The sequence below is a fragment of the Gymnodraco acuticeps genome, unplaced genomic scaffold, assembly GCF_902827175.1.
Source record: "Gymnodraco acuticeps unplaced genomic scaffold, fGymAcu1.1, whole genome shotgun sequence".
Lineage (NCBI taxonomy): Eukaryota > Metazoa > Chordata > Actinopteri > Perciformes > Bathydraconidae > Gymnodraco > Gymnodraco acuticeps.
Genome location: NW_022992216.1, coordinates 1,996,655 through 2,285,012, shown reverse-complemented (window position 1 = coordinate 2,285,012; position 288,358 = coordinate 1,996,655). Strand labels below are relative to the sequence as shown.

The following is a 288,358-nucleotide window of genomic DNA, read 5'->3' as shown; positions in this document are numbered from 1 at the left end:
TTCAAAAGACCCATTCCGTTATATTGACGAGTACAAACACCAGTTTATTTAGCCGCCCACCTTGTGCGTGCTCCTGCCGGGAACGGACGTACTCCGAGATGGTTCCCAGCTCTTCGTGGTAGAGATGCACCCCGTCGGCCAACAGCAGGAGGAGCTGGCGGGTTTCAAGGGGAACGGTGTGGCGATCGATTTTTTCTCGTTCCAGGAAGTCATCCAGCAGCTGTGACGCCTGTGCTGCAGTCTCCGCGGGATCTCTTCCTGGGCGTTCTTTGACGAGTCCATGGCTGTACTCTGCTGTAACAAAGTCCATGGCCTGGTCTTTGGGCATGTTGCGATGGACTGAGTGGGGGGGAATTGGAATGTTAATGGTGGTGTGTCAGGAGACTGAAGGGGAATAAAAAGGTGACATAACAAGCCAAAAAATGTAGAAATAGCAGTAAAATCAATGATTTACACGCCAATTAGGATATACTGATATTCTGTTTTGTTTTAAAGTGATGTTGGGTTTAGCTAATTCAGCTGATACATTTGTAGTTTGATGGATAGTCATTTTAAATGCAGGTTGTGTTTTTTGTGCAAGAGGATGGGGATACTATGAGGCATTCAATTTGTAGATCTGCATTCATCCGTCACTTTATATATTGCTGCATTCTTTTCCTGGACAGAAAATATCTGATTTGTAAGATTTGTTTATTTTTCCAAATGTGCAATCAGACACGAGAACAATAATAACAGTAGTAAATAAATGTATACATTTTATATATTTTTGTATTGAAATGATTGGTTGCAATGAATATTGCCTTTACTACATTAACTTCAAAACGTTCAATTTGGTTGCGTTGGCAATAATGTATTTCCTTTTTAGTTAAACAAAGTAACATTAAATCACTGCACAGTTTTGATGTTCTTGTTTCATTAAATGTGTATTTGTGCAATTTGTTTTATGCATATATGTTTGTATATTGTGGACTATTTAAAATATGCGGTTCTACAATATAGAAAACATAGTTCTGCATGCTATTATGGATTGTTTTTAATCCGTTTTTTGCATATCATGGTATAGATATTGATAATGTTTCAGAATGTGAAATACATATGGTTTATATAGGATCTTTAAAAGGAAATGCTTTATAACAACTAGGGCTCTTTTCCATAGCTTTGGCCATTAGGTATGATAGTATCCGTCTAACCTTAATAATTGCTGAGGCGAACTGTGTAGAATGAACAATGAACAGTCTGATGATCACGCGCTCAGACTTTTTCCAGATTAGAGTCATTTATTATCCCTCATTGAACAGGAGAACATAATGGCGCCTTAATAGGGCAACGATGATATATTTAGCCTGAAATGTTTACAACAGATAGTAAAGGTCACAATTCTTTAGTTTACCTTTTGAGGTTGACTTTGGATTTCTGCGGCAGAGGCGTTTACAGACCTCAGCAGCTGCTTTCTTGAGTACAATGTTATCATACACAATAAAGGCATGGCTTAAGCTATGAAAAGAACACGTTGAGCTTAACTTCAGTTTTCCTTTTAATTTAAAGTTTGAACCTGTTTTACATACCTTCTTTTTAACTTGTGGAGTTTGTTTATTGTGTACTGTTATGTAAATTAGTCATGTCAATGGAAGCCAGTAAATGAAGTGCCATTGACAGAATGAATATTAATATGTACTGTAGTATACTTTTTTTTCTTCAGTCGATTGAGAATTGTAGCTTTAGGACTTGAAATGTTTATGTTTTAATGGGTGTAATTCTTGTTTTGTTTTTTATTTGGTTTCATGCTAAATGTTCTTTAAGATGTGAACTAACTGAGGTAGTCTGGCGCTGTTTGAAGATATGAGGGGCAGGGACTTACTTTTTAGGGATTCTGAAAATATGATAACAGTGCAGGAGGACAGAGCTACGTTTGTGTGCTCCACCAGAATACATAACGGCGAGCCGACTGCTCGGACATCCTGCAGAGCCCGGGTCAGGCCTGACTCCGCCTGAAGGTAGAGCATTTCCACTGACAGGCCACGCTCCTGCAAGCACTGGCTTAGCGATTTGGGGTAATCCCTTTGAGAGGAAGAGAAACATTTTGTTAACTTGACATTTCTATATTAAGTGACATGGCATGTAGAGAAACCTAAAGTTTAACTCCGAGAGTGTGATTTACCAGAATAAATGGATTTCATTACTTTTGAGTGGTGAAATCTGTTTGTGTGGAGCTTTAACTAGATGCAACCAAGTGTAGCATTGCGTAAAGCTTTGTGTGGGACCAACATAGGTTTTAGGCTCTCTCATAGATGTATTTATTGTTGTAGAAGAATGTGTTTAGCTAAAACATAAGGTAAAACAGAGGGTCTTATTCATCTGGGAGACTTGAGTGAATTTGTTTTGAATTTGAAAAGAATGCTGGTACTTCTGTCAAAAAGTGTTGTAAAATACCGATGGTAACCCATCAGTCGACGAGTCGGGTGTTTACGAAATGTTGCTCCAACATTCAAAAACCAAAGGTGACATTAGTTAAAAGAAGCAGAGATACCATTTCAGGTAAATGTGGGGAAATAGTTATCGACATAGAAGTAGGGAAAGTCGTTTGAGAAAAATTGGGTAAACAAGGACAACAAAAACAATATTTGCATTCCATTAGCATTTGTTTTCACCGATATCCGTAGCTTGATTCAAAAAAAGTGAGCATTTGGAATGTAAAGAGGAAAAGAGTTTTATGTTGCAGGTTATGTTTCAGATATTTATGACATAGTGATACCTTCAATGGAATCAGTCAATGCAACCAATCCAACACTTTTTAGACCTACAGAGGTTTAGTGTTAACAGTTTTGGAAAGTAAAATGCCTTTAACACCCGTTTTATATATTTCATTTTGAAGATACCGTTTTCGTATGGCAGGAAACCCTGGCTATTGTTCATTAGGTCATTTGAGTGGCCTTTGGGATGAATACGCTCTGCAATGTTACCGTGTCACCATTGGAAACTGCAGCCACATTTAGCAGAGATTTGTAGTCGACATTTGCATATTACTATTTTGAAATGAATGTGAATTATTTGTATTGTTGCATTGTGTAATCAGTGTAAATGTTTTATGCACGATGATCATTACATTGGTATCACCCTTTGTCAGTGAATTGGAGAAAGGTAGGTCACTTTAATGGCGTGACGTTATTGGTTTAGTACAACAGCTGAATCCTTATCAAACATGTTGCTAACAGATAATGCTAAGCATTGCCTGCTATGAGGACAAAGTGCAGCGTGTAATTGGTCCGTCATAATAGTAGACTTCGAAAGAATAACGTTGTATTCAAAGATTGTGTAGTTCATGTAATTCTTCATGTTCTGTAGAATGAATAGACATGTTGTTTAATGGCATTTCTAATCAGAATCCAACAACTCTGAAACTTTGGTGGATGTAAATACAACAATGATACACACGTGTGCATTTGACGTCAAGTATTATAAGTGTTCCATGTGAATAAAACTAGAACATGTTATTTATGAGAAAAGGCTGTTAGGAAAAATAAGACACAGCTCTTAATGTTTTACCTTCTTCATATGAGCATGAATGCCACATGTATTTTCAGACAGATAATTGACCAGCTCCCTGTCAAATCCCACAATAAGACCAACGGTTCTCAACACCTTGTGGACATAAACAATCCAATGGTTCTCATTGGCCAAAGTATCAAAGTGAACTTGGATGCAAGTGTTGCAGCAATAAACATGGACAAGTCGATCAAATCAGCAGTAAAGACCGGCAGACTGCAGATTAGACATGTGGGAGCAAAACTAATTAAATAGGAAAAGTATTATTGTTAAGATGAAACTTAATACAATCCCTGTCTCAGATAAGCACAGAAGCTTTCCATACAATCATCTCCAATGGGGGAAAAAGGGGGGAAATAGGTCCAGCTGTAAAATGACTAACTAACCTTTGGTACTGTATGTACTGTTTGTCTTCTTTCATCATTAAACATTATATTACTACAGACGGTCATATGTCTCTTGCAGGTAGGATTAAATACACTTGCCGAATGCTAATGGTTTCATCAAACCCCCCCCAAAAAATGGACAACTAAACAATATTCCGAAGTTTTGTCTCTGCGAAGTATAAACGCTGCCATTTATACTTAAACTACTTTATTAATCATTTGAATTGTCAGCAAAAACATTGTACATTTGAATTGTTGAGGTTTAGACCATTGTTATGAAGTACTCACATGCACCGGTTGGTGACAGAGAGGACCACGCAGTCGGCCGGCGTCTTGTCCTCCTGCACCTGTCTGTAGAACTTCTGGTACAGGGCTTTGCGTCTGTCTGCTGGAGTGCAGCCGTCTGCCTTGGCTGCTTTGGGTGGCTTTGCTATTTAAAAGTGTAAACCAATGGGTTACCGGTTATTAAGGAAATGCAGTTTTATTTAAATGTGCAAAGTTGCGGCACACTGACAGAGCATGAATTATCATAGAGCATTTTTGTAAGTAATAATGAAAAAAAGATATATATAGAAATGGTATCAAATGTTCTGGGAGCTTCATTAAAACTTGTTACGGTGCTTTTTGTGATAAACATAAAGAACATGTCTCACCATTTTGCTGATGCTTGTACCCCTCGTACTTCACATTTCCACTGTAGTTTTGGATTTGCTCTAGTTCTTCATAGCTGAAAGAGAAGCAGTGTCTTATATATAGTAGTAGTAGTAGTAGTAGTAGTAGTAGTAGTAGTAGTAGTAGTAGTAGTAGTAGTAGTAGTAGTAGTAGTAGTATTGAGTGTTGTTGTGCTGTATGTTTCTGTCCATTATTTGTGGAAATGTTATTCTGCTGTCCATAATTGACTTAATTCAAATAAAGCCAGCTGGATTTTGATCCACGTAATATCCATCAACTACCACTAAAACAAGTCAGACTGATGTTATTAAACAGACTTTGTTTTAATGTTAAGGTCGGTACCTGTCCAGGGCATCCTTCAGCTCCTCGCCCCTCTCCTCTCTGGAGTAAGGTGTTGCTCTCCGAAACAGACGCAGTTGTTGAGAACTGCACAACACAAAACAACATGTACCGACGTTAACATGTATGTTGAGCCTACACCGTTTTGTTTTCTGCCTGCTACCTAGCATATCCGCTGCTAATGCTAACCTTGCTACAGAGAACACTCGGCTTACCTTCCATTGGGGTTAGCTGCTTGCCGTCGGGCAGCTGCGGACGACTTCGCCCAGGACGACATATTCTCTGGACTGCAACTTCAGCCAAACACACGTAAGCTTCTTAAGCTTTTAATAACAGTGGGAGAAAAAAATATTATGCTAGGTTCTACGACAACACTCCCTGTAGTGGGGAGGAGACGGAGGAAGAAGAGGAGGAGCAGCTCTTCTTCTGGCAGTCGACTGTCCAGCTTCAGGTGCATCCGCGCCCCCTAGTGGTGCAGTGGACGTTAGCTGCGAATTGAAACAACAGACTGGTTATCAAATCGATGCTCTCCCGTAATGCTGCTGAGTTCTCCCTGACCCCTAATTGTATACATTATATGTCACCCATCTGTTATGTCCCACAACCCCAGACAAATGTTGGAAAAAAAGAGGTAACTGTACTTTATTTGAGTATTTTCACAACTTTGTACTTCTGCTTATGCTTCATTAATATTTATAGTAGGCCTATGTTGTACTTTTTACATTTGTTTTACGGATTCAGTCACTGGTCTCTTTACCGATTTAGATTATTAATACAACATATAAATCAAATGGCCCATATTACTGTATATTTTAAATAAAAACTACATTTCTACAAATTGCCCCATTGAAGTGATGAACTTCTACTTTTAGTAGGCTACTTTTACTTTTGGCAGGCTGCTTAAAGTATATTTTGATGTGAATACTTTTGTCCTCTTTCTAAATACAATTTTTAATGCAGGACGTTTTGTAACTGAGTATTTTTACACAGTAGTGTACTGCTCCTTTTGCTTAAGCAAATCTGAGTAGGCTACTTCTTCCACCTCTGCCAACAAAACGTTTTAATATCTCAATATCTAATCATTTAGTTTTTTGATTTCAACAGCTGAAGTTTAGAGATTGTGAGGTCCAGCTTTCTGGAACCTAATACTAGAAGAATTAATGCTTAAAAAACAACCTTTTGTTATAGCCTACTGAGATCACTTGAGGCAAGACAGCAGCATGACTACCCTTTGAGATTCTGTCAAACCAGTGTTATAGGAACATGTCTGGTATATGTAAGAGCATTACAGTGCACAGTCCAATGCCAAACAGAACACTTAGGACATGAAACAATGCAATTGAGCCCATAATTATTTAGGCAGGCGTGTGATTTGTAAAAAAACGACAAGGGATTGCTGTTTGCAATGGGAGTGAGCATATTTTGTCAAAAAGAGCAGATCATTCTGTTCAGCAACATGGGCAACAGCATGTCAAATCATATCCTATTGAGTAAAGTTTAGAGCAACTATGGAAAAAGCTTAATTGGCGTATGTATCATGTATATTATAAACCTACATGTTGTTGTACTATAGCTTAGATTAAGGAGATTTGCATGATATTTTAACAGTTGTTTCAAAAATGATGTGAGAGCTTATCTATTCCATGTGTCATGCTAATGCATTTCATGTTAAAAAACAGTAGCACACAAAAAATGTTGTCCTGTTGTTTTCCTGAATGTTACAAGGTTCATTTTGCGTTGGTATGAAGAAAAACAATAAACATGATTGAATTTCATTATCTAGATTTAATAAAACACGACATTACTAGATTGCATGCAGCACTGACCCAGGTGTTTACTGCCGAGCACCTTGCGTTTAGGTCGCGCGGATAAGCTCACGCACTCTTCTCGAACTCAACCCGTGAGCGCGCCGCGGTGGTGACAGTCGCCATTTTATTTTGAAAATCAAACTGAACTGGAGGCAGAGCGACCCTTCCATTTCGTCAAGTTTGTTGTGCGAAACAAGAAGGGATGAACATCTGAATTACTTTCTTGGGAGCATGGTGAGATTTACAATATATTTGGTTAACAACCGTCGACATATCTATATTTAACACTAAAGTAACGATGTTGATACGGAGGATGGCCGTTAGCCACCAGTGCGGGGGGGTCTATTTGCTGAAAAGCAGCTGTCATATTGGTTGCATCAAAAAGTAATAATTCAATCATTTAGTAACGTTTCTCGTGCAAAGTCGGTAACGTACTTGTCTAAGACTTTAGTAGTCACATTTTTGCCGGAGAGAATATTTATATTGACTCGGTGTAACATTTACGCGTCGTTACGGGATAGTTAGCACAGGCAACTAGCACATAGTGTTAGCAATTTCATATATTAGCCAGAGCCCGTTGAAATGAGCTAACGTTAACAAGGTTAATGCTAACGTTAGCTTGCACGATCGCGCAAAACCCATCCGCAATATTTGAGGCCTTCACGCTCACGACCAATGTTTGTGTAACGGCCATGAAACCTTAGTAATCGTATAGCTAGCAAAACTGACTATTAAAAAAGTAAAAACCAGTGAAACGTATTGTTAATGGGTTTCACCAATTCATACAAACTAGCTTGAAACGGACTCATGTTGCTAATGTTAGCTTCACGTAAATGCTAAGTTAATAGCATTAGCTCGTAGCCTACAGGGAGTTGGTAACATTTCACAGGGGTTAATTTTAGATATTAACCACTTGGGAGTTATTTTGATAAGAAGATATATTACTAAAGTTTGATTTAGTAAAAGGCCGTGTGAAGCAGATTCAACCGGTAACTTTAACTAGTGCTTTTAATGCTTCGGTAAACATGTTTGCTAACGTTAACTCAAACTTCTCTCCTAGCAAGTGTTTATCAGCGTCATGGTAATGTTAGCTTAGGTAGCTAGGTTTCCCGATTTGCCACAGGAGGATGGTCTGCAAAAGGGTTGCTTTGAATCAATGTATTCACATAGCCAGATATCATATGGGTTTTCTGGTAAATATATGACTGCCAAACGTTAGGTAACACGTAGGTAACATATCGCTTGCTGGTAATATTGCTAACTTACATTAGCTTGCTCTTTGTTTCAAGTGGTGATTTTAACTCTCTCAGTCCATTAGTCAATAGGAATGTCCAGTTGGCCGCTTTAAAGGCTACGTTCTTCTAAATTGCTTGACAAAACTGCGGCATTATTTATGCTTTTGTTAACAGTAATGTGAGTTAGTTCGGTAAGCGGAATCTGTGTACCACATATGTGGGTACACTCGAGGCCTAGTTACGTTGTAAGCTATGGGTTCGGCAGGTTTGTAGTTCTACAATATTCCCGTGAACTTACCATACTAACCTATGTAGTTTAAGACTCGTGTGTTGACCCTATATTTGGATTTTATTAACCGATGAATATCTTGGCAACAAACGTACTTTTAATTGTGCTGCTATGCACGTAGGCCTCAAAGCCTGTAACAAAACATTTTGTTGTCAAATGATTGTAAATAGTTTTCTGCATAAAAGTCATACTACAGAACTCATATTTTAGTGCTTCCAACACAGGAATTCCCTTTTTTGTTTGCCATTTTTTATTTCTATTACACAACTGTTTCACTGTTTTTAAATCACATTTAACTTGTTTTTCCCTTTCATTACAGATGCTGAACTTGATTTTAAACTGAAGGACTTTACCTAGCACCGGGATCCACTGATCGGAAAACCCATTTGGACGTTTATATATTTTTTTACACTTTTGGGGGGGAGCAGAATTAACCTATCACTGAAGTGACTAAAGGGGAATAATGGTGATTTTGCGCCGTGCTCGGCCGCCTGCTTCCGCCCCGAACAGCAATGAATCTTGACTCGCTTTCGCTGGCTTTGTCTCAAATCAGCTATCTAGTGGACAATTTAACTAAGAAAAACTATCGAGCCAGCCAGCAAGAAATACAGCATGTAAGTGATAGCGTTGGACATCAAGTTATTTTTGTTCATCATTTATCTTCTTGAAGTGTCCTAATATATCGCCATGTGTTCTGGATATTTTGCCTGTATTCTCCCAGATTGTGAATCGTCACGGTCCTGAGGCAGACAGGCATCTACTTCGCTGTCTCTTCTCTCATGTGGATTTCAGTGGCGATGGTAAAAGCAGTGGCAAGGACTTTCACCAGGTAATTTTTGATTAGAAACACATTGTTTTTTTACAAAGATCTTTCTTAGTAGTACTGAGTCATAATTTCCCCGAAAAGCAACAGAAAATGTGTTTTCAGACATTTGTGAATGGTTTCCTTAGAAATGCACTTTTAGTTTCCTAAAAATGTACAACGGTTGAACAAAATGTGGCAAGTGAAATTAGTTTAGCACTCTACGTGTCTCCCATTTCCCAGGATGTTCACGCAGTTTAGCTGCAGAACTTTCTAGAATTGAATGCTACCCTTTTAAAAGTTAATTGGTATTAGACACTTTACCAGTACAATTTAAATGGGCTCTCCCACAGAAGACCATTAAGTGAATCCTTTTTTTTAATAATAAGAAAACTGATGGATATGGTTGGAACAAAAATCTCTGTTTTCTGAAAAGGTCTGAAGCGTTCCATCAACTTAAGAACTTGTTCAATAAAAGCTATCGCATATTTGTGAATAACAATTACAATTGATGAGGGCTATACAGAAATAATCAATACATAGAAAGGTCTCATATCCTATGCATTTGTAGTAATATATATATATATATATATATATATATATATAATATTGAAACTTCCTATTGGCTTGTTTGTGGTCCTAAAATGAATCTTATTGAGCAAACACACATTTGTCTCCAACATTCAATATATTAAGATATACAACAGTCATTTTAGACTTTTACACACAAGCTGTGGTAGTTTCAGATCCCATTTCACAATTGTGTCCGTTTCAGTGATGCAAGATGATTACAAAAAACAAACCCTGGTTTTCATAAAAGCCCAATGTTGATTTTAAAATAATGTTAAGTTAAACGGACAACAAGGTACCACCCAGGAAAATATATTTGGTCAGATGTTTTTCCCCCTTAATTATCAAAGTGAAACCTTTTCCTATTCACTACGGTACATTGTAGTTGTCACTCTTGTCGATAAGGAGTACACAGACATGAATGAGCGTTCTATTCTTCAGGTCTTTTTCGTGAATTCAAAAAATATAGTGGACACTTTATTTTTGTAGGTTGTTTATCCTTCCCAGCTTGGCAAACAAATGATCTCCTTCAATTTCAGGGGACAACGTGTCCATTTAGCCAAGTGAGATAATATGCAAAAGATTGCAGCTGTTAGTATTGTTGCACTATTTTACAAAAAAACATAACTGATACTAGCCAACTGATTCTTACTTTGTGAGGCCAATTTCAAACTATCATTTGGCTGAGTCTGCTGTTTAACAGAGTAGCCCAGTGTGTCAACTTAAAGTGTACGTGCTTATAAATCACTGGACTACTACAACTATGATCTCTGCGCTGAAATCTTTGAACCTCTGAGATATTGATCATTTTGCTGCCATCAGTTATTACATTTGTGTTGCTCTTAATTCTGGGATTTTTCTGATTGTTTGTATATGAAAAACAAGATGGAAACAAATTGTGTCAAATGGAAGTTTTCATTTCAGAAATGTTTTCATGTACAGAATGTTTTTTTCCCTTATCTTGAATTCATTATAATCTTAACAGTACATTTGACTCCATACTGCCAAATGTTTCTTTTGGTTTTATCTAAAATACTTTCTTATCTTATTCTTCACCTGCCTCTGTTCTCTTTTCTCTCTCCTTCTCGATACGTTTCGCTTTTCAACTTGCCCAAGACACAGTTTCTGATCCAGGAGTGTGTGTCGCTGATATCGAAGCCAAACGTTATTGCTACTCTGTGTTACGCCGTTGACAATCCCCTTCATTACCAGAAGGTAAGGAGCAGAAGTCCGAATTTCTGTATAATTACTGCGGTATCCCGGATGTATGACAGATCTTATTGATAGATTAATTCTGAGTTACAAGTTAAGTTAAAACATACAACTTAAAGCAACTACTACCATATTGAGTCAAATGTTGCAATTGGTTGAATTAAAAATCAGTTTGTCAGTTAACTTTACATCCCTACAAAAATGCTCTCTTTAAAATGACACTTTGGGCTTTAACTTAGACATCAATGCATGAGTGTACAGACAATTTGCTGGGGTTTATAAATATTAAAATGAAAATGTATTAATGTGTTTGACACACATTTTCTTTCAGAGTTTGAAGCCATCGGCCCACCTATTCACTCAACTGAGTAAAGTTCTTAAGCTCAGCAAAGTCCAAGAGGTAAGACGGACCTGCAATGGGCTTCATTAATACATGAATTGGACAATGTACAAACAATGCATGGCTTACATTTGGGGAAAAGGGAGTATTGACTGTCAACACAAGTGACCCCAAGACTATCTGAAATACAAATGCTGATTTAATTAATGTATTTCCCAGGTGATATTTGGACTTGCTTTGCTCAACTCCAGCAACGCAGACCTTCGTGGTTTTGGTAAGTAACTCGAATAAAGCCAAAGATAATCCCAAACTTTGTTTTTAACTAGCTGTGATGTTTACTGTAAAAAGTACTAAACGTTATCAAAACATTTGATATACTGCAGATAAGTCTGACTTAAAAAAAGTAAACAAAAACTAGGATTGCCAAGTCTTTCTTCTGGCATGGTCTTGAAATAAACCATAGCTGAAATTTGAAAGGCACCAAACATCCCTTTTTTCCAATAACAATAAGCTTTGGAACTTTAACACATGCCTGTTTTCTGGCATTCAGTTTAACATAATATCAGTCTTTCTACTATGGGCAACGTATGATTTATTTTGTCCAACCAGCAATAAATGAACTTGTAGATCACAAATACAAGGCATCTTAACAAAATGGTGCTGAACTCTGATAAATCCAGTTGGGATGTTGCATCCTCAAATGGTTTGCTATAACCATTTCAGTGTCATTATAAATGAAAGTTTTGAGTTTCAACCAATCAAATAAGTCGGTTACTACTGACAACTAGTCTTAGATGAAGAAAATGTGGTTTGTCTATAAAAGCCAAATATGTGTAAGTGACCAAAGCAAAGAGGATAAAATAAATATAAAAACCTTGTTTTAAAGGTGTGCTAATTAATAATTGCATTACCAAAATAGTTGGCCCTCTTTTTTATTTTGGCATCCCTTTTTTGGAGGGAATATTGCTCAGTTGTGATAAAGATTGGTTATGGATGGCCACAACACTCTAGACACAATTGTGTTGGTTCATTATTTGTATAAAAGCATGTCTTTGTTGTTTTTTTACTTGTTTTTTTTAACGTTTCCACAGCCTCGCAGTTCATCAAGCAGAAACTCCCCGACCTCCTGCGGTCATACGTTGACGCGGATCTCGGAGGAAACCAGGAAGGTGGCTTTCAGGACATTGCCATCGAGGTCTTGCATTTACTGCTGTCCCATCTACTCTTTGGCCAAAAAGGAGCCAGTGGGTTAGGGCAGGAGCAGATTGACGCCTTCCTGAAGACACTCTGCCGAGGTACGGGGTGTCAACGCAAACGTATTCTTCAGAGCCTTAAGTTTATTGAATATGTGACACAGAAATGGTACAAGTCTTATACTAAAATGTTTTCTGTGTCTTGTATTCCAGATTTCCCCCAGGAGCGCTGCCCTGTGGTGCTCGCACCACTGCTGTACCCTGAAAAACGGGACATTCTCATGGACAGGATCCTGCCAGACTCGGGGGAGTTAGCTAAGACCATGATGGAGAGTTCTCTCGCAGAATTCATGCAAGAAGTCGGCTATGGCTTCTGTGCTAGGTGAATTTATGTTTAAATTCTTCAGTATGGTGTTAAATCTTCAATCAAATGTTTCTAGCAACATGATTTGAACAAAAGTTTGTCTGCCAAGAGCTAGAATGTCTGTGATAATCGTTTGTACTGAGTTTTTCTTTTTGTTTCCAGTCTGGATGAGTGCAGAAACATAATCGTCCAGTATGGGGTGAGAGAGGTGACAGCCAGCCAGGTGGCCAGAGTCCTGGGCATGATGGCTCGTACCCACTCTGGCCTGACTGATGGTATCCCACTACAGGTAAGATTTATTTTATTATATTCTTTCTTAGTTAATGCTTATGTTTAATATGAAAGAGATTTATTGACAAAATCATTGTGAAATATGGGTTCATGCTGGTAAATGTGCTGGCTTGTGGATTATTCTAAGCACACTAATGGTTACATTTTCTATTCTTGCAGTCCATCTCTGCTCCAGGTAGTGGTATCTGGAGCGATGGCAAGGATAAGAACGACGGCTCGCAGGCACACACGTGGAATGTGGAGGTTCTCATCGACGTTGTGAAGGAAGTGGTGAGTGAACCATCAGTTTCCATTTGATGACAAATGTATCCAACATTTCCCAGTGTCACTGCATTTATTCTTGCAAATTCTTCACCACTAAATGGGCCAATGCATGCAATGGCCTGTCAAAAGACGTTTTCTTTAATGTAAAGGTCATTTTTGAAAGCCTTCTGAGGTTGAACTTGTGTTTCCTTTGTCTGTGCCCTAGAATCCTAACCTTAACTTCAAAGAGGTGACCTACGAGCTGGACCATGCAGGATTTATAATCCGGGACAGTAAAGGCCTGCATATTGTGGTGTACGGCATTCAGAGGGGGTTGGGCATGGAGACGTTTCCTGTTGATCTGATCTATCGACCATGGAAACACGCAGAAGGACAGGTAACTGAAAGAAATCCGGATCCTGGATTGGCATGTTTTAAATTGGGATGGGGAAACAAGATTTGAAATTTGACTTCTTTTTTTTTTTTTTAAAGAGAAGTAGATCAATAAAGATGAATGATAATGCAAAGTCGGAATTGTTCTTGTGTTGTTTGAGTGGTTAAGATTGTATTCCCTCTTTAAATATCCAATTGCTTTTTCTGTTTTCAGCTGTCATTCATTCAGCACTCTCTGATGAGCCCAGAAGTGTTTTCCTTTGCCGACTACCCTTGCCACACTGTGGCCATAGACATCCTTAAGGCCCCACCGGAGGATGACAACAGAGAGATTGCCACCTGGTATGGAGCTTGGCTTTTAAAACAATTATTTACATTTCTCCTGCATGTCACTCAGCTGTAGTTTGATCGATATGATGTGGTTGTGTTGATTTACTCAAGAGGCGCTTTCACTAGGGATGCTCCGATCGAGATCGGCCGATACTCGCTCTCTACCGATCGATCGGTGCTCTCTAAACATGCCGATCGCGAGAGCCGATCGCATTACGTAAAATACATGACACTTTTCTCAGTGTGCGGCAAAACAAGCTCGCCAAAATGGCTTCACCGGTCTGGCATTGTTTTAAGGTGTCCGAAAAAGACAGTAAAATAGCGGTATGCAACGTGTGTGAAGCAGAAATCCTGCAGCTCCGCCCGCCGGACCGGTAAGCGGAGCGAAACACACGAGTTAGACCTAACACTAGGGGTGTAACGTTACACGTTTCGGTACGGGCCCTTCGGTTCGGTACACGTGTACCGAACGAATATAACGTTAAACGTAAAAAATTGAGAACGTGAACAACTTCTTGAAAGTAATCTCAGGTGCTGCGTCGCAGCATTCAGAGTAATTTGCTCACATTGGGTTCAACGCGTCATAAAGCGAGCAAGTCATTTCATTGGACGAGAGGCATACTATGAGAGCTGGTCACAGGGATGCGTTCAAATGTAGTCAGTAATTTGAGGAACTGTCGAAATGGCGAACGCAGATAAAGTTGAGCTCGAAAATCCTCCAGCATCATTGAAGTCTCCGGTTTGGGAACATTTTGGTTCCGCAGTTACGTACAAGGATGACGGACAAAGACAGGTGGACCGAACCAAAGCTGTTTGTCAGCATTGTTCAACTAAAATTGGTTACGCGGCTGGCAATACATCAAACTTGCACACTCATTTGAAAAGGCATCACCCGAACGTGAATATCACCGGTACCAAAAGAAAAAAGACTGAAGTGCAAACCCAACTCCCACTAGCATTTAAGCCTCCACCACTCGCAGAGAGTTCAGACCGAGCCAAAGCTATTACAAACACCAAATATCCTTATATTGCCATGTTAGCAAAGCGCTACCTGGCTGTATCTGCTACCTCTGTCCCTAGAGAGGGTGTTCTCCACAGCAGGAGACATTGTTAGTGCCAGCAGATCTGCCCTTTCAGCAAGCAATGTGGACAAGTTCATCTTTCTTTAAAAAAACATGAAAATACAATGACAAGCAAGTCCTAATGTCAAGCTGGCTGCTTAGGTACTAGTACAGTTCAGTTCAAATACAGATTATTTCAGTTCATCGAAAAGCTGCACCTTAATGTTTATGTTATTATATTTTGTATTTATTTGAGTGAATACATTATTCACAGTTTAATAATAATTTTAAAAAAAAACATGTTATGTTTTGTGATAATTTTTTCTGCTGTACCGAACCGTGACCTAAAAACCGAGGTACGTACCGAACCGAAATGTTTGTGAACCGTTACACCCCTACCTAACACACTTAGCTATTTTATCTACCTCTGGAACAAACTAAACTAGTCATTATAAATATATGTATTCTTCACTGTCGGGTCACTCATTACTGGATCAGTGAGCTGCATGAGATACTGACAGGCTGTCAGGAGAGGGAGAGAGGGGAGAGAGGGAGAGAGGAAAAGAGAGTGCTTCTGCTCATTTCTCCCGTGTTATTATCCAAAGTGAATGTAAACTTGAATAATGTACTTCATTTGAATGTAATAATTAAGTTGATTGTTGTTTGTGGAAGCTCCAGTGAATGAGCCCCATTAACTGAGTTTTAAACATCACTTTAAATGGAAAATTTAAAGTGATGTTTAAATCTTCCATTTAGGCCCCGCCCACTCGATCGGATCAGCGATCGTTATCGGCCGATACTGATTCCGGCGATCGGCCCCGAAATTGGCGATCGGAGCATCCCTAGCTTTCACACCGGAGTACTTTTCCCGTTTAGTTCCGATAGTTCCTGGGATTTTGCATTCACACCAAAAAGAGAACTTAGTTCATGAGAACTTTTCCCCCCTTTTCAGTCCCTGCTAGAGAGCAGGTACTTTCCTGGGAGAAAAAGGTTCCAATTTCTGATTGGCTGGGCGAATTGCAAACCACGCCCCGTAAAACTCTGATAAGTTTTGTGAAGCCGCCATTGTATTTGCTCGCATTAGCATTATTAGCCTTGGCATTAGCCCCGCACACCAACGCAGAGACTAACTTATGGCAACACAAAAGAAAACATGGGAGCGGTGGAGATGAGGAGGTGTCGGCGTTCTGGCGATTTACTCAGAAGGCTTCAGTAGAAGCTGCTGGGACTCCCAGCAGCTTCTACTGAAGCCAGTCCTCAACTCCGGGGACTTCCGGCCGGGGACTTAGGGTGGCAGTATACGCCGTGAAGTTGTTTGTGGCGTGCCAGTAAACCCGAAGAAGAAGAAGCGACGTCAGCGGCTTCATTTACCTAATCCTCCCTCAGGGAACTTATTCCGGTGTGAACGCGATTTGTACTTAGTTCGGTTACTAAGTGCTGGGAACTAAGTACGGCAAAGTGCTTGGTGTGAAAGCTGTGAGAAATGTGATCTAGTGTTTTCGACTGATTTTCTGCTAATCTCATTACAGGAAAAGTCTGGACCTGGTGGAGAGCCTGCTGAGGCTGTCAGAGGTGGGCCAGTACGAGCAGGTGAAGCAGCTGTTCAGCTTTCCCATCAAGCACTGCCCAGACATGTTGGTGCTGGCATTGCTGCAGATCTCCACTTCCTGGCACACACTGCGCCATGAGCTCATCTCCACCCTGATGCCTATCTTCCTGGGCAACCACCCTAACTCTGCCATCATCCTGCACTACGCCTGGCACGGACAGGTTGGTGATACAGCTCTCTGTGCTTACTCTCCTGGTTATTTGTTTTCCTGGTTTATGTATACTCATAAAACCTGGCGTTCTTTTTCCAGGGACAGTCTCCCTCTATCCGTCAGCTTATTATGCATTCAATGGCAGAGTGGTACATGAGGGGGGAGCAGTATGACCAGGCCAAGCTGTCACGCATCCTTGATGTGGCCCAGGACTTGAAGGTTTGTCAGAAAATACTAAATGATCACCTACTTTGACTTCTCTTAAATTAGCCTTTAAGCATGTTTATGTATGTCTGGAAGTTGTTGCTATTGTCGGGACCCCCTTGAAAACGAGAGTGCATCTCAAGGTGTTTATCCCAATGAATAAAACATTTCTATATATAAGCAATAGCAGAATAATGACTCTTTCATTCAATAATGTTCCTCCATATGTTTTTATTTTTTTCACAGTTTTAACACAACATTAAAATAAGACATTAAAGGATACAGGCCATGTTTTCTGTGCTTGTCTTCATGTAGTCGTAGGTATATTCTTCATGGTAAATAAGACAGTGTTTTTGTTTTTTATGCCCCTCTCAGTCTCTGTCGATGTTGCTGAATGGTACTCCATTTGCCTTTGTTATTGACCTTGCTGCACTTGCTTCTCGTCGTGAATACCTCAAACTTGATAAATGGCTGACTGACAAAATCCGAGAGCACGGGGTAAGTCTTCAAATTGATTAAAGTAGAGTTGTTTTAAAATATAACGATAAAGATTGTTGGGGTTCTTGTTTGTCTTTGTGTTTTACAATCCTTTTGTGTGTTTTGTCAGGAACCTTTTATCCAGGCATGTGTGACATTCCTGAAGAGGCGCTGCCCATCCATTATGGGGGGTCTGGCACCAGACAAGGACCAGCCCAAAAGCGCCCAGCTGCCCCCTGAGACCTTAGCCACCATGCTGGCCTGCCTGCAGTCCTGTGCGGGGTGAGGAGACATTAGGCTTAGCTCTATCACCGTCTGCCTTTTAAGAAAACTGTTTGTTGATCTTTGGTTTAATAATGTTTTATGTCACTCAATGGCATTTCAACGACAACAAAACATATGAAAACAGTGTTTTATAGACACCAATCACAATATGTTCTAATTATGTAAATATTTGTTCACATTTTTCCTCAGGAGTGTGTCCCAGGAGCTGTCAGAAACTATCCTAACCATGGTTGCCAACTGCAGCAATGTAATGAATAAAGCCCGGCAACCTCCACCGGGTGTGATGCCAAAGGGACGGGCCCCCAGCACCAGCAGCCTGGATGCCATCTCCCCTGTACAGGTACATTCACATGACAGTCCTTTAATGCAACACTTTGTAATGCCTTTTCATATTGGAAATTGTTGTTGACAAAACGGATCTGAATAAATCTAAAATAATAATGTCTTTCTTTCTTTTTCTAGATGGACTCTCTCTCCGGCATGGGGTCCCTGAACCTGGGGGGCACAACCACCTCCCACACTCAGAGCATGCAGGGCTTCCCAACCTCACTGAGCTCAGCTTTCAGTAATCCCCAGTCCCCGGCTAAAGCCTTCCCCCCCCTCACCAACCCCAACCCCAGTACACCATTTGGGGGCATTGGGAGCATTGGGAGCATTGGGAGCCTGTCCTCGCAGCTTCCTGGCATGGACTCTGGTAATATGCCCTTTTTTAAATGTGTTCATTTATAAACATCCACAGCACATGTCTAAAGTCAGACTCCATTGAAATGCACTATAGCCCGAGCAAACTAAGGCATAGCTTGGGCTTGATCCTGAACTTCAGACAAGAAAAAACTTGAAAAGCGTGTTGTAAAGGTTAACACATGGGATGACGTCGGTATGGATTGAAATGACTGATCTTATGTTACTTTCAGGTCCCCTGGGCACAGGCATTGGCTCCAGTATTGGCTCTAGTCTGGGGATGCCGACTGTGAACACCGACCCATTTGGCACCAGGAAGATGAGCACACCAGGCCTGAACCCACCAACCTTTCAGCAGAGTAAGATAAAAGCCTGCAAGTAGTGGTAGTAGTGTGACTGAGAGTGTAGCACTGTTTCCTTTGCAGTGATGATTTCTGTGTTGATTTGCATGTTTTAATTCTGATGCATCTAAGTCAGGGTGCCTCACACATGCAGTTAAAAGGCAAGGTTCACTAGTATTCACCAAGAGCTTTTTAAGGATTCCTGCAGTGTTTAAGCTCTTGTAAACAATTTATAAACGGTTTTGGTCATGCAAATCAGTCTTCTGTTCCTTGTCTGATAGCTGACAGCCCCACTTTAATGTCATTTTCAAGCATCAGACAGAGGTTTGACTTTAAATGATCAGTAAGAATAGTACAATACAACAATACTTTTCTCCACTAGCGTTTGATTACCACATTCAAGTAAAAACAGGCTCGGTTAAAAATGTTTTTTCCCTGCTCTTTATCCCAGCTGACCTTTCTCAGGTTTGGCCCGAGGCGAACCAGCACTTTAGTAAAGAGATTGACGATGAAGCAAACAGTTACTTCCAGCGCATCTACAACCACCCACCTCATCCAACTATGTCCGTGGATGAAGTATGTGGTGCTTTTTTTCATTCGTCTCTGCAGTTATTGGCAGAAGTTGATTCAACTATTCTCAGAAATGTTGCTCTTTGAATTAACCCAAGCATCATTGGTACTCTTAGGTACTGGAAATGCTGCAGAGGTTCAAGGATTCAACCATCAAGAGGGAGCGAGAGGTGTTCAACTGTATGCTTCGGAACTTGTTTGAGGAGTACAGATTCTTCCCCCAGTACCCAGACAAGGAGCTGCACATCACTGCCTGCCTTTTTGGTGGCATTATCGAGAAGGGTCTCGTCACCTACATGGCCCTGGGCTTGGCCCTCCGATATGTTCTTGAAGCCTTAAGAAAACCCTTTGGATCCAAAATGTATTACTTTGGAATTGCCGCCCTAGATAGGTTTAAAAACAGGTATTGTGATGGTTTCTTTTGTGAAAGGAATATTAATGTAACGTCAGTCATCTTGTCTTAAGCTAACTTCTATCTTTTATACTTCTAGACTAAAGGACTATCCTCAATATTGTCAACATCTGGCTTCAATTGCCCACTTCTTGCAATTCCCCCACCATTTACAAGAGGTAATCAGGTTTCCTTAATTTATCTTTGCTCCAAGTCTTATCTAGTCCCAACTGTGTGTAGGACGGGACTTACCAATACAGATAAATTAAATCTCTTGCTCTGCTTCTTCCGATATCCTGTGCGTGCAGTATATCGAGTATGGGCAACAGTCACGGGACCCTCCGGTGAAGATGCAGGGCTCCATCACCACGCCTGGAAGTCTGGCACTGGCACAGGTCCAGTCGCAGCAACCCGGGGTCCCAAAAGCTCCACAGCCAGGCCAGCCCAGCACTCTGGTCACCACCACCACCACTACAACCACTGTAGCCAAGACACCGACCATCACAAGACCCACACCCAGCACCTTCAAGAAGGATGTGCCGGTGAGTTTGGCTTGGTTGATCCCAAGACACCCTAATATGTACCTTGTCAATGCTTTTATTTGATGTTTTTTTTTACCACATTAAAGAATTCAAATCTAGTTTCAAAGGTAATAGTTTGTTTTCCTTCCTGCAGCCCTCTATAAACACAACCAACATTGACACCCTGCTGGTGGCCACCGACCAAACGGAACGTATTGTAGAGCCTCCCGAGAATGTCCAGGAGAAGATTGCGTTCATATTCAACAACCTCTCTCAGTCCAACATGACACAAAAGGTCAAGTAAAATGTACAAAAGAGAACTGTAATTGAAGACTTAGTTCTTAGTTTTAAAAGGCAGTGAATTAATCTAAAATGAGGCGTTAATAAGATTAAAATGTCTTGAATCAATCTTTGAAAAGTCCTTAGTCACAAACATCATAATGGTCAAAGAAACTTATTTTTTAAACTATATTTGCTTTCTTCTCCAGGTTGAAGAGTTGAAGGAGACTGTGAAGGATGAGTTTATGCCCTGGGTGTCTCAGTACCTGGTGATGAAGCGTGTCAGCATCGAGCCCAACTTCCACGGCCTCTACTCCAACTTCCTGGACACTCTCAAGAACCCGGAGTTTGTCAAGATGGTCCTCAATGAGACCTACAGAAACATCAAGGTAAACCATGTGGGGATAACATAAGAATGTATAAATTAGGGATCGGCAATTTTGGGGCCGGAATCAGTATCGTCCGAGTGGGCGGGGCCTAAATGGAAGATTTAAACATCACTTTAAATCTTCCATTTAAAGTGATGTTTAAAACTCAGTTAATGGGGCTCATTCACTGCAGCTTCCACAAACAACAATCATCTTAATTATTACATTCAAATGATGTACATTATTCAAGTTTACATTCACTTTGGATAATAACACGGGAGAAATGAGCGGAAGCGCTCTCTTTTCCTCTCTCCCCCTCTCTCTCCCCCCCCCTCTCTCTCCCCCCCCCTCTCTCCCTCTCCTGACAGCCTGTCAGTATCTCACGCAGCTCACTGATCCAGTAATGAGTGACCCGAAGAATAAATATATTTATAATAACTAGTTTAGCTTGTTCCAGAGGTAGATAAAATAGCTAAGTGTGTTAGGTCTAACTCTTGTGTGTTTTGCTCCGCTCACAGCGGTTGAAGCTGCAGGATTTCTGCTTCACACACACGTTGCATTCCGCTATTTTATTGTCATTTTCGGACACCTTAAAATAATGCCAGACCGGTGAAGCCATTTTGGCGAGCTTGTTTTGCCGCACACTGAGAAAAGTGTCTTGTATTTTACGTCATGCGATCGGCTCTCGCGATCGGCATGTTTAGAGAGCACCGATCGATCGGTGGAGTGTGAGTATCGGCCGATCTCGATCGGTGACCGATCGATCGGAGCATCCCTAGTATAAATTATTGTTTGCCATTTTACACACGAGTCTTCATATTAAACAGCTGCATGTCAAGTTTACAGACATTACATCACCATGCCAGTTGCATTTGTTTCTTCCTACTTGCCACAGTGGAATAACTAAAATACTGACACTCGTCTGTCATTTTTCAATTCTCTCAGGTTCTGTTGACATCTGACAAGGCAGCTGCCAACTTCTCTGATCGCTCGCTGCTGAAGAACCTGGGCCACTGGTTGGGCATGATCACACTGGCCAAAAACAAGCCTATCCTATACACAGTAAGAATTTGAAACAGTTCTTGGGTTGTGTTTCATTTTCTTGTGCGTCTCTTTAAGGCTAAAATCTGCTGTCCTTTTCCCAGGATTTGGAGGTGAAGTCTCTGCTACTGGAAGCGTATGTGAAAGGCCAGCAGGAGCTCCTTTATGTGGTTCCATTTGTGGCCAAAGTTTTGGAGTCCAGTCTGCGAAGCATGGTGAGTAAAATAGGTGTAGACTGAGCAGTGTGTCAATGACATTTCCTTATACCTCAGCCCAGTAGTGTCATGAAGTCATATTTACTTTAAAAAATAATGCAGAATTATTCTAACACAGTAATGAAATTGGCTTTAGCTCACCGGCTGTCAATGTGGTTTCTGTGGTTTCTTCATAGCAAATGTATTAAATGTGTGTCTGGCATTATAGGTCTTCAGGCCCCAGAACCCCTGGACCATGGCCATCATGAATGTTCTTGCAGAGCTGCATCAAGAACATGACCTCAAGGTAATCAATTCTTCTTCTGTGGCAGCTCTTGGAAATCAGTTTGTGTTGTTAAAAAGTCAAACATAAAAATGGATTCCGTCATCACAAAAATAGAAGTCATTGATGCTTTGAATGTTAAAAAGGTTATTCCATACAGACCTAACCTGTATGAGTAAGCAGATACAACAACAATTTCTCACATTGTCCTCTTGTTCACTGCAGCTGAATCTGAAGTTTGAGATTGAAGTTCTGTGTAAGAACTTGTCTTTGGACATCAACGACCTAAAGCCAGGGACCCCTGCTGAAAGACAAAGACAAGCTGAAGAGTCTGGAGGAACAGCTGTCTGCACCAAAGAAAGAGGCCAAGCCTCCGGAAGAGATGCTGCCAGTTTCTACCGGTGGTAAATGCTCCTTTTTATACCCTTTCATTTTAATTTAGCTGCTTTCTATGTACGGTGCATCAAAACTTTGAAAGATTTGAGCTACAAACCAGATTTAAGTTAAAATTGTTCACTTTAAATGTATCGTCCTTCCCTCTAACCCAGTAATGACCTGCCCTCTTCAATGATTAAAGGAGACATTATGGTCCCTAGTTCTTTCAGTTCAGCTACAAATCTAATGCCGTGTTTTTGTATTGAACATTTCTTATGCTGTATGAAGTCATTTAAGAAAAGATGTTGGACTGAAATGCTTTATTACTTGTTCTTGTTGCTAATTTTTCTCTTTCTCTTTAGGTTTTCTGGACTTTAATCAAATGCCTGTTTTGCGACCAACAGGGGACTTTGTTCCTTTCGCCGCCCCCCCCTCAACTCCAGCTGTCACTACCACCCCTTGCACAACCACCGGCCCCCCCACCCCTCAGTTTAGTTACCACGACATCAATGTGTATGCCTTGGCAGGCCTGGCTCCACACATCAATATAAATGTCAACGTAAGTGATGGGTGCCTGCAGACCACCGAAGGAGACCTTTCTCTCTCTTGTTGCTTTTATCCTTTCAATCATTTTCTCCTTTCTTGACTGTTTTATCTCGTGTTCCCTCTTCAGATCTCGCTGCTGCAGGCCCATCCCCAGCTGAAGCAGTGTGTACGGCAGTCGGTGGAGCGTGCTGTTCAGGAGCTGGTGCACCCGGTGGTTGACCGCTCTATCAAAATAGCCATGACGACCTGTGAGCAGATCATCCGGAAGGACTTTGCTTTGGATTCGGAGGAGTCCCGCATGCGTGTGGCTGCCCACCATATGATGAGGAACCTGACTGCTGGCATGGCCATGATCACCTGCCGCGAGCCTCTGCTCATGAGCATCGCCACCAACCTTAAGAACAGCTTTGCTGCTGCGTTAAGGGTGAGCTGAATGTCCTTAAATACTAATGTTCCCTTGTGCACAAAGAGAAGTAATCATAGCAAGATTTCTCACCTTTTCAATTGCACTATTCCTGCTTTTTTTACTTTAATGATGTGTTCTTTCAGGCACCAACCCCACAACAGAGGGAAATGATGGAAGAGGCTGCAGCCAGGATTGCACAAGACAACTGTGAATTAGCATGCTGCTTCATTCAGAAAACAGCTGTGGAGAAGGCTGGCCCTGAAATGGACAAGAGACTAGCCACGGTGAGGCTTTAAGCACATTACCTCAACACTCGTAAATATACATTTATTTCTAGTGCACGAACAATGGCCAAAGTGTCCAATGCCTAACTGTTCCTTTGAACTCTTCTAGGAGTTTGAGCTGAGGAAGCATGCACGCCAAGAAGGACGGCGGTACTGTGATCCTGTTGTTCTGACGTACCAGGCTGAACGCATGCCAGAACAGATCAGACTCAAGGTAATATCGCTGTAACATCGAGACATGCGGTATATCAAAATATGATGTTACCTCAGGTTATAGATCTGTCCAACAGACACAGACTCACACAAAGTGTAAAATTGTAAGAAAATGCATTCTTTGTGTTTTTAGGTGGGAGGCGTGGACCCGAAGCAGCTGGCCGTGTATGAGGAGTTTGCCAGGAACGTTCCAGGTTTCTTACCCAGTAATGATCTCTCCCAACCCACTGGCTTCTTGGCTCAGCCCATGAAGGTGAGGTTAATTTCCAAGATCACCAAAACAAAACTTAAGAACTAAAAAGACTAGGGAAACCGAGGTTTAAAGTAGAGATTCATGGCCCTTTTCCACTGCAGGGCCTCGCTCGGCTTAGTACGGTATATTTAGGCCTTGGTAGGCCAGGCTCACTTTATGCTGCGTTTCCATTACAGTTTAGGAACTGGGGCAGTAACTATAGTAACGCAGTGTAGGCGGAGCCGTGACGGCATCTTCAATGAGAAACACAAAACCAACATCAGCCGTTAGCTGTTAGCCCTCAGAGCTCACAGGTCTTCATATCTGTTCAGAAACTAGACAAAAGTTAAACAAGTACAAACCACAGACTGTCTGTGTCATGGCGAATACAGTCGCTGCTTTATTTATGTCTGTATGACGTTGTTGTGAGTGCGGACGGTCGGAGCATATACTGCGTTAGCTTAGCCGATCTCCATTCAGAAAACACACATTTTAAAAGGTTTTTCGCCTGCCGTCTGTCTGCAGACCGGTATCAGTATATTGTTACTTCGGCATCATTTTGAAACGTGTATTACAATTAAATCACGGTCAAATATATTCATCTTGTTGTAGTTGCCAGCGATTCTCTCACTAGTTTAGCATACTCAGCCCGGTTGTTGGCCCGGAAAGAACCTGGATTTTGGAGAGCCAGAAAACTGTGAAAAAGTACCCGCTAGCCGGAACTACGCCTAGTGGAAACGCAACCAAAAACGGGCCGGGCACGGCACGCTTAAACTGCGCTGTAGTGGAAATGCGCCATTAGTTGTGTGAATCAAATAAATCACATATACCGGCGATGAGCTCTTAAAATGTATGGAAAGGGTCTAAAAAAGGTCTTAAAAGGTATTACATTTGACTTCAGGATTCCTGCATATACCCCGATTGAGTGTTTTTGGCCCATCTTAACCTTTTATTGGCGTTGTTTTACCCTGTCATTTCTGATTTTATAAAAGTTTATAGGACATTAAAACTGCCAGAGCGTGTTCATGTCAGCAACATGGTGCCACAGATTGGTTAATTTTGTGTATTTCCGTTAACAGCAGCAAGCGTGGGCCACGGATGATGTAGCTCAGATCTACGACAAGTGCATGGCAGACTTGGAGCAACACCTTCATGCCATCCCTCCGGCCCTCGCCATGAACCCCCTGACCCAGGCTCTGCGCAGCCTGCTGGAAGCTGTGGCCCTGGCCAGAAACTCCAGGGATGGCATCGCTGCACTCGGCCTTCTGCAGAAGGTAGGACACTTTCACATTTAGTCTTCAGAAATGGTGTGAGGGAGGCATTGTAGAAGATTAATTAATGCATACTATTGCTTGTCTAACTTCAAGGCTGTTGAGGGTCTCCTGGATGCTACCAGTGGAGCTGATGCAGACTTGCTGCTCCGCTACAGAGAGTGCCACCTGCTGGTGCTCAAAGCCCTGCAGGACGGACGTGCCTATGGACCACAGTGGTGCAATAAGCAGATCACCAGGTGAGTGAGAACACGTCTGATTGAAGCTGAGTTTATCTTCTCGGATCATACAATCTTGTTTAGCCGGTAGGGGTGTAACGGTACCCGTACCCGTACCGAAATTATTCGGTACGGGCCCTTCGGTTCGGTACAGGTGTGTACCGAAGTGTACCGAACGAATATAACGTTAAACGTAAAAAATTGAGAACGTGAACAACTTCTTGAAAGTAATCTCAGGTGCTGCGTCGCAGCATTCAGAGTAATTCGCTCACATTGGGTTCAACGTGTCATAGAGCGAGCAAGTCATTTCATTGGATGAGAGGCATACTATGAGAGCTGGTCAGAGGGATGCGTTCAAATGTAGTCAGTAATTTGAGGAAATGGCGAACGCAGATAAAGTTGAGCTGAAAATCCTCCAGCATCATTGAAGTCTCCGGTTTGGGAACATTTTGGTTTCGTAGTTACGTACAAGGATGACGGACAAAGACAGGTGGACCGAACCAAAGCTGTTTGTTGGCATTGTTTAACTAACATTGGTTACGCGGCTGGCAATACATCAAACTAGCACACTCTTGAAAAGCTATCACCCGAACGTGAATATCACCGTTTAGCCGGGGTCAATTGTTTTAAATCTGGAAAAAAATAGATTGAAGTGATTGAACGTGTTCTGTGTAACTTCAGGATATTTGGTCATATTTTCCCCTGGTGTTGATTTACCGTGTTTGTTTACAGATGTCTGATTGAATGCCGCGATGAGTACAAATACAACGTGGAGGCGGTGGAGCTTTTGATCAGGAACCATCTTGTGAATATGCAGCAGTATGACCTGCACCTGGCACAGGTACATATCTGTCATTTACTATTGTACTTATAATTTGGTGTGGTGTCAATTATTCCTATTTGGATCTAGTCACGTGTTATTGTTTGTTTATCTCTGGTGCAAAAGCATGTTTTTTTGGCTTGTCATTCTCGACCTTGATCAATAGATTTGTGAATATGTTTATCTGGCCAAGTACAATTTATTTTGCCAGTACCATCTTAACGTTGATCCATATCTTCTTCTAGTCGATGGAAAACGGCCTGCACTACATGGCAGTAGCGTTTGCCATGCAGTTGGTGAAGCTGCTGCTGGTAGATGAGCGCAGCGTCAGCCATGTGACGGAGGCGGACCTCTTCCACACAATTGAGACTTTGATGAGGACCTGTGCACACTCCAGAGCCAACGCACCTGAGGGGTAAGCCCATATAATGATAAATACAAAAATATATGTTCATTAGGTGGTTATGTGGAGAGATTGTGGTGCTTTGACAACCAACATGTTATTGCTTTACATTAAAACAAATGTATGCCATAATTCACATTTGATAAATACCACAAGTGTCCATTGTGTTGAATTACTTCAAGTCTTTTATTTGGCATTTGGAAGTATTTAATTCTCCACCTAGAAATCAATGTTAATCTTTAACACATTTTGAAAATGAAATGACTAATTTAATCTGGCTATGAGACGAGTTAAAACTGACTCTTCTCTTTTTGCCCCTCCAGCCTTCCCCAGCTGATGGATGTAGTTCGCTCCAACTATGAGGCCATGATTGACCGGGCCCACGGAGGACCGAACTTCATGATGCACTCTGGGATCTCCCAGGCTTCAGAGTATGACGACCCTCCGGGCCTGAGGGAGAAGGCCGAGTACCTCCTGAGGGAGTGGGTCAACCTGTACCACTCAGCGGCTGCTGGCAGGGACAGCACCAAAGCTTTCTCTGCTTTTGTTGGACAGGTAAATACCATTATCAGTTGTGCAAGTGATCAGAAGTCGCAGTGCCCCTTTTTTCCTCATTTTGATCTCCTTTTTCTTTCTTCCAGATGCACCAGCAGGGCATCCTGAAGACGGATGACCTGATCACGAGGTTCTTCCGGCTTTGCACAGAAATGTGCGTGGAGATAAGTTACCGAGCACAGGCTGAGCAGCAGCACAACCCAGCAGCCAGCGCAGCCATCATCAGAGCGAAGTGTTACCACAACCTGGACGCCTTCGTCAGGCTCATCGCCCTGCTGGTCAAACACTCCGGAGAGGCCACCAACACAGTGACCAAGATCAACCTCCTCAACAAGGCACGGCAACAAAAAACACATCTTCTGCACAAACAGCTGTCAGGCTTTTACAGGCCAGTTCACCTAATTCTGATTTTGCTCTACGTTATTTCAGGTGCTGGGTATCGTAGTCGGGGTCCTGATTCAGGACCATGATGTCCGTCAGACAGAATTCCAGCAGCTGCCGTACCACCGCATTTTCATCATGCTGTTATTGGAGCTCAACGCTCCAGAACATGTTCTGGAGACCATCAACTTTCAGACACTCACGGCCTTCTGGTAAGACATCTGCATGGATATGAGCATGCCGCCTGTGTTCAGTGTTGGAATAGAAAAAGCTCGGCTAGTGCTAAAATTGTGCTCAAAATTAAAATGTTTTTGTCTTTTTTTACCTGTAGCAATACCTTCCACATCCTGAGACCAACCAAAGCGCCCGGCTTTGTGTACGCCTGGCTGGAACTCATCTCCCACCGCATCTTCATCGCCAGGATGCTAGCTCACACACCGCAGCAGAAGGTAAGCAAGAATAAGACCATCTCAATTTGTACATACTTATTATACCTTACATGTAGTCTTGTTAAAGGTCCCGTGTCATGGTCATTATACTGATCATAATTCCGTTGTGTAGAATAGATTTACATTGTTCAATGTTCCAAACTCACATTGGTTTCTCACAGCATCTCTGTATAGTATGTTTATTCACTCTCTGTCCTAAACGGCTTGTTGGAGCTCCTGCCCCCCCCCTCCCTGTGAGCCACTGTGCTCTGATTGGCTGAGAGGCTCGTTGCTGCTCGCAGCTGTGTGAGCTGCTGCAGTAGCAGACAGGCTTTCCGTGTCGACGTCTCGATACAGCGAGAACAAGCTAAACTCATCCTGAGCACACAAACACTCACAGCCGAAGTAAAAACAATAAGTGTGGCTTGATATTGAGAAAGAAAAAGGTTTACAACGCTGTGAGAATGGGTCTGCGGAGAGCATTTCTCCGCCATCCCAACGTAGTAGTCCGAAAAACGTTTACCCATGTAAACAGTGTGGTAGATGCCTTGTTTGTTTTAAACATCATAAATACACAAACAACAATGGTTGTTGTACAGGTTGTGTAGCCGAATCTCCCGCTGGTCCAAACAAAGTAGGAACAGCATCGTTCTTCAGTGCCCTACGCTGTACATATCCGGCATGAATCGCTGAAAGGTTTGGGAAGCTTTGTTTCGTGAAAGGCTGGCAGAGGGTGTGGCCATAGCTCTGGGCGTGGCTACTGGGCATCCCTATGTAGCTACCAGGAAGTAAACTATGGAAAATGAGAAATCTCCAACGAGGCGTTTTGGGGAGGTATTTTCTGTGTTAGAGTTTTACTCGCTACAGGGTGTACTTTGAGGGTTTTTGACTCTGCAGACCGTTTACATGCATAGAAACCTTCATAACACACAAGGGGACAGGTACTAACCGGAAAGCATGACATGGGACCTTTAAGACATAACTGTTGCTTTGTTCTACATTTGTTACAATGTTGTGTTTTTTGTAATGTTTCTCTAATAAACTGATTCTTCTCACAGGGATGGCCCATGTACGCACAGCTGCTGATTGATCTCTTCAAGTACCTGGCCCCCTTCCTGAGGAATGTAGAGCTCAACAAACCTATGCAAATCCTCTACAAGGTGCGTCTCAGTTGTCGTACATTAACTTGCAGAAAGTACTGCCGTGTTTGATAACAGGGAAACTTGTGGTTATATCTGCGTGTGTATCATGACTGTCTGATGGCGTGTTGTTTTGGAGCATGACTTGGTAATTATGTGGCTATAGACTTATGTGTCTAATGTGTACATTTTTTAACTTAATCTCTTCTCCCCCCCGTCGGCTGTTTCAGGGCACACTGCGAGTGCTACTGGTCCTGCTGCACGACTTCCCAGAGTTCCTGTGTGACTACCATTATGGTTTCTGTGATGTTATCCCACCCAACTGCATCCAGCTCCGCAACCTCATCCTCAGTGCCTTCCCACGCAACATGAGGCTCCCAGACCCTTTCACACCCAACCTCAAGGTATACACACACACAATTTAAGATAATCTGTTAATTACACGCGCCCTGGTGTTTCTAAGTGTGTTTCTAAGTGTGTTCTAGATCGGCAGAACCTCTTCAGCCTTGTTTGAACTTGTTAAGATTGATAGCTGTTCTCATAAATCTGTGTCTTTATTAACACCCCGGCTGCAGGTGGACATGCTGAGTGAGATCAACATCGCGCCCCGTATCCTCACCAACTTCACAGGCGTTATGCCTTCCCAGTTCAAGAAGGACCTGGACTCGTACCTGAAGACTCGGTCACCAGTCACCTTCTTGTCTGAGCTGCGCAGCAACCTGCAGGTAGGACCAGTGCAGACTGATTGTATTTAGTTAGTCATGGTCTTCAAAAAGGGCAATATCGTTTTCTTTATTGACCTTCTTTTGTCTCCCAGGTGTCTAACGAGCCAGGAAACCGCTACAACATCCAGCTGATCAACGCGCTGGTGTTGTATGTGGGCACACAGGCAATCGCTCACATCCACAACAAGGGCAGCACCCCCTCCATGAGCACCATCACCCACTCTGCACACATGGACATCTTCCAGAACCTGGCCGTGGACCTGGACACTGAGGGTAAGGTGGCAGTGGACAAACCACATCAGTTTCTGTCCAATGGTAGATAAGAGCTAGGTGAATCAAAGCTTTTTACTCATCAGCTTTCTGCTGTCATGTGTTTTTCAGGGCGTTACCTGTTCCTGAACGCGATCGCCAATCAGCTGCGTTACCCAAACAGCCACACCCACTACTTCAGCTGCACCATGCTCTACCTGTTCGCTGAGGCCAACACCGAGGCCATCCAGGAGCAGATCACCAGGTAAAAGAATCTCTATATATAAAGTAGGCCAGAAAAGAGTTAGCTTTTTACCACTTCTAGTTACCTAGTCTGGAAGCCCTATTGTAGAGATAAGGTCTGGTTAACACAAGCTTAAGAAATGTTTACTTATTGTTCTACATCATACAAATATGCCTGTATTAGTAATTATTTGAGAAGAAGGAATACATCGAGTCGTCCCAAGGGAATCCTACTCCTAAATGTGCAGTAAGTTCATGTTTTGTCCTTCTCTGCCAGGGTTCTGTTGGAGAGGCTGATAGTGAACAGGCCTCACCCATGGGGGCTCCTCATCACCTTCATCGAGCTGATCAAGAACCCTGCCTTCAAGTTCTGGAGCCACGACTTTGTGCACTGTGCCCCCGAGATTGAAAAGTAGGTTACCTTTTAGACTGGTTGTTCTAGGTCATGGTTGTGTTGCTCTTTCAGAGACGTTAACATTCATCTTCTCCCCTCAGGCTGTTCCAGTCAGTAGCCCAGTGCTGCATGGGACAGAAGCAGGCCCAGCAGGTGATGGAGGGCACCGGTGCCAGCTAGCCTGTGCACCAGCCCGCTCGCAGCCCATGGGAGAGATGCCGCGGCCTTGACCCACTCCCCCACCACACACACACCTCTCTCTTCACTGTCGGCACTGGATAAACTGGCAACCACAGTCATTTGAAATGTGGATGACTACTGCTCACGGATCTAAAGAGTTAGATTTTTGTTAATCCCTTTGGGGCTGAATTGAGATGGAGAGAATGGATTGGGACATGCTGTTTATTATACTTTTTTGAAGCTTTGATGTAAATATTGGAAAAAAGGGAGAACGGGAGAGTAGATGTGTGGCGAGCAATGCACATGTCAAATAAAATGTATCCTGACATGTAAAGACATCCAAACATATTTTCACTCGCTACCAAAGTCCTTGGTTTGCTTCCCTCCCACATAAATCCTCTTTTTCCTGAATTTTTTTTGTGCTTTCAGAGGCTGAATGGTAGATTGAAGAAAATCGCTGCCTGATACTTTCATTTGATTCCTTTTTATCCCTGAGTGGGACAGGAAGACGAAGTTTAGTCCCCCGGTTGGGGTGGGGTTCTTCTCCCGGTGTGTCGGTGGAGACAGTTTGCTGGTGGTTTGTCCGTTTGAAACTGGCTCTGGAAGTCTCTCCCTGGCACTTGTATATTGTGCAAAGTGATGGCGACATCGTATCTTTACGATTTGTACAAAGATCCAAATTGAAGAACAACAATAGAAGGACCAATACAGCCCATTTTGTAACATTTTGAATGTTTTGTAAATGTATTGGTCCATGTGTTGTATTTTGTAGTCCTTTCTAGTTTGCCTTTAGTTCTTGCTACTTAACTGCAGTATGCATACATACAGGAAATAAAGCATTCAAACTGCAAAGCATCTGTGTTCATTCAGAGACTGCACTAGTAATGTGATGGTGCTAATATACCAGGTGTTTTAAAAGAACTCATTTGATTATACATATATAATCAAATATACCTTAGAACTGTACATACTGTAACATGAATTAGTTTAAATGTGTTTACAAATTTGTGCACCTACTTTTGAAGCAGTGTACTTTTGTTTGTTTTTATTAGGAAAAGAAACCTTTACTTGTATACATCCAGACTATTAAGTGGCCATGTCTTGAAAGCATTAGAGAATACAAATATATTGCATATCAAAAGATGGATGGCTAAAAGAGCCACCATTTTAATGTTCAACTAGTATATGCATTGGTTATCTTCTATTTAAGACACTCAACTTCTATATGGCATTATTTGAATGTTTGCTGTATGTCTGCATCAGGTTTAAATTTGCTTAAATGGGAAACGAATGAAATCATTGTGTAGGTATGCAAAGCATGCATATATATATAATGTTTTATGTGCAAAACATCTATATAATATACACTACCACCAGTCAAACGTTTGGACACACCTTCAAATTTGAAGTTTTTTATTTTTTTCTACTTTGTAGATTAATACTGAAGACGTCAAAACTATGAAAGAACACGTGGAATGATCTAGTAAACAAAAGTGTTAAAAAATCCAGAATATTTTTATTTGAGATTCTTCAAAGTAGCCCTGTTTTGCCCTGATGACAGCTTTACACACGCTTGGCTTCTCAGTCAGCTTCATGAGGTCGTCACCTGGAATGGTTTTCTATTGACACGCTTGCCTTCTTAATGTGTTTGAGGCCATCAGTTGTGTTGTGCACAGGTAGGGTTAGTGCACAGTGGAAAGCCCTATTTGACTACTGTTGTAATCCATATTATGGCAAGAACCACTCAACTCAGTAAAGAGAAACGACCATCCATCATTACTTTAAGAAATATCAAGAACTTTGAATGTATCCTCAAGTGCAGTCGCAAAAACCATTGAACGCTATGATGAAACTGGCTCTCATGAGGACCCCCCCCCCCGGGAAAGGAAGAGCAAGAGTTACCTCTGCTCCAGAGGATAAATACATCAGAGTTACCAGCCTCAGAAACTGCAAATTAAAGCACGTCAGATTAGAGCCCACATAAATCATCACAGAGCTCAAGTAGCAGACATCCTCAACATCCACTGTTCAGAGGAGACTGCGTGAATCAGGCCTTCATGGTCCAACTGCTGCAAAGATCCACTACCGAGGATGAACAACAAGAAGAAGAGAATTGTTTGCGCCAAGAAACACAAGGATTGGACATTAGACAGAGGAAATCTGTGCTTTGGTCTGATGAGTCCAAATTTGAGATTTTTGGTTCCAACCGCCGTGTCCTTGTGAGACGCAGAGAAGGTGAGCGGATGGTTTCTGCATGTGTGGTTCCCACCGTGAAGCATGGAGGAGGAAGTGTGATGGTGTGGGGGGGCTTTGCTGGTGACACTGTTGGTGATTTATTCTGAATTCAAGGCACACTTAACCAGCATGGCTACCACAGCATTCTGCAGGAGCCAGCAAAATATAAATCATATTCTGGATGTTTTAACACTAGATAATTCCATGTGTTCTTTTATAGTTTTGATGTCTTCAGTATACATTTACAATATAGAATTTGAAGATGTGTCCAAACTTTTGACTGGTACTGTACATAAGTGCACAAATCATTTGACATATGTCTTAAAAAAAAATATTTATTGACAGGGTATTTTAGGAGACATTTTGGTGTGCTTCTTGATATCAAAAGAAATTCCTCATGACTAGCCTCACTGCTAGAGTCATGACTTGGTGAGCTCCATCAGTCTGTGCAGGATGCTCCTCTGTCCGCAGCGCACCTGAAGGGCACGCTGCTGCCGGCTGCTCAGTCCCTCAGGTGCAGACCCTCCCTCCTCCCAGTCTCCGTAGGAACTCGCAGTCAGACGGGCGGCTTCATGAATTAGCCATTTCCACGAAGCATTTAATCCAGGGAGAGCCTCGTAAGAGAAAGCAAGGGAAATCTCCTCTTCCTCATCTTCCTCCCATCCTTCGTGGTCTTTGAACTCTGAGAACTCCTCCTCTGACATGCACAGCACCTGAAGACACAAAAAGATTATCCAATAAGCTGTTCCTCAAACTTCGTCAACAAAGTGCTCATGTTTTTACAGTTATGGTGAAACTGCTCTGTTGCTCGTCTCACCTTGAGCACAGAATGCAGCTCTGTATCTGTAAGGCAGCCCTGCTTGCCAAACACAAAGGTTGCTTTCTCTTGCATCAACTCAAGCAGCATCTCCCACTTCTCCTCCACCAGCTGCTGGGCCAGATCAGACTGAACACCTGGGGAAAGAAAAGGCAGATGAGGAGGGAGGGTTATCGTTTCCTCAACGCTTCTCTCTTGTGATACTGTAGTTTGCAAACTCTTGAAATACCTTGTGTTGCGACTTTGTAGAGGTTGATGATGGGAATGTCAACGGTGTCGTTGCTGTTGCTTTGATGTGGCTCCGTGAAGCCGTACATGTGCAGCAGCTGCCAGTTGGCCAGCTGCCCGTAGGTGTTAAACACCTCCTCGCCCTTATGAATGGGGCGAACGCAGACCATCTTCAAACTGTCCTGTGAAAAATTGAGAGTTCAGAACAATGTTAACGGGGCAGTTAATTCAGAGTTTTAATGTCAAATTCTAAATCAATACCCAGGTTTAAAAAAACAAAAAAAACTTTGATGGCCCCTCACCAGCGTAAACTCCAGAATAGCATTGTGATTAGACACATGGTTAAGCATGTCAGCCATTGGAACCATCATCAGTTGGTATGGGGTTTTCTCCTCCTCCTCCTCCTCCTCCTCGTCATCTTTATCATCATCCGCCTCTTCCTGTGGCTCTTGGAAACTACAAAGAGGATCTCAGGGTTACATTTCAAATTTAGAAGGACAAAAAAAGAAAGATCTGGATACTTTACGTACAAGTGTTTTTCGGCTTGTGCTCACTAACCTGTAGGCCATGACAAAGGCCACCAGCTGTGTGTAGAGCTCCAGTGTGTGTGTGCCAGGGTTCCAGAGGTCAGGGTGCTTTCTGATGAAGGGAAGAACCACGTTTGTGTATTCCCTCTGGATGTTCGCCAGGTCTGTCTCTACAGCCTCTGGAATACCCGTTCCCCTCAGTAGTCCGTCCCTCTCCTCTTTAGACCTGAACGGATGAACTTTGAATTACTGTAAAGATAACTAAAAATTAACATAACGTTTTTTATGCATGGTCCTTGTTTATCTTATCAACTTTATAATGTAATGGTAGCTCCCTTCATTTAATTCATACCAAAAAAGTAAGATATTGTGGCAGCCCTGATCTTTACGATGGAGTTCAGATAGAGATTTCAAAGTTATTTTTACCAGAACATGGGGTGGTCCAGTGTCTTGAAGTTGGCCCACAGAGACAGGTAGGGTTTCCATTGGGACTGTGAAGATGTATATTCATACAGCAGAGCCAGCAGCAGGGGGACCCAGCCCGACGAGCTCTCCAGAGATGACTTTTCTGTGAAGGGTAAGAGAAGGGGTTACAAACAGAGAGGAGCTTCAATCCTGGGAAAGCCTCTTTGTAATTATATATCACCTTTCTCCAGCATGGCAGAAACCTTGGTTGTTTCCTGGTGGAGAACAGCTGATCTGGGGATGGTGAATAAAACCTCCCCCTCCTCTATGTTGTCTTTAGCCAGCATCCCATACTCTGCCACTGTTCCCTCTTTACTCACACACACCTACACAGAGAGAGATGCTAAAACACCTTGCCAATGTAGATAATATGAAGAAAAGAAAAATCAGGGAATTAAACGGATCATATAGTTTGCCTGACTGTCAGTTGGCTCCAGAGCTTCAACATACCTTATGGCTGAGTCTCAGGCCGACTGTGTTGCACCACTGTAGAAAGTTCTGCAGCGGATTCATCTCTGAACCGTAATCCACCTGTCAGCGCATGGATACATCTTGAGTTATCAATATAAGCAGGTATGTGTGACCTAGTGATACGGTGCTTTTAGTTTGACTTCATACAGTGACAGTCATCTCTACCGCACCAACAGTGTAAACATTGTAACTGCGTTAATAACTATGGCTAGATAACGTTATGTTAAGTCCATTGAACTTAACTTCACCGTACATAACATTATGAATAGAAAACACAACATGAACCTGAAGCAGCTAACGTTACTCACACGTGAAGCTTGCTCTACGTTGTATGATATCTAAGTTATACAGTTAAACAAACACACATGTACAAACAGCCCAAGATGAATCATCTTTGTTTTTTGGTTTGAAATTATTAAATTGTAACCTTGGGTCGTTTGGCTCCAGTTGCCATCGTGTTAATATAGTTCAAAACCGAGTACTTGGTAAGCACTGGTCCTGCTAGTGAATTAGCCGAAAGCTACTGGCACATGCGCCTGCGCCATGCGGACAGTGAAAAACAAATAAAAATAGCGTGGGTTAAGGTAAGCCCCGAAAAATGGCTTGCAGGCAATTCATTTTCATGACATGACAGGTAAACAGAATAGTTTTTACACCATTGTTTTAATGAGGAAGTTTGTATAATATGACAATTGGTATGAACCATCATGAACAAGGACAAGCATTGTAATGATTTCTGACTATTCCAAAATAATTTGATTAGTTTAAAAGCTAAACTGTATCCGTAGGCTATATCTGTACAAATACATGTTGTTTTGATATGCAATTTGATATTGTTCATTCATAAAATGTTTACATCATAGTTATGACTATTGGTTCTGAAATGTCTCAAGTGATAATGTACTGTTTACCTAATGACCACAAGGACGTGCTGTTCAGTCAGACGAGCATTTGACCTACAATCTACCACATCATGACATCATTAGCTGTTGACCCTAAGATCTGGCTCGTTGGTCTACTCTACGGGTATGATTCTCGCTGTGGGTGCGAGAGGTCCCGGGTTCAAATCCTGGACAAGCCCTATATTTTTGACGTGCTTTACTAATTCTGATAGCACACAGTCAGTTACATAAAACAGCTTAACTAGTATTGTCAGATGTCAATTGCACAAGTTTAAAATAAGTATGCAGCTCTCAGATGATACAAAGGCACTATACATAGTATTTAAAATATACTTTTTTACAATTTACATAAGTGCATACAGTATTCAAGTAGAATGTATTGAACACTTTCATTTATGATGAGACTTTATGAAAAGGACAGGCAAAGCTAAACATGGCTCTGGCTTCCTCCTCAAAGGTGTTCCAGGCTCAACAAAATGTGCCCTACCTTTAACATGCCTCCTCATGATATGCATTGGCTTAATTTGAATGGAGAACACATAAAACATTAACAGCATACGAATTTGGTAAATTCTCTTGCATTTAAATATATCCCTGCAGATGTCAATGTTAGTTAGCCAAAACAAAATAAAAGATGAAGCACAGCTCTATTTGAGAATGCTGTGAAAGCTGAGAGGAAAAAATGCTGAATAGGTTTTAAAATGCTGTGCTGCAGAGGGTGCTCTTTCACCAAATACATCGTGGGTCTTCCAGCTGCCACATCAGCAGAGAGAAGTTATACTGCATGTCTGGAGGAATGAAGGGTTGAGCTTTTAGTCTTCATTATTTTCTTCATGGAGAAGGTTCGTTGGTCTAGGGGTATGATTCTCGCTTAGGGTGCGAGAGGTCCCGGGTTCAAATCCCGGACGAGCCCTTCTTTTAAACTCTGGAGTTCAAAGTCACAAGAGCTATGATGCAAAGGACATAGCCAACAGTTTGATAGATAGATAGATTTGATGCAACCTACACGATAAATAACAATGTGTTAAATATAAATTGTAACTCACATGAGCTAGTATACAAAGGACACAGCAAACAGATTGATGCAGCTGACACAAGAAAATAAAATGTTACATTTAAATTACTCACTGGCAATTTAAGTGTGGGTATTTTTCAAAAATGACTTAAACACTTAACAAAGTTTGTATTCGTCACATTCTCTGCATACATCTCTACATTGAAAAACGTGTTAGCCTCTAGTACTGTGCTTGAAGTATAATTATAATAATATATATAAGATAAGATAAGATGTACTTCAGTGATCCCAAATAAGCCCCGAGCCTGTTTTCCAGGTCTCAGGCTAGAAAATGACATTCCCAGAACAAATGAACATAACTTCACTTCTAAAAGGGTTACATTAATAATCTTTTTTCTCAAAGCACTGATAAACCTGTGAGTTGGATGTAGAAGAGTCAGAATCAATATAGATTTTTTTAAAATTAATAACAAACACACACATTTCTCAGCTGATACCACTCTCCCACATCCATACCAACACACCTACATCATATTAGCTGCATACATGTATTCCAATGGCTCTCAGGGCCCCATTATACAACAGGCAAAGAAACCAAGAAATGACAAGCATGTAATTCAATGGTAAAATGTCACATCTGGTGATATACAGTAAAAAAGACAAATTGAACTATTTTCCTCCAATATAAAACCCTGACATTACAAAATGCATGATTTTATACCGGTATGGCGGAGAGATCAAAATATGTGGTTATAATGGGAGTGGATGGGACATTTTTGTCCGCAAGTGGCTAATGTGAGTTTTTTGTTTAATCTGATTCTGTGCAAAAACTAATAATCCACCAAAATCAATGTTGTTGCTAATCTTTGACATATCCAAGACTGTGATAAAAAAAAGCCGACCCCCCCCCCCAACATTTATTATATGGAAAATAACTGCCTTTTTGTGCATGTTTTTCATAGAAAACGCAAATTCATGTTTTCAAACTGGCAGTTCAAGGGTTAAAATCCTGAACATAATTTAACATTTGGTATTTTTGATCAGGACTGAAGTTGATTGAAAGATTTAACCCCAAAAAGTTTAAAAAAATATTAATCTGTTGTCATTTTAGAGCAGTTTTTGGAAGTGGACATTTTTGTCCCGAATGACTAATTTGTAACTTTTTTGTTCAATCTGATTTTGTGCAAAAAGTAATAATGCAAAAAAAATCCATTTTGTTGCTAATCTTTGACATATCCAAGACTGTTAAAAAAAAAGAGCCAGTCCCCAGATATGTATTTTTGGGAAAATAACTAATTTTCTCTGTTTTCATCATGAAAAAAAACATCGGTTTCATGTATTCAAAATGGTATTTAAAGGGTTAAAATCTTGAAAATGATTACATTTTTGGTATTTTCTATTAGGGCGGAAGTTGCTTTAAAGATTGAACCCAAAAAAGTTGTGAAAAAAACCTATCACTATTCTGAGATACTTGTACTTTAGTATTTCATTTGTTTGCTACTTTGTACTACTCCACTTCAATTCAGAGGTAAATGGTGTATTTTGACTACACTACATTCATTTAATACATTTAGTTACTTTACATATTTGGGATATTGATGTGAAATATAATCAACACTTAAATCAGACTTTTTAGTTACCCCTGGAGTAAATTGACAAGCTACCCTACGGTATACAAAGTCATTAAAACTAGCTGCACCTTTACCAGCTTTGATAACACTTTAATGATCAATAATTATAATCAAAACATATAATATTATTCTGAAATGGACCAATCTGCATAATTAGTACTGTTTTGATGATAATACTTTTCTACTTTTACTTGAGTAATATTTTGAATGCAGTACTTTACTTATAACAGAGTATTCCTACATTCGGGTACTTCTACTTTTACTCAAGTACAAGTACTTGAGTACAAGTACTTCTCCACCTCTGGTGATTTCTCATGTTCTTATAAAGCTTAGTTTATCTAAATGTTAACTCGTTGTAAACATTTATTTTTTATTTAAAAAAACGTTATACTATTTTTGAAAATAGTTCAAATACGATTCTATATATATATATATATATATATATATATATGTTTTTTACAACTTAATCGATTTTATAGTTTTTTACTATGCACCTCTATATCTCAAACTCCTTATATGTGTTAACCTACTTGGCAGTAAACCGGATGTTCATTTCCACTTCTTATCAGCTATAGGCTACTGATTAATTGTTAAAGGGCCTTTCTGACCTGCTGCAGAAAGCAGGTAGGAACTAAATTCGCACGTTTAAGAACGTCCCGGGTTGTTTTTACTGTGACACCAAACGTCATTGATTTCATTGATCATATCGACTAGCCAAGCTTGGTAAGTTTAAATAACACAGACATCATTCATCGTTATATGACACAGTCATAGCCGTAAATACATCAGTTTTCTCGGTTGTGCCGCTGGCAGCATTGCTTTTGCATCATGACACAATGTTCGGCTACTGACAACAGCCTGCATGTATGCTAACGAAGCTAACGCTAGCAGGGGGTTTGCAGCACACAAGGCATTTGCGTGTCCACAAATGTACCATTCCAGACATTAAACGTTTCAAGCAGTTAAATTGCATATTGGGTTATACATGCATGTATTGCTAGGATAATGAGTATTCTGTCTTAAAAGGCGTACGTTCTCCGGCTCCATGTCGTTACCGTCGCCTTAAGTAAGGGTTATTGGATCAACAGGGCCGATACAATCGAAAAGCGGTGCTCCATTCTGAAGAGCACATATTTTACGCTATCGTCGCTTCATAGCATATCTGTTGTGCAATCCGAAGGGTTTTATTGGGCTCTGTTCGATGCCAAAAAGGGGTTTAAATTGCAAAGGTTTATATGACTTGTGATGATTAAAGATGACCACAAGGGAGAGCCAACACTTTACGGGTTAAGTTCATTTAAGTCCTCTATTAAAAACAAACCCACACAAGCTGTTATATGTAGTTACATGTGTGGTATGTTTGGTGACCTGTCATGAAACCAAAAATAACATCATACAGCCTAAAAATAAGCCTCAAATTCACATTACATATCAAAGATGTGTTCATCTTGGGGATGTTAAGCCACCACACACACACGCACGTACACGCACAGTCGCACACACAGACTGTGCAATAATACTGCCTGCAAATATAACACATTGTGAATTATACACTCATGCAATTTATTCTTAATTTTTTTTTGTCAATTTACTTACAATTAATAAACAAGACCAGCTACTTCTTTACTTTTATATGGTCACTTTTGTGTAATATACTGCTACTTGGTAATGTATTTATCATGGTGTGCTTATCTTTGTTTCTACTTATTGTGTTTTTTATTACCAATGTGTCTCCTTTTTTATATAATATTGAATCTACTCTTTTGACTTCATATGTAGTACTATACTTTTGCTGTTGTAATACCGTAAATGTCCCCGTTTCGAGACAAATAAAGGGATTCTGATTCTGAAGTGTGACATTGGTTCAACCAATGTAATTTCACTTTTACAGCAGTCCAACAAGAAGACATACACATAATATAGAGGCAAATATCAAAGAGTTAGAAAGTTATAACCCTCTCCATTGGGTTTTTGTTGCACTTTCATGTTCAAGTTTTATTAAATGGATTAGTTAAATATAATACTGATTTGTACTCTAAGGTGGTTTTGTTTGGTCAATACTTGTAGGCAAGTGGTGACTATGTGCAGAAGTTAATAGCAGTGGTTTAAAAGGGTTTTGCTCATGGGACTTAAACAGAGTATTACTGGCTTATATTGATTCCTTTTCTATATAGTCCAGCAATAAATCAATCAATGGAATCCACAAATTCACAGCGTCTGTCCCCAGAGGAAGCCCATTAAATAAAACCCAGATATTGACTTCTTCATCATGTAGTCTTTAAGGGCCCAACAGAAATAGAATGTGCCAAGCCTTGAGTAAAATATATTTGGTAGAAGAAACTTACTAAGTAATGTGTGTGCTTGTGTGTAGGTGAGTTGCAATGGAAGAGGCAGCGGCAACGGCAACAGGTGTCGACCTCAGCAGGAAGTTTGTGTCGGAAACTGAGCTTGATGAGAATAGAAAGAAGAGACAGGAAGAATGGGAGAAAGTCAGGAAACCTGAAGATCCAGAGGGTAAGAAGAACACATGCACTTACACTCAGATGGATCCAAAACCAACCAAAATGTTTAAATACAGACAGCTGTGCATACATCCACATATTTGTTTGTTTACTCACCAGAGGCTCCTGAGGAGAAGTATGACCCACGTACTCTCTTTGAGCGATTGCAGGAGCAAAAAGACAAAAAACAAGAGGAGTTTGAGGAGCAATTCAAATTCAGTGAGTCACTTTTATCGTTACATATTTTGTTGCTTACGTGTATATTAGGGCTGTCCCAATACCATTTTTCGGGCTCCGGATATTCGGTAGTCATCAGCAGCGAATATTCGGATATTCGGCCCGGGGGGGGGGGGGGGGTAGTAATCAGCAACCAGCAACGAATATTCGGCACGTGCGGCGCTTCAACACGTGTATTTTGGTTTATTCTAGGCATTCATTTTGGTATTGTTTTTTTTTATAGTTATTTGTTAATGTAACTAACCCAATTTGTGTTCTTTGAAATTGAAAAGGATATTGCATTGTGTTTGTTACTTTCGTTGCAATTGTATATATGTCTTACATGGCTTCCTATTTTCTATGGACATGCTTTTATTTTGAAGGAGAGTTAGCGCTGTTGACAGGAAGTTGTTGTTGCTATGGAAACAACGTGACGGAGAAAAGGAGCGGAGATTAAGGGAGAAAAGTAATATCTACATATAAAGAATGAGAAGGTAAAGGATGACGTTTATGGTTAAGTGTTAGCACCCCCCGAAGAGGCACAAGCTCTTACTTTGATATTGGAGATTTCAATAAATTCAATTTGGCAGCCGCAGTGCAGCACGGCTGCCAAAAAAAAAGAACAAAAACGAATAACGAAATTGAAAACCGAATAGTAGGCCAACGACCGAATATTCGGATATACAGCCCTAGTGTATATACATGTGGTATAGTGCTACACTCATCACAATGCATTTTCAGCTGTAATATTTAATAACGTGACGGTGTCAGCGTTCAAAACTAAAATCTCTTATGATTTCCATCCATCCATCTTCTCCCGCTTATCCGTGGTCGGGTCGCGGGGGTAGCAGTTCCAGCACTCTTATGATTTGTTTTCTGAAAAATGCTATCACTCCACTGCCATGTGTTGAGAGCATGTTTGTTTCCATGGTTACAGGGAACATGGTGAGGGGATTGGACGAGGATGAGAGCAGCTTCCTGGACGAGGTCTCCCGGCAACAGAGCCTTGTGGAGAAGCAACGCAGGGATGAGGAGAAACAGGAACTGTTGGAATACAGAATATCCTTTATCACATGTTGGCTATGTAGAAAACATATTAATTTAATTAGCTGGTATTACTCTGTGGGGATTTGACTTACTATTCAAATCTGTTATCTCCCATAAAGCAAAAGCAAAGCTTTCCTAAGCACCAATTGTATCTAACACAGAAATTATTAAGTTTAGGCAAAAGATGTAATTCATACTGCCCAGTAACAAAAATGATCATAATATTATTGCAAATAAGACAAGCTATTTTGCCAGGTGCTGAGATTTTATTTCGCTACCCACTCAAACTCAAACTCAAGCCGACAAAGCAGCAGGTTCTGAAATCAACTTTTTTTGCTAGCACATTTTCTTTTATCCGCCACTAGTAAGTAGAGATGTGTATCAGGTGTGAAAAACGTGACTACCGGTATATTGAAACATGGGGTAGAGAAGACATACAGTGACAAGTAGGCATGCATTCATGTGTGTGACTGATTTGTTATAATGATGGTTATTGGTCAGAACTTGGTGAACTACGACTGTCAGTCAAAAGAAAGATGGTTCGGCTCTAACATCGTTACTATTTTACAGCAGTTGCAAGAGACTTTTAAATGTGTCTTATCCATCAAACCCTAACTTTCTGCAGATTTCTGTCAGAGTTGATGCAGTTACTACTTCTTCCTGATAGAGGTCACAGATTATCATTGAACTTGGGAAATGCTAATCGTTCTCATACACTGAGATCATTGTTAGTTGTGGTAACCTTAGAACAGGATAGGATGTTTTAAAGCAAGAAACATTTTAAGTGTCGAGATATGAATAGATGAACCTCGGATGTTGCCGTTAAGATTGCGAATATCTGATGTTGTTTTTTTTATGCTGATTAGTTGATGGTCGATTTAACTTTTTGACTTTAAAATGACTAATAATGAGATGCAGTAGACATGGACCAGCAGAAAACCCAACTAATTGATTTAGTTGACAAATGAAAAGCAAACATCTTAATCGGCTCATCTTTATTATTGTCGGTACTTATTAAAGACCATTTATTGGTGAAAACGAGATCATGTCTATTTCCCAAAGCTAATCAGTAAAGCTGTTTTTGGGTTAGTTTTTATGTTGTTTTCAACAGATGAAGGACACCCATGCTGCTAGTATGGAATTCTCTCGGTGCATAAATGATAAGCAGCTTTATGTGTTGGCAGACTCAGGCAAAGCTTCACCGTAGTCGAGCTCCTGCATACATTACACACACACACACACACACACTCACTCACTCACTCACTCACATACATCGTTTACACCCTCATGTACCAACACTATGTTGGACACAAAATGTCCTGTCTATTATTTTCCCTCAGCTTTATCTAAAGGATAAACATATTGCATCATGGTATTTGTGATTTTCAATCAATTATTTTAGCTTAATGCTGCGATTGACATTTATTTGAGTTTTTTTCATTTAGCCTTTCAGGTTTGCAGGCATTGCGTTCATGTTACATTGATTTCTTGTTTGGAGGAGGAATATTTTGTTTGCTTTTGCTCCAAAAAATCAATCAGTGGTGATTATAAACATGCCGTCCAAGTCTTCGGTAACGGTTGCAAGGAACAGTTAACTTAATGTTTTTCACATTCATCAAAAAGATATACCACAGTATTTCTCCATGCCAACATAACACAAATACAGCTGCATCAATCTAATCAACATTTTAGAGCTAGTTAAAATAATCTTACAGTGATGATAACATACACATATAACATAAATTAACAATTTTTTTGTATGTATTCTTTAGATTTCTTAGTCCTTTTTATTAGTTTTTGTGACCAAGATATAGAATGAACGAGATATTTAACAGTTAAAGTTGGACAAACTATGTACATAGGTGATTTTTTCTCTTACAATCTTTGCATATCTGTACTGATAATTCTTAGTAATTTTCACTCGATGCAAAACTATAGCTATAAGATATTTCTGCAATAGTCTTACATTGACCAATATACTGGCCTAGCTGATTTTGTTGTTCCTCTAGGTAGCTATGTAGGAAGATCGCACATCCATTCTTAAATCTGTTTACTAAGCTCTGATTGGCTCACTGTTTCTCTAACTGGAAAAGGAAGCAGCTATGAGTAGGTGCAATCACTGAACAAATCTTGGATGTGGGCAGCGGGTCAGAGGTCTGGAACCAGCCCATTTTGTTTGCCAAATTCAATCTGCATCATATGCCTGCATTATATAACCTCACATTTTTGCCCAAGAAAGAACCCTAAGAATTATATGTATTTAGGACAGACCACTAAATTAATAAAGTAATGTTTTTTTCCTCTGTCACTCCCTCTTTGTCTTTGCGGACAGACAGGGTTGTGACGGACAGGTTTTTCTGCAGTTAAAGAAGAGAATAGGTTGTCGTGGAAACTGTATCATAGGCTGGTAACTACGGTGACCGTCTAAAGCAGTTGCTGTGAACACTAAGTACACGCTCACACACACAGGTGCAGACCTTGGTAAATGCAGTAAAAAAAGTCACGACTGCTTGTACAGTACTTAAGGCTGAAGGCCTGCTGTGTGTTTGTTTTTCTGTCCGTCTGTCACTTTTGTCTTTTACATTGTGTGCTTCTCAGTCCATGTTCCTCTGTCTCTGCATCTCGACCCAATTTCATGTCTCTGAGCTCCTTATGGTCTTCTTTTAGACTTTTTATCTATGTCACCTCTTTCTGCTTTTTCTTCTCAGAACTGTGCCACTTTTTCTAGACAACTGACTATGACTCCCCCTTAAGGGAGGACAGACCATAACTTGTTGAATGGAGGACTCGGCATTGGTACTCTGTATCAACTGAAATAGATCGGTGCAGTGAAGACATATTTTTGTAGTCCGACCCAGAAGTCAGTTAGTGGCCGTTTCTCAATCGCGAGGATGCTGGCTTGGTAGTCGTGTACTTCCAAGTCACTTCCTTCACAAACGAAGCAAGTATACTTTCAAGCCACGGCTACGGAAAACGAAGAAGAATGGAACAGGCTAACAAGTGTGCCACTCTCTCTAACGGTTTCAACATAAACTGTACCAAAAATAAATACCTCACGATGTCTATCTAATTATGAACTTGCTTTACTTTCACGGAACACATTTTTCGTGATAACAAACAAATGTAACAAAGTAACATATTTACCAACACATGTTCTACGCCACAACATACTTACATTTAAATGTGTGCTGCGTTGGTTCAGCCATTCTCCGCAAGGGTTTTTGGTCCGTGCGCAAAGCATTGTGGGAATTTTAAGTGGAATTCCAAGTATGCTGGAGATTGGAACAGTCCTTCGGCGGCACTCGATGACGTAGCATCCTTGAAATATTGGCTTGGAAGCCAAAATCCTCGCGATTGAGAAACGTCCAGACTCTCTGCGTTTCTGCGCTGGGCTAATGCTAATAATGCTAATGCGAGGAAAATAAAATGGCGGCTTCACAAAACGTTTTGGGAGTTTTACGGGGCGTGGTTTGCATTCCGCGCAGCCAATCAGATATAGGAACCTTTTTCTCCCACGAAAGTCCCTGCTCTCTAGCAGGGACTGAAAAGGGGGTAAAAAGGTTCTCATGAACTAATTTTAGTTCCGGCTCTTTTTGGTGTGAACGCAACATTTCGGAACTATATCGGAACTAAAGTGGGAAAAGTACTGCGGTGTGAACGAGCCTAATGGCTCCCTCAACAAAAAGCAATGGGATTCTTCCATTGGATTTCGGTGTGGCAAACACACATTTATGATACTGACATGTTTTGTTCAGCTGTATATTAACAACACTTTTATGACTTTTGAAGCCTAAATGCAATTGTCAGAAGTAAAATGTAACGTAAAATTCCAGCAGTCTCATATCTTCACATCGCCACCGCTAAGCTAAAGGCGGACTCCTTATCGACGTAATAAAGTTTAGTCACGTGTTGGCAACTGCCTTATCGTTTATGACACAAAGAAGCTCCAGACATTTACGAGTGGGTATTTATTGACGTATTTTATGTCATACAACAAAACTTTAAAGTCTTGTAAGCTTTTGTTAACCACAGATCTTATTTCAGGCATCTTACTACCAACATTTAAAAAAAACAGTTGAATTCAAGACGAGGGAACCTGAGGTGGAACTAATTTTCCGAGTTTAAGGATTCATTCGTGCACCACTCTATAATCTAGTGCAAAGTGGTTTTATCGACTTGTGTTCGATTCTTTATTGTACTCAGATCTAGACAAAAAAATGATATATGGTTTTGATATCAGTTCAAGGGTACTATCCAACCCATAGTCATGTGTTTGTAGTTGCCCCATTCTACTTTGTGTTCTCTCTACAAGACTATTATTGTTTATTACCTTAACTCAGGGCTGTCACAGTGCTATAGTTAAGCATGCGACCACAGAAACCCGCAGAGAGCCTGAAAAGAAGTTGCCATCTAAAGCAGAGCAAAGGACCAGCCACCTGTCTCAGGCCCATTTATTGGCTGGAGCTGTAAAGAGACGCAGGTAAGCACACAAGTATACATTCTCCTAATTGGACGATTAGGTTTGGCATCCGGGAAGCTGTTTAAACTCACTGGCCTTTTATAAACCCTATATTTGTTGCCGTAAAAAACATCCCCAAAGAGAAATTTGAAATGATTTAAAAAGGTATTTACATAAATATTACCAAAGCTTTCAGTTAAATCCCAGGTCAACCCTCTAAACGCTTGATGAATAGCTAATTAAGTGAACATTGAGCTCTGTTTGTGTTAAGACTGAATCTTCTTTTCCCAAATTAATTTGCTCTCCGTCATTTGACCCATTATTTGAATAAACAAATAACCTCAAAATATCTCTGTTCTCCTCCGCAGTTCCTCCCAGTCGTCAGACAGCAGTAAGAAACAGAAGGTGGAAATCACAAAAACGGGAGCGACAGGAAATGGAGACAGACAGACAGGTGGGCAAATGTCTGTCTAACGTCACAGAAATTGAGTTGTGTGCTGCAATTCATGGCATGGCTAGGTGATAGAACTATCAAACCAGAAAAACATAAACTCGTATACGGCTCCCTGCTCTGATTGAATTGACGACTGAGCCTCTTCGCATAGTAGAAGCAGGGCCGCCTTAATGCACGGGCTGACCTGGGCTGAAGCCCAGGGGCCTACGGAGATCAGGGGCCTATCATGAGCCAATAAATAATTTTTTTTTTTTAAAAATAAAAAAAAAAGTTTTTTATTTTGGATGTTTTCATTTTTTTTTTAAATAAACAAAGTCTTGGCTTTCAGAATATGAAACTTTTATTTCCAAAATCACACGATAAATACATTTTTGAAGCTTGTAAAGGGAAGAAGACAGCTCTCCCTCGCCACTCTGCTGTTCTGCTGTTCCCCTCCCTCCGGCTGACATTATGAATGTAAGGCATAGTAATCATAGATAACATGGCAGGGCCCGTTACAGTTTGTTTTCATCTGATTTCAATTAAACAAAGTCTTGGCTTTCAGAATGTTAAACTTGTTTCGGCAAATTCAGATGATAAATACAACTTTGAAGCTTGTAACGGCATAATTACAAGCGGAGAACGGAATAACTTGACGTCACAGCAGGCATAACAACAGCCGGTGTTTCTCGTGAGTGTTTTCCCCGGGAAACAAACACAATACACACAAACGCAAAAATACACAAACACACACACGTATACACACACACACTCGTGAGCTTCCCCCAGACCAGTAATCCAAACGAAAATATCTTCCCTCCGTAGTATTTTGATCATTTGCTCCGCTAATCAATCAGATCGATGGATTCCAGAGATGTTTCTCAAAAATGATGACTCCGAAACAGTCAGTGGGCGCCACTTAACAGCCAATCAGAATGAGAATATGTTTCACATGTGACTTATTCAAATTGCGAGTGATTGAGTGACAGATGAAGGTTGTTTAGGAGAAAAAGTTTGAGAGTGGCGCTCGGAGAAGGAAATTGTTGAGGGAAAAGGAGTTTCGAGACAAGCAGCTATTACAAAAAATGCCGAAGCTTACAGGTTATTTTAAACCTGTTGGCCAGGATGAGGAGGAAGGACAGATTAGTTCTGTACCGAGCGCCAGCGGTGCCGGCCGCGGGGCCTCGGAGCCAAGTAGGCCGTCTGGTAGGGAGGGAGGCCCGATACGTCACTCATCTGGAGGAGAGGACCAGGCGCGCGTAGAGCAGAGTGGAGAAGTGCGATCACAGAGCCTGCCAGTCTATAAATGTCTTTGATTTGTTGTTTAAATAGGGGGCCTACAAAACCTATCAGCCCCAGGGCCTGATGGCAGGTTAAGGCGGGCTTGAGTAAAAGTGGTTTGCTGTATAATGGAACCTTAAAAACTTGCACGTAAACCTGAGGCTAATGGAAACCAAGGGCTGGCCTTACCATGTCATGAACATGAGTTTCATAGTCGGTACTACCAGTTCAATCAACGAAGCCCAGGTTAGACTTCTAATGAGCAAAGTAAAATCATTTCTATATTTATGTTCCTTGAAACCTAGTTTGCAAAGAACAACCCAATATATTCACGGTTTATATATAATATTACTGTTTTCCCATTTGTTTATTAGATGTTTTTTTGATCCCTTTGTGTTTACTGTCATCTCTGGCATTTAAAAAAAATGGCCTCAGCTCTGAATCTAACAGTATGTTGTGCTGTTCAGAACAGGAGGATGGAGCAGAGCGAGTTGAAGTTCAACAAACTGCCCTGATGGCTAAGACCACCTCGGCCCCCCTGAGCTCCGAGCGAGGTGTGTTGCACCTGCCGTCAGCGGCCGTGTGCGTTGGCGTTCTTCCAGGACTCTGCGTTTATTCCGGCAGCAGCGACTCTGACAGCAGCTCGGACAGCGAAGGTAGCATGGACACAATTATGTTGCCATACCCCCGGCACAGCAGAGCCTAAAGATAGACACACACACCAGCATACAAACACACATACACAGGCTGAGTAAGTTTTCATACCATCAAAATGGGTAAAAACCAAAAAGGATATGCACACAGAGACAGATCATATGAACACTGATACACACACACACACACACACACACACACACACACACACACACACACACACACACACACACACACACACACACACACACACACGATGGAGCCTACAGTTTTCCTGTAGGCCAAACAAGTTCATATCATGTTAGTGATACACCAGCCACACACACACCCCTTGCAAACATTTTCAGTATTCCTATTGTTTTCACAGCTGTAAATTGAACTGTTTTCTGCCAAGTCATATAATCCTGATCAACAGTAATATTCAATCCAATTTACATTCTCCTTTTAACTTAATCTGTGTATCTATTTGTGGTTTTTGTGGCACTCAAACATGATACCTCCACCCTTCCTTCCCTCAATCACATCTCACGCAGTTTAAGCCGAGCAACCAATCCCACACTTCCTGCCCCGACGACATCCTGCCCCCCCTACACCCAACCCTACTCCCAACCCAAGCCACAGCGACTGCAAGCTGTGCTGCTGGGGAACAGTGATTGACAGCTGTGGAGCAAGGAGGAGGCTGCTTTAGACTGTGTCTAATGACTCACACCTGTTTAGCTATCAGAAGCAGTGGAGGCCAGGGCAGGACAAGCTTCCCTCTGTGTTTGGGGTTAAATGCAAAAGTCTGAATATTTAAAATGTTTTATTTGTGTGATGTCATGTGTTTTCTAATCAGTAGTTTTTTTGTTCATGTGGCATTGTGCTGGAAAGATGCTGCCATCTCAGAGTTTTGCTGTGTTGCTCAAACTCTGAGCAGAGAGAAATAAAGAGCTTCCCCACTCTGTTTACTTTGTGTATTTGAGTGTGTCTGTGTGAAAGAGGAAAAGTGTAGGAATAGCAAGGGCAACATTATTTTGGTACCAGTGACCATTTATGGATTGAAAATAGTATATTCCGCATTAATGTTGCCCTTTCCTATAGGAAAACTTACACCATATCTTCCAAGAGTGAAGAAGAAATGAGAATGAATGAGAGAAATGTAAATTGAATGCTTAAAACCTGGCTCTGGCAGGTTGTTGGGGGCTAAAAGATCTGACATTTGATTCAGCGCCAGGCTTACATGGGCCATAACATTTACGTGTGAAATTGGACTATATCAAAACTAATTTGGGTAATTGAATTCTCAAATGTGTATTCAGTACTCATTAAAACCTTGGCAGGAGAATTGTGCATCTGAAGCTGAGTTCAGATGGCTGATAGAGATAAATTGAGAGAAAACCAGTGTGGCAGTCAAGGTGAGGAAAATAAACTGAAGTCTGTCAGTGGCATTGAACCAACCTAAGCAGCACAATGTTTGTAATTCTCTTAAATGGAGGAAATGTGTGTGTGGGAGTGTGTTGCTGCTCAAGGTAAGATAGACTGAAAGCCTTTGGAAACACTGATGATGAGACTGGAAGATAATGTTATCTGGTGTTCAAGGCCAGTAACAAGCATTTCACTTTGTCTGAGAACAGCTCACTGACATCAAGACAGCCGTGGGTTTCTGTCTTTAACCGAGGGATATTTTTGACATATATTATGGCTTTTTTTATGATATTTTCAACATACTATATTTTGACCTTTTACAACATAATGTTGGGACATATTTTACTAAGATATTTTTCATAATATCTTTTGACACTATACTATGATATGTTATGATATTTTTTGGCATAATGTACGATTAGATTTTTAATTGTATTTTCAACATATAGGCTACTATGATTGGTTTTCCTATTTTGGCATTACTATACCATTACCTTTTGGATGGTATTTTCAACATACTATATTATGACTACTTTCAACACTATTATATCTTTCATATTTTCAACATATTATATTTTTTCATAATTTTCTACACATTACTTTTGTTTTATTTTTCACTGTTCTCCTGATATTTTTTGACATTCTTTATGCAATCATCCTACTGTATGACTTTTTTTCATAATTTCCTTAGCAGCGGCCATGATAGGAGCTGTTTGAATTGTCTAGATCATAGGAAAGAAGCTTTAGTTTTCCTTTATTATCTCCCTTAGCTTAGCATACACTGGACCATCCTTTAAAGGGGACCTATCATGCAAAATGCACTTTTTGATGTCTTTTACACATAATGTGTCCCAGGTGTGTCGGGGTACTCACGCAGCGTCAGAAAATAAAACCCTCTCTCTTTTCCTCCGTACCCACCACATCTCTAAAAACGGAGCTACAACGGAGCTGATTCAGATTTGCGTCTGATATGACGTAATATCAGAAATGTAGGCTGGCTTTACACCCATGGCCCTATCAGAATCGTTGCTATCTGTGATGCCTTTGTGGGTTCATCCGGAGATCCGGGTTGCGTTCCGATTATCCAAAAATCAGCTCCTAAATTCTAACCCTATCTCCTATTCCTTGACCTCTGAGTGAAACGTCACGGGGTTAAGGGATAGTGGATAGGAGAATTCAAAAGGATTTAGGAGAAGAGACTGCGGTACTTTAGAGAATCCGAATGCACTTTCACTATCTGATGTGTTTATGATGCGCCAGCGGACGTCATTGTGTGCGTCTGCTGCTGTGGGGAAACTATGGAAACTACAGTTTTCTATACAACGGACTACAACATGGATGTATAATAAGAACGAGGAACTACTGTAAACTCATATAGAGACACTGCACCGTGCTCTGATGCTGTTGTTTTATGCTTTATGAACGTGGACAACAGAGAATCATATTCTTCATGACCAAAGTTGGAATTTAAATAAAAAAGGAAACTTATGCTCGTTTCTCTCCCTCCGGTCCACATTAATACAAATGATCCCAATACGTATGATTGTATGAAAAGATCTTAAAATAAATGCAAATGTATTTATTATAAACGTTAGTCCTTAACATCTATCACTGTGTAAATCACCATTCAAACATCTTTTAAAAGTTGAACAAACCCCACACAGTTCAGTGAAGACTGTGAAATGTTGACTTTATTTGATCATTTCAGTAAAAACTAACGTTGATATTTCTCTTTTTGATTATAATACTGATGAACGTTCAGAACAAAGCACTTTGGCAACTTACCACATACGTTTTAAAATGCTTAATAAGCACCGTAACTTTCATGATATAATTTATCGGTCATAATCGGTTGTTTCCGTGAACGGCCGACTGTTGAGTTACGGCAAATGCTGCGGCTGCAATGCATTGTGGGGCAGCATTTTCTCCTCTCCTTTCGTCAAGGGAGGTGCAGTGGTTCCTAAGCTAAAGGAGGTTATAAAGGAAGTTTGAAACCTCCTTTCCTTTCATTTAGAGTATTGGAACGGCACTTAACATGGCTGCCACTGACGTACTTCCGGGTCATTTCACTCCGTTAGGAAGGTTCCTAAGCTAAATGGACTATTGGAACGCAACCCCGGTGTTGTCTGTACCATATGTGTTCGGGGGCACGTCTCTTACCAATGACGTCACGCATTGTACGCATTGTGATTGGCTGTACGGTAATTTACCCAGGGGTGCTCGGGGGCAAATCACATCTACAGATCATGACGAACCGAATTGAAGTATTCCTATACTCCTAGCGTGTGAACATGTTTGTGAAAAACATGTAAAAAAAACATGAAAACAGTAAAAAGAAGGCCCCACTGATCAAAAAACCCCTCTATACTCTCTAGACAGCGTCCCCGAGCACCCCTGGGTAAATTACCGTACAGCCAATCACAATGCGTGACGTAATTGACGTCATTACGTTGTGACGTCACTGGTAAGAGACGGACGGACATATGGGTCTGGTGCCCTGCAGCTATTTAAAGCCTCTCTGTTCCTCTCTGTTCTCTCTCTGCTTTTTCCTGCAGGCACCCGGTTCTGTTGAGTATGCTATAGTTACTTCACTTTGTGCACCTCCTCACCCTCACACACATACCAACACGTTCTCACTCCCAACCCGTCACATGTTGACGGTCGGTCAGGGCCCCTCCCCGTCACAGTATTACGCACAGGGTACTCCTTGAGAGTCAGTTTTCAACGGGCAGGGCGTCCCATTGACTTGCTCCCTGAACGTTGGTAATAGACGAGTTGGGATCGCGGCGAAATGCTCTCCGCAGATCCATTCTCACAGCGTTTATCAACCTTTTTCTTACTCAATATCAAGCCACACTTATTGTTTTTACTTCTTTATTTTAATTGAATAATGTAGGTCTCTACTGGGAATTGTAGTTTTAAAAGACGTTTTCGTATTTCCCATAATAAGAAGTTGCCAGTATTAAACTGTGTACATCCCTGGAGGTTTAGGGCAGTGGTTCCCAAACGGTGTGCTGCGGCACACTGGTGTGCCGTGAGGCAAGTCCGGGTGTGCCGTGGGATTTTGTGACAACCATACGTTATTATTGCAATATACAACTACACAAAAATAATTATGTTTTAATTTACTATATCAGTACTTTGTAGGTTTATATGTACGTAATCTGCGCGACTTGTGCGTCCACATCTCCACGTGCAGTGCTGCATAAACATGGCTGAGTCAGCGATAACTTTCGAGGGGTGGAGGCAGGGCCGCCCCTCCCTACAGGCCAATCACGCAGGCTGCATGGGGCCCCGCCTTGCGCAGGGGGCCCCGCCCAGAGGGCCTCAGCTGCTGTGCGCAGTTCTCCGCTCAGTTCTCCGCGCACCCCCCGCGAGAGTGAGAGGTGACAAGGGGAGCACGTCTGTAACCCGACACCATTGCAATGAATCGACATCTGACCAATCACTGCTTTGATACGGCCACTAGTGCAGGTGAAGCGATGTCGGTGAAAAGACAGTTTCGGTCCGGCGCAAGCAAGAGGGAAAAAACAAAACTTAAAGAAACTAGAGCATCACTCGAAGTTGGGTTATTGTATGAGTCAAATGTACAACTTGTGAATGTTGTATAAGTCAAATTGCCAATTGCCATATTAAAACATCAGCTGCAATTCACGACATGAAGAAGGCAGTCTCTGCATAGCATATAGGCTCATGGAGATGCAGTTATTTCCAGCATTCTTTATTTACCATTCATTCAAATATGTGATGCCTTTTATCTGCTAATGTACAGGAGGAAGAGTGATACACTGTCTGTCTAGTTGGCTTACATAACAGTTAAAGTTTACAGCCTAAAAAACATGGAGCATTTTTCCCCCTTATATTAATTTGTATGTCAATTTGCACATTTCATGGTGACGCTCAGCCTCTCCCCTTAACTCCTAACAGTCATCATCATGTCAACCACAACACAGAGAAATACTGATAGAAATGTGTGTGCAGTTGTTGATACATTACTGACAGAGGGAACTACATTTGAATACAGATTTAAGAAATATCAGTTTTTGAGCATGTCATAGGCATGTTTTGTCTTGACTATACAACTATATTATAATAAAATAATATAGTATTTATATTATTGAATTGATTATGATTATTATTATTAGTAGTAGAAGTTGTTTATTTGCATTAATTATATTTTAATCTTTTTGAGGCTAGTATTTGGCAGGAAATGCAGACGTAACGACATACATGCACATTTACCATTTACCTCACTGCATACAAAAGTGTTGATAATAATAATAAACAGGAATTATATTTGCAAAGTAGCCAACTTTGTTCCCAAAACATTTTTTTTTCACTCCTGTCGGTTGGGGGGGGGGGGGGCCTCATCTCACAATGTCGCCTGGGGCCCCAAGTTGGCCAGGGGCGGCCGTGGGTGGAGGTATGCCCATTACTTTGAGTTCGTCCGAAGAATAGACAGGAATGTGACGGTGAGGTGCAAACTGTGTCCAGGCCAGAAGCTGTTAACCACTGCTGTAAACACCACGTCAAACACCTGCAAAGAACACATGCTAAGGTGAAGTTACCGCACACGCTATTTGTTGTTTGTTTATATCACGCAGTCTGTTCTTCTTCTCTGTCTTCCGGTTGTTGCCTGTTTTGAATGACAAATACACACTACCGCCGCCTGCTGGTAAGGAAAGTTATTGCCACTCACGCGCAGTTCGTACGTGCTCGGCGAGTAAAGTAACGAGTTACTCTATGTAGATAGTAACGAAGTAGTGTAATATATTACTTTAAAAAAAAGTAATATGTAATATATTTAAAAAAATGAGTAACGATTTCATCTCTGGAGTTGGCGTTCTCTACTCTGATTTACATGAAGAACAACAGGAGGTCACGGCTCTCTGTTGAACAGGACTTGCGAGTGGCCCTCTCCTCAGTGCCACCAAGGATTCAAAAATTCTGCGCGCCCCGACAGGCACATGTATCTCACTAATTTGTAAATCGGCAACATATTTACAATAGCACATGTTTCAATGCTGATTGCTGAAATGTTACATTTATGATTTGTAGTTCAGGACCATGGACTACAGCTTCCTTGCATTGACAGTTCTCTGTGCTGAATTTCTGCTGAGTTTCCTTTGCCTCATTTTTTATTTTGTGACCTGTTTGGTTTAAATGAGTGTGTTGCTGCTTTGATGAAGCCTAATTTGATAAAGTTTCAAATTAATTTCTGAAATATTTCGTTAATAAATATTAAGTAATATAGTTGTCTTTGTCACATTTTATTTGGCATTAGTAAATAATTATGCACATTTACAGATATTTTACATGATATGAGTAATAACACGTGTTATAAGGGCTATTTTGCACAATAGGTGTGCCTTGAGATTTTTACTTGTCCTTTGGTGTGCCTTGGGCACAAAAAGTTTGGGAACCACTGGTTTAGGGGATAGGAAACACTCAAATTTAAAACATATAATTAATAAATGGGTGAAAATGGCTTGTGCCCATAATGGGCAGCATTAATACCCACATGACAGCTAAGGTCAGAAGAGCTTTATTTAACAGCTGGTCTTATGTCTGTGACCCCTCTTGTTGCAAATTGATAAGGCTGAAACATGCACTTGTCAAGGTTCAGAGGCACATTTTGCAAATATGGCAGCCATCGATCATCTTGAGATAAGATATACTTTATTGATCCCAAGTTGGAAACATTTGCGTTACATCAGCATGTGTAACAGTTGTAAATATGCAGTGGTGTTTATTTGTAAATAATGTGTTCTTTATTTATTGAATGTTCAATACCTAACAAGGTCGGAGATGAAAAACTTGGGTCGCAGGTTCCTCAACAGTGCATTACAAGACATCTATCAATATGTGTGTATACCTCCACCATTAAACTGTCTTTCTTATACTATCTACATACATCTTATAAGAGTAGAATACATATGTATAATATCAGTTAAAATAAGTGCTTAAACATACAGTAGTTAACATTGCAGGAAAGCAAATTAGTACTTTGTCAGGCTTAATATTTATACCCCCAACGCTTTTTTCTTATTCAAAATAAGACCTTAACCTAAAGTATTCTTTAATGTTTAAATAAAGCCTTATTAGTTTGTCTGTCTGTGTCTCCTATTAATATCTAATAATAAAAATAATACATTTCAATAACGTGCTTTAACCACCCTTTCCCTTTATATCAGCTGTGCACCCTTATTGTGTAAATATACCAATATACCGATTGGATCAAATATAAAAGTCTGCCGAATTAGTATTGATACTGCAAGGAGACTTATATTGTGAAATTGAAGAATTTGTTTAATTGATATATTTATGATCACATATTCAGTTTCGGCGGCAGTTCTTCCAGTTTGTCTAGAAGTCTTCTCGCTATAAATAGCGAACTACGGCAGATATGTAATATTTAATGCAGACAAACCGTGTATTACAATGCAGTTATGTGATGACCTCCAAAGAGAAAAGCAAGCAAACTCGGAATAAAGTATTATTTTTAAAAAATGTTTTCGGATTTCACATCAACAAGAAGTCCGGTTAACTAAAATGTCCGTGCGGAACAATAACCCAACCGATAGATCCGTGGGTGAATAATGTCAATCACCACATTACACACATCCCTTCACATTTACATTTTAATTTACATTAAAGTATTTCGTGAGGCCTTTTAAAATGTTTTAAAATATAATTAGGGTTGTAGTTGAAGCACAACGGCACGTCCATTAATTCCACAAACACACACATGGATTAACATCGATTTAATACATTAATGTAGCCTTTGTTTCTGCTAGAAGAGGTGTCAACCAGCTGGGGCAACAAGAAAATCAGCGAAGTCGAGTGTGACTATTAAAAAATAAATAATGATTATATTAATATTGACAATAATAACCGACCGTTGGGGTAGAGCATTTGCCGGGGAGCGTTCTCATGGCGTCTATTATCAACGCTATGGGAGGTCTATGAAGGTCTATGGGACGCCCTGCCCATTGAAAACGGACTCTCAAGGGGTACCCTGTGCGTAATACAGTGACGGGGAGGGGCCCTGACCGACCGTCAAGGTGTGACGGGTTGGGAGTGAGAACGTGTTGCACATACATGTCCATGCAACCCTCACCCTGCATTTACACTACTGATACCACTGACGTCCACACCTCATGCTTTACTTACTTTGCACTTAATTAATTTGGTTGATTTGAATTGTTTGTTAACCGTTGATATGGTGTGTCTCCTCTTTGTTGTGGCCTTTTGAGCCAGGTCATAACACTATCAGAAACAATGCCTGACTGTTTTGTACGTAATATGGTCGGTGCATGTTTACATTAGCATCGCTAACACTCAGAGCTAACCTGTACTGCACAGAGCATGTGTGTGAAGAAGCAGGAAATAAAAAGGAACTCACCTTGTGGTATAACCGGCAAGTGTCACGATCTGTCTTTATGGTGTTTTGTCTTGTCTTGTTTCATGTTTTATGTTGAAAGGTCTTCACTTCCTGTCTTGCCTGTTTCTGTCTGCGTTGTGTCTTGTTTAAATCTGTCTGTGGTTCCCGGTCGTTAGTTTCCCTGGTGTGTCTAATTTACCCGATTGTGTTCACCTGGTGTCCCTGTGTTTTCTCCTCCCTCCTCACCTGTGTCTTGTTTCTGTGATTAGTCTTGTGTGTATTTAAGTTCTGGTTTTTCTGTCTGTCTTTGTCGGTTCGTCTTTTGTCATGACTTGTTCGTCGGTGAGTGTTCTGTTTTGTCGTTGTTATCACCTAGCCTTGAAATAAAGGAATTGTCACTTTATTCTGCATTTGGGTCCTACCTGCTTCACACACCGTGACAGAACGAACCGACCACAAAATGGACCCAGCAGATGATCCATGGGAGGTTGAATTACAGTATTTAACCTTCTATCTGGCTTGCTGCTTCGATTGGTGGAAGGGAGCGTCCAGTGTTCGGCAGAAGAGGGCCGCTCTGGTAGAGGCGCTCCGGTTGGCGGCAGAGAAACCATGTTTTGTTGAGTTTTTACCTGACTGGATTTTGGACTTCCTTCAAGCATGTGATTCCAGGCATGCTAGCTCCCTGTCTCCCAATTCCCAACCTGGCACCATACGCCTTGGTGGGTTCCGCCTGAAGTCAACCCGTGCTTCTGCCCCAGTTCCTGCTCCTGTCCAGGAGTCGTATTCCGGAACTCGTCAGGCTTATGGAGGTCCACGGAGTATTCAGGAGGCTGCTAAGAGGAGTCGTCGCAAGGCCAGGCTAGCAGCCCGAGCCCCAGCAGCCATGGTTCCGGCTCCAGTACAGGCCCCAACAGCCATGGTTCCGGCTCCAGTGCCGGACCCAGCAGCCATGGTTCCGTGCTCCAGTACCATCCCACATAGCCATGGTACCGTGCTCCAGTACCACCCCACACAGCCATGGATCCGTGTTCCGGTTCCTTGCCCAGCAGCCATGGTTCCGGCTCCAGTGCCGGCCCCAGCAGCCATGGTTCCGGCTCCAGTGCCGGCCCCAGCAGCCATGTTTCCGGCTCCAAAACCGGCCCACACAGCCATGATCCAGGCTTCAGCTCCGGACCTTACAGCCATGGTTCCGGCCCCAGTTCCAGCCATGATTCTGGCTCAAGTACCGGTTCCAGCAGTCATGGTCCCGACTCCAGCACCTCGTCTCCTGCTGGCTACCCAGCCGACGCCAGCTCCCCGAGTCTTGTCGGTGTACCGGCCGACTCCAGCACCTCGTCTCTTGTTGGCTCTCCAGCCAACACCAGCTCCCCGAGTCTTGTCGGCGTACCGGCCGACTCCAGCACCTCGTCTCCTGCTGGCTCCCCAGCCGACGCCAGCTCCCCGAGTCTTGTCGGCGTACCGGCCGACTCCAGCACCTCGTCTCCTGCTGGCTCCCCAGACGACGCCAGCTCCCTGTGTCCTGTCGGCGTACCGACCGACACAAGTTCCCTCTCAAGTCCCCTCTCAAGTCCCCTCTCAAGTTCCTACCCGAGTCCCCTCTCCAGTTCCTACCCGAGTCCCCTCTCCAGTTCCTACCCGAGTCCCCTCTCGAGTTCCCTCTCGGGTCCCCTCTCGAGTCCCCTCTCCAGTCCCCTCTCCAGTCCCCTCTCCAGTCCCCTCTCGAGTCCCCTCTCCAGTCCCCTCTCGAGTCCCCTCTCGAGTCCCCTCTCCAGTTCCCTCTCCAGTTCCCTCTCCAGTTCCCTCTCCAGTCTCCTCTCCAGTCCCCTCTCCAGTCCCCTCTCCAGTCTCCTCTCAAGTCTCCTCTCCAGTTCCCTCTCAGGTCCCCTCTCGAGTCCCTTCTCGAGTCCCCTCTCTAGTTCCTACCCGAGTCCCCTCTCGAGTTCCCTCTCCAGTTCCCTCTCGAGTTCCCTCTCGAGTTCCCTCCTCTAGTCCCTCCTCTAGTCCCTCCTTTAGACCCTCCTCTAGTTCCCCTCGCGAGTCCCCTCTCGAGTTCCTCCTCTAGTCCCTCCTTTAGTCCCTCCTTTAGTCCCTCCTCTAGTCCCTCCTCTAGTCTCTCCTCTAGTCCCCTCTCGAGTCCCCTCTCTAGTTCCCCTCTCGAGTCTCCTCTCGAGTCCCCTCTCGAGTTCCCCTCTCGAGTCACGTCTCAAGTCCCTACCCAATGTCCTGGTCCGTTGGAGGTTCCGCTGTGGGTTCTGCCAACTCCATGTCCTGTCCCGATGGAGGCCCCGTCGACTACTCCTCTGCCGGGGGTCCTACCAATCGTATGTCTGTCCCGTCATCTACTCTCCTGCCGGGGGTCCTGCCAGCTCCTTGTCCTGTCTCGTTGGAGGTCCCGCCGACTACTCTCCTGCCGGGGGTCCTGCTAACCCTTTGTCCTGTGCCGTTGGAGGCCCCGCCGACTACTCTCCTGCCGGGGGTCCTGCCAACCCATTGTCCTGTCCCGTTGGAGGGCCTGCCGTCTACTCTCCTGCCGGGGGTCCTGCCAACCCTTTGTCCTGTGCCGTTGGAGGCCCCGCCGACTACTCTCCTGCCAGGGCTCCTGCCAACCCTTTGTCCTGTGCCATTGGAGGCCCCACCGACTATTCTCCTGCCGGGGGTCCTACCAACCCCTTGTCCTGTTCCGTTGGAGGCCCCGCCATCCTCTGTCTCGCCGGGGGTCCTGACAATCCCGTGTCCTGGTCCCCTTCCGTGGGGGATCCTGCCGAGGCCTGTCCCACCAGCTCCGGTTCCTGTCCGGCCGACACCGGGTCCTGCCCGGCCTCCGGCGCTCTCTGGTCTTCGCCCTCGAGCCCGGCCCCCTGAGAGCCGCGGTCTTCGCCCTCGATCCCGGCCCTCTGTTAGCCGTGGTCTTCGCCCTCGAGCCCGGCCCTCTGTGAGCCGTGGTCTTCGCCCGCGATCCCGGCCCCCTGACTCTTCCTGCCGCTGCCCTCGAGCCCGGCCCCCTGACTCTTCCTGCCGCTGCCTTCGCCCTCATGCTCGGCCGCCCGAGTCCCCCACCTTAGACTCTGCCTTGCCCCCAGGCCGTCCGCCCGAATCCCCCTTTTTGAACTCTGCCTTGCCCCCGGGCCGTCCGCCCGAGATCCCTTCCTGGTCCTCTGCTGTGCCTCTGGGCGGTCAGCTCAGTCCCGTCCTCCTGACCCCCTCCACCCACCCTGGTGGCCTAGTGATACGTGATATTTTCGATTATAAGGAGTAGAAATATGATTCAGATATCCGAGGAATCGCTGGAAGAGTAGCTTTCCAGCGGTATCTCCTGTGAGACTGTAACCAGGGCACAGCAGCCAATATGGCCGCTCAAAGCAGCTTGACTTTACACTGTGTGGGATTGGTGGATTCGTGTGTCCGTCAAGGAAATCTCGGCCGGCAGCCATCATGGTCTGAAATGACCAATGGACATCGAGAAATCACTAAGGACCTACCCACCAAGTAAACAAAACATAAACCACGTGTCTCCCATCAGTTTAGGGCCCTTTCTCATTTCTCGAACTCCCCTCCTCGACTGCCCTCCTCGACTCCTATCCTCGATACTTAGTCCCGCCCACAGGAGATGCGAGCCGAGGAGGGGAACCGAGGAGAGAGGAGGGGAAGCAGCAGGCGGTTAGAGAAATGAGAACTCCTCTCCTCTGAGCGGTCATTTTAAAGAGACGTCCATTAATGATGACAGGAGGCACAGCAGCCCTCTTTCTGATGGACAGATGTGTTCATGACCACTTATATATTTACTTTTAATTCATTCACAGTGCGGTATAATGAGACAATAACAGGCTACAGATGCGGACACACCCCCCCCTCTCTGGTCGCTACAATGAGGAATATAAATTACGGGCCAAAAGTTTTATTTACAAGTATTAAAAGTAAGCAGAGGACACCAAACCAACTGAGACCTGTCTGTCCGCTGCATCTACGCACACACTAGGCTTCTCAATACTCAAATTTCCCCTCCTCGACTCCCCTCCTCGGTTCCCCTCCTCGATACTTAGACCCGCCCACAGGAGATGCGAGTGGAGGACCGAGGAGGGGAACCGAGGAGAGAGGAGGGGAAGCAGCAGACGTTTAAAGAAATGAGAACTCCTCTCCTCTGAGCGGTCATTTTAAAGAGACGTCCGTTCATTATAACAGCTGCATCAGCTGTCGAGTGTTTTGTCATAGCGCTGTATCTTTGTTAGATCAGCTGAACATTGTTCCCCCACATATTTACTTTGAATTCATTGAGAGTGCGGTATAATGAGACAATAACAGGCTACAGATGCGGACACACACACAAATATATTTATATAAATATATACAATTTAAAGTATGAGAGCACTCTCATAATAACGTAACACAATCAGAGACTGGATATATCCCCCCCTCTCTCTGGTCGCTGAAATGGGGAATTGAAATTACGGGCCAAAAGTTGTATTTACAAATATTAAAAGTAAGCAGAGGACACCAAACCAACTGAGACCCGTCTGTCCGCCGCATTTATGCACTGTACAACACACACATACACACTATACCACACACACACCTACACACACTGTACCACACACACCTACAGCTCCTAAAGCATAAGCCGTTGTGTATTTTATTATGTGAAGCAATGGTCTTAGAAAAATATCGACTTTGTTTGTAGATATCTACGGAGCCCTGGAGGGTTCATAGAGAGAAAAATAAATAAAACGTGGCCACATTTTACTTTCTCGTGCGCACGCTTTAGTAACTCGTGCGCACGAGTTACTAAAGTGTGCGCACGAGTTAATAAAGCGTGGCCTCGTTTTATTTAAATTGAGGTATTCCTGTCCGTGACTCACAGTATCTGCTGCCCACAGCTGTTTTATAGAAGGAAAACCTCCTTCACTTTATGAAATCTCAGCGGCACCAGTGGCCTGTACTACGAAGCAGGATTGGCTATTTACACTATTCATTCATGAAGTATGATGCTGCGCTGTCAGCACGCGTCTCCATGTTTGTGATTGGTCAAATGTTGCTAACCCCGTCCCTTTCACATGAACGCGCTCTCAGCCGGACAGAGAAACCCTGGTTGATTTACTGAGTTGATAACCAGCTTCGTAGGACCGCTTATCGACATCGCGTTTGTTAGGGTCAGTTAAGCCGGGTAAATCGAACATATTCAGGTCCAGGGTCTGTTGAACTGGCTTCGTCGTACAGGGCACTGGAGGCAGTAACGTGTAACTCAGCAGAATCTGAGAAGAGCAGCACCAGCTGCAAAGAGCTGTGCCTTTTACTGTTTACTTCACTGCGTTTCCCTTCATTAGAACCGCTGAATAGAGATCGAGGCTGCTACGTTTAACCACACACCTATACACACATCGAACTACCAGAGTATTCCCCCTCGCTTTATGAAGGAGATGTCCTGTCACCGGGGCGCATGATGTGTGTGTGTGTGTGCTCAGCTCCGCTCTGTGTGCGTGTTCGTGTGTATCCGACACCACCGGCATTTGTTTTCAAATTACCACGAACAGTACTTTAAACAAATCTGGTTCCCCATAGTTAAGTGTATTCCCAAGTGAAAGAAATGTGTTTAATCTTAATCTCGATGTGCTATAGTCCTGCCGGAGTGCACCGGAACGAACGATACTATCATAAACAAATGCCCCCCCCCCCACACACACACACACACACAAAACGAGGCCATGCTTTATTAACTCGTGCGCACGCTTTAGTAACTCGTGCGCACGCTTTAGTAACTCGTGCGCACGCTTTATTAACTCGTGCGCACGCTTTAGTAACTCGTGCGCACGCTTTAGTAACTAAAGCGTGCGCACGAGAAAGTAAAACGTGGCCACGTTTTATTTATTTTTCTCTCTATGAACCCTCCAGGGCTCCGTAGATATCTACTAAACTAAAGCAAATAAAGAGAGTAGACCTGTTATACTGAGTGATATATTATACACACTGCTCTGCTTTCTGCACGGACCTTACAGCTGTTCTCTCTGGAAACATCGCGACACGATGAAAGCAGTTTCTAAAAATAATATCCAGGGGATGCATGCATAGCTGTCATTGGCTGAGATAAGTCCGGCCGTGCGTCACGCCTCCACCGTTCCCGGAAATGCATCCGTGGAGGAGCCGTGAAGGAACCATCAGTGTATCCTCGGTTATAGCTCCTCCAGAGAGCCTCCTCGACGCTCGATGCTCGGTCCTCGGTGTGCATTTAGAGAAATGAGACGTCCTTCAAAATGGCGCGCTGAAATTCATTTCCGGGTCACTACCGGAGGACCGAGGAGTCGAGCAGTCGAGGAGGGGAAATTTGAGTATTGAGAAGCCTCTACTGTACCACACACACCTACACACTGTACCACACACACCTTCACCACACACACGCACAGTTCATAAAACAGGCTACAGCCGTTGTGTATTTTATTATGTGAAGCACTAAATGGTTTTAGAAAAATATCGACTCTTTGTAGATGCCTGTTATACTGAGTGATATATATTTTACACACTGCTCTGCTTTCTGCACGGACCTCACAGCTGTTCTCTCTGTAAACATCGCGTCGATGAAAGCAGTTAATAAAATAATATCCAGGGATGCATGCAGAGCTGTCATTGGCTGAGATAAGTCCGGCCGTGCGTCACGACTCTTTGAAACATCTCTGTTGCCGGAAATACATCCACGAAGGAGCTGTGGAGGACCGTGGAGGACCCATCAGTGTATCCTCGGTTAGAGCTCCTCCAGAGAGCCTCCTCGACGCTCGATCCTCGGTCCTCGAAGTGCATTTAGAGAAATGAGATGTCCTTCAACATGGCGTGCTGAAATTCATTTCCGGGTCACTACCGGAGGACCGAGGAGTCGAGGAGTCGAGGAGGGGGATTTGATTAAATGAGAAAGGGCCTAGGTCTGTGAGGAGAGAGAGAGAGCCAGAGAAAATGGCTTAAAAAAAAACTTTAAAAACTTTACAGTTGCCGACTTCGCTAGAGATTTTTTTCGCTAGCAGCAGTGAAGATAGAGCCTCAGAACCTGAAGTCTTCGACTCTTCTGAAGAAGAAGAAGAATACAAAGACAACAACAAGGATCCATTTGGACATGAGTAAGTGTAAATATTACAGTAATAGTGTACTGGCAATGTGTGGGGAATACCGCGAAAATGAACAATAGGTTTATTGATATATATTTTTTATCGATAGTCATGAACTTTTTATTGGACAAACTAGACTCTCCATTAGCAAACGTTTACTCTGTGTTAACGTTATTTTGGTATGTAAAAGTGAGATTACATGTGTAGATGATTTAAATTAATCATTTATTCGTCCCACAACGGAGACATTTACAGTGACATATTTTTGCCATCGATTATTTTATCATACTGTTCTGTACAGATGAGACTTTGTCATAGATTTATTTATATGTGTGCCTGTTATTATTTTACCGTCCTGTACAGATGAGACTTTGTAATCAGATGTAGCCTATGTGTGTCTGTGATTTTATACTGAATGTAAAGTAACTGGAAATACCTGTGTGTGTGTGTGTGTGTGTGTGTGTGTGTGTGTGTGTGTGTGTGTGTGTGAGATCGAGAGAGACTCCTTCTCCAACCTCCCAAACTTTCTTTTTATGTGTGCATTGTTATTTGTGCTTGAGCAACATTTTACTTGAACTTTATTTCAATGAAATTAGTTGTAATTATTGTCCTACATTTTAATTTGTTTTACAGAAAGGTTTCACAGCTGCCTGGGCCTAGTGGCCCACAGGTGGCGGCGTTTATCCAGCAGCCAGAACATCCATCTGTGCCTGCCCCCAGGTCAAGATCAATCAATCAATCAATCAATGTTTATTTATATAGCCCAATATCACAAATGTTACATTTGTCTCAGTGGACTTTACAGTTTGTACAAAATATCAGTCTGACAATACGACACCCTCTGTCCTTAGACCCTCACATCGTACAAGGAAAAACTTCCGAAGAAAACCCACAGTTTAAAGGGAAACATGGGAGAAACCTCAGGGAGAGCAACAGAGGAGGGATCCCTCTCCGAGGACGGACAGACGTGCAATAGATGCCGTGTGTAAATTGAAAAGATAATACATTTGCAACATAGATAATACATTTGCAACAAGATCTACTGTGGCTCAAGGGCCTTCACCAGAGCCATCACCACCAAGGACCAGCAGACCAGCATCACTACAGCTGCCTCCACCTCCATCTGCGGCTGCCACCAGGTCAAGATACACCTCAGCACAAAGGCTTCACCACAGCCATCACCTTCAACCCAGCCAGCAAGGAGGTCTCATGGAGGTCTCGTATAGCACTTGTACACCCCACCTACACAGCAGCCCATGCACCATCACCCCCACCTACACAGCAGCCAGACCCACTGTCTTGGAAGACAGACAAAGACCTTGACACTGTCTTGACATTTATAATGAATAGTTGGTTGAAAGTTCTGATGTTCAATATTGTAAATAGTTAGATTTTCCAGTTTCTTATATTTATATAAATAGTTGGTTGAAAAAAACATATTTATAATAAATTGTTGGTTGAAAAAAAAGGTTGAATGCTCAATTTGTATTTGTACACATCACATGAACCTTGGTATGTCATATGAAGTCATTATTCAGTCCTAATGTATCTCAGTCCCTGCTGTGGTGAAAGTAGAGTGATAAACACCTATTTTACTCAAAATTCGAATTTAATTTTTTTCATTTTAGACATGAATAACACATGTATATACAGTGTAATTCAAATATTTCACTGCTTTTGTGATCCTAAGACTTTGGTAACCAAATCTAAAACACCAAAACAATTCGATCACACGAGTAAATTTGTGTTTTCACAAAAGTTTTGAAGATTTTCCGAAAATCGGATGTCAAATTTTAAGCTTTTGAGCTACTTATCTCATCAAACAGTGCTCTAAGGCAGTGGTTCCCAAACTTTTTGTGCCCAAGGCACACCAAAGGACAAGTAAAAATCTCAAGGCACACCTATTGTGCAAAATAGCCCTTATAACACGTGTTATCACTCATATCATGTAAAATATCTGTAAATGTGCATAATTATTTACTAATGCCAAATAAAATGTGACAAAGACAACTATATTACTCATGAAATATTTATTAACGAAATATTTCAGAAATTAATTTGAAACTTTATCAAATTAGGCTTCATCAAAGCAGCAACACACTCATTTAAACCAGACAGGTCACAAAATAAAAAATGAGGCAAAGGAAACTCAGCAGAAATTCAGCACAGAGAACTGTCAATGCAAGGAAGCTGCATTGTCCATGGTCCTGAACTACAAATTATAAATGTAACATTTCAGCAATCAGCATTGAAACATGTGCTATTGTAAATATTTTTGCCGACTTACAAACTCGTTACTTTACTCGCCGAGCACGTACGAACTGCGCATGCGTGAGTGGCAATAACTTTCCTTACCAGCAGGCGGCGGTAGTGTGTATTTGTCATTCAAAACAGGCAACAACCGGAAGACAGAGAAGAAGAACAGACTACGTGATATAAACAAAAAAGCATGTGTTCTTTGCAGGTGTTTGTTGAGGTTTGACGTGGTGTTTGCAGCAGTGGATAACAGCTTCTGGCCTGGACACAGTTTGCACCTCACGGTCACATTCCTGTCTATTCTTCGGACGAACTCAAAATAATGGGCATACCTCCACCCCTCGGAAGTTATCGCTGACTCAGCCATGTTTATGCAGCACTGCACGTGGAGATGTGGACGCGCAAGTCGCGCAGATTACGTACATATAAACCTACAACGTACTGATATAGTAAATAAAAAAATTATTATTTTTGTGTAGTTGTATATTGCAATAATAACATATGGTTGTCACAAAATCCCACGGCACACCCGGACTTGCCGCGGCACACCGTTTGGGAACCACTGCTCTAAGGTGAGTAATTTGCATATATAGCAAGACCAGAGATTGTCCTGAACATTTTGATATGTAACACATGTGGTGCCATGTTAGAAGAAATACATTTAAAAGGTGATTTAAGAAAACATCTAAAAATCGAGAAAATACCTTTAGACTCCAGAGGGTTAACAGAGGAAAGGAGATAATGCTTTCCCCTGATGCCTTGTGGCCGCAACTTTAATCATGTCACAGAATTCAGCCATTCACAAAAATATCTGATTGTGACCGAACAAAAACATCTAAGTTGACATTTTACATCTTTACATTTTAAAACACTTTACTCTTTCATCTACACAGAGACACAGAGGACTGTTGCCATTTTCTTCAGTTTATTAACCTGAGCGTGGACATAGACACTTTATAAAATAAATAGCAACACATTTAGTTCAAAGATGCACATAAATACACACAGGAGTAGTAGTAGTAGTTTAAGAACACAACTCAGCACTGCATAAAAAGTACATAAAAACAGTTCAGAAACATTGGCTTATCAGAACATGGACAGCATCATATAAATATACATTCGATAAATATGCATATCAGAAACATCTCTTCTGCTTCCAATCACAAACTATGACAGCCTTCTCAGTGCCATGTCAATCTCTCTCAACAGAATCTCATTTAAATATTTACAAAATCTGATAAATACATAATTTTAAATAAAAATGCATGCGTTTGTAATCATCAGCATCAGTTTGTAAACAGTAAGTAGATATTGGCATCATGCAGGATGAACTGAAGTCATCAAAAATACATGTATTTTGCAAAAGCTAGCAAAATGGCCCCATATTTAACAGTGTCCCACATCTATCCTGCGTTAGTGCTACAGCTGCCACTTCCTCCTCTATTTCTTTAATCAAATTAGCATAGTTGAGCATTAAAACCCCCCTTTCACATGACTGCTGATCAAAACGTTATAATAAAAACCTCCTACTGAAGAAATAGTGCTCTGTTCAGGCTCAGTCTGTGAGTCGGCCACATGTGATCACAAAAGCACATGCCTTTGACTCGCTACCGTAAAGGGGCTCCTACAGAGCGTGAGGGGACTCAAACACTGATGTATTTCAGCTTAGAAGGGACTCTACACCAAGGAGTTGTAGGTATCACGTGGCATCAATCACAAGACACACACATGCAAAAAACCCAAATAACCTACATCCTGACAAATCAAGATTCATTCTATTTCCCCCCAAAATAGGCCAACTTCACCTGCATATTTAAATATATCCATATCATTTGGAGACTCCTGCCATCACTGTGGACATGCAAGGTCCCTCACACATTATCATCATGTGTGGGAAAGGGTAAGGAAACAAGGAAAATCACTTCTGATGGATTCACACTGGACCAAACATTCTTAAACCAGTAACAATAATGGCAGAGATGTCTTCAATGTTTGATTTTTTTTGTCCACAACTCATTTTGTTAACAGCTGATGTACACACTTTCTTTCTGTATTGTTTGCCATTAACGAGAAGAGAGGTTTTGTTGAGCTATTGTACAGCGTGTGGGCTCTCGTCTTTTGGGCCGCCTCACTTTGGTGCTGAGTTGGCAGGCGGAACATTCCGCTGTTTAAAGTACTGGGTGACCTGCTGAGGCAGCTCGGCCAGGACAGACTTGGCGAGGGTCTCCTTTGGCGCCTGCAAGAGAGAAAAAATAAGGGCACATTAGTAAATAAAAAATGAAGGCTGAAAAAGACAAGAATACTGGTGGATTTGAAGGACTTTTCTTTTCCGCATATATTTATCTACTTTTGGTCTTTTTTTCTCTGGGCCCACAAAATAATTGCTCCCACCATCCTAGAACACTATTCAACAACTTTTCTTATTTCAGAGATTAAGAGAAAAAACACGTATTAACTTTGTCTATTTGTTTCTGTACATTCCCCTGATTTCCCCTAAAATTACCATTAAATCATGCCTCATTTGCATATTTAAACATGATATCTCAGCACATTTCTTATACAAAATAAACGTGTCAATTAAGGAGAGTTTCATGGTGAAGTCTCTTGCAAAATGCATGGCATTTCGGAATATATATATCATAAAGTAAGTTTCATACCAGAATTCCAAATCTTCAGCAGAACTTATACATGACAAACTTTCCAGATTCATGACCATATATATTCTCTAGGTTTCTACGGATTTATGTGTTCATATATCATACTTAGCATGATTTATAAAACATGTTATGCCTGATTATTTTATCACCGTTTATGGTGTAATACAAAGAGATATAAGAAATCCTCTCTAATAAGTCAACAATTGAAAAGATAATTTTGAAGCTGGCTTCATCATTGTTTTCTGTTCCACAAATGCAGCCTTGTTGTGATTTGTTCTTATTGTGTCGTCATTTTTGAAGACAATGAATATCATTCGAACAACAGCTACTAACTATCGCAGTATCCTATTAACACGTACTCTATGTAGATAATATTTGATAGTTAAAGCTAGCCTGCCAATGTAGGTTTACTTAAGGTCACTCTGGTTATTATGCTTCCTCCATGCCTCAGCTTTATTTCTCCCTTTACTTTTCTATTGTGTCTGTTGCTGTCTCTCACCCTCCCACTGATACACTGGAACTGAGCCAGCAAACACCATGTTCCTCCCACTACAGAGGAAGCCAGCTCGCCCACCACCAGCCCACACATAAAAATATAGAAAAATCAATCAAAATGCACAAAGTGTATCCTCCGCGCAGCAGCATGCACTGCCTAAATGTGCATGCACTAAAAACCAATGTGCTCATCTACAGCACACATTTAACCTTTGTGTATGAATGCTCATCAACACACTGTGGAGACTCAGATAACAGGCAGCTCTCCTCTTCTAACAGACCCTGTGTGTAGTGTTTGCACAGCTTCAATCTGAGTAGCAACAGGCTTCCATTTGGTTACAAATTCACAATTAGACAGCATGACATCACGTCATAAGGTAGAGTTTCCACCGCAGAACTGCGATGGAGTCAAAGTGACGGAGCAAATCTCAACAGGAAGTCAAATAAATATTTGCCTTTATTGTCTTTAATATAAAGTAGTAACAAATATATATTTTCTTGTTATATTTTCTTTTATAATTGTTCTATGTCTGATGTTGTCTTACAACTTTTTTCCTTCTGTTGTGTTTATGTACCATACACCAAATCAAATTCATTTTATGAGAAAACGTACCTGGCAATAAACTTGATCTGTTTCTGAGAAAGTTGCATTTTGGAAAATGATGAGAGAAAGTATATAATCCATCACTCCGTCCTTGTCAATAAATGATAGTGAATTTAAGTTGTAATATGTGTGTTTCAACATACTAAGGAATTTCCACACATTCCATTTACTAAAGTATTGTATTGATGTTAACATAAGAAATACTCTCAAGTATTCTATCTTATTGTTATAGCTTTTTTTTGTGGTACAAAATGGCAAAACTGTCTAATGAGCATAACATCAGAGAAAACAATGTTTTAAGTTAATATGGTAAACTTGTTAGCCAACAGTTGCCTATTTACATATTCACCAGATTAGGAGAAACATTAACAGTTATTTGGTGCATTGTTTTTGGCCACCTGATAAATGCTAATCTAATATTTCCTCATCTTTTAGCTCTGTTTTTGGTTTCTACCAACTCCTGAGGAAATGTATCTAATTGTAGCTTCTACATCAGGCATCCTCAAACTACGGACTCCGGTCCGGATCCGGACCGAACCACCACTGTCTCCAGACTCTGAGCAAATTATACTTTTCATATGTATTATCTCTCTGTATTATATGTGAAACATCGCCACAACGCATTCGCAACGAGTCAAAATTCTCCGCTATGTACACTGCAAACAGCGCTCTGCATGTCTGACTGTTCCACTGTGTTCCACCTGTGTGTGTCAACGCTTTGGTCCAATCACATTCAGCATCCAGTCAGCGTTTTTTCCCCCCAAACAATCTGCGAATCAGAGGCACAGTAGGGCGGGTCTTCGCGGACTGCGGGTGGGAAAAATGTGTGTGTCTCTTTCAACCTGTCTAAGTCAGAGCGAGAATTAAAAAAAAAAAATTCAGAGCGAGAGTTAACAGCTCATCTAGTTCCATCTGTACTGTAGCTAGTAGCCTAGTTTCACCTACTGGGGTGGCAACTGACACCATAAAAATAGGCCTTGCCACTCCAGTTGGCAGCTTTGTTTTGAAAGAAAAGTTGTGGCTCATCGGACATTTATGAGAGAAAGTCTCTAATGTCCGAGTGCAAGTGAATGCAGCACAAGATGCAAGTCATGTAACCCCTCCCCCGGTCCTGGCGCGAGCGTGGACATACGATTGGCGGCCATTTCATTTTGAACTGGACGGCGCAAAACGAGAAGCATTCGGACCCAAGCGCTGAAGGAATGAGGTATTTGCGGTCTGACAGAGAAGAGACTGTCAGTGTGGCTGTACTCAGCATTGAATCAAAACGCACTAAAGCTGTTGATCTTAATACGTTTGTGAGGCGTTTTGCTGAACAAAATGGTAATCGCCGCATTCAGCTGTAATAGACATGCCAACTTGATGCTCTGCTCACGGATGAGCATACACAACTATTAAGATGATGACCTTACGTGTGTAAATATATTTTTTTCTTTGAGGGGGTCTGCCCCCAAAAAACTGTTTTCCGTCCTGAGAAAGTCAAATCAGACGGTGTGTAAAACTACACTGCCCAGCCAAAAAAAAGTAACCACTTTGATTGAACTAGGCCAGTAGGTAAGGACTTTCCACTGGATAATAACTGCAGTATAAAAGAATGCATGACTGAAGTGATGGAGACCATGTTGAAGGCAAACAAAAAGAGGAAATAACAGGTAAAATCAAGCAAATCCCCCTCTCAGATTCCACAGCAACCAGAAGAACATAAATACTGGCTGGTGATTTGATTCATCAGCTTTGTGATGGAATAAAAAATGCACAGTGCATTTCCTTAGCTGTGGGTGAGTCCACTGACACCACTGACAATGCTCAGTTGCTGGTGTTTGTGAGTTTTTATGATGAGGCAAAGGGGGAGTTTGTTGAAGATGTGTTGGGCCTGACGAACCTCAGTGGACACACAAGGGGGCAAGACATTTATAAAGCAATAATGGGAATGCTGAATGAAAGAGGGTGCAGCTGCCTTTATTCATAACTGTGCAGCTCTTACACTGCGACTCTGAGGGGTCAAGCACAGACACAATAACAATGAAAACGGCTGCATACAGATTATTTTTGTTTTTGCAACCTTGTGTTAAGAATCTTGTTGCAATTGTTTAAAAGTTTGAATGACCGTAATAAACGGACCTTTGTCTTATTGAAACATTTATTTTGGACCTTTAAGATTTGTATTTGAGTACCCCTGGTCTACATGTTCCATTATATTTACCAGCTACTTGCTAACTTTGTCCATTTATAGTTTGGTGCTCAGCAGGCTGCTAACAATGGTCTGTTATAAGTTATATGCTGAGGATCTTGCTTAAGTTAATGCCTCTTAACCTGTTGTAATGTACATTGTATACTTTACACTGTGGCATTAATATTACATTTAGTAAATGATAAAGCACATTTTCACATCTAGGGATTTTATTGAGAAACATCACAGGATAAAATAAACCAAACCTATTTTTTCATTAGGTCTTTCATCAGCAATGTGATCTTAAATTTCTAAGGTTGGTAAACTCACTGAAAAATATAAGCTTGTCAGAAATCAGAGTTTCTCTGACACTTGATGTACTCAGCATGGAGAGGCTGAGAGCTATCATCTTATGTTTTCTGAGTTTGTTTTATCTGATAAATGATAAGAGGTTTTTAATCAACTCTTAATGTATATTTTAATACATAATTTGAGTCTTTGTCTTTAAAACATTGTAGTTTTAAAAGTTTTCAGGGGATTTAACATTCTATTAATATAAAAGTAAATGTATAGCGCCCTGCTATGCTATTGCAACTTTATAAATAATTGTGTGCATTCATATAAGCGAAACCAGGATACCTCGACCTGAACTAATTTCTACTTCTGTAAAGTAAATAGTTTTGAAGTCAATGACTTGACACCAATCTAGATTCGTATTGTTGTTATAGTACACGTAAACTACAATTTGAAGCACTTTAACTATATTTATTTATTGTTCTTTTCTTTTCACTATCTCTGTAAAGCGACTTTGAACACCTGTAAAAGCGCTAACAAAATAAATCTATTATAATTATTATTATTATTATTCTATTTGTTATTTTTTGTACAGGTTCCGTGTCATTTCTCTAGTTTTTCACTTACATTTCGAAAATCCCTGAAAGGGACAAACTGCACGATGTCCCGAACAGCCTCCTCTCCTGTGCTGGACCTTAAGACACTGGCGTCTCCGTCTAAGAACTCCATGGCAGCGAAGTCTGCGTTGCCCACGCCAATGATGATGATGGACATGGGTAGTTTAGACGCCTGTATGATGGCGTCGCGCGTCTCGTCCATATCGCTGATGACGCCGTCTGTTATAATGAGGAGATTAAAGTACTGCTGCAGAGTGGTAGAGGTTGATAGGAAGGGAAAATACAGAGAGAGAAGTGAGGAGAAAAAGACACAAATGGAAATGAGAAATACCATTTACTTGTGATGTCACTGCTAAATATTGAATGTCTCCTAAAGTCAATTAAATAAAAATCTGCATCAAGACAAAAAGAGTGGGACTATTATAATTATTATGCTGTCAATAACAGAAACCAACGTGACATGGTGTTGTGGAGGCGGAGAAGAAGGGCTAGGACAAAGAAAGAGACAAGGGAGAAATGAAAAAAAAAGAAATAAAGGACATGTCAGAGTGTTAGGAGTGACAGTGACGAGAAAACAGGAAATTATTCAAGAAGATGGAAACAGAGAGCTGGATGACACTGCACGAGGGAGAGAAACATAGAGCTGTTCTGCAAGTTGGGCTCCATTCATAACAGTGCACATCATCTGTTGCTGGAAAAAAAAGATTACACAGATGAACAAGGGGAAGTGTTGAAAATGAAATGAAGAACAAATGAGAATAATTTGCAGTGAATCAGAAATGAAAGGTATGAGGCTTGGGTATGAGAAATATAACGTGTTGTAATTCATACGTGTGAACATGTCTTGCGGTAATATTTTCTCTGAATGTAACCACAAATGAAAGGACAACATGAGTGAAGGCATAAAAGGCAAACACACCTTCTTTCACTGGAAACTGGAAAGAAAATGTCATGGCAAAGTCTGGAGATGGGCTGTAGGCACATATGGCACTCTGCCTGTTTCATCTTATTCTTATCATTTACGAATCAAATATACACAAATGATATATAACATAGTTAGTCATAGAAGCGGAGCATCACACATTTTTAAAGGAGCGGCCAAGAAAATAAACTAATATTGTATATATTCTCTGTGAGAAAATTGTTTTTTTTCATGTGTTTAAACTGCAATAATGTTGTGTCATTTGAAAGCTGTTAAGGCTTACTTGTTAGCAAACACTTGCCTCTGCGTATCCAATCGACAGGAAGTGAGCCTCTATAGCAAATGCTTAAACAGTTACATTTCTTAGAAAAGGCTCCGTTGTTTGAAGAAATCTCAAAAAGCCAGACATTGTTGAACTTGGTTTGTGTTAGCGTTCTCATAAAGGCAGACCGTACGTTCACACACACACACACAGAGAGAAAGAACATGCACTAGTTCTGTATACTATGCAAAAACGTTATCTTCTTGTGAGAACAGACAATGTGAGCACACATACTGACTTTAATCAGAACAAAATCATACTTTAACGTTGCACACACACAGGGAGGGCTCTGAAGCCTGTCTCTTTAATGTGCTAACAGCAGCGCTCATTAGAGAACACACTGGGACATGCACAAACTGCACTGGCCTGCAGCCTGTGTTTGTGTGTGTGTTTGTGTGTGTGTGTGTGTGTGTGTGTGTGTGTGTGTGTGTGTGTGTGTGTGTGTGTGTGTGTGTGTGTGTGTTAGTGACACAGTCTGCAATTGAAGGTTCTCTCATTAGCGGAGGAACAGGAAGACTGAGGCAAAGCAACCGCCGATTTGTGCAGCCTACCACCTACCCACCCACTTACCCCAACACACACATGCAACTACCCCAGCGTGTGGTCCACACACACTTCTGCTGCAGCTGCCGCATCTTATTGTCTGTCACTCCTTCCTATGTTCCACCTCTGTTTAAACTCACTGTAATATGAAACAAGAAAAAAGGGACTGCAATCATTTCCTTACAGAAACAAAAGGATTGTAGAACAGACGCACACACGAGTACAATTCTTTGTGTGCTTTGCTCATGTATTTGTTCTCCACAGGGTGACAGGATACAATTAGGGACAAAAAGCACCGTGGGAGCATAATGATACCCAGCCACGGCACTCTAGCCAGATTTAGGCAGGAGACATGCCACCGGGTACACACAAGAGGGTGTCTGTGACACATTTTTTATGTTTTTGTATTAATGACCACAGTGGGAAGATTAATAGTTTCCCAGGTAATGTAACACATCTGCAGCAAAACAGACGGCAGCAATGAAAAGGCTGTGGCTCAAAGGCTAACACTTCTTTATTTGGGTCTCTAATAATAATTAATAATAATAAACACACCTCTTTCGTAATATGATTGAAGTGTGCCATTTAAAAGTAGTGGTTAGCACACCTAGCGCTGAATAGTTGAGAATATTTAAACTTGTAATGTTCTCCAAAGACTGCTAGAACATCTGTGTTATGATGGCCTTGTTGTGAAAAACAAAGTAGGCATACATTTGACCATTGCAAAGTCACTTTGCTGGTCAAATATAAGAGAGTGCACATTCTAGATAAAATACATAGGTATGTAACATGTAGCAATGCAATCATTATTCATTGAGAGAGTGGGGCAAAGATTGCTTTCACGTTTTGGTGTAACCTAACTCAACCTCATCTGTATATTTGGCAACACAATAACAACAGTTTTTGTTTGTTTGTTTTTTGACACTGTGTTGTTGATATGAAAGCTCAGCTTACCTGAGCTGTGAATATTACAGCTCATACAGTGTGACTTTCTACCAAGAAATTTGACCAAAATAGAAAGCATTCTTGGGTGTGAGACAGAGCCTTTGGCTTGTTCTTAATTTGGAGTGTATGTGTTACTTGCTCAGATACACAAGGAAGCGCATTATGCTGAAATGTACTTGAAAGTTAAACTACACTGCGATCAAACAAGATGAAAGAACAACTGGACCAGGGAAATGGGTACAAATAGTTTTCAAATATAAATATTTAAAAAATAGGTGTTGACTAACAAACCAACAACAATCACAATGCTGCTAGAATCCACGTATCAAAATAGTCCTATTAATTCATATCTGCAGGTTATCAATAAGACTAAGGGTCTACAGCGAGGCTAACAGTCCTGTGAGGCTGTGAAACCACAGGTCACATGTTCCAGCTTTCACTGTCTGACATAGACTTATACAATTAGACATAAACAATAACTGATAAGATATAATTGTACGCAAGATAATTATAAAAACGTGATTTACTATACATTTCATAATTATCTTTTAAATTATATGTTGGATCCAACCTTACAAAAATGATTTGCATATAGTGTAGGTTGTGGATTATTTACACTCAATGAGGACAACTCTCTTTAATGATTCAAGACAACTTAAAAACAAAATGGTTTGCTGCATCTACCGAAAATAGCTTGCACTGAGTTAAAATATAAAGGTTAATCTGAATAAATTATTTACATTGAGTCAATGTCTCATATGTTGCGCGATCAATTTCTCTTTTGTCATGTTCATACAATGTAATAAAGCTCAAACATGTAATGTCAGCATGCTAACAGGCTCAAAAAGATTGTGTTAACATGTTGATGTTTTGCTGGTATAATGATTACCATGTTCTGTATCTTACCACATTTCCATGGCAATCCTAGTAGCAGCACCAATAGCATAAAAGAGACAACCTCAGTTGGAGAGGAGAAAAACGTAACATTAAGTAACTCAATAAAAGGAGAAAATGTGATGCAGTGTGCTTCCCTATCATGCTATTTAGCTGTGAGACTTTCAAAATGTGAGAAATTGGGTTGAGAAGAGGTGTGAGATGGAAGAAGAGATTACAGCAGTTGTCACTCCAGTCTGTCACCATCCTCCCTGGCACTCCCTGGTCAACATGACAGCAGTCAGAGCCAACAGATGTACACACTTGTTTGTGCCATCTGAGTAAATACATTATGATTACAAACGGCCCTGACAGGCACTCACTGCAGACTGCTCCTCTACTACTGGTGAGTCAATTAAATTATTTAGTGGTATGTTTCTGTTTCTTGGTGAAATGTACTATATGATCAAACCTTTGTCTGGGTGGGAATGTGAAGGATTAAGAGAGACATAGGACCTCTACAAAGGCAAAGAAGAAATGAGAGTGGTGTCCCAGTGCCTTGAAGGTAAAGTCGTTTGTTTGACTTCCCATAATACAGAAACACAGGAATTTGGGAAGCAAACCACCATAGAGCAGAGATAAAGGAACAAAGGAAAACATCACTGGACAGAATCCTCAAGGCAAATAGGCCAGTGAGAGTACACAATGGGAACCTCCAAATAATGAAAGAAAATTGCACCAGATAGGCTTAAGATGCCAAGTAAGTGAGATGTCAGAAGATGAAGGAGAGGATATCAGTTAAAAGACAAAGCAAACCCTTAAAAGTTGTTTGAGAGTGCTGAGAAAGGTAGCAAATATACAATGTATTGGTCTTTACGCATATCGACATTATGAACTGATGGCATCACTAGTGGAAAAGTCAAGGGATCATCAAAAACATTTCAATTAATCTTGATGAATTCATCCACAATATATCTGTTCCAGTTTCCATGGAAATACACTGAACAGCTGATGAGACATTTTGTTAAAATAAAATAAAAGGTCAACCTGATGGTGGATAAAAGCTTATCCATCAAGATGGAGCACGTCTGATATGTCAGACTATTACCTTCCCCAAAACTAAAGGGGATAAGGGAAGTAACAAACATGCACATGTGACACACGCACACACACCATGGCATGTACAGACAGACTGGAAATTGCTGCCCTTAGGCAGTGGCGCCTCCAGACATTTTTCATAAGGGTGAACATCTTGGGATGGCACATAGTCACATTGAAGTCATTTTACTTAGGGGGTGCGGCGAATTTTCCTCTGTCGCCTGTCAGCACAACTTCAATGATGCCGTTTAAAAACACATTAAGGGCGGTGCCGGCCGTGAGCGAACCGAGCAGAGCGACCGGTCGTTCTGTGATTCTCCAGATTATAGGGGGTGCAGCACCCCCAGCACCCCTACTTCCCGCGGCTATGCACCAAAACCAACAATTTAATTGTTGTGAAACTATAGACTATGAAAACAATGGCAAAGAGAATCACCTACTCATATACTTTGGTTTCTTATTTCACATTTTCTGATACTATTGATATGAAGTGAATATAATACGGATAGTTAACATTTAACTTCAAACAACATTTAAAAGAACCTTGTTTTGTCACGGTGTGTGAAGCAGGTAGGACTCAAATGCAGATTAAAGTACAAATTCCTTTATTTCAAGGCTAGGTGAACAACAAAGACAAAACAGAACACTCACCGACGAACTAGACATGACAAAAGACGAACCGACAAAGACAGACAGAAAAACCAGAACTTAAATACACACAAGACTAATCACACAAACAAGACACAGGTGAGGAGGGAGGAGAAAACACAGGGGCCACGTATCACTAGGCCACCAGGGTGGGTGGAGGGGGTCAGGAGGACGGGACTGAGCTGACAGGCCCAGAGGCACAGCAGAGGACCAGGAAGGGATCTCGGGCGGACGGCCCGGCGGCAAGGCAGAGTTCAAAAAGGGGGATTCGGGAGGACGGCCCGGGGGCAAGGCAGAGTCTAAGGTGGGGGACTCGGGCGGCCGAACATGAGGGCGAAGGCAGCGGCAGGAAGAGTCAGGGGGCTGGGCTCGAGGACGAGGGCAGCGGCAGGAAGAGTCAGGGGGCCGGGATCGCGGGCGAAGACCACGGCTCACAGAGGGCCGGGATCGAGAGCGAAGACCGCGGCTCTCAGGGGGCCGGGATCGAGGGCGAAGACCACGGCTCACAGAGGGCCGGGATCGAGGGCGAAGACCGCGGCTCTCAGGGGGCCGGGCTCGAGGGCGAAGACCAGAGAGCTCCGGAGGCCGGGCAGGACCCGGTGTCGGCCGGACAGGAACCGGAGCTGGTGGGACAGGCCTCGGCAGGATCCCCCACGGAAGAGGACCAGGACACGGGATTGGCAGGACCCCCGGCGAGACAGAGGATGGCGGGGCCTCCAATGGAACAGGACAAGGGGTTGGTAGGACCCCCGGCAGAAGAGTAGTCGGCGGGGCCTCCAATGGCACAGGACAAAGGGTTGGCAGGACCCCCGGCAGGAGAGTAGTCGGCGGGGCCTCCAACGGCACATGACAAAGGGTTGGCAGGACCCCCGGCAGGAGAGTAGACGGCGGGACCTCCAACGAGACAGGACAAAGGGTTGGCAGGACCCCCGGCAGGAGAGTAGACGGCGGGACCGCCAACGGGACAGGACAAAGGGTTGGCAGGACCCCTGGCAGGCTAGTAGTCGGCAGGGCCTCCAACGGCACAGGACAAAGGGTTGGCAGGACCCCCGGCAGGAGAGTAGTTGGCGGGACCTCCAACGAGACAGGACAAGGAGCTGGCAGGACCCCCGGCAGAAGAGTAGACGGCGGGACCTCCAACGGGACAGACATACGATTGGTAGGACCCCCGGCAGAGGAGTAGTCGACGGGGCCTCCAACGGGACAGGACATGGAGTTGGCAGGACCCCCAGCGGAACCTCCAACGGACCAGGACATTGGGTAGGGACTTGAGACGTGACTCGAGAGGGGACTCGAGAGGGGAACTAGAGAGGGGACTCGAGAGGGGACTAGAGGAGAGACTAGAGGAGAGACTAAAGGAGGGACTAGAGGAGGAACTAGAGAAGGGAACTCGAGAGGGGACTCGCGAGGGGAACTAGAGGAGGGACTAGAGAGGGGACTAAAGGAGGGACTAAAGGAGGGAACTGGAGAGGGAACTGGAGAGGGAACTCGAGAGGGGACTCGAGAGGGGACTCGGGTAGGAACTTGAGAGGTGACTAGAGAGGGGACTAGAGAGGGGACTCGAGAAGGGACTCGAGAGGGGACCTGAGAGGGAACTGGAGAGGGAACTGGAGAGGAGACTTGAGAGGGGACTCGAGAAGGGACTTGAGAGGAGACTGGAGAGGGGAATCGAGAGGGAACTGGAGAGGGAACTGGAGAGGGAACTGGAGAGGGAACTGGAGAGGGAACTGGAGAGGGGACTCGAGAGGGGACTCGAGAGGGGACCCGAGAGGGAACTCGAGAGGGGACTCGGGTAGGAACTGGAGAGGGGACTCGGGTAGGAACTGGAGAGGGGACTCGGGTAGGAACTGGAGAGGGGACTCGGGTAGGAACTTGAGAGGGGACTCGGGTAGGAACTTGAGAGGGAACTTGAGAGGGAACTTGTGTCGGTCGGTACGCCGACAGGACACGGGGAGCTGGCGTCGTCTGGGGAGCCAGCAGGAGACGAGGTGCTGGAGTCGGCCGGTACGCCGACAAGACTCGGGGAGCTGGCGTCGGCTGGGGAGCCAGCAGGAGACGAGGTGCTGGAGTCGGTCGGTAAACCATAATGTGGTCGGTTCGTACTGTCACGGTGTGTGAAGCAGGTAGGTCCCAAATGCAGATTAAAGTGCAAATTCCTTTATTTCAAGGCTAGGTGAACAACAAAGACAAAACAGAACACTCACCGACGAATTAGTCATGACAAAAGACGAACCGACAAAGACAGACAGAAAAACCAGAACTTAAATACACACAAGACTAATCACACAAACAAGACACAGGTGAGGAGGGAGGAGAAAACACAGGGGCCACAGGTGAACACAATCGGGTAATCAGACACACCAGGGAAACTAACGACAGGGAACCACAGACAAATCCAAACAAGACAAAACACAACGCAGACAGAAAACCAAAAACAGATATAGACAAGACAAAACACCACAAAGACAGATCGTGACATGTTTTGTCTTATGTATACATGTGTTAGGTGATTTATGAATAAGTACTCCCACAGCTCCTGTTACGCTCCTCGTAAAGAGACTCAAAACTTGAACCAGCTATGCAAGAACACTTGGGACGGAGACTTAGGTGAAGTGTCAAAAAGACTGGATTTATTTAAGTCCTCAAAAAACAGGCAGGAGACAAAGTAAACTCTCAAGAGAGTGGGAAGAACGTGGAGCAGGGCTGAGACGGAGGTTGGGCTGGACGTGGCAGGACGGAATGGAATATGGAGTTTCTGGAACAGGCACAAAACAGAACAGGATTAGTATATGAAAAAATCCAACTGGAAGAGTATACAAAAAGACTAGCAATTCTAGTCAGCCGGAACTGGAGTTTACCACTATGAGTATACGAAGAACTGGCGAAGTCTGATGATCGAACCGGAGTTTTAAGCAGCAGCAGGTGAGTAGTGGTAATCAGTGATGATGAGAAACAGGAGCGGAGGTGAGTTGGCGGGAAACGGAAAGTAGGTCAACCACGCCCAGCCAGGAAGACAGACAAACAGAAAAAAGGAGAAGGAGATACTGCAATTCCTCACAGCTCCTTTTCATTAACAACGAACGTATACGACTTACCTTCTAGAAGTCTGGTGGATTTTTGTCAACTCCAGTCCAGTCAGTAGAAAGAAACACATGTTTTGTTGCAACCTGCTGCTATCTGTGCCCGCAAATTTCAGAGTGGTGCGCGAGAGTATCAGAGTGTTACCATGGTAGCAGTGGGAGAGGGAGGGGCTGCAGTATGAGCGTTGGAAGCTCAAATCAAGCGACTCGCTGGCTGTGTATTTGTTGTTAAATATCAGATAAACTACTACGCATACGTGACTGTGTGTGTGGGGTGGCCAGTGGGGGGGGCCAACAAATATATCAGGGTGGCCAAGGCCCCCCCTCCCCTGCTGGTGCCACTGCCCTTAGGTGCTCATCTTGCTAAAAAATGCAAACTGAATAAAGCCTTAAACACTGCAACAACACCAACACTTTTTTGTTAAAAAGCAGTGTTAATATTTGGAGAATATATTCTTTTAAACAAAATCGGTAAGTCATTGGGTTATTTTCGAACGAGTCCTTGGGATGCTACTTAATCCATGCAACCCTCTTTAAATAGTGATAAGAAACCGAACCAAACCTAACCGTTGACCTTTTGCAACCTGTATGCCAAATTGTCTCCTTTAACATAATACTCTTCTAAAAATCTATAGCAGATCACCATGCTGCCCAGAGGATTCCTACTATTTGGGTCATGACCTGTGCATATATTGGTAGGATATGTGCGGCCAAATTGATTTCCCGAGAAAATTAAGCACACTTTAGGGTTCGGTGACAGTTTCTATTTTCATATCATATCATGTCAGGCCGTTGTGTCCTTGGGCAAGACACTTTACCCGCATTTTCTCCTGTGGGTAATGTCCACACTCCACAGTAATGACTCTTACATGTCTGATATGTGAAATGTGTAATTGTAAAGCGCTTTGAGCACCTGTAAAAGCGCTCTAATAAAAAATGTAATGCATTATTATTATTATATCGTCCAATTGTGGTTTTTCAGTATTTGCTTATCACTATGAGGCAGTGTGAGTAGGAGGTGATGGGGGTTGTTACGTCACAGCTTTCCAGGTAAATACCAACACAGTATGGACGACAAAGATAAACTTAATATCTTGTTTTGGGGGATATTATGGGTCTTACTCTGACATACAGCCCCTCTACAAGATAAGTAAAAGATATGTCCCGTTGACATGCAGACCACTAATTTATGAGCACACATTCTGGCTCACAATCCCTCTGATGCTGTCTTATATCATGGCATGTTCTGTTCAACATCATCTTCTTATCTTTAAAAGTATAGTACGTAGCGGGACCGCCCCTAGCTCAAGGAGCGAGAAAGGAAGAGAGAGAGAGAGAGAGGTTGAAAGCACTATAGAGAAAATTAAGAGAAAAGCAGTGTTTGTGAGAAAAAAGAGTGACTCAGAGGAATAAAACGTTGCAATATGATGGTTCATATGGTTTAGAAGAGTGTTCTGACGGATTGTGATATATGGCTGGTTTTGATAAGGCATGGCATTTTAGTGGATACTGGTTGTTTTGGAAACTGGAATACTTTTTGTTGAGGCGGTCAACTTTAAAGTCAGTCATTAAAACATAGAATGGTGGACAAACGGGTTAGTTGTTATCACATACCGCTGCTTTTTCTTGTTGAAGTGCCTGGGCAGCAAAACGGGCCACATGGTTGATGATTGGAGCAAAGTTGGTTGGGCCGTAAAAGCGAATGTGAGGAAGACAGGCAGAGTAAGCCTGTGCAATACCCTCCACACCTAGACGGAGAGAAATACAAAATGTGTTTGAGTTTCAATTAACATTAATGGTTTGAGAAGTGGTGATGGCAGGAGAGAGCAGAGGTGGGGACTCGAGTAACATGACTTGACTCGAGTCAGACTCGAGTCACATATTTTTTGACTTGAGACTTGCTTGACTAACATTGATAAAAGACTTGACTTTGACTTGGTATTCATGACTTGAGACTTGACTTAAGCTTTTGTTTTTAGGATGATTTTTAACATCTGTCCAGGGACTACAGATGAAAAATAGCCTGTTGGCTAACTCTGGCGCATTTACAGAAATGTCAATCAATGTGCACTGTCCCTGTCAAATAAATATATAAATAAATAAATAGATAGATGACTTGAAAGGACTTGACTGTTTAAAATTAAATATTTGCGTTTTGTTTTTGTAGTGAGATATTACGTTTAGTTTTTTCGAAAAACGTGATTATAGCGCCGTGCGCGCAAACCTATAGGCAGTGATGTACCTGAACGCGTTCAATGAACGATCGTTCATGAACGCGTTCATATTTTGGGTGAACGTGAACTGAACGTACTGTATTTCCACTAGATGAACGTAATTGAGAACGTGTTCATTCTCAGCGCTGTATAACGGCGTTCAAAAGTGCGTTCATTCTCAGCACTGTATTATAACGGCGTTCAAAAGGGTGCCAGATTTCATATGCCTTTCAGCTGAAAACCCAGTTAAAACACACCGTAAACAGGCTTCAAAAATAATGCGGAAAACCACCCAATCTGGCAACAGCAAGCTGCCTGTGTACGCGCCTGTCACCCCTGGCTGTCGCACTAAAATATACGTCATCAGACTCCTCACAACAAACAATGTGGAACCGCTGAACCGGCGAGCATTGAATGAATGAATGAATTAGTATGGACCATAGACTGTATATATAAATGGACGTAGGGTCCGTGACATCACCCATAGGATTCTGCAGAGTTGCGGTGAAGCCCTTAGTAGGCGGAGTCGGCCACTAACGGCTCGACAGTGACGCCAGAGTTCAACTCCCGCCTTCTCCAAATAAGGGCAAAGAGGCGGAGCCTGCTGCCACCGAGCTGGAAGTTCCAGAGCTAGCTGAAGCTACCAAGCTAAGCTAACATGCTCCCCATCTGCACGCTGCCGTCGCATTTTACGTTTCTAAGGTAAGCGGACATGAAACTATTCAGCAAAACTATAAATAATAATCTAAGTTATTGAGCTTTTAGCATAATACTTCAGAATCTTAAAACCCCTTAACGTTTGTATGCAATTGTGCTAAATTCAACACTGGAATCAAGCAAATATTAATATGTTTGCATGACATTAGTTATTTATATTTTGATATCACTTAACTATACGTTTAATACATTTAAGTCAAGCTAAGGTACATGTGATGGTAGCTAGTTAGCACTCTTACCTGTGAGGCCTCCTCCAAACAGCATAATAACCAGACTATCATTAAAACTAAGTACCAGTTCTAGATCCTTGACTTTAGACAAACAATTCAAAAGACAAAATGTATTTAAAGACCAATCTTTATTTGAATGTGCCTCTTAACCTGAGATATTAGTTATACAGTAATAGTATTGACAATCTAAAAAAACTGAGCAACTCAACAGTCAACTTTATGTTTCTTATTGTCTAAAGCATTTATTATTTTCATTTTCCCAATCTCATATTCAGTGTGGACGGATTGAGACAGCATGGTGTCCAGAGAGCTGCAGAGACTTCAGGGAGAAACCTCCGTGTGATGGACGTCCTGTCTGTTGGTTTGGAGAGGACTGAGGGTCTTTCCTCTGCGAGGAGGACCAGGGCTGATGAAGGAGCCCATGCTGGGCAAAGCTGATACCAACTGCACAGGCCTAGTCGGTCATTTTATTTGACTAAATGTGTTTAATACATTTAATAGGTTTACACCTTCTGTCCATATGTGCTTTTTATTTAAAACATTTGATTAACTTTTGGTTCACATTTCAATAAATTGTATTTGTATTTGCACTCCTTTTGTCCATTATTCTTACTGAAAATGCTAGATTACACATTCACATCTGACTGAAGATTGGCCCCATTTATTTGTGACGTTGCAAAACAAGGTACATGTTGTGAAGCTCATAAAGTGAGGCAAATAGAAATAATCAGCTGATGGAGTGTAGATGTGGAAATCGCTGCATTCGATCAGCTGACTGTGTTTACAATAAAAGTAGTTTCTTAGTGAATGTCCTGTACTGGTCTTAAAATCTCATAACATCAGCTTTTAATGTTCCTCTTGGATGTTCTTCTTGACCCTCAGAGAAGGAGAAAATGTCCTGTCTTTCAGGCATGTCCTTTCCTAACAAAAATGACAGGAAACATAAAACATATTATTGCAGAACAAGTGTGTTATTTATGAAAGCGGTGTGTTTGTGTGTTTAGGGGCTGTAGATGTAATTATTTTGTAATTGTAATGGTTTTTTTTATTTCAACAATGAGCTACAAAGACAATCAGATTATGAATGAACAGTATGAAGTTCATCAACATTGAAATATATGTTATTATCAAAATAATATTTAACTGTTATCAAAACGTAGTGCAACTGTAGAAGCTTGCTCTGTTGTCTCACTGAAAGAATAACTTTTACCACGTTTTTTACAGACAATATTGAGAGATAAATAGTAGCAGTTCTCACTATGCGTTAAATATCTTTGCCTTCAATACATTAAATTAGAAAGCTGACAAAGTCATATTGCTTGTTATCATCTAAATGTAACTTTTTGCATGGAAAAAACCCTCAACTTAACTGATGTGTAGGTGATCTAGTATTTAGTATTGTTTAATGGAATGTATATCAGTGTATTCAAGTCAATACTTCATTCATTTAAACCAATATCTTTCTTGATTCTTTGTACAGTATGAAAAAAGAGTCTTTGTACCTGTGCTGAAGTTCACTGCTGTGAGGAGTCCAGTTCTGTCTCTCACTCTCTGGTCCAGCCTGTCTGCATCACCTGGACACCTTAAACAAACAGATATATATATATATATATATATATATATATATATATATATATATATATATATATATGTATATGTAAAGTACTATGTGTACAAACAATATAACTGATTCTCTTCTGTTGAACATGTTGGATTGTGTATTGTCCGAGTCAGGGGCCTTTTTATTTTACTGTAACTTTGGAAGTTGTGTTACCAATGCTTACTGTTTATTTGATACCTATTTGGTAATGCAATTAATAAAGACAACAAGGTTTGGGTTCGTTCTTCAGATGACTGTGACGTTAACGTGTAAGCTCAATAATGAACTCCAGCTCAACCAACCATATTGTAATATCTAAGTAATCATCTTGAAATATGACATTAATAATTGTAATATACACACATCTTATTGTGAGGTTGATTTCACATACACTACTTCGACATTAGCTTGTCTACATACTTGAGCATAGCCAATTTAAATTAACCTTAGATGCATACAGTTCTACCTACATAATAAAATATCTCTAAGTTACAAGGATGTAACCTTATTTTATCAACCTCAAACAGAAGCCGTTTGTTCAACAGTATTATCCCACTTAACACTTGTCTATTTCGTTGTAACCTTTATATATACAGTCTATGATTTTAACTTGGAGGCTACGATTACAATCGTTAGCACCGATGTAGCTACCACTAGCTTACATGCTAACCCAAGCCTCACCATTCATTACGTAGCTGATTAAAATCATTAACACATAAATAAAGCACTAGAATTTCACTTACCGCAAAACCGCATTCATGCACCGTCTGTTTTAACCGCAGAGCGAGTCACAATAGTCCGATATATAAGCATGAAGAACAAACAACCACGGCCGGCTACAAGTTGTGTTTGCTGGATGAGCTGAGCAGGCAGAGTCCCTGTAGCTAGCTTCACGGAGCAGCTAGCAGAGAGACAAGAAGCTAACAGCGGCAGGCACTTGACAGGGCCGTCACTCAATGTGACCACGCCCTAATTTATGCACAAACTTTAAGACCTAATATAAATAAAAGGGTCGCGTTAGAAAACAATTCACTCACAGATCCATAATCATGAAGGTGGAATCTAACTATATCGATAATAAAATGTATGGAGCCAGGGGTAGAAACATGTTTTTTTCTGCTGTAAAGTTGGGCATTTTAACATGGGGGTCTATGGAAATTGCTCCTTTCTGCAGCCATCGCCTATCGGCCAATATATGAACTGCAGTGTGTGGCACTTCCGTATTGGCTTCCCGGCTCTACCCCACAGTTTGCCGCTTGGTATGGACGAAGCCGAGAGCAGCTGCAGCAGCACTCGCTCAGAGTCAGACTCTACGGCGTTGGCGTATGAGCATTTAAAAGAGTTTTACGTTAAAGTCAGTACTGACTCAGACGGAAAAAATCTAACGTTTGCCTGTAACCTTAGTTTCATACCTCAGCCTGGTTCCTACCTTGTGTTGTGTTAGTACAGAGTTATGTCGGCACATGTTTATATGTTATATGTTTGCACAATGACTACTTTCACTTTTGGTACTTAGTATATTTAGATTATTATACTTAATAAAGACCATTCAAGCAGCACGTTTTTCCTCATGTTTTTGAAAATATACTGTAGAGATGAAAGCTGCAGCTGCTACTAGTGTGGACTGAATGGGCGGCAGCAAAGCGTTATGGAAATGCCAGTATTCTGATTGCTGTCTGTGGTTCTATATGGGTTGTGGCAATCATTTTGACAAATAATAGCTCGCAGCAACGTATTGAAAAAATAACTATAAACTATAAATTAGTTCATTTTTGAAACCATGAACTTTAGTTAAAACATTTGAATTATGAACTATGAACTGAACTAGTTCATTTTAAAATTTGTGAACTGAACTAGTTCATTTTAAAATTTGTGAACTGTGAACTGAACTAGTTCATTTTAAAATGTGTGAACTGTGAACTGAACTAGTTCATGTAGAAAGTGAACTTTCCCAACACTGCCTATAGGTTACTTACGTAACCCCAGTTCTCAGAGTAACATGTAGTGAGATGTCTCACTATGGGATGCGCCTCATCGCGGAGCAAACAGAAGCATCAATCTCATTACGCCAATCCTGATTGGCTGGTGATCTTGACGTCAGCGTCAGGGAATCCACCCCCTATAAGTAGCTTGCGCTACGTCGCATGCGTCATTCAAAATAAGCACCTCTTCTCGCTTCACCATAGCAAGGAGGGCCGTCTGGTGAGACATCTCACTACATGTTACTCTGAGAACTGGGGTTACGTAAGTAACCTATAGTTCTCATTCATAACACTCCGTTCGATGTCTCACTATGGGAAATTGTGGCTCCCGTATTGCCAGACGAGCTTATCTCGAAAATCACCAAACCAACCAGAACTTAACAGGTAGAGCTCTGACTCAACAAGGTGCCCAGCACTGCTCGGGCCACACTAGGAGCAGAGACGTCTAGCCTGTAAAAGCGGACAAAAGTTAGCGGGGAGGACCAGCTCGCCGCTGCACAAATGTCTTGGATGGAAACACCCTTGAACAAAGCCCAGGATGTAGCCAGACCACGAGTCGAATGAGCCCACAGACCCGAAGGTGCCTGCAAACCCTGACTCGTATAGGCCAAAGCAATTGCCTCCACAATCCATTGGGAGAGCCGTTGCTTAGTAACGGGCTTGCCCTTGTGAGGGTTAGCCCAGGACACAAAGAGTTGGTCATTATGACAAAACTCTTTTGATCTGTCCATATAGGTGCGTAAAGCACGGACTGGACACAGCAAATCCGGCTGCTGTTCCCCGGAGGAACACAGTGGCGGAGGAAATGCCTCAATGTCAATTGGGGTACATGAACCAACCACCTTTGGTATAAAGGCAGGGTTGGGCTTCAACAACACTCTCGTTTGCCCTGGGGCGAACTGAGTGCATGAAGGATGTACAGATAGCGCATGAATGTCACTGACCCGCTTGGCGGATGCCAGGGCCAGTAACAGCACTGTCTTGAGTGACAAGTGCTTCATGTCAGCTCCTTCTAGGGGTTCAAATGGGGTCAGGTTGAGCCCATCTAAAACCACTGCCAAGTCCCATAATGGCACCAGTGACCCGGAAACAGGGAGGAGCCTGCGAGCCCCTTTCATAAAACGGCAGACCAAAGGATGTTGGCTAGCCGTCTTACCCTCAAAGCCCACATGGCATGCAGCAATAGCAGCCAGGTACACTTTGATCGTAGAGAAAGCTCTGTGTTTATCGATCAAGTCCTGTAGAAATGATAAAATCACCCCGACAGGACATTGAAAAGAGATGTGTCCTTTTTGAAGGCACCACTCCTCAAACACCCTCCACTCATAGTCATAGAGAGACCTGGTGGAGGAAGCTCTCGCACTCTGAATAGTGTTTATCACCTTCTGAGGGAGTCCCACTGTATTCAGATTGTACCACTCACGGGCCAGGCCCATAGTGCCCAGCGCTCTGGGCGTGGGTGAAAGATCGCCCCCCCCCCGCCTGAGACAGTATGTCCCTGCGTAGTGGGGGCTGCCATGGCTGCCCGCACAGCAGCTGATATATCTCCGCCAGCCCGTACATTGCGAGCCAGGGCGGAGCTATCAGGATAAGTGTGTGGCATTGTTCCTTCACTCTGGCCAGAGTTGGGGGTATCGGAGCCAGGGGTGGGAACGTGTACAGAAGGCCCGGAGGCCAATCGTGCACGAGCGCGTCCACGCCTAACGGTGCGTTTAAATCACGCATTGAAAAGAACAGCTGACATTGAGCATTTTCTTTTGATGCGAACAGATCTACCGCGGCTCTGCCGTAACGCACCCACAGCTGACTCACAATCCTTGGATGTAGAGTCCAGTCTGCATATAGTGGTGCACCTCTGGACAATAGCTCTGACCCGAGGTTCATCACTCCTGGTACGTGGGTCGCTCTCAGAGAGAGGAGACGTCTGCCGCTCCATAAGATCAGTTTGCGAGCCAGCATGTGTAACTGGAGAGAACGCAAACCCCCTTGGCGGTTTATACACGATATTGTGGTCGTGTTGTCTGTCCTCACGAGGACATGATGTCCTCTGAGAAAAGGCAGAAAGCGTTTTAGGGTGAGGAACACCGCTAAAAGCTCCAGGTAATTTATGTGCGCCCGCTGGAGGTCTCTGCTCCAGAGACCCCTCACCGGATGACCTTCGTAAATACCTCCCCAGCCTGTCAGACATGCGTCCGTGGTGACCACCTTCCGTGAAAGGACAGCACCCATAGGCACGTCCCGTACTAGAAAAGTCGGGTGCAGCCAGTGGCGTAGTGCCATTACGCATTTCACAGTAACCATTACTCTCCGCGCGCCATGACGCGCGGGGTTTAGTTTTAGAGCGGCTACCCAGCGCTGAAACTCCCTCATGTGTAAGCGTCCCAGTCGTACGACCAGGATGGCTGACGTCATGAGCCCCAGTAACCGCAGGCATGATCTGAAGAGAACATGTTTGCGCAGCTGGAAATGAGCGAGACAAGCTCTGAAAGCTTTCACTCTTTCCGCTGACAGGCGGGCTGTAAAGGGCACCGAGTTCAGGTGTAAACCCAGGAAGAGTACAGTCTGTGCTGGGCACAACATGCTCTTTTCTGTGTTTATTATGAAACCCAGGTTGAGCAGGTGCTTTACGAGGACATTTGTCTGCGTAATCTGACTCTGCTCGGCGGGTACTATAGATATAGCCCTCTTTTCTAGAAGTGAGAGAATCTCTCTCTCTAGAATATGGGCTGACTCTCCCCGGGCTTGTGAATACAGAATGCCCGAGAAGCGAGGGGGGGTGACAGCGAATTGGAGTCTGTAGCCCTGTGTTACTGTCTTGAGAAACCCAAGCAGATGTTGTGAGCATCTTCCACTGTATGCTCCTTAGAGCCAGCGGAGATGTCACGTCTCTTACCCTCTGAGTCTCTATTTGTTGTGTTATGGGGCCCTCTAGTGTCTGAACACGGTGGTGCCCCATTTCGACAATCCCCACCGACACTGCGCATGCGCGTGACGGTGGTGCCTTCACAACCCCAGCCGGCACTGCGCATGCGCGTGACGGTGGTGCCTTCACAACCCCAGCCGGCACTGCGCATGCGCGTGACGGTGGTGCCTTCACAACCCCAGCCGGCACTGCGCATGCGCGTGACGGTGGTGCCTTCACAGCCCCAGCCGGCACTGCGCATGCGCGTGACGGTGGTGCCTTCACAGCCCCGGCCGGCACTGCGCATGCGCGTGACGGTGGTGCCTTCACAGCCCCAGCCGGCACTGCGCATGCGCGTGACGGTGGTGCCTTCACAGACCCGTCTATTATCCGCCTTTTGAGAGAGGCCGTAGCTGCTCTCAGAAGGGGAACAGTTGACGGACTGTTTATTGTTTTTATTGTTTTTCTTTTCATTCTTTTGAGCTGCGCCCTTGGCCTGAAGCCTGGATGCGTCAGCGGAAAATGGTTTATTTGAGAAACAACAACAAACTTGTGACATGTGTTTTTGCGGACTTGAGGATGGTGTTGAGGCATCTCTCGAGGCGGCGGGAACACATCTAGAGCTGGGGAACCGTGGACTTCCAGCTCTGTCACAGAGGGGAGAAGGAGGGGCTGTCAGGCCGCCCGCTTCTTCTTCCTCGACTGCTGGCCGAAATTCTGGGTCGGCTGCGCCTGGGCTGCAGCCGGAACCGGAGATTTTCTAGGCCAACTCGCCCTCGTCTCCTGCCTGGGCTGGGGACTCGGGGCGGGCTGCGACCTCTGCTCTTTAGGTATTTTGAACCGAGCAGGGTTCGAGGCAGCTTGGGCGAAGGACTGCCGCTGTGAATGCAGCGGCTGGACCCTTCGAGGGAGGCAGAGGTGGAGGGCCTCGTCCTCCTTCTTTTTCGACTCGCATCTCCTCTGCATGGAGGCGAGAGCGGAGCCGAAAATCCCCTCGGGAACGATGGGCATGTCAAGCACATCCTCCTTTTCCCGGTCTGGGAGGTTGGTGAGGTTGAGCCATCTAGCTCTTTCCTGCACCACCATGATCCCCATTGCCTTGCCCGTTGCCTGGACGGCGCAGCGTTGGACACAGAGACAAATGTCTGTGACCGCGGCCATCTCGTCCAGAACGGCCGGTCCAGGATTGCTCGATAGATCCTCGCAGAGCTCCGCTTGATATGCGGTTAGCAGCGAGGAAACGTTCAGAGCCCTGGCGGACAACGCTGCGGCTCTGTAGGACCGTACAGTCATGGTCGACTGGAATCGGTCCACCTTCGCTGGCAGCATGGGGTTCCTGCTTGGTGACGGGCCCATCCTCGGTAGGAGGTGGGCTGCCACCAGCGGTTCCATAGGCGGTATGCGGAGCAGGCCGAGCCTCTCCATACCGTCACAGTCTAGGGAGGAGGAACCCTGGATTGGGGCCTTGTTGCTAAAGGGTCGGTCTCTCCACGAGATCGACACCTCATCCAACATCTCCGGGAAGACCGGAAGGAGTTGCCTCTTTGTCCTCGTTGCTTGGGGAAAATGCTTCCTCGTCTCCTTGGCCATTTTGGGCCACGGGATATCTACCCTGGACGCGGCACGCTGACACACGGCCTGCAGGTCCATGCTCAGACAGGGCGAAGCAGGTGTGCTATCGCCCGGGAGAGCAGCCATCGCTCCCGGCTTTGCAGCTTGAGCCGATGACATGAAGATATCGTCTTCTTGCTCATCCGAATCAGACAGGAGGAACTCAGAGGCATCCTCTTCGTCCTCCATGTAATCCAATTCCAGGACATCCTCCGCGGGCGAAACCATGGTGAGGTCTAGCCGGGAGCCCCAGCTTGGTAAAGCGTGGGGCTCCGTTCCCGCGTCTCTTGCCGCCACCGGGTCCCGGCCTGACACGGCGCGGGATTCCGGTTCCGCAGCTGCCGCTGTTAATGAGCCCCAGACCGACACAGTGAGGGGCTCAATCTCTGCGGCGGACGCCCCCGCGTCTTGATTGCCAGCCGGCAAATCAGTGGACATGAGGGGGTCCTGTCCCGACAAGCTAGCTTGGCGTGCTAACCGTCGGCGGAGGCTCTTTATGGTGAAACGGGCACAATGCCCGCACGAGCCGGGGTTGTCAATAGCCTCCTGGGCGTGTTCCAGCCCGAGGCAGGACGAGAAGACCTGGTGTGAGTCTGTGCCTGATATCTTCAACCCGCAGCCTCCGAGTCGAGCCTCCGAGTCGAGCCTCCGAGTCGAGCCTCCGAGTCGAGCCTCCGAGTCGAGCCTCCGAGTCCCTGACTCCTCTGGTGTGAGGGAGAGAGGCGTCCATCTTGTTCGCCGCGTGGCGTGGAGAGGACCCGCTCGTAACAGGTACGTCGTCGAAAAAAAAGTGTTACCAACCTGTCCTTAATCCGGAGAAAAAAGGACGGTGTAGGTCTTTTTTCTCAAAGAATATTAACTGGTGTGTCAATATTCTTTAATCCTTTCCTCCTCCGTGAGAAAGAGAAAAGAAAAACGTCCTCGCTACCGTGGTGTCGGTAGTGAGGGAAGCAAGCTAGCAACGGGTGTGTTGCTAGCTTGAAAAAATCAAAACCGTATCTTAATTTCCGAGGAAAGAAACGGCGAGGTTGATTATAATACTAACTGGTGTGTTAGTATTAGCAGTCTGCTTGCGAAGCAGAAAGAGTAGCCGGCGAGCGCCCGTCGACCGAAATTTAGATTTGGGTTCAGTCTGTGGACTGTTAAGCTAGCCCGGCTACCATAGAGATGTGCTCTGAAGCGAGAAGAGGTGTTTGAATGACGCATGCGACGTAGCGCAAGCTACTTATAGGGGGTGGATTCCCTGACGCTGACGTCAAGATCACCAGCCAATCAGGATTGGCGTAATGAGATTGATGCTTCTGTTTGCTCCGCGACGAGGCGCATCCCATAGTGAGACATCGAATGGAGTGTTATGAATGAGAACTGGCAACCCACTAGAAGGCAGGAGTGTCAGTTAACATGGCAGCAGCTAGCTTCACTCCACAAATAGTGAAGTTTGGATTCAAGGATTAATTTGTCGATGACGGTAATAAGAAGAGAACAGCGATATGCAGGGTCTGCAGCATACAGATCAGTGACACGACCACCACAACATCCAACTTCATTCGTCACTACAAACAACCCCACAGAGAAAGGTGCGTGCATGTGTTGTGTTAGCTAGAAAGCTAACGTTAAGTTTAAGCTACGTTAGACTTGGTTTCAAATCGATTAAGCAAAGAGAAGACAAAACGGTAAATGAACACTAGAACCGCCAAGGGAGAGAGAGAGAGAGAAAAAAAGAGAGAGACAAAGAGAGAGAGAAAAAGAGAGAGAGAAAAAGAGATGCCTCGTTTATTTCCCCTGTGTTATTATCAGAAGTTACTGTAAACTTTTGAATAATGTAGTTCATCTACTTTTAGTAGTTTGTTTAAATGTTTTAATTATGTTGTTTTTGTTTGTAGAAGTGCTTCATTCCTTGATTTATTGTAAAATGAATCTGAACTTTTTGATCTGTTATGATGATAAACTGAAGCAATTTCTAAATTAACCCAATTAAGTGAGTTTTAAATCGTCCTACTTAGTTTATAAGGAAATTATGAAGAGGGACAAATTAAATGATTTGAAAATGATGTCTATGTAGGCGCTGACGCTGTTGGCGCTTCTAGTGTTAACAGAAATTTAAATTAAATATGTGTAATGGCAAATGCAAATTAGTCTCTTTTCGGCGCCTCCCGCTTTTTTAACGCTGATTTGGGTGACTCGTGTAATTCGTGGAGAACCGACGAGTTTTCGTTTTGGGGGGGGGGGGGGGGGTCCGTCTTTTTTGAAGTGAGAAGTCCGTCAGTCGGACTGACGGACGGACAACTTCTCACTTCAAAAAAGAAGAATAAATCTAGACCGCAAAATAATTAAACAAGCGAGTGTCTGTTTTTCCTGGCCAATGACAGGTTCATTGAACACAACACGAGCGTAACGTCTCTTCACGTTAAGTTCCCCACCCCTGCTGTAAATAATAATAAAAACCCTTGATTTATAACTTAACATCTCTGTCTCCTATTGATCAGAGTATATTATAAAGAATAGCCAGTTAATTGAAGCATTATAGCACAGGCCTTTGTCAGATGGTATATTTGACACTGTTTTTTTTCTGCTTCGAATAGTTCTCTCTTTTTTCACCATAGCTGTGTTTGCATCCCTGTGTATGATTTTCTTACCTGGAGTTCTGCCTTTTTGAACAGACTTTTTGAGTCCTAGCTATATTGTCTGCAGTTCTAAGGTTAATATTGATCTAATATGATTGTCATCGGTCTAAATTAGATTTCAAATGATTAACTGTGTATGTAATGAAGATCATAGTGTGGGTTGAATCCATTTTCATAACCACTGTTTTTTAACTGATTTAAATGCGGAAACTGGGCTTATTCATCAGAATTTCGTATGACTTGACTTGACTTGCTTGACCTGAGCAATGACTTGACTTGACTTGCTTGACTCTCACCACAGTGACTTGGGACTTGCTTGATACTTGTAGGTCAAGACTTGAGACTTGCTCATGACTTGCACATGTAGGACTTACTCCCACCTCTGGGAGAGAGGCTTACATAATTTGAAAGTGTGCATGCTGTATTGGCCCCATGGATGAGTAGGATCGCCAGGAGATCCAGGTGTTTTTGTTTTCGAGAGTCAGGTCCTTTTGGCTTCATGCTCTACTGAGCAACCTTCATAGTAAATAACAGGGCCACGCCTCCAACGCTGTATCCAACTCTCTTTATACTTCCATATGGAGAGACATTTTAACCAAGGGCCAAGCTGACGATGATTGTCTCTCGTCAGCTTTTTCAGACTCGTATCAGCTTAACCAACCAGACAATTAGAAGTGTGAATGAGGTCTTTTGTTGAACACTCTCCTTCTTTCTCAATCACCTGCATGGCTTTTTGTTTTACGACATTCAAAATATGGCATATCAATTAAAGGAAACAAACTTGATTTTTTGCTAAAATATGATCACTTGTTAGTACCTAGAATGTTGTTTGTATCAACTATAGCAGCACTTTATCACTGCTCTACTCTAAATCAGGTTTTATTTTTTGTCCTGAAACTTTTCATTGGACTTTAGGCTAAGTTAGTTTTTCCAAGAAAATATGAGCTGTAGTGTCATAGTTTGCTAACCTTACAAAGAAAGTGCATTTGTGGAGTACACACAAATATGTACGCACAAATATGTTTTTGAATTTTTTTTTATTAAGCATAACCGCCTGCAAAAATATCAAAACAAGGTGTAAAGTACTGACGAATTACAAATATATTCTATTGTAGATAGATCAAGGGAAGGAGATTACAAATATATATATATATATATATATTATAATATATAAATATTGACCTGATGAGGATGCTAAATGGAATATCAGGGGCTCATTCAAGCATTTACAATTATTCTGATGGGAGCATGACTTTGGGAACTACATTTCTTATCCATCCATCCTACAGAACCACATAACAACCTCATTGTGGCGCTAGAGAAGATTCAGGATAATACCAAAATCATTAGGATTTATCATCTGAGGACCATGAATGTCTGTTACCAATCACAATGAATGTATTTATAGTCTTCAACAGCAGAGAAGCTGTGAATTAATACATGTGAATGCACCGCTCCACATCATATCTGCTTTGGTCAGGAGCAAATGTTTGGTAGCGTAGCATTCATACTGCCAATTTAGAGAAATGTCTTGTGTAGAGTGTGTAGGTGAAGTGTGAAGTTGTTATTTACTCAAATATAGCATCTGACAGGAGCACCCAGATCTTTTTTTCAACCCGGTATCACGGCAAGACGTGAACATGTGACGATTTACCATGCTGGGAGACGTGAAGATGTCAAGATTTCGTCCCTTCAAACGTGACAGTTACACGGTATTGTTAACCCATGTTCACCAGTGGAGAAATACCCGGAAATGCCAAGCAAATGCTACCCCGACGGTCGGTTGTTATTGTCAATATTAATATAATAATGATTTATTTTTTAATAGTCACACTCGATTGCCGATTTTCTTGTTGCCCCAGCTGGTCGACACCTCTTTTAGCAGAAACAAAGGCTACATTAATGTATTAAATCGATGTTAATCCATGCGTGTGGATGTGGAATTAACGGACGTGACGTTGTACGTTGTGCGTTGCCAGGCAACAGCTTCGGTTCATGTTAATTTACAAACTCTTCAACTACAACCGTAGTTATATTTAAAAACATGTTAGAAGGCCTCACGAAATACTTTAATGTAAATTAAAATGTAAATGTGAAGGAATGTGTGTATAACAAAATACCGTCATAAACTAAACCGGAGACAGACGTAGGCAAGATCCTCAGCTCGATGATTGGATGGTTTAGCCGCAATGCACGCTGGGATTTGGTGTTTATGCGATGTGAAATCTGAAAACATTTAAAAAAAATAAAATAATACTTTATTCCGAGTGTGCTTGTTTTTCTCTTTGAAAGTCATCACATAACGGCATTGTAATACACTGTTCGGCTGCATTAAATATTACATATCTGCCGGAGTTCTCTATTTATAGAGCCCTGATGAGAAGACTTTTAGACAAACAGGAACAACTGCCGCCAAAACTGAAAACGTGAGCAGAAGCAGCTAAAGCACGTCTTTCCTACGCCGAAGAGGAAATTAATCTAAGGCTGGAAAAAGCTAAGTTGGAAGCATATATGGAAATGCTCAACATACAGAAAGAGACAGCTGCGGAGCTGAAGCAGAAGTATTCGAAGCTGCTGAGGATTTAGACATTGAGAAAGAAAGGAGGAAAAAATGTTTACGCTCTGTATCATTGGAAGCAGTGTTACGCACACAGCAATATGTTGTTGACCAAGCCAAAATAACGGAGGCTAAACCTCAACTAAGTGATCATTATGTACCAGCAAATACAAAGCAAGGCATTCACAGCTCAAACCAGAAGCCAAACCTTTCATTCTCCATCAAACCAATCTTGGATCCCAATCACCTCAACTTACCTCACTGCAGCCTGGCATCAACAGAGACGAGTGTGCTCGTGGTTCACGCAATGTAAAGTTTGAGAACAACCGTTGTACTCCTGGACAGTATTACAGGCCTCAAAACAGGGGCAGCGGGTGCTGTAGGCTAAGGAAGGCTAAGCCTTCCCAAATATTTGTGTAACTGCATCCTGGTAAAATAAAAATATAATGTCTAATGTGTGTGTCTTCGACATTAGCGCTGCTATGCAGCCACCTGTGCCCTGTACGAAGCCAGTTCAACATACCCTGGATACGTTTGAGTTATCTTAACTAACCCTAACAAACGAGATCTCGCTAAGCGGTCCTACGACGCTGGTTATCAACTCGGTAAATCGAGCCAGGGTTTCTCTCACCAGCTGAGAGCGCGTTCACGTGAAAGGGGCGGGATTAGCTACATTTGACCAATCACAAACAGGGACAAGTGTACTGACAGCGCAACATCATACTTCATTAATGAAAAGTAAACTAATATTAGACAAATGAACTTTAAACATCCATGATGACTTAAACATATAATCCAGGATACAAGCCACATAGTTGCTGCAAGGTGAATACAGAACAACTCGTTAAAAAATAAACTACAGAGTGTTTGAAAGCGTACAACAGTTTTATGATACTGCCCCATCTAAGACACGAGGGGATCTGACTTTATTACATTTGAGTTGAGTGTTTCGTCAACTTAATGTGTTGCTTAAAATAATACGTCTGCATACAGTATATGTGACAATGTAACTAAGTGTTGCACGGCCAGATACGGCTCGAGAAGCTGACTCAGATAAGGAAATATTGTGATATCGATGTGAGATCGATGATCTGATTGATGATGTGATATGAATGATAAGTGCGACACGTCGGCGTCTCCCCTGCATACGGCAGTTCAAACTGTATTTCCTTTTTCCTGTAATGTGACTTGATAGATTTAAACTCCGCACACTGAGCTCTGATCGGTCAGCAGGCGGTGCTTTCACTGAGTTGATCTCTTTTCTATAGACGCTGGGGCAGCGTAAGATGAAAAAAAGTTATTTAGCCTTCCAAAACCTGAGCCTCACGCGCCGCCTATGCCTCAAAACCACAGTGGTAATCCTTCCTCATCGCCCCATCCCATGTCTCCAAATTACAATCACGACGACTCAAACCTGAATGACTTTGTGAGATATTTTGCATGGCACAAGCTTGTTGCTACAGGTTTGCTTCAATTCAATGAAAAACCTCAGAATTACAGAGCATGGAAACGGTCTTTCCAGACCGCAACCCGGGGTTTAAACCTGACACCAAGTGAGGAGATGGATCTTCTGCACAGGTGGCTTGGTAACGAGGCAAGACAACACGTCGAAGAGATAAGAGCAATACACATAAATCACCCCGAAGCAGGATTAGCAATGACATGACATGACAGACTCGAGCGAACATATGGCTCACCAGAAGTCATTGAAGACACTCTGTTCAAACACATTGACACCTTTCCTAAAATAACAAATCAAGATTATTCCAAACTGACAAAGTTAAGTGATCTATTAATGGAACTTCAATCTGCCAAAGCAGAGGGAGACTTTCCTGGTCTCTCCTTCCTCGACACAGCCAGAGGCGTCAACCCAATAGTTCAGAAGCTTCCATTTGGTCTGCAGGAAAAGTGGGCATCAGTCGGTGCATCCTACAAGCGGCAAAATCTTGTCCACTATCCACCCTTTGACTTCTTCGTGAACTTTGTCAGCCAGGAGGCTATCATGAGGAATGATCCGAGCTTCAACTTCGCCTCCCACACAGACACAGCTAAACAGAATGATAAGACAGGTTGGAAACCAAACAAATATCGGGAGGTCTCTGTCCACAAAACAGAGATCTTCCCCGGAGTCGTTACTGAAACCGGTGAGCCCCCAACAAGATCTGAGGACTTTGATAAAATGTGTCCGATACATGAAAAGCCACATCCACTCCGCAAATGTCGTACATTCCGAGCAAAGCCCATTGATGAGCGTAAAGCATTCCTAAAAGAGAATAATGTGTGCTTCAGATGCTGTTCTTCGTCATCACATTTCGCGAAGAACTGTAAAATGAAAATTCAATGTTTTAAATGCAAAAGTGAAAGACACCATACAGCACTTCACCCTGGACCCACACCCTGGATGGAGGAGGTGCTCCCTGCTCCAGAGCATGGCGGGAAGGAGGAAAAAACTTCACCTCCTCCTCATGTCACCACCAAATGCACAAACGTCTGTGGCGGAGATCTGGCAGGTAGATCCTGCTCCAAAATATGTCTTGTAAATGTATATCCATCAGGCCACAAAGACAAAGCAATTAAACTGTATGCAATTTTGGATGAACAGAGCAACAGATCATTAGTTCGTTCACAGTTCTTTGAAATGTTCAGTGACCAAAGTCTGAGTGCTTCTTACACATTGAGAACATGTGCTGGAGTGAAGGAATCAGCAGGAAGAAGAGCCAGTGGCTATGAAGTTGAGTCTCTGGATGGAACTGTCCACATCCCATTACCCAGCCTCATAGAATGCAATGACATTCCTAACAACAGAAATGAGATCCCAACCCCTGATGTGGCTCTCAATCATGCACACCTCAAGTCAGTGGCACACCTCATCCCAGACATTGACCCACAAGCCCCTATCATGCTTCTCCTGGGTCGGGACGTTATCAGAGTTCATAAGGTTCGCAAACAGATGAATGGCTCACACAACCAGCCTTATGCTCAAAAGTTAGATCTGGGGTGGGTCATTGTAGGCAATGTTTGTCTAGAAAGCGTCAACAAACCATTGACGATCAACAGCTTCTACACGAAACCCACAGAACTAGAGCGTCCTATTCTCCAAGTCACTCAGGATTCAGATGGGAAAACCTCCTGTGATGCTGACCACCTTGGAAGTACTGTGCCCAATCTGGACCATTTGCCTTTTGTGCCGACAGATCAGAACCCCACAGATCATGCAACACGTTCGGTGGTTCCAGGTCATTTAAAAGACACTAACTGGCTGACTGGAACCAAGTTTCTGTCCAAGCCAAAGCCAAGTATCTCTGAGAGCACCATGATCTTGTGGATCCGAGTCCAGACCCAGATATCCGGCTTCAAGTGTCTACTTTGAGCACTGCAACAGCTCACAAGCAGCTTGGTGCCCAGCGATCTACCAAGTCCTCTTTATGGGAGTCACTCACTCCTTCTGTTACTCGCCTCTTGCACATCGCATGTGTGTTCAAGGCAACCCCAAAAAAGAACAGTTATCGTAAGGGCTGGCATTGCTGCGAGGCAGAATTCACTGTTGAGGAATCCAATCAGGCCACAGATATCATCATTGAAGCATGCAAGAAGTGGCAGTTAAATCAAGTACCAAGATATGAATGGCCTCTTCGACTGACAACACAGACTTTTCCTAACAAAAACGGGAAGTTGCATCAGGTCGAGGTGAAGGTCATCGACCCAGGATGGACTTTGTTCTTTCTTAGGCCGGTTGCAGAGATGGTGCCTCTTCGCCCCCCAGATGGCTAGGTAATGGAAGTGTTCTAGATTTGGGTGACGTGTATCACGCCAGACGGGGAGTGTTCTGTTGCAGCTAAGTTTACTCTTGTTTGCATTTTCTGGACTATTCTTTGTGTGCCTATTGTGCCTAGTCGTGGTCCTTTTAAGAATCAGGATGACATCATCAGATGGGTGTGTCAGGTGATCATTAGAGAGGAAATACGCAAAGCATGGCTCTGTGAGCAATATGTTATTGTTTGTTAGAAATCCAGCTACATCTGCATACTCTTAATGCCTTCGATCGCATCGTATGTAAGTATTGTTTATGTTTGTGTTATTAACAATTACAGATGATTATTTTTAGAAAATATTGTATTCTGTGGTGTTTAATGCTGGAGATCTTCCGAGTTGTCTCAATATTGTACAAGGCTAATGCAAGGAGAGTTAAATGAATAAATGTAGAAATGGCTGATTATATGTTTAAAATATGATGCCATTTATAACTGTTTAAGTTCTAGAATTACAATAAATACATTAAAAAGCTTACAGTAAATATAACAAGGCAATTCAATTAATGTTGATTTATATACATTGTGCATGTGACCTGCTCCATCGAAATCAGTCGCATTGACCCGAAGACACATTTTGAGTTGTATACACTGCTGGAAAGAGGAGATTCCTAGCTTTCTAATGATATCAGGATTGTTTTTGTACTCCAAATATTATGCGAAATATGTCACATTATATAATGACTGTCACCGAGTCATCATTTTGAGAAAAAGGCCTTCAAAGTTTCCTCTTCTCTGGAATCCATCGATCTGATTGATTATTAGTGGAGAAAATGATCAAAATACTACGGAGGGAAGATATTTTCGTTTGGAGGGGAAGCTCGCGAGTGTGTGTGTATGCGTGTGTGTGTTTGTGTAATTTTGCGTTTGTGTGTATTGTGTTTGTTTCCCGGGGAAAACACTCACGAGAAACACCGGCTGTTCTTATGCCTGCTGTGACGTTAAGTTACTCCGTTCTCCGCTTGTAACTATGCCGTTACAAGCTTCAAAGTTGTATTTATCATCTGAATTTGCCGAAACAAGTTTAATATTCTGAAAGCTACGACTTTGTTTAATTGAAATCAGATGAAAACAAACTGTAACGGACCCTGCCGTGTTATCTGATTACTATATTCTTACATTCATAATTTCAGCCGGATGGAGGGGGGGCGGCGCTGCGGAAGAGCAGATTGCGAGTGAGAGGTGCCTCATCTTCCCTTTACAAGCTTCAAACATGTATTTATCGTGTGATTTTCGAAATAAAAGTTTCATATTCTGAAAGCTAAGACTTTGTTTGTTTAAAATCAAACAAAACACCCGAACCCCGAAAAAATAGTTTTTTACGTAAATCCACGTTTATTTTGAAATGAGCCGTTGCGACTTCCGACTGATTTCGATAGAGCGGGTCACATATTTGTGTATGTAGAAATGATCATAGAATTGATATTTTGTCTTGTTTATTTTTAGTTTCACACCATCCTTATATCATTAAACCTGTGGGCAAAGGATTCACGTCTTCAGAGTCTTGGTGTACGGAGGGAGTTTATCTGGCTGTTAAGTTATATACACTACATATACCGGGGACAGCACAATACATATGTATTATACTCTTATAAGATGTATGTAGATAGTATAAGAAAGACAGTTTAATGGTGGAGGTATACACACATATTGATAGATGTCTTGTAATGCACTGTTGAGGAACCTGTGACCCAAGTTTTTCATTCATTAGTCAAAAATAGTCATTATATACAGTCTTTGATTAACTATTAGTAGAGAATAACGAGTAATGAATATACTTTATAGGGATCCTATTAATATCTAATAATAAAATAATAAAATTCAATAACGTGCTTTAACAACCAGGTGTCCCTTTCTATCAGCTGTGCACCGTTATGGTGTAAATACAGCCAATCTACCAATTGGATCAAATATAAAAGTCAGTCAGATATATTATCACAAAGGTTTATAGCGCAATATGCACAACATGACTATCAAACACGACATACAATAGAAGCAAGGTTTGTATTACCCAAATCTAAATCAAATATGGGACAGAAAACAGTCATGGACAGAGCCATGATCAGCTGGAACTCTTTACCGGTTCACATCATTCAGGAAAATTCTCAAGTACATTACAAAAGGTTGCTAAAAAAATATTTAAGTATTATAAAGTAAATTTGAACTGTGCCTGTGGCTATGTATGCATATTATTATGTACACTTATTTGTATTTACTTTTGTTTGGCCATAGGATGGCGATAATTGGATGACCATTTTAGTTTTCACTTCATACAGCACTGTAAATTGCTGTATGAAGCAATTTACAGTCTTTTGTTTTGTTTTAATTTTGTTGTATGTTTATGTATGTTTTGAGTGTGTGACGACCCCAGGAAGAATAGCCAATGCTCATGCTAGTGCTAATGGGGATCCTAATAAAGACATAAGCCAAATTAGTGTTGATACTGCAAGGAGACGTATTGTGTGAAAATAAATGTAAGATGTTGTTTAATTGCTGATATATTTATGATCCACGTCACGTTTTCAGTTTTGGTGGCAGTTATTCCTGTTTGTCTCGAAGTCTTCTCATCAGGGCTCTATAAATAGAGAACTACGGCAGATATGTAATATTGAATGCAGCCGAACCGTGTATTACAATGCCGTTATGTGATGACTTTCAAAGAGAAAAGCAAGCACACTCGGAATAAAGTATTATTTCATTTAAAAAAAATGTTTTGGGATTTCACATAGCATTAACACCAAATCCCAGCGTGCATTGCGGCTAAACCATCCAATCATCGAGCTGAGGATCTCGCTTACGTCTGTTTCCGGTTTAGTTTATGACGGATGTATTTTGTTATACACACATTCCTTCACATTTAAATTTACATTAAAGTATTTCCTGAGGCCTTCTAACATGTTTTTAAATATAACTACGGTTGTAGTTGAAGAGTTTGTAAATTAACATGAACCGAATCTGTTGCCTGGCAACGCAATCGCACAACGTCACGTCCGTTAATTCCACATCCACACGCATGGATTAACATCGATTTAATACATTAATGTAGCCTTTGTTTCTGCTAAAAGAGGTGTCGACCAGCTGGGGCAACAAGAAAATCGGCAATCGAGTGTGACTATTAAAAAATAAATCATTATTATATTAATATTGACAATAACAACCGACCGTCGGGGTAGCATTTGCTTGGCATTTCCGGGTATTTCTCCACTGGTTAACATGGGTTAACAATACCGTGTAACTGTCACGTTTGAAGGGACGAAATCTTGACATCTTCATGTCTCCCAGCATGGTAAATCGTCACATGTTCACGTCTTGCCGTGATACCGGGTTGCTTTTTTTTACTGCTTGTCACCCATTCTAGTAAAGCTGAAGAACACTGTTGCAGTGATGTTTATATATTAAGCTCTTTATCTGTATATATTAATGTTCTTTATTTAAATATTATATAACATCACAATGGCATTAAAGCCTCATATTAACATTTTAAAAGAGGAAATGGGATTATATTCTAGTGTCACTTGAATCACTTGAACATTTCAATTTTAGAAGTTTACAGTGACTGTGGCTGCGGGAGAGTGTGGTCGTCTTTCAACCAGCCCGTGCAGTCAACATGTCGATGTATCCTTGGGCAAGATACTTGGGCTCCTGATCAAACGGTTTGTGAATGTGTCGCTCTGTATGAATGAGGTGTGAAGGGGTGAACGATTCGTACTATGTAAAGCGCTTTGAGGGGTCGATAAGACTATATAAAAGCGCTATATAAGGACAGTCCATTTACCATTACAACCTATAAGCATAGATTAGCGACTGTGTTTTCAGCTAATACTATTGTGCTATGCTATATATGTCGACATTTGTATCAGTCAATCAATCAAAGTTTATTTATATAGCCCAATATCACAAATATAACATCTGTCTCAGGGGGCTTTACAGTTTATACAGCATACCAATATGACACCCTCTGTCCTTCAAGAAGACAATCAGACTCAAAGGATCCATTTGAGAAAATAAAAACCAATGCATGATTTAAATCAGCAGCATGGTCATGGATGGAGTGTGAGACTACTACACAGTTACTCACCTGAACAGAAGGGGTTTGTAGGGTCAAAGTTGATGGCAAATTCATGTGACACCTGTCGTAGACGAGAAACACAGACCATGATATTGCTTCTTCATTACACTTTAAAATAAATACTGTCCGTTTCTCCCACACTTTCTCCCTCCCTCCCGCTCTCTGAACGGCTCTTTTCTTTGTCCTTTTCATCAGCTCAGTACCATGGCAACACAGATGGGTTGACAGTTGCGTATGCGTAATCATGTCAATATGCATGTATAATATTGCTAACAGCTTTATCTCCTGTGTGTGTGTGTGTCAAATACATGTATTATACTGTATAGGCATGTTTTAACTACAAGTCTGCATGTAAACCCTCCTCCCTTTTTTGTGCATACACACATACTGTTGTACATGTATCACACATACACACACAAACAACAATAACAACAACACCAAGAAACACACACACACACACACACACACACACACACACACACACACACACACACACACACACACACACACTCACACACACACACACACACACACACACACTCACACACACACACACACACACACACACACACACACACACACACACACACACACACACACACACACACACACACACCTTCCAGTCTGGTGCGAGTTGGGCTCCAAATCCCAGAGCAGGAAACATTTTGTCGCTGAGGAGGAAACCATGACAACAGATTTTGAACATTAGTTAAACCTGCTTGTTTGTTTTTTCATTCAAATTCAATAAACTGGATTTAGACAGCAAACAGAATCCTGTTACTTGTTACTACAAAACCCACAGTGACGACAGTACACAGTTAAGTTTGCAAAAATCCGTCACTCTGGTCTTTGTAGAGACACAGCATCATAAGCGTCTTTCTCATATGGCCCCAGGCCAATCTCCTCTCATGCTTTTAGTCTTTGGGTGGTCCAAAGCAAACAATCAAGGTGTGTAAAACCAGTTAAAATACTTAATATAGCAGTTTTGAAGCAGTGTTTGTCTAAAGGCACTTAAGGTGCCATTCCTGTTAAATATCCATATATCCTATTTGAAATACAAATAAAAAAAAACAATAACAAAGCCAACAAAACATATTGTCACGATATGGCTGATAACAGGATACATGTCAATTTAGTAAAGCTTCTGATTTCAGCCAACAAAGATGACGCTATTACAAATTTAAAAAAAAAATGTGTATGGGTTGAATTTAGGGCCTTGGTTTGAAAACAGTCGAAAAACGTTTGGGATGATGTAAGAACACTACTCCAAAAATTACACATGTGTAATCCTTTTCAGACATTTAATTGCATAACTATTACATATTATACCTACTTTACATTAGGATAACTGTAGTTCTGTATCTGATCAAAAAGACTCACGTATCATAGTCCTGTATAATTTGTCCCACAGCTAAAATGGCAGCGAGATACTCGTTGCTGCCAAGTGGGTTAATGTAGTGGAGGGAGGACGGCTCTCGAGGGTTCCCATTAGATGCTGTGAAGTCTATTCCAACCTAAAGAAATACAAAGAAGTGTCATATAAGAGGTCATTTTAGAAAAGCTGCAGTGTTTTTACATTAGGGATGTTCTGATGAGCTCAGGATAAGTTAATTGTTGAGGGTTGTTATCTGTTTCCTTTATTACCGGCTTCTCCAATAAGTTATCAAAGCTGAATCACCTACTATAGCACAATGACAGGTGAATAAATGAGGCAGCAGCAACAGCAAACAAACAAACAGGAATGGTTTAATCTCTTTTGACATAAAATACAAATGACTGTTTTATTGATTCCTTGCTGTGCAGTAATAATAATAATAATAATAATGCATTACATTTTTTATTAGAGTGCTTTTACAGGTGCTCAAAGCGCTTTACAGGTACACATTACACATATTAGACATGTAAAAGTCATTACTGCAGACATTACCCACAGGAGCAAATGCGGGTAAAGTGTCTTGCCCAAGGACACAACGGCCTGACGCAGTGGCGGCCGAGTATATTCTGATGGGAATATAAAGGGTAAATTGGTTCATCTAGTTACTACATATGCTATGATTTTTAATACTGTTATGCATTTCAACTCCACTGTCTACAACTATTTGTTGGATGAGGAATTTAATGATAGCTCTCAATGTGAAACATACTGCTTCACTTAGATGGAGCAACTAATGGTTTGATGTGTTTCTCTATTAAAGGATCAGTAAGCAGTTTTATGTTAAACTATGTAACTATAACTAACTGTCTTAGCATCTGGATTCACAAATTGTAGAGTTTTCCTTCTTCCAAATATCCTCTGGTTTTAGAACTTTTTAAGAGTTTAAAACTGCCTGTAAAGTGTTGGGGCGTTGGAAGGAACACTTTGAGGAACTCCTGAACCCGACAACTCTGTTAGAGGCAGAGCTGGAGTATGACGGGGGATCAACACCAATCTCCCGGGGGGAGGTCACTGAGGTCGTCAAACAACTCCACAGTGGCAAAGCCCCGGGTGGATGAGATCCGCCCAGAAATGCTGAAGGCTCTGGGTGTTGAGGGACTGTCATGGTTGACACGTCTCATCAACGTTGCGTGGAAGTCGGAAACAGTACCGAAGGAGTGGCAGACCGGGGTGGTGGTTCCCCTTTTCAAAAAGGGGGGTCAGAGGGTGTGTGCTAATTACAGAGGCATCACACTACTCAGCCTCCCCGGGAAAGTTTACTCTAAGGTACTCGAAAGGAGGGTCAGGCCGATTGTCGAACCTCAGATTGAGGAGGAACAATGCGGATTCCGTCCTGGTCGTAGAACGACGGATCAGCTTTTTACTCTCGCAAGGATCCTGGAGGGGGCCTGGGAGTACGCTTATCCGGTCTACATGTGTTTAGTAGACTTGGAGAAGGCGTATGACCGAGTTCCCAAGGAGTTACTGTGGGAGGTGCTGAGTATGGGGTCTCTATTCAGGGCCATCTAATCTCTGTACTCCCAAAGCGAGAGCTGTGTCCGGGTCCTCGGCAGTAAGTCGGACCCATTTCCGATGAGGGTTGGCCTCCGCCAGGGCTGCGCTTTGTCACCAATCCTGTTTGTAATATACATGGATCGGATTTCGAGGCGTAGTCGTGGGGGAGGGGGTCTGCAGTTCGGTGGACTAAGGATTGCACCACTGCTTTTTGCAGATGATGTGGTTCTAATGGCTTCATCGGTCTGCGACCTTCAGCACTCACTGGATCGGTTCGCAACCGAGTGTGAAGCGGCTGGGATGAGGATCAGCACCTCCAAATCTGAGGCCATGGTTCTCAGCAGGAAACCGATGGACTGTCCACTCCAAGTAGGGAATGAGTCCTTACCCCAAGTGAAGGAGTTCAAGTATCTCGGGGTCTATGGCATTTGCCACTAGATTGACGTACAGGTAAGCCAGTCTAATATCTCATCTTTTCTAACACGCCGTTCACCACGCATGCCCGGTCAACCGCGCCAGCTGCAAATCACCGGCAGGCTGATTACCTAGTTAGCCTTCCAATTTATACAATTCTACTAAAGAAAGGGTATAAAATGTACATAATGACCAAAAATGTACTGAGTTGTATTGTGCCATACGGGTTCATGCAGTTATGCAAGGTACAACAACATAAGGTATACTCATATATATATGTTTATATATATATATAAATATATGTTTATCATTTTTAATGTAGGTAGATCATTTTGACTCACAGATCGTCATTTATCGCCGGAGGAAAAGCTTGTCACTCCTAATCTCATATTATGCTAGGCTTTGTGTGTGTATGTGTGTTCATGCATGTGTGTGTGTGTGCGTTTAACCTGACTAACAATAGACATTTGCCCACTGAATAGTTTTCCTAATTCATTATACTTAAGACATTGTTATTTCAAAACTTCAAGGTCACAGAGCAAAGACTCAAGAATTTCCTTATTTTTGAGAATGCAACCTTTCCAGCTGTGGCCAAAAAGACCAATCTAGGCTTATAATGTCCCTGAAACCACACAGAAGCATATTTTTAACACATATGACCACAGGGTGATACTGCGATGAAAGAATATATTACAAATATGAACACACAGATGCTTCAAACACATGTACCCAATATAAAAAGGCTCACACACACACACACACACACACACACACACACACACACACACACACACACACACACACACACACACACACCACACACACACACACACACACACACACACACACACACACACACACACACACACACACACACACACACACACACACACACACAAAGCCTAGCATAATATGAGATTAGGAGTGACAAGCTTTTCCTCCGGCGATAAATGACGATCTGTGAGCTGACATTGACCCGACCCAGAAACTCCGCCCCCCTCCTATCAGCTTTAGTATTGTCTAAACCAGGGTGCACTGTAGTGGACATTTTTATTATATTCCTTATATGTTCAAAGTAACCAAATGCTTCTCATTTGGTTAGATGTGCTGTTTGCTTCTATCTACTCTACTTCAAGGCCACAGCTGCTATTATGAAAGACTCACACATAGTCACAGGAGAACTTGCCTTTCCTGAAATCTACAGCTCAAGGACATGTGTCTAATAACAATGTGACCGTGTGAAGACAGATTTCTGACCTTCCCACCCTTTCCTCAATATAAGCTTTGTTACCATATTGAACTGCGCACACTCGCGCAGACTATCCTATACTCTGTGAGACCTGTGTCTATATTTTTATTGTATCTGATGTTTGTTTGAGGCCTCGAATAAACATCACCAGAAAGACAACTCTGTCTGATTCACCATTTTATTTTATTTGATCACTCTGACTTGTACTCTACAGCAGGGGTGCCCACACTTTTTGGGCTGGTGAGCTACTTTTGAAATGACCAGCTCACCGAGGTCTACCAACCAAAAATAAAATCCCAAATTGCAAGGGTTGCTGAATAACACGTTTTATTTATACATGGGATAATAGGGCTGCAACAAACGACTAATTTGATAATCGATTAATCTATCGATTAATGAAACGACTAATCAGACTATTACTGTATGCCTTGCACAATTTCTCAAACCCTCTTGTTTAGCCATCAACTTTTAGATTTAGCTTGAGGTTGTTTTAGGCATGTGGAAACTAACAATGAAGACAATAAAGATGAATACTTGATTCAAAAATACATATATTATTAAATTAACAAATTGTGAACAAAACTAACATTGCTTTTTATTTAAATTAAATAAATAATATTTCACATCAAAAGAAACAACAATGTTTTAACAAATCGTATTAAATAATCTGATGACAGAACTGTGAACAGAATAGCTGAAACTTTAACAAAATAAAGAGTAACTCAGTTTCCTATAATCATTAACCCATGTTTGAATCATTGAGTTAACTGCGTGTGTTGCTGCTAGCATACATAACACCTGACGTGGAAACGTTACTCGTGGATGGAGCTACAGAGCTGCTAGAAAGACAGTCGAACCCGGTGCATTCCTCCGTCTGGATGTGGTGCACTTTTGCTAAATGTTTAGACACATTGCTCTTGTTACCGCCCTCACATGCTGAACTCTCTTGGCAAGGAGCATTGTCCACCTCAAGACGGGTAACATTTAACCACACCTTGGAGCGCTTCTCTCCGCCATCTCCTCCGTGTGTTGCTGCATGTAGCAGCCGCGTGTGTGTAAACTGCCCCGCCCCCTCGCGCACAGACGGGGGAGAGAGATCTCGTCTCGATTGGAAAGATCGAAAATACACCGACATTTGTTTGTCTTTTTGCATGTTAGAAACGAGTTGGCGACACTAAGATTGCGAGATAATATTTGTGTAGCAATAATACATGACCTTTCTCTTTCTCAACTCGCTACTTGGAGGGAAGTCGCTGTCATATGCCTTGTGAACACTCCGATAATGCCTCTCCACGTTACCTTTCTTTGGCAGAGCGACGCTTGCTTTACAAATAAGGCAAATAACCTTTGAATATAACATCACAAACAAATATTCTTCCTCCCATTCTGGGTGGAAGTGGTTTGTCTTTAGCTTCTTACTCGGTCCCGCACTCATTTTGTTGTTTGTCTCTTGTTTGTCTCTTTAACTTAATTTGAGTTTTCCCGGCACTTGACTGATTTTGTATCGCTTTGCATTCTGGGTTAACAGACTGGAAAGCGATAGGTCGCTTTTTCTGTCAATCAAGTAAATTCCTGAATTAAGTGGCAGGGAGGCCAAGGGAGGAGGGATCAAAACCTGTTTTGTCTATTTTAACGGAACAGGATTTTTTTTTTTATGAATGACTCGCGATCTACCAGCATTGCCCCCGCGGTCGACCGGTCGCCCGCGGTCGACGTACTGGGCACCTCTGCTCTACAGTATTGGGGTTTTTAGATTTCCATAACAATTGGCGTTGTCGGCAGGATCTCTGCAAGTTAGATTGGGAACACCTCCGGACGCTGGTTGGTAGCTCCAGGATCCTCGGATTCCCTCTACCCCGCGACAAAAACAGTACGGGACGAGAGGACCAGCGGCGGGGGTGGAACTGATTGACTTCACGAGATCAAACGGACTTAAAAAGGCTTTCCAATACTGGGTGAGATGTACAATGTCTAAATTGTTTAAAGTTAAACGTAATTAAAACTCCATGACATTTATGAGAGGGACTGCTCGAAGATAGGGTTTATCCCGTCGTAGATCGTGGGTTTACGATCAGTTTTTGCGTGATTTGTACTGAGAAACTAATATCACATCAGGGTTTATCCCGTCGTAGATCGTGGGTTTACGATAAGTTTTTGTGTGATTTGTACTGAGAAACTAATATCACATAGGGTTTATCCCGTCGTAGATCGTGGGGTTACGATCAGTTTTTGCGTGATTTGTACTGAGAAACTAATATCACATCATCGACGGATGAAAAAAAAAAAAGATTTTGTCATGGGAGCAAGGCAAAGTAGGGGGCTTGTACACCCTCCTGAGGGCGCGATTATAAATGTCATGAGAGTAAAATATGGTGAGGACAGTCTGTCTAAATTAAATATATGGACGGAAATGTTCGGATTTCCAAAGGGAGGTTTTTTTGAGTAAATTAAAAATCAAGAACCTAAAGAATAAATTACAAGAAGTAGAAATAAAAATAAAGTTAAAGTAAAAGACTTATATAGAAAACTGGACACTCACAGAAAGTGTTTATAATAAATACTGGGAGGATTAAGCAGAATGCCGTGAAAGAAGGCAGTTGGCCTTGGGCATTAAAGAAAATATTAAGGTTGAAGATGAATGTGAAGAAAAGAAGGAAAATAAATTATTTCCAAAACCATGTAAACCCCAGACATCTCTGTGTTCTTCCATTGCAGGCCTGAATAACCTCTCCTCGACTGGGTATCCTTTCCCTCCCCCGAGGTACAACCCTGGCAATCCGGCTTGCCCACCTCAACCACCTCCACCGCCACTACAAGCCCCAGCCATGCAGTCCATCAACTCCAAGCTCGCCACCCCCATCAGCCCCAAGTAGATGGGGACAACAGCGGGATAAACAAACCAAAGCCCAAGCAGGTGTTTGGGCAACACACCTCAGTAATGCCTTTCTCAATGGACTCACAGACACAGTGCAAGCTACGCAGAATGCTGGCCGATCACAATACCGAGGGAGAGGCAGAAGAGGTTTTCCGAGGCAGAAGACGAGAAGCAAGACCTTCATTTGAGAAAGATGTTTCAAGTGTGGCAGTGTTGAACATTGGATTATGGGACTGCTCACAGAACACTGGCGAGTGGAGGCAGAGAGGGGGACAGCAAGGACGGGGCCATTCACAATCAGACTGACCTACACCAGATGGGGAGGAGGGGACCCGATCGAGCGAGACGGAAATTCAGCCAGCAGCACCAGGGAAGTGACACACACAAACACATCATGCTAGTGAGTAATTGAAAAAATGTAGAAGACATGTCTGTGGTTAAAGAGGGTACATATTTGAAATATGACAGTGAAACAGCATTTGAGAAATGTCCCACACTGACTTTGGCTGTCATGGGTGTTGATGTTATTTTTTATTTTTTTGGTTGATTCTGGGGCTACACATTCTATAGTAAAAAGGGCAGATTTGCCTGATTGCAAATGTAGTGGTAGATTATGCACTCAATAGGAGCGGCTGGGGTGACTGTAAAGGAGTTTTGTATCACTTCAGAGTGGAGATAACGGTGATGATAGTCATCCATTTCCCACATCAGTCAAAAACTGTTTCTTTTATCCTTCGTCTGCCTAATAAATTTACTGGGCAGAGATCTGATTCTCCGGTTCGGCTTAGACCTAATTTTTCAACAAATGAGGGTTTTAAAGTCCGGCAGCCATCTCCTACGATGGTTCAAAAACTTTTGATGATAAAGAACTGTGTGAATGTGAATCAAATGGCTGCTGACATATCCTGATTCTCAGGCGTTGTTGCGGTTTGACTGATCAACGTGTTTTCCACCTGCGGTGTTCATGGAAGTTTTTTTTTGCATTGTACTAACGTTGTTGATGATCCGTGTAAATGCTACTGTATGATGAGAGTTTTCTGTTAGAATGTGTGAATGAGGAGCTCATGCTTAAAACTATTCTTGAAGTTTGCTGCGCAGCTGGTTCCTGTTGCGCACCCACACAACACAAACTGTGTGAAATCCCAGGGGCGGTCCACACATTTCACTAGCCAGGGGCCCCACTGAGAGATAGAGGGATTTGGATCCAATCGTTAAAGATTTGGAGTCAGTCACTGATTGGACACCTACACACACAGAATATGTTATGTACTATATGTCAGGTGACATCTATAAGATGAAAATGTGCACAAACGTAGCCGTTCTGTGCACATTGCTGTTGGTTGAGGATGATGAGGTAATTCTCATATCTCTGAGCTTCCTGCCGCACTTTCAGATGTGCCATGCTCACTCTGTGCAGCTCACAGATATGACGTAGGTTTAATGTCCATGTTGATGGACTCAGTGTTTACCTCTCTGTTTAAACAAGGGGTCATTATTCCATGTAACGATTCCGGTACGCACTCCAGTGTTTCCTGTCAGAAAGATCAGAGACAAAACCTCCTGACGAGTGGAGATTTGTCCAGAATTTACAGCTGTAAATGCTATGCAGCTATGCCCGCTCGTCCCAAGTCCTTATCTGATTACTCCAAAAGTTCCAGCCTTTGCAGCATATTTTTTACTGTCATAAGATCTCTTAAATGCATTTTTTCAGTGTTCCTGTACACAAAGACAGTCCATTTTGTTCACATTTGAATATAAGGGTAAACCTTACACATTCACACGTTTTGTGTCAAGGCTACTGTGTACAACCAGGCATTGTGTACAAGGTTGGTCTCTCTCCAAGTTTCTAAAGGCACCGCTCTCATACAAGGCCAGTTTGATGACCTCATGATTTGCGCACCCACAGCAGAACAGTGTGGAGCTGATACCATTTCCTTGTTAAAATACCTCGCAGCCGAAAGGCCAGAAGGCTAGGTTGTCTAAACTCCAATATGTACAAAGAACAGTTACATTTTTGGGTCATGTCATTTCAGGAGAGGGGAAAACGCTTTCAGATAACTCACTAAGCGACAGATGATGTCATACTTGCGTATGTGTTCATAACACACGGCTGTTGTTATGCTTGCTGTGATGTTACATTAGTCCGTTCTCTGCTTGTAATTATGCCGTTACAAGCTTCAAAGTTGTATTTATCATCTGAATTTGCCGAAACAAGTTTAATATTCTGCCAATACTTTGTTTATTCGAAAACAGATGAAAACAAACTGTCTTTTATACAAAATGGAAGTATTATACAAATAAAACTACATGTTGCTTTAATCCCATGTAATTGTAGAATGAACACAGTCTTCCTTTGCATAAGTCAGGTGTCTTGAGTAGTCAAAATTACCTACAAATCATTGTACACATTGGTAAATATTATTTTCCACTTGTTACCATTGTGAGGCTATTTTTATGCAGCTCTGCGTGATTTTGTAGCTAGAATTCAGACTAATGCACTACCAGAGGTGGAATAAGTACTCAGATCTTTTACTTGAGTAAAAGTAGAAGTACCAGAGTGGTACAGTAAAAGTCCTGCATTCAAAATGTTCCTCAAGAAGAAGTAGAACAGTATTATCAAAATATAGTGAAAGTAGCGACAGTAAAAGTATTCATTGTGCAGATTGGTCCATTTCAGAATAATATATATGAGATGTTTTATAATGATTGATCATGAAAGTGTTCTCAAAGCTGGTAAAGGTGCAGCTAGTTTGAATGACTTTGTATACTGGAGGGTAGCTTGTGGATTTACTCCAGGTGGAACTAAAGTCTGATTTAACACTTGATTAGATTTCACATCATTCATCCACATCTGTGAAGTAACTAAAGGTATTAAATACTTGTAGTGAAGGAAAAGTACACCATGTACCTCTTAGCACTTATGTTTACTGCCAACCTAAAAGTACCTCAAAAAAAAAAAAAAAAATAGTAATCAATGATGTTTTGAAAAGTTATTTGGCTGATTGTTTTTATATCGGCTCAGCCAGGTTATATGGGAGGCCCAGTCTACGTACACTCTAAAAACAAATGCTTGGCCTTTAAAGAAAATCAAGGCAATAGGTTGCATCGATGGTTATTGAGTTAAGACAACTTCTAATGAAATGTTGTTAAAGCAACAAAGTTATTTGAGTTAGGGGAGAAGGCATTTCCTCTACAATCAGGTGTTTTCAATTACCACTTACTTAATAATTGGTAGCATAAAAACAAGTTTTAAGTTGATTACTCCAAAAGTTCCAACTTGTTTTACCGTAGGATTTAAATGTAATCTTAAGTGGTGTGTACTTAATTACCACATGTTGAACATGGACAGATGTTTTTAAGTTGACAGCCATTTGTAAATTAAGTTGCTCCAAATAATATTGTATTCAATAGGGTTTTTCTCTTAGCTTATTCATGTTTTTGCCTTTAAAGAAAGAAATTAATTGATTCCACAACAAAAATATTAGGCAATTCACTTTTTATTTTTGAACTGCAGTTGTTTATTTCAACACATGATGTTTCAATCAGGAGAGTTTGAATTTCAAGTTGTATTTGAATGACAAAAGATGACACTCACCTTGAGATGTCCTTTGTATATTTCTATTTGTCTTAACTGTGGGAACTTGTCCAGGCATCTTAAGTGGGAGTGGACTTGAAATCCTTAACTCAAGGTGTAGAACAATTAAGTTATCAAGCCAATTGCATTACAATACCTCAACTTGAATTTAGTTTGAAGTCAATTAACGCAGAAATCAGAGTTCAAATTACACACAATATTAAGTTGATGTAATTACCAACATTATTAGGTCAACAATAAATGAATGTTGCAACTTCAACTGTTTATCTAAATCAATTAACTCACATTTTTATCTTGCAACCAGTGCATTTAATTAAGTGGAGGTGAAAGGTTGCTTGAATTGGGTTTTTAGATGTACAGATCACTCATTTTGAAATATTAAACTTAGTTTTCTTTTCTTTAATTTTTCATCCTGGTGTAGAATGCTATCACGAAACACACATTTGGTTGTTTATAGCATAAAGAACATCTGAGTGAGTTAATGTGAGGTGACGAACACGACTGTGTGCACACCTAGACCGGACTTAAAAGACGTTCCTCTGACCAACGCTGACCTCATTTTGTATGTTGATGGGTCTGCCTCTCGCGACCAAGGGGGGAACTAATCGGGTGGGTTTTTTCTGTTGTTTCAGATTCTGCTGTACTCCGTTCCGGACCAATCCCATGTCTCAGCACAAGCAGCAGAGCACATCGCACTAACTGAAGCCTGCACGTTTGCAGAAGGTAAACCCGTGACTATTTACACTTTATGTTTTTGGGGTAGTGCACGATTTTGTGGCTATTTGGAAGTGTAGACAATTTCTGCAAGCAGTACAGACCCAGTTCCCCTAAGAAATTGGGTCCGCTAATTTAACTGCTGACTCAGCCGCAAAGGAAGAGTCTGATTCCTCTCGCACCTCACGCACCTTACACTCATTTGTTAGAATCCCTGTCTCCTCCTTCACTGACAACATGTCGTCACTTCAGCAGCTAGCTACACCAGTTGAGAAGGCTCGGTGGAAGGCTGTTGGGGCTATTTTTGACACATGGGTTGGACAATGTGTCAAAAGGGGGGATGTTAGAGGCTATAAATCAGGAGTGGTTCACAAGGGGGGTGAAGCATGCCTAATTTGCATTATGCAACATTCATTTGAGCACCTAATGCTGGATTTAATTGAGTTTAGCCCATCAGAGAACATCTTAAATTAGAACAACGGTTCACATTTTGCTAAAGAGGGAACGGCACAATCAAAAACAAACTAGCAAAATGCTGTGCAGACACAGGTCTGTCATGGACACAAGCTCTGCCCATTGTGCTGATGTACATGCGGATGTGGGAACGAACACGGAGCCAACTCAGCCATTTGAAATCCTTTTTGGGGCTCCTCCACAGATTGGACTCAAGGCTCCAGGATGTCCTCTTCCCTCCACAACTTTATGTGAGGATGCTATGTTGCTATGTTGTATGTTAACCTGTCATCCACTTTAGCGACTGCCACTGGTCCACTTAACCATCTCCAACCCGGCGACTTCGTGCTGGTCAAGGATTTCCGGAGAAAGAGCTGGAAATCCAATCGTTGGTCAACCAGACAGCGGTCAAGGTCGCCGAGAGAGAGCTACGTGGGTCCACGCCAGCCACTGCAAGGTCGTAGTCACAGGAAAGGAGAAACGGTAGAAGCAGAAGACAACAAGTGACGTGTCCTAGTCACCAACAAAAGTAGATGACAACAAGTGATGTGTCCTAGTCACCAACAAAAGTAGATGACAACAAGTGATGTGTCCTAGTCACCAACAGAAGTAGATGACAACAAGTGATGTGTCCTAATCACCAACAGAAGTAGATGACAACAAGTGATGTGTCCTAATCACCAACTTGCACCACACTTGCACTACATACACTAAAACACACTACACACAAGGTGTCATGAGCGAGTGCCAGCTGAGCGGTTCCATATGCCCTCTGGTTCCTCGTTTGTGTTACCGGTGTGCGGAGTCTGACTGTCCGTGTCACAACATCGACCGAGGGAATACACACACACACCCCATGGAGCATTCCCACCTCGTGATGACGGCTCGCCTGGGAAAATGACAACGCAACCGTGAGCAATACTACTGGAGAGCCTGGACAATCAAAAAAATGGTTCCTCTGCATACTTGCCATGATAGTTGTGTTAGGACTAGTCCTATATTTTATGTATCCATGGTCAGCACACAGCATGTCAGCCAAAATCGAGGTATTTAAGAGGTACATGGGGAGAGCAGGGCGAACCACATGGGCAGAGGGGCTGGTCAAGACAGGGATTGGTAACATTACTCTAAGGGATGGGGAAGATAGCACAGTGTAGTTACGGTGCTTACAATATCTCGTATTGTCGCATATTCGGTGCCCCTGGAAGAATCCTTTCTAACGTAGCATTCCCTGCTCTATCAAGTTCTGGCTCCCCTCTGGATAGGTGCATGCACTCTAGTGGATTTGAATCCAGCAGTCACTGTCCTCATGTCCTTAATGTACACGACACATCATTACCCAGAGTTCCAACACCACGACCACCACAAGGTAAAAAGCACTTACATTCCCGACGCCACCAAGAACATCACTGACACCATGCTGCATCTTAACAACCTGTTAGCCGACATGAAAGCAGGTGGCTGGGACTGGTGGTCCTGGCTTACATCGGGCGGGTAGGAAGGATGGCTGGCTAGGATAGTTACACCCCTGGCGATCATTTTCGGCCTATTAATCAGTTGTACCTGTTTGATTATCCCAATACTGAAGAAAGGCTTTTCCAGCCTGGTATCTTTAGCTTTCGTTCAGTATACTGCTATTCCATTACAAGACAATCCTTTGCGCCACAGTGAGATAAACCAGCTAGAATCAGAAGAGTCTGATTCCGACACTACAATATAATCAATATAATCATGTGAATCGAGTGTACTCTCCTCTTATGCTTACATTATATTGGAGTCTGTCCTCCACAAAAACAGCCAGTTTTCTATGATATATTTGTGATGTGTTTACTTAAACCAGTGATGGAGTGTATTCATTGATGTGTTATATCAGTCTATCCTGTCATTTGGTTTTTTTATTGATCAAGTATGATCAAAAGGGGAGAATGTAGTGGACATTTTTATTATATTCCTTATATGTTCAAAGTAACCAAATGCTTCTCATTTGGTTAGATGTGCTGTTTGCTTCTATCTACTCTACTTCAAGGCCACAGCTGCTATTATGAAAGACTCACACATAGTCACAGGAGAACTTGCCTTTCCTGAAATCTACAGCTCAAGGACATGTGTCTAATAACAATGTGACCGTGTGAAGACAGATTTCTGACCTTCCCACCCTTTCCTCAATATAAGCTTTGTTACCATATTGAACTGCGCACACTCGCGCAGACTATCCTATACTCTGTGAGACCTGTGTCTATATTTTTATTGTATCTGATGTTTGTTTGAGGCCTCGAATAAACATCACCAGAAAGACAACTCTGTCTGATTCACCATTTTATTTGATTTGATCACTCTGACTTGTACTCTACAGTATTGGGGTTTTTAGATTTCCATAACAGCACACACTTTTTCAGCTTGGGAGCTACTTTTAAAATGACCGAGTCAAAATTATCTACCTACATTCAAAATGATATATATATATATATATATATATATATATATATATATATACATATATATATATATATACGAGTATACCTTATGTTGTACCTTGCATAACTGCATGAACCCGTATGGCACAATACAACATTTTTGGTCATTGTGGCAGCGGGGTGTGGTTAGGGCGCCGGCTGCTGGAGTGAAGGGAGTGGCTCGGCCGGAGGCCAGACAGCTGATTGATTGATTGATTGAAAAGTTTATTAACAGCTTGTATATTGGGTACAGTACAGTACAGCTCAAAACATACAATTGTTAAGGGGATGCAGACCAGAGAAAGACTTTCGTCTTGTTTACATCAGGGTCCCCCATTTCCAATTCATCATATCATTTAAGACATATAAGACATATTTGACATACAGATGGCTTATTTACAATTTACATACAGGTGGTTTTTTACATACAGATTGCTTATTTACAATTTTCATTTTAGATTTCGTTCTAATACATCCTAACCGGACATTTAAGACATACCAAGTCTACAGATATACAGTTAGTAACAGAGTCTAAAATGCGAGTATATACATAGATGGGGGGGGGGGGGAAGCTGTCCATTGAACGACAGGTTGAGATTTGTACCATTACCGGGGCCAGTTTTGCAATGCTCTCCCCCGAAGGTGCTCTTTAAGAGAGGTTTTGAAGGTAAGTATAGTTTTACTTTCCTTTACAGTTGTGGGAAGAGCGTTCCACCTTGATGTGGCATAATTGCGAAACGTGTATTCCCCCTTTTTTGTGCCAAATCTGGGTTTCACATGATTTGTGGAGCTCCCTCTGGTGTTATGATCATGGTATTACTTGACCTTTGGGAAGAATTTTGACATGTACATGGGTACCATAGAGGTGTAGTGGATCTTGTAGACCATGCCCATTGCAAGTAGCTGTACTCTGTCGTCTACTCTAAGCCATCCTAGGTTGTCAAAGTGGGCAGAGGTGAGGTGGGTTCTAGATGAAAGGTCAAGCAGTAGTCTGACCAGTTTATTTTGCGATGTTTGAAGTTTTATTTTTAGCGCCTTGGAGGTGCTATGGTACCATGACGTGCAAGCATAGTCATAAAACCCTTGAATGAGTGCTCCTACCAGAGTTTTCAGGGTGTTTTTGTTTACCAGAGAGGAGATCCGGTATAGGAATCTAGTTCTTTGATTGACTTTTTTTATTACATTGGATGCCATTTTGTCACAGGAGAGGTTTGCCTCAAGAATAGATCCTAGGTATGTAATTTCCTTCTTACTTGTGACAATAATGTCACCCACTGCAACTGAGAAGTCGTCGGATTTGCTGAGATTATGTTTCGAACCGAAGAGAATGGACTCTGTTTTACCCAGGTGTAATGATCATTTATTATCGGCGAGCGAGGTGCAGATTCTGCCGAGCTCGGAGCTGAGGGTTTTTTCAACCTGCAATCTGCTCCTGTCAGAGACCAGCAGGGCTGAGTCGTCCGCGAACAGGAACAAGTTGCAGTCACATGCTGATGACATGTCATTTACATAAATTAGGAACATTAACGGACCTAATATGCTTCCTTGTGGAACACCACAGCTCACTGGGAGGGGGGGACACAGAGTACCGTTTACCTCCACCATCTGTTCTCTCCCCTCCAGGTAGGATTGCATCCAGCTCACCGATAGTTTATCAAAACCAATTGCTTTTAGCTTGTCAATCAGAATGGGGTGATTGACAGTGTCGAAAGCCTTTTGTAGGTCCAGCATCACCATGCCGCAGTATTTGCCCTCGTCCACCTCTTGTTTGATGTGGTCGCTCAAATAAAGAAGGCATGTGTCAGTGGAGTGGGATGTTCTAAAGCCAGATTGAAATTCATAGATTAGTTTCTTTTCCGCGAGGTACTTTTCGACCTGTTCATATACTATTTTTTCCATGACTTTCGAGATGGAGGTAAGTATAGAAACAGGGCAGTAGTTGCCTGGGTCCAATTTGCTGCCCTTTTTGTGCAGGGGGGTTACTCTTGATCGGAATCAGGTAATCAGTGCCGGAATAAAAGCATGTCGTAACCTGGTTCTGGTCTGTTTGCAGTAGGCGGGATCCTGGAAGGTGGCAAAAGGACCTGTGAAGGTTGCCACACGGGCAACGTTGGAGACCCGTGGATACTTTTGTTTGGAGCTAATAAACGCCTGTGTTACACGAACCTGCTCTTTCCGTCCATATTTGAACCCTGTGTGAGCGGAGAGGCTCACAGTCATTATGTAAATTTTATACCTTTTCTTTAGTAGAATTGTATAAATTGGAAGGCTAACTATAGGTAATCAGCCTGCCGGTGATTTGCAGCTGGCGCGGTTGACCGGGCATGTGTGGTGAACGGCGTGTTAGAAAAGATGAGATATCAGACTGGCTTACCTGTACGTCAATCTAGTGGCAAATGCCATAGTAAGGATGGATGATAGGCTAACTGTCACGATCTGTCTTTATGGTGTTTTGTCTTGTCTTGTTTCATGTTTTATTCTGAAAGGTCTTCACCTCCTGTCTTGCCTGTTTCTGTCTGCGTTGTGTCTTGTTTGGATTTGTCTGTGGTTCCCTGTCGTTAGTTTCCCTGGTGTGTCTGATTACCCGATTGTGTTCACTTGTGGCCCCTGTGTTTTCTCCTCCCTCCTCACCTGTGTCTTGTTTGTGTGATTAGTCTTGTGTGTATTTAAGTTCTGGTTTTTCTGTCTGTCTTTGTCGGTTCGTCTTTTGTCATGACTAGTTCGTCGGTGAGTGTTCTGTTTTGTCTTTGTTGTTCACCTAGCCTTGAAATAAAGGAATTTGCACTTTAATCTGCATTTGGGTCCTACCTGCTTCATACACCGTGACACTAACTACCTTTGCGATCGACGTATTGGGCACCCCTGGTCTAAACCATCTCCTTTCTCTCTTAGTTTGGAGTGTTATGAAACGACAATTTTCTGGTTCAATGGAGGACAACAACCGAGAAAATCGAGAAGCAGGAAGAGACAAAAAAGGTGCTAGATGTGTTAGGATATTGGGCAAATGAGGTAAATAATGGAAGAGAGGTTAGGGCATAGAGAGCAGCAGGGGCAGCAAGAGTGACAGAAATAGAGATGTGGGGGGACATAATAAGGGTGCTGCTGCGTATTTTCGTAAGTTTTAGCATGTATGGTGCTCCTGAAAATGCATACAGTATGTGTGAAGACTGAAGTAGCATACTCTTAGTTCAGGGTGATAAGCAAATAAGACATTTCTCTGTCATCACAGCTAGTTTTTGTAAATTAAACAATATAATAGATGAAGGGTTTTGGAGTGTATTGCATGTTGCCCAACTCTATGGTAAACCAAGTAATTGCAATAACATGACAAGTATAGCGCACGGTCGAAATCTAAAAGTCAAACCAAGCTGCCACAATAAGACGATTAACGCATAGTTAATTAAATGGATGTCTAAGATAGCGTAATGAGCATCTCTTGTTTTTTTTTTAGAGTGCAAATTATTGCTTTGTGAATCAGAGCAATTGTTTGTTGCAGCCAAAAAGTCAAACTTTTGTGAAGAAAAATGAAAATTATTGTGGATTACAGTAGAAATTGGACAATCTATTACAATAGGGATGGAGGGAAGTACACTTTTGCATTGTTCTCCTATTTAACTTTAGTGAAATCTTCCAAGTTCATACATACTGAAGCGATACAAACCCTGTTCGGGTTGGTCAGTATTTTTGTGCAGGAGCTAAAGGATCGCTAATCTTATTCTCTGACAATTGGGTGGATTTCTGGCATGTCATAAACACCATTAAGATTATGAGGGGCAAAGTCTTTGCCACCTTCTCCTAGAAACTGCCATAACGTGTCCCAGGTTTCTTCCTTTCTGTCAAGATGCTTAGGACCATAGATGTGACTAAGCCCCTCTAAAGCTAACCAACCATGACTTCCTTTCCCCAGGGACAGGTCATGTTGAATAACCCAGAAGGAGTTACTTTATTCACTCAGCCTTGAACAGCACTTACAAGCCTGGATTCAGAAAGCAATCCATGGCATACTTGGTCCTGGTGATTTTGTAAATCTGCTTTAACTGCTCATTGGTGTCTCCACAAGGAAACATATACGTTACTGTACTGAATTCAAAATGGCTGGAACAACATCTCTGTTTCTGTTGTTTTACACAGGAAGCAAGCACATTAAGCAGTACTTGAAAGGGAATACAATTGAATTTCAACCCATTGGAACTCAAGTAAATTATGGCTCTAAAACAAATTAAATGTTTCAGCCTTGTTTTTAATTAATTTTGTCTTACTATGAACAGAACATGTTATGGCATTTTTCCTCTAGCTTCCTCTCTGATGACAGATATTATTCGTTTGATGGGTGTGAATTTGACGACAATGGGAGCTGAAACAAATCTGTTTCTAACTTATGCCCGGAGCTTTTAGTAATTGCTAACACACATGTAGTGTAGACTAAACACAACATGACAGACCCACCGTTTCAACAAGGAAGTGCACAGAATTAAAATAAACAGCAAACGTCTGTGACTGAAATAAATTAGAAGGATCTACTAGTGCCACATTACTGTCAAATAATTGACATGCTGACATTCACGTCGGAGGTTTCTCAGCTGTGCCTAGTCGAGTATCAGCCTATTCTCACACCAGGACCTCTCCGACTCATTTGCAGTTAAACCGCCAGAGTGATGGATGGAGTGAATTCGGATGGTTGAGAGTGTGAACTCTTCTGGAGTTACTCTGTGTTTCAGTCTAAAGTGTTCCCAGTGACAACTAAGAGCTGCTGCTGTCCACTGCAAGACCTTTACTAGTCTAGATAGTCTAATTAGGGTCTAATGATATTTGTTCTGGCAGGTTTTAAATAACAAAACAATAGAAATCCCAGCCGTTTCAAGCATACTTTGGTGGAAGGCTCACAATAGATAGGGATGTTTCATATCCAATGATATGCGGTCGTATAACCATATATTCTTGTGGATTTAAGATTACTTAACCGTTCATAGAAACATGACTTTATCTGAAACAGGGTTGTATTGAAACAGACCTCTTTTCCTGCAGTGTATTGGATGTTTAAAGTGTCACTGTTAATGTAATATTAACAAATCACAAGTAAAATAGATACTTATCCAAAAGTGACGGACCCTGGAGGACAGTAGCGAAGGGAGCTAGTTAACCCAGATACAGTAGGACCTAAGGCTATTCTACTACCTGGTCTGCTTCTGGCTAATGTCTTGTCGCAGGAAAATAAAATAAGAATCAGGCCAACCCAGCAATGATGGATAAAGAATGTTGTCCCAATATCTTCAGATAAAGCTAAGCAGGATGCACATTTTGTTTATATTGCTGTTGCTTTAATGTCAAAGTTGATGGCAAATGTTGCCCTAATGTTTTTATGTTAATATGTTAGCCATGATATCTGCCCATCGTTCAGTGTTTTTCTAACATTTGTGTTTATTCCACATAATGCAAATTCAACTACCTCCACCAAGGCCAATGGTGACCTTGCACCAGCGACGTGCAGTCAGGGGAGGCAGAGCCTCACCTGTCATACTCCAATGTAACGGAAAAACAACTAAAGAAAAACTAAATAGTAATAATAATAAAATGTCTCCACTGATCTGTGTTGTAAATTTGATTTATGTTTGATTCCAATCGCTTTTTATAGTCAAAATCAGCAAATTTGCTGAGCTCCGCTACAACTACGGGTAGCGAAGAGAAGTGAGGCAGGGACGAGCTCTGCCTCTCGTAAGCCCACAGTAACTGGCTGGAGCGCGGGCACTAATTTAACGCGGGCACTTATTTTGTGAGCGCGCTCAAGCCAGTTATTGTGAGGGTAAGGTGAGGCACAGATGAGCTCTGCCTCACCTCAGAATGCGTCACCCCACAGAAACTGGCTGGAAAGCGGGCCCTAAGCGCATGCCTGCACCATCTCACTGTATGTTACCAATGTAATGTTTGTCGATCCCTTTATTACATTTATCCTCGCCATCCATAGTCTCTAAATAACTTATTTCACGTATAGATATTTAGGCTCGCTGGTCTCATCATACAACGGCAATGAAAAAAGCACCAGGGGAGGCAGCCATAACCTCTGCCGCACTGAAGGGGGCGCAAGTGAGCCCACAGGTTCTTGTTGCTACTGTTATTCTACGCAGAGACGGTAGACGCAAACAACAAGCTAGACTTTTGAAACTAGAGAGATAAGGAGGACTTTTACAAAAAAGTAATAGAGATTGTTGTCCAGAAGGATAGCATGGACTTCATCTTCAAGTCAAGGTAAGACCCCAATTGTAATGAAAACGGGATCTTACTAAGAAAGAACAATCCAATATTTAGATTTTGGGTATCCTTTTGTTGAACGGTCTGTTTAAAATTAATCGAAGCATCAGACTAAAAAAGCTTTTGAAAATAACCGAATATTTCAATTAAGGTCAAAATATAATATTTGTAAATCTGACTCTGAAAGAGTCAGTGCCTCACCAGCGATGAACCTCACCGCACTCACTGCCTTGCACCCTCCTCGTAATTCAGGATATTACAGGTTCTTTCTTGGCCCATGCTACACCCTTTGCCCAAGTTTAATGCAAATCACTTGTTTTTTCTGTACCTCAGGTATCCACTGTATTTTTTTCTTTTGCTTTCTTGTGTAAATTGATTACAACTGCATTTTGTTGTGCAACCCTGTGTTAGGTGACGTGCATTTGTATTTTATCCTTGAATCCTTGAAAACCAGGGTCTCACAAGAGACACATCAAAAAAAAGAATGATCACAATCATTCATATGAGGCCGAGATATCCTGACTTTCATTTCCTTGCATCGATCAAGTTCCAAAAACACTGGATCCAAAAATGTACATTATCCTAAAAACTCATATATTTCAACCCTTAGACCTCTGGTTTGAGATGGAATTTCGTAATTTAACAGAAATTTGAAGTACCATCAGATATTGTTAGGCTTTGGGAATGAAGAAATATATGACAGTCTCATATTTAGCCAATATTGCACGGCACTAATCCATTGGACAATATGATAAAATAGGAGAATTACATATAATATCAGAAAAATGTCATAGACTACTGTAAAGAGCAGGCTGAAATTGAAGGGAAAAAAACAGCTTTACTGATATCATCTGTCATCATCTTGAGCTGTGAAGATGCTTGTTTGTGCTCTCATTCAAGAAAAACATTTTTTCTCCATGAATCCACAGGGACTGGGGCACTACGCTCTACACAGTTCTCAATGATATCAGACATAAGATATAAATAATAGCGTAATTCATTTGAAATAAGTCTTTCACAAACAGCCCATCAGCAGTAGCAGGCTGTCTCTTTGTGTTGGAGTGTATAACAGAGAAACGTTGCTCTCTTCTCCAGCTCCCAGAGCCCGAGGAGAGACTTTCCCTTCCTGGAGATTAGGATTAGAGCCATACTAAGTCTGATTGAACACCGCAAAACAGCTCTTTCTGCATGTGTGTGTGTCAGGGTGGCTGTATGTGGCAGTGTGTACGTGAGGAGAAGATGTCATCGGTGACTGAGCGTCTGCGTGAGATTATGTTTGCCTGTGCATGTCTAAATCAGCCAGTGTGCAGGGAAGGTGCACGCTTGAAGAGTGCAGAGGTACATGTGATAGCATGTCTGTATGAAGAAGATACTGTGTTTGTGTGCGTGTGTGAGAGTGCCAAAGTCATGGTTTGGGAGTTTGCATGTACATTAAGTGTGAAAGCACGAGTGTGACAGGGATATTATGGGCTCACATGTGTATATGCATGTGTATGTAAATGAGTGTGTGAGCAGGAGAGAGAAAGTATGTGTTTTAATACAGCAATAGATGTGCGTGTGTTCATGTGTGTGTGTGTGTGTGTATGGTTGTGTGTGTATGTGTGTGTGTGTGTGTGTGTGTATGGTTGTGTGTGTATGTGTGTGTGTGTGTGTGTGTGTGTGTGTGTGTGTGTGTGTGTGTGTGTGTGTGTGTGTGTGTGTGTGCGCATCAGTGAAAGAGCTGCAGGTTTGTGACAAAAGGCAAAAGATTAGGAGGGAGCAGTGAGGATTTAAGAGTTCCCATTCCGCCTTAAATTTGCTCATCTCACCACCACTAGAACAGGCAAATGTTCCAATTGCATTGAAAGTATGCTCACTGCAAACATGCAATATTCTGAATGAGCATTTCTGCTTGTATTCATTTTGGTTTTGGTATTTAATTAAATGGTGCATCTTCAAATTCTCTTCAGAGCTACTTGGAAATGCTACTGCTTCTTTGTAGTTCAGATCCAGTCTCTTACATTTTACACATGTTACACCATTTGTAACTATGAAACAGGTATTCATTCATCTTTTCTGATATATTTTACAATCTTTAAATTACAATTTACAGTACTCATGCACAATTAATACATTAAACCACATTTATTATTCACTATGACTTACTGTTTTTGAATAATCTGCCACCAAATGAACCTCTCAGTTGTTTATTCTGCTGTAATATTATGCCACAAAAACAACAACAATCTCAACAATAAGGGTGAGGTAAAAAAAAAACATTCTGACAGTGAAGCTTGTCTTTGTCATTGACTGTGTTGAATTTAAGAGAAGCTCTAGTAGCTTTTTTGCCCCCTGGAGTAGCAGAGCACATCCTGTGACACTGACAGCATGTCTGCACAACAACACAAGAGAGGTCACCTCCAGATAACACCTCTTTTGTGCTTGACTAAGACCTGTTGAGACAGAAATACTCACCCTCGCGGCAAAATCTTCTATAAGACACAATGCAAAAGCGGTCTCAAAGAAATCCCTGGTTGAACCTATTATCCCATGGTGAAGACATTTAGGAATAAAGACATTTATTTGCTGTGGAATTCAAATCCAATATGGGTCACTTCAGTATAGGGTGCAGAGTTTACATGATCCTACAGTATTGCGAAATAGGTCATTATTGTGTTTATGTGCTAAATAAGTTAGAGAGTTTGACATTTACATTTAGTGGGGAAAAAAGTGTATTTAAAATGTTATAGTATTACATTTGTTTCAGTGAAATTGTGGTTTGAATTGAATACTTTTCAGCATATCAATAATCTCAAATTGTAGTTCCTTCACCCACATGCAATTTTCTGTTTGCCTAAATACAAAGATTGCATATTTGAATGAATCCAATTAAGCGTAAAATAGATTTAAATAAATGTGCTAAAACATGCTTTAGAGTAGAGTTCTTTACAAATAATGACTTGGATGGTTCTAAAATTGTTCCATCATTAGAGGTAGGGCTGCAAATACAATCTGGAATGGTTCATTTCTGGTGTGAAAACTTTTGCAAACAATCACAGGAAGCATACATTCATTGTCCTTTAATTGGTTGAAAAATAAAACGTCTTCTGTTTGGGTAGCTTGTGAACTAGTTTCCTATTTGCGGGTTTGATATATCTACATTTGATTAATGTACTGTTTATCAGACCACAAATGAGACTATAGTTGAACAAATATTAAAATAACAAGGAGCAGGTGTAAATCGAGAACACACTTCAAGGGAAACGTCGCAAATTCCAGCATGTCACAAACTACTCTATCTGCTGCATCTGGAGCCAGTTCTAGCTCACAGAGCTGGGAAATTGTTGTAGAGATAGTGAAGAGAAAAAAACCGGACACTGTGTACAGAAAGTATAGCTGACGGTGTTTATGTGTGTGTATCTCTTATTTGTATTCCGTAAGTGTGCATTTGTTCTTAGTCTATACAGATACATTACACTTGTGTGTGAGAAGGTGTCACAGTAACAGTGAGCCAGTCTGAACAGTCCAAAGAGTTATCAGCACAGTAGCTGTATTTGTTGGACAAACACAGAGAAAAATAATATAACAATTCAATATGTGTCTGGTGTGTGTGCGTGTGTGAGATTGGCTATTACAAAACAGGAGTCTTTCTCCCTCACTCAGTTACACAAAGAGGTGTGACATCACCAGGGACACACAAGAGTTCCTCCTAACAAGAGACCAAAATACACTATCTCCCTCCCTCTGGTCTTTCTCTTTCTATCCCCATATCCTGATCTCACACTTACTTGCTATTCCCCATTTCAGAATATACATTTCTGGTATTTACATGTTTTTTCCCTGTTGCCTTTCTGCCCTCCTATTTCTACAATACAGACAAGTACCCTCATTTCAATGGTTCACAATACCCCATTACGCGTGTATACTCCACCCTCACACTTTTCCTTTCTTTATTTATGTAAATGATTGTGATCCAACTGTAACCCCAGGAGATGGAAATAGAAAATCCGAATGTTTTCCATCTGTTTTCGAGGCATGAGGAAACATGTATCTCATTACCACATCATTTCGGAAGCAGAAATACAGGCATGTTTATGATTTACTCACCGTAAACATGAGCTGGCATCCTCCCAAAATGTAATCCAGAAAAGTGTAGTCTCTTGTTATCTAGAGAAACAAGAGTAACAAAACGACAAGTAAGAAGAACACCTACAAATACTGGTTTCATTGATTATAGATTTATGAAAGGAGAGAGGTCCTGTTGAAAAATGCATGCGATCAAATCAATAAAATCATTAGACTGTTATTCTAGAAACAAGAAGAGAGATGATTATAATAATTGTACTTACTCAAACACAACAGACATGAAGTAAACAACCCAACTAAACACGGCACATTGTAAAAATACATTTTCATAAGCATAATTGTTCTAAAATTACAACAAATACCCAGTTTGTCCGACTGAAGGTACCACCAATGGAGCGCCAATTACTATCTTGTTTGAACCAAATTTCCTCTCCAATTACGAGGAATACTTAGCATGGATTTGACTGCCATTAGTCTTATCCCTGCGGGCAGCCAACAAATATAATTACTGTATTAGCCGTTTTGTACTGATTGTGAATGTGTGTGTCTGCATGTCTGTACAAAGGCTTGTTCATGATTGTGCGCATGAAAAGAAGTAGAAGGAAAATAATCAATTATGAAAGCTTGTCATCATGTGCACACAGCTTTAAAGTCAATCCAATAGGAACCTTAAGACTCAGGCTGCAGCCACACGAGGACACAAACGGTCGTTTGCGTTACTGTTTAGTGTCATATAGACCATTCGGCCACACGAGGACGACCGCATACGGCACTAAACGACTGAGGAAACGATAACGGGTCCCAAGGTGGATAGAACGGCATACGCAACGCTCTGGGAGGTCAAACAGCTCCGTGTGTGCGCCCTATACGATCATTTTCTGATAATGATTGCGCAATAGCCCCGCCTCTCCCCACCTCTGCTGCTCACCTCCGCGTACCCCGCGCCATTGCTGATGTGTTTCGCCACCAACAACAACAACAATGACGGATCGCAGAGTTGCTATCGTGCTCCGGACGCTACTGACCATGCTACAGTTCTTTGTGCAACATCTACAGCAGACTTGCACATCCGGGGGGGATTTTACTCGCTGCTTTTGTGGATATGTACTGCAGCTTCAGCGATCATTTTCTGATAATGATTGCGCAATAGCCCCGCCTCTCCCCACCTCTGCTGCTCACCCCCGCGTCAAAGTAAACTGCACACTGAATTCAGATTATTTATCTTTCTCTCGATATGGACATAAACGCGAGTGAAGTCTAATCTGACAGGACGGAGACACCTCTCAAACTACCTAGTTATAAATATGTTTATTTTTACTGTCGGCCGGGTCACTCATTACTGGATCAGCTGCTGCATGAAACAGACACTGACGCTGTCCGAAGAGAGGGTGGAAAAAGATAGGCTCCGTGTATTTGTATAATTATATTATATAGAGTCGTTATTCATTTGTTTTGAAGCTCAATACATAACAAAGAAGACCTTTGACCGGCACTTTTATAATTTTGTCGGAAAATTTAAACTTTAATTCACGTTGACTGGCGAAAAACTCTGCCCGGTTCCCTCGGCCCCCACCGCGGAGAATAAACAGAAGGGCAACCATGACAACCATGCTTCTTCGCTGTTTTTGTGGAGGAAGTTACAGCGCCACGTACAGGCTCCTGCATATGTACTGCAGCTTCTCTAGCGGTTGGAGCTAAACGGAGCGGTCTCGTGTGGGCAGACACTATCCGGATAACTATTGCGTGTGGACGGAAGCTTGTTTGCGATTGCGTTTGCGTTAATCCTATGCGTTTAGCCGTTTTCGTCCTCGTGTGGCCGGGGTCTCAGTGTTCCAGCTTAATGTGTCCTCTGGGGGGCTCAAAGCTACTGCGCTAATTAGTTATTCAAAGGGAGTTATAGACACCATACTAAGAAGTGTGTCAGCAGACCAGAACCATAGTGCTTTCATCATATGTTCATGATTGAGTCTGGAGATGTTTTTTTGACAATCAGGTGATTTTTGTTCTTCCAGTTCAGAATTTAATGCACAAAACGTATCCTGTTGACAGTCTGGAATTCAACTTAAACTTGTTATAAATGGCTTAAACCGGTATTAATTATTCTGATGTCTGATATTATTCTGAGCCAATTAATAGATTTTGATAAATAGAAAACGAACCAGCTCGCATTATTTAAACTGCATGAAACTGCAGCAATGCTTGTGTCCATTGAACAATTGAAAGGAGTGGATTGCTTTAATGCCCTTATTGTGGATTCTGCAGCGGTATAACAAGAAAACTATCCTAAAGCGGATGAACTAACTCCATATGGAGATGTAAAGAGATGTCATATGAAATGTGCTTTACATGGGATTCCACAAGTCTAAGTGGCAGGCTAAGTATAGCCTAACAGTGAGAAACCAACCATCAGTCTTATCGTGAACATTATCTGCACCGACACCTGACAGCAGTCATTATTGGGAAGCTAGCATAGATTCAGATTGTAATACAAACGTGGATACTGCTAAAAGAAAAGACTAAACTAAAGCTTGGTTTATTTAATCATCATCCATACATCACCCACCCATCCATCCATCATCATTCATCAACCAATTTCTTTATTTGTCCATATTGTCCATTCACCAAACCATCACCATCCATCTAGTCATCCGTTCATCCATAATACATCCATCCATTAATCTATCCATCAATCATCCCTTGATCCATGAATCACCAATTCAAAAACCATTCATAAATCTAATCAACCATTATTAATGATCCAACAATCCATTCACCCAACCGTCATCATCATCCATCCACCCATCCATCCATCCACCTGTCTTTTCACCCAACATGAATCTATCAATCCTTTATCCATTATCCTTCATCCATCCATCATCTATCCATCCACCAAATATTCATCACCCATTCTTTCTTCATCATTCATCCACCCATTTGTCCATCTTTGATCCATTAATCAGCATCCATACATCCATCCATCCATCATCCATCCATCCATCCATCCATCCATCCATCCATCCATCCATCCATCCATCCATCCATCCATCCATCCATCCATCCCTCCATCATCCATCCATAATCCATAATCCATCCAAATCAAATCAAATCAAATCAAGTTTTATTTATATAGCACATTTATAAACGATTTTTGGTCGAGCCAAAGTGCTGTACATATAATAAAAATTGCCTACAGTAGAGACACTTTACAGCAAATACAACAGGACAGATTGTTCAGAATATCAGTATGAGAAAAATGACACCCTCTATCCTTAGACCCTCACATCGTACAAGGAAAAACTTCCAGAGAAAACCCACAGTTTAAGGGGAAAAAATGGGAGAAACCTCAGGGAGAGCAACAGAGGAGGGATCTCTCTACCAGGAAGGACAGACGTGCAATAGATGCCGTGTGTAAATCTGGATCCATCCATCCATCATCCATCCATCCATCATCCATCCATCCATCCATCCATCATCCATCCATCCATCCATCCATCCATCCATCCATCCATCCATCCATCATCCATCCATCCATCCATCCATCCATCATCCATCCATCCATCATCCATCATCCATCCATCCATCCATCTCCATCCATCCATCTCCATCCATCCATCCATCAATCATCCCTTGATCCATGAATCACCAATTCAAAAACCATTCATAAATCTAATCAACCATTATTAATGATCCAACAATCCATTCACCCAACCGTCATCATCATCCATCCACCCATCCATCCATCCAACTGTCTTTTCACCCAACATGAATCTATCAATCCTTTATCCATTATCCTTCATCCATCCATCATCTATCCATCCACCAAATATTCATCACCCATTCTTTCTTCATCATTCATCCACCCATTTGTCCATCTTTGATCCATTAATCAGCATCCATCCATCCATCCATCATCCATCCATCATCCATCCATCCATCCATCATCTATCCATCCATCCATCATCCATCATCCATCCATAATCCATAATCCATCCAAATCAAATCAAGTTTTATTTATATAGCACATTTATAAACGATTTTTGGTCGAGCCAAAGTGCTGTACATATAATAAAAATAGCCTACAGTAGAGACAATTTACAGCAAATACAACAGGACAGATTGTTCAGAATATCAGTATGAGAAAAATGACACCCTCTATCCTTAGACCCTCACATCGTACAAGGAAAAACTTCCAGAGAAAACCCACAGTTTAAGGGGAAAAAATGGGAGAAACCTCAGGGAGAGCAACAGAGGAGGGATCCCTCTCCCAGGACGGACAGACGTGCAATAGATGCCGTGTGTAAATCTGGATCCATCCATCCATCCATCATCCATCCATCCATTATCCATCCATCATCCATCCATCATCCATCCATCCATCCATCCATCCATCCATCCATCCATCAATCCATCCATCCATCATCCATCCATCATCCATCCATCCATCATCCATCCATCCATCATCCATCCATCATCCATCCATCCATCATCCATCCATCCATCCATCCATCCATCCATCCATCCATCCATCCATCCATCCATCCATCCATCCATCCATCCATCCATCCATCCATCCAACCATCCATCCAACCATCCATCCATCCATCCATCCATCCATCCATCCTCACCTTACATGACTTGACAATGATAAAGCCTGAGTTTTTATAATTCTTTTTCTTCTTCTGTTTCTTGGGGTTGATGCAGTCAAACTCCACCTGAAGAGATACAGAGAAATGCAGATACAAAAACTATCAGTATCAGAAGAGAAGAAATTGAGAAACAATTTCAAGAAGGAGGGGGAATGATGGTAACAGTAGAGATGACAGCACAGTTGTAAGGAGTAGTGAGATGGGGGGGACATGAACAGACGACTGAGAGGCAGTGACTTGGATCTGCATGTATTCCACACACCGCCTACAGTCACTGCAACTTGACAGTCAAACATGGAGATGTATTATAAGCAAACCATTATATAGTGGTGTAGTATACAATTTATATGTGAACCTACATGTAAATAGGAAACATAAATGTATTGTTAATTAAAAACACTATGAATTCATTTAAAGAAAAACAAGTATAAGGACTTTCTAAAATACTGTAAATCATACAAACACATATTATTAAGCTATGTATTTGATGGAAAGAGGCATTTGAGACATGCACACAAACACACACTCACATTAAAAACACTCACATGTCTTCATTCAGCTGGTGATCATATGACAGGTAGCTCTAAATGCCTTGTCGTGTTACTAGGGCTCAGATCAATTCGGTTTTACATCTCAAAAGCACCTCTCATTTTCTCATCCTTCTTTTCACAACGTCTCTCTTTTTCCATCCCCCATCTTGTTATGTTGTGTGTGTGTGTGTGTGTGTGTGTGTGTGTGTCCCTACATCATTACCACACATGAAGAGACTCAGTGGGAGAACAAGTCATGAGGCTGCTTTGGCACATGCAGTTTCACAAATGAACACACACATGTTCTCACAAACAGATCAGATGCAAATACACACACACACACACACACACACACACACACACACACACACACACACACACACACACACACACACACACACACACACACACACACACACACACACACACACACACACACACACACACACACACACACACACACAGCTACTAATGAATGAACGCTTTTCTGATCCTTGCATCTTTACATCCAAAGCAGACCAAAAATGCAAAAGTGAAAAGAATGAATCTCCAGTGGCCTTAACATGAGAATGCAGCAATGCAAATATGTGCATGATTATTCCTGCTTTGTTGTTAATAGATGCAAATAAATGCATTTAAACTGTAAATAGGCAGAGTTGTGGCAAATACTGTGTAAACGATATAAATAACACTGTTATCCATTGGCTAATGGCAGAGCATGATTCTCATTACATTTTTGCATAATCACATAAATGCTGTTTGGATTCAGAAAATAAATGGTTAAGTGTCTTAGAAGTGTCTAAGCAGCTGAGGTGAAGCAGCAAAGTTGATGCTGTGGTTTCAATCCAGATCATGACCTTTGCAATATCGCTATTTCAGTTCCCTCTCTCTGACAAATTCATATTCTGTTGCAGTACGATAGCATAAATAAAATACTAGAAAAAGTAAGAGGTAATAGATAACATTCCGCTTATCTAGGTCTCCGGGCCCCATCATTGCTATTTTACATCCATCCATCAGATACCTTTGGCAATTTACAACATGTTACCATGACGACCAAAACTTGATACCTACAACTGTGGGTTTGCAATTTTTCTGTACCTTCTTCACAGCCAAAGCATTTGCGTATTTCCCTGATTTCCACGCTCTTGCCTTACAGAACAGCATCAGTACGCAAACTTGTTCCTGTGTATGTATCATCCTGTATCCTTGGTAAGTATCTGTTACCTCTACTGAGTTCTGGGCTTCGCTCATCTTGGCAGCCGTGGTTTGAAACTCTCCTATGAAGTCGTGGCCTCCGTCATTATCATAGTCGTAACACAGGACCTGTCATGGTGTAGAACACATCACATCAAGCCCTCACCTTTTACATACTACCATGTTGTTAGCTCATCGTAAAAACTCTTCTGTTCTCCTAACTTCAACCAATCATTGGTTACATTATACTAAACAAACAGTAGCACTTTTTAGTCCTGAATACCTTTTTTCATTTTGTGTAGTTTTGTAACAAGAGCATTTGATGATATATCAACTTAAAACAACATGATCAAATGTTCATGCATTGCTAACGGTGCATAAACATGCTACGTACTGTCCATCTAGCAGACAATCCAAACAACACCAGCTTTGAAACAGATGAACTTGATGACTAACCTTGATGTTTCTGTCCACATCTCCATTGCAGAGAGAAATGAGTGGCACAGTAAAGGGTTTCCATGATGGATCTAAAGTGTTCTTTATAACCTAAATTCATAGAAAAGAAAGTGCACTCAATCATTAAATTACACAGCAGCAGAGCAGATATATAATGCAGTTGTAGCCACAATAGATTTACCTTCACTTGGTGCTTTACACTCATTGCTAAAGTTACAGAGTATGAGCTCCTGGTTTAGCTAACAATGACTGCTCATGGTTGACATTAATGAATGTCAGATTAAGGTGTTTAATCCTCACTGATGACTCACCTCTGTCCTGTGCACTAGCATCCATGTGCCGTCTTCTCCCTGTTTGTGAAACTCCAAGTAGGGGTCTGACTTCCCAAAGAAGTCCTGCACAGCACAAAGACAGCTTGTTAAAAAGTACTTTTGATCATTCCTATTTTTATCCCAATCCCTCCTTTCCTCAGCCAAACTACTTATACTAGTTTGAAGATAAGGTAGGGAAAAATTACTTCAGAATTGAAAAATATAAGGTAACCTGCATGGGTAATATTTATTCATTTTGAACATCTTCCTGATCTAGATTTATTCAGCAATCGTGTGAGATTACTGTTGTGTTTTCTTTGCAATCTTGTGTGCCTGTAAAGCCAATTGAGATGACATACTATGATTTGAAGCTCTTGCTAGCAACATAGCTGCAGCTGTGAGCCTTTACCTATTGTTGGCAGAATGTTAAAGCTAAATGTTCTCTCCGCTTCCATTGAGTAGCTAAAGTATTGGGTCAGGGGCTAGAATTTTCCAAGGCACTTAAAGGGAGCCAGAGTTTGAACTGACACTGGTTTCGCCCTCTTCTGGACAATATAGGTAATACGCGTCTCCAATCATACACACACGTTCCACCATTTGAGTAAACGTAGACGGCAAATCTAGACTAGCATACCCAAACATTTTCAAACCACAGAGCATTATGCCATAGCCATTTATCTTTTTTTTGTTCAGCGATTGTCCACTGTTGTGCTCACTCAGACAACAGGGCTTTTACTTTGCGTAATTCCTGGTTTCCAAGAACACAGAGATTTCAGACCGGTTCTGATTCTGATGCCCGCATCCTAAATTGTTGCATTTCCCACATATCAACCATGTCAAAGTTGCTCCGAAAAATATGCTCAAATGCTATTATGTGGTTTTGCACAATGACCCCCTCCAGAAAAATAAATAAGTAGATAAACATCATATTACACTGTGGAATCTTTTATTTTTGATTAATTATTGTCTTTATTAAAATAAACTCTTAGCTCCTGCAATGACGGTGCTTTCTGATTATTCTGGTTGTTTAACCAGAGGGTGCACAGCATGCACACATCAGCTTTAGTTCAAATCACAATTCAAGCTGTGTTGCTTCTGACATGCTGTCATTCGCTCCTTCACCAAACACTAGCAGCTACTCCATACATGTAGGTCCAAGATAGTGGATACATTTTAAACAAAAACCTGCACGTTTTCTGTTCCATGTATTTGTGATTGTGATGTGCCCATTAGTTGGACAAAGGTAAAGGGTGTGAAAACATTTACTGTACATGTTTTCTGTGTGGGCCCAGTGTGCCAAGTGTGTGTGTGTGCTTGCATTTGCATCCAGTGTGTGTGTGTGTGTGTGTGTGTGTGTGTGTGTGTGGTGTGTGTGTGTGTGTGTGTGTGTGTGTGTGTGTGTGTGTGAGAGCCTACCTTCTTATCCAGTTTACGCCCACTCAGGGTCAAAGTGATGATTCTGTTGTCAGACAGCTCCTGAGCTGTTATCTAAAACAACATTACAGCACAACATAAGTAATGGCAACTATTAACATTCACATCAACATCTGCAGTAACAGCAGCAATAATAACAGTAATCACTAACAACAACAACAGCAGCTTAAAAAACATCACTGTCATCATCATCAACAGAAGCAAACGCGCTATTATCGTAAACAACAGCGACTACATGAGCAGCTACCTTTGATAATGCGGCACAGAGTTTATTTGTCAAAGGAAAGACACAAAGACAGTTTAGAATACAGAGAGAGAGACAGTACTCATTCTTACCATAATAGACCCTTTGCCAGCTGGCTTTCCATTGGCTAAGATCAACGGTCTGTGAAGTTTCTTATTGGACACAATCTAGTAGATAATTAAAGAGAAACAAATGGATCAAGGACAAATGAAGACACAACGAAAGTATACAATGGGTTTGAATCACTTAACAACTTTAGCATACTTTACCCTTTTTAAAATGTGGAAATGTGTTTCCAACTTTAAGGAATTAATAGCTGGCTGTGTAATATGATCAGGATATTTTGGCTGGAGTTTAATAGAGCGATGCAGAAATGAGTACTATAACTAGGAAATTAGTTTGCAATTTACCATTTCCAGTTCTGTCATCTCAAAGACAACAATTGTTTTTTGTATCAGTATACCTGAGGCCTGTACGACGAAGCCGGATTTTCGCTTAGCGGGCTAACTTCAGGGAAGAAAACTCTGGGTTTCCGGTCCTACGACGCTGGTTCTCTTTTTAGCGGGCTAGATCTCCATGGTAACTTATGCTGAGCGGCTAACCTGGTCCGGAGCAGGTTAGGTTGCAGGCTAAGAGATCAACTCAGTGAAAGCACCGCCTGCTGACTAATCAGAGCTCAGTGTGCGGAATTTAAAGCGTCCAAGTCATATTACAGGAGAAAGGAAATACAGAAAAACTGCCGTTGCAGGAAAGACGGCCGGCAAAAATCACCGACTGTGAACGTGAACATTAATAGATTATCACCTCCCATCTTCAGGGCAATCTGACTATTATAACATTAGCGTTAAGAAAGCTTACTTAAATATCTGCTACAACATAAGTAACTGGATCAAAGTAACATTACGTACAGTCCGCGGCACTGTGAGTGCAGACGTCGATGTGTCCCATTATCATTCATATCACATCATAATGTATCATATATATCTCCTTATCTGAGTCAGCTTCTTGATCTATTCATCTGGCCAGATGAATATAGTATCAGCAAATGTAAAATAAGAAACCAAAGTATATCAGTAGATGATTCTCGTTGCCATTGTTTTCCAGTGCCCCCCTAACACTGACTTTGGACCCCCTGTGCCCCCCCTAAAAATGAAAAAAAAAAAAAGTTTATGATTAAACGATTTCTTGGCTGACGGAATAGGCGGAAGTAACGATATTTGTCATTCTAGTCGGACCCATTAGAGCAGGGGTCTCCAACACGTCGATCACAAACTACCGGTATCTCGCAAGTCCTCAATAGCCCCCACTTTACAAATATGTTTTTTTTTTTTTTAAATGCAAGCCGTCATCGCCACGGAGGAGCACACAGCCTCTGTGAGCGAGCGAGACAGAGAGCGAGAGAGAGCACACCTTTATCTATTTAATGGAAATCATTCCAATGTGTATTATAGGACAGTAAAAAAAAAAACAGTTTAAAAGGGGAGTGATTAGTAAAATATGCATAAATAAAAAGAAAGAATTCTATAGGTAACATAAGATAAGAATAAACAAGTTTAAATTATTTGTTATTGGTTGTGATCATATTCTAAAGATTGTTTAATTATTGAAAAATATACAGCTCTCTTTCATCTGAGTGTTGAGAGCTGTATCCATAAATTCATGTTGTGCTCAAAGTGCACCAGATTGATGCATTTAACTTCAACATTTAAAAAAAAAAATCTTCCCGGGGCTGCATGCCCCCGGACCCCCCTAGAGAAGGTTAGGTCCACCCCCAAATAAAGCAGGTTACAATAATTAAATTGCATACATTTTCTTTTAGTAAACACTGAAAACGGGTCCCACAGACCCAAACAGCACACAAAGGTAAGCATATAATAATGTATAATGAAACAAATACCAATAACTGTATTGCATTGTTTTCTTAGGTGTATGCGCAATTACTTCATACTGTCTTTGTCTTTTTCGTCATGCATTTATTGTGCCCCCCTCAGAAAATAACTGGCCCCATCCTGGCCCCCCCAGTCAAATTGGTCTAGAACCGCCACTGGCCACTGGGCTCAAGGGCCTTCACCACTGCTATCACCACCAAGGACCAGCAGACCAGCATCACTACAGCTGCCTCCACCTCCATCTGTGCCTGCCATCAGGTCAAGATACACCTCGGCACAAAGGCCTCCACCACAGCCACCAGCATCAACTCAGCCAGCAAGGAGGTCTCTTAGAACACATGTATCCCCCACACAGCCACCACCATCAACCCGGCCAGCAAGGAGGTCTCGGAGAGCACAAGTACCTCCCACACAGCCACCAGCATCAACCCGGGACAATCAAACGTACCTCCCTCCAACACAGCAGCCCTGCACCATCACCCCCACCTGCACAGCAGCCAGCCCCACTGTCTTGGAAGACGGACAAAGACCCTGCCACTGCTCCCCCTGTCTTTACATTTATAATGAGTAGTTGGTTGAAAAAGTTCTGATATTTTGGCAGTTTTCTTATATTTTTATAAATAGTTGGTTGAAAAAAACCATATTTATAATGTATTGTTGGTTGAAAAAGAGTTATAATGCTGAATTTTTATTTGTTCACATCACACAACCTTGGTATGTCATATGAAGTAATTCAGTCCTGATGTATCTCAGTCCCTGCTGTGGGGAAAGTAGATTGATAAACAACTATTTTACTCAAAATTCGAATTTAAACATTTTCATTTTAGACATGAATTACAAATGTATATACAGTGTTACTACTACTTTTGTGAACCTAAGACATTGGTAAACCAAATCTAAAACACCAGAAAAATTTATGACATGAGTTTTCACAAGAGTTTTGAAGATTTCAAAACAATCGGATGTCAAATGTTCAGATTTAGAGCTAATTATCTCATCACACAGTGCTCTAAGGTGAGTGACTTTATACCAAGAACAGAGACTGTCCTGAACATTTTGATATGTAACACACGGGGTGCCATGTATAACATTTAAAAGGTGATTTAAGGAGACATCTAAAAAAGACTCAAGAAGGTTATTGCGCCGTTTTTTGTATTACTATAATGAACAGCAATACGTTAGGTGCATTCTTTATCACCATCATGTTATATCGATACAGTTAGTTTGTGTTAGTTTATTTGTTCAATACAGCCTATATCGTGCACATACATTTGTATGCATTGATGTTGAAGTATTTAGGCTACGCCACTCTCAGGTCCCGGTTGGCTACAGCTGGCAGGCAGGCAGGCAGGCAGACATTTACAAATCACATATTTACACACAAATTATTTTTATGTTCACACAAATATTTACGAGACAAATCTAAGCCCATAATATGTGATGACTTTCCTGCTTAACAACACGTGTAAGTATCATAAACATGTTTGCCAAAGATCTTGTTATATCTCTCACAGGCTCCGCCCTCTACTGGACTCTATGGGTACTTCCCCTCGATCCTATCATGCAAGCATTCAGCCACTGAAACTTTCTAGACGTAGCCTGCCCCGGGGCGGGCCTACCTGAATGCGCGCGCATCTCACCGCATAAAAGGAGGCCTCGCCTCCTTACTGTCATCCCTTTCCCTTCAGCAAGGCAGTGAACAACTGAGTGAAGAGAGACAGATAGAAATATTAAAACGAAGAAAATGGACTCACCTTTGGAGTCCTTCGTGTCCGTGCGCCATGGACTCACCTTTGGAGTCCTTCGTGTCCGTGCGCCATAGAAGGCGCCGACCCCCACTGTCGGTGCATCGAGTGCCTGGGGTCCGACCGGGCGGCGGCAAACCTGGGCCCGCTTGCAGTCTGCAGCGCCTGCCAGCTGATTCCTCGCCCCGGCCGCCATCAACGGCTGGCGCAATTCAAGGGTTTCCGGTCTCGCCGGTGGAGGACCCAGAGATCGATGTGGTGGAGATGGAGGACCGCGAGGAGGGAGTGCCCTTCGTGTTCGCCATTCCAGCGGACCGGGCGGGTCCGAGCGTGGGGGAGAGGGACGACGATGGCGACACCTCGTCGTCTGATATTTCCGGCGACCGCCAGGAAGGCCAAAAGCACAGGTCTGCGCGACAGACATCTGTCGGTGTGTGGAGGCCAATTGGCGACAGCCACTGAGAACGAAGGCTCCGGTGGCGACATGGGCTGGAATCCTCAGAGTGCAGAGCCACTCGGACACGGAGTATCCCGGTGTGCCCCCACTGGATGAAAGCCTAGCGGCCCATCTGCTTCCGCAGACAGCCAGGTGGGCAGAGGGGAGAAGGCGTGACTGCGAGATGCTCGAGTATCTGGTTAAGATATTCAGGCTCTGGGCGCAGATGGCGGCAGCGGCCAGTAATCTAGGTGTGTTGGGAGTGTCAGCAGAGGTTCAGGCCTTGGTGCAAAAACAGGCAGTGTCTGCTGTGTGCACGCAAGACAGAGAGGGGGGCATTATTCCCTGTACTTCCTGGTTACCAAAAAGACCAGCCAATCAGGCCAATTCTGGATCTTCACATTGCACGCAGAAAATTACGGATGTTAACTATAAAACAGTTACTGGGACTGGTGCAGCCAGGCGAATGGTTTACAACAATCGACCTGAGGGATGCTTACTTTCATGTTGAGATTGTTCCGAAACACAGAAAGTATTTGCGTTTTGCCTTCCAGGGGGTCGCCTGCGAGTACAACAGGCTACCGTTCGGCTACTCCCTGTCCCCACGCACGTTCAGCAAATGTGTGGCCAGAGCGCTCCAGCCGCTGCGCGGCCGTGGCATGAGAGTTTTCTTTTATCTGGATGACCTCATTGTTATGGCCAGGTCCAGGGAACGGGCAATGTTTTATACAGCCCAGTTGATCCTACACCTAACCAAGTTGGGTTTTGCGATCAATTGGAAGAAAAGCACCCCCATACCTCACCAACAGGCGCTGTATTTGGGAGTGGTGCTCGATGCAGGCAGGCTACGCGCCACCCTGTCAGAGAGCAGGCAGGCATCCTTGCTTCGGGCAGTTTGCAGACTGCGACAGGGGGCAACAGTGACAGCTTTGACTATCATGCAGACCCTGGGTCTCATGGCGGTGGCTCACGTTGTGGTCCCGCTCGGGTTACTGCATATGCGCCGCCTGCAGAGGTGGTTCTACAGCCTGCGTTTAGATCTCAAGAGACACAAACGGCATCTGGTGACCATCCCTACATCACAATGTTCACGGATGCATCCGGAACGGGATGGGGAGGGACCTGCCTGGGGAGAGCTATAAGTGGGCGCTGGTCTCTAACAGAGACACGGCACAGCAACCTCCTAGAGCTTCGGGCAGTAGTATTGGTCCTCCAGCATTTCAAACCCTTAATTCAGGGGAGACAACACATGTAATGGTCAGGAGCGACAACAGCACCACAGTGGCATCAACAGGCAGGGCGGAGTCCGCTCCGCCGCTTTGTTGACCACAGCGGAGAAATTGTGGTTATGGGCTTCAGAGGTGGTGTTATCTCTGAGAGCCCTCCACATTCCCGGTCTGGAGAACAGGGGGGGCGACCTCATGTCGAGGGGCGGACCCCTGCCAGGCGAGTGGGCGCTTCACCCGGAGGTGGTGAAGCGGAGCTAGGCCCAGTTCGGGACAGCAGAGGTGGATCTGTTCGCCAGCCAGCGCAACAGCCACTGCGCCCTGTGGTTCTCCATGGCTCTGAGCGACGATCCCCACTTGGGGGTGGACGTGCTTGCACACGAGCCATGGCCAAAGAAGCTGCTTTGCGCCTTTCCACCGTTGTGTCTCATTCTCCCACTCCTGGGGAGAGTGAGGCGAGAACATCTGTCAATCATCCTAGTAGCGCCGGATCACGTGGGGGCGCCGTGGTACTCAGAGATGACACAGATGAAGGTGGGCCAGCTCTGGGCGCTCCCCCAGTTCTGGGGGGCGATGTCTCAAGAGGCAGGTGCAATCGGGGCGTTACCCACTCCGGGCCAACCTCTCCAGGCTTGGCTCCTGAGAGGGACAGGCTAAGACAGGGTGCATTGTCTGATAGTGTTATTCAGTCTATCCAGGCAGCTAGAGCGGGATCCACCACAGCCTGTTACAGGCCGAAGTGGCTGGGATTCCTGCAATGGTGTGAGGAGCGGAAAATAGAGCCCCTATCTTGTGAACTGGGATCTATTTTGTCGTACTTACAGTTATTGGTGGACAGAGGGCTTGCTCATTCCACAATGAAAGTGTATGCAGCAGCCATCTCGTCCTGCCATGAGGGATTTGACGGCAGGTCAGCCTTTTCTCAACCACTAATGAGGTTTCTACGGGGGTCAGGACGCTGTGCCCAGTAGTGCACTCCTCCGCCCCGCAGTGGGACCTGCCACTGGTGCTCGAGGCTCTGGTCACAGAACCATTTGAGCCTCTAGAGCTCTCCGCCCTGAAAGCACTGTAGTGGAAGACAGCTTTGCTTCTTGTCTTAACGTCAGCCAAAAGAGTGTCCGAGTTAACCACTCTATCGGTGCACCCGAGTTGTTTAATGATCCGGTGTGACCAGAGCGGGGCGACACTCAGACCGAACCCCTCCTTTGTGCCCAAGAGCCTAAGGAGTGCGTTCAGGTCGAGGGCTATTCAGTTGGGGGGCTTTAATCTTCCACCCCATAGTGGGGCGAGGGAGGCTAAATTACACCTCCTCTGCCCGGTGCGTGCGCTGGCATATTATGTGGAGCGCACGGCTGCCCTTAGACGCACTGGACAGCTGTTTGTGTGCTTCGGGGGCGGGGTAACCTCTGTCCAAGAAACGAGCCTTCCCCACGGGGGTCGGTGCACATTCTACACAAGCCATGGCTGTGTCAACAGCCTTATTTAACGGTGTGAGTGTGGAGGACATATGCACGGCGGCGTCTTGGTCAAAGCCAGGCCCCTTCATAAAGTTTTATCTCTTGGATATGTCTGGCTCCTTTTCATCATCTGTGCTTGCTGGGGCAACGCAGGACTGGTGAGGAGGGAGGGGGGCTGTGGGTCAGTGGGCACCTGACCCCCTCCCCGGGCGTAATGCGCTTACGTTTGACGTGACGAGCACATGGGCCCATTCCTCCTGTTTTAGGGCAGTCCTCCACGTCATAGCACACCTCCGCGGGGTAAGCGTGTCAGGGTGTGCTCTGTCAGCCGCAGCCTCTTTTCTCTCCATGGTTACGGCCGAGGGAGAGGTGAGTGAGGCGCAGCGGCTGCTAACCAGAAAGCAAGTCAGAAACAGTGAGATGGAACAGTGTTGTTGTGGGACGACAGCGTGTGTATACATCGGGCCTGTGAGAGATATAACGAGGGGTTACGTATGGTAACCCTTGTTATATAAACACAGGCGGAGCCCTCTACTCAGGGGCCCTGTCTGTCATATGCTGCTTGCTGAAGAGAAGTAAAGGATGACAGTAAGGAGGCGAGGCCTCCTTTTATGCGGTGAGATGCGCGCGCATTCAGGTAGGCCCGCCCCGAGGCCGACTACGTCTAGAAAGTCTCAGTGAATGAATGCTTGCATGATAGGATTGAGGGGAAGTACCCATAGAGTCCAGTAGAGGGCTCCGCCTGTGTTTATATAACAAGGTTTACCATACGTAACCCCTTGTTTTCTCCAGCATTCAAAAATTCAATGGAAAAATCCCATTTATTTTGGTCAAGGTAGCCCTTGCAATGCCAACTTCACCCAACAATAGTTCGTCATCACTGTATACTTGATAAAGCAGGCAATTGCGCCCAAAAGCTTAAAGACAAAACTGGAAATGGAACACATTTTTTTTATGTCACTTATGTTAATAGATGCAACATATACTCTGTCATCTTTTTATTACTGGACCAAATTTGAACGGAAAAAGAGAAATTGTTTCATACCACTCCCAGTGTACAAATGAATTCTCCCAGGAAGTCATGTTCATAGAGCTGTGTGGCACACTTGTCCTCATCGAACAAGGCAAAGCGAAGCTTCTGGATCTCCTCAAAGTGGTAGTCCACTTGAAACTTCACCCCGAACACTGGGTTCAGGTTGTTCACAGCTGTCTCAGTGCGGCCAAGCTTAAAGACAAGAAACAAGAGAAAAGGACTTAAAAACAACAAATCATTTCAACACCAAAAATTCAACTGGACTTATATATTATATTTCTATGCCACCTGAGTTGAGAATGAACTAACTTTAGCCTCTAACTGCTTTGGACTGTATTGCGTTTAAAGTTTTGCTTGATTTAGATTCTCAAAGAGCAGCAATTAAAAAAACTACATTCAATGTACCCACTGAAGCTGATGGGAATATAACCCAAAAGTATTTAAAAAATGGAAATATTGACCTGATGTTGTACAGAGTATGACCAAAGTATTACAATGCAACAATTGTTGAAAACAGCGTTTAATATGTGGCTCTTTGGCTGCTGCCTGAGGTAATTGCTAACTTTGTCTGTATGCTGGGAGGTTGATGAAAACAGGACTTAGTGAAAGCACACACTGACCCAAATATTGAAAGGTAAAAAAGTTGTAGGAAGTTGTACTTCCAAATATGGTCAGAAGAGAGCGCGCCCAACACGTGAGACGCTGACGAAAGGATATTTAATGAGACATGGAGGTTTACAGAGAACAGAAAACAGACAATATGACGCACGGAGTACAGGTAATTAACGTCTTGTGGTTTTAGATATAATTACATACTATTTAGGTTCTCGGTTGTTTGTCGATTTGGCTGTTTAGCGCAGTGTAATTGTGTTTATTTTGCTAATTTGTATTTTAAATATTCAATTTAAAGGAATGGGATACATAAATAATATATATATATATATTAGGGCTGTCAAACGATTAACATTTTTAATCAGATTAATCACAGCTTAAAAATGTATTAATCATGATTAATCACCATTCGAACTATGTCCAAAATATGCCATTTATTTATGTATATTGTTGTGGGAATGGAAAGATAAATGAAAGAAGGCGGATATATCCATTTAACATACAGTAGGCCTATGTATGTTTATTATAACATTTTTCTGTGTGTCAAAATGAAAGACAGCCCACACACCTGGGCTGGCTATCAATCATCAAACCTTGGGGTCTTAATTCATTACGTGTTGATTTCTATCAACGGGGGAGTACTTCAGGAAAGTCGACGGGGGAGGGGGAGGGGCTAGTGGAGTACTTCGTGACCACAGAGTGTGAACGTTGTGATCAGCTGTTTTAGCGCAGTTCTCCAGTGAAGGGGGGGGGGGGGAGGGGGGGGGGAGTCTCCCTCCGCAGCCGGTTGGCGTAGTTTTGGCACAATGCCGTTGAACAGACCGACGTTAACAGCAGCCCTGTGTGCACACGGAGACCGACTCTGTCGTCCGGTGATCTAACCGCCTTCTGGAAAAGCTTCACAAGTACGTCGGTACGCAAATGCACATAACCTGCGTACCAGTTATGTGCACCCCTGTACTACAGCAAAAGTATTCTCCGTCGGGACTTCCTGCAACAACACCACGCCGTTATCTTGATTCTGATTGGCCAGAAGACATTATCAAAGATGTTCTATTGAGAAGACGATCACTACGTGACAAAAGTTTTCAAAACCGTGGCTACTGAAATCAATCTTACTAACTGCTGTCTGTGTAATTTACTCCGCGCGAGTTGGCAGACTTTATTTTGCTTACTTTAACATCATTTTTCATGGTGGGGCTAACGGCCCGTCCACACAGCGGCGTGCGTTGACGCTTGCCGGCGGGCGTGTCTGACACTCGACCAACAACCAATCACATGAATCTCCCGCCCCTGACACACAAGCAGCGGTTTGATTGGCTAGAGCTTGTACTGGCATATTATTCGATTGGCTGACGCTTCTGCCGAGGCGTCAAAAGTTGAACATTGCTCAACTTTTGCAGCGAGCCACGCCAGCAACGCTCCGCGTCGCTTCCCACGATGCAGTTCGGCTAAAAGTGACGTCACCCCATTACAAGTGAATGGGCAGAAGCGTTGGAAGCTTCAACGCACGCCGCTGTGTGGACGGGCCTACACACGGCGGCGTGCGTTGCCGCTTGGCGGTGGGCGTGTCTTGAGCTTGGGGAGTCAACGCGAGCAACGCGACCAACAACCAATCACATGAATGTCCCGCCCCGGACATACAAAGCAAAGCATTCATGCCACATCCATGCTGGCTAAATATACTGTCTATGCTTGCTAGCTGTCCATTCAAACGAAGTACACTGGATATAAACTCCCCAAACAAACGAAAACCTACCAGTTTCACCCACTGTCTCTGCCACCTCCCCCCATGCCTGGCTCCTCCGGTTTGTATCCCTGTATGTAAAGAGGGACTGGTCATATAGTACCGGGTGATTCACTATCGCCACGATAATTTTCTCCTCCATTTTTTGACATATGGGAAATAACTGCGGTCTGGCTCTCCCAACATACACACGGTTTGATTGGCTAGCGCTTGTACTGTCAGATTTGCATACGCAGGATTTGATTGGCTGACGCCTCCGTCGAGAACATTGCTCTACTTTTGCAGCGAGCACCGCGAGAGAAGCTACGCTTTGCTCCCACAATGCAGTTCGGCGAATCGTGACGTCACCCCATTCAAAGTGAATGGGCAGAAGCGTTGAAGCGGCAACGCACGCCGCCGTGTGTAGGGGCCGTAAGCCATTTATTGGTATGGGTGTAGCCTACCCCAGCCATACCCTGGCGCTGCCACTGGTGGCACGTATGGGGCGGGCCATTCTGCACATGCGTTAAATGCGTTAAATATTTTAACGCAATTAATTCAAAAAATGAATTACCGCCGTTAACGCGATAATTTTGACAGCACTAATATATATATATATATATGTGTATGCTAACTGAGCGAGCATGTCCAGTTAGCATATGCTAACTGAACGAGCATGTTAAGCAAGCTAAGAGCTAAGATATATACATATCTTAGCTTCGATGGAACAATGCATGTACTCTAATTTTTACAATAATTTGATTTTGTGTAAGTTTGAAATATTCATTGAAGGTGTCTTTCACATTTGAATGTTTATTTAAAACATGTATTAGTTGCTATACTGTAGACATGTACATATGTATTATATTATTATTTTAAGTGTGGTTTAAAGTAAACGTATATAAAGTTATTGGGTTGAGCCAAGTAACCCAGATGGATGCAATCAGGTAATTAGGATGGAGTCTCTGTTTTTAGATGGGGTTTGTGGCCATGCTTTAGGCCTGACGTTTAAAATAAATGATCAAATCTTATCTGTTAAGATGAATGAGTTATTTAAAAGGTTTTTATTTATTTGTTTAAGGAGGGACCCCAGAGCCAAGGGCAGGCCGAGCAGACCGCCTTCTCCCGCCACAGGCAGGATCAAACTCTTAGTCCGGCAGCTTCCCCGGTGATGGGCTCCGTGTAACAAGTCCCCTCAGTCTGTGCGGGGAGCCGCGCCGTGCCCAGGTACTCCCCGTTCTGCCCTATCTGCACCACGGTGATGCTACTCGCCTCTCTTCCGGTGGTGCCCTCGGCTCCCTCCGCAGCCACTGCATGCCCAGCACACTGGAGATCACTATCCCGTCAGGGGTCGCCAGTCTCTGGCACTGTTATTTTGGGGGTTGCGGGCTGAAAGTCTCATCATACTTAATCCTAGCACATGTTATATATTGTACGACTTTGTATTTTATTTATTTTTTTAATGTTGATATGTATTCGCTCATAGTCTACTGTGCCTTTCACGCAGACAATAAAAGTGAATTTTGAAATGACAAATAGGTTTATGTTTCAAGTTTATTTGCATTAAAAACGTGTTTTTAAACCCTTCTGTTCAAAGTTGATATCTTTAAAAACATGCTGTTTGCCATTTTTAAAGTTTAATGGAAGAAATTCAAATATAGGTCACTGACGTGGAGCTTTAGGCCTGCAATGCTTTAAAAAAAACGTTTTAGTTATTTCAGTTTTGAAGAGTGAATATGGATGTTAAATTCACAAATTAGTATGAATAATCTTAAACAAGAACAGGTTCTTGAGCCATGATGCCTGTTTTTAAAGTACAGAAACATTCAGAATGCATGACGATTCCTTCAAAGGTTTTGTAATGGACCCCGCTGGTACTCTTAAAGGTGGGGTAGGTAAGTTTGCGAAACCGGCTCGAGTGCGCTGGAATTTGAAAATACACAGCTGGAAAAAATCTGTCACTTCCTTACAGAGCCCCTCCTCCAACACACACGAACACAAACATGACCAATGAGGGCACGAGATAAGTTTGTGCACAGATGGAAGGCTGACAGGCAGGTAGGCCATCCAGTTATTTTAGCAGGGCCGGCTAAAATTATTGGTCGTGCTGTTTACAGTACGGCTCCCACAGATGACATTTTTGTATGGATTTTTTGTCAAAGCACTTAAGATATTCATTGCTATCGGGATGTTAAGAGCATTCCATGGAATATAACAAAAAAGTGTATCTCGAGCCGGTTTCTCAAACTTACCTACCCCACCTTTAATTTATAAAGTACTGTAGGCCTAATAATAATACATGTGAATGATTGAGCTCATTAGTGGCCTGAGTGGCCCTCCTAATTTGGTCTAAAAAAAGTCATTAATAGATGATCTCATTATTACCTATTTTGTAGTAAACAAAGTTTACTAAGCCCCCTTTTGTTTTAATTTATTAATTAGACAACATGATTTGTGCTTAAAGTCATATACTGTTGTGTCTCAAACTGATAGACTAGGTTATTCATTTATTTGTCTAATAGTTGCTTAAAATGCTACAATAATTTGCAATTAGTTTTTAATCTGCCATGTGCGGTATCAATGTCTCTCAGCCACCGTAGTGTCGTGTCAGGTGGGCGTGTCGTGTAGGGGACGTGTCGTGTACTTGCTGCGGCTGCAGCTGCTAAACCTCTCTAAAAAGGTCAAATGTCACTTGTTTTGCATCAATCTTGTGGCAGGCAGTGAGTGCGGACCAACAATTGAACGATAAAAAGAACGGCTCTCACCAAGTAGGACTCGGTTCCCCTCGTTCGTACCAAAGAACCGTTCAAAATAATCGGCTCGTTCGCGACCGACACATCACTAATAGTTCCGGGGAAAAGTTCCGGGAACTATTCCTGGGAAAAGTACTTGGTGTGAAAGCGCCTATTTTATACTCATGCGCCAATGAGCAGTTCTCATAGGAAAGAACGAGACCCCGCCTCCGACGCTGTATCCAGTTCTTATTATACATCCATGGTACTTCTTGGTTCTTGATGTTTATCACAGCAAGGAGGCACACTTTGTTTCGGAAAAGGCTGCGTATAGCAAGACGAAATACAGAAGAAGCTAACAGGAGAGTTTGGGCAATCATACAACGCAGCAGAGATGACAAGATGACTGACCACTACAAAACGACAACGCTACTTGGTAAGCTAACGTTCGCTAACGTTCGCTAACTAGCAATGTGTTGCTTATTAATTCCCACCCCTTACTTGATCAATGATTGTCCTTTAAATCATTATGCAAGTTATTCCTACTTAGATTTACATTTATACATACATATACAATAATTTCTCATCTTCAATCACCTTTTTTCATTCTCATATTTTTCCAAAAAAGTGTTTCTGTACATCCTTTTAAACTGAATTATGCTTGTGCTTTGTTTGAACTCCTGCTCCAAACCATTCCATAAAATCACCCCACAGATTGTTAAACTCATACTTCTCAGAGTTGTTCTGACCTTGAGTTGTTTAAAATGTAGATTTCCTCTCAAATTATACCCACCCGCTCTGTCTATGAACAATGTTTTTAATTTCCTAGGAAGTAGATTATGTCTTGCTCTGTACATGATTTTTGCCGTTTTAAATTTAACCAGATCAATGAACTTCAATATGTGTGACTTCAAAAATAATACATTAGTGTGTTCAAGATATCCAACATTATTGATAACTCTTATAGCCCTTTTCTGTAATGTGCATAACGGCTGTAGGTTGGTTTTGTACGTGTTTCCCCAAATCTCCACACAGTAAATCAAATATGGCAATATTAGTGTGTTATATAGAGTATACAATGAGTTATAGTCCAGAATGTATCTGGCTTTTCCCAATATTGCGATAGTTTTAGCCAGTTTTGCTTTTACATGAGTGATATGAGGTTTCCAGCTGATTTTGTGGTCTCAAACCACACCAAGGAACTTCATTTCATATACTCTTTCTATGTGTATGTTATCTAGTATTAATTGTATCTGTGGATTTGTTTTATGTTTTCCAAATAACATAATCTTTGTTTTGCTTATATTTAATGATTATTTATTTGTGTCACACCAATGTTTTACTTTAATCATTTCTGCTGTTATCACTTCCATTAGCTCTTTCAAATTGTCACCGGAACAAAACATATTAGTGTCATCTGCAAATAAAATAAATTTCAATATATTTGATACTCTGCAAATGTCGTTGATGTATATTATGAACAGCTTTGGACCCAACACGGACGCCTGAGGTACTCCACAAGTTATGTTCATGTATTCTGATTTATGTTCACCAATTTCAACAAATTGTTGTCTGTTGCTTAAATAATCTCTCACCCAGTTTAATCCCACCCCTCTGATGCCATACCGTTCCAGTTTTATCAGTAAAATATTGTGATCTATGGTGTCAAATTATTTTTGTAAGTCTATAAATATTCCCACTGCTTGTTTTTTATTGTCCATGCAGTTTGCTATTTCCTCACTTAATTCCATTAGTGCCATAGATGTTGATCTATCTTTCCTGAATCCATATTGACTGTCGTCCAAAAGCTGATGTGTTTCCATGAAACTGTGCCGCGGAAAACTGTACAAATCCCGTTTCAATAATTCCCCTCTACTCTAAAGTCGCATCTAAAACGTGATCTGATCTAGCTGTGTATATTTTGTTATTTTTGATTGTTATATTCAATCTCACTAGCTACAGGCATGTTTGAAGCTTGTAAAGGGAAGATGACAGCTCTCGCCACTCTGCTGTTCCTCAGCGCCGCCCCCCTCCCTCCCGCTGAAATTATGAATGTAAGGTGTAATCATAGATAACACGGCAGGGTCCGTTACAGTTTGTTTTTATCTGATTTCAAATAAGCAAAGTCTTGGCTTTCAGAATATTAAACTTGTTTCGGCAAATTCAGATGATAAATACAACTTTGAAGCTTCGGCATAATTACAAGCGGAGAACGGAGAACGCGATCTGTACTTAGTTCATGAGAACTAAAGAGTTCTCATGAACTAAGTTCTCATGAACCTTTGTGGGAAAAGTACTGCGGTGTGAATGCGCCTTCAGACTGATTAATTTCTTTATGGATTTGTTGACGGTAGCTCGTCTGTTTTAAAAATGGTGCTTATGCAAATCTTAAAGGCCCTGTCACACTGTCCCGAAATTGACACCCGATGGACACACGAATATGGAATTGTGAATTTCGCACGAAGATGGCCCCGAACCACACACAAAGGCAACATTTACATTACATTTAAGACATACAACTGCAATGAAAGTACCAAAAACAATTATGTTACAGTACTATGATACTGTACTGATATCTTCAGACTTTGTTCTTTACTTTATCCGTCGTTATATGTAGAAAATATTACGTTTTCTCCGTAATGTTGTTTCCATAACAACAACAACTTCCTGTCAACTGTCCTTCAAAATAATATATTATATCCTTTTTAGTTTCACAGAACACAAATTGGGTTATTTACATAATATATTTACATGATTTTGTTGTGCAATAAAACAACCCGATGGACACACGATAAAGGAAATGTTCAAATTCGGCTGTGATCGTAGCAACATCGGGCCATTCGTGAGGGCATCTTAAGCCTTCGTATGACCGCCGGCGGAGTTTCTCAGGCTCCGGCAGCAACTTCGTGAGCGGTGGCAAAATCTTTGGCATGCCAAAAAATTGCCGAAGGACCTTGCGAAGGTTCATTTTCGTGTTGAATTTGTGTGTAAATGTTGCCCTTCGTAAGGCCATCGTGAGGGCATCTTGTTATCATCGGTGCCATCGGGCATTCGCCACGATCAGAGTGAGGGTGAATGCACCGATGATAACACGAAGATGACACGATTTGACAAGATGCCCTCACGAGTGCCTTACGAAGTTGCTGCTCACGAAGTTGCTGCCGGAGCCTGAGAAACTCCACCGGCGGTCATACGATGGCTTAAGATGCCCTCACGAATGGCCCGATGTTGCTACGATCACAGCCGAATTTGAACATTTCCTTTATCGTGTGTCCATCGGGTGTCGCACTGTCCCTTTAGAGACTGTCTCGCCGAATAATTACTGTCAGTTAACTGTCAACTCTCGACTGCTGACCAATCAGTCGAGAGTGTTTACGTCACTAGTTCAGCATATTCAGCCCGGTTGTTGGCCCGGTAAGAACCACGATTTTGGAGGGCCAGAAAAAAGGTGAAAAAGTGGCTCTGAGCCGGAACTACCCCTAGTGGAAAAGCAAAACAAACTTAAACCGTGCTACGTGCTGCAGTGGAAAAGCGCCATAATACTCACTGGCCGTGCTACTCTCCATTCTGACTCACGAGGAACAGCTGCATGGTGTGTTTATCCACCATTAAACAAGGTCAGTATATGTCTAGCCTGTAATTGAGGTAAATATAAAAGCCATTGGACTGATAAAACAGACGCCAGCCATACAATGTCAACACTCTGGGACTGAATCACATTTGTCTGCTTCTGCTGATTAACCAGCACTAAACCAAGCTCATTGCTTTGTTTGTTGTGGTTTTATACTAGTGTGTGGTGTGGTTTTCGGTGTTTAGAGATTAGTGTTGATACATTTAAGTGATCTGATTTGGAGTAGTTAACAAAGAAAAAAATTGCCCTCACTGAGATTAGTGATGAACACTGCACCTATTGGTCCTTTTCAGAAGCCCTAATGATGCCAATGTTGGTTAATCAGTCGATTAGTCGGGAATTACTTTGGTCTCGACTAAAACTTTTCCTCATCTCCGTCATTCTTGTTCACACCTTGGTCACTTTACACATGGACTACTGCAACTCTCTTCTCTTTGGTCTCCCTCTCAAGTGCATCCACAAACTTCAACTCTGTCGCCCGAATCATCACCAGAACCCCCTCCAGTAACCACATTACTCCTGTTCTTCAACAACTTCACTGGCTGCCTGTTAAATACCTAGGCTATCCAGAACCTCACTCCTCTGTACCTCTCTAACCTCCCGCACATCACAACACCCACACACACTCTTAGGACTCCTGCTTCCATCCACCTCAATGCACCGCCCTTCCGCTTAACCACCATGGGGTCCAGAGCCTTCAGTCGCTCTGTGCCCCGCCTCTGGAACACCCTCCCAACTGACAGCCGGAATCTTGACTCTCTCTCCATTTTCAAATCCCGTCTCAAAACACATCTGTTCACACTGGCATATCCACCCTGATCACTACTCGTGACGCATCCTCTGTTCTTATTGATTTTATACGGCATTGCCTTGCCTTTCTGCTGGTGTTTGGTTGAGTTTTTTCTTGTACGGTGACCTTGAGAGCCTTGAAGGGCACCTATATAAATAAAATGCATTATTGTTATTATTATTATTACTGCAATCTACTGAACTTTAAGATTACTTTTTTAATCCAAAATGTTGTTTAATGTCAAAATACCTGCAAAGCTAATGACATTCCCATTGTCCTCAGGTGTACTTCTGGTTTGGGAGAGCAACAACAGTTGAAAAACTATAGTGTAGTGCCAAAAACAGCAGTTCCCTGAAAGGCCACTTGAGTCTAACTCCAAACGCGAGGCAATCTTCATAAACAACCATGTTAAAATCTGCCTCCCATTCGTGACAACTGTGCGTGGATCGTACAACGTACAATATTTAAATTATATTTGGACAAACAGGTATGTATAATTTAGGGCCTTAAAAATGTTAAAGGAAATTGTTAGGATACAAAGTACTACCTCATGTTTGCTGTTTTTGTCCCCTGCCTGTCTTCTCTGTGTTTGTCCCCTGTCTGTCTCTCTGTGTGTCTGTCTCCCTGGCTGGGCGTGGCTGACCTACTTTTTCCTTCCCACCTCTGCACTCACTCAGCTGCTCCTTCTCTAATTGCCACCTATCACCTGCCTCAGTATAAAACCCCAGTCCTCACCTCCAATTTCTGCCAGTTCGTCATGTATCTACGAATGGTAACATTTTCGACCAGCTGGACTACCTGTAGCTCTTATGGTTTTTTGCGTGTACTAGTTAGACATTTATTTATTAGGATAAACCCCTTGAGATGCACCATCTCGCTTTCAAGGAGGTCCCAAACTACTAAACCTGTGTCTCCTGTTCAGGTCCACCTTCCTCGCTCAGCCTGCTCCCCTGCTTCATTGTGCCTTCTGTCTGCTCCACAACTTCTGGCTCGCTCTCCTGGTCCTCGGTGCCTGTTTTTTTCCTTGGCCCTCACTTCCTGGATTCCCCAGGTTGCCTAGACCTGTCCCTGAAACCTCTTCCTTGCCCACATTTGCTTAATAAAGCTCACTACTACTCAGCTCCTGTTTCCTGTCAGTGTTTGGATACAGTTGCAGTCCTGTCGTTCAGCCTAACAGAAATATATGTATTATTTTTGTTTTATATTATTTATTTAAGGAAAATGAGAAATGTATTTTCATTATCTATAACATGTTCAGTAATTTGGATAATAACGTGCTAAGATGCTTAAAGTGAAAATGCAGAATATTACATGCATGTTAGTATGCTGACATGAGCAGTTTCATAGGGCAAAGGGTACCTCCATACAAAGACCTTTTACATATCATTATTATGAATGCTTTTATCTAAACTAGCTTGTGTTTCTCTGACTGCAAAAACTGTTATTACTAAAGACCCGCTGAAAAGACATGCTGAAATGCTGCAGACCTACTTCGTGGGGAAAAGGTTTTTAACTTCAGCCTGCTAAGAGTGCTTACAGCACTTATCTCTCTGGATGACGCAGGGGAAGAGAGCAGAGAGGAGTATGGGTGCACTTTGTGGCTTAAAACCTGATATTGGTGGGGAATCATGGCAGCCCGGGAGGCTCAAGTGTGTGTCTCATATTTGTGCCACTGTGGACTTAAACCTGGCTCACTGGACTACGAAAATGATTCAGACCCTTGTGGCACTTCATCTATTTCCTACCCTTTTTCATCCGTACGTGTAAAAAAAAAGAAGCCAACAAAACAGGCAAACTTGAATAGGCCTTTTCTGCGTATATACAAATAATACATACAATATGAACGTGTTATTGACCAGTCAAACTTTGTTTGAATATTATGTTTACAGAGCATAAAAAAGCGCAAATATAATTACAATTAAAACACGGTTTAGTTCAAAGATTGATCCAGCACATGAAAATACAATAATAATAATAATAATAATACATGGGACTTTTATAGCGCTTTTCAGGAAACTCAAAGACGCTTTGACAGAGAGTTAAGAAAAATAAAGACAAGAGAAAAAAAAATAGATAACAAAGAAATACAAAAAGAGATACAAGATTGCATTAAAGATTTAATTTGAACCCAAATGATTTTAGCATGCCTACTCAACTTGGATAAGCATCACATTGAACGTGGGTTCTCACTTGTAGTGTTACAGGCTTATATATGTGTCCATAACACATTTTACGATCAGTGTGAGGATTTACAGTTCTGAGAGTAAAAAGTGTCAAAAGGAATTAAAAAAATAGCCAAAGCTGCCTTCAAGTCTGGTGCCACATATGTACATAGCTTAGATCCATATTTCTGTAGGCTAATCATGTGTAGCCTCTTTAACAGCAGTTTTTGCAGTCATCATAATGTTAAATCATGGTTTCCATCATTCTCCTGCTCAGACTTATTTTTCTATATGACGCTCATTTACGTTCTCGTCTCGTCTTCTCCGCCGCAATCTTCTCTTTCTCTCGCTAATTTTCCACTCACCCTCTCTTTCCCTCCACCGTTTTCTCATCTGCCTCTCTCACACCTCCTTGCTCTCACACTCTTACCCCGTGTACCTTCTCTTTTTTTCTTCTTCCCCTGAACGACCCAGCTGCTTCTCACACCTCTTTCTTACAAGGCAGACGAAGATAGACAGAAAGTGAGACAGAGAGACAGACAGGGGAGGACTGGTGACATTATATGAGAAAGACAATCGCATATACAGAAAACAAAGCTAACAGGAGGGTGATCATAGAAAGTGAGAAAGTGTGACAGAAAAGGATTGGGTCTGATTTCATTTCATCCATCGTTCGCTCTCTCCAGGATCACAAAGCCTTTGTTTCCCTTTCCGTTGCCATAGTAACCGTTGGCAATTTCACATCGGAGCCACATGCCCCGCTGACCGACAGCGATCTACAACCCGCAGCACTCGCCCACACACACACACACTCGCCCACACACACACACACACACACACACACACACACACACACACACACACACACACACACACACACACACACACACACACACACACACACACACACACACACACACACACACACACACACACACACACATACACTAACACACATTCAAACAGAAATACACAGGCAAACACAAACAAAGAAATCCAGTTCGCCCTGTTGACCAGCTGCTACAAAATAACATTGAGGCAGCAGCCTACACACACCAAAACTTCTTCATGTCTTGCTTCAACTCAGTGCTTATTTTTGTATTCATCATGACAAGATACATTCATATCACATGTTGTCGGCAGAATTAAAGCTGAGGAGAATCTACCCACACAAGAAAAATAACACAAAGTGCCTGGACTCAACTGAACCGCTGATTGATGCAGCACCAAGACACATTTGCTCGTCCGAGCAGAACAAGTGGGCCTGGAAAATTGTGACATAAGTCGTCCCATATCTCTGCACAATACCCTGAGAATCAGGTCTGGATATTGCCTTGAATGTTTGCCTTTCGCACAACTAGGAGTTGACTGTGAAGAACCATTCTCACTTACTGAAGATATTAGGTTTGGTTCAGGCCGAAGGATGACGCCTGGGTAGAGCGTCCAATCAATCAATCAAAGTTTATTTTATGAAATGTTACACTTTTCTCAGTGGACTTTACAGTTTGTACAGAATATGAATATGACACCCTCTGTCCTTGTACCCTCACATCGGCTAACTATTAAAAGCCAGTGCAACCAGGCAAGGGCTAGTCAGACACAACAGCTCTAGGAGAGGAGATAGAGAAGGTTGAATAAAAGCTAATGGTGCTGCACAGCTGATAAGCTATGATAGCTTCCTCCATTTGAAACATTCCAGCTCGCTCAGCTTGAATGTTGAAAGTTGAACTCTCGATGTGGAACATTGTCTCAGTCGATTTCACCTCCTCAAGGGGATCCACTAATGTATTGGAATGAATTGATTTTGGCGTGAAATGTCAATGCTTCCAATCTTGGCGTGACTGAGCCTTTAACCTGCATGTCTTTGGACTAAGGCAGCAACAGTAGAAGCAGAAAAGGAGAGGACTCGCATCTCCACATGAAGTGTTCCTAGCCAGTTGGCAAACAGTTAACCAATAAAACACTGTCCTAACGGAATATTCAGGCCTATATTGAGAGAAAATATGTAGTTATCCACACAATGTTTGACTTTTGATCATTAACAAAGCGTTGCATTTTGATAGGAATTCAATCATTTATACAACCCAGTTGTGATTGGAACAGGCAAACTATAAAACACCGTAAAAGCTGAAAAACCAATAACCATTTAACCTTTTTCAGTCAGTCATACATATGAATAATTCCTCCCATACATTTACGAACAAGGTTGACATTATATTGAAAGCCTGAAACCTTTTCTTATTTAAAACATATTGGCAACCGTCAAAGCAATGCATCTAATCTGTAGCTTGATCAAAACAAGTGTAATGATTGCATGGAACCTACTTGTGGAATCTCATTAAATTGGCAGCCCCAATAGCGCCTTTTAAACACACTACAGCACCAGACCCACGTTGGAAGAAATGTTACACCATCCTACTGGGCTCAGCAGGCCGAGGCTCATGCCAGATGGTCAAGACATCAGAGTTTGGTTCTGGCTCACAACATATACCGTCTGTGGAGCAACATAGACAACAAACAAAATCCTCTACTTCTCTGGAAGAGCCAGCAATGGCGGATGTGACCTTGAAAGCACTACAAACACTTAAAATGTTCCATCCTCCCTTCAGTCCTCTTTTATTTCTGGTTCCATTTTACCCTCTTATATCCACCTCGCTGTAGTGGAAACGCACAGCATGGAGAAGCACCAGATAGCCTCCCTATTATCCGAACATTGATGTATTATCTCTTTGTTAGCCTTTTATCCTCATTCTGCCATTTTCATCCCACGCTGATTGCTCCACCTGTTTTAAGAAGACAAAACATTCTTTATTTTCTTCACTCTTGACCCTTAATCCCTTACTTCCTCGCCCACTTCTCTCTCCATTTGACAGTTTCACTCCTATCACATCATTCCTCCATCCTTACCTCCATCCAGTTTCCATCCACCTCATGGAAGAGAACACAGAACGGGTCCGACTTGGAGGCTACATCTCGGTCCAGCAGGCTGCTTGCGGTGACGGACAGCTCCACCCGAGTGACGCAGTGCTGGGGTCCGACACTGCGCGTCTGCCCCTCAGTGGTCGAGCCTAGAGTGTAGGCCATGGTCTGAGGTCACAGTGAATTACCCTGGAGGAAAGAAAACACAGAGAAATACAAAAAGTATTTGGGTATCTATGATTCTCTGAGCAATGTTAAGTTCCCAAACATCTGGTAAATGTTGAAAATTGTCACTGTGACTTCATCCTATGGGCACCATTAATGTCTGTAGCAAGTTCCATTTAAATCCATCTGTCTTTTGGTGCTCTTAAGACATTTGAGTTGTGCAAGCTTATTCTGCATAAATAGTTGTAACTGTCATTCAAATAAATGCCACAATAAACTGTACACAAAAATAAAAAAATGTCTGTAACCAGTCAGGGCAGAGATCACTCCTTGATGTAATGAACAATGAAAAAACAAAGACATGTATATCATATAATATAAAAAATAAGTGTTTACCTAACACAGTCTCTGTGAAATGAACTGAACTGTAGGATGTTGTTTACAGTATTCACTTCACAGGAGCTTCTGTGTTGTATGTCTTACACTGACAGCCCACAAAATCATAAATTACTAGAAACACTGCTGCAAAGAGAAAATAAGATGCAAGGGTGTCAATATTTGTTGCCGGGCAGATTTCCAAGTAATAATTGGTTTCACCATGGTAGATCATTCTGCTACAAAAGTTTATAACATTTAGGACACATTTCAATGTTTACTTCCATTGGATTTATATTAGATTATTTCTTATTTTTATATATTATGAGAAATATAAAAACATCACAATAACAACATGTCTCCTGTGCTTTACAGCTCTAAATACTTCAGTTGAATTAGACTGAAGTCTGATTAATGCTGGTTGGCTAGAAATACCCAATGAGGGAGACACACAAACACAGGTGCAGAATGTGAGGCCTTGATGCAGGTTGACCATGTGTAGGTCATGAACGCCCTATGGAAACCCTGATGATATCCAGCAATGAACATTATGAAGAATACACCCACACACACATCAAGGCCATCGCAGAAGCTCTACAATGGAGAAGCCTCAGGCAAAGCAAAAAAAGGCCTAATGAGAAAACACACATTTAAGGTAACACTTTTTGAGTGTACTGAAGAATTGTGTGTGGGAATATGAAAACAGTAATAACTTGAGTCATATTTGACATGATTTCCTTGAGGCTCTTTTCTGCAGATGAAGAGCACAGCACCTTGTGTCCATAAAGGTGGTTTTGTTCTCAGAGCGGCAAGCTAAAAGGATGCTGTCTGTTGCTAAGATACTAATGTGTCATAACCAGCGTGCTCCTCCCGGTCTGCTTCTGTGATGTCACACTGGTAGTGGTGATGTACTGAAAATACCAGTGTAATATTTTCATTCATTCACTCAGCCATTCATCTGTGGTTGAATGCTTGTTTTGACTGGCTTTAATACATTAACCAATGTATTCATTGTTTGTGAAAAATAATGGATGACAATTAATTAGAGATTGTACTGCCCCTCTCATAAGGTTACCTCTTAAAAATTAGACACACACTATCTGTTAGCAACTGCCATTAACACTTGATTCTACAATAGATTATTGAAGGTGTTCCAGAAGTTTATTTATTTCCTTGCAAATTAGTATGTTTTAGTTAGGGCTTCACAATTAATCAACATTTTCACAACATGGACTAGTGCAATATCCAAATCACAGGAAGCATTACATTTGTTAACCACTTAATATGTGTTAAAATATCATTTTGAATAAAGTAGTGTGGATCTACAGAGATATCCAGGCTTACAAATAGCACTCAAAAAGATGAATGGTAAAAAGATGGGGGAAAATGATTAATATCTTATATATCATAATCTCAATATCAGTTGAAAATAATCGCAATTTTTTTTTTTTTAAATCATGCAGCTCTCATTTTGTTTTGATCAGGTATAATCACAACCATGGATGTTACCTAACTTTTAAAGCTGTAAGCAGGGAAAAAACATAATTTTAATATATTCCAATGGTAATCCAAAAATTGCTGCTGATCCGCTTGGAATACTCAATTGCACTATGTGAGACTGGAGCAGCAGTAATTGCACTGAGTTTGTGTGTCCTACCCCTGCTAAAGACATCCATACCCATTCACAGTGCACATCCACACTGTAGGAGCACAGGGGCCAGGCTCAGTGGGGCTGGCAGACGATTAAAGCAGCATGGAAGCTGCTCCACACAGTGATGAGTGAGTAATCATTTTAGAGAATTTAAACATAAAACAGGTTCAAATTCTGGTTCGAACTCAAATGCACTTTTGTTTGTTGCCTTTGTCACAATTTCGTTTTGAACGTTTTGGTTTCAGTCATTTTGACAACTAAGGCGACTAAGCAGCCACTCTAACCAGCTAACTGTTAAATATCTACAAATGCATATAAATGAGGCACAGAATGAAGAAACTGATGTCACACTCACCTCAGTAAATGACGTCAAACTTCTTTGCCGCTTTTACAATTTCTTTAATTTCTGCCTTCAGTGTGCAGCAATTTAATTTTAATTTTATTTTTCCTACCAAAGAGTAAAAAAGGAAGTTACGTTTGTCATTTCTATTCCTATTATGTTGGAAGACGCAACAGTGTGTGATGGTAAATAATCCTCGCAGCCACCTGGACCTCTCTCTCTGCCGGCAGCGCCACTGATGGACCGACCTGCGTCAAGCTCACAGGACTAGTTTACGACCGGAAGCACTGCCAGTTTCCCTTACAAAATAAAAGGTTTGCTTTAAAACACACGCACAACACTTCCGTCTCCAATGTTTTTTTTGTTTTTTTTTAGGTACTACTAGTACTAGATATACTTTTTGTATAAGCGTTAGTCTTTGACTGTAGAGTTTAATATGCATACCCTTTAATGTTTTCTATTTGCAAGCCTACTCATAATTAGTTTGTCGTAGCTTGTGTAATTTTATATTCAGTACATTTACTAAAACTCATTATAGAAAATATATTGTTACAATGGCATCCTCTTGAGGTTAATAAAAGTACTACAACCAAAATACATGGAATGCTTTTCAACACGGTTCAGTTACTTTCAAGTGGTGAAGTATTACAGTTTTTTTTCAGTTGCTAACACACAAACATTTTACATAAAGCATAATTATTTAAACTCACACAAAGAGCAAAACCTGAGCTCAAACCTCCAAAACTCTAAACACATTTTCAGCTCCCAATTTGCAATTCAACTTGGCACTTTTTGCAAAACACTGCACACGGTTCTCTAACTAAGTACGACACAAACATCTGACGTAGTCACTTGTTTGCCATTTTTAGAACACTGCCATTAAAAATGCTACACACATGAACCAATTAACAGATACACATGCCAAATGACCATAAACACCAAACTGCTTTATTGTTGACTCAGCAATCAGGATGTAAGCACTAGATACTTCATAGATTCTTCATATAAGAACATTTTACAACAACAATGGATATGGACAGCAGAAAGAGGAAGAGGTAGAGGGAGGATAAAAGAGAGGGAGGATGAACTGACTGAAGTCAATTGAAGAGTTATTTGCAGACTAACTGTTGAAGCTGTTTGACCGTCAGGTTACAGGTGATACTTCTTCTGCAGGTTGACGAGGGGCTGTGGTCAGACCCAGCTAGGTGGTCAAATGCAGCCTAAGTATTTTTCTTTCCTCGGTTTTTTGTAAAAATATGTTTTGTATTTCTTTTTCCTCAAAGTTTTCTTTTCCATTTACTGTATTTGACAGAGGCATCATTTTTGTTTACACAACAGTAACATTGTGTTGTGCATGAATGTTGCACCAATTTATTTTGGAGTAAAACAAAAGTATTATAACAGTATATGTGTGTTTCTGCACATAGTTGTGTAGACTTGAACAATATGTATATGCAGAATTCTCTCCATACAGATCACCATGACAGGAGTGCTTTTGATAAAGCACAATGGTGTAGTTGGTTGGACAAATGGTCTTATACTATAAATCAGGGGGGTGTCAAACTCAAATACACAGTGGGCCAAAAATAAAAAGATCGGTACTAGTCGAGGGGGTTCAATGTTTATTGCAAAACTTATTGAAATGAACTTATTGCACATATTAAACCTGGAACTAACAAAGCTTAAATTATTGCCTATAAAAACAACATTAAACATTAAATAATCAGTTGCATTCATTTCTTATAGCTCTATCTGCAGCTTTTCCAGAGTCATTTCTTATGATTACATTTTTCCACAGGCCAACAACAGCTTCAACAAAACTATTTCCCTCAAAGAAAAAAACAAACATGCCCTGTTGTCGTGAGAGACAAAGTGCAGAAGGAAACATCCTTGTAAACTCAGTGTGCTGTGATGCTCTGCTCAAGCCAAGTTCATCAATGTTCGGGCTCAGGCTCTGAGCGGAGGAAATCCTCAGGATTGAGGTGTGCGTGCAATATACCGGCGGGCCAGATCTAATAGTAATTAAATAATTATCCTGCGGGCCGAAATTAAATCCACCAAGGGCCTGATTTGGCCCCCGGGCCTTGAGTTTGACACATGTGCTATAAATGAAGTGTGTGCCATTTGGTGCAAAAGTTCGGATTTGGTAAGTGTTTATGTAATTTTCGGTGCAGTGCTTAATTTTTGCAAGAACAATTTGGTGTTTTGCACTTTGGGTGTGTGGTTTTGAGAATTGTGTTAAGTGTTTTTGACAAAATGAGCCCTGTTGTCAAACAATGTGTTTTAGCAATTGAAAGAAACTGTAATATATTGAGGCTTTGTATAAATATCAAAATGTGCACAAACTGTTGAAAAATGTACATTATGCAGTACACCTTCAACTAAAATGAACCACATTAACTAAAGCTGTCAAACAGATGCAGTAGGGAAGACATCTCCCTCTGACAGAGTCGGGAGAAGTACTCAGATCTTGTACTTGAGTAAAAGGAGACGTATCTTGCTTGTGAATTTACTCCAGGTGAAACTTAAATCTTATTTAAGTGTTGATAATATTTCACATCATTAATCCAAATCTGCAAAGCAACTAAAGGTATTAAATACATGTAGAGGAGTAAAAGTACACTATTTACCTCTGAAATGTAGTGGAGTTAAATTACAAAGTAGTAATGGAAATACTCAAGTAAAGCAAAAGTATCTCAAAATTGTACTCTGTCCTCTGAAATGTAGTGGAGGACAATACACATTCATGTTTCTTTTGTTTGTTTTTATTATGCCTCCTGTAGCACCTTGGGATTGCTGTTAGCAATGAAAGGTGCTTTACAAATCAAATGTATTATTATTATTATTATTATTATTATGATATGGAAATAAGAAAAGTGTGTCTAGTAAAATGCAATGTGATATTGTCCAAAGGCAGTGATAGAGACAACAGTATAAATAGAGAGCTTAAGAATCAATCATTAAACATCAGAATAAGTGTGTCATGTCTTGCTAATGTGCCTGTGAATGCAGTTATCTGCCCAATATCTACACCACCAGTCTAGTCCACAAGAGGGCGCTAGATCATTACAAATGAATGGGAGTCGTGTAACTGTTTGGCTAAGAGTGTTACTGACAGGCACAGCTGTGCCTTCAGCTGCTCTGTTGGCATTTTCAGAATGAAATAGGGAGGGGTTATAAAGAACAGTCTGTGCCATATGAAGAAAATGAACAGGTTATGTAAACATAATGCTTTGTGCATGTAGACATTTAAAATTAATTGGGTTTACATTTTAATTAATTAAAGTTTAAATAAAAACCTTTTTAAAAAAAAATAAAAATAAAAATAAAGAACTAAATGAATAAATAAATAACTAAATAAATGAATACATAGATAATTAAACAAAAGCCAGAGAAAAAGTGAGTTTTAAGTGTTGATTTAAAATAAAAACCAGGGTCTGGGCCGACCTCACATGGAGGGGCAAAGTATTCCAGAGCCTAGGGCCAGCCGCTGCAAAAGCTAAAAGAAACATTACTGGCAAGTGTCACATGTAAATAAAGGCCAAAACTCAAGGTAGTGTTTAGTTTTATTTTTTTTAATATTAATTGATATTTCAGTGTAAGTCAGAGTGAATTAAATAGAGGCATTTTGTCACGACAAACGTCATCACAAATCTTAAAAAGCAAAAGAATATTTAAACCACAGGAAATCCCACTTTCAAATTAAACTGAATGAACAATAGAAAGTATAATACAAATAGGAATGAGCTGAATTTCTTTCAGAATGATTACAACATTATCAGCACAACAATGACAGCAGTTAATCTGTTATCCTGAGTTAATCCTCAGTTAAAACACTGAGTAAGTGCATTGAACAAATGAATGACTGGATGTGCCAGAACTTTCTCCAATTAAACAAAGTCAAAACTGAGGTAATGGTTTTTGGAGCCAAGTCAGAACGTATAAAAGTTAGCGCTGAGCTTCAGTCTGCAATGTTCAAAACAACAGATAAAGCCAGAAATCTAGGTGTAGTCATGGACTCTAACCTGAGTTTCAACAGTCACATTAAAACAGTTACTAAATCAGCCTACTATCACCTAAAGAATATATCTAGGATTAAAAGACTAATGTCACAGCAGGATTTGGAAAAACTTGTCCATGCTTTTATCTTCAGTAGACTCGACTACTGCAATGGTGTCTTCACAGGTCTCACTAAAAAATCTATTAGAAAGCTGCAGCTGATTCAGAACGCTGCTGCTCGAGTCCTCACTAACACTAAGAAAGTGGATCACATCACTCCTGTTCTGAAGTCTTTACACTGGCTTCCTGTGTGTCAAAGAATAGATTTCAAAATACTGCTGCTGGTTTATAAAGCACTGAATGGTTTAGGCCCAAAATACATTTCTGATCTTCTGCTAAATTATGAACCATCCAGATCTCTCAGGTCTTCAGGGACTGGTCAGCTTTCTGTCCCCAGAGTCAGAACTAAACATGGAGAAGCAGCGTTCAGTTATTATGCTCCAAATATCTGGAACAAACTCCCAGAAACCTGCAGGTCCGCTGCAACTCTGACTACTTTTAAATCCAGGCTGAAGACTTTTCTTTTTGTCGCTGCTTTTAATTGAAACTGAGCCGTTGTGTTCATCAGTAAAGAGGAACTTCTGTGTGAACTATTCATATCTTAAACTGCACTGTAACTTTTTACTCATGTACTTTTTATTCATGTATTTTTTCTTTGAATGTTTCTTTTATTATCTTTTACTGTTTTTAAATGCCTTTGTCTGAATGTCTTTCATTTTTGGTAAAGCACCTTGAATTGCCTTGTGTTGAAAGGTGCTATATAAATAAACTTGCCTTGCCTTGCCTGGCGCTTCAAACTTCTTGTTCAATACAATTATCATCAGCCTAAATTCAATTTTGTAAAAAAAAAATGAACATTCCATGATAATAGCAGAAATAAATACGCAAATCTGATAGAGACCACAACCTTAAATGACCACTGGAGTAGACGACAAAGACTCTTCCTCTCTTTCGTCTCTTCCTTTACTGTGAGTTTATGATATGTTGTGTTTTCAGTAATGTGGTGTCTAATTATGGTAAACACGTTACATTGCAAAGTGACTCAGTGTTTCAAAGTCTTCAGTAGTTATTTTCTCACATGAAACTTACTGGAAATATCACAGCCTCTAGCTTCAGAACTTTCAGAACAGAACTTTGAGATCTGTAAAACTTCACTCCACCACATCCAGTCGACAGCCATGAACACACAGTTTGTCTTAAAAATGAATGAAAATGAATTGCATTTTTTCAACATATCCTTTAGCCCGTGTCACACTGTCCCGAAATTGACACCCGATGGACACACGATAAAGGAAATGTTCAAATTCGGCTCTGATCGTAACAACATCGGGCCATTCGTGAGGGCATCTTAAGCCATCGTATGACCGCCGGTGTAGTGTCTCAGGCTCCGGCAGCAACTTCGTGAGCGGTGGCAAAATCTTGTATCAGTGATTCACATCTGCAGACTCTGGTAATAGGAATGTAACTTCTCCCCGTCACTGCCACCATTCGACATTACAGATGACATCAGGTGGAGGAGAAATTCAGCCTCCTGTCCCTCTGACTGAGCCTCTTGGCTACACTGATGGGGACTTTGTTCCTCCACAGCCTGAAGGAGCGCAGTAGAGAGAATTGTCATATGCTCAATTACAACTCATTAAATAAAAGGAATAGGAATAGTCAGAAAATCAAAAAATATGTATACACTTTTTTGTCATTATTTCGGTAAGGAGGGCAATCACCAACATATGTCATTTATATGAACCACAGACTGCTATCTTGTTATAAAAGTAGGTTATTTGACAATAGACATATTAAGGCAATGAAAAACATGGTGGTGCTTTGTCCTTCCTCAAAAGCTTGTTTGGGTATTTGTCAAATACTGAAAGTGACAAACATAATCTACAGGTGCCTTTATGGGCCAATAATGTGCGACACTATGACCGAGAGTGTACCTGATGAGCTGCAACGCAGGACACAACTGTAAGGCTCTGACCAGGGCCTCTGCTCCAAAAACACTCACAGTGTTCGACTCCAGGCTGGGAGAAATAAACACACACACACACACACACACATATCATTTATTTACCCTTTGAATGTTAGTGTGTGTGGGGCAAGTAAGTCAAATAAAGGAGGAAGACAAACAGCCAAACAAACAACACATCCTCTTCCGAAACTTATAAAGTGTTGTCTATAAAGACGTGAATAATGACTAAAGAAATGTTGTGCGCTAGTGTGTGTGTGTGTGTGTGTGCGCACAAACTCACTCAATTCTGGTCAGCTTCTGGCAGAGAGGCATAACTCTGGCCAGCTCCTCTGCCACCTTATCACCACAATTATTCCATCCCAGACTGGAAACAGAGAAAGACAAATATGTAAAAACATTTCAAAACATCAACACCTCTTAAAATCAGGCCTGACAGACCTCACAATTCAAAATGGAGTTCATCATATTTATGTTCTATACAGTACATAGTGCCAGGAAAGTGAAGCACATTTAGGCACAACCCATCCTTTAAATGTGGCCTGATGTGGCCAAAGTCACTATAATACATATGTTAACTCAAACCACCCAACAACTTAATTTTCATATTGGCATATTATTAAATTATCTTGAAATTAAAAAAACAGACAAGAAATGTGAATTATTTTTTTAATTCTTCTAAAAAAGCTACTTGAAATCTGTTTCCCCCACCACTTGTTTGTATTTGTGGTGTTATTTGTGATATCACACTTTAATGGCTCGTCTTATAAATAGAGTTGCAATCAAAAGACATACCACCAAACATCCAATAGGTGGTGCTGTAAGACCACCAATAACCCCCACCTTGCTCTGTGGAAAACTCCTCGCAACCTCATGTGCACCGCCCCTCATCTACATGTGTTTCAGAGTACTTTCAACAAAGCAAAATGGCCAACAAGGGTGTAAAAGGTTATAGAAAACACTTTGGGTTACCATTAAAGATCTGTGTATGTTACTTCAAATGTGTTTTATGTCTCAATAATAAAGTATGAATAAAGGCGACAATGGTGCTTTTTGAGGAAAGCAATGTTCTCTCTTTAAACACAATGATCCATACTGTACATTTCCCATTGACAACCTTTATGCTATTGGGACAATGTTCAGACAAACTTGTAACAAAAGGCAATATGTTGATGCAGAAACACTTTACACTTGTTAATGAAGAAAAATAAGCCAATAACTTTACATTTCCTTATAGGAGAAGGGGTCACCGTGACTTTATGTGGTCGTTTAAGGCCAGAACAACTATTACTCAATGGAAACAATGCACTTAACTGGCTAAAAATATGTTTTATAAGTTGAAATTCCATGGAAGCTGTCAGTCATCTGATTTTAATAGAAGTTGGGAAATGTGACAGGAAAATGCAGATAAACATACTGAAAATGACCTATCTTAGACTAAAGAAAATTCATGTTTCAGATTGGCCAATCATGGCCTCGAATGTATTTAGATTCTGTGGAATTAACTGAAGAGAGCCATTCATGAAAGACATTCCTGGTTTTGTGAGGTAACATGGTCTGGCCGATGCGGAAATATTTGGTTGAGGTCACCGCTTTGTAGTAACAGTTAAATTGCCATTAAATGTTGCAGCACACAATTCGAAAAGTCCTTTAGAGCATGCGATCGTCTCACGATATTTTTTCATGCACGTGCACTCAGCTCTGCATCGGCCAAACGGCTCACTGCACCAGCACTACAAGGGAGGACCCAAGTTCCCATCAGCAAAAGCACGTGGGTTTGCTATCCTGGCTCCAAAATGGTGGAATGAGCTCCCCATTGACATCAGGACAGCAGATAGCTTACACACCTTCCGGCGCAGACTGAAAACTCATCTCTTTCGACTCCACTTCGAGCGATAGAATTACTAACAAAGCACTTATATACTAATAAAGGACTGGCTTATCTAAAGCCAGTTGAGTAGCACTTGAAATGTTTGGCTCTATGAAACCTGATGTACTTATATGATTCTGTTTTCTTCAGGTTTGTATCTTCTTGGTCGAATACACTTATTGTAAGTCGCTTTGGATAAAAGCGTCAGCTAAATGCAATGTAATGTAGCTTGTCCATGATTATTATATGATTAGGCTGAAAATAATAATGTAGGACATCCTTCAGAGACTTCCGCTACCAGGGCAACTCTGAATCTAAACATGGGCTACTTTTGTCCAAACATCTTTATTTAATTTGATTAACAGCGATCCTTCTCATTGGCATCCAACAGATGGCATCTGTTGGTCCCTATGGGATCATATCAATTCTGATGGAAGGAATCTTGGCATATGGTCTGACAGTCTTTTCAAACATACTTATATCTGACAGCCTTTCCGGATTTAGTTTAGTTTGAATTCCCTTTAAACTATCTTTTATTTATTTATTTAAATAATTGTATTTTCCTACTATAACCTTACTATACACTATATTGATTTTTACTACCAAACTTAAAAAAAACAACTTGTCGGTCTTATTAAGATGTCATTGTAAAGCACTTAACATGGACTTTTATATACTATTTAATTTGTATCTACAGCAGTACTTTTCTTAGCTTCTGTTCTGGCACTTCTGTCTCTAGTTTTCTAAACTGGGGGCAAGCCTAGTGCCATCTACTGTAGGAAATACACTGACTATGGAAAAGTACCTCCAACATCCTAACTGTCCTGGTGTCTGTAATATAATAACATACATCCTTGATAATTACTTACTGACAATGTATTATATGACATGTTTCAACCTTACCCCACATCCTGTATGAGGGGACAGTGGGCCAGACTGGCAGCAACATCACACAGCTCCGAAGTCCCAACAGAGGTCAGTCTGCCACACCATACGAGGAAAAGAAACATAACATTTAACGCAAAGCCTGTATTGATAAATATAATCAGCCATTAGGGTCTTGATTAGAAGAAGCTTAAGAGTCTTACTGAAGCTTAGTGAGGTTCTTCAAGCACGTTACTGCTTTGGCCAGATTCACTAACCCTTCTTCTCCAATCTTGTTCTCTGCAATACTGGAAAGACACAAAAACATTAACCTCAGGATAACAAATGTAATAATTATTAATAGGAACTGTGAAAGGGACTTACTCCAACACAGTGATGTGTGTCAGTGACGGTAGAACCAGGGCCATCCTGGCAGCGGTGAGATCTCCGAGACTGTTGCTAGACAGACTGCAAGAAAGCATGGTCGAGATGTTTTAATTTTGTAGCATTATAAATGTGCCAAAAAAATGTAATTTCTATTATTTTTTACTGTATTTTTTACTGTCAAGACAGTTAAGTTCCATACTTTGACTTTCGAGTCCTAAACAGCTCATCATGCGCTCTTGACCAAATGTAAGTCCTTAGCATAGAGAACTATCTTTCATATCATTTTTTCCAAATGGCACTCAGAAACACAAAATGTTTCTGCAACATGATTTGATGTTGTTCGATTGGATTGAAGTGGACTTGCTGGGAATGACTTAATTTTAGGGTGATTCAGGATATGAATGGAAATAAACAGATTTTTGGCACAAGTTTAAAACTGTATACTTTTTCATCTTTGGGCTTAAAAGGCTCGAGTCCAAGTAAAGTCACGAGTCATTGTTGTTAAAGTCTGAGTCGAGTTGCAAGTCACTTTTGGATTTAGCCAAGATTCCTTATGTTGTATTGCTTCTTTAGCAATGGGTAGAATAAGTGCAAACGTTATTGAATACATGACAGAATCTTCACCTCTTAAAAGGTGTTTCATTGTATTTTACTAACAGCATTCACAGGAATAAGACAATAAAACAATGACATTATTTCCTTACTGGAGCTCTTCCAGGTGACTACATCTGTTCAAAGCCTCCAGTAGCTGGTCTCCTGATTGGTCGCTGATAAGGTTCTTTGACAGACTGTGAAATACACAAACACACAACATACATTGAAATAAGTAATTTTTTCTATAATGACATAGAGGAATACAAAGCCCACTACTTCAGTGGCTTCTATGAAGTCAGATTGATTATCAAGAGCAATGAAGCCATATGCAGCCATAACACACAACAAATAAATATCTTTACCATTACAATAACGCATGCCGTGAATAAATAAATACAACCCCTAATGCTGGAAGACCCAGTGGCTGTCAGTCCCATGGTTGAAAGTAAAAACCTGATGCTAAATGTAACGTTGGCGCTCGTAAAGAAATAATGTCACACATGGATGATCAGGCTGGGCATGCATATGATCTTTACCATCAGCATAATTGAACACCGGCCAAAAATACGAAAGATTATGCTATCATTTATCACACTTAGGAACAACAACAATTTAAGAACCATCAAATAATTACCTGCAGGTTTATAATAACATGAGGTATACTAGTGTACAATATAAAGTGGAGAGGGTGCACATTAGAGACCATTCCAAGCCATGCAGGTATTTAAAGGGTACATTCACTACAGATTAAACAATATTATATATATATATTTAAAAGTATAAATAATATTGGAACATACACAGCGGCGTGAACAAAATTGTGAAAGATGTGACACATGTAAATTGACAGATTGTCATTTGAGTAGCTCCCTAGTTAATAAATACTTTTTTGTATTCTATACAAATGTTTGATTTGATATGGTTTTAGCTATGGTTATATTCAAGCATGCACATTGGATTTGAAACATGAGGAATGAATAAAACAATGATGTCTTAAGAATATGAGACTTTTATCACAAACATGGAACTTGGCAGCAGTAAAGAATGCCCTCTGAAAGTCCGGTCATGTAAACAAGTCTGTGGCAGCAATGGATTTAGTTAGTTAGCACCCCCAAAGCTGTAGACCCCTGACCCACATAGCAATCAAGAGTAAATGTAGAAAACAACTTGTAAAAGGTCACACGCATACTTGTATTACACTTCTAGTACTACTGTGTGAGAATGGCCAAGGCAGATTCCAGCTCCTCTCATGAGCAGCAGTTCCCAACCTGTGGGCATTGCAAGTGGGCCGCAAAATAATTTGCAAAACATTATGATTTGTGTGGAAACATTACATTATTAAGATTTTTTTTTAATTTGAACCTCTTTTCCTTTTTCTTTCGTGATCCTCCTTAGCAACGGTCATACAGTCCTTGACAGAGGACTGTACTGGATTAACAACATGTCACATGTTCTGAATTAACCAATCAGAATCGAGTATATTCAATTAAACCGTGTAATACAAATGTCTGTGTGTTACTGATAGCCAGCTCTTTTTCTAATTCAAATAAAAAGTACTCTGAGAACTTTATTTAGCCTCCATATTGTTTATGGTTGAATGTTGGCCGCACATTTTTTTTAGATTCTTAAGTGGGCCCTGAGTTGAAAAAGGTTGGGAACCGCTGCCATAGAGTATTCATACACTGCTTTCACAATGAGGAACACCAGCTAATTTGAGTTTTTAAATTATTTCTACAAAATAACTATTTGTGAAAACGTACTATTTGTGATTTAATTTGTAAAGAAAAACACAATATTTAAAGGGTTTTAGTTCATTTGAGACTTAAGCACAACCACTTCCAATGGCTTAGATTAATATTAAAGAGGCCCTACTATGCTTTTTGGGGTTTCCCTCTCCTGTAGTGTGTTATATAGGTTTTTATACATGTAAATGGTCTGCAAAGGCTAAAATCCTCTGACAGAGGGGGAAAAGAGACAAATAAAAAGCTTTTTGAACATTAAAGCATGTGAACATGTCAAAGTAGAGGCAGAAAATACAAATATGAGCCTAAAAATGAGCAGAATATATCCTCTTTAATAGAATGTATTTGCATTTTTATTGCTATTCTGAATGAGTCTTAAACTTCGTGGTTTATTGCACTTAGTGTGAGTCACTTTGGGTAGAAGCATCAGCTAAATCAGATATAATGTTATGTATTGGACCAAATTCAACACTGCCTACCTGATCTTCCTGAGCTCCGTCCAGGCTGGAAGAAATCCGCTCAGCTGCTCTATTCCTCTGTCAGCCATCCTCCAGCCATTCAACCTGACAGTAAGAACACATCCAACATCACTGATTTATTTCAAAATAAATATTCAAATCACATTTATTTATGTGCTAGCATGCTCACTCTATCTCCTCCATTAGTGTTAGTCCCTCTGTGGCAGCTAGGAGCTGTAGCACTTCGTTTTCTTTTGATGGTCCTGTTGCTGTGGCTGTCTTATTGAGCCTGACACACAATATGTACACATGAAAGCTCAACATTACTGCTCAGACAAGCAATCTGGTTGCATTGGTTTGATTGTATTGGGCCGAAGAAACTAGTCTGTAGGGACTTGGCTTGGGAAACAGAGGGTCCGGAGTACGGAGTGAGGACTGGCACTTTGAGGGGTCCCAGTCCACCTCCTGGACACTGCGTGCAAGTACAGTAGCATAATGTGGTATAATAGCTGCCCACAGCTCATAAAACAAGGATATTTTAAATGCAGAGACCAAGTAATTTTAATCATCCATTTCCATTTAGCACCCCATTGACTTGGTCCCATTGTTTATTTAGCCTGACATACTCACAATGCACAAATCAAAGGTCACAACTGCTGCAACAAAATCCTTGCATAGGTTCCAAACAAGTTGTGGACATCTTTCATGCGTGGAGGATTTGTACCCATGTAAGAATGATGTGTATTTATTTGCTGTATAAACAACACTGAGAGGAGCAGTGTATGCCGATGACTGACCTTCAGCTCATCAGTGAGTAACAATTTACAAGTTAACACTATGAGAGAATGTGGAATAGCATATTTCTCAGAGGGATAGTTGGAGCAGGTGACCCCCCCTCCAATTATTTAAAGTGCAGCAACAGCAACTGCAGCAACAGCAACGTGAGAGCAGATCTTAAATAGACCGGATTATAAGAAGGGTACCTGATATGTGTAAGAAAGTATTTGAGTGTGACTTTAGCAGCACATAAAGACGTCCGCTTGGAATAGCTTGGGGGGCTTGACTGTGTAATAAAATACTTAAACCTACATAATGAATAGCTATACACAGGCCGCGCGGTTTTGGATTAGTCTTCTTAATGATTTGAAAAGGTCAGGAGTTCTATCGTGTTTTTTACTTGAGACTTCGGATGGACTTGATATTCCTCAGTGCGTGTGCCAGACACACTCGGCTTTCCTCATTCAGCTGCACGGAGTCCAGACTTGGGGGGCACACGTAAACATAGAGAAACAAAAACAGGAAAAAAAACATATCGACTCACTTTTAGCATAGACAATCAAAAATCTACAGTGGGATTGAGATAAGATTAGATTTTTGAATGCTGCAAAAATAAATCAATGGCAAGGAAAACGTTATGAATGATCAGTGAAATAATCTTTACAAACGAACACTACCTGTAAGATATTTGAGGCCTAGATGCAAATGCCAGTAGTAAAAAGCGTAATGCCTTGGACAAACTAAACCACCCTCACAGCAACTGCCTTTTAACAGTTGTCATAGCTGTGTTAACCAGCTATGCCTCATTTTAGGCATTGAATCAAAGGCACATTGACATTGAAAGGAGGAAGTGAAAGTGAAGAAATGCTAAATCTTCCTCATTATAAACCACTTTTTCTTCAGTGTATTCAGACATTTGTGTACACATGATCATTAGTATAAGTCTTACCAAAGGCCTTCCAGGCGGACACTCTCTCCCAGTGCTTCGAGGAGCTGCAGCCCTCCTGCCGCCGACCACTCACAGTGAGAGAGGCTAGAATTACAAATTACACAATCCCCATGAGTAAGATCCACATTATGAGCTCTTTATTTCTTTGACATGGTGGCGATTGATCAATGAAAATAATGTTCCCTTGTGGAGGAGTGTTATTATGTTCAAAGCTTACTTGAGTGATCTCAAAGTGGGCAAGATTCTGGTCATAACATGGGCTGCTGAGTCACTTATCACATGACCTGATAGACTGGGAGACGGAAGACACATTTAAATTCATTAACATTACAAAAAGAATGTGCTGGATGTACGCTATCCATTCAGCGCTAGGTTTTTGTTGTGATAAAAATGTGTTTGTTGCTCACTTTAAACACTGAATGGCTTTAGCCTGTAGCAAGGCCTCTGACAGCTTCTCAACCACAGTCACACAAGTCTCTTTGGAATCAATACTGCAGAACACAAAAGAAGATGGTTGTCATGCTAGAACTTTAAAGCAGGCAAGAGTAAAAGCGTCAAAATGTGAAAAATCTCCCACCTGAGAGAAGTGAGATTTGGCAGCAAGGGCAGGACAGAACAGAGAAACTCAGCTCCCTCTGCACCCAGGCTGTTGTGGGACAAACTGTGAATAATGACAACAAAAATGACAAAAATGTCTTCCTTGAACACTGCTATGTGCATGCCATATTTATAACCAGAAAGTACTAACTCCAGCTCTGTCAGTGAAGAACACTTGGTGATTACACTCTCCATAGATGCAAGGTGGTGCCCCTCCACTGCACAGTCCACGAGGCTGGGGTGGGGGGGAGACGGAGAGGAGAGATTGACACTTATAACTGCCAGCAAGTTATGTGCTGCACATGTTAATGGTGTTAGGTCGCATTTGCACACTTTATTTATATTGTCGGAAGGAAAGCCACCATGAAGTTGTAATTATGGGATTTAAATGCAGTTTTGCTTCACTTTGAGGTATTTACTTTGAGTTTTAAAAAGAAAGTACCTTATTTTCTTTGTGGCCATGGATGGATTCAGATCTGCAGAGTCCTCACTGAAAACACAAACACACATAAACCAAAGATATGTATCATATTTGTATGCGTAACACATAGCTCACAGTTCAAGTTTAACATTTATTCAGATAAAAATACTTAATTCAATATGTCATTTTTTGCATGCCCCCCTCGAAGAACATACAATCTGTCTCCTATTTCACTGAATAGCCTCAGTTTATAAACCATTATACACCTTACTAGCTTCAAAACTAGTTTACGAACCAACAGATGTCACACTTTGAATATTGAATACAATATATTAAAGAGCAGGAGGACTTTGATGTTGTGTTGATTTCCCGCCCCCTCTGGACCAAGGTTTAAGTGTTTTCAAAAACCAGGGTCCCTTTAGAAAACCTCAGATTTTACTGCAGCACGGTCTTACAGTCTGCCTCCCACACACATTGAGAATAAGTGTGTAGAAATAGCCAATCATTTGTCTTCCATACTTATGTCGGTCATATGGAGGCGTCAGTATGAAATTGAGACTGTTCATTGCCAGATTAGTTCTTCGTGCAAATTTAAATATGCAACCTAAATGTTTTACCTGAGTTCAGTGGATTTCATCAAAGACAGGTGTAGCGTAGTGTTGTTAACCCTGCAAAGTAAATGTGTTTAGCAGAAAAATGGCGATGCGGGACATTTTACAGTGAGTTTCATTACAAAAAAATATCTTCCAACACATGTGATTGCTTGCTTATCTCACCTGATAGTGTGTATGTTGCTGCCGAGCTCCAGACAGCGACACAGCAAACTAACAGCATCCTCAGATCTGATCCAATATTCCTCAATACTGACAAGAAAGGGAAGTGAGATACAGCTCAGTATTCCAACCATATATTCCAGCAGTGTAAGATTAGTGTTGAAGTGGAAGGCTACAGCTAAATATTTCCACCTAATAGTACAGGCTGCATCACTGTGTTCATTATTACCTGACACTGACTCCTCTCTGACTGCTGTTTAACAGTTTCACAAAATCTGCTATCCAATCAGAGTCCAGCATATTGTTCTTGAACCTGTGGAGCAAGCACAGAGTAAGAAAATAAACAACAGGACAACCTGAAACAACTACTGATGCAACTTCTGATGCATTTATGTTCAATGTGTCAATATTACATGAAAAAATAATATTTGTCAGTCTCTTGAGTAAAAAAAAAGATAAGTGTGTTCCAACCCTGTGTTAAGTGGTAATTAATTGAGTAGTTTTAAGAATGTTTCACAACAAAGCATTTTCCTTAAGGTAACTACAGTTTTGTTTTTAAATACAAGTTTTTAGTTTTTTTCTTCCTCCAAAGTGAATGTTCTGGAGAAGCTTTTTATATGACAATAGCTACATTCTGAATGTATCTGGCGATGGAGGTGTCCTTACTCCAGTTTGATCAGACTGGGACAGATAGACACGATCTCTGCTAATCTGATCAGATGGTTATGTTCCAAACAGCTCTCTCTGATGCTGGAACAGAGGCAGAATATTGGAGAGAACAAACAAAGAAAGTCAACACAAGGACAACATGATACACTGCCTAACTGAGGCATGCAATTCAAAATCAAACCTTTGAATCACCATGTGAGACAACAAAGAAATGTAACTTATGTTAAAATGTTATTTTAAGTTTTAGTGATGGGTTCTATTAAATGGGGGGCCACATAAAGACAACTCACAGACAGAGCTCCATACATAACAGAAGCACGTTTGGTTAAGGTTAAGAGGATATTAAGAATTGTGTAAAGTAGGATTGTATGACTTAAGTATCTATAGTTAGTGTATTACTATAGCAGATGGCCGTCAGCTTCTTTTTTTATTTGTGACTTTGGTGTTTTAAAGGGTAAGTTTGGAATCACAAAAGACACACAAAAATAAAAACATACTAACCAATCATGGCAGATGTAGACCAGCATCTACTGTGTTTTCAAGTGAAATATAACTGTATTTGTCAAAGAAGTCGTGTGGCTTCAATTCCTCTAAAGTCACACATTTGAACTATCCCTATATTTGCGAACTCAAAAAAAAAGACTCTGCATAGTCACATAGTAGAAACTTGTACTGTTAAACACCCGAGCCTGTTTTTCAGGTTTCAGGCTCGAAAATGACATTCCCAGAACAAATGACCATATCTTCCCTTCTAAAAGGGTTAAATTAATAATCTTTTTTCTCAAAGTAATGATAAACCTGTGAGTTGGATGTAGAAAAATCAGAATCTATATAGATGTTTTTTATTTTAAAGAAAATTCAGATTGAACATGGTAAAAAACTGTAAATTATAAAAAGAAAAAATATGTTGTACTTATAGTGAAAACTAACCTTGGATGATGGGTTAGTAGACTAAAAGCTTTAGGAATCCAAACTACAACATATAATAAGTACCCTGTTTCAAGATTGATGCAAAACAAGTGATATATGACCTTTTTGGACAGATTTAGCAAAAAAAACCCTCTTCTGGGGCCATTTGGGTGGATTTTCCATATCTCTGGCCCCCCTTGCTGGATTTTGACATGTGACATATCTTTCTAACCGTCAGAGCCAATGGCATCGAGGGGAACTCCCACATAGTCCTTATTTGGTAATGTATGTGTGTTAGACTGCCCCACGCCAAGACCGGAAGCAGCAGCCACTCTGGTGGCTACCATTAGCAGCTAACTTTTGCTCTGCGATTTTTACATACAAATTGAATTATGGATTATAAATGAAATAATTTTTTTATACAGAGACGTTAAAAACATGATCAGATTGACAGCTACGGTGAGACGATCTCCCTAGAAGCTCCGTAAAGGTACGTGTTGTGATGTCTGTGTTTGCTTCCCCTGTCGCGAGTCCGGATCACTCAGTGATGATACTATATACCTAAATAATCTGTGGAACCTCAGCTTTAATCGGATATCTTGTATGTGCAGCTACAGTACGATAAGTAATAAGGGTACTTTTATCTTGAGTTCTGTGCCAATGTCCGTTAGCATTTTTCGCTAAGGGGTCATAGATGCTTCTTATGAGACTTGTGTTTTGTTTTGGTAAAAATGGTTTGTATCGTCAGTTAGCTGAGATTATTTCCGTTAATCTGGTATAACACATTAATAGGTTCTTAAATATTAAGATCCCCTGAGACACAGTATCGTGAAAAAAAAAAACAGGGTCCCCGTCGGCAGGGACCTTGGGGTTTAACAGGTTAATGTTTGTGTGTTGGCCTACCTCAGCGTTTTCACACAGCCTTCACATTGTGTGAACCAGATGAGGCACTTCTGCTCTGCTCCCAAACTATCATTAACATGGACAGAGACAGTAATTAATACTTTGTCGATTTTTACAGTTGTTAATGCTATCAGCTGTTAGTTCAATTTCTTATTTTGTTTGCTCTTTATTAATAGATTTTTACAATACAGAGACGTACCTGACTTCCCCACCGCTGACGTGGTTACAGTTGCACAGAGCGCTGACCACATCCAACACGCCCTCCTGAGTCAGGCCATTGCCGCTCAAACTGTGGATGAAGACACATTAAAGAGCAGAAAAGTGTTATATTGTATTAAAAAAACATTACTGTCATATGTATTTAACTATTGTCTACTAGAGTGACTTTGTTGTTTATTCCTATATTGATAATTAAGAGTAAAAGAAAAGCAATAATAAGTATTTCCTTTATTTTAAGTTTTTTGACACTTTTATGTACTAAAGCAGAAAATCTAAGTTGAACAATAAGCTTTACAATCAAATGAACAATATATAAATAAGACAATAGGAGAAAAAACTGGATTTAACATTTGGAAAAGGATACTACACTACTAAAAAATTATCATATTATTATAATGAACATGTTATTTTGTAGTATCCTTCACTACAGCCCTTGATGCATGTCTTACAAAGTATAATAAAGACAATTAAAAAAGTTGACTGGTAACAGGGATAACATGATTTCCCATATTTTCTATTTAAACCAAGATTGCTTTGTTTTCTTGTATTGGTTACACATTAATATATAAAATGGTAGACATCAATATTTCACAAGCACATCTTACTTCACATAGCTGGTGATTTTAAGCGTTTGTAGGGAATCCAGAAAGCGCTTCACTCCTTCATCTCCCAGTTGGTTACTTGATAAACTGCAGGAAAATAAAGAATATCTCAGTATCCATACCAATATTAAGTACTGCTACAGGTGTGTGTGCAGTTTATGGTTGTTCACTAACGTATCTGCAACACTGGGTTTGTGTGTGAGTTCTGTTAGTGGAGCATACTTCAGGTTGGACAGGTGGGGACACCGCTGTAGGATCTTGAGCAGTCTCTCCAACTCATCACCTTTCAGGCTACAATGAGTTAACCTGTGTGAAGACAGACAGACAGACAGACAGACAGACAGACAGACAGACAGACAGGCAGGCAGACAGACAGACAGACAGACAGACAGACAGACAGACAGACAGACAGACAGACAGACAGACAGACAGACTACATGAGCACTTTAGAAGGATAGTACTGACTGTTTGGACTGACATGGTACCACATTCAGTGTATTGACAAAAAAGTAATTTAACTGTGAAACATAAGGAAGTTGCAGGCCTCCCACTGCCTTGATTGGGTAATTGTTTGGTCTTATTGAGTGATTTAGTCAATCAGAACTAATGAAAGTCACACAAAAAACTAACAAACAAACACATTTACAGGAGGAGGCTGCTGTAGGCTACTAATTCTGAAAGGTAAAATTACTGTTTTTGTCAACTGAGTCTGGTGCCAGTGCATTAAGTAATATACTGACTATGGACATTTACCTCATACAACCCCTCTTCAAAACACCCAACCCAAATATAAAAACAGGCTCGGGGCTCAACTGGTTAAAACCAGTTGAGTTAAAACCAGTTGAGCCCCGAGCCTGTTTTTCAGGCCTCAGGCTCGAAAATGACATTCCCAGAACAATTTACTATATCTTCCCTTCTAAAAGGGGTAAATTAATGATCTTTTTTCTCAAAACAATGATACACCTGTGAGTTGGATGTAGAAAAGTCAGAATCGATATAGAATTTTTTTATTTTAAAGTAAATTTTAAAAAAACATTACTTATAGTGAAAACCACCCTTGAATGATGGGATAGTAGACTAAAAGCTTTAGGAATCCAAACTATAACATATAATAAGTACCCTGTATCAAGATTGATGCAAAACAAGTGAAATGTGACCTTTTTAAGAGAGGTTTAGAAAAAAACGAAACACTTCTGGGGCCATTTGGGTGCATTTTCCAAAAATCCATCTAAACATTACCCATTGGTGAATGAGTGATGCGCAGCCAGCATGCCCCGGAACCGGAAGCTGTCATACACTCTAGTAGCTATCGTAGCAGCTATTATGAAATCTCCGTTATTGACAAAAAATTGAATGATGGATTATCATTTCAAAGTGACACAGACCCATTGGATTACCCTATGGATTAACCTTCAGCCACGTTTTTATCGTTTTAATGCCATTGAACACGACTTTTGATCAGAAAACAACAAAGGTAAGACGTTTTTAGCCGTTTTGGCTCCGTAAAGCTAGTTTTGTTGTTGTTGTTTGTTGTCGCCATGAGTTCTGATCGCTCAGTGATGATACTTATATGCCTGGAATCTGTGGAATATCAACTTGCTAATCGATATCTTGTTTGTGCAGATACGATAAGTAATAAGGGAATTTTAATGTGAGTTCTGTGTTAAGTGCATTAGCATTTCTTCGCTCAAGGCTAATTAAGAGCCTTTGTTATTACCCTAACGGAGCGTCCACACAGCAGCGTGCGTTGACGCTTGGAGGTGGGCGTATCTGAAGCTTGGGGATTTTTTGCGAGCAACACGACCAACAACCAATCACATGAATCTCCCGCCCCCGACATACAAAGCAATAGCAATGTTAAAACGAAGTAAACTGGATATAAAATCCCCAAACAGGCGAAAACCTACCAGTTTCACCCACTGTCTCTGCCTCCTCCCTCCATGCCTCGCTCCTCCGGTTTGTATCCCGGTAGATCAACAGAGACTGATCATACAGCACCGGGTGATTCACTTCCGCTACAATGAACTTTCCCTCAATTTTTTGGAATATGAGGAAATTACCTGCGTAGTCTCTCCCAGCATACACGCGGTTTGATTGGCTAGCGCTTGTACTGGCAGATTTGAATAAACGGGATTTCATTGGCTGACGCCTCCGTCGAGGCGTCAAAAGTTGAACATTGCTCAACTTTTGACGCCAGCTACGCCAGCAACGCTCCACGTCGCTTCCCAAAATGCAGAACGGCTAAAAGTGACGTCACCCCATTCAAAGTGAATGGGCAGAAGCGTTGGAAGCTTCAACGCACGCCGCTGTGTGGACGGGCCGTTATGTTTCGTTTTGCTAAAAATGGTTAATATTGTCTCTGAGCTGAGTTTCTTCCCGTTAAGTGAATATGACATATTAAATGTTAAGAAGCCCTCAGACGCTGTTTCTTGCCCCCGTGGGGTTTAATTGTGAAAGATATTCTCAAAAACTGATCACATAACCTTACTAAAACTAGACATGCAAAGTAAACAGCTCTTAAGGAACCCAGTGTTCTTAACTGGGCTCATAGGCTTTCTGGGGTATTATATAGGTTTTGCATGTTAAAGTCTGCAAAGGCAAAAATCCCACATTTCCCTCCAGAGGGAGTTTCTCCCCCCTTGCCTGCTTAGTGCTTACACTTAAACTGTGATTTCTGAATTAGATCGTTTCTTTAACAACCCTTTTTTCTGTAGAGAAAGTAAAGAAACCGTAACTCAGGATGTATTTGTTGTTTTTGGTGCATTATGACTCAGCAGCTTTAAGACATAGAAACCAATACTTTCCACTTCGCTCTAATGCATTATTTTCACCGGAAAGTGGGCGGGGCAGTACTTTTGAAGTGACGTTAGCACCCTCATACTATATTTTTCTAGAAAACCCCTGCAATAGGAATTGCACTCAAATAAATTGCTGATGTCTGACCTGCAGCTGGCTTCTTCTGCTTTCACAGTGCCAAAACAGATGAAGGATTCACTCTGAGGCCTGAAGAAGAATTCACACAATTATTTTTTTTAACAATTATTGCAAAACATTTGTATGACTATTTATAAACCATGTGGATACAGATGCAAATGTTACCTGAGCTCCACTGACGTGACCCGCTGACTGACGTTCAAACATCTGACCAACATCACTGCTCCAGATGTGGATATGATGCTGTGGCTCACACTGAAGAAGAAGAGGACAGAGTTGATTCAAATGTAATGAGAAGGTGATAATTGTTGATAATACAATATGAATATATATAAAAAGACAGCTTTTAACTGCTGAAGTTGCTAGTGGACACAATCAGAAAAAAGCCTTACACCCACTTACCATAGTATTATGTTGTTTTTTTACTTTTGTAAAAATAAAAAACAAAAACGGTTTAATTGACTGTTTGAGTTCATTTTGTAAAAGCCTTGTTTGAGGGCACCTGGGAACCACAAATGTTGTGGATATGACAAATGAAGACTTGACACTGAGTTTCACATGAAAAATCTAAACAAACTGAATATAACTAGATACATTTTTACCAACACACACAAAACCATCCACACTAATTCATTTATGTGTGTGCCTTACTTGAGTCTCTGCAGTGACGTCATCTTGGGCAGACACTTCAGCAGATTCTCTATAGCCTTGTCTGTCAATGAGCTGTGAGACAAACTGAAACGTTCTATATGATTATTTACCTGTTTGGTCAAAATCATAAATCATATTATATGGATGCAGAGTATTAAAACTTACTCTAGCTCCAAATGAGAGCGACAATAGGCTAATTGTCTGCAGAGCGTTGTCACATTGGATGGCAAGATGCTGCTGTTGTTTATCCTGAATTATGGGTAAACAGGGTAAACATGAATGATTTTGTATGATATCACCATGAAACTTCCCCCTGTTAATAACTGACATTAAGACATTTAGTTTGTATTACACATTTTAGGAAACTGCTTAAATATGCAAATAAGGCATTCTCTTATTAAATATTCACTAATTTGCATCTATTTCCAGACCAGGAATCTAAATACCGGATGAAGCCAGATTCAGGATTCAGTTTATATTTTGTTTTAATAGTAAAAAGGGTTATTTTTTACAGATTGAATTTTGGATTACTCGTTGTATTTGTGTGTCCACACATTTGAAAATACATGAAAGTTTAACAACCATTAGAAACAACAACATTATCACCATGTTTTTAGGAGTAAAATGTTCTATGACTCGGGATCTGAAAAGTATATCACTAAAAACCTCAGTAAAAACCTTCAGAATAAAGACTGAAAGGTAGACTGGAACATGAATAGGCAAAAAAACTAAACAAATAGATATCACCATTCAACTTTCCCAGTTGATAACTTATCCTAACTTACTTCGAATAGATTTGTTATAGAGACAAAGTTGGTTAAAAAACATCTATATCCATAAGTCTGAACAAAGAACTGTTATGGTCTATGTAAATTGTATTTTTGCCATTTCAGTCCGAAAACTCACGTGTTTCTTAATATGTTTATTATAAGCAGCATATAGTTTGAGTTTGGCGTCTAGGCTCGGGCCTCATCGCTCCACAGATTTACAAAGAACATTGAGTGATGATTAGATAACTATCCCCCGAGCATACAGGTGGATGCTGGGATGGAGCTGGGGCAGGCGAGCAGCAGCAACATGAAACACAGCAGCAGGAACATGAACACAGCAATAGCAAGTGAACACAGCAGTGGCAGCAGCAGCAGCATAGCGAGGCAGAGGCAGCAGATCTGGCAGCTTAAATAGAGCGCCATGTTTAGGAGAATGTGTGTGGTTGGTCGTAAGAGGGAGGAGATGCGTCACCGTAGGGCTGTGCGATTATGGCAAAAATCATAATCACGATTATTTGGTCAATAATTGATATCACGATTATTTTGACGATTATTCATTGACCATTTATTGAACTTTAAAACAAATAATATTTTACCAATAAACAAGATAAACAAATATGTTGGAGCGCACTTCCAAAACCATACTAAACATATATTATTAATATGATAAATAAAAATAAATTAGACCAAAATAAATTAAATCAAATGTGATGCAGTGCACTGTCACAACCTACTGAACACTCCTTAACATATAGCCAACATGTTGGTAAAACATATTCATTATTCCACTCAGTTAAACGTTGAAGGCTGGCCAACCGTCATGGTCCAGAAGTAACAGGAAATAAATGTTGAACTACAATTTAAGACCAAATAAAAATGTTTAGGCCACCATGGCAAATGCTGGTAGGGCTGCTCATGTCATCTCTTAAAGATTTTTTGCAAGAAACACCAGCCTGTTTACATGGTCTGGTTTCAGAGATGAGCGCAGGCAGGTGACAATATTGCCACCTGTACTGAAGACCCTCAGCCACGCCCCAACACATGGGGTGACGTCGGCCAATCACAAAGCTTTGATGCGTTCAAGTGCATTATTCTGACACAGGAAGATTATGTTACAGGACATTAACGATAAAACAGAATATTGTTGTTCTATTTTTAGACACATCTCGCGATCGACTGGTTGGGCACCCCTGAGCTAGACCATAGGTCTGTTGTGGTAGCAAAGTACTCAGCTGAAGCCACATCTCTCTCAACTTCCCCACGGCATTTGTCACATAGTGCAGGCAGCGCAGACCTGCTGAAATAATACCGAGACGGCATCGCGTAACGCTTGTCCAACGTGTTGACAAGTTGCTTAAAGCCCTGGTTGCTAACAGTGCTAACTGGGCACATATCTTTAGCGATGTGAAATGTAATGACAAAGTAGGCTACTTGCAAATAGTGGAAATAGTTTTACCCTTCTTTTTAACGAGTTGCTGCTCTTGTTCTGACATCTTCGCTCGCGCTGAACACTCACAACACATGTCACTCCCACGTGGCCGAGTGGGCTTTTAGGGAGGGGCGAAAGCGCACCCAGCAAAATAATCGTATTTTGTCAATTATGCTGTTTTCATAATCGTCGCAAGCCATAATCGTAATCGCGATTAAAATACGATTAATTGCACAGCCCTAGCGTCACGTGTTAATGTGTCATTGGTGCTGCCTGAACTAGCTCGCAGGCTTCGCCCCATTTGTGTTCCCTCCCGAAGTGGATGATTTCCTTACATTTCAATTTCCAAGTAATGGCTTATATTGGATTTTTTGTGATTGAAGAAAGTAACATTTGTGTTTTCCCTAAAATCTTCTCTATGGGTTTGCTGTACCTTAACATCTTTAGGCGCTGTTTGTCCTTCCTAAAAGGAAAAAAACAACATATAATTAGCTGACAAATATAAATGCAGAGACTGTTATGTTTTACGTTATGTTAGTGTTACCTTTTGTCAGGGCAGAACTTCAGGATCACCTGCTCTCTGTCTCCGCCACTGTAAAACCAAAAGGACATTTTCCTATTAACAATCCGCACACCAGTTTATAGTCTCCATTGTTTGCCCAATCAAATCATTTTTAAGCAACTGTGTATGGCACAAATATTAGTATTGTATAAACAGTAATAACTATAAACGATTAAGCCGCTTCTGTCAGCTGTTGCATTTCTAACTCTTAGCGCGCTACACTGGGGGTGGTGCTCACTCTGTAGCTGCTCTAATGAAATGTTCTCCAAACAGTACCTGATGTGTATTTGTGTTAAATTGTTATGAGAGCACAAAGCACCAGCCAGCAGTGCCACTCCTTCCCTGCCAATCCCATTGTTACTGGCGCTGTAAAATACAAACAAGAACAATGAGCCAAGGGGGGGGGGGGGGGGGGGGGGGGGGGGGGGGGGGGGGGGGGGGGGGGGGGGGGAGACATAATTCAGCTCTAAAATAAGCCATTCATAACGGATAATGCCCTCGGGTAAACGTGGTAGCTGCCAGCGCTGGCACACGTAGTCTGAAACCTGTTTGGTGAGAAAATAACTGGCCCGCCTCTGCCAAACCACCAAGATTAGATCAGCACAGCGTGACAAAGCACAGAGCCTCATCTTTCATTACCGTTTAAAAATACGTACCTCCTTTGTATCAAATGCAAATTAGCCAACCTGTTAAATTCATGACCTCTGTAATTGTTATTTACTTTTTTTTGTTTATAGCACATCCATCTGTTTGCAATCCAAATATTTACACATTATTACAATAAGCAGTATTTTATTCGATTGGACAGTTTGCATTTGGTTGTATATTGTTCTATTTTACATGTACATAGTCTATTTATTTCTGCTTTTTTACCTTCACCATTGGACTGATTTCTGAATAGATTTTAATTGCTAACAACAACACTAGAGCTATTGTGCATATGCCAAATAAAGCCTTTACATATTTGAATCTGAATCTTTAAATGTTTGGTATAGAGATCATGGGGAATGTTGGTAAAGTAAAGTTTTTGTATTGTTATGTATCTTTTGTGTGAGTCTTACTTCACTTCCTGGATGCTACCAAGACGAGGCAGGACCTCCAACAGCTTCTTCAGACCCTTTTTGCCTAAACAGTTGCTGGACAGACTAATAAGACAAAAATGTGGGAATAAACACTAGACAGAGAAAATTAAGTATAGTCATGTCAACGAAAAATAAATAAAAATAACAATTAAAGTAGGGAAACGTTTTTATATTTTGAAGTGGGGTTGAATGAGGTATTTATCCATTGACAGTTTGTATATAGGTATTTAGGAAGTGCTGTATTAAGGCAGGATAACAAATAAATATAAGTTTAAGTCTACGCAATATTTAGAATATTTCCACTGCCTCTTGCAACAGTGAACTGTTGCCATTATATCCTACTATCATTACGTTAACCCCAACAGACTCCATTGACAAAAACAGTACTTTTAACACTCTCAAGGTGCTGTTCAAGTGTTGCCTCGATCTGATAATACTTTTTTTGGTTGGCCTTTTCCTGAAAATATGTGTTGCTGCTGCCCCTGTCAACATCAACACATTGCCTAGCTGCCATGCTATTACTTTTAAGTAATTCATTGACTATGGATAAGTACCTCATAAAACCCCAATTAAAAACAAGCCAAATTAACCCTTTAAATAAACCAAGAAAACTAAGATTATGAGCCATGCAAAATATCCTAATAATAGCATTGTACATTTTTAAGCAAATGTCAAACATGTAGACCAGGGGTGTCAAACTCAATTTAATCGCGGGCCACATCAGCATTAGGGCTGCACTCAAAGGGCCGGTTGTAACTTTAAGACTATATAAAGATACATATAAATATATATATAAAATAATGTATTACGTTTTGGAAAAAAAGTCAAATTCTGAGAAAAGGGCACATCTTAAGAAAAAAGGCATAATTAGAAGAAAGAAAGTCAAATTCGGAGAAAAAAGTCTAATTTGAGATGCATTGTGGGACATGTAGTTTATGGGCCACGTGCTTCTGTAAATCATCATGTAACCGTATAATAAACATATAATATTCTTTGCAAGCTCGTTTGGGGCCACAGAAAATGAAGTCACGGGCCGGATTTGGCCCCCGGGCCTTGAGTTTGACACCCCTGATGTAGACTTTACCACTTCTTCTGCTACATGTATATTGACTGTTAACAATTATCCAGCCTAAGCATGCAAGTACAAAACAAACTAAGTGATTTTTAATTGTCTTACTCCAGCAAAGTTAGATCAGACGATGCCCCCAAACTTCTCCACACTTTTTCCAGATGAGCCGGCAGCAGATCACAGCAGCTGAGACTGACAGAGGGGACCGTTTTAGAATCAACTTCTTTTATTATTATTATTATTATTATTATTATTATGTTTTGTTATTTCTTTATGATTTGTACTGTAAATATAGCCTATTTTTGTTGTAGGTACTTTTTTGGTTTTGTAAATGCTTTTGGTATCCACTCTCACGATCTGTTTATTTTCTGTGTAATTGTCGAAGTGTTCACCCCCTGTCTCACGTCTGTATTTGCTTCCTGTCTCTGTGTTGTCCCTCCTGTCTGATCCTGTTCACCAGGTGCCTTTGTGTTTTCCCTCCCCTCCCCAGCTGTGTCTTGTCTTCTTGATTGGTCTTGTATGTATTTCAGAACCAGTTTCCTGTTGGTTCTTTGAGTTCACAAGGAAGAGCGGTTTGGTCTGTTTAATAGTTGTAACCTTGAATAAAGGTCATTCTCAATTCTAGCCTTTGTCCATGCTGCACTTGGTTCCTACCTGCCCTGCTCAACTGTAACATCCACTGTGATGAAATGCTGAGGTGACTCGACGCAGCCCTCCTCCACCTCTTCTACATCCTGTTGCTACAGGATGCTCGAAAGCAACTGCTTCATTAGAAGTTGTTTCAGTGTCACAACCAGATTCCAGTTCCGGATGTTCAATCTTGTCTCTTTCATTTGCATATAGTGTCATTTCAGATCAAGCCCCTCCCTCCTGCCCTCCATTAACCTTCCAACCATTTTGTGAACTCCTCCAACCACAATCTATTGCCACACTGCCCCCTCACATAATATACTGCCTCAGTCAACCCCATTCCTCACAAGAATGGATGGAGTTATTATCACTGCCTACTTTTAAGACTTCTGCTACTCTGTCTGATCCCTAAACCTAAATGTTCCTTAGCTTCCTTGCCTGTCTGGAATTGACATATTTGTTTGTGACTACGAAATAGTAACTTAATACACACCAGAGGATTTTAGACTTTTCATTCGCAGCTTTTTCTCTCCCTCCAGAAAAAACAATGGACACCTGGACAGGACTCTGTAGCCTGAAACATAAAAAGTACAGTTCCATAGTGGTGATTACACTCTTATTTAGGAATTAAAATAAGTATTAAGAATATGTGATTACTATCAATGTATCATAACAAAACAGTATCCAGTTAAATAATGAAACTAAAGGCCTATAAGTACAATTTAAATTATGCTTTTTGTTAAATACATGAATAAATGATGCAGAGAAATATCATGACAGTCCAGCCTGATAATAGACGGTGCATATTGCAATTAATGGTCAAATAAAAAATAATAATAATAACTGCAGTGCCAGGGAAGGGGGTAATATTCAGAGAAAGCATATCAGATGTTTACAAGACATACAAACTTGCATATTCCCATATATTTATGAAAAATGTACTTCAATTTTCTCTAAAATAATAAACTAGAGTAATGAGGTTGATCCAACCCTTCAAAGTGAAGTACAATAAATACAACTATATTTTAGTTTTTTTAATTCTTGTAAATTTGTGAATTAAATCAAAGATCATTTTTGAGTTTTGCTTGCTAATTTATGACTTTATGTTCTTAAGAAAAGAAACAGTTAAAACTGAGTTTTTCTCATAAATCTAGCTAATTCTGAGTTTTTTATCTAAACAGTATCGCATTCCCCCAGTCCCGTATTTTTTACATTTATTTCTACCTTGATACAATTGTGCATAATGATTGTATACATGTACATAGAGTATATTCAAATGTGTGCAGTTAGTGTATATAACGCACACTACCAAAGAGAGTCTGTACCTGATAGAAAGCTCCACCACAGCAGGACAGTCAGACAGCAGAGCAGTCAGAACCACTAAACCCTCCACTGAAGAGCAGCAGTCATTGGCACTGAGAATAAACATCTGCATATTAAAAAAGATGCTGTTTCACTCTTATCTCTGCTGAGCATTGTTTCTGTATTTGCCTGTCCATAAACACTACAAATCAGAAGTGTGCATTAAAGGTGTTCAAGTTACTTTTTTGAAAGCTACACTGTAAAATATTACCATGATTTCACAATATTTAGCTGTAATATTTTACAATATATTACTGTTTTACCACTTTACAGTCTTTACCTGTGATGTTCACAATATAATTTCACAGTGAAATCAATGCAGGCACAGTTAATTACTGTGAATGTACAGGATAAATGATTACCAGGATTTCACAAAATGTTACTGTATTATTTCACAGTACAATACTGTATTCAGACCATCCTCTGTGATAACACAACAAATTAAGTGATGTTCTTGCTTTTACCGCTCTTGCTTGGCTTTAAATACTAATTTATTTCTTTGGTGCAGGTTTTAATTAAATTGAAAGGGGCAGGCGCTGCATGTGCCTTAATTGTTGTCTTGGCTTATTGTTTTCAGGTGCTTCCTGGGCATTAACCCTGAGACGGGCTCGAAAGCCAAAAAGAGGCATGGCAATTTAAACCCCCATGTCAGCACATTCTTCAGAAAATGGTTGACTTTGAGTGGATGTCTGTGTAGACATGTGTTACGTGCTCCCCTCCTTGTTTTATTTTCTGTCTCCCTGCTGCACAGGTGCACCTGGTCTGCCCCTGGCTCCGCCTCTGCCAAGGTGCACCTGGTCTGCCCCTGGCTCCGCCTCTGCCCAGGTGCACCTGGTCTGCCCCTGGCTCCACCTCTGCCCAGGTGTTCCAAATGACACTCAGCCGTGTATATATAAAGATAAGCTGGCGGAGAAGGATGTCTTGCCTATCCTAACGCCGGAGACACTGTCCTTAGAATACCTCTTTGCCATTTTGAGCTGTAGGCCATATTTTTGCAGATGTGTTTATGTTTAGCCTGGAGGACCTGGTAGTCCAGTTTTCGCGACTTTATTTTGTTTCCCACAGGGTTTATAATTGATTTCTGGTTAGGGGGGGAGTTCTGGGTCCTACGGCCCGTGGTGTGGCTGGCTCGGGTTCCCTCCTTCTGTTTGTTCCTTTTGGCCACTCCTCCAGACCTCTTTTTGTTTCCCGTTTCGCTTGTGTGAGCAAACGGCTGATTATCAATAAATGCTCGTTACCAAGTACCGGTTATTGCGTGTATTCTTTCATGTTGCGGGTCTCAGCACGAGCCACTACCGCGGAGTAGAGGTTGGGGCCGTAAAAACATGTCCAAGACACTGTGAAATGTACTTTGTACTTCAATGGAGTAATACAAAGTTCAAATGGGCATTTTCTTTGTTTTTCTTTGTGGATTGAGCTGATTGAATTGTGCAGTTATGGTAAAATCCCAGTTAACTAGTCAAATTTACAATATATTATCGTATTATTTACATTTTTATATTTACAGTAAATTACTGGCTAATGTCTTGCATTACTTCTACAGTAAAAGTGTGAAAATACAAGTAATTACTGTAATTTATGTACAGCAAGGTACCATAATACCACAGCTCTGTACTGCTATATCACAGTAATTCCATGGGCTTGGCAACTGTAAAGTCACAGTATTTAGTTGTACTTTTATTCTAATTCACTGTAAAATATATACAGTAAATTACTGTGAAATATTTACAGTCAATTACTGTGAAATATTTACAGTCAATTACTGTGAAATCCATGCAACTAATAGCCAGTAATTTACTGTAATTTTACAGCCAAACATTTTATCAGTAAAGCCAACAGAATCCAGTCTTACATGATCTTTTTGGTGACTTTGAACTTTGGAACAAACTTAGTCAGCATCCTCAGAGTTTCAACATCCAAATGGCCTCCAGATATACTAGGATGCGCACACACGCACACACATGCACACACACACACACACACACACACACACACACACACACACACACACACACACACACACACACACACACACACACACACACACACACAACCACATTAGCCTTCAATTTGAGTAAATAAACGGATTTGTAGCATCAGTAGTGTCCTGCTATCACAAATTAAAGAGTATGAAAAAAACATTTTTACCAACTACTCACATTAAATACTTGCAATGTAATACTTTTTTGTAGATTTAAAGAGTATGTATTTAATTTAGTAAGGATATACAGTAGGATAAATCAATGAAGTGATAACTCGCTGTTGTTATAGTGCATTGCTGCATTGGTGCAGGAATGAGTCCTAAACTGGAAATAAGTCATCATAATAACACTTCCAGTTCCCTTGTCTCGAAATCAATGTTTTTTTTAACATGTTTTTGGTTAGATGCCTGAAATAAAGTCTGTGAATAGTACAAGCTCAAATGTTTTCACATTGACATAAAATATGTCACTAAATACTCAACTGGTGAATGTCCAAATGTTTGTATGTGTCTGTCATTTAGCTTGACATTGGTGATTAGCAACCCTGCGTCCATGCTGTAGTGCCGTCAAAGCGTATAACGTTAGCTTTTTACTTCTGGCAATTCTGGCTTCAAAAATCCTAAAGTGGTGTTATTTTGTTTACTTATCCTGCTATACAACAAAGTATTAAAAAAATGTCTTTGGCACAGATTTTATTTTCTGCAAAATCAGATGAAAACAATTATTTTGCTCTCCATGAAGGGAGCCGTTCCAAGAAATAAACAGGTGGCCTACAATAATACGTCCTTACTGCACAACTCTATTATTCTGTTCTGTGTTTGGTACTATCACTGGTTTAGGGTATCCTAAATCTAGAGAGCTGTATATAGGCTTACTTACTCCAGGACAGACAAGGCAGGGCAACGTGCCAATGAATTTGCAAGTTTTTGCATCTTAGTCTTGCACCATTTCTGGTTCAACAAGCTGGAGAACAAGAGAAAAACGTATCAACAATAAAGATAGCCAAAGAACATCTAAGTTGAATCAAATTCAAATCAACATCACAAGAATTTAAACTTTTTTTCCAGCTGCTTAACGGTATGGCTTTATAGGTTGTTTCTGATCAAGGTTGTAAAAAATTACAATCAGGTTATAGCACCTCATTCAAATGGGGGGAGCAAAGGTCTTCAAGGAAGCTGGCTATGTTAGTACAAATCTGGAAAGGAGTGAGTATTTGATAAGAGCGTTATTGTCCTACCTGATTGTCGGTTCAGACTTAGTTTTATGGCTGTGGATGGTAATACATCAAAAAGACAGACATTAATATGTGCAGCTCTCATTTTATGTTATTCACACTTCCAACCATTAAACTCACCTGTTCAAATCTGAGGTTTGGGAGAAAGTTACTGTCAATTCCTTCATCCCACTGCAAAGAAAGACAGACATCTATATTATAGAGCAATGTTTCGTTATGATGTCGTTATTTATTTAACTTCCTTGAGGTCTATAAAGTAAATTGGTAGGACTCAATACTGTATGTGACTGAGAAGACAGTAATTAACTGGGGCATGAGGGGAGGAGTCAATAAATTCCAGGCAAATGTTGAAATTGTTGAGTGGGACATGTGAATGTGTGTGGAGGTACTGTATGGTCTTTATGTTAAATATTGCACAAAAACAACAACTAGTTGGCACTGTGTGTGTGTGTGCATGGGTGCGGCCGTACTCTGCGTTAAAGTTCTGGAAGTTCGAACATGAAGACATTTTGCCGATGAGATAGTCCACTGCTTCCAGAGAGCTGTTGTTTCGACCCAGCCTGCAAAGGTGCACACACACACACACACACACACACACACACACACACACACACACACACACACACACACACACACACACACACACACACACACACACACACACACACACACACACACACACACACACACACACACACACACACACACACACACACACACACACACGCACGCACACACAACTTTCTATTTGCAGTATGTACCTCGTTTGTTGTTGAGTACACACAATAGATGCAGATTAAGGACACAATAGTAAGATGGGAAGACAATACCAGCGCATGCACAAAAATGTAATAAATGTATAAAATTAAATATTTATATTAAATAAATATCAGTATCCCTTCCAAAAGTACACATTTAAATGTCGACCATGGCATGCAGAACATATTTATTATTTTATATAATACCAATCTTCGTCAGAGCTAATTTCGTCCCATTTCATTTTTTGTTATGAATGGTTTGTGGTAAAAAAATTCTAAAACTAATTTGTTTCCCAATGTATTTTTTAGAGACCGTCAATTCATATAACTCCTTGATCATGCTAATAACTTTAATTATTATCTGTGAACCTTTTTCCTCAGGAAACAGGTACAATTTTAAATCCTCTATTTAATTCAAGAAATCAATTGTTTTGTGTATTGTTCGGAATTTGTTTTCCCACAGTTTCCAAATATTACATCCAGTTTGTACTTACTTTACAGAGATCAGTCTTAGTGGTTTAGTAAATATATCAGCTACATGTTTGATTCCTTCGTCTTTAAGATTGTTGTCGCTCAGACTGCAAAAACAAAAAAATCATTGTGAAGTTTAGATCTACACCCCAAAATCTATCACCATTACATCAGATATTAAGAGTCAGCTATCTTATCCAATCAGACACAAAGCAATCTGTTCACACATTTCCATAAAACTGAGGACAAACACAGAAGCTTCTGGAAGACAAGTTATTTAATGTAGCAATACATGTATTTTTTGCAAATATTTATACTATATATAAATATATATACTTGATTTCAGTGATGTCTGGACAGTCTTGGAGAGCAGAGACCAAACTAGCCGCTCCTGTGACAGTCAGACTGGCACAACAAAACCTGCAGAAGACAACATTTGCCAATCAGTCGATACAGAAATATAAAATGGCTTCAAAGAGATACAAAATTACTACAAAATGAGCAAACAACCACAAAAAGAGACTAAAAGACCACAAAGACACAGAAAAGGACACTAAATACTTACAAAGAAGCACTAAAATGACTACAAAAAGGTGGAAAACAATACAAAGAGCAACCACAAATACACACAAACAACATTTCTGCAAAAAACGACTAAAATGAGACACCATATAAACACCACAGAAATATATGACACGCAAAGAGAAGCAAAACAACAACCAAAAACAGAGGCATTACAAAGGCTGAGTCTGGCTCCTAAGAACAAAAATGAGATGCCCAATGTTGCACAATCCATCCATGGTAAGAAGTAAGTAAATATGTAAATCTTACTCCAGTTTTCTCAGGGTTGTGAAATTTGGCAGAATGGAGGACAACTTCTCAGCAAACTTGTCTCCATACTTGCGGCTGCGGAAACTGAAGACACACAAAAGTAAAGTGAAAGGTTAATTAAACATGCCCCCTTGTATGGAAATTGAGATGCTACAAAATATATGCATAATTTATTAAGTACACAAAAGGAAATATTTGTAACACTTCTAGTGTTTATATAAATAGTTATTTTTTGTATCTTATATTTGACATTTTATTTTAACTTCTTATGTTTGTATACATATTTGTATTGTTTGTATTTATTTAACTTTATTTATTGTATTACTTTAACTTTATTTATTATTATTATTGATATTCCTTATCATTAATTAATTATTAATCATTAATTATTATTAATTAATTATTATTATCATTAATTATTATTATTATTGTTGTTTTTGCTCTTGTTGTTATAACTATTATATTCATATTTTATTGGACATTTAATTCTAACTTCTTATGTTTATATAAATATCTTTATTTTATCTTTTTATTGCACATTATTTTACTTATTTAGTTTGTATCAATATTTGAACTACTTCTTTATTTACATATCTGTTAATTTGGACCTTTTACACAACAAGCCTAGTGTAACTCCATGGGAGGTCTTTGATGCTGGGACACATGGCACAGAGGCTGCTGGTATTTCCTGGCTTGTTATTGTTATTATCCATGTTTGCCTTCACATGGAGCCTTCCCTCAGCACGGTCACACAGTCTAGTGTGCTTGAATCCATGTTTTCACTTTTACCTGCTAAACTTATGATCAACAGCTTCTCAATCCGTGCCCTTGCCGGATTCAATTAAGACTTTATGTTTTATATTTAAAAGTGTCAACTGTCGTCTTTTTCTTGAATCCAAATGACTGTACTTGTTATGGAGAGACTGAGCCCACCACAGGAACACAACAGGAAACAAAGAGCTTCAGTCAGATGTACAGTGTGTGGGACAGCTGGTCAACAAGCTGAGGAATGTGGAATGCAAAACAGCTGCTACTTCCTAAGTGAAATGCTCTGTTGCTGTTAAATCATCCTCTATACGTCCAGTGGCTAAACCATGTTTACCGACTCTTTACTGTATGCTAATCACATGCAGTTTGGTGCATTAATCAGAGTTTCAGCAATCAGAATAAATGTGTTATTTTTGCCTAGCCTAAAAATTGTGTATTTGATTATTTCTGCATACTGGGGTGCCTCAAGTTGTGGAATTGCATACATTGGCTATTACCGGAGACTCTTGTGGATTCATGGGCCCACTTTTATTCATGTGGGATCATTGTAGTCCCTATAGTAACCATGTCATTGTAGTGAGACCATTATCTAAAACTTGACCTAGCTGTATATGATACGTTGTTTCTGAGAAGTTTACAAAACAGAACTGCTTGTCACCTATTTCCTGAGTATGTTTCCCCTGTTAGTCTATTTGCCAGCTCATAGAGTCCTTTTGTGTTCACTAATCGCCTGAATTGACGACTATTGGTCGACTAGAAACATCTTTAGTCGAGGGCAGCCCTACAGAAAACCTTGGGGTAATCCATATTTCAAGGTTCACAGTGCTTGCAACTAGACCATAGCTGCTTTCACACCAAGTACTTTGCAGTACTTAGTGCCAAGCACTTAGTACCCAGCACTTAGTACCCCCATGGAACTAAGTACAGATCGCGTTCAATAAGTTTCCTGAAGGAAGATTACGCAAATGAAGCCGCTGACGTCACTTTTTCTTCTTCTGCTTTGGGTTTACTGGCAGGCCGCAAACCACTTCACGGCGTATACTGCCACCCGAAGTTCCCGGCCGGAAGTCCCCGGAGTTGGGGACTGGCTTCAGTAGAAGCTGCTGGGACTCCCAGCAGCTTCTACTGAAGGCTTCCGAGTAAATCACCAGAACGCCGACACCTCCTCATCACTCCACCGCTCCCATGTTTTTTTTGTGTTGCCATAAGTTATTCTCTCTCCGTTGGTGCGTGGGGCTAATGCTAATAATGCTACTGCCAGCAAATGCAATGGCAGCTTCACAAAACTTTTCAGAGTTTTACGGGGCGTGGTTTGCAATTCGACCAGCCAATCCAAAATGGTGCTTTTTTCTCCCCAGGATAGTAACACCTCTCTAGCAGGCACTAAAAATGGGGGTAAAAGTTCTCGAACTAAGTACTCTTTTTGGTGTGAGCACAAAATTCCAGGCACTATCGGAACTAAACGGGAAAAGTACGGGGAAAAGTACGGGGAAAAGTACTCCGGTGTGAACGCGCCTCATGTGTGATTGTTTGTGTGGATTTACCTGAGGGAGTGAATGTACCGACACCTTGGCAGGACATCGAAACACTCCAACTCCATTGAGCAAGCTCCAAAGTCCAATCCAATGCCATTATCCCCTGCTGAGCTAACTACAAAAGCTAAAGCATCAATATCCGTAGGTAATAGCCGGATGTTGCGCAGCTCCAGGGTGGATCTCCCATCCACAGCCTGCTTAGCCAGTTGGTGGTCCTGACTCTCTTGGACACAGTGGCAAAGGTCCAATATCTGGGAAGATGTCAGAAGGAAGCATCAGTTAACAAATAATGGGTAATAATGATTATATCAATTTGTCAGATCTCACTTAAGTCCATACTCTACCTTTGGTCCAGTCAGGGTGTTGCTTTGACAAAAGTTTTTTAGCAGTTTCAGAACGAGGTTTTGACGCTTTTGGACCCAACTCTGGCCTCCTGATCCACCAGAGGTCCTGGCAACTTCAACTAAGGCTTCAGTGCAGCACGGGGAAGCCAGACCACATACATACTGGTGCAGGGAGTCAGTAAAGACTGTCCTCTGGTCTGTTTTTGTCGTCCAACGAGTTTTAAGACTGAATCTGAGAAACCAATGCACAAAAGAAATGTGAATGTAGGATGTAATCGGATTAAGATACACACCCAGGCTATGTTGGGGAAAGTTTCCAGTGATTGAAAGTGCTTAAGGAAGGAAACAAATGTAATAGAGAAAAACAAAATATATATATATTAATGATAGTATGATTACAGATTTTTTTTATAATTTAAAGTGGACCTATCATGCTATATTTGAAACATATATTGTAGGGCCATACCTATACAAAACATGTCTGTGAAGTTTTTTTTTTTCAAAATACCGAACAGATCCCCCATTGTAGCCATGCCTCATACTGCTCATACCCCTCTTTTGCAGCCCTGTTAGAGAAACGCGGACCTTGGGTCCTTAGCTTGAAAAAACAAAACAAGAGGAGGCGGAGCTAATGCCTGATCAGAATTCTACCGGAGATAAAGTTAAATTCTGCTGTGATAAAACGCCATCCTGTTTAAACCACGTCAAGGATTATTTCTGAAATAGTATGGAGTTCAAATGCTTTTTCTCTTGCAGGTTTATCACAAGGTGAGTTATTTTTGTATTTCCTGCTTTTTAAACAAATATGTTCTACACAGTACAGGTTAGCTCTGAGTGTTAGCGAGGCTTGCTAATGTAAACAAAGACGAGATTACGTCCAAAACACGTCAGGCATTATTTCTGATAGCAACTTTCTGTGGGTCCGCTGCCGATTTGACGTCAGTTCGGATGGAATCTGTATCCGCTCGTTGTACACCCATTTTTAAAAGATTTGGGTACGGAGGAAAAGAGAGAGGGTTTTATTTTCTGATGCTGCGTGAGTTCCCGGACGCACCGGGGACACATATGTAATGTATAAAAGACATCACAAAGTTCATTTTGCATGATAGGTCCACTTTAAAGAAGCAAACAAGTCGTTATGAAATCACAGGGTTTCGGCTGTTCGTATACACAGTAGATATTTTAGAAGGAGTCCATGGGCACTTTTAAACCTACAGTTTGGTTAATTTGGTCAGACAACGGAAAAATAAATATCGTTTTAGGTCTGGTCACGTTCACACTGGCTTTTTACTAGCCAACCAAGGGAGTACAAACTAAAATAGCAACCTAATTAGGATCCTGTGCTGAAAAATGTTCATTCAAAAAGGTGAAGACTTCAGTGCTATTCCGGAAAACGTTAGGCAGAAAGACAAACAAATTGGAAACATAATCTTTAATATGGCCATAAACAACAAACCTTTATTGGGTGGCAGACGCAACCTCCTGCTGCATGATGTATGTTTCTTGACATCTGTCATGTCAGTGACCACCCCACCCCCCACCCCTGACTCTTTACCACTGTAATTGGAGCTTTCGCTTTCTGCTTGCATCAGTGAATTTCTAGCCTCCTTTTTTGGGAGAAAGGTCAGACATCTAATAGTGTACTCAATTTACACGGGTAATCTTGTTCCAAGGTTATTCCTGGTATGTTCCAGGAAGAGTGTTAGGCCAAATTTACACGGGAACACAAACGCAAACGAAACGCAAACGAAACGCAAACGAACCGAATTCGATATCAAAAAAGTCTTCCGTTCACACGGATACGGCTCAATAATAATAAATTATATTTCTATAGCACTTTTCGGTCGATTAATCGATTATTATTCGCCAGGGCTGCCGAATAATCGATTTTGATCATGGTCAGTTTCTGGCAACCCTAATAGACACACACACGGAGCCGTTTGGCCCCCCAGAGCGTTCCGTCCGCAGATCTATCCACCTTGGGACCCGTTATCGTTTTAGGGGTCCGTTTCCACGGTTCTGTTACGGCCTTGTGTGAATGAACGGGCTATACCAGTGGTTCCCAACCCTTTTTCCCAAGAGCCCCCCCAAATGACTCCTGTTGGAAGGGCCGCCCCCCCCCACACACACACACACGGGGGGGGGGTGCAACAGCGGTAATTGAAGTTTCAAAGTCTCAAAAATGCTACAACTACTGTCACAAACTGGATGAATGTGAAGTATTTTGTTAAAGGAGGATGAAAGCGTAATTAAGGAGCACTATTGGAGTGACTTTGATGGTTATTGGACTCAGGATTAATTCATTTGGATTCCCGCTGTATGAAGAAATTAAAGGACGGCGCAGAAGTGGAAACAATTCACAAAGGGATTAAACTGTTTAAAACACATGCTCAAAGTAAGCCGGATTTTGCCGATGTGTTTATGTGGATTCAAAAGTCGTAAATAATCGAAATGGAGGAGACCGATCTGATCGGAGCAACTGTGACAAATAATCCAACTAGCGTGGCGTGGGGAAAAAAATAGGGGAAGCCAATAATACGTCCTTTCTTTTGGGTCGGGGGTGTGGTGGTCAATGTAATAACGTAACCAGATGAGTGATTACAGCACCCGGTATCATTTTACACACATTTGTATCATACAGATGCAGGACTTACACACGCCTGTTATCTAACCAACAGGTCCGCACGCACTCTCCAGCCCAAACTCTAATAAGCATTCATTCACAAACTAAATCAGGAGACCTTTAACGTTTTACGTCCGATTCGCTCCTTTTTTCCTCGCAGCTCCAGTTTAGGCATCGGCCTGTCATCAGATTTTATTTGTTGTTGCTGCTGTAGCGGAAGTTTAGTACAATTATTTTTGATTAAATACTCCAAATCTCCACCCTCCATAATTGCACTTGCTTCAGTTGCTTGCTACTTTCTAACGGCGGTGAGAGTGGTGCAGTGGCGCTATCTATCTTCTATCGATTAGATTTATGATTAGAAAATTATAAAAGTAGGGTAGACATGTGGATATTATCCGACTGAACACAACGTGCATTTATCTAACAGGTTCGTTTTCCACTGACCTTATTTCGAGCTAATTTCCAAAATCCTATGGAGAGATCCCATTGCTTTTTTGTCGAGGGAAACCGAGCGCAGCTTACTTCCGGGTTTTAGGATGCGTCACTGCAACATTAAGTTGATGCGATTTGATTGGATTGTGAGGCAAGGGAAGCCAGCCGCCTCTGGCTTCCCTTGGCATGGCCCTGACCAATCACAGGTTGGCAGGGGCATGACGTGAGCCTCATCTGATTGGTCAATCCCTCCATTTTTTTTCACCAAGGGAAGCCAATTTCGGCTGGCCTCCTCTCGCAACAGAGAGTGCCATCTACTGTTTCACCATAACATCGACAGGGGTGCTGTTTCACTCTTTGTAAAATACTCAATGAGAATGGGGGAGAGACGGGCCGGCAGCAACACACAACAAAGAATTTCCGAAACTAAACGAAGTGTTTTTATTTATTTATTAAAATTATAACTACAATCCAAAAAAACAGGGCCTCCAGGAGAAAACGCCACTGACTGAAACCGGCATGGACAATGACTATGTTTTAAAAATGCGCTTCTCCAGCAAAGCCTGGTTTGGATACTTTACGGGCAGAAGAAACATTTCTATTAAAGAAATAATTATACATTTTTGTATTTTTATGTCTTTAATAGCTACTAACTTGAATTTTTATTCAAATGAATTAATCAATTATTTTGTATATTGTATTGTAATGAAGAGACAAGGCTTTTAGTGAATATTATGTATTGAGTTACAGTTATATAAAAAAAAAAAGTTTAAATATGATATTTTGCCTCAAATCATCTGAGGCCTGGCGCCCCCCCTACGATCTTTGGGTCCCCCAGGTTGGGAACCACTGGGCTATACGAAAGAGAATAGTAGCAGAGACAACTCGTTTCGTTCCCGTGTAAAGAGCACCTTAGATTACATGCAGAAAATGCTTTAGTACTCTACAAATGGTCTAAATATTCAGATAATACATCCGGCACACTAATGACTGAGGTGTTGGGTATTGTGTTTAGAAATAAGCTCTGTGATGTTTAATTGGACATTTAATTTTTTCATATAAGATGATCCTTCTAGCGAAGGTACAGGTTGCATACAGCAACAAGTGGGCGGATACCTGGACTGACGTGCTGTGGTGTAAACAGATGGAGTTTCACCAAATAAGGAATTCCAAAGCTTAGAGGAGGTATTTTTAGTAAACGATTTTAGATTTTAAAAGAGGTATTGAAATTGGGTTGTATAATACAGGCTACACTGTACATACATTTAGTCTGATAATTTGTGATTTTTTCCACAATCTAAATACCTACATGAGGAAGTAAATGCAGAACAAACAGATAATGTAATACAATGTAAAAACAGCAGTTGTAGTTCATTTTGATTACAAGTGATGTGTCTCATGTCTTCCCAGAATTGAGTTCCCTACCTCTTTTTAAGCTGCGTGTCGCTAACATCAGCACTGGTCATGATTCTGAGTGCTGCCATAAACTCCTGTAATGTCAGATGATTGAAGCAGTAGGAGTTGACAAGCCCACCATCCTCACGTCTGAGCTCCACCTGACAGGAAGATATGGACACAAATATTATTTATCATGCCAACTCAACTGTGAAAAGTCGAGGTTCCAAGTTGAGCTTAAAAGTGTCTTTTCATGGAGGATGTGCAAGCAGATTTGAATATATTAAGCCACATTTTATGATTACATCATCCCCAAAGCTATTACAACTCTAGAATCCTCTAGAAGCCCAGCTTTATGCAGGGTAGAGGTAAACTAGAATAATTTAAAACATGTGAAGGTGTGCAAAGGCGATTTCAAAGTTCACAGGTAATCGCATCATATGAGCTATGCCTGAATCAAAACTAGCTTTAAAGAGGCCCTATTATGCTTTTTGGGGTTTTCTCTTTCTGTAGTGTGTTGTATAGGTTTTTGTGCAAGATAATGGTCTGCAAAGGCTAAAATCCTAAAGTTTGTTCCAGAGGGATTGATTGTGGTTGTTTATACTATACAATAGTGCAGATACCCCATCACTAAAGGTAAAAGCGGATCTTATTTCACTCCCAATACCAATGCATGAGTAATTCCCCTCCAATGTTGAGTGATAACATGTTTAATGCTTCCCGAACATGTGTTCTATATGTGTTGCACACTGAGCAAACCTAATTATGGTTTAAAGAAAGTGTGGCGACAGATGCTCTCCCAAAAAATACACAGACACATACACCCCCTAGTTTCAGAAGAAACCCTTAACACTAAAACGTATTGTACACGCATTGCCTGACCTGTGAGAAGAGTCCTGTCCTGATAGAAAAGTCCAAAACCTCCGGAGAAATGTCTTCTTTCGTAAAGAGGATCCTGCTCTCCTCTACGCCTCTCCAGGCCAGCTGGCTCAGCTCACACAACTCAGATCGGTACCGACCTAGAGTGCACACAACACTGCACAGAGACAGAAAACACAAATAATAAAAAAAACATCTGCTTCACTTTATATAATGAATGATGATGAGAAGATGCAACTGTTGGAAATTAACTAATTAAATGAATATGTTGCACTAGTAGCTTTCTCTGGAGACATTTTGATGTTGTTGTGCTATCTTGCTCATAAATCTTGCCAGGAGTTTGATCTAGTTGACAGCTCATAGTTGTATTGTGAACACGGAAATGTTGAGTACCCCATAGTTGTACATGTATGTTAGATATGTATAGTACGGATCCCAAGCACATAGAAACTGCCAGATACTAACTTTCCTATGTTGGGCCATTTGCCCAAATAGCATAAATGCATTAATTGCGTTAATTTGCATTCATTACCATTATAGCCTATGCAGACAATAGTTTAAAACTGTATTTTTGGACAATATTGGTGTGGTTTTGGGGGTCATTGAGGATGCTGAATCAATTTCTGCCATTTTCAGGATCCAAAATTGCAGTTTTAACCAGAAAGTGGCCATTTAGTATCGCTGGTGGGCTGATTTTTATGAACTGTATTGGATTCTGGATTATTCGGTTGGATAGTTGCTTATTTGTTTGAAAAAAATCTCCCAGGATTCCAGTTCCCTTTGTACAAAATGCTTTTCATAACCGGAGATCAGACTCTGAATTAACTTTGTCAATCAAATAGATTGAAATTAAATGTTATTTATGGAGCGCCGTTATTAATGGCGTTAATGTTCAGTGCTCTACTATGTGTTCACCTCTGTGGAATTGACGTGGCGTTTGACCCTTCGTTGCTCTCTGTTGCGTCAGGGTCACGGCTGAGGAATGCACAGATCACAGTGAGGTAGATCTGGGTAAGGGTGGGGGGTATCTGGGCTTCTGTTGGAGTTGGCTGGGCTCTACCATTTGTTCCATCCGTCAATATGTCGTCATTTCCTCTTCTTTGATCTCCCCTCGGACCATAACTCTCTCCTCTCCTGCCCTCTTCCCCTCTTCCTCCTCCTGGAATGTGCAGTTCTTTTTCTTCATTGCTTTCCGCGTTTCTCCTTGCCTCAGTTCCACTTTCTCTATGTATCTCTCTTTTACTTGGTTCCCTCGCTTCCAATAATAAATACTCCAAACAGATGCAGCAGGTGTTGCAGAGGCCAGGGAGGGATGACATGGCGAGGAGGTGTCGGCTGGAAAGAAGAAGATCTGCTGCTTGCGGCCCGATAGCTTTGTGTGATGAGTGACCTATGCAGTTAAGACATACATTAAGAAACGATTAGTATAACATGTAATTAGCTTACACTTTTATCCAAAGTGACTTACAATGGAGCAGTTTGGGGTTAAGTATCTTGCCCAAGGACACTTCAACATGTAATCCGAGAGGCTGGGGTCAAACCACTGACCCTTTGCCTGATAGATCAGCACAAATACCCCCCTAATCCACAGATATCACAGTAATCTTAAACCCATAGAATAGTTGTTTTTGCTTGTTATGCTTTATCAGAACTATTTTATGACTGCGGGAGTATTTTCAAACAGGCTTGATTGACATAGTCCTGTCTCTCAAGTTTTATTTTGTATTGCATCTGTTATCGCGGATACAAGCGTCCGAGATGGGTTTTCTCCGCAGGATGGCTGGTGTCTCCCTTAGGGATAAGGTGAGAAGTTCAGTCATCCGGGAGGGACTCGGAGTTGAACCGCTCCTCGCGTCGAAAGGAGCCAGTTGAGGTGGTTCGGGCACCTAGTAAGGAGGCCACCTGGGCGCCTCCCTAGGGAGGTGTTCAAGGCACGTCCAGCTGGGAAGAGACCAAGGGGTAGACCTAGGACCAGGTGGAGGGATTATATCTCTTCGCTGGTCTGGGAGCACCTTGGGATCCCCCAGTCAGAGCTGGTTGATGTCGCCAGGGAAAAGAAAGTTTGGGGCTCTCTGCTGGAACTGCTACCCCTGCGAGCCGACCACGGATAAGCGGGAGAAGATGGATAGATGGATGGATCTGTTATGATTCTTGTTATTATATGCAGTTTAGTGATCTTGTATTATATGCAGTTTAGTGATCTTGTATTATATGCAGTTTAGTGATCTTGTGACACAGCATGGTGAAGCCCAGGCCATCTTAAAGCAGAGCAAAGGTAACCCAGAGTAATTTAAAATATGTGTAGGTGAAAAAGGTTGATTTTAAAACGCACAGGGATTGCATTATACGAGTTCTATCCAAATCAAAACTAGCTATAAAGGGGCCCTATTATGCTTTTTGGAGTTTCCCCTCTCTTGTAGTTTGTTATATATGTTTTTGTGCATGTAAATGGTCTGAGAAAGGATTACATCCTAAATTATCTCTCTCTCTCTCAAAAAATGTTCTTGCTGCATGTTCCAGTGTTTGGTGGATGAAAACATCATTGGGTGATATTTCCTGAAACTTGGAAAGCAGCATACGCATTCAAAATTGACTTCATATGCCAAGAAGTGCTTGAGACTACAAGGAGAGTTTTTGGAATCATCTTTTACTGCAACTATGTTTTCAAGGTACTTGGAAAATTATATAAATAAGTATTTGTCTACAATACAAAATAACTACTGGACCCAAATCAAGTGACCAAAATAACATCAACCAACTAAATAACTCAGCATGTGGTGCACAGTTGCTGCAAGTATGCATGTTCTCCCCTTGTCATTGTATCTGTTAATGGTATCCACTTATAAATCCCCTTTCACACCTTTAATACAACCCTAAAATGCTCAAGGCATTAAACAGAGGAGCTGCATTTGGGAAACTAAATGTCAAAATCAGATAGGGTCATTTTCCGTTGTTATTGGAAAGACGGTGAGAATCATGAACTTTGTCGGTAAGGACGGACGTTAAAATCATCAGACGAATACAAGGAATTTTTGAGGACTCAGGACACAGACAAGTCCACAGTTAATTTTGCATCAAGTTGTGCCTGCACGCTGTACCCAGATGCCACCCATTGCCTAAAACAAGAGTATTTTCATAAAGTGAGAACTTCTGCAATGGACAATTTCCTTCTGTGTGCTTCAGGTGTCCCATGGAAACCCATTTCCTCATTCTACAGACATGCAATGCAGAATTACAAATATCACAATGTAAACATGTTTTCACCTTTTAATCCAAAGAAATTGTCCACATACTCCTTGATTTCATGGCGGTCCCACCCCAGCAGATGCCCCACTTTGTCGGATAAGCCTTCCAAGTCGCTGACATTTCGCGCACGACAGGTGACCACCACGGTACATCCTGGAAGAAGCTGCCGATTTAACAGCCCTGAGACCAGGTCTGAAACAGGCAGAGACTTGTCTGCGTCCAACGGCTCTCCGTGCAACTCTTGTTTGGTGATTTTGCTGTGAAACTCGTCATAGCCATCCAGCACCCAACAGCTTTGCTCTGGATTGGAGATGAGGTAATCCACAATGGCTCTCTGTTCAGAAAACAGAAAACATGAGGAATTTTGAATACGACTCGCTTGAGTCTACATACTTTTATTTGGTAACTTTTATCCTGCCCTTACTACTTATTTTCTTATCTGCTCTGAGATAAACTATTCATTCTTTTATAACAGGTCATTTCAATTAGATTTGTAAGAGTTATTTTTGTAAATGTATGAATTGAACTTTCAGGACCAACACTAGGCCCTATTTTTTTGTGTGACACTGACAATGTTCCATTTCTTGGTTTATATGATTATACTATTCTAAATGTAATATAATGTTTAAAGTACTACTTTCCAATGTACAAATAGAAAAGTCCTGATGGTGTCTGCATACATTTGCTTCGTTGCATCCTTTCAGAGGAAGGTAGTGTCGGAATAGCAGCTCAGACAAGGAGAGAGGGCAGGACAGCAGGTTGAGGTGACGAAACTCCAGCAGGACAAACAGGTGAGACGAAGGGATTGGGGCCTTGACAATTCAAAGAGGATAAAAAAAACAGTAAAAAAACCAAATAAAAGTACAATAATCAACCAAGCAGAGAAGAAACGGTTAAAGGGCAGTACACACCAAAGTCTGTAACAGGTCTTGTGGAGTTGTACTGCATATGTTTTTTTTAAAAAGGTAGCTGCAGCCTGTTTCCCTTTAAGGATAGCCTCTACTAGCAAAAAGCAAATTTGCAGAGTTTCTCCTTTTTTGACAATCATGAGCCTGACAATGTTGGAAGTCGTGCAATGCTCAATGCTGAATTCCTGAAGTACTCTTGTAAAATCATTTTTTTATATATTACTGACCCTTATGCCAGATGACACATATTTAAACCCTGACCAACAAATATTAAAGTTGGATACAGGGAGCCATTGAATGTGTTTCTAATGGCACATAAAGGATTGGAAAACCTTTAAGACCCTACAAACCCAATGGACATTAAAGAACTAGTGGCGACAGATTGTTGGTGCTTATGTTCAAAAATGTTTGGGCCAAAGTGCTGGCCATTGCAATAGAAACATGAAAAACTGGTTCAGCATCAGCTTTAACCAGCCCTCATTTGGAGCAACAAAAGGGTTTATAAAACGTTTTTCAAACATACTTCCCAAGACCTGTAAATCGACACTTATGTGTGAAATTGGTGGAGCTCCTTCTGAGGTGGAACTGGTAGCTGCTAAGTGTTTGTGTTGGTCCTACAGTATTAGTATTAGTTATTTGCTTACACCACTTGGTGCCAGAAATAGTTTCCAGGTGACATTTTGCCTTAAGTGTCAACTTGCTGGACTAAGTCGCATTAAGACCATGCAGAACATCCAGGTTCCAGAACAGCAGATATCCTGAAGCTGTCCGCCTCCTTAACACCATACAATAGCCTTCTTTCCACCTTTCTTAAGCTATTTTCTGTTCTTTGGTTTTAGCGCCTGGCCGACGCGCTCACACATCACTCAGAGATATATTGTTTGTTTTTGGTACATTTATTTCCATGTTATCGTTTCCATTTCAACACTGGTCGTTCTCTTCTTTAAAACACACACATGAAGGTATCTTACCAGACGATGTTGAAACAGTGTTCGTCATTTAAATAAACAAATCTTCTCTTCTCTGCAGTGCAATGCAGCGGTCAAAAAATCGTGTGGCTTCACAACCAATCTAGAACCCAGAGTATAATCAGCAGGACTCTTTTAACCAGCTGAGGCAATCGCAGCACCAATCAGCTGCTCCGCCCCACCGTGGCTGCGGATCCCAATCAAATTACACCAATCAATTATACTCCATTACATACATTAAATGATTAAATAATCAAAATAATAAATCAACGTTTTGGCTCCTACACATAGCACCGCCGTCCATCTGGTGATTGATGTTGCTGCTAACTTTCCTACAGGTGCTACCTTCTTATCCTTAGTGTTCTCATGTGTTGGTTTTGATCTTATTTGTTTTTATGCTTCTAAAATCATTCCATAGGCATGGATATTTATTTTAGGTATGTGTTTTAAGGGTGAGTGGTTTTATAATTTAACTTTCTTTGTCTTTTTTAGTGAAATTCAAATCATTTATACTGATATGTCGATAAAATATTGACTCTTAAGTTGAATCCCACTCAAAGTACATAGAAAATAACATTTTACCTGCCGAACTCTGAATGATAAATGTTTTAAACTTACTAGCCGTTGTGCCCACTGCTGTCCTAAACAAGACATCAGCAGAGTTTTTCCTGATCCAGCCGGGCCGACAAGAATTGTCACCTTCCCTGCACATCCGTTAAGGAAGGTCTCCAATGTCACTCTGGATTCCATGAAGCCATAATCCCCATCGGGCTCTGTTTGTTGAAAATGTGTTTCAGTTAATGTCGAGCAGACTTCATTAATGCATGATTAGAATAATGTTGTGTATTTATGATGAATTTCTTTAAAGGTTCATTGTTTTTTCACCCATTTATTGTTTCTATCATCTACACATGTACCACATGAAAGTACATGTTGAAAGCTATCATGCTAACCTGGTGTTCTTCCCCCTTTTTCTGCTGATCCAGGGGTTTGATCAGGTCTGTCCCTCCCTCTGTTTGGCGTTCTCAGGCTGACCCACACCCTCTCCAGCTGGACGTCCCTCACCAGGCGCTCACTGAGTCGCTCCCACCTTCGCTGCAGTAACCGCATCACTGCAGCAATGTACCGTTCCCAGTGATCTGTGGGAATCAAACATTATAAAATGTGTAGAGGGCAGAATTGCTCTCCTGGATACGTTGCAAAAGTTGCAATGACAACATTTAGTACTTGTAATAGCTGGTTCAAATAAACATTTCTGTTAATTTGCAAAAACAAAGTTATTATATAACACTCAACATTCAAAGTGTGTAAAAAGTAACAGTAAGTGAAACGGGATAAGACTTTTGTGTAAGTTATCGCGTTCTGTTAATAATTGCATATTTTATTGTTGATCTAAATTATGTTTGACTGTATTACTTGTGCTTTGTTGCTTATTGCACATGATATTATATATCTAAATAGAGATGTTATGAGATGTAAAGTGACTTTGAGCGACTTTAAATAAAATGTATATTTCTGATAGTATTATTAAAATGTAAAAATATTATTGTTAATATAAAATTCTAAATTAATAATTCAGGTGCTGGACATTAACAGATATGGTTGCTCTTGGTCAAGTAAGCTTGTTTTGGTTCAGCACATCTGAACTCGAGAACCGGCTGTCATTGGTAATATGATACTCAGTAAAGGAAACAGAGTTACGATGCCAGTAACCCCTTTACATTTGCACATTACTGTGGAATGGAAACATCTCATTCTTATCATTTCAAATGTTATGTTTACATCTTGATGTTGACACTAATAATTCTGTCAAGGAAATGCGAGAACTTCATGTCAAGGCATCAAGGACATAATGTTACACTGTAAAATATTACCATGATTTCACAATATTTAGCTGTAATATTTTACAATAAATTACTGTTTTACCACTTTACAGTCTTTACCTGTAATGTTCACAATATAACACTGTAATTTAGAATGTCACAGTGAAATCAATACAGGCAGTTAATTAATGTGAATGTATAGGATAAATGTTAACCAGGATTTTACAACATGTTACTGTATTATTTCATAGTAAAATACTGTATTCAGACCATCCTCTGTGATAACACAACAAATTAAGTGATTTTCTTGCTTTTATCGTTCTTGCTTGGCTTTAAATACTAATTTCTTTCTTTGGTGCAGGTTTTACTTAAATTGAAAGGGGCACCGCTGCATGTGCCTTAAAATAAATGAGGCAACATATACATCTATGTAAAATTGAAATTGTTGTCTTGGCTTATTGTTTTCAGGTGCTTCCTGGGCATTAAACCTGAGACGGGCTCGAAAGCCAAAAAGAGGCATGGCAATTTAAACCCCCATGTCAGCACATTCTTCAGAAAAATTGTTAACTTTGAGTGGATGTCTGTGTAGACATGTGTTAAGTGCTCCCCTCCTTGTTTTCTGTCTCCCTGGCTCCGCCTCTGCCCAGGTGCACCTGGTCTGCCCCTGGCTCCGCCTCTGCCCAGGTGTTCCAAATTCCACTCAGCCGTGTGTATATATAAAGAGAAGCTGGAGGAGAAGGATGTCTCGCCTATCCTAACGCCAGAGACACTGTCCTTAGAATACCTCTTTGCCATTTTGAGCTGTAGGCCATATTTTTGCAGATGTGTTTATGTTTAGCCTGGAGGACCTGGGGGGTATACTACGAAGCAGGATTTTCGCTTAGCCGGCTAAATTCAGGGAAAACTCCGGCTTTCCGGTCCTACGAAGCTGGTTCTCTTTTTAGCAGGCTAGATCTCCATGGTAACTTGTGCTTAGCGGCTAACCTGGTCGGGACCAGGTTAGGTTGCAGGCTAAGAGCTCAACTCAGTGAAAGCACTGCCTGCTGACCAATCAGAGCTCAGTGTGCGGAGTTTAAAGCGATCAAATCATATTACAGGAGAAAGGAAATACAGAAAAGCTGCCGTCGCAGGAAAGACGGCCGGCAAAAATCACCGACTGTGTGAACGTGAACATTAATAGAATATCACCTCCCATCTTCAGAGCAATCTGACTATTATAACATTAGAAAGCGTTAAGAAAGCTTACTTAAATATCTGCCACAACATAAGTAACCGGATCAGAGTAACATTAAGTAGCCTACAGTCTGTGTGCATCTGGACCCGGTGACGACATTACCTATTGACGCAGCAACCACTGTAAGTTATATTCTTGTTTAATTAGACTTCTCGGTTTCATTTATTCGACTCTGTATAATTGTTATTGTACCTTAAACGGCTAAATCGCTTTTGAGAGATTTTAAATCTCAGATCTGCTCAGGCGAAACCTGCTTCACAGGTCTCAGCACTCAAGCCTGCATTATTAATATAGGCAGGGCCAGTCTATTGTCGCCCATCAGCTGTAGATAGTTAACTCATTAGAGGGGTGTGCCCCTACAGCTGTGAGAACTGAGCAATCAGGCGTCCATTTTTAGGTATCACTTTCCTGGAGCGTCAGCTTCAGCGTCAGACAGCCGAAGACTGACAAAGACATTGGAGTCCTACAGGAGTAAGACTGACAAAGACATTGGAGTCCTACAGGAGTCACGAGGGAGGCAAAGAGGAGGCAAATCCTACTTTGATTGAGCTAAAGTATCGCTGGTGTTTTTATTTTCTATTTTGTTTCATTTTATTTTGTTGTTTAGCCCCTCGTGCTATAATCATGTGTATTTTCTCCATTCCTGTTCATGTGTCTTCTCGCAATTATCACTGGCCCCGTGTATCTCGTAATCGATATAACCGGCCTGCTCTCGTCTATCCCACGTGCTCCACTGAGATCCAACATCTAGTTTCAGGTGGCCTGTGGAACTGCCAGTCAGCTGTTCCTAAGGCTGACTTCATCTCTGGCTACGCCTCCCTGCAGTCTCTGGATTTCCTTGCTCTCACTGAGACCTGGATTACTCCATCCAACACATCCACCCCAGCAGCTCTCTCCACTGCATATTCCTTCTCCCATACACCCAGACCAACTGGCAGAGGAGGTGGCACTGGTCTCCTGCTCTCTCCCAAATGGAGCTTTTCCCTCTTCAAGCTACCTAACTTAACTCCTTCCACCTTTGAGTTCCATGCCGTCACAGTAACCCATCCTATACAGTTAACCATTGTTGTTCTCTACCGTCCACCAGGTGCCTTGGGGGACTTCTTGGAGGAATTAGATAATCTCCTCTCACTCATCCCTGCAACTGGTCCTCCCGCTGTACTTCTCGGAGACTTCAACCTCCAGACGGGGAAGATAGACAAACTAACATCTCTGTTAACCGCCTTTGCTTTCTCACTGTCTCCATCCCCACCAACTCATAAAGCTGGCAATGTCCTTGATCTCATATTCTCAAGGAACTGCGCTACTTCTAACCTCTCTGTAAACCCGCTCCACACATCCGATCACTTCTTCATTTCATTCTCTCTATCCCTTTCCAAACATAACAAACTAATCTCTTCCCATCCTACACTTGTACGCCGTAACCTTCGCTCCCTCTCCCCCTCTACCTTTGCCTCGTCGGTGCTCTCAGCCCTCCCTTCCTCTGATTCGTTCCAACTCCTGCCTCCAAACTCTGCTGCAGAAACTCTCCTCTCTACTCTCTCATCCACTCTGGACTCGCTCTGTCCTCTCACATCTCGGCAGGCTCGTCAGTCCCCTCCTGCTCCCTGGCTAAATGATGCACTGCGGGCTAATAGAACCGTCCTTAGGGTAGCAGAGCGGAAATGGTGGAAATCCAAACACCGTGACGACCTCCTAACCTATCAAGCTCTCCTCTCCTCTTTCTCTGCTTCGATCTCTCAGGCAAAAAGCACTTTCTTTCAAGATAAGATCCAATCTTCCTATTCCAATCCTAAAAAACTATTTTCCATCTTCTCCACCCTCTTGGACCCTCCAAAAGCTCCTCCTCACTTCTGTCAAGCGACTTTGTTACCCACTTTGAAAAAAAGGTTGATATTCGCTCTTCTTTTTCTGACTCACCTTTACTCACCGCTGGGTCACCAGACCCTCCTTCCACCAACACACTTACCTCCTTTTCCCCTCTCTCTCCAAGTGAGGTTCTTACCCTCATTACCTCTGCCCGCCCTACCACCTGTCCTCTGGACCCTATCCCTTCAAACCTCCTTCAGACTATCGCTCATGATATTCTACCGTTTCTCACCCATTTCATCAACACTTCTCTAACTTCTGGTCACTTTCCAAACGGTCTCAAGGAGGCAAGAGCAAACCCTCTCCTAAAGAAACCCACTCTCAACCCGTCTGATGTTATAAACTACAGGCCTGTCTCTCTCCTCCCGTTCCTGTCTAAATCACTTGAACGCGCTGTCTTTAAACAACTCTCCTGTTATCTCAATCAGAACAACCTTCTGGATCCGCACCAGTCTGGTTTCAAGGCAGGTCACTCCACAGAAACTGCTCTCATTGCTGTCACGGAGGAACTGCACACTGCCAAAACTGCATCCCTCTCCTCTGTCATCATCCTTTTGGACCTGTCTGCTGCATTCGACACGGTGAATCATCAGATCCTCCTTCGCACTCTCCAAAAACTTGGAGTTTCAGGCTCTGCACTTTCCCTCCTCACCTCATACCTGAAAGACCGTACCTACAGGGTGACTTGGAGAGGGTCTGAGTCCGACCCTTGTCAATTAACTATGGGGGTCCCTCAGGGCTCTGTTCTTGGTCCCCTCCTCTTCTCCCTGTACACAAACTCGCTCGGATCAGTCATTAGCCCGCATGGTTTTTCATACCACTGCTACGCTGACGACACCCAATTAATTCTGTCCTTTCCCCGCTCAGAGACCCAGGTCGTTGCACGCATCTCTGCTTGTCTAGCTGACATCTCTCAGTGGATGTCTGCTCACCACCTCAAGCTCAACCTTGACAAGACTGAGCTGCTCTTCCTCCCGGGAAAAGATTGTCCCACTCTTGACCTAACAATCAACATCGGCACCTCAGTTGTTTCCCCGACTTAGACTGCAAGGAATCTGGGTGTGACCCTAGATAACAACCTGTCCTTCACTGCAAACATCGCTGCTACAACACGTTGCTGCAGATACACGCTTTACAACATCAGGAAGATACGTCCCCAGCTGACTCAGAAAGCGACTCAGGTTCTGGTCCAGGCTCTCGTCATCTCACGCCTAGACTACTGCAACTCCCTCCTGGCTGGTCTACCTGCATGTGCCATCCGACCTCTGCAGCTCATCCAGAATGCAGCGGCTCGTCTGGTCTTCAACCTTCCTAAATTCTCCCACACCACTCCGCTCCTCCGCTCCCTTCACTGGCTTCCGGTAACTGCTAGAATCCACTTCAAGACACTGGTACTTGCTTACCATGCTGCGAATGGATCTGGCCCTTCCTACATCCAGGACATGGTTAAACCGTACACCCCAGCGCGTGCACTACGCTCTGCATCAGCCAAACGACTCGTTGCGCCCTCGCTGCGAGGGGGACCCAAGTTCCCATCGGCGAAAACACGTGGGTTTGCTGTCCTGGCTCCAAGATGGTGGAATGAGCTCCCCATTGACATCAGGACGGCAGATAGCTTGCACATCTTCCGGCGCAAACTGAAAACTCATCTCTTTCGACTCCACTTCGAGCGTTAGAACTATTAACGAAGCACTTTTATACTAATAAAGGACTGGCTTACCTAAAGCCAGTTGAGTAGCAATTGAAATGTTTGGCTCTATGAAACCTGATGTACTTATATGATTCTGTTTTCTTCAAGGTTTTGTCTTCCTGGTCGAATGTACTTATTGTAAGTCGCTTTGGATAAAAGCGTCAGCTAAATGCAATGTAATATCACTTCATAATGTATCATATATTTTCTTATCGGAGTCAGCTGAGCCGTATCTGGCCGTGCAACACTCAGTGTCACATACTGCATGCAGAAGTATTATTTTAAGCAACACATTAAGTTGACGAAACACTCGAGACAAATGTAATTAAAGTCAGATCGTGTTTTAGACGGGGCAGTGATATCATAAACCTGTTAATGTACGCATTCAAACACTTTTTCTTTTGCCAGCTGTATTCACCTTGCAGGTGCAGACTATGTGGCTTTTATCCTGGATAAAGTGTTTAAGTCATGGATGTTTAAAGTTTAACTTCTTCATTTTTGACTAGTATTAAAGTTAACTTTTCATTCAGGAAGTATGACGCTGCGCTGTCAGTGCGCTTCTCCATGTTTGATTGGTCGAATGCTCCAAATACCACCCCTTTCATGTGAACGCGCACCTAACTAGATAGGAAACGGCTGGCTTGAGCGATCCACTTGATAACCAGCGTCGTAGTACCGTTTAGCGAGAGCGCGTATGTTTTGGATTAGGCCAACCGGCTAACTCAAACATATCCAGGTTAGGTTGAACCAGCTTCGTAGTATAGGCCCCTGGTAGTCCAGTTTTCGCGGCTTTATTTTGTTTCCCACAGGGTTTATATTTGATTTCTGGTTAGGCGGGGGAGCTCGGGGTCCTACGGCCCGTGGTGTGGCTGGCTCGGGTTCCTTCCTTCTGTTTGTTCCTTTTGGCCAGTCCTCTTTTTGTTTCCCGTTTCGCTTGTGTGAGCAAACGGCTGATTGTCAATAAATGCTCGTTACCAAGTACCGGTTATTGCGTGTATTCTTTCATGTTGCGGGTCTCAGCACGAGTCACTACCGCAGAGTAGAGGTTGGGGCCGTAACAACATTTCCAAGACACTGTGAAATGTACTTTGCACTTCAATGGAGTAATAAAAAGTTTAAATGGGCATTTTCTTTGTGGATTGAATTGTGTAGTTATGGTACAATCCCAGTCAAATTTACAATATATTATCGTATTATTTAGATTTGTATATTCACAGTAAATTACTGGCTACTGTGTTGCATTACTTCTACAGTAATAGTGTGAACATACAGGTAATTACTGTAATTTATGTACAGCAAGGTACCATAATACCACAGCTCTGTATTGCTATATCACAGCAATTATATGGGCATGGCAACTGTAAAGTCACAGTATTTAGTTGTACTTTTATTCTAATTAACTGTAAAATATATACAGTAAATTACTGTGAAATATTTACAGTACATTACTGTGAAATCCATGCAACTAGTAGCGAGTAATTTACTGTAATTTTACAGCCAAACATTTTACAGTCTACATATGCGCAGATGCAAGGAGAAAACTCAAAGAGACTTTTAGTTGGATATATTATGGAAACTGGATACAATATTTTAAATGGAAGGAGAGTTGCTCACCATTTTCTGGTGCGATGACATTTGTGATTTATTCTGTATTTGTTTGACCCCGCCAGCCCACCCCATGTACTTTACATTGAAAGGTCAAACACATAAAAAGTGCTTCAGTCAACTATGAAGACCTTTCACAAATTAACTCTTTAAAAGGTTCACAGTATAAAAAGAAAATAATGACCTTTTATAGTAAGTGAAAAGACAAACTTTTTTTTAACATTACAGTATACTGCAATTTCACATATTAGCAGCATGGCTGTATCCAGTTTTAATAAATCAATGAACTTTAACCAGGTGCCAAGTTAATTTGTAGCTGCAATATAACAAAGTTGACGCGTTGTGTGTATGTACTACCAATCCGTGGGCGTTTGATGAGCTGCTTCTCTGAAAGCGGTGAAGAGGTCTTGCCATCCGTTACACTAGGACTGGAATTTTCACAATCATCTACAATGCAGAAAAAAACAAAACAAACATATAGTACAGAACAAATCCTGGAGAATACTGGAGCATTACAAAAAAGATTAGTGCTTCAATTCATCAAGACATGGCAATAGAAAATCAAAGGGAATGCAGGGGATTCCTAAAGTGAAACAAAAGTAAAAAGATTTACTAAACTAATGGTGATCTCTGATGCGTCTCCCCTCTTTTGCTTTCACTTTTCCTATTGAGTTTGTCAATGCTATTTGTGCTTTGGGGCACTTCACTGTAAATCAGATAATGATTATGAAACAAGAGGGAAGACATTACAAAAACTATTTTCACCTCAATACAGACCACTGGTGCCTAACATTGTATTTGATCAATGTAATCTTCCAGGTAGGCCACATTTTATTTCGGGAGCTACTATAGTTGTGTGCACAATAAGAAATTACACAACAACAGCACCTGTATCAACTGAGCAGTCAAACATTGTTTAAATGTAGTTAAAAAACAAATATAAGTATTTACATAAGCCTTTAATAAAATAATCAGGTGATCTCATATCCACATACTTAAACGTAAAAAAAGGACTATGACAGTTAAATCTAAAATATACTTCTGTATGTGTGCCCCTTTCAGCAATCAACCAAAAAACAAATTGTTAACGGAACAATGTGTTACCAAACACATGCATTTCAAACGGCAGCACTGTGGTGTCTGGCCACACCCCATAAATGCCGTAATTAAAGGTGCTTTCCATTACACACTTCCTTGTTAAACCAGAGAGAGAAATATTGCCATAAATCATGCCCTGTATCATTGTTGTTGAATTACCATAGTGAATTACTAAACTTTAGATGTTATTTTACACTACCCATGTCGTGTAAATTGTGGAACTGCTCCAAGGTCAATTAATTGGGCAGTAGTGGAATAAGTTCTGCTTAAAATGGATAAACCTATAATGAAACTCATTTTGGTATAATAATGAAAAGCATTATGTTGGTCAATAAAATCAGCTTCAGGTTAACATCTTTGTCTTCTGGTTTTGAAAAAGAGAAGTTTCTTTCCTCTCAGATGGAATGAACTTTTCTAAGCCATGGAAATAACATATTGGAGTTATTAATTTAGGTGGTATTTCCTATTAACTTCAATGTTTGTTTAAATGTCATGCTCATTAGTCAGTTGACCACTGAAGTGAGTTTTCGACACTACGTGACTGAGGAGGCACGCACATTGCATTTTTTTATACTTACTATTTGCATTTCCAGCCACTGACATGAGCCTCGACTCCAGATGCATAGGGATGTTCTCGCACAAGATACACACGCTCTGAAGGAAGTTGCAGCAATCTGCAGCTTTGGCCATAATATAGTAGTTCAACATGGCTTCGATGTTGTGTGTTGCAGAGGAGCTGCCGGGGCCCAGGACCATGTCCCAACGTCCCTCACTTGGCATCATTTCGCACAACTTCATTATTACCACAGGTGTCTGACCGCTAATTATTCGGAGCAGTTCTGAGGATTCCTGAGCCAAGACGGAGTTCACGTTTTCGTTGTCAGGGTCAACCTCCTCATCCATGGTCAGACTCCATCAGCTGATGAAAAAACGAGGCAAACATGAACACAATCCCACATTTGTAAATTCACGCACAATCTGAACTGAAGACACCTTTGATTGAGGAAGAATATGCAACAAAACTAAATAACCCTCTAATAAAACTAATGGGACTATGATATTAGTCAAGAGAATGTAAACATTCTCACTTCAAACCCTTGTATTGCTACAGAATGACACTATTGACCAGAGATGGGAAGCAACTAAGTACATTTATTCAAGCACTAAGTACAATTTTGAGATACTTGTACTTTACTTGAGTATTTCAATTATCTGCTACTTTGTACTCTACAATTCAGAGGTAAATTGCATACTTTTACTCCACTGCTTTGATTTATCAAGTACCTTTTAGTTACTTTACAGATTTGGATTAATGATGTGAAATATAATCAAAACTTAAATCAGACTTTAGTTACACCTGGAGTAAATTCGCAAGCTAACTTACAGTATAGTAATTAAAGCTATAGCTGCACCATTACCAGCTGTCATAAACACATTAATGCATCAATAATTATAATCAATACATATAATGTATTATTCTGAAATGAACCAATCTACATAGTGAGTACTTTTACTTTTGGTACTTTAAGTATATTTTGATGCAACAATACTTTTGTACTTTTACTTGAATAACATTTTGAATGCAGGACTTTTACTTGTATCAGAGTATTCCTACACACTTGTAATTCTACTTTTACTCAAGTACAAGATCTGAGTACTTCTACCAACTATTTTCTTGACCAACAAACATCATTATCATAACACAGAAGGCCACTGTTGGCAAAGTGCAAGAAGGGAAGTAATAATAGTAAATATATTACTATTTACAGTATTCCATTTCCAATAAAAAATGACACATTTCTTGATAGGAATCAGAAATCCATCATTTCTTCCCACAGCCGGTACAAGGAACAGTGCAGTGTAAGACCAAATGAAAGAGTAGACTAACATTAAATAAAGAGGAAAGCACACGTTTGTAAAGTAAAAACAAATAAGAACAAATCCGGGGTAAGAAAGATAAAACACCTTATTGATATATTACGCCTCTTTCAATTAGTTAATGGAGATGTTTACTTTCATTTGTAATATCTGAATTATTTACAACATGACACACACGTGATCTGGTTGTTTTTCACATGCAATGTATCCATTTCTATCATATCATAAGATACTTGTAAATGCTATTATAAAAGAGTTCTGTAAAAGTAATCGTCGAGCTTCAGTCGGCAGACTACAAAGTAACTCATAAAGCTAGAAATCTAGGTGTAGTGATGGACTCAGACCTGACTTTTAACAGTCACATTACAACAGTTATAAGGTCTGCATACTACCACCTGAAGAACATATATAGGATTAAAAAACTAATGTCACAACAGGACTTAGACAAGCGTGTCCATGCTTTCATCTTCAGTAGACTTGACTACTGCAATAGTGTATTCACAGGGCTCACAACAAATTCCATCAGAAAGCTGCAACTGATTCCGAACGCTGCTGCTCGAGTCCTCACAAACACTAAAAGAGTGGCTCACATCAGTCCGGTTCTGAAGTCTTTACACTGGCTTCCAGTCGACCAAAGAATTGATTTTAAAATACTATTGCTAGTTTTTAAATCACTAAATGGCTTAGGACCGAGGTATATAAACGATCTCCTGCATAACTATGAAGCATCCAGGAGTCTCAGGTCTTCTGGGTCGGGTCTGCTGTCTGTTCCGAGAATAAGAACTAAACATGGAAAAGCAGCTTTTAGCTATTATGCTCCGACAATCTGGAACACATTTACCGGATCGTGCACGTCCGCTGAAACACTCCCTATTTTCAAATCCAGACTAAAAACATATCTCTTTGCCGCTGCTTTTAATTGAGCTGTTCATACTCACACTGCAGTAGCCTTTTATTCATGTATTCTGTACCTGCTGTGTTTATTTATTTATTTCATTATCTTTGCTTTTTTATGCCTGTTTTTAAATGCCATTTAATAATGTGTTTATGCTGTATTTATTCTTAAATGTCTTTTGTTTTTATTTTGTAAAGCACTTCGCGTGCTGAAAGGGGCTACATAAATAAAATTGCCTTGCCTTGCCTTCTGTTAAACTTATTACGGGAAATGTCAATTAAGAATAGTAGTCAATATAAGTTACAATGGCGCAGCTATTTTGAATGCATGCGTGTTTTTATTAATGCGTTTTTAATAATATATATAGCCTATTATTTATATATATATAGGCTACACATAACTTCTGTTTTTCAAGGTAATACATCGTTTAATGCCTTAAGTTTTAATATAAAGTCGTATGAAGTATTGAGGGAATGTGAACTTTTACCTCCAGCCTGACCTGAAATGTATTATAGGTCATTTAAGGTAACGAGCATCACCGAGTCTTTATTCTGCAGCTGCATACAAAGCTTTTAGGCTGCATTAAACATTACAGTTTCTGTTCATGTAATAGTTCAATAAAACCCGCTTTAAACTGATATAAAATAAGCACTCACCAACCGCTGTGATCTTAGACTGCATCTTTCTGCAGTTAGGTCATTTATTTGAAAACGAAACCAAAGTAAATACTTTAGTTTTGGTTTCGTTATTGCGTTCGAGCTGCGCAGACACAGTCGTCGTGAATTCACGAAAGCCAGAAACAGTGGATGGTTAGAAAGCATGTCTGTTTATTGAACTACATCGCTAATAAGTTATTTCAATGATACATATGGGAAAAGAGAGTAGCTGGAGTGATAAAAAAGAGACATATATGCAGTGGCGGCGCCAGAGATTTTCTCTAGGGGGTGCTGTGGGGTAGCTTGACGTTTCATGGAGGGTGCTCAAACATTTAGGGTTTCCCATTAATGCACCAGCGCTACAGTTGAATTTTCTACTGCAACACTCCCCACGCACACACACACAGTGCACCCGCGACTGTTACAATGAAGGCTCGATAATCAGCTCACGGCATATAGGCAGGGGTAAAGTGCTATTTTTACAAGTGGGGAGCGGACCTCACCTCCTCTAGGAGGGTCCTCACCTCCTCTAGGGGGGTCCGGGGGCTAGCTCCCCCGGGAAGATTTTTTGTTACATATTTAAGTTAAAAGCATCAATCTGGTGCACTTTGAGAGCAACATTAAGAGATCTATGGATACATCTCAACACCCATACGAAACAGAACTGTCAACAGATTTTCTATTTCTTTATAGATATTTTACAAATCACTCCCCTTTTAAAACAAACCGTTTGAGACCCACTGAGATAACTAGACTAAAGTTAACTATCTAAACACTGAGAGAGTCCTTTACTTCACCTGAGCTGAGGTTACCTGAGACTCTCCGTCTGACAGGAGAGAGTTCTCCCTCCACCTTGTTGTTGAAAAAGCTCCTTATATCCATTAGCTTGGCTAGCTAGCACCAGATGCTAACCACAACGATCTCCGGTAGATACCTACTGGTGCGCGAGGCGAGCTCTCTCGCTCGCTCGCGCACGCACGCACACAAAATGGCTCGTGCCACACACACACACACACACACACACACACACACACACACACACACACACACACACACACACACACACACACAGAGCAGGACTTGAATGAAACACAGAGACCCAGAACTAAGCTACTTGTACTCACGAGGCCTATTATGTGCAGAATCCCTGTCGCTTTCAGTTGGTTTTGATTGAGTGTCCACACGTGGTCGTTTAAGGACTAAAAAACGATCAATTTTTCACTTTGCTGTTAGCAAATCATTTGGCGCTCTAGCTAACAGGAAGTCAATCAAGTGTCACAAAGTAATTTAGCCTATGGGTAGGTCAAAAATCGAATGGGTGCTGACCCTTGGCCTAATCATATCACCTGTGTTGGCTTTATGTTTTTGGTCAAAAATGTGCTTGTTTCACATATGCATTGATGTAATCAATAATATTTCTAATTTAATTTAATAAAAATAATAATAATAATTTTCGAAAAAAAAAAAAAAAAACACATATTTCTTGGGGGTGCTTAGGGGGTGCTTTGGCAATCCTGGGGGGTGCTTCAGCACCCCCTAGCTCCCCCCTGGCGCCGCCCCTGCATATATGAGAAGTGATCAGGACGAACAGAAAAGGAAAAGAGAGTACACTGAAGAGACCAGGGGGTCAGAGCAGGAGAAAGCCAGGAGGAGATGAAGACATTAGTGAAGAAGAATAAATGTATGTGAGGAATAAAGATGAAGTGAGACAGAGGCAGGGATCAGGTTGCAGATGAAACTCCAGCTGGACCACATGGTATGTTTTTATTCTCCTTGCATACATATTCCATTACAGCAGCAAAATCTAGCGGCTCTTAGTATTGACACATATTTATTGAAATGTATTGCTGCACAGGTCACCTTTAGCCAGGGGCGGACTGGGACTAAAATTCAGCCCTGGAAACTGACCCAGTCCGGCCACATGAAATGTCAAATGTTAGAAATCCGCTGTTTATTATTTAAAGTTTTACGTCCGATTCACTCCTTGTTTCCTCTCTGCAGTGTAGGCTACACAGCTCCAGTTTGGGCATTGGCCTGTCATCAGATTTCATTTTTAGTTGCTGCTGCCTGTAGCGGAAGTTTAGTACAATTATTTTTGATGAAATACTCCAAATCTCCACCCTCCATAATTGCACTTGCTTCAGTTGCTTGCTACTTTTTAAGGGCGGTGATGACAGTTAGGCCCAATCCCAAACCACCCCCTCGACACTACCCCTCCGTGACGGAGTGAACTCCGTCTGTAGCCACACTCGCAGCTCAACAAGGCTCCCTCCTGTCAGATGGAGGGAGTAAATACAGCAGCAAGCTTTGGGACGGCCTCCCCTCTCTCCGGCAGAAACAGGAAATGCCGTAACTGTATGTAACAACGGTTTCAAATCAGCATCTCTTAGACAAAAAGTTTAAATGAATAACTCAAATAAAACTCCAAACATATTTCATTGTGTTTCAAAGCTCTTTTAGTTTTAAACCTGATGTTTATAAGCTTCTTAGTTTTTGCAACGGTCTGTAAATATACACAACTTTATAATAAAATGCACACATTTACCTTTTTCTAGACTAAACACAGGTATGATCCTAAATTAAAAACACAGTGAGGTTATCATGAGGTTGTTAACATCGTAGTTTATCAGTGGATTTTTGCTGGAACTACTTGTAAACAGCGTGTTTCCTGACGGACACACACAGCGTGACTCCGGTCAGGTAGAGACCGGTCTCAAGTCAGCACCGCTGCAGACTCGCTGTTTGAGGGCTTGATAGCCCACTCCCCCTCCACACTCGTTGCTTTGGAACAGCCCTCAATATGGCGGACCCTCCGCGTGAACGCGCAAACGGAGGGGTAGGGTGGAGGGGGCGGTTTGGGAATGGGCCTTAGTCATACTTGCCAACCATAGACTGTATATATAAATGGACGTAGGGTCCGTGACATCACCCATAGGATTCTGCAGAGTTGCCGTGAAGCCCTTAGTAGGCGGAGTCGGCCACTAACGGCTCAACAGTGATGTCCCCGCTCAGAGACCCAGGTCGTTGCACGCATCTCTGCTAGTCTAGCTGACATCTCTCAGTGGATGTCTGCTCACCACCTCAAGCTCAACCTTGACAAGACTGAGCTGCTCTTCCTCCCGGGAAAAGATTGTCCCACTCTTGACCTAACAATCAACATCGGCACCTCAGTTGTTTCCCCGACTCAGACTGCAAGGAATCTGGGTGTGACCCTAGATAACAACCTGTCCTTCACTGCAAACATCGCTGCTACAACCCGTTGCTGCAGATACACGCTTTACAACATCAGGAAGATACGTCCCCAGCTGACTCTGAAAGCGACTCAGGTTCTGGTCCAGGCTCTCGTCATCTCACGCCTAGACTACTGCAACTCCCTCCTGGCTGGTCTACCTGCATGTGCCATCCGACCTCTGCAGCTCATCCAGAATGCAGCGGCTCGTCTGGTCTTCAACCTTCCTAAATTCTCCCACACCACTCCGCTCCTCCGCTCCCTTCACTGGCTTCCGGTAACTGCTAGAATCCACTTCAAGACACTGGTACTTGCTTACCATGCTGCGAATGGATCTGGCCCTTCCTACATCCAGGACATGGTTAAAACCGTACACCCCAGCGCGTGCACTACGCTCTGCATCAGCCAAACGACTCGTTGCGCCCTCGCTGCGAGGGGGACCCAAGTTCCCATCGGCGAAAACACGTGGGTTTGCTGTCCTGGCTCCAAGATGGTGGAATGAGCTCCCCATTGACATCAGGACGGCAGATAGCTTGCACATCTTCCGGCGCAAACTGAAAACTCATCTCTTTCGACTCCACTTCGAGCGTTAGAACTATTAACGAAGCACTTTTATACTAATAAAGGACTGGCTTACCTAAAGCCTGTTGAGTAGCACTTGAAATGTTTGGCTCTATGAAACCTGATGTACTTATATGATTCTGTTTTCTTCAAGGTTGTGTCTTCCTGGTCGAATGTACTTATTGTAAGTCGCTTTGGATAAAAGCGTCAGCTAAATGCAATGTAATGTAATGTCAGAGTTCAACTCCCGCCTTCTCCAAATAAGGGCAAAGAGGCGGAGCCGAGGCGGGACCTCCTGCCACAGAGCTGGAAGTTCCAGAGCTAGCTGAAGCTACCAAGCTAAGCTAACATGCTCCCCATCTGCAGTCGCATTTTACGTTTCTAAGGTAAGCGGACATGAAACTATTCAGCAAAACTATAAATAATAATCTAAGTTATTGAGTTTTTAGCATAATATTTCAGAATCTTAAAACCCCTTAACGTTTGTATGCAATTGTGCTAAATTCAACACTGGAATCAAGCAAATATTAATATGTTTGCATGACATTAGTTATTTATATTTTGATATCACTTAACTATACGTTTAATACATTTAAGTCAAGCTAAGGTACATGTGATGGTAGCTAGTTAGTGCTCTTACCTTTGAGGCCTCCTCCAAACAGCATAATAACCAGACTGTATCATTAAAACTAAGTACCAGTTCTAGATCCTTGACTTTAGACAAACAATTCAAAAGACAACATGTATTTAAAGACCAATCTTTATTTGAATGTGCCTCTTAACCTGAGATATTAGTTATACAGTAATAGTATTGACAATCTAAAAAAACTGAGCAACTCAACAGTCAACTTTATGTTTCTTATTGTCTAAAGCATTTATTATTTTCATTTTCCCCCTCTCATATTCAGTGTGGACGGATTGAGACAGCGTGGTGTCCAGAGAGCTGCAGAGACTTCAGGGAGAAACCTCTGTGTGATGGACGTCCTGTCTGTTGGTTTGGAGAGGACTGAGGGTCTTTCCTCTGCGAGGAGGACCAGGCCAGATGGAGGAGCCCATGCTGGGCAAAGCTGATACCAACTGCACAGGCCTAGTCTGTCACTTTATTTGACTAATGTGTTTACTTATACATTTAATAGGTTTACACCTTCTGTCCATATGTGCTTTTTATTTAAAACATTTGATTAACTTTTGGTTCACATTTCAATAAATTGTATTTGCACTCCTTTCGTCCATTATTCTTACTGAAAATGTTAGATTACACATTCACATCTGACTGAAGATTGGCCCCATTTATTTGTGACGTTGCAAACTCTGCGGTACAAGGCACAAGTGATGTGAAGCTCATAAAGTGAGGCAAATAGAAATAATCAGCGGATGGAGTGTAGATGTGGAAATAGCTGCATTCGATCAGCTGACTGTTTTTACAATAAAAGTAGTTTCTTAGTGAATGTCCTGTACTGGTCTTAAAATCTCATAACATCAGCTTTTAATGATCCTCTTGGATGTTCTTCTTGACCCTCAGAGAAGGAGAAGATGTCGTGTCTTTCAGGCATGTCCTTTCCTAACAAAAATGACAGGAAACATAAAACATATTATTGCAGAACAAGTGTGTTATTTATGAAAGCGGTGTGTTTGTGTGTTTAGGGGCTGTAGATATAATTATTTTGTAATTGTAATCAGATTATGAATGAACAGTATGAAGTTCATCAACATTGAAATATATGTTATTATCAAAATAATATTGAACTGTTATCAAAACGTAGTGCAACTGTAGAAGCTTGCTCTGTTGGCTCACTGAAAGAATAACTTTTATCACGTTTTTACAGACAATATTGAGAGATAAATAGTAGCAGTTCTCACTATGTGTTAAATATCTTTGCCTTCAATACATTAAATTAGAAAGCTGACAAAGTCATATTGCTAAATATCTAAATGTAACTTTTTGCATGGAAAAAACCCTCAACTTAACTGATGTGTAGGTGATCTAGTATTTAGTATTGTTTAATGGAATGTATATCAGTGTATTCAAGTCAATACTTCATTCATTTAAACCAATATCTTTCTTGATTTTTTGTACAGTATGAAAAAAGAGTCTTTGTACCTGAGCTGAAGTTCACTATATATATATCAAACAATATAACTGATTCTCTTCTGTTGAACATGTTGGATTGTGTATTGTCCGAGTCAGGGTCCTTTTTATTTTACTGTAATTTTGGAAGTTGTGTTACCAACATAATAAAATATCTCTAAGTTACAAGGATGTAACCTTATTTTATCAACCTCAAACAGAAGCCGTTTGTTCAACAGTATTATCCCACTTAACGCTTAACACTTGTCTATTTCGTTTGAACCTTTATATACAGTCTATGATTTTAACTTGGAGGCTACGATTAGCATCATTAGCACCGATGTAGCTACCACTAGCTTACATGCTAACCCAAGCCTTACCATTCATTACGTAGCTGATTAAAATCATTAACACATAAATAAAGCACTCAAATTTCACTTACCGCATTCATGCACCGTCTGTTTTAACCGCAGAGCGAGTCACAATAGTCCGATATATAAGCACGAAGAACAAACAACCACGGCCGGCTACAAGTTGTGTTTCCTGGATGAACTGAGCAGGCAGAGTCCCTGTAGCTAGCTTCACGGAGCAGGTAGCAGAGAGACAAGAAGCTAGCAGTGGCAGTCACTTCACAGAGCCGTCACTCAATGTGACCACGCCCTAATTTATGCAAACACTTTAAGACCTAATATAAATAAAAGGGTCGCGTTAGAAAACAATTCACTCACAGATCCATAATCATGAAGGTGTAATCTAACTATATCGATAATAAAATGTATGGAGCCAGGGGTAGAAACATGTTTTTTTCTGCTGTAAAATTGGGCATTTTAACATGGGGTCTATGGAAATTGCTCCTTTCTGCAGCCATCGCCTATCGGCCAATATATGAACTGCAGTGTGTGGCACTTCCGTATTGGCTTCCCGGCTCTACCCCACAGTTTGCCGCTTGTTGCCAACCCTTCCGATCAATCTATGGAGTCAGATTTGGGTCAATATTCTAGCGCGCAAAACAAGCTACTCACGAGCGGAAAATGTGCTTTTACATGCGCATGAAATGACCCTCGCACACAGATTAAACCCCCGCGAGCGGCTATGCGCTCACTCGCGAGACAGCCCACTGTGGAAAGCCATTTGCGCCATTATTCGTGCGTAGTTTCGCGCGAATTAAAGGGAGGCAATCCGATGACGTTATCAGTGATTTTAAGCTGATTAATTACCGAAATAACATCAACCCTGTGGGTGGCGCCATTTTGACGAGTCACATGACTTATTTTACCGGAAGTGACGTGAACTATGCGTTTGGTGTCGAGGACAAATTGACGTATGTGCTTTGTTCATGTTGTTTACTCTAGTTACTCTCACAATTCTATTGAAATATGCCTCATTGTATCGCGAAACATTGCCACAATTCGGATAGGAACAATCCACGGAATGCTCGGTTCCATCTATTGCCAACGGGTAAGCGTAGTGTAAAGGAAACGTCTGTGTAGCATGCAGTGGAGTCACAGACTCAGGAAGGAGACACGGGAAGAGTCGGAGCTTTGATGTCAAACCACTGTGATTTATTTGGAGTTGGTACCAGAGTATTCACATCACAAATCCAAGAGTCAGAGGTTCTGACTTCACGGTAGAGTTGCCACGTCAATTCTGGAGAGCCTCTCTCTTGCCAGCCCATCTAACTGGTTTCGCAGAGAGTAAACAACATATTTGAGAAGATAGCCTAAACAGTGTGGGAACACTGAGCTACTTGCGTCGGACACTTATGACCTCGAAGATTTCACCTTGGAGTCCACAAATACGGAGAAGGAAGTGTCCCAGTGTACCCACAACACAGACCATCTGTGACCCAGTATTGACCGGTCACAGAATGGGAACAATAACATTGTTGGCTAAGCAGCCTGTGTCCTTAAAGAAGGTAAACAGACATCAAGGTTTGTCCTGTATGTTACAAATTGGCGTCTATGATAATTATTTCCATAACACGTAGGAAGTACGTTCGGAGGCAGTGGCTAGCGAAATGTGCTCGGCCCGAACCGAAAGATCCACAGGCGTATGTATGCAGCGAACATTTCAAGTTTCCGGACGACTACTCTGAGAGTATGATGAAACATAAAATGGGATTTATTAATCAACCATTACTTAATGGGGATGCAGTGCACTGCCAATGCCAGCCAGCGTAAGCACATTACGCAGCAGACTTTACTTATTGTTTACTACGTAAGGAAGCAGGAATTGCAGGACCCAGAGCGCACGGAGCACAGAGCGGACAGCAGATAACGGAATTGCAGTTGTATTGCTTATAGATTATCAGAACATTTCAAAGGGGACACAGTCACATTGGATATTAACCTATGGATTAACTACATCATCGTTTTTATCGTTGTAATGCCATTGAAGACCAGTTTAGACCAGGCAAAGACGAAGGTAAGCCATGTTAGCCTAGCCCTAGCGCATATTAGTACCTAGCGCCACTTGTTTTGATGTACGTTTTTGTTGATAACGTCGCGAGTTTGTATCTTTCAGTGTTGAGGTGAGCACCGTTAGATTATGTGTCTTTACGATCATAAACGATGTGTTGGATGTGCAGCTAGGATAAGTAATAAGGGAGCTAGGAGTGATTTTCGGTGCAGTAATAGGTTAGCATTTTTCGCTCGGGGCTAATTCAGAGGCTCACTGTTAGCATTGTGTGTTTTTTTGAAGAAAAAAATGAAAAAGATCAGTTAAATTAGTTTTTTTTCCCGTTATATGGATATAAAATATTCATAGTTTATTAAATATTAAGGTTCCTTAGACGTTGTTTCCTGCAAATGACGCGATTTCGGCCCCGGAACCGGGTCCGTGGGGCCTAAGAGGATAACAGAGTATGTGTTTTTTATTTTTTTTACAGTTGTATTTGGATGGAATGAATACCTATAGTGATCATTCAAAGTAATAAAATGATTTTTACAGTGAAAAAGGTCAAATGGAACTGATGGTTCCCAAATTACCCAGAGGTGAGTCCGCCTGGACTTTATTTTTCTAAACTTCTTCCTCGGCTGACGAGTCCGAACTCAAATACTCCGCCATGTTTTCGTCGAATGAGCTGTTCGTGTGTTTACAAAGTGAACGCATAGATGATGTCACGACCATAGACTGTATATATAAAGGTCACGACCTAGTTTTTCGGATCATGTGACTACTGAAAATGGCCAAAATGGCAGCTGCCTGACGGAATATACAGGTTTTTGATAAAAAAAGAGCTATAAAATCATTATTTACCGGGGAATATCGCTGATTTCTTCAGGGTATGGTTTAAACATAATGTTTCACTAAATACTGAAGTTTTGATTAACTATCTAATGACTGGAGCCTTCCTTTAACGGGGAGGTCCGTTTAAGTTCAAAGTTTCAGTAACCAATCAGTGAAGAGCAAAGTCAGACCAAAGCAATCTGTAGATGAAAAGTTCCTGACATTGTGAGGCTGTAAATTGTACATTATTCCAGATTCAGGGGACTATGTATTAATTTGCCTTTCAATATAATACATATATCAATCAATATAACCTGCCTTCATTGTCTTTTAAAATAAAATCACCTTACCTTACTGAAGTGAAGGGTATTTATTTCTCCTTAAATCACCTTTTAAATGTACTTCTTATAACATGGCATGGTGTTACATATCAACATTTTCAGTCTCTGGTCTTGCTAGAAATGCAATGTCACTTACTTATGAGATACTTAGCTTAGAAATCAGATTTTTGGAAAACTTAAAAACTCTTGTGAAAACACAGATGTACTCATGTCATCCATTTGTTTTGGTGTTTCAGATTTGGTTTACCAACGTTTTTGGTTCACAAAAGTAGTGAAATATATGAATTACACTATAGGCCTATATAAATGTGTTGTTCATGTCTAAAATGAAAATGTGTAAAATAGTTATATCACTCTACTTTCACCACAGAAAAGTTACATCAGGACTGATTCATGACTTCATATTCCATACTGAGGTTCATGTGATGTGTACAAATACAAATTGAGCATTACAACTTTTTTATTCAACCAACTATTTGTTAACATAAGAAACTGTAAAATCTCAATATTTACAATACAGGGTTCATACACTTTTTCACCAATGATTTTCAAAGATTTTTCCATGACCAAAAAAAATGACTTTCATGTTGCTAGCATGCGCTGCGTCGCCCATATTCGAAATATCGAATATGTTACAACACAGTTTGTATTTAGCACGTCTTGGGTCAATGTCTTTTGATAACCACAATTGGTACTTGTCCTTTAGAAGCCATACATTGTCGAAACTGCACTTCCCTGGCATCTTTATATCAAATAGTAGCTCCTGTAGACTAGAGGGCGTGATTGTAAACCTCTCTCACCAGCGAAATACTTCCACAGTTGCCATTTTACATTTCATTATACGATACAGTATTTATTATCATTATAGTATTACTATTTCGGCGATTAGATAATATATAAATTATATTTGATGCAACTTTAGTTATATTTCCATGACTTTTCCAAAACTTTGTGAAAAATATTGCATTCCATGACTTTTCCAGGTTTTTAATGACTGTACGAACCCTGACAATATCAGAACTTTCTCAACCAACTATTCATTATAAATGTAAAGACAGGGGGAGCAGTGCCATGGTCTTTGTCTGTCTTCCAAGACAGTGGGTCTGGCTGCTGTGTAGGTGGGGGTGATGGTGCATGGGTTGCTGGTGGCTGTGTCGGAAGGAGGGAGGTGTGCTAGGCGAGACTTCTTTGCTGACTGGGTTGATCGTGATGGCTGTGGTGGAGGCCTTTGTACCGAGGTGTATCTTAATCTTGTGGCAGGCACAGATGGAGGTGGAGGCTGCTGTAGTGATGCTGGTCCTCTGGTCCTTGGTGATGGCTCTGGTGAAGGCCCTTGAGCCACAGTAGATCTTGACCTGGGTGCAGGCACAGATGGAGGTTCTTGCTGCTAGGCCCAGGCAGCTGTGAAATCGGAAAGAAATATAGGACAATAATGACTACTAAGTTCATTAAAATATAAAGTTCAAGTGGAATGTTTCTCAAGCACAAATAACAATGCACAACTCAAAATAAAATGGGGAGGTGGGACAGGAGTCTCTAGAGGCTTCTCAATTCTTAAATTTCCCCTCCTCGAGACTTAGTCCCGCCCACAGGAGATGCGAGCAGAGGACCGAGGAGGGGAACCGAGGAGAGAGGAGGGGAAGCAGCAGACGTTTAAAGAAATGAGAACTCCTCTCCTCTGAGCGGTCATATTAAAGCGACGTCCGTTCATTATTACGTGGCAACAGCTGCATCAGCTGTCGAGTGTTTTATCATAGCGCTGTATTTTATAATCTCTGTTAGATCAGCTGAACATTGTTCCCCCACATATTTACTTTGAATTCATTGAGAGTGCGGTATAATGAGACAATAACAGGCTACAGATACGGACACACACACACAAATATATTTATATAAATATATACAATTTAAAGTATGAGAGCTCAGCACTCTCATAATAACGTAACACAATCAGAGACTGGATATATCCCCCCCTCTCTCTGGTCGCTGAAATGGGGAATTGAAATTACGGGCCAAAAGTTGTATTTACAAGTAGCCTATTAAAAGTAAGCAGAGGACACCAAACCAACTGAGACCATCTGTCCGCCGCATCTACGCACAGTACAACACACACTGTACCACACACACCTACACACTGTACCACACACACCTACAGCCCCTAAAGCATATCAGGCTACAGCCGTTGTGTATTTTATTATGTGAAGCACTAAATGGTCTTAGAAAAATATCGACTCTTTGTAGTTATCTACTAAACTAAAGCAAATAAAGAGAGTAGGCCTGTTATACTCAGTGATATATATTATACACACTGCTCTGCTTTCTGCATGGACCTCACAGCTGTTCTCTCTGGAAACATCGCAACGCGATGAGAGCAGTTTCTAAAATAATATCCAGGGGATGCATGCAGAGCTGTCATTGGCTGAGATAAGTCCGGCCGTGCGTCACGCCTCCACCGTTCCCGGAAATGCATCCGCGGAGGAGCCGTGGAGGAACCATCAGTGTATCCTCAGTTATAGCTCCTCCAGAGAGCCTCCTCGATGCTCGATCCTCAGTGTGCATTTAGAGAAATGAGATGTCCTTCAAAATGGCGCGCTGAAATTCATTTCCGGGTCACTACCGGAGGACCGAGGAGTCGAAATTTGAGTATTGAGAAGCCTCTTCTCTCTCTCTCTTGCAACCTATTTAACTATGTTACATCCACACAATGAAAGTACACTATTACTGTAATATTTACCTATCTTCAAATGGATCCTTGTTGTTGTTGCTGTATTCTCCAGGTTCTGATGCTCCATCTCCACTGGTGCTAGTGATACAAGTCCGCTGTGCAGATCTGGTAATCAGATAACCCGGTTGAACAGGAGAAAAGAATGAAGCAGAGGGAAAGTTGCTGCCGTTTGTGTGGTTGTCCGAGACAGAATTTATTAAAAACATTAATAAATTCACTTACAAAATATAACCGTTTTCTCTATTTATCTAATCATTCTCTGGTTTGACGCCACATGTATCTCTGCGTTGTGTTGTGTGGTCGAATGAATATGGCTTCCTTCTTGCCAACCAGATTTATTATCTGTGCAAACAGAATATAATGAAATGGCTTCACCAGCTTTCTACCTCAATACTTCTCCTCAGTGAGGCCTGAAGCTAACTGAGAATGTAAAAATACATTTAGCCAATCAAAATAACTGTCTGACATATTTCGTTTTCTAATAAAAAATTGACATAAATCCACATGTCATATTATGACTTTCATGAAGGATTAAAGCCTTTTTCATTTACAGTATAATACAGTGATAACCGATAACACACACAACCCGACTGTACTCCCTTTAACATGGCTGTTGTACAGGCACAATATTAGCATAGCATTTAAATGATATGAACAATTATGACCTCAGACCAGCATTTCACATATTTATACAAACAGAATAACCTTGAAATGTAAGCCAGACTAGTGCATGGGACTCATTACACATAGTAACATAGTAGAGCGCTACATTATTCAGGGAGCAACAGCCTGTGTTAAAGAAGCTAGCGGACGCCATTAGCCACACGCTAGAGGCGTAGCTCACAGAACGACATTAAAGTTAACTACACATAAAACAGTGTCAAACACACGTCTTAGATCGAAATATGACAATCTGTGTACACACTACTAACCTGTTGAACAGGAGAAATGAATGAAGCAGAGGGAAAGTTGCTGCCATGTGTCTGTCGTCGTCTTCTTCTTCTCTCGGACCATGCCGTTTCTCTAACGCTAAACCGGAAGTGGCGATACCGAAAACCGGAAGTGAGTCTAAGAACGGCGAATTTAAAGATAACAATACCATCAGCACTCCTAGTGGTGAGTTTATGAACTGCAAACAAATTATAACATAAAATGCCTTTAAGGCAGCACACTGTTTGAAGCGCTGCACATTATATAAACTAACGTTACACACGGCAACGACATTAACTGCAAACAGTCGTGACTTGTGTGAAGTGTAACATTAAACAATATATTAACCAGAGTTGGGTGTAACGCGTTACACAGTAACGCGTTACTGTAATAATATTACTTTTGATTGATTGATTGATTGATTGAAAAGTTTATTAACAGCTTGTATATTGGGTACAGTACAGTACAGCTCAAAACATACAATTGTTAAGGGGATGCAGACCAGAGAAAGACTTTCGTCTTGTTTACATCAGGGTCCCCCATTTCCAATTCATCATGTCATTTAAGACATATAAGACATATTTGACATACAGATGGCTTATTTACAATTTACATACAGGTGTTTTTTTTTTACATACAGATTGCTTGTTTACAATTTTCATTTTAGATTTCGTTCTAATACATCCTAACCGGACATTTAAGACATAACAAGTCTACAGATATACAGTTAGTAACAGAGTCTAAAATGCGAGTATATACATAGATGGGGGGGGGAAGCTGTCCATTGAACGACAGGTTGAGATTTGTACCATTACCGGGGCCAGTTTTGCAATGCTCTCCCCCGAAGGTGCTCTTTAAGAGAGGTTTTGAAGGTAAGTATAGTTTTACTTTCCTTTACAGTTGTGGGAAGAGCGTTCCACCTTGATGTGGCATAATTGCGAAACGTGTATTCTCCCTTTTTTGTGCCAAATCTGGGTTTCACATGATTTGTGGAGCTCCCTCTGGTGTTATGATCATGGTATTCCTTGACCTTTGGGAAGAATTTTGACATGTAGATGGGTACCATAGAGGTGTAGTGGATCTTGTAGACCAGGCCCATTGCAAGTAGCTGTACTCTGTCTGTTTTGTCGGTAACGGAGTAGTGTAAAGCGCTACTTTTATAATTCAGTAATCACACTACAGTTACTAACATTGCCCCGACACGCGTTACTTCGTTACTTACTAAAATCAGTCATCAAACCTCAACAAACACCTGCAAAGAACACATGCTAAGGTGAAGCTAAAGCACAGCTATTTGTTGTTTGTTTATATCACGTAGTCTGTTCTTCTTCTCTGTTTTCTGGTTGTTGCCTCTTTTGAATGACGAATACACACTACCGCCGCCTGCTGGTAAGGAGAGTTATTGCCACTCACGCATGCGCAGTTCGTACGTGCTGGGCTGAAGTCTTGTGTCTTGTGTTCCAGTGCAACACATGGCCAACATGCAGGAGAACACGCCGACGCAACAGCGTGAGCAGAGATATACTGCGCAAAATATACAGATAGCAGGAGACAGAGGACAGCCACGGTCAGATAGGAAAACATTCAGGATCTGGATCAGTCTTATGCGACAATGGAAACTGAACTAAAGAGAACATTTGAAACTTTAGCAGTCTGCGTGATCTGCCTGTAGGGAGGGGCGGGCCGGCCCTGCGAGTAAAGTAACGAGTTACTTTATGTAGAGAGTAACGAAGTAGTGTAATATATTACTTTTTTTTAGTAACGACCCCATCTCTGATATTAACATATTAAATACAACATTTATGACACCACTCGTTCCACTCAGTAACCCTCTTTGTTCTAAGACATGTCTATACACTATCATCTTCTCCATCCATTTACACAAGTGTGATGTTAATGCTATGGGTCTGTAGTTACTGCCCATGATTAAGTACGTAAAATATGCGCACTTCGACCATGCACTGCGTGGGTGTAAAATTACTGCAATCTGCTTGTAGAGTAATGTTCTAAGTATCAGTGTCAGACATTCGAGATGGCCGGGTTCGAGTCTCGGAGTGGAATTTGTTTCTCTCCAGATTATCTGTTTTAAATGATTTATAATCTTTGTATTTAATGGGGGGCTGTGGCTCAGTGGATAAGTGTGCTGGACTTCGAATCAGGTGATAGCAAGTTCGAATCCCACTGCAGTCAGCATGTAGTTGTGTCCCTGGGCAAGACACTTCACCCTCAAATTAAGGTGGTAGCCTGTCTTCTGCGCTAATGTTTCACGGCAAATAAATGGAAGTGTATCAGCCTCAGATGTATTAGTGTTGCTCCAGCTGAAAACTATATCCAACCATATCAAATTAATAGTACCACAAAATGGTTCTGAGACTTATTCAGAAATGTATACAAAGGTTCATCACAAACACGGCAGCATTTTCTGCTTCTATTTCATTGCATGCTTCAGAATAGTATTATATATATATATATATATATATATATATATATATATATATATATATTAGGGCTGTTAAACGATTACACATTTTAATCAGATTAATCACAGCTTAAAAATGTATTAATCATGATTAATCACCATTCGAACTATGTCCAAAATATGCCATTTCTTTATGTATATTGTTGTGGGAATGGAAAGATAAATGAAAGAAGGCGGATATATATCCATGTTTATTATAAAAAAATTCTGTGTGTCAAAATGAAAGACAGCCCACACACCTATCAATCATCAAACCGTGGGATCTTAATTCATTACGTGTTGATTTCTATCAACGGGGGAGTACTTCAGGAAAGTCGACGGGGGGGGGGGGGGGGCGCTAGTGGAGTACTTCGTGACCACAGAGTGTGAACGTTGTGATCAGCTGTTTTAGCGCAGTTCTCCAGTGAAGGGGGGGAGTCTCCCTCCGCAGCCGGTTGGCGTAGTTTTTTGGCACAATTCCGTTGTACAGACTGACGTTAACAGCAGCCCTGTCTTTGCACACAGAGACCGACTCTGTAGTTCGGTGATCTAACCGCCTTCTGGAAAAGCTTCACAAGTACGTCGGTACGCAAATGCGCTTTGTGACACAAGTGCTGGTACGCATTTCAGATTATGCACATAACCTTTGTACCAGTTATGTGCACCCCTGTACTAGAGCAAAAGTATTCTCCATCAGGACTTCCAGCAACAACACCACGCCGTTATCTTGATTCTGATTGGCCAGAAGACATTATCAAAGATGTTCTATTGAGAAGACAATCACTACGTGACAAAAAAATTCAAAACCGTTTCTGGTCTTCGGTATTTCCAGACAAGTGGCTACTGAAATCAATCTTACTAACTGCCGTCTGTGCAATTCTCGGCGCGAGTTGGCGGACTTTATTTAGCTTACTTTAACATCATTTTTCAAGGTGGGGCTAAGCCATTTCTTGGTATGGGTGTAGCCTACCCCAGCCATACCCTGGCGCTGCCACTGGTGGGATGTATGGGGCGGGCCATTCTACACATGCGTTAAATGCATTAAATATTTTAATGTAATTAATTCAAAAAATTAATTACCGCCGTTAACGCGATAATTTTGACAGCATTAATATATATATATTAACTGTACACTTTACGAATATGATAGTTTTTTATGGACAACTTTACCATTCAATCTCGTCCAACTGATCTTGCAGCTGTCACTCCTCGGCTCTTGGTAGTTCAGGCATTTATCAAACCTGGCAACTCCGGGCTTCCTTGCAGCTGTCAATCAAAGTCCAGTGGCTCCGCCCCAAAGTGCCAGAAACTTTTCACGCACGCGTAGACAGACTCCGCGAGCGAGTGAGGCTGACACTCCCGTGAGCAAGAGCGGTTTAATCTGCGCGCGAGGGTCATTTTAGGTGCGTGTAAAAGCAAATTTTCCGCTCGTGAGTAGCTTGTTTTACGCGCTAGAATATTGACCCAAATCTGACAGCTCCGGCGATGATCCACTAGCACCATCCCCCCCCCCCCCCCCGCGGTGGTTTTGAAATGCTCCCGATTTCTGAGGTCTCAAGGTTGGCAAGTATGGCTACAGTACGAACTGAAGTTGATGCGATTTGATTGGATTGTGAGGCATGACGCGAGCCTCATGAGCCTCATTGGTCAATCTCTCGATTTGTTTTCACCAAGGGAAGCCAATTTCGGCTAGCCTCCTCTCGCAACAGAGAGTGCAATCTACTGTTTCACCATAACATCTAGGGGGGCGCTGTTTCACTATTTGTAAAATATTCAATGAGTATCAATGGTGGGGAGATGGGCCGGCAGAATAATTACCGAAACTAAACGAAGTGTTTTTATTTATTTATTAAAATGATAACTACAATCCAAAAAAACAGGGGAAGCCTGGCTTCCCTTGGCCTCCAGGAGAAAACGCCACTGAGTTCAAGGGATAATTCTCACCCACCTCTTGCTCTTGCCCTGCACTTGTATGTGCCAGTTGAGCTGGTTCTTCCACCAGCTCAACTCTGTCTTTTTTCTCTTGCCTTCTCAGCCCCACCTTTTTTTTTTCGTTTTCTTTTATTTGTATCCATGTTTTTTCATTCTCCCTGTCTGCTGCGGCGTCTAATCCCTTCTCTTCGTGTGGCAGCCGCGCCGGTCTTTTTTCTTCTTCGTGTGTGATTATGTGACAGGTAAGAACCACACAACTGCATTAGCGGCCGCTGTCGCCCTCCGTCGGCCGTCAGCGCAACTTAAATGATGACGTTAAACAAATTTTTTTTTAAACGACCAGCCGTTCTGTGGCTCTCCAGATTATACAGATGGCCAGTCCGCCCCTGCCTTTAGCTCTCTTAAGAGATGGGTAATGTAATTTGTGTACTTAATTATAACTAAGTACTTTTACTGTAGGCTACATACAGTAAACAGGATTCTAGGGTATCATGAGTATTTTCTGCTGTTTTATATTATATTTTTGTTTGTTTGTTTGAACACCTTGTTTCTCTTGTGCATTAAGAACACTTGTGTAGGGCGTAATTTAACAATAAATAGGTTATATATACAGTATAGAATACCACGTACTGTCCGCCCTCCCATGCCACCCTGGCATCAGGGGCGCCGGAAGCAGGGAGGCCAAGGGGCCATTGGCCCCCCCCCAGTGGCGTAACAAGGTTGTGATTGGCCCCGGTGCAAATATTGTTTTGGCCCCACCCCATCCCCCCAAACATAAGTGCACACTGATGCGCTCACACCCGCACGGACATACACTACCACTCAGAAGCGCCACATGTAGGCTATCAACAACAGCCTGCCCTCATCTCACAATGTCGCTTGGGGCCCCAAGTTGGCCAGGGACGGCCCTGCCTACATCGACAAGTTGCTATAATATAGCTTTTGATCTTGGCGTCGGGGGTCTCAATAGCGCCATAGAGTCCCCTATCGGTTGGGGCCCTTGGGGGAACTGTTGGACCACTGCAGGGCACAGCCAAATCTAGCCTCTCCTCCTGGCTGGCTGGAGAAGGAGGTTGCACAGCCACGGATACAGCTTCACTTGTGGAGCTAGATGGCAATGATGGTGGTGAGGCAGGTGAGCTATCATTAGCCTCCGGCTGCCGCTGCACGTCAACATTGCCAATGCTAGCGCTCAATTTCGAGGACAATGTATGACAAAAAAGACTGTCTAATTTTGTCATTTTAGCTGTTACATCTCCTTGTTCTCTCTTGTCCTTTCTCTTTTGAGCGCCGCTATTGTGCTTTGGTTTGCTGTACATTATAAATGCAAGCTATTACATTTTTTATAATACTGCCGAACTTGCTGCTGCTAGCTATAGAGTGGTGAAGTCACGCCCATCTACTTCCGGTCCATGGGACCTTATTTCGGAAAAAGTATGTATTGAAGTCAATGGAGAGAGAAAATGTATCTTTCGATCCCGTTTGAATTGTGCCATGAATTACATATATGATGTTTGTCAATCTTAAAAAATAATTTCCATGTGAAAAAAGTCACAGTTTGTCGTAAAACTGTTGAAATATAAGACTATGAAAAATACGCAACTAGAAAGACTACAAATCCCAGAGTCGCGTAAGTGATGTCACAATTGTTTTCCTCCACTAAGAGATAGCTAAGATCAGCGCCATATAGATATAATCTATCTATATGGAGCTGGCTAAGATAAGATAACTTTAACAAGATGCCTGTGTGCTTAGTATCAGGTTGTTATCATACCAGCAATGGGTTTTGCTCGTTCTTTCGCTTCCCGTCTGATGAAAGGAACAGGAGTGGCTGGATCAAGTTAGCTACCTAGCTAGTAGCTAGCATGTTAGTTAGCATTACAGCCTTGTCATTTTTATTAGCCTTAATATGAAGTAACATTAAGTAACCCACAATGTTAAACAGTAAGAGTAGTAGTCATATTTCGTGAACCCTTTGAAGAGCACTGTCACCGGTGTGATCATTCTATAATACACAATTTAAGCCCGGGGGAGAAATGCTAACGCTAGCATCGGCGATCGCCGATCTTTTCTACTTCATGCTATCTGCACAAATGGTTGACATCAAACATTACAAAGATCAGGCAGTTCAGAGAGAATCAAAGGCAGGCAGGCAGCTTTGCATGACATTCTTCTGGACGTGTTTCATTGTGGTGATAGTGAGGGTAGTCAATCGTTTTGTACAAGACAGTAGTGATGGCCATCTTGGTGACGTGTGTTGTTCTGCGAGACCAGAGATGTAGTTCATTGAGCGTTTCACACAAACAAATGTGTTACTTCACAGTTTTACGAAGAAAAAAAAATGTTGACTTGCAAAATTATCTTTTAAATTGACAAACATCATATGTGTAATTCATGGCACAATTCAAACGGGATCGAAAGATAATCTTTCTCTCTCCATTGACTTCAATACATCATTTTTTCAAAATAAGGTCCCATGGAGGTTCACCGGAAGGGGAGGGACTTCGCCACTCAATAGTACAGTTCAGGTTGATTAAACGGTTCACGCAAGGTATCACATGAAATGAAAGGGAGCAAGGTTATTGGACAGACAAATTACAAATTAATTTAGGTTGCTTGGTTACTTTGAAGACTGCGTGAACTGGTCAATGCCATTGGGGCCCCAATGGCTCTGGGCCCCGGTGCGTTGCACTGGCTGCACCGTCGATATATCTACGCCACTGGCCCCCCCACTTTACAGCCCTGCCCCACATTTTCGCAGCGGTGGATGCCGCGGAACACTGTACATCCCGTTTCAAGAATTCCCTACTCTAAAGTCGCATCTAAAAAGAACGCAATCTGATCTAGCTTTGTATATCTTGTTATTTTTGCAAATTGAGGAGATGATAAGACAATCTCATTAGCTACTGGCAGCGACAGAGGCTCATATATTGCATTAGGTAAAATAAAGCAGGCACACATAACAGGAAGAATATGTACATTTTAATCCAATCAAAGAGGACATTGTCACACCATTCAAATGTATCCATGTAGATTTGATTATTTGTTACGTTGTTCTGTGTCAGCCTTGATATCGCAAACATGTCAGAAGAACCAGCGCATAATTAAATAAAATACAGTCAAACTAAACTGCACTTCAATGTCACATCCATCCACAACTCCGGAGCCTGGCCCTTCAACCATAGAACCAGCGCAGCCAGATGAACCCCAAAGCAGCAGCTCTGCGACCGCTGAGACTGTCAAAACCGCCGGCATCGTTGAACCGAAACAGGCTGGTTCCGACTGCGTGGAGGTTTGTTGTCAGGACATTGAGACGGGTAAAGCTGCACCGCTAATTGTAGAAAAAAAGGAGACCGGTTAAGTGGTTCATTATTTGCAAAACCACTAAACGAGCCTTCTGTGAAATATACAGATGTATTGCTGTCAAACGGCTTGTAACTTTCTCCAAATGTGGAGATGACAGCTTTGTAAATTCCGGAGTTAATGACTGGAAAAAGTGTCCAAGCCCCCTGGACAGCCACGAAAAGTCTCATTTTTACAGAGTGTGTTCTAACAAAGTGCGTAAGTACATAAATGAATGTTGTCTTCTTCTGTTTGCTTTAATACAGTAATACAGTTTTATTCACTGCCAGTAAATTGAACTACTACAAGGAACCCTGTTAATTATGTGCAGTTATTTCACGACTTTTATTATACACCTTGAGGGGCGTAGAGGCATGACAGGTGGGGCGCGAGAGACCAGGAGGAAACATTTTTATTTATTAAAAAACACGTTTATATGATCATTATAGTTGTACAAAGATAAGAGAATAAATGAAAAACAGGTTTGAAATACTATATGACAGTAAAAAAGAATAAAGTTTAAAAGGGTGATTTGTAAAATATCCATAAAGAAAAAGTAAATCTGTTTACAGTTCTGTTTCAAATGGGTGTTGAGAGATGTATCCATAGATCTCTTAATTTTGCTCTCAAAGTGCACCAGATTGAAAAAAATCTTCCCTGGGGAGCTTGCCCCTGGACTATGTGAGGTCCACACACCACCTATAAAAATAGCACTTTATCCCTGCTTACACCTATATGCCGTGAGCTGATTATCGAGCCTTCATTGTAACAGTCGTGGGTGTACTGTGTATTTGCGTGGGGATTGTTGCAGTAGAAAATTTCACTGTAGCGCCCGGTACATTAATGGGAAACCCTAAATGTTTGAGCACCCTCCATGAAACGTCAAGCTACCCCACAGCACCCCCAAAATAAATACATTTCATCGCCGCCAGCCTGCAACCCCGTTTTGAAGAAATGTGCTGTGCAAAACAGGCTCATTGCAGCCACTAATGCTGTGATAAGACACACTTTTTTGCCAAATATCAGCATGTGCTTTGCAAAGTGGCAAAGTATTATAACTCATTGTTCTAGCAAAGGGATTGCACAATTGTATTATGTATTTTTTTTCTTGAGCACACAGACTTATGGAGCATTGTTTTATTATCACTGTTCTAGGAAAGTGATTTTTTTTTTTTAAAGGAATGCTCATGTTCATAGTGATGTATTTTAATAAATGTTAACTTGGCCCATTACGTGACTATTTGTGTTGGGGGGGCCTGGCTTTTTTTTTTTTTCACCTGACAGAAAAAGTTTGAGAACCACTGCTGTAGCCACAGGCGGAGTGATTACCACTCCGCTAGTGCCTGTAGATTTAGCATTTCTTTGACCATCACATACACACGCACTTTTTGCCCCCCCCACTTCTGAAATGAATCCGGCGCCGCTGCCTGGCATGACCTCTTGCCCCCCCCCCTGTGAAATGTGCTATAACCGCCATTGCCTTCTCAGTACACCAACACTTATCTAATTACATTGAGCTGGTGTAATGAGATAGACACAGCCAGGGGCCTCAAGGGATTTTGGGCCCCATGAAAAGATATCACATTGGTTACATACATTTTTTTTTCTTAATGTTCTAAAATTGTTTGGGCCCCTGTCAGTCACGGGCTCTTAGAATCATCCTAACTTTTCACCCACTTACGACACCCCTGGACACAGCACGACAAGGGTGGACTTTCGAGAAAACATGTTTAAAAAAACACATTAACTCAAACATTTATTACAAAAATGAATGATTCATGGGCTTGCTCTCAAGGCAGGAAGACTGTTGTACAAACTGAGCAGCTAATGCCATTCTCTTATGTTTTCCCCATTAGCGGGACATTACAAGGAGCCAGCACAGATTTTAAATAATTAATTAATAAATGTTCTCATTTAAGACTGGGTTCATAAAAGTTAATTCCTTGTTTAAATGCAATGAATAGCTCAGTCACGTAATCCATATGTCAGTGAAGTAGTCAGTAATGAGCATAAATGAATAGGAAAACATTTTCCCCTTTTCAAAGAAGCCTAATAGTTTATCTTTAGCATCGGACCAAGTGAGGTAAACCCTGGAGTGGGAGGGCTTTACTCACTGCCCCTGCTAGGTAGAGCAAAAAGGTAGAGAAAATCTGAACATTACATGATGATTTATATTCACACATTTACTATTGGACAATGTTTTAAAATGCTCAGAATAGTCTGCAGAAATGTGATTTTATCAGACAAAATGTTTATGTGATGCATTTTCCTTGATGTGACCTTACTATTTTACTTTGATAGTGCTTTTCCCTTGCTTGATAGATTCAGTAGATGTTAGAAACACTGATTAAATACAATTGTTGACATCCAAGGCACATCTCAAAGCATTGTCATGGCGAAAAAAAGAAAGAAAAACATACAGTATGTATATTATACAGCTTACAGTATGTTTCCTATTGCTTAAAGCATTCCTTTTGGTTGGAACATTCTTTTTAATTTATCAATAGACAGTCAACCAATCCACGGCGAGCCTTGTAACCTCCCACTCATTGATGACATGCCCACTTCTTTCACCTTTTTTGGAAACTACTCAAATGACATGACAGTGGGTCCCTAACACATGTGGCTCAGATACATTGCATGTGTTCCTCATTGCATCTCTAAGTTAGCTGACAACTGGCTCACTCTGACCACTAAATCAAACTCACTCCATGATATAGATATAATATAGGCCTACCCTTTATAAATTAGAATCTGCACAAAGAAGAAATTGCAGAGTGTGTAGTAAGAGGCAGTGGTATTTCTGTAAATCATGTATACATTTGGTTTATAAGACAATAATAATGTGCAATTCTAAATCAAGAATTGTTTTGCTATTTTTATAATTAAAAAAATTATATATTAATTACTCCCTGGGTATATTTTAGAGTTCAAAATAAATATCCCCATTATATTCCAATGTTATGATTATTCAGGAGAATGTAGATGAACGAATGTCCACTGTCATCTACCTTAGTAACTTATCACATTACATAAGGAAGGGATTCTCCCAAATGTAGTGTCAGCAAAATATTTTAAATACCTCATGACTCAGCTGTCATCCTTACCATATTTGGCACATCAGTCTGTTGAACTTCTGCAATGTAAGCAAGCCAGACTGAATATAAGGGGGACTGCTTGAGGTAGTGCGGTGGATGACCAGTGGAGTGCCTGCTTGTGGTGAGGGGGTCTCTTATGCATTGCAATTTAAGAAATCTGTAATAAAACGTCATGATAATGTATTTATTGATATTCAAAGCAATCTTTGCTTTCCTCTGACACAATATGTAATGCATTAATTAATGCATGAGTAATATTTGAATTTTTTTTCCTGCACTAATTAATTGTTTTCTTTTTCATTAGGTTTGTGGAATACGACATTCTTTTCATAAGTGGGAAGAGTAAGGTATGTACAACTTTTACCATTCATTTTCTTTTTTCAAGTGTTTGTTGTTTTACATCAGTGATCTCAGGTTTTAATATGTAAAAGCTAGTGTAAATTTTGTTGTTTACTTCAATCAGTCAACTTCATTTTATTTATACAGCCAAATATAAAAAATTAGCTTGAATAGTCTTTACAATCTGTACGCCATTTGGACCCTTTTAATGGGGAAAAAGGGAATATACCTCAGGAATAGAAACTGAGGAGGGACCTCACGTGACAGACACACATGCAATAGACATTTGGTGTGCAGAGTTGAGCGACTTACTACAATTACAGTAAAGGTCCCTTGTAATGATGCAATGCAATGAAAATGATTATGATGTGGATATAACCTGCTGTTACATTCAGGGTCAAATTGACCCGTTTGAAAGTTTGAAAATCTAAGAAAAATACTTTCAAGTATTTTTTGTGTATGAAACTTCGTCTACTTAATTAGTGCAATAAACAAGTACAATTAAAATGGTTCATGTCATGCATTTGGATCCCCCCCCATGTCTATATCACAGAGATGGTATTCGGGTCAATCTGACCCGGCAGTGAAAGTGGGGGCTAAAAGGTTCAGGTTCAGGTTCAGGTTATTTATTTTTACCCGTAGGTAGATTCTGTTTGCAGAGAAAAAGACAAGGGTTCTATCCTGACACTAAAAACAAACACAAACAACAGACACATCTCTAATAAAAGGACTAGTAAAAGTACAAGTATACCCTGCTCAACCAAATCTAAAAATATTTAAAAAACATTTTAAGAAGGAAAACACGAGTACAAACATGGACATTAAAAATTCACAATTAAATAAATAAATAAAAATATCATCTGTGTGACGCTCCTATGATGTGTTAATTTGTGCAATAGCTGCTGGGATAAAACAGTTTTTATACAGCTTCGTTCTACTCCTTGGGACAAGTAACCTCCGGCCCGAAGGAAGAAGCTTGAATTCTGAGTGCAGAGGGTGGGAGTCATTGTCTAATATGGAGCTGGATAACCGCTGTAACTGCCTGAGGTACAGGGTCTCCAGGTTTAGCTGTGGCTCACCAATCAGCCAGCTGGACCACTTTACGATCTGACTCAGTCAGGTTACCAAACCATGACATTAGTGAAAGAGACAGAATTGACTCGATAAAAGCACGATAAAACATAATCATCATGGTTTTGTCAATGTTAAAATAGGACAGTTTCCTAAGACAGTACCAACGCTGGTGCCCCCTTTTGCACACAGCTTCACAGTTTGGATCAGAGCTAAATTTTGAGTCAATAATTGTCCCGAGATATTTGTATGATTGCACAAATTCTACTTTCTGATTCTGGATTGTTAAGACTTCATGTATGTGAGGATGTCTTCTAAAATCAATGATCATGTCCTTGGTTTTGCTTATGTTCAGTTGTAGATAGGACTCCTCACAGCACCTGGCAAAGTCGTCAATGACAGGGCCGTGGCTGGTCTCATTGTCCTGGAGCCTACTAACAATTACAGAGTCATCTGCATACTTTAAAATAGTCCTATTTTCCCACCTACTTTGACACATATTAGTGTAAAGTATAAATAATAGTGGTGAAAGGACACATCCTTGTGGGGAGCCAGTGGAGGAGCTGACTTGATCAGATAAGGTCCCATTCACCCTCACTCTTTGTGTCCTATTGGTTAAAAAAATCAAGAATCCAGCCCATAAGATTATTGCTTATTTCAAATTGTTCTAAAAGTCTGCCAATTAGAATATGAGGTTGAATTGTGTTAAAAGCAGGTGAAAGTGGAGGCTAGAAGGGCTCAAATGGGATATACGGTATATATATATTGTAATTTTCACAGACAGACAGAGAGAGACAGACAGAGAGACAGACAGACAGACAGACAGACAGACAGACACCCCGCACCTGGCAGTGAAAGTGGAGGCTAGAAGGGGACACACTACCCCACTCGAATACACACACACACACACACACACACACACACACACACACACACACACAACACACAACACACAACACACACACACACACACACACACACACACACACACACACACACACACACACACACACACACACACACACACACACACACACACCACACACACACACACACACACACACACACACACACACACACCACACACACACACACACACACACACACACACACACACACACACACGTTCTTAATTGCTGTTACAATAAAATACTTTCAATACAAATCCTTATGACTAATTTGGCTTGATTCTAAGTGAACGGGTCAATTTGACCCTGAACAGAAAACGTGTCTCGTCTCTATTTATCAACATCAACCAATTGGAAAAAAAGTTGGGACATTTTAAAAGTAATTTAAAATGTGTTATGTTATGCAAAACTAATGTATTTTATATCAAGGTTTTTCCAATGTAAAAAAGAAACATGTGTTTGAATGTATGTTTTGTGAAAAACGAGTGACTTATTCTAATGTAATCATGATCTGTGAGAGGTGAATAACACAATTGCACTAAATATTGATTTCATTGAGTAATAAAAGGTACAAACTATGTACCAAAAAAAATCTGGATTTTGGGACTTCTGTCCATTTTTGGATAATTAAACAGGCACTGGGTCAAATTGACCAACGAATAATATTTCTGTTAAAAAAAACTAATATAACAGGAGGGTTAACTGTTTAGTATAACACCATACCAATTATTCAATGTTCAATGGCATGAGCTGACATGATTCTAAAATCGATGTTGTTTGACTTGCTACCCAGACATAGACCGCAATCATGAGTACAGACGCGGAGATGGCCATGTACGGCAAGGCTTCCATTTACCTCCGTAAACCAGAGAAGGAAAGAATTGAGGCTCAAAACGTACCTTTTGATGCCAAGAGTGCCTGCTATGTGTCTAATGTCAAGGAGCTGTACTTGAAGGCAACAATCCTCAGGAAAGATGGTGACAAAGCCATTGTCAAAATACTGGGAACTGAGGAGGTTCGTATCATTAAATCAGTGTGTACAAGGAATTCAATTTGATCAGTTCTCATTGTAACACATTTCCTGTTCTAGGAGAGGGTAGTGAAAGAAGAGGACGTCAGCCCAATGAACCCTCCCAAGTATTACAAGATTGAGGACATGGCAATGATGGCCCATCTCAATGAAGCCTCTGTGCTGTATAACCTCAAAGAGCATTATGCAGCATGGATGATCTACGTAAGACTATTTGCCTAATGAAATGATGCGGATGTGGAGAATCTGGTGCTGGAAAGACTGTGAACACCAAGCGTGTCATCCAGTACTTTGCAACCATCTCAGTTGGTGGAGGCATGCAGAGAGACACATCAAAGGTATATAACTATGATGATTAACAATCAAGATTGTTCACATATATCGTTTTTCCAGGGATTAAGAAATAAAGTAATTTCCTGATAGCAGTTCCAAACTTGGTTTATAGGGTTCACTTGAGGATCAGATTATTGCAGCCAATCCCCTGCTGGAGGTTTATGGTAACGCCAAAACTGTGAGGAATGACAACTCTTCTCGTTTTGTAAGTATGGAACAGTTTCAACACACGAGAGGATACTTTTTACATATTGCACATGTGGAGGGACATTAATGATTATGTCATTCCAAACAGGGTAAATTCATCAGAATCCATTTCCACGCAGCTGGCAAACTGGCTAGTGCTGATATTGAGACTTGTAAGTAACAATCCTTATAGTATACAAACTACTGTAAGTAAGATTTAGCCTGGCTCTGACATAAGATCAAAACTTGTAGATCTGCAGTATGAAAGTTAGCTCTACTTTTAAGAAGTTTATTTATGTATCAAATGACTCAAAATACCAGTTATCCAGCATTTTATAAAAACTGTTTAGCAATCATGATGAAATGATATGCTTGTTTTTATTCAGGTGAGTAACGCAGTGCCTGCCCTGGCCAAGTCTATCTATGAGAGGATGTTCTTGTGGATGGTCATCCGTATCAACCAGATGTTGGACACCAAACAACCCAGGCAGTACTATATTGGAGTCCTGGATATTGCTGGCTTTGATGTAATACATTCTGATTATTGCCTGTTGCAAGAGATCATTCTGATTATTTGTCCCAATGCAGTACAACAGCATGGAACAGCTGTGCATCAACTTCACCAATCATTTTGTATGGCTTCAACTTAGACATTTCATTAGAATTCATTATGAAATGTGTTTTTTCAGGTTTGATGGAGAACCACCTGGTTATCCACCAGCTCAGGTGCAATGGTGTCCTGGAGGGTATTAGAATCTGCAGAAAAAGGTTTCCCCAGCAGAATCCCCTATGCTGACTTCAAGCAGAGGTATCAATAGTTATTTTAAAATGTGTTTTTAATGAAAATGAATACAAATAAAATGCTTTCACTAACCATAATCTTTTTCATATAGATACAAAGTACTGAATGCCAGTGTCATCCCTGAGGGTCAGTTAATTGACAACAAGAAGGCTTCTGAGAGCTGCTTGGGTCAATTGATGTTCCTCATGATGAGTACAGATTCGGACACACAAAGGTAAGCAGCTTGATTGCATATATATACTTCAGTGTTCTTATCAAGGGCTGTCAGTTAATTCCTGCTTGATGGAATGACATCGCCAAAACGTCTCACATTGTTGTATTATTGTGACGGAAATTAAGGCCATGAATGAAGGAACGATTAAGACATGAAAGTAGAGAAATGTCGCCCCCAAGTGACCATTGATAGGTATTTTATTCAGATGTAAACGTTTTTTGAATGACTATTTAATTGACCATTACTTGGTTATCATAATGCAAGTCTGACTTGGTTGAAAATAGAATACATTTATGTTCTCTCTGTATTCAGATGTTCTTCAAGGCTGGTCTGCTTGGTACCCTTGAGGAGATGAGAGATGCAAAACTGGCATCTGGTCACCATGACTCAGGCTATATGCCATGGCTTCCTCATGAGAACGGAATTTGTGTAGATGACAGCAAGGAGGCATGTTGAAAACAGCAAGTGTGAGTGAAAAGTCATGACATTAATATTAAAGTATATATTTAGTTTACACTGGCCATGGATGAAGGTCTACTACAAGATTAAGCCTCTGCTGAAGAGTGCTGAAACTGAGACGGAGCTGGCAAATATAAAGGAGAACTATGAAAAAATTAAAAGTGACCTGGCTACTGCCCTGGCCAAGAAGAAGGAACTGGAGGAGAAGATGGTTTCCCTTCTGCAGGAGAAGAATGATCTGAGTCTGCAAGTAGAGAGTGAGAGGGCCAATGGCCTTGCTGTCAACCTGGACAAAAAGCAGAGGAACTTTGACAAGGTAACACAATTTACTGTGTTTGGTCAAAACACACAAACAATGACATGAATATTTATTTCGCCCTCTTACGTGAACATAACCAAATAAACTGTATGAATTGTATTATTCAGGTGTTGGCAGAGTGGAAGCAGAAGTACGAGGAGGGTCAGTCAGAGCTTGAGGGAGCACAGAAGGAGGCTCGTTCTCTCAGCACTGAGCTGTTCAAGATGAAGAACTCTTATGAGGAGGCTCTTGATCAGCTGGAGACCATGAAGCGTGAAAACAAGAATCTGCAACGTGAGTTCTACATAATGTAACATAATTGTTTTTTGATATTTTACAATTTAAGGTTCAACAATATGTTAAACCCATGTATCTTTCTGCAGAGGAGATCTCAGATCTGACTGAACAGATTGGTGAGACTGGCAAAAACATCCATGAGCTGGAGAAGTCCAAGAAGCAGCTGGAGACAGAGAAGACTGAGATCCAGACAGCTCTTGAAGAGGCTGAGGTATTTCTTTCCTGGCAGTTCATAACATTACAAATCATTGACACATATATCAGTGTTTGAAGGCAAAGATGAGTGTTTAATTGTTTGATTTCATTAGGGAACTCTGGAACATGAAGAGTCTAAGATCCTTCGTGTCCAGCTGGAGCTCAACCAGATTAAGGGTGAGGTGGACAGGAAGCTGGCAGAGAAAGATGAAGAGATGGAACAGATCAAGAGGAACAGCCAGAGAGTGATTGACTCCATGCAGAGCACTCTGGATTCTGAGGTCAGGAGCAGGAACGATGCCCTGAGAATCAAGAAGAAGATGGAGGGAGATCTGAATGAGATGGAGATTCAGCTCAGCCATGCCAACCGCCAGGCTGCTGAGTCCCAGAAGCAGCTCAGGAATGTGCAGGCACAGCTGAAGGTATTGAAAGGAACAGTTGTTTTTCCAACTATGGTAGATTGGGCTACATTTCGGCATTCATGGATATGTCTGATCTTTTTCTCACTAGGATGCACAACTGCATCTTGATGATGCTGTTAGAGCCCAGGATGACTTCAAGGAGAAAGGCTGCTATGGTGGATCGTAGAAATGGTCTTATGGTGGCTGAAATTGAGGAACTTAGAGCTGCTCTGGAACAGACAGAGAGAAGTCACAAAATTGCAGAGCAAGAGCTGGTGGATGCCAGTGAGCGTGTTGGACTTCTGCACTCTCAGGTGAACATACCCAATCATTTGTTTCAATTATTCAAGAATCTAATGAGATCTTAAATATTGTGAATATTAGACAGGTGTTGACTTAGGAGGCTAAATATGTTTACCTTTTAGAACACAAGCCTTGTGAACACCAAGAAGAAGCTGGAGACAGACCTGGTCCAGATCCAGGGTGAAGTGGATGACATTGTTCAGGAAGCAAGGAATGCAGAGGAGAAGGCTAAGAAGGCCATCACTGATGTAGGTTTCAATGTCATGTGTTCTTACTTTAACTGCAATGGTTTTTCCTTGGTATTTCTAGTTAACATGTTATGATGTCTCCTGTAGGCTGCTATGATGGCTGAGGAGCTGAAGAAGGAGCAAGATACTAGTGCTCATCTTGAGAGGATGAAGAAGAACCTGGAGGTTGTTGTTAAGGACCTGCAGCACCGTTTGGATGAGGCTGAGAACCTGGCCATGAAGGGTGGCAAGAAGCAGCTCCAGAAACTGGAGTCTAGGGTAAAAAAATAACACTAAGATTTACATATCTGAAGAAAGACATTGAAAAAGGCTGGATACTTAATGTTTTAATGTTATTCAAAAGGTGCGTGAGCTGGAAGCAGAGGTTGAGGCTGAACAGAGACGTGTAGTAGATCCTGTTAAAGGTGTTCGCAAATATGAGAGGAGAGTTAAGGAGCTCACCCAGCAGGTAAAGTCACTTTCATAGTTAACATGTACAGTACAAATATTATCCTACAAACTAACATTTTAAAATATTAAAACATGCTAATCTAAACGTTCTATCTCAGACTGAGGAGGACAACAAAAATGTTGCCAGGCTGCAGGATCTGGTTGACAAATTGCAACTGAAGAGGCAGGCTGAGGAGGCGGTAAGGACAAAACATATATATTCCAAACATTGGGAACTTGATTCCATGTCTCATTTAATTCACAAAAGATGATTTTAAACAATGAAACATGTTTATATGTCTTGTATTTAAGGAGGAGCAGGCCAATAATCATATGTCCAAGTGCAGGAAGGTCCAGCATGAGCTGGAGGAGGCTGAGGAGCGTGCTGACATTGTCCCAGGTCCCAGGTCAACAAACTGAGAGCAAAGAGCCGTGACTCTGGCAAGGTAACCATATGTCGGTTTAGGGCAAACTAAGCAGAATCTTTACATTCACTTCACAAAGCTTTAATTTCTATGAAATTAACTGTTTATAATCCTCTTTGTCACCTATAGTTTATTCAAACTCACAAGAGTAAAGCACAATGAGTGTTTCCCTGTGTTGAATCATATAATATGATATAATTCATGCTGAAATAAAAGCTTAAGCTGTTAAACTTGAATTATGTCTGTCACTCTGGTTTTTCTCTGCTTACTATGAAAGCTAGTTGATGTGAGATTTGAATAACTTTTTTTTACATGAAAATCATGTAAAAGAAATTGGTTTAAAAACAATTGACCGTAAACAATAGACAGTTAACTTGTTATATAATACAGACTAGAAAATAATGATTGTGTAAACTCCCTAAAATGGGATTACTGAACATATTACAATGTTTTCAGCCAGCCATTAAGCAAAAAATGATTTTTTTTAAAAAAGACATATTTGACAAATGAAGAGAAGGTTGCATCGGCAGCTATCAAGGAAACAGCGAGAACAAAGCAAATGTGTGCCACTCAAGTCCCTTTAATGCTAACCGGTAAAACGGGCACACAAATAGACAAAGTAATTACCTAATCCAAGACAAGCTTTCCCTTGGGAGCTATCTTGGGAGGCCGCATGCAAGACTGAGATAGTAGAATACACTCTGGTATCCTCAAACCAAAACTTGTATCGTTGGTAGTTATCGCCATCTAAAGCAGCAGCTGAACCTGCTGAGAGATTATTATATAATAATAATAATATTAATGCAAATCAGTCACACCAAAGCCACACATTGGATAAACCTGAGTTTATATTTTGGATTGACATAAAAGAAAAACTAATTAAGTATGACATTTTGTCCACTCAAAAACCCAGTGTAAGTGTGATGTGAGCGATTATTTGGAACACTTAAATCTTAAAATAAATGTAACATCTTTGAATGTAAATATTACCAACAGGAGATTGCAAATGACAAAATCTTGTCATTTTATTGGGTAAGTGTTCTTCACCCTTTTGCAAGGGACATTTGAAAATAACTTTTGTCACAAGGCTGACATTCAAAGTGCACTGCATAGAGCCAAAACTGGACTTGAAAATATGTCTGCAGAGTCAGTCGAAGGGTTAATAGCGTGACATAATGAGTGTGAATACCACAGCCATATCTCCTACACCTCAACACAAGTATTAGCTTTATATTTCCCTTTTTTCTTCACAATTATTTTCAAAATAAGAATAGCATTCTGCTCCATGTAGTAGTTTTAATTAAACAATCTGTCAGATGGATTATAATGTGTGTCTTCTATTTCCTTGAACTAAAGAAACCTATTTTAAGTACTGATGATTAGAAGTTCAGGTTGTGCCTTTGCTGAAGGACACCTGAAACGTAAGATGTGTGTGCTAACAACAAGTGTCACTCACAGAGACAACAGCTGTTATCCTTACCATATTTGGTACGTGTCCCATATTTAACTTCTGCCATGTAAGCGAAACACAAGGATTTCAGTCTGTGTGTATGATAGAAGAGCTCTGAAGCTAATGCCTGAGGTAAAATGATCTAATATGATGCTCCAGACCACACAACTGTTATATGGTATGCTGTGTAAAACAATAGGTTTTCATTAATTTGGCATTTTGATATTAATCATAAATTAGAAACGTAGTTATGCACACTTTGAACTAATTGTATACATGATCAAATAGTTTCACATATTTAATCAAATTTAGTTTTTATAAAGTATATTTGGTTTCTTTAAGTCATTACTAGCGCAATGACTCTAGCTCAACAATCTGCTTCAAAATCAGGTACCATACCGTAAATACATTGCTTTGTTATCTGTTTCCTGTTTATTACAACTCAATTACATTAACTAAGGATGATAGTGGATTTACCAGACTAACCCCCCACTTTGAGTAGACTTAATGAACAGGTGGCAGCAATTGAGGATCTAAGGGTTCCTCTGAAATAGACAGGAGGTTGTGAGGTATATGAGCAGCTGATGTTCCTGGTGAGTGCACCCAAACATTCCATGAGTAATTTGCAAATCGAAAAAAATGTCCCCATCCAGCATGTTATGAGGCAAGTGAATGAGAACAACCTGGAAGTTTTTGCTGAAGACTGCAGAGCTGCAAGAAGTGTGGCAAGAAGCACATTCATAAACCAAAGGGCTTTGTTTACATTGAACTCAAACAAAAAAATAAATCTCACCTTATTATGACTGAAAACAGTAATAGGACATACAATTGGGTTTATGCATGCTGCATCACTGCAATTTCCCGGTTACGATTTGAGTCCTGGAACCTTTATTGCAGTGCTTCTCAAAGTGTGGTCCGCGGACCACTGGTGGTTCGTGAGCGCCCCCTAGTGGTCCGTGAGTATATTGGTAACATTTCACATTTGAAATAAATACATTTATTTTCGCACTCTCGCGGGAATATCTCCGCAATGGAACGAGCTTAAGTTTCACTTTCAATTGCATGCTATTGCCCAGATAAACACCTTCATCACACATGTTGCCACTTGTTTGTACCATTTTCAGGCGATTTGTAAAAAACGATGTGTTTTGGGATATTTGTGGAGTTAGGTGGTCCGCGAGTGTTTTTTTATTGGTTAAGTGGTCCTTGGTATGAAAAAGTTTGAGAAACACTGCTTTATTGCATGTCAGTACCCCCTCTCTCCCACATTTCCAGTATCAGTTGCAAAAACATTAAAATAATGGCAAATATGCAAGATGGAAAATAAAGTAACAGGTAAAGGTTGAGAAATGCTATTTCCAAATTCATGAACCTAGTTTACAGGGAAATAAGTCAAGTGAAAAGATCATATTGGCTTAAAGGCCGTTTTAAATTAATAAAAGGTCTTACAGTAGATGACTATCTCATTGTCACCATATTGTTTTATCTAAGAAACTAATTTAAATGTATATCAGAAATTGGAACAAACAAAAAACAAAAGAAACCAAAAGAAAAACGGCATTTCTCAAATTAATAGTTGGCTAAAACAGGAAGCATGCACACTGCTTTTGTAAAATATTAATAATAAGAGCTGGTTAAAAGCCCCAATCAAATGGCAAAGTGACTCGTATTCCTTACACAGTTTAGAGCCAAACAATCACCCACGAATACTGATTCAACATCAATAGTATAAATACTTGTGCGGAAATCAGCATAATCTCAATATTTCGGGGTGTCCCGAAGACAGTCGAAGCCTAGTGTTGCTGCTGTACTCAGCACCTGTAGGCTTAATTGTGACCATTGACACATTTAAATCTCATTTGCCGACAGCTGTAGCCAACTTGGATTCAAGGCAGCTGCAATAAATTCCGAAGGCGACCCTGAGTAACAGAAAAAACACGTCTAAATATACCAAAAGTTCAGAGTTCTCAGAGTTCCAAAGCATTCCGGCAGCATAGTTTACTGCTGTATCTATGGATAAGTTTAGATTAGTATGTGTCCGGCAGTGAACATGTACAGAGAGGGGTGAACACCTACATGCTGGCTACTGTTCTCTTGTGGTGTTTTTGAAATAAAGTCACCATGGTTTGCAATTCTACCTCCTCTCATGGTCGATTCTTTCCCTGAAAATCCAACCGCTAAAGGGTCGCTGTCTCACAAATGTAGGGGCTTGGACTGGGAGCTGTAGGGTCGCCGGTTCAAGTTCCCGACCAGACCTAAAATATGGAGTGTGGACTGCTACTTGGAGAGGTCCCAGTTCACCTCCTGCCCTGCCGTGGTGCCCTTGAGCAAGGCACCGGACACCCCCCTTCCCCCCTCACTCCCATTGCTCCCCGGGCGCTGTACAATAGCTTCCCACTGCTCCTAGTACTAGACTCCTGGTACTAGGATGGGTTAAATGCAGAGAACAAATGTCACTGTGTGCTCTGCATGTGTGTCCATTAAAGAGGGTTTCATCCTTCCCAATTCTATTCTTCTAATTCTATGTGTTATAGTTTTGTGATTTTCACACCAACATTTTTCTTTGCTTTCATTGACTATTTAGACTACAACTATTTCAGTAAACCTATTTGACCCTAGTTAGCCCAGTATTTAAGATGGGCCGGAAATTATAAAAAAGGGTAAAGGGTTTTAAGTGGCAGTTTATTTAATATGTACTTATATAATTATATAATTCATTGCTTTAATAAATGAGTACATAAACAATTATGCTGTATTTTAAGTAAAGATAAATGTATACAATTATAAATAGTTAAATGAATATGTGAATAATTTAATCCGTATAATTGTTATTTATCATAAATGTATACAAATACATGTACTGAAGCACTTAATAATGCAATTAGACCATTTACTTTTAGACGCTAAACTGCTCCATAGTAAAAGTAATCAAACTTTGTAAAGATGATCAGTATCATCGTTTCACGATGAACAATGACATTTAAAAAATCAAAGAAACCTTTATAAAACATGTGTATTAATTAAAATTAAAGTTTTTTGTTCCACCATTTTTTCATCCGACAACTGAAAAATGTGGCTTAAAATAATTATATGATGATATAGTGTAAACTAAAAGATGGTCAGGGGTCAGTTATATAAATAGGTTTTTCGAAAATTACAAGTTATGTTAATATGATTTTTAAGAAAAATAGGTTTCAAAAACAGTATGAAAGAAAATGTTAGAAGGAGACTTACAGTTGAGTTACTAGCCCTACTGGATGAAATACAAAATACAAGAGGTACTGGCAACACCTGTTCCAATCGATGCCTGTTGTCCACACCACATTTGGCAAGGGCCCATATTTAACCTCGCTGCGTAAGCAAGCCAGATCGTATATAAGGGGGCCCAACAGGACAGGGGACATTGTGGTGGAAGACAATCGGAGACTTCAGCTTGTGGTAGGCTTATCTTCTGCTGTATAGCATTTCAATGCATTCTGTATTTGCTCAATTTGTTTAAAATATAAATTCATTGTAAAAAATATCATGAACAATATTGTTGATTTAAGACCAATATGATATCTTCTCAACAGGATTGTGGAATATTTCTGACTTTTCTCATTAAGAGTGGAACAGGTATGAACATATTTCAACTACATTACATTTGTAAATATATTTTATTCCGTCAATCGAAGTTAGAAAAACATTTTAATGAGCTAATTACTTATAACTCCATACTGGAATGTGTTCTGGTAGTGGTACACAGGAAAATAATTGAAGTGTGGACTGTTACCATTCAACATTTCAGTTTACTTTAGAGCAAAGCAGCTGACCCCCACACAGCTTCCTGGGCCCTGTATAGTAGCTGCCCACTGCTTCTAATTCTGGGTTAAATTAATAAATACAAAGACTACATTTCACTGAGTGTGGTGCTGTGCACATTTGTGTGACGATTTAACGAGAATTTGATTTGAATCCCTCCATTTCAATTTCAAGGAGAATTCAATTTAATGGGGATATGTTTATTTTTCTTTGATGACAGACATTCTGGGCTGTTCAATCAAATTGATTGAAAACATTACAATAAGTAAGATTAATAAGATTTATCTTACTTGTGTGTACTTCACAGAAATAAACTGCCACCATGAGTACCGACGCGGAGATGGCCACTTATGGCAAAGCTGCCATTTACCTTCGTAAGCCAGAGAGGGAAAGAATTGAGGCTCAAAACGCACCATTTGATGGCAAGAGTGCCTGCTATGTGTCTGATGTCAAGGAGCTGTACTTGAAGGCAACAATCCTCAAGAGAGATGGTGGCAAAGCCACTGTCAAAATACTGGGAACTGAGGATGTACGTATCATTAAATCAGTGTGCACAAGGAATTCAATTTGATCAGTTCTCATTGTAACACATTTCCTGTTCTAGGAGAGGGTAGTGAAAGAAGAGGACATCAGCCCAATGAACCCTCCCAAGTATGACAAGATTGAGGACATGGCCATGATGACCCATCTCAATGAAGCCTCTGTGCTGTATAACCTCAAAGAGCGTTATGCAGCATGGATGATCTACGTAAGACTAATTGCCTAATGAGACTGAAAAATGTTTGCTGGAAACATGAATTTACATTTAAATTCTCTATGATCACTTTTAGACCTACTCTGGGTTGTTCTGTGCCACTGTGAACCCCTACAAGTGGCTACCAGTATACGATACTGAATGTGTAAATGCCTACAGAGGCAAGAAGCGTATGGAGGCTCCACCCCACATCTTCTCTGTCTCTGACAACGCTTATCAGTTCATGGCTACTGGTAAGTCATTACCACTAATTTAGAACGCATCAGTATATAGGGTTTTTGTTTTTAACATGTACTTGATTGGTTTATGTTTTGTTCACTTTTACAGATAGGGAAAACCAGTCTGTCTTGATCACGTAAGTTTGTAACATTTACAATTGTACCAATTGTTTTTTTATTAAGATTAATCAAAAATTAATCAAACATATTGGTCACGTTCTTAATGATCTCTGTCTATAGTGGAGAATCTGGTGCTGGAAAGACTGTGAACACCAAGCGTGTCATCCAGTACTTTGCAACGATCTCAGTTTCTGGACCCAAGAGGGACACATCAAAGGTATGTTACTCTATGTCACAGAGCTTCTCAAAGTGTGGTCCACGGACCACTGGTGGTCCGTGAGCGCCCCCTAGTGGTCCGTGAGTATATTGGTAACATTTCACATTTGAAATAAATACATTTATTTTCGCACTCTCGCAGGAATATCTCCGCAATGGAACGAGCTTAAGTTTCACTTTCGATTGCATGATATAGCCCAGATAAACACCTTCATCACACATGTTGCCACTTGTTTGTACCATTTTCAGGCGATTTGTAAAAAACGATGTGTTTTTGGATATTTGTGGAGTTAGGTGGTCCGCGAGTGTTTTTTTATTGGTTAAGTGGTCCTTGGTATGAAAAAGTTTGAGAAACACTGTCATAGAGCAGTGTTTCTCAAACTTTTTCATAAAAAAATTAAAAAACACCCGCGGACCACCTAACTCCACAAATATCCAAAAACACATCGTTTTTTACAAATCGCCTGAAAATGGTACAAACAAGTGGCAACATGTGTGATGAAGGTGTTTATCTGGGCAATATCATGCAATCGAAAGTGAAACTTAAGCTTGTTCCATTGCGGAGATATTCCCGCGAGAGTGCGAAAATAAATGTATTTATTTCAAATGTGAAATGTTACCAATATACTCACGGACCACTAGGGGGCGCTCACGGACCACCAGTGGTCCGCGGACCACACTTTGAGAAGCACTGCGTGATGATGACGATTCAGGATTCTTTATCATTAGAAGTTTTTTCAGGGATGAACAAATGAAGTCATTTCCTGACAGCAATTCTTAACCTGGATTATAGGGGTCACTTGAGGATCAGATTATTGCAGCCAATCCATTGCTTGAGGCTTATGGTAACGCCAAAACTGTGAGGAATGACAACTCTTCTCGTTTTGTAAGTATGGAACAGTTTCTACACACGAGAGAAGCATTGTTACATTGCACATGTGGAGGGACATTAATGATTATGTTATTTCAAACAGGGTAAATTCATCAGAATCCATTTCAACACAGCTGGCAAACTGGCTAGTGCTGATATTGAGACTTGTAAGTAACAATCCTTATAATGTATACAAACTACTGTAAGTAAGATTTAGCCTGGCTCTGACTTATGATCAAAACTTGTAGATCTTCTGGAGAAGTCTAGAGTGACATTCCAGCTTGAGCAAGAGAGAGGCTACCATATCTTCTACCAGATGATGACCGCCCACATCCCTGAGCTGATTGGTAAGAAGATTGAGATATTACAATTGTTTTAACCTTATTAGAGTTTTACATTTATAAGAAATATCTACTGACATGTTTATATTTTTGGGATTCTAGAACTGGCACTCCTCACAACCAACCCCTACGACTTCCCCATGTGTAGCATGGGTAAGATCACTGTGGCCAGCATTGATGACAAAGTGGAGCTGGAAGCCACGGATGTGAGTAATTTTCAATTCAACATATTAAAATAGACTTTGTGAAACAAATGCAACATCATTCAAACTCTTTTAAGAACTTTTTCTTGAGCAATTATGTTTTTTGTGTCTTTTGAAATCAGAATGCTATTGATATCCTGGGCTTCACTAATGAAGAGAAGATGAGCATCTACAGGATGACCGGTGCTGTGCTTCACCATGGTAACATGAAGTTCAAGCAAAAGCAGCGTGAGGAGCAGGCTGAGCCTGATGGCACAGAGGGTGAGTATTTAATCTTAGCTCAAAGCTTAGAGCTCCGCAAAAACATTGGTACATTTCTTGATAACATTGTGTTCTTCACAAATGATGATGGACATTTCTGAATTATTTTCAGATGCTGACAAGGTTGCTTATTTGCTGGGTCTGAACTCCGCTGACATGCTGAAGGGTCTGTGCTATCCTAGAGTGAAGGTCGGAAATGAGTATGTCACCAAGGGACAGACTGTACCTCAGGTAAACAATACATATCAATATTCGACTTTGTACTATTTAAAACAAAAAATGTAGTACAGAGTTCATTAGGAAAAAGATATGCGATGTCAGTTGGCATTTTTTGTACTTCTGTCAATGAGTTCTAATTGAATGCTAAATTCAAGGGAGATCTTTCATTCAATTTTTGTTTTGGAATTTTAGTGCTATGTATCTTGAAAATAATATAATATACCAGTTGTATATGTAAAAAAGGAAATCACATCACTGTTTTCTTTAAGGTCATGAACTCAGTGCCTGCCCTGGCCAAGTCTATCTATGAGAGGATGTTCTTGTGGATGGTCATCCGTATCAACCAGATGTTGGACACCAAACAAGCTAGACAGTACTATATTGGTGTGCTGGATATTGCTGGCTTTGAAATCTTTGATGTAAGCCTGAGTTCCAACAATTTAGCTGTTGATACTTCAATAAATAATAGTTCTTATTGCCTTGTAAGAGATTATAAAGATTATATGTCCTTTTGCAGTTCAATACATTGGAGCAGCTGTGCATCAACTTCACCAATGAGAAACTGCAACAGTTCTTCAACCACACCATGTTCGTCCTGGAGCAAGAGGAGTACAAGAAGGAGGGTATTATCTGGGAGTTCATTGACTTTGGTATGGACTTGGCTGCCTGCATTGAGCTGATTGAAAAGGTAAACACTTCATTTATTATATCATAAATCATATGTAACAGTTTTTGTATTTGTTATCATGTATCACTAAATGATATACCTCTTTCAACTTTTTAAAGCCCATGGGCATCTTCTCCATCCTTGAAGAGGAGTGCATGTTCCCCAAGGCCTCAGACACATCCTTCAAGAACAAGCTGTATGACCAGCATCTTGGCAAAACCAAAGCATTTGAGAAGCCAAAGCCCGTAAAGGGCAAGCCTGAGGCCCACTTCTCCCTGGTGCACTATGCTGGTACTGTGGATTACAATATCTCTGGCTGGCTGGACAAGAACAAGGATCCCCTGAATGACTCTGTCATTCAGCTGTACATGAAATCCTCAGTGAAACTGCTGGGTCTGCTGTATCCTCCAGTAGTTGAGGGTAAGATAGTAACTACAGTAAACACATTTTAAGACCAGAGATAACATATACCTTTTACAAATCAAATGTATATTTGTAATATTATTTTATTTTAACTCATCAACTATTACTTGTTTATGCTAATCTTGTGACATTCTAACAAAACATCAACAGAGACTGGTAAGAAGGGAGGCAAGAAGAAGGGTGGCTCTATGCAGACTGTGTCCTCACAGTTCAGGGTAAGTTTTTTTAGAGCAAACATATCTAATTGCTCTCTGTTTAAACTAAAACTCACAATTGTGGCATTTCATGACATGAGACACCATTATGGATTACAGGAGAACTTGGGCAAGCTGATGACTAACTTGAGGAGCACCCATCCTCACTTTGTGCGCTGTCTGATTCCTAATGAGTCAAAGATTCCAGGTAAATAGAGAACATAATCGTGATAGTCTTAATGACTGGGTTAGGTTTGTTTGCATTGAATTAGACACTTATTAAATCATTAAAATCATTAATTATGAAATGTATTTTTTTACAGGACTGATGGAGAACCACCTGGTTATCCACCAGCTCAGGTGTAATGGTGTCCTGGAGGGTATTAGAATCTGCAGAAAAGGTTTCCCCAGCAGGATCCTCTATGCTGACTTCAAGCAGAGGTATAATTTATTTATACATATAATTGTAACCTCTCATTATTACAATGTAATGCTCCTCCTGACAATAAACTCTTTCATATAGATACAAGGTGCTGAATGCCGGTGTCATCCCTGAGGGTCAGTTCATGGACAACAAGAAGGCTTCAGAGAAGCTGCTTGGGTCAATTGATATTCCTCATGATGAATATAAATTTGGACACACCAAGGTAAGTACTTTACATTTACTTCATAACTGTACAGTGTATTTGTTGTATGCTACTGTGACTACGGTAGTATGTATTATACATGTAATTAATAAAACTACCTCAGGAGGTAAACTCTGGTAGCCTCTCTTTTTTTATCCCGGAAAATAATAAAAAATAAAAAACAATACTTCCTTGTTTATGATGAAACAAGTGATTAAGACTTGGCCTTAAAGCCATTCCATCCAACCAAAAACCATCATATAAATAGAAGTCACATATTTCATTTTGTTGTTTGCTTGCTTGTTATACAGTGTTTCAAGTGTTCATTACTTAAATTCCTCATTTATTTGCTGAAAGAAATGTATGTTTCCCCTCCTCTGAATCTGAAATAATTAGTTGTTTCTGTTTGTTCAGGTGTTCTTCAAGGCTGGCCTGCTGGGTACCCTTGAGGAGATGAGAGACGAAAAACTGGCACATCTGGTCACCATGACTCAGGCTTTAATGCGTGGTTTCCTCAGTAGAACGGAGTTTGTGAAGATGACACAAAGGAGGCATGTCGAAAACTGCTAATTCTGATCAATGGGGTAAAAAAAAAGAAAATGGTCTAAAACCAATTTTTCTGTGCAGGGAAGCCGTATACACCATCCAGTACAACGTGCGCTCCTTCATGAATGTGAAACACTGGCCATGGATGAAGATCTACTACAAGATTAAGCCTCTGCTGCAGAGTGCTGAAACTGAGAAGGAGCTGGCAAATATGAAGGAGAACTATGAAAAAATGAAAACTGACCTGGCTACTGCCCTGGCCAAGAAGAAGGAACTGGAGGAGAAGATGGTTTCCCTTCTGCAGGAGAAAAATGATCTGAGTCTGCAAGTAGCATCTGTAAGTAAATGTCAACAGACAAATACGCTTTTTCATGTTTGTGAATATATAAGAGCTAACATGTATTTTTTATGAAAATCGTCTAGGAAGGAGAAAATCTGTCTGATGCTGAGGAGAGATGTGAGGGACTCATCAAGAGTAAGATTCAGTTGGAGGCCAAACTCAAAGAGACAACTGAGAGACTGGAGGATGAAGAGGAAATGAATGCCGAGCTCACTGCCAAAAAGAGAAAGCTGGAGGATGAATGCTCTGAGCTCAAGAAGGATATTGATGACCTGGAGCTTACCTTGGCCAAAGTGGAGAAGGAGAAACATGCCACTGAGAACAAGGTTTGGAATTCATAATCTGTCCATTAGGTAGTGAGATTATAATTATTTATTTGTATTAACAGTCTCAGTAAATCTTTCTTGCACATTTAGGTGAAGAACCTGACCGAGGAGATGGCCTCTCAGGATGAGAGCATTGCTAAGCTGACCAAGGAAAAGAAAGCCCTTCAGGAGTCTCATCAGCAGACTCTTGATGACCTGCAGGCAGAGGAAGACAAAGTCAACACTTTGACTAAGGCCAAGACCAAGCTTGAGCAGCAAGTGGATGATGTACGATTACAGTCACTTGATTTGGAAAAGCAAGATTAATCTTGAAAAAAAACATGATAATTAAAAATGTACACCTTTGTTTAGCTTGAGGGTTCTCTGGAGCAAGAGAAGAAGCTGCGTATGGACCTGGAGAGAGCCAAGAGAAAGCTTGAGGGTGATCTCAAACTGGCCCAGGAATCCGTCATGGATCTTGAGAATGACAAGCAGCAGTCTGATGAGAAAATCAAAAAGTAACTTGGTTTTTCTGTTTGCACAACATACATATTTTTAAAGAAGTGTTCAATTGCATGAACTCAATGTACTTTATCAATTTGTTTCACAGGAAGGACTTTGAATGTAGTCAGCTCCTTAGCAAGATTGAAGATGAGCAGTCTCTGGGTGCTCAGCTCCAGAAGAAGATCAAGGAGCTCCAGGTGAGATATTGTGTAACACTTAACAATACTGCATACATTTGCTATTATGTGTAATAAAGTGAATGATTGCTAAAAGAGAAAACATCTACATTCAACAGGCTCGTATTGAGGAACTGGAAGAGGAGATTGAGGCTGAGCGTGCAGCTCGTGCCAAGGTTGAGAAGCAGAGAGCAGACCTCTCCAGGGAACTTGAGGAGATCAGTGAGAGGCTGGAGGAGGCTGGAGGTGCCACCTCTGCTCAGATTGAGATGAACAAGAAGCGTGAGGCTGAGTTCCAGAAGCTCCGTCGTGATCTTGAGGAGTCCACTCTGCAGCATGAAGCAACTGCTGCTGCCCTTCGCAAGAAGCAGGCTGACAGTGTTGCTGAGCTGGGAGAGCAGATTGACAACCTCCAGCGTGTCAAGCAGAAACTTGAGAAGGAAAAGAGTGAATACAAGATGGAGATTGATGACCTCTCTAGCAACATGGAGAATGTTGCTAAGGCAAAGGTACACTAGCATTACATGCTTTTTTGATTATATTAGGTGTTACCAATATGAATATAGTACACCATTTCAATTATTTTATGAATAAGCTCTGATCACTGATCTTATGTCTTTATTCCTTATTAGGGAAATCTTGAAAAGATGTGCCGTACTCTTGAGGACCAACTTAGCGAACTGAAGACCAAGAATGATGAAAACGTCCGTCAAATCAACGACACAAGTGGACAGAAAGCACGTCTCCTTACAGAAAATGGTATCTACATGTTTTTGGTGAACGATCCGTGGAGTATATGATTGAGAAACATACCACAAACTAACGTATTATAATATTTTTCACACAAGGTGAGTTCAGCCGTCAAATTGAAGAGAAGGAAGCGCTTGTCTCTCAGTTGACCAGAGGCAAGCAGGCTTTCACACAGCAGATTGATGAATTGAAGAGACAGATTGAGGAGGAGGTTAAGGTAAGAAACCATTAAGATGGTGTGTATTGGTATTGTTGTAAATTAGATATTGTGCAAAGGTTAATAATATTTCTTACAACAGGCCAAGAATGCTCTTGCCCATGGCCTTCAATCAGCCCGCCATGACTGTGATCTGCTGAGGGAGCAGTTTGAAGAGGAGCAGGAGGCCAAGGCAGAGCTGCAGCGTGGAATGTCCAAGGCCAACAGTGAGGTTGCTCAGTGGAGATCAAAGTATGAAACTGATGCTATCCAGCGCACTGAGGAACTTGAGGAATCCAAGTGAGTGACATTCAAACTGGTAAATGGCCAGAAGTGTAGCATTTTAACAAAAACTCTACTGATTCCTGAATTGCTGGTAATAATATTAGTATTTTTAAATGTGTATAGCTTCTTACTTTGAGGCCAATCGTTTAGATTAATTAATATGATAATTCTTTGTTTCATATATGCAAATATAATTAGAAAATAACTTGTAACTTTATGAGTTTAACTGAGCCACAAATACCTCAATTTTCAAACAGGAAAAAGCTTGCCCAGCGTCTTCAGGAGGCTGAGGAACAGATTGAGGCAGTGAATTCTAAGTGTGCTTCTCTTGAGAAAACCAAACAGAGGCTCCAGAGTGAGGTGGAGGACCTCATGATTGATGTAGAGAGGGCCAATGGCCTTGCTGCCAACCTGGACAAAAAGCAGAGGAACTTTGACAAGGTAACACAATTTACTGTGTTTGGTCAAAACACACAAACAATGACATGAATATTTATTTCGCCATCTTACGTGAACATAACCAAATAAACTGTATGAATTGTATTATTCAGGTGTTGGCAGAGTGGAAGCAGAAGTACGAGGAGGGTCAGTCAGAGCTTGAGGGAGCACAGAAGGAGGCTCGTTCTCTCAGCACTGAGCTGTTCAAGATGAAGAACTCTTATGAGGAGGCTCTTGATCAGCTGGAGACCATGAAGCGTGAAAACAAGAATCTGCAACGTGAGTTCTACATAATGTAACATAATTGTTTTTTGATATTTTACAATTTAAGGTTCAACAATATGTTAAACCCATGTATCTTTCTGCAGAGGAGATCTCAGATCTGACTGAACAGATTGGTGAGACTGGCAAAAACATCCATGAGCTGGAGAAGTCCAAGAAGCAGGTGGAGACAGAGAAGACTGAGATCCAGACAGCTCTTGAAGAGGCTGAGGTATTTCTTTCCTGGCAGTTCATAACATTACAAATCATTGACACATATATCAGTGTTTGAAGGCAAAGCTGAGTGTTTAATTGTTTGATTTCATTAGGGAACTCTGGAACATGAAGAGTCTAAGATCCTTCGTGTCCAGCTGGAGCTCAACCAGATTAAGGGTGAGGTGGACAGGAAGCTGGCAGAGAAAGATGAAGAGATGGAACAGATCAAGAGGAACAGCCAGAGAGTGACTGACTCCATGCAGAGCACTCTGGATTCTGAGGTCAGGAGCAGGAACGATGCCCTGAGAATCAAGAAGAAGATGGAGGGAGATCTGAATGAGATGGAGATTCAGCTCAGCCATGCCAACCGCCAGGCTGCTGAGTCCCAGAAGCAGCTCAGGAATGTGCAGGCACAGCTGAAGGTATTGAAAGGAACAGTTGTTTTTCCAACTATGGTAGATTGGGCTACATTTTGGCATTCATGGATATGTCTGATCTTTTTCTCACTAGGATGCACAACTGCATCTTGATGATGCTGTTAGAGCCCAGGATGACTTCAAGGAGCAGGCTGCTATGGTGGATCGTAGAAATGGTCTTATGGTGGCTGAAATTGAGGAACTTAGAGCTGCTCTGGAACAGACAGAGAGAAGTCGCAAAATTGCTGAGCAAGAGCTGGTGGATGCCAGTGAGCGTGTTGGACTTCTGCACTCTCAGGTGAACATACCCAATCATTTGTTTCAATTATTCAAGAATCTAATGAGATCTTAAATATTGTGAATATTAGACAGGTGTTGACTTAGGAGGCTAAATATGTTTACCTTTTAGAACACAAGCCTTGTGAACACCAAGAAGAAACTGGAGACAGACCTGGTCCAGATCCAGGGTGAAGTGGATGACATTGTTCAGGAAGCAAGGAATGCAGAGGAGAAGGCTAAGAAGGCCATCACTGATGTAGGTTTCAATGTCATGTGTTCTTACTTTAACTGCAATGGTTTTTCCTTGGTATTTCTAGTTAACATGTTATGCTGTCTCCTGTAGGCTGCTATGATGGCTGAGGAGCTGAAGAAGGAGCAAGATACTAGTGCTCATCTTGAGAGGATGAAGAAGAACCTGGAGGTTGCTGTTAAGGACCTGCAGCACCGTCTGGATGAGGCTGAGAACCTGGCCATGAAGGGTGGCAAGAAGCAGCTCCAGAAACTGGAGTCTAGGGTAAAAAAAGAGTCATACTAAGATTTATATAGCTGAAAGAAACTTTTGAAAACAAGCTGGATACTTAATGTTTTAATGTTATTCAAAAGGTGCGTGAGCTGGAGGCGGAGGTTGAGGCTGAACAGAGACGTGGAGTAGATGCTGTTAAAGGTGTCCGCAAATATGAGAGGAGAGTTAAGGAGCTCACCTATCAGGTAAAGTCACTTTCATAGTTAACATGTACAGTACCAATTACTCTAATATACTAACCTATTAAAATATTGAAACGTGCAAATCTTACCTGTCTTTCACAGACTGAGGAAGATAAGAAAAATGTTGCCAGGCTGCAGGATCTGGTTGACAAATTGCAGCTGAAGGTGAAGGCCTATAAGAGGCAGGCTGAGGAGGCGGTAAGGACAATATATACATTTTTTGTGTAGATATGTCAGATTTATTTTTACCAGCAAATCTTGCTGATTGTTAAGATTACCATCACATTCTTATATTATATTTTAAAGTGTTTGAAGGTTTCTGTACCTTAAACTATGTATCTCTTATTCCAGGAGGAACAGGCCAATACTCATCTGTCCAAGTGCAGGAAGGTTCAGCATGAGCTGGAGGAGGCTGAGGAGCGTGCTGACATTGCAGAGTCCCAGGTCAACAAACTGAGAGCAAAGAGCCGTGACTCTGGCAAGGTAACTATAAAGACATTTCAGCTTTTATGAATGAAAATTTAATTAAATAACTCTTAATGCCTTACTTAAGTCTTGACAGGACAAATATAGCACAAATCTTTATGAAATGAATGACAGAGAAATTGTTCAGATGTATGCAGAGTATAATGTTTATGCATATACACTATGTATTTATATTTTGTTTGTTTTTTTTACAGGGAAAAGAAGCAGCTGAATAAAGCACTTGAGTGGATTGACTGTTTCTAATCATATAATATGATGTGAAATATACCACAATAAACGTTTTTGATCTTTAATGGAATTGTCTTTCTTATTAGTGCGAATGCTTTGCCGGTGTAATGCCGTGTTATGCATGCCCGCCCAAAAGGAAATTATATCGTTTCCAAACCTAACTTTGCCGTACTAATCATTGAAATGGCTGCGAGTGTTCCCTTTACGCTGTGGCGCGCAGTGGGCAGACCCGTCCCTCCCTACAGGCCGATCACGCAGACTGCGTGGGGCCTCACCTTGCGGAGGGAGCCTCAACTGAGTCGAAAAGGCGGCGCACCTATGCGCTTATGCGGCGCAATTAGTGTGGTGCGGCACGGTTTCGCCGCTGCGAGGCTCCACTAGCATCTAATATGCTTCTAGAAAGGGCAAATGTGAAGCTTGGAAAATGTAGGACAAAGCATAACAAATTCTCCCATCTTTGTTTGAATGTCTGGCATACAGTATGTTACATGCAACACACATGATGCATACATTTCTGATGTAGAGGTATGATTTAAAATCAATAATGACCAAAACATATGTATCCGATGTTACCATGTGTAATTATTGAGGCCTGTGGAAAGGAAAGCTTTTAAGCATGCCTCCAATGTGTATGTATAGGTCCATAGCACAGGCAATGGTAAGGAGAGCCCAAGACATTCCAATCATTATTAAGAGTAGGCTACTTTTGGATCCGTCAGGATTAGTTGGTGGGACTGTTTGAGGAGAAGGGTAAAGAGGTTGACCATTGTCACTTTAACCCCAACATGTAAAATTTGCAAGAGCATAATGAATATCTTGGTCAAAAGAATCCAAGAAACCTTTCATGTGAAGCTGCACAATGTAAAGTTTGAAAGATTCTGACAGAGAGACGTTTTATGTAGAGAAGAGCCAGAGAATGCGACTAGCTGTTCAAAGTATCTTTGTTTAATTATTGTTTCAAGTTTATTGATTATTGATAGTGAGAATGTCTTACTGATTATTTTCCTCATTATGCAACAAAACCTAAAAATCCATCTTTCAAATATAATTAAACCTAGTTTTACTGTAGTAATCCAGGACATTGATTTAATATTTGTTTCAATTGTATGATCACAAAAGGATTCTGTAAAATAAAAAACATTATACAAGTTATGTTATAAAACTGTTAATTGTTATGTTACCAAAATATAAATTATGGTTTAATTAATCAAATTAAAGAAGCAGTTTAAGGTCATAGAAATTAATTTAAAAGGAATATACCTTGAAGAATGAAGAGGGTGTTCAAGAGCTTTAAATAAACTTAAAGAAAAGACCTGACCATACTTACTGAAACCTGACACATCAGATGATATGTAACAACAACATCAGTTGTATGCCAACCAGTCTGCCATACCACATTTGGTGTATGCCACATTTAACTTTTACTGTGTCATCAAATTGTATTCAATATAAAAGACACTGGGGGACACGATAGGGGGTAGCAGCAACAGCCTCTTCTGTTTTCCTACTTGGGGTAATATGCTCTCTTAAGCTTGAAATTATTTGAATATGTTTTTCATTCTCAATTATTTTGTTGTTATTGAAATATTTGTTGAGTGAGTCTTGTTTTACCTTCTCTAACAACTAAAAACTGTTTTGAACAGGATTGATTCAATACTGTTGAAGGAGAGGGGGTTAGGTAAGGAAAACCTTTAAGTGTTTAATACATGTGCAAATTATTTATTCTTCATTTAATGTCTGCTGTAATTAATTGAAACGTTTACAAATCATCAAGAATATGTTAGTATATACTCTTAGTTAAAACCAAGTCTGAAACGGACTTTGAGTGAAATTAAAGCCAACCTGTAACAATACAGAGATAATGTTTACATGCACATTTGTAGCTATTTATCTGCATAATTTTAAGTTCAAATGATGTTGAATAACATGTGCAATCTAATGAACATAGGTCTAAGTTGCAATTAATTTGGAATCATCCAACAGACATCAGCCGGCACCATGAGTACAGACGCGGAGATGGCCACTTATGGCAAAGCTGCCATTTACCTTCGTAAGCCAGAGAGGGAAAGAATTGAGGCTCAAAGCGCACCTTTTGATGCCAAGAGTGCCTGCTATGTGGCTGATGTCAAGGAGCTGTACTTGAAGGCATCAATCATCAAGAAAGATGGGGACAAAGTCACTGTCAAAGTCTTGACCACTCAGGAGGTTTGTATCACAAAGTCAGAGTTAAAGTGGGAAGCCAGAGAGAACTAGCAATGTAAAATGATTGGATCTAATTGTGAAACATTTCCTGTTCTAGGAGAAGGTAATGAAAGAGTGTGATGTGTATCCAATGAACCCTCCCAAGTATGACAAGATTGAGGACATGGCCATGATGACCCATCTCAATGAAGCCTCTGTGCTGTATAACCTCAAAGAGCGTTATGCAGCATGGATGATCTACGTGAGTAAATGTGTCTAATGAGAATAAGAAAAATATTGGATATTGCTATAGATATATAAATCTATATATATATAGGAAGGTTACATTTAAATTCTCTATGATCACTTTTAGACCTACTCTGGGTTGTTCTGTGCCACTGTGAACCCCTACAAGTGGCTCCCAGTATACGAGACTGAATGTGTAAATGCCTACAGAGGCAAGAAGCGTATGGAGGCTCCACCCCACATCTTCTCTGTCTCTGACAACGCTTATCAGTTCATGGCTACTGGTAAGTCATTACCACTAATTTAGAACGCATCAGTATATAGGGTTTTTGTTTTTAACATGTACTTGATTGGTTTATGTTTTTTTCACTTTTACAGATAGGGAAAACCAGTCTGTCTTGATCACGTAAGTTTGTAACATTTACAATTGTTTTTTAAATTAAGATTAATCAAACATATTGGTCATGTTCTTAATGATCTCTGTCTATAGTGGAGAATCTGGTGCTGGAAAGACTGTGAACACCAAGCGTGTCATCCAGTACTTTGCAACGATCTCAGTTTCTGGACCCAAGAGGGACACATCAAAGGTATGTTACTCTATGATGATGACGATTCAGGATTCTTTATCATTAGAAGTTTTTTCAGGGATGAACAAATGAAGTCATTTCCTGACAGCAATTCTTAACCTGGATTATAGGGGTCACTTGAGGATCAGATTATTGCAGCCAATCCATTGCTTGAGGCTTATGGTAACGCCAAAACTGTGAGGAATGACAACTCTTCTCGTTTTGTAAGTATGGAACAGTTTCTACACACGAGAGAAGCATTGTTACATTGCACATGTGGAGGGACATTAATGATTATGTTATTTCAAACAGGGTAAATTCATCAGAATCCATTTCAACACAGCTGGCAAACTGGCTAGTGCTGATATTGAGACTTGTAAGTAACAATCCTTATAATGTATACAAACTAATGTAAGTAAGATTTAGCCTGGCTCTGACTTATGATCAAAACTTGTAGATCTTCTGGAGAAGTCTAGAGTGACATTCCAGCTTGAGCAAGAGAGAGGCTACCATATCTTCTACCAGATGATGACCGCCCACATCCCTGAGCTGATTGGTAAGAAGATTGAGATATTACAATTGTTTTAACCTTATTAGAGTTTTACATTTATAAGAAATATCTACTGACATGTTTATATTTTTGGGATTCTAGAACTGGCACTCCTCACAACCAACCCCTACGACTTCCCCATGTGTAGCATGGGTAAGATCACTGTGGCCAGCATTGATGACAAACTGGAGCTGGAAGCCACGGATGTGAGTAATTTTCAATTCAACATATTAAAATAGACTTTGTGAAACAAATGCAACATCATTCAAACTCTTTTAAGAACTTTTTCTTGAGCAATTATGTTTTTTGTGTCTTTTGAAATCAGAATGCTATTGATATCCTGGGCTTCACTAATGAAGAGAAGATGAGCATCTACAGGATGACCGGTGCTGTGCTTCACCATGGTAACATGAAGTTCAAGCAAAAGCAGCGTGAGGAGCAGGCTGAGCCTGATGGCACAGAGGGTGAGTATTTAATCTTAGCTCAAAGCTTAGAGCTCCGCAAAAACATTGGTACATTTCTTGATAACATTGTGTTCTTCACAAATGATGATGGACATTTCTGAATTATTTTCAGATGCTGACAAGGTTGCTTATTTGCTGGGTCTGAACTCCGCTGACATGCTGAAGGGTCTGTGCTATCCTAGAGTGAAGGTCGGAAATGAGTATGTCACCAAGGGACAGACTGTACCTCAGGTAAACAATACATATCAATATTCGACTTTGTACTATTTAAAAACTAAAAATGTAGTACAGAGTTCATTAGGAAAAAGAAACGCGATATCTGTTGGCGTATTTCTTTCAATGAGTTCCCTATATTTAATACTAAATTCAAAAGTCAAGGGACATCTTTGATTCAATTTTTATACTTGAAATGTTGTGTCATGTTTCTTTATAAGGTAACAAAAACGGTTTTATATTGTCAAAAATGAAATCACATCACTGTTTTCTTTAAGGTCATGAACTCAGTGCCTGCCCTGGCCAAGTCTATCTATGAGAAGATGTTCTTGTGGATGGTCATCCGTATCAACCAGATGTTGGACACCAAACAAGCTAGACAGTACTATATTGGTGTGCTGGATATTGCTGGCTTTGAAATCTTTGATGTAAGCCTGAGTTCCAACAATTTAGCTGTTGATACTTCAATACAAATTAGTTCTTATTGCCTTGTAAGAGATTATAAAGATTATATGTCCTTTTGCAGTTCAATACATTGGAGCAGCTGTGCATCAACTTCACCAATGAGAAACTGCAACAGTTCTTCAACCACACCATGTTCGTCCTGGAGCAAGAGGAGTACAAGAAGGAGGGTATTATCTGGGAGTTCATTGACTTTGGTATGGACTTGGCTGCCTGCATTGAGCTGATTGAAAAGGTAAACACTTCATTTATTATATCATAAATCATATGTAACAGTTTTTGTATTTGTTATCATATATCACTAAATGATATACCTCTTTCAACTTTTTAAAGCCCATGGGCATCTTCTCCATCCTTGAAGAGGAGTGCATGTTCCCCAAGGCCTCAGACACATCCTTCAAGAACAAGCTGTATGACCAGCATCTTGGCAAAACCAAAGCATTTGAGAAGCCAAAGCCCGTAAAGGGCAAGCCTGAGGCCCACTTCTCCCTGGTGCACTATGCTGGTATCGTGGACTACAATATCTCTGGCTGGCTGGACAAGAACAAGGATCCCCTGAATGACTCTGTCATTCAGCTGTACATGAAATCCTCAGTGAAACTGCTGGGTCTGCTGTATCCTCCAGTAATTGAGGGTAAGATAGTAACTACAGTAAACACATTTTAAGACCAGAGATAACATATACTTTTTACAAATCAAATGTATATTTGTAATATTATTTTTATTTTAACTCATCAACTATTACTTGTTTATGCTAATCTTGTGACATTCTAACAAAACATCAACAGAGGCTGGTAAGAAGGGAGGCAAGAAGAAGGGTGGCTCTATGCAGACTGTGTCCTCACAGTTCAGGGTAAGTTTTTTTAGAGCAAACATATCTAATTGCTCTCTGTTTAAACTAAAACTCACAATTGTGGCATTTCATGACATGAGACACCATTATGGATTACAGGAGAACTTGGGCAAGCTGATGACTAACTTGAGGAGCACCCATCCTCACTTTGTGCGCTGTCTGATTCCTAATGAGTCAAAGACTCCAGGTAAATAGAGAACATAATTGTGATAGTCTTAATGATTGGGTTAGGTTTTGTTTGCATTTAATTCGTTTTGTGTGGCTTCAATTAAGACACTTACTAATCATTAATTATGACGTTTATTTTTTTACAGGACTGATGGAGAACTTCCTGGTTATCCACCAGCTCAGGTGTAATGGTGTCCTGGAGGGTATTAGAATCTGCAGAAAAGGTTTCCCCAGCAGGGTCCTCTATGCTGACTTCAAGCAGAGGTATCAGTCGATATTGTAATAGGTTAATTTTTTAAGCAGATTATTAAAATGTAATGCTCCCACTGACCATACACCTTTTCATAAAAGATACAAGGTGCTGAATCCCAGTGTCATCCCTGAGGGTCAGTTCATGGACAACAAGAAGGCTTCAGAGAAGCTGCTTGGGTCAGTTGATGTTCCTCATGACGAGTATAAATTTGGACACACCAAGGTAAGCACCTTCCCTTAACATACTAAAGATTTATTTTGAATGAAGTCAAGTGGTTCAGTTTAGTGTGTCTGATCATTTTCATATTAATTCAACATGTATATATGAACCTTCGAAACCAAAAAAAATGAAAGAAAATAGGAAAAAATCTGAAACTCCCTTTAATTTAAGATATTTGGTGCCAAGGAAACATAGAAGTGAATTACTGGCACGATAAAGAGAAAGAAGCCACCATGTGGCAGGACTATATCAGTTCATTATTAAACGTTTTTACATTTTCTTTTGTTCAGGTGTTCTTCAAGGCTGGCCTGCTGGGTACCCTTGAGGAGATGAGAGACGAAAAACTTGCATCTCTGGTCACCCTGACTCAGGCTTTGGCCCGTGGCTATATCATGAGAAAGGCGTTTATAAAGATGATTGAGAGAAGGCATGTTGCTAACAACTCATTCTCAATTGTGATTTGAGAATTCAAATATAACATCGTCTAAAAAAGCTGTTTCTTTTTTTGCAGGGAAGCTATATTTACCATCCAGTACAATATCCGCTCATTCATGAATGTGAAACACTGGCCATGGATGAAGGTCTACTACAAGATTAAGCCTCTGCTGCAGAGTGCTGAAACTGAGAAGGAGCTGGCAAATATGAAGGAGAACTATGAAAAAATGAAAACTGACCTGGCTACTGCCCTGGCCAAGAAGAAGGAACTGGAGGAGAAGATGGTTTCCCTTCTGCAGGAGAAGAATGATCTGAGTCTGCAAGTAGCATCTGTAAGTACACACATTATTAGACAGATGAGATCGTTTTTCCATGTTTGTCCAAGTTGATTTGCTCATTTCTAATTTTAAAAAATCGTCTAGGAAGGAGAAAATCTGTCTGATGCTGAGGAGAGATGTGAGGGACTTATCAAAGGTAAGATTCAGATGGAGGCCAAACTCAAAGAGACAAGTGAGAGACTGGAGGATGAAGAGGAAATGAATGCTGAGCTCACTGCCAAAAAGAGAAAGCTGGAGGATGAATGCTCTGAGCTCAAGAAGGATATTGATGACCTGGAGCTTACCTTGGCCAAAGTGGAGAAGGAGAAACATGCCACTGAGAACAAGGTTTGGAATTCATAATCTGTCCATTAGGTAGCGAGATTATAATTATTTATTTGTATTAACAGTCTCAGTAAATCTTTCTTGCACATTTAGGTGAAGAACCTGACCGAGGAGATGGCCTCTCAGGATGAGAGCATTGCTAAGCTGACCAAGGAAAAGAAAGCCCTTCAGGAGTCTCATCAGCAGACTCTTGATGACCTGCAGGCAGAGGAAGACAAAGTCAACACTTTGACTAAGGCCAAGACCAAGCTTGAGCAGCAAGTGGATGATGTACGATTACAGTCACTTGATTTGGAAAAGCAAGATTAATCTTGAAAAAAAACATGATAATTAAAAATGTACACCTTTGTTTAGCTTGAGGGTTCTCTGGAGCAAGAGAAGAAGCTGCGTATGGACCTGGAGAGAGCCAAGAGAAAGCTTGAGGGTGATCTCAAACTGGCCCAGGAATCCGTCATGGATCTTGAGAATGACAAGCAGCAGTCTGATGAGAAAATCAAAAAGTAACTTGGTTTTTCTGTTTGCACAACATACATATTTTTAAAGAAGTGTTCAATTGCATGAACTCAATGTACTTTATCAATTTGTTTCACAGGAAGGACTTTGAATGTAGTCAGCTCCTTAGCAAGATTGAAGATGAGCAGTCTCTGGGTGCTCAGCTCCAGAAGAAGATCAAGGAGCTCCAGGTGAGATATTGTGTTACACTTAACAATACTGCATACATTTGCTATTATGTGTAATAAAGTGAATGATTGCTAAAAGAGAAAACATCTACATTCAACAGGCTCGTATTGAGGAACTGGAAGAGGAGATTGAGGCTGAGCGTGCAGCTCGTGCCAAGGTTGAGAAGCAGAGAGCAGACCTCTCCAGGGAACTTGAGGAGATCAGTGAGAGGCTGGAGGAGGCTGGAGGTGCCACCTCTGCTCAGATTGAGATGAGCAAGAAGCGTGAGGCTGAGTTCCAGAAGCTCCGTCGTGATCTTGAGGAGTCCACTCTGCAGCATGAAGCAACTGCTGCTGCCCTTCGCAAGAAGCAGGCTGACAGTGTTGCTGATCTGGGAGAGCAGATTGACAACCTCCAGCGTGTCAAGCAGAAACTTGAGAAGGAAAAGAGTGAATACAAGATGGAGATTGATGACCTCTCTAGCAACATGGAGAATGTTGCTAAGGCAAAGGTACACTAGCATTACATGCTTTTTTGATTATATTATGTGTTACCAATATGAATATAGTACACCATTTCAATTATTTTATGAATAAGCTCTGATCACTGATCTTATGTCTTTATTCCTCATTAGGGAAATCTTGAAAAGATGTGCCGTACTCTTGAGGACCAACTTAGCGAACTGAAGACCAAGAATGATGAAAACGTCCGTCAAATCAACGACACAAGTTCACAAAAAGCACGTCTCCTTACAGAAAATGGTATTTACAACTTTTAGTCAATGATCAGAAGTGTATGTTATTGAGAAACCTAACACAAACTAATGTATTATGACATTTTTCACACAAGGTGAGTTCAGCCGTCAAATTGAAGAGAAGGAAGCTCTTGTCTCTCAGTTGACCAGAGGCAAGCAGGCCTCCACACAGCAGATTGAGGAACTGAAGAGACACATTGAAGAGGAGGTTAAGGTAAGAAACCATTAAGATGGTGTGTATTGGTATTGTTGTAAATTAGATATTGTGCAAAGGTTAATAATATTTCTTACAACAGGCCAAGAATGCTCTTGCCCATGGCCTTCAATCAGCCCGCCATGACTGTGATCTGCTGAGGGAGCAGTTTGAAGAGGAGCAGGAGGCCAAGGCAGAGCTGCAGCGTGGAATGTCCAAGGCCAACAGTGAGGTTGCTCAGTGGAGATCAAAGTATGAAACTGATGCTATTCAGCGCACTGAGGAACTTGAGGAATCCAAGTGAGTGACATTCAAACTGGTAAATGGCCAGAAGTGTAGCATTTTAACAAAAACTCTACTGATTCCTGAATTGCTGGTAATAATATTAGTATTTTTAAATGTGTATAGCTTCTTACTTTGAGGCCAATCGTTTAGATTAATTAATATGATAATTCTTTGTTTCATATATGCAAATATAATTAGAAAATAACTTGTAACTTTATGAGTTTAACTGAGCCACATATACCTCAATTTTCAAACAGGAAAAAGCTTGCCCAGCGCCTTCAGGAGGCTGAGGAACAGATTGAGGCAGTGAATTCTAAGTGTGCTTCTCTTGAGAAAACCAAACAGAGGCTTCTGAGTGAGGTGGAGGACCTCATGATTGATGTAGAGAGGGCCAATGGCCTTGCTGCCAACCTGGACAAAAAGCAGAGGAACTTTGACAAGGTAACACAATTTACTGTGTTTGGTCAAAACACACAAACAATGACATGAATATTTATTTCGCCCTCTTACGTGAACATAACCAAATAAACTGTATAATTTGTATTATTCAGGTGTTGGCAGAGTGGAAGCAGAAGTACGAGGAGGGTCAGTCAGAGCTTGAGGGAGCACAGAAGGAGGCTCGTTCTCTCAGCACTGAGCTGTTCAAGATGAAGAACTCTTATGAGGAGGCTCTTGATCAGCTGGAGACCATGAAGCGTGAAAACAAGAATCTGCAACGTGAGTTCTACATAATGTCACAGAGTTAATATTCAACATGTGTTGGAAAAATTATAATTGATATTTTACAATTTAAGGTTCAACAATATGTTAAACCCATGTATCTTTCTGCAGAGGAGATCTCAGATCTGACTGAACAGATTGGTGAGACTGGCAAAAACATCCATGAGCTGGAGAAGTCCAAGAAGCAGCTGGAGACAGAGAAGACTGAGATCCAGACAGCTCTTGAAGAGGCTGAGGTATTTCTTTCCTGGCAGTTCATAACATTACAAATCATTGACACATATATCAGTGTTTGAAGGCAAAGATGAGTGTTTAATTGTTTGATTTCATTAGGGAACTCTGGAACATGAAGAGTCTAAGATCCTTCGTGTCCAGCTGGAGCTCAACCAGATTAAGGGTGAGGTGGACAGGAAGCTGGCAGAGAAAGATGAAGAGATGGAACAGATCAAGAGGAACAGCCAGAGAGTGATTGACTCCATGCAGAGCACTCTGGATTCTGAGATCAGGAGCAGGAACGATGCCCTGAGAATCAAGAAGAAGATGGAGGGAGATCTGAATGAGATGGAGATTCAGCTCAGCCATGCCAACCGCCAGGCTGCTGAGTCCCAGAAGCAGCTCAGGAATGTGCAGGCACAGCTGAAGGTATTGAAAGGAACAGTTGTTTTTCCAACTATGGTAGATTGGGCTACATTTTGGCATTCATGGATATATCTGATCTTTTTCTCACTAGGATGCACAACTGCACCTTGATGATGCTGTCAGAGCCCAGGAGGAATTCAAGGAGCAGGCTGCTATGGTGGAGCGTAGAAATGGTCTTATGGTGGCTGAAATTGAGGAACTTAGAGCTGCTCTGGAACAGACAGAGAGAAGTCGCAAAATTGCTGAGCAAGAGCTGGTGGATGCCAGTGAGCGTGTTGGACTTCTGCACTCTCAGGTGAACATACCCAATCATTTGTTTCAATTATTCAAGAATCAAATACAATTTCAAATAACATGAATATTAGGCATGTGTTGACTTAGGAGGCTAAATATGTTTACCTTTTAGAACACAAGCCTTGTGAACACCAAGAAGAAGCTGGAGACAGACCTGGTCCAGATCCAGGGTGAAGTGGATGACATTGTTCAGGAAGCAAGGAATGCAGAGGAGAAGGCTAAGAAGGCCATCACTGATGTAGGTTTCAATGTCATGTGTTCTTACTTTAACTGCAATGGTTTTTCCTTGGTATTTCTAGTTAACATGTTATGATGTCTCCTGTAGGCTGCTATGATGGCTGAGGAGCTGAAGAAGGAGCAAGATACTAGTGCTCATCTTGAGAGGATGAAGAAGAACCTGGAGGTTGCTGTTAAGGACCTGCAGCACCGTTTGGATGAGGCTGAGAACCTGGCCATGAAGGGTGGCAAGAAGCAGCTCCAGAAACTTGAGTCTAGGGTAGGATTTATTCTAAGGGTTACACATGTAAAGCAAGACTTTGGGGGGGGAAACAGTATACTTAATTTTTTACTTTTATTCAAAAAGGTGCGTGAGCTGGAGGCGGAGGTTGAGGCTGAACAGAGACGTGGAGTAGATGCTGTTAAAGGTGTCCGCAAATATGAGAGGAGAGTTAAGGAGCTCACCTATCAGGTAAAGTCACTTTCATAGTTAACATGTACAGTACCAATTACTCTAATATACTAACCTATTAAAATATTGAAACGTGCAAATCTTACCTGTCTTTCACAGACTGAGGAAGATAAGAAAAATGTTGCCAGGCTGCAGGATCTGGTTGACAAATTGCAGCTGAAGGTGAAGGCCTATAAGAGGCAGGCTGAGGATGCGGTAAGGATAATATATACATTTTTTGTGTAGATATGTCAGATTTATTTTTACCAGCAAATCTTGCTGATTGTTAAGATTACCATCACATTCTTATATTATATTTTAAAGTGTTTGAAGGTTTCTGTACCTTAAACTATGTATCTCTTATTCCAGGAGGAACAAGCCAATACTCATCTGTCCAAGTGCAGGAAGGTTCAGCATGAGCTGGAGGAGGCTGAGGAGCGTGCTGACATTGCAGAGTCCCAGGTCAACAAACTGAGAGCAAAGAGCCGTGACTCTGGCAAGGTAACTATATCAAATGTGTTTAATCAAAAACAATGTATTTTAAATCTGATTACGTTTTACCCAACTTTAAGGCATGTTAATTTGTATCAAAATCAATCAAACCTTTTATGTCTATGTTTCCAGGGAAAAGAAGTAGCCGAGTAAAGCACACTGCCCGATCAGCTGTTTCTAATCATATAATATGATGTGAAATATTCTGTAAAAATAAAGGTTTACCTTTTCGCACTTATTTTGCCGTCTGCCTGCTCTTTTGATTGTATGAGAGATACTTTTTAGACTGGGAAATGGTATCCCAGTATGCTATCTAGAAATCACATTTGCACAAGCAGTGTTATCCTACCCAGTGGACCAAGCTCCACAAAAAAAATAACATCAAACATGGTGATTCTCATCATCTGTCTTAATTGTGATATTTGTAAGTATAACTTCAGGTGCCTTATTATCATGTTTAAGCAGGTGCTAATGCGTGCCCTGATATTAATTTGATCTGAAAAAGTCCAATAAAATCACTGTATAGATGCATGGCTGATTCTGGGTTCTGGCAAGGGTTTTTGGTTCTGTGCTATTTTTAGAATGGTACTTTAGGTTGATGCCTGGGTTTGTGACATAACCTTATCCACCCAACTGAAGTACTGAAAGTCATAGGGGGTATTCACATAGAGGAGAAGGAGATTGGCTGGGATACTTTGTCGAGTATATAGCCAAACCCAAACATGACCGGTTGGTGCACCATTGTTTGGGCCAAAAAGAATATCATTGAGATTTTTCAAAATTCAAAAACCTTATGTTTAAAATTACCCTCATTCACACATTCCTATAGGAATAAGAAAACATTTGTAT

The 288,358-nt window shown here is 41.2% G+C and overlaps 8 protein-coding genes, 1 long non-coding RNA gene, 1 other non-coding gene and 1 pseudogene across 16 annotated transcripts in view; 6 read left to right on the top strand and 5 right to left on the bottom strand.

Moving 5' to 3' along the window:
- Positions 1-5,369, bottom strand: part of si:ch211-216l23.2 (uncharacterized protein LOC565061 homolog) — an 8,236-nt gene extending 2,867 nt beyond the window's left edge. Inside the window, 6 exon segments of the mRNA XM_034205895.1 lie at positions 61-339; positions 1,859-2,058; positions 4,218-4,359; positions 4,583-4,656; positions 4,944-5,027; positions 5,156-5,369. Of these exon segments, the coding sequence (XP_034061786.1) occupies positions 61-339; positions 1,859-2,058; positions 4,218-4,359; positions 4,583-4,656; positions 4,944-5,027; positions 5,156-5,217 (841 nt within the window). The 5' untranslated portion in view covers positions 5,218-5,369.
- Positions 5,370-6,793: 1,424 nt separating this feature from the next.
- cnot1 (CCR4-NOT transcription complex, subunit 1) lies at positions 6,794-32,380 on the top strand. The gene is given in 50 exon segments (XM_034205881.1): positions 6,794-6,982; positions 8,592-8,886; positions 8,994-9,101; positions 10,761-10,859; positions 11,188-11,256; positions 11,416-11,470; positions 12,288-12,491; positions 12,603-12,771; positions 12,916-13,042; positions 13,204-13,314; positions 13,514-13,684; positions 13,895-14,022; positions 16,601-16,841; positions 16,931-17,050; positions 17,411-17,533; positions 17,643-17,794; positions 17,987-18,137; positions 18,260-18,491; positions 18,712-18,837; positions 19,271-19,395; positions 19,506-19,792; positions 19,881-19,959; positions 20,089-20,322; positions 20,456-20,596; positions 20,790-20,969; positions 21,894-22,010; positions 22,094-22,204; positions 22,413-22,490; positions 22,692-22,766; positions 22,768-22,870; positions 23,204-23,400; positions 23,515-23,811; positions 23,937-24,077; positions 24,187-24,291; positions 24,424-24,543; positions 25,602-25,796; positions 25,890-26,032; positions 26,744-26,852; positions 27,077-27,246; positions 27,558-27,789; positions 27,876-28,124; positions 28,219-28,382; positions 28,502-28,619; positions 29,657-29,758; positions 29,968-30,141; positions 30,313-30,462; positions 30,555-30,735; positions 30,844-30,976; positions 31,232-31,366; positions 31,450-32,380. Coding segments are annotated over 49 exon segments (7,212 nt in total). The 5' UTR covers positions 6,794-6,982; positions 8,592-8,784; the 3' UTR covers positions 31,529-32,380.
- A 1,698-nt stretch (positions 32,381-34,078) lies between these two features.
- On the bottom strand, positions 34,079-36,818 carry setd6 (SET domain containing 6, protein lysine methyltransferase). The gene is made up of 9 exons (XM_034205893.1): positions 36,699-36,818; positions 36,251-36,331; positions 35,982-36,126; positions 35,762-35,903; positions 35,367-35,561; positions 35,111-35,264; positions 34,810-34,990; positions 34,581-34,717; positions 34,079-34,476 (listed from the first exon to the last, which is right to left on the bottom strand). The coding sequence occupies exons 1-9, from the start codon at positions 36,723-36,725 to the stop codon at positions 34,183-34,185; spliced, it is 1,356 nt and encodes a 451-aa protein (XP_034061784.1). The 5' UTR covers positions 36,726-36,818; the 3' UTR covers positions 34,079-34,182.
- A 1,196-nt stretch (positions 36,819-38,014) lies between these two features.
- Positions 38,015-38,086, top strand: trnap-agg. The gene has a single exon. It is a non-coding gene; the product is annotated as a tRNA-Pro (tRNA).
- Positions 38,087-40,411: 2,325 nt separating this feature from the next.
- psme3ip1 (proteasome activator subunit 3 interacting protein 1) lies at positions 40,412-51,357 on the top strand. 2 transcript variants are annotated; one of them, XM_034205899.1, is made up of 8 exons: positions 40,412-40,542; positions 42,191-42,333; positions 42,441-42,539; positions 43,474-43,595; positions 47,933-48,063; positions 48,411-48,496; positions 50,224-50,412; positions 50,944-51,357. In XM_034205899.1, exons 2-8 carry the CDS (start codon positions 42,201-42,203, stop codon positions 50,946-50,948), a joined length of 765 nt encoding a protein of 254 aa, XP_034061790.1. In that variant the 5' UTR covers positions 40,412-40,542; positions 42,191-42,200; the 3' UTR covers positions 50,949-51,357. The 2 variants fall into 2 exon arrangements, with proteins under 2 accessions (XP_034061790.1, XP_034061789.1); XM_034205898.1 differs by lacking the exon at positions 50,944-51,357 and having other exon boundaries at positions 50,224-50,583.
- Positions 51,358-69,440: 18,083 nt separating this feature from the next.
- cpne2 (copine II) lies at positions 69,441-167,087 on the bottom strand. 2 transcript variants are annotated; one of them, XM_034205891.1, is made up of 16 exons: positions 166,834-167,087; positions 164,276-164,476; positions 149,728-149,907; positions 142,022-142,096; positions 141,668-141,739; positions 140,252-140,335; positions 139,941-140,030; positions 139,515-139,613; positions 137,737-137,823; positions 133,133-133,192; positions 109,499-109,632; positions 108,735-108,789; positions 108,128-108,179; positions 85,419-85,552; positions 75,384-75,620; positions 69,441-70,772 (listed from the first exon to the last, which is right to left on the bottom strand). In XM_034205891.1, the coding sequence occupies exons 2-16, from the start codon at positions 164,450-164,452 to the stop codon at positions 70,665-70,667; spliced, it is 1,644 nt and encodes a 547-aa protein (XP_034061782.1). In that variant the 5' UTR covers positions 164,453-164,476; positions 166,834-167,087; the 3' UTR covers positions 69,441-70,664. The 2 variants fall into 2 exon arrangements, with proteins under 2 accessions (XP_034061782.1, XP_034061783.1); XM_034205892.1 differs by lacking the exon at positions 149,728-149,907.
- On the bottom strand, positions 83,333-85,408 carry LOC117539652. Its single transcript, XR_004568048.1, has 2 exons — positions 83,583-85,408; positions 83,333-83,479 (listed from the first exon to the last, which is right to left on the bottom strand). It is a non-coding gene; the product is annotated as an uncharacterized LOC117539652 (long non-coding RNA).
- A 4,437-nt stretch (positions 167,088-171,524) lies between the features above and the next one.
- nlrc5 (NLR family, CARD domain containing 5) lies at positions 171,525-227,234 on the bottom strand. Of its 5 annotated transcripts, none has more exons than XM_034205882.1 (55): positions 227,189-227,234; positions 224,338-224,678; positions 223,016-223,108; positions 215,394-215,579; positions 215,059-215,213; positions 213,245-213,376; positions 212,583-212,898; positions 210,234-210,708; positions 209,322-209,475; positions 208,470-208,600; positions 203,987-204,218; positions 203,652-203,893; positions 201,340-201,423; positions 200,845-200,928; positions 200,532-200,615; positions 199,750-199,839; positions 199,400-199,450; positions 199,283-199,312; positions 198,925-199,008; positions 197,916-197,999; positions 196,027-196,116; positions 195,195-195,275; positions 194,180-194,263; positions 192,982-193,065; positions 192,197-192,286; positions 191,903-191,950; positions 191,792-191,821; positions 189,325-189,408; positions 189,160-189,243; positions 188,674-188,763; positions 188,518-188,577; positions 185,797-185,880; positions 185,578-185,661; positions 184,953-185,042; positions 184,754-184,819; positions 182,939-183,022; positions 182,502-182,585; positions 182,276-182,362; positions 182,117-182,167; positions 181,521-181,568; positions 181,230-181,313; positions 181,059-181,142; positions 180,889-180,972; positions 180,699-180,773; positions 180,482-180,565; positions 179,933-180,016; positions 178,946-179,044; positions 178,777-178,860; positions 176,666-176,749; positions 175,959-176,042; positions 175,799-175,882; positions 175,614-175,691; positions 173,124-173,207; positions 172,812-172,895; positions 171,525-172,465 (listed from the first exon to the last, which is right to left on the bottom strand). In XM_034205882.1, exons 2-55 carry the CDS (start codon positions 224,660-224,662, stop codon positions 172,384-172,386), a joined length of 5,793 nt encoding a protein of 1,930 aa, XP_034061773.1. In that variant the 5' UTR covers positions 224,663-224,678; positions 227,189-227,234; the 3' UTR covers positions 171,525-172,383. The 5 variants fall into 5 exon arrangements, with proteins under 5 accessions (XP_034061773.1, XP_034061774.1, XP_034061776.1 ...); XM_034205883.1 differs by having other exon boundaries at positions 223,019-223,108; XM_034205885.1 differs by lacking the exon at positions 178,946-179,044.
- Positions 227,235-255,646: 28,412 nt separating this feature from the next.
- Positions 255,647-259,187, top strand: LOC117539645 (annotated as a pseudogene).
- Positions 259,188-264,611: 5,424 nt separating this feature from the next.
- On the top strand, positions 264,612-275,598 carry LOC117539642 (myosin heavy chain, fast skeletal muscle-like). The gene is made up of 39 exons (XM_034205888.1): positions 264,612-264,818; positions 264,894-265,037; positions 265,120-265,276; positions 265,371-265,398; positions 265,502-265,598; positions 266,391-266,483; positions 266,572-266,635; positions 266,717-266,815; positions 266,912-267,015; positions 267,135-267,273; positions 267,386-267,504; positions 267,762-267,911; positions 268,010-268,180; positions 268,279-268,579; positions 268,733-268,797; positions 268,897-268,984; positions 269,100-269,217; positions 269,300-269,423; positions 269,817-269,953; positions 270,030-270,285; positions 270,372-270,614; positions 270,705-270,881; positions 270,966-271,111; positions 271,204-271,294; positions 271,393-271,782; positions 271,906-272,032; positions 272,122-272,240; positions 272,323-272,519; positions 272,762-272,945; positions 273,056-273,221; positions 273,311-273,435; positions 273,533-273,841; positions 273,930-274,133; positions 274,245-274,370; positions 274,458-274,628; positions 274,718-274,822; positions 274,922-275,017; positions 275,171-275,302; positions 275,500-275,598. The coding sequence occupies exons 1-39, from the start codon at positions 264,612-264,614 to the stop codon at positions 275,518-275,520; spliced, it is 5,790 nt and encodes a 1,929-aa protein (XP_034061779.1). The 3' UTR covers positions 275,521-275,598.
- Positions 275,599-277,531: 1,933 nt separating this feature from the next.
- On the top strand, positions 277,532-287,747 carry LOC117539643 (myosin heavy chain, fast skeletal muscle-like). The gene is made up of 39 exons (XM_034205889.1): positions 277,532-277,738; positions 277,833-277,976; positions 278,088-278,244; positions 278,339-278,366; positions 278,451-278,547; positions 278,658-278,750; positions 278,839-278,902; positions 278,984-279,082; positions 279,179-279,282; positions 279,402-279,540; positions 279,653-279,771; positions 280,032-280,181; positions 280,280-280,450; positions 280,549-280,849; positions 281,004-281,068; positions 281,168-281,255; positions 281,383-281,500; positions 281,588-281,711; positions 281,999-282,135; positions 282,220-282,475; positions 282,566-282,808; positions 282,899-283,075; positions 283,160-283,305; positions 283,398-283,488; positions 283,587-283,976; positions 284,100-284,226; positions 284,315-284,433; positions 284,516-284,712; positions 284,955-285,138; positions 285,249-285,414; positions 285,529-285,653; positions 285,751-286,059; positions 286,148-286,351; positions 286,463-286,588; positions 286,676-286,846; positions 286,934-287,038; positions 287,138-287,233; positions 287,387-287,518; positions 287,642-287,747. The coding sequence occupies exons 1-39, from the start codon at positions 277,532-277,534 to the stop codon at positions 287,660-287,662; spliced, it is 5,790 nt and encodes a 1,929-aa protein (XP_034061780.1). The 3' UTR covers positions 287,663-287,747.
- The last annotated feature ends 611 nt before the right edge of the window (positions 287,748-288,358 follow it).

What these genes read in the sequence shown, in the direction of transcription:
- psme3ip1 (XM_034205898.1), top strand. Translation starts at nt 42,201, where the DNA reads ATGGAAGAGGCAGCGGCAACGGCAACAGGTGTCGACCTCAGCAGGAAG. An exon ending in GAAACCTGAAGATCCAGAGG is followed by an intron (nt 42,334 to 42,440) that starts GTAAGAAGAACA and finishes TTTACTCACCAG; the next exon opens with AGGCTCCTGAGGAGAAGTAT. An exon ending in AGGAACTGTTGGAATACAGA is followed by an intron (nt 43,596 to 47,932) that starts ATATCCTTTATC and finishes CAGGGCTGTCAC; the next exon opens with AGTGCTATAGTTAAGCATGC.
- cpne2 (XM_034205891.1), bottom strand. Translation starts at nt 164,452, where the DNA reads ATGGCCTACACTCTAGGCTCGACCACTGAGGGGCAGACGCGCAGTGTC. An exon ending in AAGCCCAGAACTCAGTAGAG is followed by an intron (nt 137,824 to 139,514) that starts GTAACAGATACT and finishes GTATCTCTTCAG; the next exon opens with GTGGAGTTTGACTGCATCAA. An exon ending in ATTATACAGGACTATGATAC is followed by an intron (nt 108,790 to 109,498) that starts GTGAGTCTTTTT and finishes TTTCCTCCTCAG; the next exon opens with CGACAAAATGTTTCCTGCTC.
- LOC117539642 (XM_034205888.1), top strand. Translation starts at nt 264,612, where the DNA reads ATGAGTACCGACGCGGAGATGGCCACTTATGGCAAAGCTGCCATTTAC. An exon ending in AGGGACAGACTGTACCTCAG is followed by an intron (nt 267,505 to 267,761) that starts GTAAACAATACA and finishes GTTTTCTTTAAG; the next exon opens with GTCATGAACTCAGTGCCTGC. An exon ending in TATGCTGACTTCAAGCAGAG is followed by an intron (nt 269,218 to 269,299) that starts GTATAATTTATT and finishes TCTTTCATATAG; the next exon opens with ATACAAGGTGCTGAATGCCG.
- LOC117539643 (XM_034205889.1), top strand. Translation starts at nt 277,532, where the DNA reads ATGAGTACAGACGCGGAGATGGCCACTTATGGCAAAGCTGCCATTTAC. An exon ending in ATGCAGCATGGATGATCTAC is followed by an intron (nt 277,977 to 278,087) that starts GTGAGTAAATGT and finishes GATCACTTTTAG; the next exon opens with ACCTACTCTGGGTTGTTCTG. An exon ending in ATGTGCAGGCACAGCTGAAG is followed by an intron (nt 286,060 to 286,147) that starts GTATTGAAAGGA and finishes TTTTCTCACTAG; the next exon opens with GATGCACAACTGCACCTTGA.
- setd6 (XM_034205893.1), bottom strand. Translation starts at nt 36,725, where the DNA reads ATGGCAACTGGAGCCAAACGACCCAAG. An exon ending in TTCTGCCATGCTGGAGAAAG is followed by an intron (nt 35,904 to 35,981) that starts GTGATATATAAT and finishes TACCCTTCACAG; the next exon opens with AAAAGTCATCTCTGGAGAGC. An exon ending in AGCTGCATTCTGTGCTCAAG is followed by an intron (nt 34,477 to 34,580) that starts GTGAGACGAGCA and finishes TTGTGTCTTCAG; the next exon opens with GTGCTGTGCATGTCAGAGGA.
- nlrc5 (XM_034205882.1), bottom strand. Translation starts at nt 224,662, where the DNA reads ATGGATGAGGAGGTTGACCCTGACAACGAAAACGTGAACTCCGTCTTG. An exon ending in ACGTCACTGCAGAGACTCAA is followed by an intron (nt 188,764 to 189,159) that starts GTAAGGCACACA and finishes CTTCTTCTTCAG; the next exon opens with TGTGAGCCACAGCATCATAT. An exon ending in CAGAGAGGAGTCAGTGTCAG is followed by an intron (nt 182,363 to 182,501) that starts GTAATAATGAAC and finishes CTTTCTTGTCAG; the next exon opens with TATTGAGGAATATTGGATCA.